Here is a 288,358-nt window from a genome sequence, read left to right as displayed (position 1 = left end):
GTGTCGCGACAGGCGTGAATGGAGGGACGAATGGAGACGTGTCGTCTTCAGCGATGAGAGTCGCTTCTGCCTTGGTGCCAATGATGGTCGTATGCGTGTTTGGCGCCGTGCAGGTGAGCGCCACAATCAGGACTGCATACGACCGAGGCACACAGGGCCAACACCCGGCATCATGGTGTGGGGAGCGATCTCCTACACTGGCCGTACACCACTGGTGATCGTCGAGGGGACACTGAATAGTGCACGGTACATCCAAACCGTCATCGAACCCATCGTTCTACCATTCCTAGACCGGCAAGGGAACTTGCTGTTCCAACAGGACAATGCACGTCCGCATGTATCCCGTGCCACCCAACGTGCTCTAGAAGGTGTAAGTCAACTACCCTGGCCAGCAAGATCTCCGGATCTGTCCCCCATTGAGCATGTTTGGGACTGGATGAAGCATCATCTCACGCGGTCTGCACGTCCAGCACGAACGCTGGTCCAACTGAGGCGCCAGGTGGAAATGGCATGGCAAGCCGTTCCACAGGACTACATTCAGCATCTCTACGATCGTCTCCATGGGAGAATAGCAGCCTGCATTGCTGCGAAAGGTGGATATACACTGTACTAGTGCCGACATTGTGCATGCTCTGTTGCCTGTGTCTATGTGCCTGTGGTTCTGTCAGTGTGATCATGTGATGTATCTGACCCCAGGAATGTGTCAATAAAGTTTCCCCTTCCTGGGACAATGAATTCACGGTGTTCTTATTTCAATTTCCAGGAGTGTACATCAGGTGCCCAGCGGCTACCCAGGTAGTGGGTAGCGATCAGAAACTGAGCGAGTACGAGTCTAATGTTCAGGCTGCGCACGTGATAAATCAAGGCATCGCCGTTACCGCAGGGCTAACGGGTTTCCTTGGTTCCCACTGTAGTTCCAAAAGTATGACGAGTCTGTTTACGGTGGCACTGTGGTCGCTTCATACTCGGGAACTCATTCTCTGTTAATGAAGTGTGCAGTAGTCATGACGTATAGTTAGTAGAACAGATGAGCACACGATTTTGTGTGTTGCTGCGCTAGTATTAGTCTTAGGAAAGGGGAATTTTGTTAAAATTCAGTAAAGGCGCGGTTGGGCGATGAAGTCTGGGGCTGCTGGCAGTGTGTGGTAATAGTCGGCAGCCAGTAGGCCAGACAGAGTAAACATGGCACGGAGCTGTACCGGCGTGTTGCACATACGATTTGATCAACACCAAGGCAGGGAACTGCAGCGTTGCTTTAAGTTATTGCGATGTATGAGGCGAGGGCACTAGGCCAGAGCCAGCAGGGCTGACATGTGGGAATTTACCCCTGCCATAGTTTCTGTCTCTCTCTCTGACACTAGAGCAGAAGCGAGGGGAAAAGCAATATAAAAAGTCAGGCACTTTTAGCTTGAGGTGTGTGCCAGGTCAGTCGAGAGTCAGGTCGGACCTGTGCTGGTCTACACTTACAGAGGCCAGACTGGCAGCGATGTTGTAAATATTCCTTGTAACCTGTACTTTATTTGTATGTACTTGTTTGGGCTGTATTACACCTCTGGGGACACAATACTGGGGTGGGACAGAACAGCAGCCAGGTACTTGCACGGTCTGCCTGAAGGAGGGCAGTGACAGTGGTCTGTAGCTGCGCCCAGGACTGGCCACGTTCGCTTCCCACCTGGCGTACCAGCGACTGGGCGAGGCGTACGGTGCAGGACGCGCAGCAGCACTGGAGACGGCAGCGGGTGTTGCCATCTAGCCAGCACCACTAGCGGCAAGTTGTGGCACAGCATCCAGGAGGGTGCAGGTTCGAGTCTGGGCCTGTCCTGGGAGCAGCGGCGGCCGAGGGCCACGGGCGACCAGTACATCAACCTTCGTCCCGTGGTCGGACAGAGCAGGCCAAACGGGGCAGTGGGTGGCGAGGACCAGGGACTGTAGCAGTCTCCAGAATCGCTGGCAGCTACGCGACACAAGATGCGACGCCTCGGTGAGGGGCGACCGGGCAGAGCGCGGTCCCCTCCCAGCTGAGCGGCCTTGATGACGGAGCAGCGGTGTCGGCATACCAGGAGTTGCTGAGCCGGCTGGACTCGCGGCACAATGCTGCGGGCGGCACGACGACACTACGCTGCACCCATTGTGCGAGGTGCATTCAAGTTCTAAGGCCTCCGATTTTTTTTCTCCGGACTGGAAAGAGATAGAAACATGTGCATTGTTTTAAAATGAGGCTGGGTTCATTGTCAATACGTCCCAGAGATGGCATCACCGTACGAAAGATGCAATTTTACCGCCAGCGGCGAGAATGAGAACTGTTTTAAATACTTAAAATGGCGACGTTTTCCTTACTTGAACAGCATGCAATCATTCGTTTCCTGAATTTGCGTGGTGTGAAACCAACTGAAATTCATCGACAGTTGAAGGAGACATGTCGTGATGGAGTTATGGATGTGTCGAAAGTGCGTTCGTGGGTGCGACAGTTTAATGAAGGCAGAACATCGTGTGACAACAAACCGAAACAACCTCGGGCTCGCACAACCCGGTCTGACGACATGATCGAGAAAGTGGAGAGAATTGTTTTGGGGGGATCGCCAAATGACTGTTGAACAGATAGCCTCCAGAGTTGGCATTTCTGTGGGTTCTATGCACACAATCCTGCATGACGACCAGAAAATGCGAAAAGTGTCATCCAGGTGGGTGCCACGAATGCTGACGGACGACCACATGGCTGCCTGTGTGGCATGTTGCCAAGCAATGTTGACGTGCAACGACAGCATGAATGGGACTTTCTTTTCGTCGGTTGTGACAATGGATGAGACGTGGATGCCATTTTTCAATCCAGAAACAAAGCACTAGTCAGCTCAATGGAAGCACACAGATTCACCGCCACCAAAAAAATTTCGGGTAACCGCCAGTAGTGAAAAAATGATGGTGTCCATGTTCTGGGACAGCGAGGGCGTAATCCTTACCCATTGCGTTCCAAAGGGCACTACGGTAACAGATGCATCCTACGAAAATGTTTTGAAGAACAAATTCCTTTCTGCACTGCAACAAAAACGTCCGGGAAGGGCTGCGCGTGTGCTGTTTCACCAAGACAACGCACCCGCACATCGAGCTAACGTTACGCAACAGTTTCTTCGTGATAACAACTTTGAAGTGATTCCTCATGGTCCCTACTCACCTGACCTGGCTCCTAGTGATTTTTGGCTTTTTCCAACAATGAAAGACACTCTCCGTGGCCGCACATTCACCAGCCGTGCTGCTATTGGCTCAGCGATTTTCCAGTGGTCAAACAGACTCCTAAAGAAACCTTCGCCGCTGCCATGGAATCATGGCGTCAGCATTGTGAAAAATGTGTACATCTGCAGGGCGATTACGTCGAGAAGTAACGCCAGTTTCATCGATTTCGGGTGAGTAGTTAATTAGAAAAAAAATCGGAGGCCTTAGAACTTGAATGCACCGCGTAGTACTGTAAATTATGTGAATAAAGGAATACTTCCGAATACCGCTGTATGACTTTGCACTCCCCCTTGATGCTATTGAACTTGCTCAGCCTCCTGAGGAAAAGCGACACAGTGGGTTCCAGCTTCAGCTCGGCCACGTGGAGTCCCGGGTTCGACCATTGACAGCCCACAATAGTGTAAAACACCACTGCCAATGTGAAGTGGCGACGAGGCAAAGTGGCGGCGAGGCGAAGTGGCGGCGAGGCGAAGTGGCGGCGAGGCGAAGTGGCGGCGAGGCGAAGTGGCGATGAGGCGAAGTGGCACCAGCATACTGGTTGGCAAAGATGTAGCGCGAAGATCGATTAGTAGGCGTTGGATCAAGCACACCTGTCACAGGAGAGGCCAGCGACACACCGACAAGCAACAAGCCGCCAACGCCCTCTCGACAGCAAGTACTTAGCCCGCCGCCGCTGACAGGAGGGCCGCACTGACTCAGTCTTCCAGTTTGGCGCCTGTCATTCATTCGCAGAGTGGTCTTAGTTTATCATAGGCTATGACTGTACATAGTGACCAGATTAGTGACGATAGCAGGACTAGTACTTTACATCAGCCAGCCAAAGGTCTATTAGTGATAAGCTTGTAACACAGCACAAGGACTCTATTCTAGTGAAGTATCCTGTTCGTGTAAATAAAGAGCCGTATTAATCCACATGAGCATTAGTGTTGCAGAGAGAGGGTACCGTCCATCCATACCAACATCCTCTCTTGCTTCCTTGCGGTACAAGACTCTACAGTGATGAGATGAAGTCACCGACTGTTGCTCTCAGATGGCCTTCAACAGAGCCATGTTTTGTTAGATAGTGGAGAGTGTAATACACAAAGTGCACAATTACAAATGTGTTCCATTACAGGAAGAATGATATCTGAGATAAGTCTCATGCTATAGTCCACGCTTCAGACAAGAAACATACAAATGCCGTCCACTGAAAATAAAATTATTGTATTCTTTTTCATTCCACCTCCACCGTGAGAAAACATATGTGCTGCATCAAACAAAAACTGGGCACATAGCAACGTCACTGTTATACCCCTGCGACAAAAAAGCGCTACTATTTCTGTGTTCATTTTGGTCTATATAACTTACGTTTATGGGCTGGCAGTGAGTTGTGTAGGTCATTATTCATTTCTGTAATTTAATAATTAACTTCTATTCAGAGATTTCGCTTCATCTTTACGTCATGTTCTTTGGTAAGATCGTTACAGACTCTGTAACAGGTTTGAAATATAGAAAGGTCTTGATTTAGGCAGGTCGGACATTTTGTGACGTATCTACTTGCACTTGGCAGTGGCTATAAGGACGAAATCATGATTGTGTGAAATAAATGAATAATAACACAGGTCTACAAAAAAATATTTTTTGAAAGTTGTTTGAAATTTGATAACTGACTTTTATGTACTTTTTAGCGCTAATTTCAAAAATGCAATCCATTTTTTTGTCACGTCAGGTTTTCTCACAGAAAAGGGAGTATTTTTGGGTATAATAACAAAATTTCAGCAGTTTCTCACATTTTTTCCAACGTTACAAAATTTTGTTCTATTTATAAATCATGTTTTAAACTATATTTCCAGTAATGTCTCCCATTTATCTTTAAACTCATAAGTCCTTATAATAAAACTTTCGCTTTGTGTCAAAGCTTCTTTTATTGCTTTTCCGGCTGTAGACTCGTTGAGAATCATCTCTTTTTATCATCCAGCAGCAGTCCGCTATCATGTTAACCGTTCATCTTCCTTGATATCTTCTTTCTATTTCTTTGATGTCTTGGCAGAATCTTTCGCCCTGTTCTTCCCTTACATCACCAAGGTTTGCAGGGAAGTAGTCAAGATGTGAGTGGAGAAAATGAACTTAAATGCTCATGTTACAGCCCAGCTTCTTAAAGTTGTCGAGCATGTCTGCGACGATTGTCTTGTAGTTTGCATCTCTTTTTGTTTCCTAGGAAACCGGTACCAACTAATGTAAAAGATGTCCATGCTGGCTTTTGTTTCCATTTTGTCCACAAAGCCGGCCAGTGAGGCCGTGCGGTTCTCGGCACTTCAGTCTGGAACTGCGCGACCGCTACGGTCGCAGGTTCGAATCCTGCCTCGGCATGGATGTGTGTGATATCCTTAGGTTAGTTAGATTTAAGTAGTTCTAAGTTCTAGGGGACTGATGACCTCAGCTGTTAAGTCCCATAGTGCTCAGAGCCATTTGAACCAATTTGTCCACAAAGTTGGGATCTGTCATTAGTTTTCTAATGTCTGGTCCGACAAAGATTCCTTCCTTTAGCTTTGCCTCGGATAAACCAGGAAACTGTCCGCAAAGATATCTGAAACATTCCCCTTCTTTTGGCAATGACTTAACAAATTGTTTCATCAGCCTCAATTTAATGTGAAGTGGTGGAAGTAACGCCTTTTTGGGATTCACAAGGCTTTTCCTCTCAACATTTTCAACCCCTACCTGTAAGGTTTTTCTCAAGGGCCAAGCTTTTTTTATGTAGTGTTGCATTCTGTCTCTACTGTCCCATTAACAGAGAAAGCAAAGGAACTTTGTATAGCCGCTTTGTTGAACAAGCAGCATTGAAATCACTTTTAAATCACAACATAGTGTCCATTTGTGGTCTGAACAGCAGAATTTGTTTAAAACCAGTTCAAGGTTTTCGTAACATTCTTTTAAGTGAACCGAGTGTCCAACTGATATAGAAACATACTTGTTGCCATTGTTTAGAAGTATTGCTTTAAGGCTTCTTTTTGGATAATTAATAAAAAGTCTCCACTCATCAGGAGCATTTTCTATTTTGAAACGTGCCGCAAGTCCAGGAACATCACTGCAAAACATCAGGTCAACTCCTTGAGAGAAGAAAGATACAAACTCCTTTTCCCTCGATCGATACCAAGAAAAGCATGTTCCCGGATCCAACATATGTTTATCTTTCAATCTAGATCCTAAAACCTCCGCCGATTCTTTAGAAAGGGCTAGGTCTCTAACTAAATCGTTCAGTTCAGGTTCTGAGAATGGAATGGGATCAGTTGTGCCAGGATCGAAGCAATCTCTGTCTTCTTCACTATCACCTTTCTGGGTCAATGGCTCGTGATCATCTATATCATCCAAAGAATCTGGAGGAGTGGGTATCGGTACTTCACGTCCATGAGGAACATGGCAAATGGCTGATTGAATGTTAGGGTAAGAAATATTCTCTTTGTTTTTCAAATTGAAACCTCGTACGTTTCAAGAACAAAAATAGCAGTCATCACTATGATTTTTGGGCTCCCTCTAAACATTTGATACTCCAAAATGTAAGGACTGCTTTTTACGTTGAAACCATTGCCTCACGCACTGAACAAACTTTGTGTGGGGCCCAAGGCTTATGTTGATCGTCTAACGTTATACCAAAATAGGCGAAATATACTTTTTCAACAAAATCTGAAATGTTTCTTTGTTGCTTTTTAACGGTATAGTTACCACAAATGTAGCAGAACCAATCTGGCGAGTTTATACATCCTCTGGTAGCCATTGTCCATTATCCATAAAACAACTTCTCAACACAAGAAAACAGTCACTACTTTAAACCACTAGTAACAACAACACGTGAACAGCACAGAGTGAAGAGGTACTGTGAACTGAAGGACAACAGCAGAAGCTCACTGCTTGGTGATGGCGGCGGAATGGGCAGCGCGACAGAGAGGCACTGACATGAAAATACTGTTGGTTTCTCCTAATTACTCTTTTTTTACGTATATCTAGCATAGAAACGACTAAATAACAGTTCATGGACATCCTAAAAACCAAAATTCAAACTCACTAGAGTGCTGAAATATCGAAAAAAGCTAAAACTAGACAATCAGTTTGTGAAATAACTGTACGTGATGGAATTTTTTCACTATTTTTCCCGAAATAAGCGTTGAAAACACTATAAAAATCACTTAATAAATTTTTATGTCGCAGACCTGTATAATCTAGTGTTTAATGGCGGAAATTTCTTTCAAAACAGTTCCGTATTCCTGGGCAATGCCAATCATGATTAAAATATTTACTATAAACTGCCTGTATTATACGTTAATATACAAATAGAAATAAGATTTCAGATCACCTGAAGTTTGGTCTTGTACTAATTTATTTATTTATTTATTTTGTGCTCTCATGTTATCGCCAGCCTGATTAAAATATTTGCCCTTATATCGACTTTAATACATGTAAAAAAGAACAAATTACATCTCTGTGCAAAGAAGGCCTATGCCACATCTTTTTGTCAAGATCTTTGTTACAAGCAGCAGTTGTAAAGAGCATGCTGGATGCTGGAAAGTCTCGCTGGCAGAGTGTAGATTAATATGTGTAAGTCTGCAGGCTTTCGTGGCCGTTGTCACTGAAGTTAAAATCTTCTGGTTTATGATGCCGCGTCATGTTTCTTCTAAAATGATCGACGTTTCGACGCCTCTGCTGGGATCTTCCTCAGGATCTTTTGGTGTTCTAGCATTAGTGGACACCAAAAGATCCTCAGGAAGATCCCAGCAGAGGGGTCGAAACGTCGATCATTTTAGAAGAAACATGTCACAGCCTAATAACCCAGAAGATTTTTAACTTCAGTAAATTAATATAGTTAGTGTCGAAGTGTGTTTAGTGATATAACAACTGGACATCAAAATGGAGGCAGACAGATGGACACTAACCGAAAAAATCCGCCTATACTGTCGCGCTAAGTAAAAAACCTAGATTCACATCCATTTCGACAGATAAGCAATAGTCATGGCGATACATTAAAGCGTGTTCCATCTTTTTGTCATAGAGCCAGCACCCAGCATTATTCTAGCAATAATGATGTAACTTCCTGAAACCATCTGAAAATGATCCTGAAAAGGTTAGAAAAACGGTTCATGGAATAAAACATAATTATTCAAAAAAGTGACTGGTTGCAGTTTTGTATAACTTATTTACAATAAATTTCATTATTACACTTGAAGTAATTGTATTTTATGGTGATGGCCAAATGTCAATGAATTCCTTAATCTCGCCTTGTGACGTTTTATTTTGCATTAGAAGGTTGTTTTCAAACACTTCAACTGTCTCATTTATTTGAATATTTGCATACAAAATGACAATATCTAAGGACACGAATTTCATTCCAGTTGCTGCTAGTATACCCCTTGCAAAACCGGCAAACTTACTGTTTTTTATACAGAACTGTTGTCTAAATTCGTAATTTTTTTTATATATATAGACAAGCATTTCCAGGATACCTTACTAAATGGGCTACCGGTCTCATTCACAACCGGTCTAACTGGAAAACCATCTTTACGTAGCCTAAGCTGTGCTCTTAGAGTCGAAGTACGTAGTTTCATTTCTCGAAACAATTGTTTTTCAAAAGGTGAAAAATGTCCGTGTTTTTAATTTTTCATTTAGTTTTTTATGTGTCTTCCCTGTCAGGTCTTGCTCAGTCCTCTCAGTGGTGTCATGAGCAAAAAAATTGTATGGTTTTGCTTAGTCACATTTTCTTACAATAACTGCCGTAAGGTTTTTATCAGATTTTGTGATAATGGCATCATTTACGCTATACAGATCACTGTTTGTGTTCAAATAATTCTTGTTCGGTTTACTAGATTCTGTTCAATTGCGGTAATTTTTAATCATCCTATTGCAAATTTTGTATTAGTTAAGATGTCTTTAATAGATCTCTTATTGACTTTTTGACTCACGTTGTACTTTAAAGCCGTACGTAGGCTTGTTTTTCAGTATACTAAATTCGATGTAAGTTAAGTTGAAGCTAGATTCTTTAGAAGCGTGGGCAGCATAAGCCTATCCCACCAACTGCAGGCACTTGTTATTGTGCCTTAAGCGCGCTTCGCAGGTGATCTTTTCCACCATTTCCCTTATATGCACACGCAGACAGTCAAACATTAATGGAGTTACAAGCTCAGAGAGTTCCAAACAAAAACGAAAGACAGCACTATTGATTGCTTCTTTCTTAATAAAAAGTTGCCTAATTTCTCTCCTCGTGGCGATCGCTTCACTCTTTCACTTACACGTGGCGGAACGACCAGTTGTATAAATGCTGTTAAACATTGTTTGTACGTGTCTTGGTGTTGCAATGTTGTTAAAACAGCTTTTAATGAAAGCTTTATGCTGGTTAATGTTTGTAAGTACGATTATCAGCTTTCCGTATCTGTAAAAGGCAGGACCTGCCCCAGTAGGCAGAATTTTATTTATGCTGGAGTCCGTAAGATCCCGTTGCGCAGCGGCCGTTGGATTTACAGGAAGAGAGAACAGCGATCAGTCGTGAACAGTCTGAATTTTATTGCAGACCGATTTCAACTACGGAATAGCCATCATCAGTGCTAAAAATTGTACAAAGGACAAAGAATCAGTAAAGCACTGGCGCTTACCATCAGTTTCACACTACCATTCAAGGTATAAGTAAAAGACAACGTACCACAAAACCACTGTGTGGTCACATTGGCATGAAGCTGAATACGGAAATAGATATAGCAATCATTACAAAACATACAGCTAGTGGAACCAAAGTGGTCGAGCGCTGCAATATGGCGCTGAATAGCAATGCAGTGAGATTATAAAATGCAGCTAAATCCTCTGAAATAAAAGTGGGTAAAAAATAAATTAAAAACACTCATTCAGTCACCTGTACTGTTTTCAGACATACAAACGTAAATTGCAGCCTGTAGTCATAGTAATCGCTGCAATCATGTAATGATAACTCAGCCACGATTATGCAAGCGGCGGCCAATTATGTTAAGGAAAATACTCGTAATGTAATGTAATGTAATGCAGCGTAAAACAGTATTTAAACAAAGTGCTTTCTTATACAAGGATAGCAGTAATAAGTATTTTCAAAGTTATAAATTCAGCTCCTGTGAATTGTTAATAACAAATATGGTTTCTGTTCCTATTGACTGGTGTAGCGGGACTCCAGTGTATCTCGCATGACACAGTCAGAATTCAAAAATGGTTCAAATGGCTCTGAGCACTACGTGACTTAACTTCTGAGGTCATCAGTCCCCTAGAACTTAGAACTACTTAAACCTGACTGACCTAAGGACATCACACACATCTATGCTCGAGGCAGGATTCGAACTTGCGACCGTAGCGGTCGCGTGGTTCCAGACTGAAGCGCCTAGAACCGCTCGGCCGGTAGAATTCAACGGTACTCCTTATCTGACCACTTATACACAAACAAGCACTTACGAAAGCGTTTAAAAATACATGCTAAATGTTCCAATTAATAATTTTACACGAATAATCTTGACAGTATAATTTTAAGCCCGAAATAAATCAAGTTTTAATAACAGCCAAGAGCCAAAGAGTGTATGCAAATCAACCTTACTATTTACTTGGGGACTTTATCATGGCAGGTCAAACAACTTTTATTGAATGCGAGGTTACACTCCAAAGTGACGCAGATACATGACATCAGTTTTCAAAATAGTCGCCATCTCTCTATAAAACAATTTTCGGCACGTTCTACCAATCTTTCAGTTTTTCGACGTTAGGAATTTCCTCCTTGGTCAAGGAGCCATTCGAGAACAGCTGTGTAAATGTCCTCACAGTTGGAAAATCTCTCTCTCTCTCTCTCTCTCTCTCTCTCTCTCTCTCTCTCTCTCTCCCCCCCCCCCCCCCCCCCAATGTTCTTGCAGCTTGCAAAAAGATAGAAATGGCACAGTACGGGATATGAACAGTATGTCGATACTTACAAACCCCCATCGATAAAATAAAAGCAAAGGTTCTGTTGTGTACGTCGTGTGGGATATGGGATACTGTGCTGTCGTGCAGGGACCAATGCCTTTGCTTAATTTTTCGCACCCATTGTTTATTATGGTGTTATGCAGCGATGTCAGTACAGTTGCAGTGATTGGGAAACCCGCCGTGCCGGCCGGCGTGGCCGAGCGGTTCTAGGCGCTTCAGTCTGGAACCGTGCGACCGCTACGGTCGCAGGTTCGAATCCTGCCTCGGGCATGGATGTGTGTGATGTCCCTGGTTAGTTAGGTGTAAGTAGTTCTAAGTTTTAGAGGACTGATGACCTCAGATGTTAAGTCCCATAGTGCTCAGAGCCATTTGAACCCGCCGTGAGCGGAGTTTCCGATACTGCAGACGATCTCTGCAGTTGCTTCGAATCCGGTTGTAACATTCTTTAAAATTATTGTAATACTTAAATCAATGCCTGAACTGGGAATGTATACATAACCGAAGTTACCGTGTGGCGTGTTGTAACAGCAAGTGGTGTGCTTACTCACTGTTATTATTGTCAGCAAAACTTTATATGAACCGAATGGGCAATGCAACTCCCAATACCAATAAAGAAATACAGTCACTGCAAAATACATTCAGCCAATAACTTTGGCCCCTGTGCACATAACAAATAAATACGATTGTCTTATCTCTAAAGCAGCTACGGTGGATCGCGTTATATACTACTCTTTCATTAAGAAGAATAAAATACTCTAGCTACAGGCTCAGCGGTGTGCAATGCTGGCCGTAATACTTCGAAATATACGTCAAATTCTTTTGGCTGAGAAATGAAAATATTTAAGAAAAACTGGTCTTTTAAAAAAAGATATGACCTGGACAGGGAGGCGGTAGTGATTTTGGTGAATTTTTAACACTGGCTTTTTCCAAAGTGAAGTTGTATTCGAAGTTAAGTTTGGCTTTTCAAAACAACTGACAATTGAAATTACTTTACTGAGAAAAATTAAATCTTTTTTAATAAATGAAAACGTTTTTCTGATGTAGTCACAAACAGTGAGATTTATACAGCAAAAAATGGTTCAAATGGCTCTGAGCACTATGGGACCCAACTGCTGTGGTCATCAGTCCCCTACAACCTAGAACTACTTAAACCTAACTAACCTAAGGACATCACACACACCCATGCCCGAGGCAGGATTCGAACCTGCGAACGCAGCAGCAGCGCGGCACCGGACTGGAGCGCCTAGAACCGCACGGCCACCGCGGCCGGCTTATACAGCAAGTATTATCTAACATCATTAAAAAGCGGACTACGTATACATCTTTTAACGAATCTTAGAAACATTACAGAAGGAAAATATCTACCTAGCCTATACATCAAATCTGTTTACGTACATTCTGGGGTCACTCAACATGGAACTCACTGTTAAAAAGTAATATAAAGTTAACTTCTTTACCTTAACTGCGAGAAGACTCCTGCTTCCACATTTATGTTTCCAATAATACATATACTCGTAAAGCTTCTTTATAGTATCAGTCCAGTAATCCTTTCTTGTCACAATATATTATATAAACGATTTGGGAGACAATATGACCAGCCGTCTTATGTTGTTTGCAGATGACGCTGTCCTTTATCGCCTAATAAAGATCAAAACAAATTGCAAAACGATTTAGAAAAGATCTCTGACCCTAAAAACGAAAAGTGTGAGGTCATCCACATGAGTGCTAAAAGGAATTCGTTGAACTTCGGTTACACGATAAATCAGTCTAATCTGAAGGCCGTAAATTCAACTAAGTACCTAGCTATTACAATTACTAACAACTTAAACTGGAAGGAACACATAGAAAATGTTGTGGGGAAGGCTAACCAAAGACTGCGTTTTATTGGCGGGACACTTGGAAAATGTAACAGATCTACTAAGGAGACTGCCTACACTACGCTTGTCCGTCCTCTTTTAGAATACTGCTGCGCGGTGTGGGATCCTTACCAGATAGGACTGACGGAGTACATCGAAAAAGTTCAAAGAAAGGCAGCACGTTTTGTATTATCGCGAAATATCGGAGAGAATATCACAGAAATGATACAGGATTTGGGCTGGAAATCGTTAAAAGAAAGGCGTTTGCCGCAGCGACGGAATCTTCTCATGAAATTCCAATCACCAACTTTCTACTTCGAATGCGAAAATATTTTTTTTGAGAACGACCTACATAGGCAGAAACGATCACCACGATAAAATAATAGAAATCAGAGCTCGTACGGAAAGATATAGGTGTTCGTTCTTTCCGCTCGCTATACGAGATTGGAATAATAGAGAATTGTGAAGGTGGTTGGAAGAACCCTCTGCCAAGCACTTAAATGTGATTTGCGGAGTATCCGTGTAGATGTAGATGTAGTTGTAGAGTTAAATTTACATTTCATCATTTCACTTTACATTCCATTATCAAATGACTCATCATTTTAACTACATATTTTACGTGCGGTGTAACACAAAAATTGGTATGAGAAAATTCCTACATTATAATGTAACATTCGGTGGCTATACAGAGCACACCATAATAAATTGCCTACTGCATCCTCTTTCGTTCACAAACTGATACACACCCACTGCTGTGCGCCAAGCGCTCTCTCGTTGCAACACTACAGCCTCAGACCAGAAGGAGTATTTTGGCTCTGCAGTCGTGCTAAGTCAGCGATCCGCCTTAAAGTTACGTTGTGCAAGACGCGACAGTTGGCTGCGACTGCGACGCTGCCCCCTCCTCTTTTCCCACCCTGGCAGACGGCGACACGGCCGCAACACGACTGGAGTCGTCGCCGTTTCCCAAGCTCCGGTCGGCGGCGGCGGCGGATTCAAATACATAAGAAAAATAAGAATTCCGATTTTCTTGCTGTAAAAAATACTGTATGTTAATGCAACAAAGTTACATTGGCTCCCAGAGTTACTTTTTCGATACAGATTCTCCTTTTACTTTAAAAAATTGAAAAGTATCTCTTCCGGTTTTGCGTGTTTTTTTCGCTGTATATTACTTCTCTATCAATTGTGAGGAAAGTAAAAGGCACAAAAAATTGATGTTTGCGTATCTTACAGTTTCACATCACAGCTTGATAATGAGGTGTCTATTTTTCCGATATTCGTCACAGTTATTCCGATACTTAATTTACAAGTAACCTACTGCATAAAATTTGAATTGTGTACAGTGAAAAATGTGGTCGCTGGCTACTTTACGTATGGTTCACGTTAGGTCATACATCGTTGCCGATGAAAAGAAGCTAACATATCGAAATTATTTTTAAAGTTGAGATCAGAATGATATCGATCTCCATTTCCGAGATTTGGGCTCATATATCTCCGGGAGCGTCGCGACTAGCCGCCAGTTCTGTCGACGCGCAACGAGAATCGTGTGGTCATCACACGATAGAGAATGCATTTGTTTTGTTTCGCTGACACGTTTGGACCTAATGAAACCATTTTATGTCATATATTTCTCCGGTATGAGTTACTAATATTTCTCCATATGCTCTTGACAATTTCATTTAAAATGCCACGAAATGTAGGTTTCTTAAAGCCAAGTGATCAAGCAGAACCCATTTTCTTGGTTTTGCTGAGGCATCTGAACCTGTTCCAAGCTTTCTTTCTCGTTTATTTCTCTGACACGAGTCCCGAATATTCCTCCATGTGTTTTTGCACATTTCACCTAAAATTCCAATGAAAGATAAGTTTATTAACAATAAGCGCACGCTAGCGTCATTGCATTGTTTCAAGTTCTTGACAACAAGATAGGGTTTCACCTTGAACATCTCTAGAATTTTCATTCTGAACGTCTACAGTATACACTAGCAGAAATGTGGAAGAAATAATGTCCATGCTTGTTCACAAAATTTCCCCAAATTATACTTGTCAGTTTCTCCCATGCAGAAACTTTTGGAACAAGCTAAGGCAACTTTCATAGCCGACTGACTCTTTATTCCCATCCAAATGAACTTCCATATTCTTATATTCTGACAGCATACATCGTTATGGATGACATGAACATTTAATCTTGCCAAGCTGCACTCAAAAGATGACTCCAGGATTTACAAAAGACGAATTTCAATTGTGAACTGTGTCAGACCAGAAGGGCCTTGTAAAACAGTAGTGCACTTTTGGCACAAGTTTTTTGAGCACCACCTTCTACCAATGAATTGAAGTGAATGTGACAAATTACTTATTGCAGCAAACTGTTTGCGCAATCTGTTGAGAAACGACTTCCTCAAAAACGAACATCTATTGATTACAGAAATCTGTACAACAATCTGGTGGTGGTTTTTCACAACTAGAAGGTATCATCAAGACACCAATCTACCGTTTACTTTCGAAGTGAAGGTATTGTAAAATGTAACTTTCTCGTTATACTTTAGATTGTTCATTTTATAATGTACTTGCCGTTTTCAATTTTTATCGTCACAAAAAAGAGTAATGCGAAATTGACCTTCAAGTTCATTTTCATCATTCTAATTCTACATCTGCATGGATTATATGATTTTCATAACAGGCCTGAAAAATTTGCATTAATGGGAAAATATATATTTCACTCACCTGCCAGTTTCAACTGTGCACCAATTTCTTCCCAAATTCTGTCTCTGAACATAGTGTCTCTATATTTAGGGTTCTTCAAATCGTAAAGGCAAGGATGTAGCGAGACCAGCTCACAAAGCATCACATCCTGTGAGTGGCTCATTTCAGTTTTCCTTGAGTGGCTTTCTAGCAGCCGTACGTCTTTGTGTCGTGCGACTTCCGTCGCAACACTGCTCACTGGTGCAGTGCTGCGACAGCTGCCGCAACAGTCGCGCGTCGCATCCCAAACTCGAACTGCGCATGCGCCAGCAGGCAATTTCTGACGTCACGTAGCGACCCGTCGCAGTCGCTAGTGTGCGTCGCGTCTTGGACAACGTACCTTAAGGTACGTTGTCCAAGACGCGACGCACACTAGCGACTGCGACGGGTCGCTACGTGACGTCAGTAGTTGCCTGCTGGCGCATGCGCAGATCGAGTTTGGGATGCGACGCGCGACTGTTGCGGCAGCTGTCGCAGCACTGCACCAGTGAGCAGTGTTGCGACGGAAGTCGCACGACACAAAGACGTACGGCTGCCAGAAAGCCACTCAAGGAAAACTGAAATGAGCCACTCACAGGATGTGATGCTCTGTGAGCTGGTCTCGCAACATCCTTGCCTTTACGATTTGAAGAACCCTAAATATAGAGACACTATGTTCAGAGACAGAATTTGGGAAGAAATTGGTGCACAGTTGAAACTGGCAGGTGAGTGAAATATATAATATTTTCCCATTAATGCAAATTTTTCAGGCCTGTTATGAAAATCATATAATCCATGCAGATGTAGAATTAGAATGATGAAAATGAACTTGAAGGTCAATTTTCGCATTACTCTTTTTTGTGACGATAAAAATTGAAAATGGCAAGTACATTATAAAATGAACAATCTAAAGTATAACGAGAAAGTTACATTTTACAATACCTTCACTTCGAAAGTAAACGGTAGATTGGTGTCTTGATGATACCTTCTAGTTGTGAAAAACCCCACCAGATTGTTGTACAGCTTTCTGTAATGAATAGATGTTCGTTTTTGAGGAAGGCGTTTCTCAACAGATTGCGCAAACAGTTTGCTGCAATAAGTAATTTGTCACATTCACTTCAATTCATTGGTAGAAGGTGGTGCTCAAAAAACTTGTGCCAAAAGTGCACTACTGTTTTACAAGGCCCTTCTGGTCTGACACAGTTCACAATTGAAATTCGTCTTTTGTAAATCCTGGAGTCATCTTTTGAGTGCAGCTTGGCAAGATTAAATGTTCATGTCATCCATAACGATGTATGCTGTCAGAATATAAGAATATGGAAGTTCATTTGGATGGGAATAAAGAGTCAGTCGGCTATGAAAGTTGCCTTAGCTTGTTCCAAAAGTTTCTGCATGGGAGAAACTGACAAGTATAATTTGGGGAAATTTTGTGAACAAGCACGGACATTATTTCTTCCACATTTCTGCTAGTGTATACTGTAGACGTTCAGAATGAAAATTCTAGAGATGTTTAAGGTGAAACCCTATCTTGTTGTCAAGAACTTGAAACAATGCAATGACGCTAGTGTGCGCTTATTGTTAATAAACTTATCTTTCATTGGAATTTTAGGTGAAATGTGCAAAAACACATGGAGGAATATTCGGGACTCGTATCAGAGAAATAAACGAGAAAGAAAGCATGGAACAGGTTCAGATGCCTCAGCAAAACCAAGAAAATGGGTTCTGCTTGATCACTTGGCTTTAAGAAACCTACATTTCGTGGCATTTTAAATGAAATTGTCAAGAGCATATGGAGAAATATTAGTAACTCATACCGGAGAAATATATGACATAAAATGGTTTCATTAGGTCCAAATGTGTCAGCGAAACAAAACAAATGCATTCTCTATCGTGTGATGAGCACACGATTCTCGTTGCGCGTCGACAGAACTGGCGGCTAGTCGCGACGCTCCCGGAGATATATGAGCCCAAATCTCGGAAACGGAGATCGATATCATTCTGATCTTAACTTTAAAAATAATTTCGATATGTTAGCTTCTTTTCATCGACAACGATGTATGACCTAACGTGAACCATACGTAAAGTAGCCAGCGACCACATTTTTCACTGTACATAATTCAAATTTTATGCAGTAGGTTACTTGTAAATTAAGTATCGGAATAACTGTGACGAATATCGGAAGAATAGACACCTCATTATCAAGCTGTGATGTGAAACTGTAAGATACGCAAGCATCAATTTTTTGTGCCTTTTACTTTCCTCACAATTGATAGAGAAGTAATATACAGCGAAAAAAACACGCAAAACCGGAAGAGATACTTTTCAATTTTTTAAAGTAAAAGGAGAATCTGTATCGAAAAAGAAACTCTGGGAGCCGATGTAACTTTGTTGCATTAACATACAGTATTTTTTACAGCAAGAAAATCGGAATTCTTATGTATTTGAATCCGCCGCCGCCGACCGGAGCTTGGGAAACGGCGACGACTCCAGTCGTGTTGCGGCCGTGTCGCCGTCTGCCAGGGTGGGAAAAGAGGAGGGGGCAGCGTCGCAGTCGCAGCCAACTGTCGCGTCTTGCACAACGTAACTTTATAGAGCACATCAGAGACATACATCGATAGTAGTTTCGTTATAGTCCACATTTGTATCATTAAATATTCGTGTGCCACATACAAGTGTGCCCCAGTAGACTCCTTCCAAGTTCCTCGATGGCCTGGACGTTGTTGTCTGTGGTCAGTGTTGATGGCCTTCCTTCCTGTTCAGTATCACCCATGTCTGCGCAGCCTTGACCAGATTGCTACCGCTGGACGTGATACTGCGTTTGGTCCGTATACCACCTCAATTTTACGGTGAATCTGTGAGCAATGTAGACTTTTTGCCCCAGAGAATCATACTGTCCCACGTACGTCTACTTCGGAGTTTTCTACATTCCGCGTCATTTCAGTGGCAACTATGCTGCACATGTTATCCATACTGGAGCAGAACTGTGTCTGCAGAACATGAAATATCTTCTGCTAATGCGCCATTATCGTTGTGCAATGTTAGCGAGGGACGACGAATGTAACTTACTTTCCGAAGTCCCTACGTACAAAGCCACAAAAAAAGAAAAGAGATCATTAAACCAACATCACAAACACCGGTTCCTGAACCTATGCAACTTTTTTGCCAGATAGTGATAATTGCCACATGCATATAAATTTAGATTTTTCTACATTTTTATCACAGTTACTAGTAAATTAATAGAGACAGTGACAACCCGTGCTACACTCCGTTCTACAAGTTGGATATTTTGTTTACCTACGTTGGACAGTGTTTACAAACACTCCAGCTATTGTTTGAATCTTTGACGTTGACTTGAATGTAGTTCTCCATTGCAATAGCTTGCCACCAATCCACTCCAGTACAGCTGCTGCATCCCACATAATGGATGTTGTGCCATATACAATGATCAGCGTTATGACAATGTTATGACCAGCTACCTAATAGCCAGTATGTCCACCTTCGGCACAGATAACAGCGGCGACGCGTTGTGGCATGAAAGCAATGGGGCTTCAGTAGGTCTCTGGAGGGCGCTGGCGCCCCATCTACACACACAAATTCTGGGGAGCAGATGTGTTCGATAAGGTTCAGATCTGGCGAGTTGGTGGGGCAGCACATCAATTTGAACTCGCCATTGTGTTTCTCGAACCACTCCATCACACTCCTGGTCTTGTGACATGGCGCATTATCTTGTTGAAAAATGCCACTGCCGTCGGGAAACATGATCGTTACGAAGCGATGTACTTGGTCTGCAACCAGTGTACGATACTCCTTGGTCATCATGGTGCCTTCCATGAGCTCCACTGAATCCATGGACGCATTCGTGAATGTTCCCCAGAAAGTAATGGAGCCGCCGCCAGCGTGTCTGCCTCCAGCAGTACAAGTATCCTTGGAAGACGACGGATTCCCGCCATCCCATCGGCATGGTGAATAAGGTATCGGGATTCATCAGACCATGCAACATTCTGCCACTGCGCCAACGTCCAGTGCCGATGGTCACGTGACCATTTCAGTCGTGCTGTTAACATTGGCACGGAAAGATTTAGGTGTTCCTTTTTCCCACGCGCCATTCAAGGGTGGGATGGTAGAGAAGTAGTATGAAAGTGGTTCGATGAACCCTGTGCCAGGCACTTAAGTGTGAATTGCAGAGTAACCATGTAGATGTAGATCCATGGGCCGTCGGCTGCGGAGGCCGATCGTTTGGAGTATTCGGTCCACTGTGTGTTCAGACACACTGGTACTCTGCCCGGCATTAAAGGCTGATGTTGGTTCCGCCACAGTTCGCCGCCTGTCCTGTTTCACCAGTCTACCCAACCTATGACGTCCGACATCTGTAATGAGGACGACGTCTGGACATGGTTCCACCTTGGTTCCGTCACGTGTTGAAGACACTCACCACAGCACTCCTCGAACACCCGACAAATCGTTCAGTTTCCGAAGTGCTTATGTCGAGCCTCCTGGCCATTTCAGGCACGCGCCGCGCGGGATTATTCAAGCGGTCTCGGGCGCTGCAGTCACAGACTGTGCGGCTGGTCCCGGCGGAGGTTCGAGTCCTCCCTCAGGCATGGGTGTGTGTGTTTGTCCTTAGGATAATTTAGGTTAAGTAGTGTGTCAGCTTAGGGACTGATGACCTTAGCAGTTAAGTCCCATAATATTTCACACACACACACACACATACAGTCTGGCCTCAGTCAAACTCAGATAGATGGCGCACCTTTCCCATTCTACACACGGAGAGCACACAGTGATTCTACGTACACCGCGCGTGTGTCTGGCTAGCAACCATTCCTCGCCAGGTGACGTTGCTATCGCCTGGAGGGGGGGAGGGGGGGTTGTATCCATCGTAGATCGGTGGTCGCAATATTCTGGCTAATCAGTGTACACATCTAGGTCTGCCCCTGCGATTGTTTCCTTCCGTTATCCTTCAACTTTACTTTTCACTGAGACAAATGTCGTAGTATGCGCCTAACCAGTCCTCTTACATTCCCCGTGTTTTTTTTTTTAGTTATTTTCAGCGTATGTTTATTGGGTCGCTTTCTTATTTGCTTGTTGGTTCGGTACAGAGTTTGCTATTGATTTCAAACTAACTTCCCAATGAACTAGACACTGGAAATTTTCAGCATCCAAAAATTAAGTTCACCGTGGAAAATGACAACAAAATACCTTTCTTGGATGTTTTAGTTATGAGGCAGACCGATGGAAATTTGAAATACAATGTTTTTCGAAAAGCAACGCATACGGACAGATATTTACATAAGATTTCTAATCACCTTCCACAACAAAAGAGAGGTGTCATTGAAAGTCTTGCCAATAGAGCCAAAAGGATTTGCATGCCGAAATACCTGGACGCCGAATTAAAACATCTAAAGCAGGCTTTCAAGAGAAATGGCTACTCGAGGAAAGAAGTAAACAGGAGTCTACGACCATATAACGGAAGGCCGAGGGACAAGCATGAAAAAAAAGATAGAGTAAGTTTGCCTCCCTTTTATTAAAAAAGTAACACATCAGATGGAAAGAAATTTTACAGAAACATGACATTACACCGGTTTTTAGACCAACAAAGAAAATAGGTCAAGCCCTCCGATCTGACATGACAATCATGTTAACTTGCCTTCACGTCTGGTGTGTGTTAAGATGGTTCAAATGGCTCTGAGCACTATGGGACTTAACATCTGAGGTCCCCTAGAACTTAGAACTACTTAAACCTAACTAACCTAAGGACATCACACACATCCATGCCCGAGGTAGCATTCGAACCTGCGGCCGTAACAGTCACGCGGTTCCAGACTGAAGCGCCTAGAACCGCTCGGCCATCGCGGCCGGCTGGTGTATGTTGGTACTTCGTTTTCCTGTCTGTTCGGTACAAATTTTGCAATTGATTTTGAACTAACTTCCCAATTAGCCAAAGCATTGAAACTTTCGACGTAGTTCAGAAGTGGATGACAATGCAGACTTAACTGGCAGTCTTGCGTGATGCGTGGCGGAGGACGCTTTTTTCGGTCTGGCTGTCTGTTTGGTAAACATTTTGCAGTTGGTTTCAAACTAACTTCCTGATGAGCCATAGACCTGAAACGTTCAGCATAACTCGTAACTGAATGACAATGCAATATAAACTAGCTTTCTTGTCTTGCGTCTGGTGGAGGGTATTTTGCGTAACACTGCTAATTCCCCCTTTCCCTGTTCCAGTCGCCAAATCTTCGCGGGAAGAACGATCCCTCATAAGCTTTTGCGTGAGCTCGCTCTATGTTTTACCTTCACGGCCTTTTCGCGACATAAACATACTGGTTGACTCAGGTGAAGAGAAACTGCAAAAATGCGAAATTTACAACATACTCTGTAGTAATCTCGTCAAAATGTTTCAAATCGACTGAAAAAGTCACACACACGCATCAAGACTAAAATGCAGAAAATAATTATTTGAAGAAAAAGTTTTTTTGATATACACATTTTTGAAATTTGGCGAGAAGAATAAAATAACGCCTCCTACTTCCACACGTATCCCTTACCCAATACAGACACTCCAGGAAATTTGTGCTTGTGAAATTTTAGTAGTTGTGACAATACTTGTGAAATTTACAACGAAAAACATGAGGCTCATGCAGTGGATAATAGTAAAGAGCTCAGAGAGCAGCTGTCGTTAAAATAAATCACACAACAGTTCATATTATTTGGAGCTCAATAAAATTACTAGTGATTGAAGTGAAGTATTCACGTATCAGTTATCTTATTGTATGCACTCCTTTATTTTACGTTTTAAATTTTTCAGGTATGGCCATAGGTACTAAAAATTCAAATGCACAAATTTTCAGGGCTGTCTGTATGGGCTTAGGAACCTGTATGTGGCTGGGAGAAATTGTTTCATACTTTTTAGTTCGTTTTAAAAACGGGTTAAATCAAAAGCCTTTTTTATTTAAATAATTATTTTTCTCGATCTCTCGTCGCAGGATGCCTTCATGTCTAACTTAATGAATTCAAAAATGGTTCAAATGGCTCTGAGCACTATGGGACTCAACATCTTAGGTCATAAGTCCCCTAGAACTTAGAACTACTTAAACCTAACTAACCTAAGGACATCACACACATCCATGCCCGAGGCAGGATTCGAACCTGCGACCGCAGCAGTCCCGCGGTTCCGGACTGCAGCGCCAGAACCGCTAGACCACCGCGGCCGGCACTTAATGAATTCGTGTGATCTTCAACAGCCAGGGGAAATTACAGTTCTGACAGCGGCAGTAGCTAGGGATACTGTACGGATTGCTGCTGGAAAATCTTTCGGGTTATCAGGCAGTGGTCCATGAAACTCTTCTGTTCCTAACGATTCGTCCAGAACAACGCTGGACATCTTCAGAGGCGTTGCTCCTCCGGTGAGTCCTGCCGACTGACAGGTCGCACATCTGAGAGCGAAATATATACTGCAGAAGAAGGGGGCCCGTCCGGAGACTTCGTGACTTTCTAGCTGAAGAGTATGCTCTGTTACAGTCGATTTGTCTATCTTCCCTAGTCGGCAATGACTTTTGTGTTCCCTTAAAGGCCTGGCCAGACAGAATCCGGCCTGCCGCTGAGACGGACGGCGCAGCGGTGGGCCGGGCCAGTCAGTGGCCAGGGACGCCACACAGCCGCAGCGACTCTTGATGCGTCAGCTGTTACACTGTGGAAGGGGCCGAAACCCATTATTAAGCTTGCATGCGTAGCGCGATTGTCTTGCGTTAGACGATTTGGAATCTTCACGCGGGACACATTATCTTTGAGCAAGTTTTTTTCTTTTTTTTTTTTTTTTAATTGGAGAAATGAGTAGCTTGCAGTAGCGATACGAAATGGCACCAAGAAGAGGAGATGTTGGGTGCACGACATTGATAGCAAGAGAGAAAGCTTAGGAGAATACCATCGTCTCTCTATTGATGTAGAGTCTGACGAAGATAGGTTCTTCAAATATTTTCGTATGTCGTGAGAATGTTTCGAGGAAATGCATCGCCTGATAAAAAGGTAGCACCGAGAAGTGCACAACGAACTGGAGAAAGCCGATTGATACAAGGCACAGACAAGCCGTTTGTTTGAGGTAAGTTTTACCGTTTGTGGCCTCTTTGTGCTTGGAATAGAAGTCATATAAATTATTCCATTTCATTTTTGCTGTATCATATGAAAGGTTCGGCGGAAGAAAGTGCTATTCCACAACGTCGTTACGAGTGGAGTGATAAATTTATCTGCAGTGTTTACGAATACAGCAAACGATAGTAACATCTAGTTCCGTATGTCCCGCTAGAGAGAACTTTCTACTTAACAGATTGTTTTGTTTCATTGTATTCATAACATCGTCATTGAATTTAAACAGACATATCTTTGGTCGTTAACTTATCTATTCGTTCTATCGGCATAATTGATTTTAATCTTTTCCAGATACTTGACTACAGGCGACAGTCACCAGAGCATATCTTTTTCTTTTCGGTTAGGACGTCCAACAGTCTCAGATGTTGTGAAACAAGTGTGCCAGGCAATATGGACTGTTCTACAGCCCAAGTATTTTACTACTACAACAGAGATGTGGAAGAAACCTGAAAAAAGATTTATAGAACTGGGGGTTTCCGAACTGCCTTGGAAGCATAGACGGAAAGGCTATCAGGTTAAAATGCCCGAAAGATAGTGGATCCCAGTTCTGTTACAAACAGTTCTTTTCGCTAGTTCTCCTGGCGATCGTTGATCCATACTACCGAGTTCACAGTAGTTGATATTGGAAGTTATGGTCGTCACAGTGACAACACTATTCAGCTTTCTATCAAGAGTATATCGAGGACAAAAGTATTCTACCTCCAAATCAGGATCGCGTGTGTCATACAAAATGTTGTATTCTCTCACCTCCTCTACAAGTCTTTCTGTGTGCATGCACTACGAGCTGCAAGACAGAAACCGCCTCACGCCGCTGCTTCCAGTGTGACCACAGAGCAGTTGAATGCTCCAACAGAGGCAAACATCCGCTCCGGCTTGCAGCGAATCTGTAATCTGTTACAACCCGGCGCAGGGCCGGTGCGGCAGGCCGCATGCCGGTGCATCAAAGCCGCACCCTGTGTGACCGCCGCCATACAGTAACGAGCGATTCAACAGTGCGGCCTGCCGGCTGCGGCTCAAGGCCACAGGCCGGACTGCCAGGCCGCATTCTGTCTGGCCAGGCCTTTAGCCGTGTACTCACGCTTCTCTTGGTCGTTCCAATGACCACACGTACGCGGAATTCTATATACGCCACATGCTTGCAGAGGAGGGCGTTAATCCTTCACAGATCGGAGTGCTTGTCCTATTTTCTTTGTTGGTCTAAAAACCGGTTTAATGTCATGTTTCTGTAAAATTATTTCGAACTTATCTGTTACTTTTTAATAAAAGGGAAGGAAACTGTATTCTTCCATTTTTTTTTTCATGCTTGTCTTACGGTCTTCCGTTATTTGGTCGTAGAATTCTGTTTACTTCTTCCCCCGAGTAGCCATTTTTCTCGAAAGCATGCTTTAGATGTTTTAATTCGGCGTCCATGTATTACGGCATGCAAACCCTTGTGCCTCTATCGGCAAGACTTTTAATGATACCTCTCTTTTGTTGTGGATAGTGATTAGAGATCTTATGTAAATATCTGTCCGTGTGCGTTGCTTTTCGAAAAACATTATATTTCAAATTTCCATCGGTCTGCCTCATAACTAAAACATCCAAGAAAGGTATTTTGTTGTCATATTCCATGGTGAACTGAATTTTTGGATTCATATACAGATTTCAAGAGTAGATGCAGTTTCAGGTTGGCAGACCTTGGCTTGTCAAGGCTTCCAAACGAATAATCTTCTGAATTGTGCTGCTGCAGTTGTTAATAACTTAAGGTAGATGTAAAACACTACGTCAGCTCCTGTTAAGAAATGCTGTAATTTCCACCATCGGTTGTATTCATTGATATCCTTTGGTGACACAGATCAAGGACCCTACCAAGGTCCGTAGTACACATAAAGCACACATGCTACTGAAATTGTTTTCACGTGCACAACGTAACGGATGGTGTAAATTAAAGTAGTTCTTAACAGACCTCAGATGGTACTTTAAAGGTACCTTAAAACTTTCTTATCCTTTTTATTTCTGTCTTCCTCGCTGCTCATGTTGCGCACCCGTACAGAAGTATGCTCCAATTATTTGTCAGGAGTCTTTTCTGGGCTCAAGGACTATCCCCTATGGAAGCGGAAAAATTACAGCGTCAACAGCAGCAGCTGGAGACTTTCTAGTGGTCGCATCAAAAGTAGCTGCTGCCCGAAGTTAACAAACCGCAACAGTGTCGCATTCATTTCCTGAGACTTCTGCATCATTTAATGGAAACCGCAGAAGACTGAGAAATTTATTTCTGAAATTTAGACATCCAGATTGTTCATATAAAATTAGCAGATATTCTGTTGGCTTTTTTTATTTCCTTATTTTCGCCAGTCGTTTAGTATTTGTTGAAACAGTTCATTCACGTTTTACCGCTAGACCACAACGATCGACTGGTTACAACAGTTGTAAATTGTAACTCTCTATTTATTATTTTTTATTGTTGTATGTAAACTGCTGGCTTCCTATTCTTTAACTTTCGTGTATGTCTATGCTGAATGTGAACTTGAACAATGCAAATCGTGTGATTACGTTAACGATATTTGATAAAAAGAGTCGCCAAATCCATCTGACGTTGTGTAATGCTATTGCAATTAACTCTTACCAAAAATAATAACAATTCCTAAAACTGTATATAAAATAAGAAATCTTGTCTAATTCTGTTTTGCACAGTGCAGTGAATAATACTATAATGCATGACGTCACAGTATGCGTCCTGCAACACACGAATCTGACAGAGTAAGAATTCTGCATAAAATTACAGGCTGAACTTTGAAAGAGTTGCTGTCCGAAATGCTGCTATTAAAATGCCCTGTAAATTTACGTACGCAAACTGACTGAATAAAATTCCAAACATTAAACGACACACATGCGAACGTAAGACTGCGCTGTAAGAATTTCTGCATAAGAAATGAGATCTGAACTCAGCTGTACCTAATCTGAACCTGATGAAGACGTTCAAATGCAATGCATGACTGTGAATGATTTTACTGTGTCGTGACCGTGATGTTAAACAGGCCCTAACAAATTTCGTGACTTACCTTGTGGCAACGGAAAATCGGTACTGCTCGAAAGAAATGGGTATTTAAATACAGCGCCGCAGCAAATCAGCTAAACAAAAAATCTCGCGAAGTGCAATCCAAGGAAAAACAGCTGTGATAAGCACATCAGGCTTTATGTTTTGAGCAACTGTGTTCCGCTAAGTGCAATGCGCCGACACACAATTAGGAAATTGGAAATTTGTGGTAAGGTCTTATGGGTCCAGACTGCTGAGGTCATCGGTCCCTAAGCCTACATACTACTTAATCTAACTTCAACTAACTTACGCTACGGACAATACGCACACCCAGCCGCGCGACCGTGACAAGGCGCCACAGACCGCGCGGCTACCCCGTGTGGCACATAATTAGGAAATAAAACTTTCTTGAAGATACGGTGCTAGAAACAGAATTAACTGAATGATGTAGAAGGGATTAGCGTTCAAAAACTGTGTTGAGAATTACGAAACGCATTACTTAACAATTACAATAATCTTTACAAAATACATGTCTTATTAATGTATATATACTCTGAGTTGACAAAAGTCATGGAAATTCTCCCACGATCGTATCGGACCTCATTTGCCCGGCATATTGCAGCTACTCGACGTTGCAGGGACTCAAAAAGCCGTTGGAAGCCCCCTGCAGAGTTTTCTCCAAACCAATCGCGAACTGTTGTAACCCAGTGACATGGCGCATTGTCATTCGCAAAAATTCCATCGTTGTTAGTTAGTTAGTTAGTTAGTTACGTGTTTCACTGATCAGTCTCACGGTAACCGTTATGATGTGGAACATGTCAAGTGCATAAGAAATGCACACATGAATCAAGGCTTTTTTTTCTTTTTTAAGCTTAAATTTGTTATTATCTACGCCATTCCCTTAAGGGGCTCCGGAACGCCCTATACTTGCAATGTTAAAATAACGCTTATAAATTACATCTTTCCTCACAAAGTATTTGAGGTAGGAAGTTGAACTTTTTGCAGATTATTTATTGGAATATGGGCTACAACTTAACACAGGGATTTTACAAAATTTTAGTTCAGTTATTAAAGATGATTTTTTTTTCAATTGTAATGAAAATTCACAACATTTTTTTGCAATTTTTTATTTATATATTCAAAAATATACAGTTTTTTGGAAAAAGGTTGTGTTAAATTATGCAGAAGGTACTGTGTAACATTTACTGAAAGTTTGAAACAAATATGTTTGGAAGATCCTTAGAAAACATGTAATTAGTATGAGAAAATAAAAGTTTTGGGAATCGAGCGACAAAGATTGGATTAACTTTTTAGTGCATTCCAGGTCCATAGGATGGATTATCTTCATCCTCTGCAAACTCCTCCTCCAGCTTCCTCTTGTTCCTCCTCCTGTTTACTCTTGCTTGTATTTCTAGACTCTTTACAGCCCTGTCTGCAGCCCGAAGGCGTTCCTTGTCTAAAGCAAGCATCGCTCGTACCATATTAGAACCTATCTTCATTCCCATATTTCTAAATACCTTGCACCTTACAATGTTGCCATCATTGAAAGTCGCAACAGCATCATACACACCAAAGTGAAGTGTTTCTATTCCAACAAATACAGTCTTGGGGATTCTCGACCATATAACACTATTTACACTTTCATTGGGGTTTTGAGTTTTTCCGTGAATACACTTTTTCAACAGTTCAGGTGCTGCTAAGTCTCTGAAAATAGGTTTTATCACCTCCATTATTGCATGAGGCAGACTATGCTTATGAGTGTACACTTCACCAGTTAGCAATCCTTTGTTATATTTACACCAACTGTCTTCTTCTTTGGGACACAAGCTATGTTGGGGATTTTCATCGTCTTTATTGTTTACAGTAATAACACATACCTTTGGCTTTCCAACATTTCTCCTTTTCTTAAAAGCCTTCAGAGGATTTCTAATAACTTTACTTTTACTCATTATTATACTTCAACAAATCCGAGACTCAAGAAACAGAATTAATTACGAATATTTTCGAGATAGCGACAGAGTAAATAAACATGAAACAATCGACAATCACACCAGCGATATATATTGAACCATCACAGGTTAGCCACAACACATACTTAATCTCACATCACTAAAATGTACCTGATGAACACGGACGTTAATAATAACACCATTTGACAGCAGTTTAACAGCGCCACAGTGGGTCACGCCCATGTAGAACACATTTCAAAAAAAATTTAAAAATAGTTGTAGTCTTCGGAATTGAATAAATTATATATCTATTAAAAGGTAATAGTCTGCAGATTCAGAAAACGCAAAAAAGTAAAAATTGAACTTTTCATGATTTTGAGCCTTTCCGGAGCCCCTTAAATGGCACAAAATGCATGTATTATACCTATAAATGTATTTATTCTAATTCAAGAATTCATTTTCCGTATAGTACGAGTTTGTCAAGGATATATTATTTCAATTTATTTTTGAAACTATTACTGCTGTCTGTCTGACATTATATTTCACATGGTAAGTTATCGAAATTTTTTACAGCAGTATATCTTAACCACTTTCTGTTCCAAAGATACGTTAAGTAGAGGATAGTGTAAGTCTTTCATCCTTCTGGTATTATAATCATGAATATCACTGTTGTTTCTAAACTGGTCCTTGTTGTTGAGAACAAATTTCATTACTGAGTAAATGTAGTCAGATACTGTTGTAAGTATTCCTAACCTTTTAAACAGATGCCTACAAGATGTGCGGCTATGAAACCCGCACATTATTCTAACCACTTTCTTTTGAGGAGTGAATATTTTTTGGTTACATGTGGACTTACTCCAAAATATTATACCGTATGACAACAGAGAGTGAAAGTATGAGAAGTATGTGAGCTTACTAATTTCTATATCCTCAAAATTTGCAATTATTCTGACTTCAGAAGTTGCTGAACCTAATTGCTTCAGGAGATCCAAAACATGAATTTTCCAATTAAGATTCTCATCTACATGTACGCCCAAACACTTAGTACGCTCTACGCTGGCTACTGACTTATGTTGATGAGTTATATTTATTGAAGGAACTGTATTCCTTGAGCATAAGTTTGGATGTACTGGTGTTTTTTCAAAGTTCAAAACAAGCCCATTCGTAGAAAACCAATGAATAACTTTTCCAAAGACATTATTTGTATCATTTTGTATTGGAGTTTGTTGTACTGGATTAATAATTATGCTTGTGTCATCAGCAAACAGTGTCGGTTTAGCTTCTTGTTTCAGATAAGAAGGGAGGTCATTCACATATATCAAGAACAGAAGGGCACCCATGATCGAATCCTGTGAAACACCCAATGTAGTTTCACCCCAGTTAGATGAAGTGGCAAACTTCCTTGAATCACTTAAACCATATAAAGAAACTTTATGCTTCCTGTTCTCTTGCCATGACTCAAACCACTCATACGCTCTTCCATTTATACCAGACAATTGTAATTTCTGTAACATAATGTCGTGGTTCAAACAATCAGATGCTTTGGATAAGTCGCAGAAAATTTCTATTGGTGACATTTTACTATTTAAAGACTCTATTATGTGGGCAGTGAAACAGTGTATTGCTGTCTCAGTGGAACAGCAGTTTTGAAACCCGAACTGTGATTTACTAAGTATCCCTTTACTGTTGAGATGGCTAACCACTCTTGAGTACATTACTTTCTCGACGATTTTTGAAAATGCTGTAAGCAAGGATAGTGGCCGGTAATTATTGTTGTTTGGCTGCAGATGGTCTGCAGAAGCCAAACTTAACCACTTCCAGTCAATGATCGATTCAGGTAGACCAAAGGACCCAGTCCGTTCCATGTAAACACAGGCCACACCATTATGAAGCCACCACCTGCTTGCACACTGCCTTGTTGGTAACTTGGGTCCATGGCTTGATGAGGTCTGCGCCACACTCAAACACTGCCATCAGCTCTTATCAACTAAAATCGGGACTCATCTGGCCAGGGCACGGTTTTCCCGTCGTCTATGGCCCAACCGTTATGGTCACGAGCCCAAGAGAGGCGCTGCACGCCATGTCGTGCTGTTAGCAAAGCAACTCGCGTCGGTCGCCTGCTGCTACAGCCCATTAACGCCAAATTTCACTGCACTGTGCTTCGTCGTACGTCCCACATTGACTTCTTCCATTATTTCAGGCAGTGTTGACTGTCTATTAGCACAGACAGCCGGCCTTTGTGGCCGAGCGGTTCTAGGCGCTGCAGTCCGGAACCGCGCTGCTGCTACGGTCGCAGGTTCGAATCCTGCCTCGGGAATGGATATGTGTGATGTCCTTAGTTAGCTAGGTTTAAGTAGTTCTAAGTCTAGGGGGCTGATGACCTCAGATGTTGAGTCCCATAGTGCTCAGGGTCATTTCAAAAAGCACTGACAACTCTACGCAAACGCCGCGGTTAGGCTGAACCGATGGCGCGCTGAAAGGCAATCAATTAAGTCCAAAAGTTATACGATCATTTTCCGAGAAACGGTCGAGTACCTAAGGGTAAGCCTAGACACGTGTTTGCTTATTTTGGCTCCTCTTCCACTGAGAGTCCGCAGCTTGTGGTATAGTGGCTAGCGTTGCTGCCTCTGGATCACGGGGTCCCGGATTGATTCCTGGCCGGGTTGGGGATTTTCTCTGCCCGGGGATTGGATGTTTGTGTTGTCCTCATCATTTCATCGTCATCATTTGCGACAGTTGGTGGATTGGACTGAATTAAAAATTGCACTGTGTAAAAATTGGGACTTTGTATGGGCGCTGATGCTCGCGCAGTTGAGCGTCCCTCCCCCCCCCCCCCCCAACCTCTCCCCACCCCAAACTAAACATCATCATCTTCCACTGAGCGAAGTTGTTGGGAAATCGGGTTATGACACTTGCCGCGTACTCCTCGTGAGTTCAAATTATTGTTCTTATTATACTATCGATCGCGTCACAATTAAATTCGAATTTAAATTTTCGGTGAAACTGCCAAAGGCCTGAGCATTAAATTGGATTTCAAAGTGTTTTTCTTTTTTTTTTTTTAAGTGGCCACTGTGCATAATCACTGTGTGCAAACTGTTACTCTTGTTACTGTGCCTGTTGTGTTTTAACCAAATTCAGATTTAAACTGCTTTTTATCACACTCAATTTTAAAAGTCTTTATCTTGTTCAATTTTGAATTTCCTTAACAGGTGGGACGTTGGACCTACGTATTTATTTGTTCTGATAAAAGTTGTTATTAAAATAACCCACTTAATCATCTAGCCTTTCCACTCACCTCTGCCTTTGTTACGCATGACAATGCAGTATTAGAGGTGAGTAAGAAGCACCTATCCGCAATAGGGGAGGGTAGAGGTGAAAACGGGGTAACAAAGAAACATAACGCAGAGCACCGCCTGTCCAACTGAGTTCCTGCACGATGGCTGTGCTCAGCAGATAGTGTCACAGCCCCTGCAGGCGAAACATCCATACCGTAATTACCTGCTGCAGAAAGTGTACAACAACTCATTTGGTTTATTGCTGCAGCTCTGTATCATCTGCGCCAATTTATACCAGATCGGGCACACGTACCACCTGCAACCCGGAAAAGAGTTATTGAGACAATAATACCCCTCTGAGAAAGGAATGGTATAAAGGCGTACCTAAGGGACACCTGGAGTAATTTCAACCAAATTTCATATTGAGGGTAATCCCAAAAGTAAGGTCTCCTATTTTTTTTATAAGTACATATACTTGTTTATTTCTACAGTGGTTTACATCAGTTTACAGCTTGAACATTTAGATATTTTACGACATAATCACCATTTCTGTCGCTGCATTTTTGTAGACGCTACGGCAGTTTTTGTGTGCCCATGTCATACTAGCTCGCTGCCGTGCTGTTCAGAAAGTGATTGTTGCTTCGTCTCAGGTGTAAAGTGGTATGCCCAGGTTTCGTCACCCATGACAATTGAGTCCAGAAAATTGTCCTGTTCGGCTGCAAGGCAGTGAAGAAATGCGAGGGAAGCATCAACTCGTTGCCGCATATGGTCCTGTCAGCATACGTGGCACCCATCTTGCGCACACCTTCTGGTAGAGTTCAATGTTTCTGTTAAAATTCTGTGAGCGGTGCTTCGGGAAACCTCAGGAATCAACATGCAGAGATCATCCAGGGTGATCCACTGATCTTCACGAATGCTTTGCTCAACGCTCAACACTGTCTCCTCAGAAATTGACGGTCTCCCGCTCCTTTGTTCGTCGTGAATTTCGGTCCGACCAGCTGCAAGCTCTCTACACCACTTACGAACATTTTTGACATCCATGCACGACTCACCATACACTTCTGTCAATTGGCGATGAGTTTCCATCGGCGCAGTGTCCTTTGCGTTCAAAAACCGAATAACTATGCGCAATTCGCACTTGGCGGTAACACCCAACGGGAGCTCCACTCTCAACGGCTGCCAAGCGACTGAGCGCCTCAGCGTGGCGTGCACATCAGGGGGGGGGGGGGGGTACTCAGGCGAAAACGCTTGCTATTGGGTGGAGCTCCGTGACGTTACGACGAGGACCCTAGTGCAGCACAGCCGTATGCTTACACGGCAAATGCACCGCACCACAGACTCAGTGCCATGTTACTCGCTCATTTTACTTTCGGTTTCGTTCGATGCACATCTGTACAAGTCAAAACAAGGGGCATGACATGTTTTGTACACATTAAGAGTAAATAAATGATAATTAAGATGAAAAATAACTCACTCGTTTGATGAAGAAGCAAATGTAAATGTAGTCTGTTTCTACTGCCGTTTACCAGACGATGATGCAATCCATAACTACTTCCTCTTTGCGGCACATTTCTTCATTGCTTCCAACTTTGCTTCTTGATTGAGATGCCTAATCGTTATGAATGTTCTCGTTTTTACGTAAAGAGTAATAACTGCTTCATGAACCTCAGGAAACTTTTGTTTTTAAATAGAGCACTGAGACTTTACGACATTTATTTTGTTTACACACACCATTTCCGTGAAAAGCAGCAAATTCGTCTCCAACTGCAACACTCTGTTTTCCCATGCTGGCGTTGGAGTGTAAAGATTACCATGAGAGCTCAAGAAAGCTATTGAAAATTTCAATACTGACCTCGATGCACTGTCAGAATGGGCACAGGACATAGGTCTAAAACTAAACCCATCTAAAACCCAAGCGGTACTTGTTGGTCACTCTAAGCTCATTAGCCCAAAACATCGGGAATCCGTACCATCTCTTATCCTAAATGGAACAAATATTAACTTCTCTCCCTCAGCAAAGAGTTTGGGAGTAATAATAGATGAAAACCAAATTGGACAGAGCACGTAACTGCAGTGTGCAAAAAAGCATCAGCATCCCTTCATGTCCTACAAAAATATAAAAAACTCTTCCCTTTCTATATGAAAAAGAAATTAGTACAAACGCTTATACTCCCAATCATTGACTACAGCGATATTATCCTACAAGGCCTCTCTCAGGAAAATTCCCGACGTCTAGAACTGCTCACGAATGCCTGCGTCCGATATATCTGTGACGTTCGACTTTTTTATCACATTTCACCAGCATATGCAAAATTGTCCTGGCTGCGTGCAGACAAACGCAGAGATTTCCATACACTCTGTCTCATCTACTGCCTTACAAATGTACACTGTTCGTCATATCTCTCCTCGTCCCTAACGCTCATGTCGGAACAACATGACAGAAACACACGTTCCCATTATAATAAAATCCTCTCTGTTCCACTGCATCGCTCAGTCACCTTCTCCAAGTCCTTTACAGTAGCAGGAACCCGACTATGGAATAACCTCCCTCGTTATGTTAGAGAACTTAAAAACATGTCGGGCTTCAAAAAACAGTTAATGGCGTATCTACTTAAGCAACAGTAATGCCTTCCTCTGTACATGAATTCACTTCACCTCATTACTTCCCTCTTTCCCCCTCCTTAAATCTCCCTTCCCCAAAACTCGCTATACTAGTAAACATCTACTTTACACACCAAGATATTAATTTACAACTGCACAAATCTTCATTACTATTGCCAATTTTTCTCATGTTTATCATTATTATTTGATTTTTTACTGTTATTATTATTGCTTTTATCATAATCTGTATGTATAGCACCTGTTGTAAAAATACTGCCGCATTTACTTTATTAGGTCTTAGTCATTACTCTATTCATATTGTCACTAGAGTAATCTAATGTTCTCCTTTAAAACTATTGTCATGATGTAACTCTGATGTGTGAAATGCTGCATGTGTGGAACACTGGTCCGATGTAAGAGAGGGCCTGATGGCCCTAATCTGATCAGGTTAAATAAATAAATAAATAAATGAGATATAACTGATATCCAGTCTGCAGCATGATCTCCTTCACTTTTTGCTGCTTGAAAGCCTAGTGATTTATCAATGTTGTGGCACTTAAATGCAATGTAGCCTGCAATGTACACTCCTGGAAATTGAAATAAGAACACCGTGAATTCATTGTCCCAGGAAGGGGAAACTTTATTGACACATTCCTGGGGTCAGATACATCACATGATCACACTGACAGAACCACAGGCACATAGACACAGGCAACAGAGCATGCACAATGTCGGCACTAGTACAGTGTACATCCACCTTTCGCAGCAATGCAGGCTGCTATTCTCCCAAGGAGACGATCGTAGAGATGCTGGATGTAGTCCTGTGGAACGGCTTGCCGTGCCATTTCCACCTGGCGCCTCAGTTGGACCAGCGTTCGTGCTGGACGTGCAGACCGCGTGAGACGACGCTTCATCCAGTCCCAAACATGCTCAATGGGGGACAGATCCGGAGATCTTGCTGGCCAGGGTAGTTGACTTACACCTTCTAGAGCACGTTGGGTGGCACGGGATACATGCGGACGTGCATTGTCCTGTTGGAATAGCAAGTTCCCTTGCCGGTCTAGGAATGGTAGAACGATGGGTTCGATGACGGTTTGGATGTACCGTGCACTATTCAGTATCCCCTCGACGATCACCAGTGGTGTACGGACAGTGTAGGAGATCGCTCCCCACACCATGATGCCGGGTGTTGGCCCTGTGTGCCTCGGTCGTATGCAGTCCTGATTGTGGCGCTCACCTGCACGGCGCCAAACACTCATACGACCATCATTGGCACCAAGGCAGAAGCGACTCTCATCGCTGAAGACGACACGTCTCCATTCGTCCCTCCACTCACGCCTGTCGCGACACCACTGGAGGCGGGCTGCACGATGTTGGGGCGTGAGCGGAAGATGGCCTAACGGTGTGCGGGACCGTAGCCCAGCTTCATGGAGACGGTTGCGAATGGTCCTCGCCGATACCCCAGGAGCAACAGTGTCCCTAATTTGCTGGGAAGTGGCGGTGCGGTCCCCTACGGCACTGCGTAGGATCCTACGGTCTTGGCGTGCATCCGTGCGTCGCTGCGGTCCGGTCCCAGGTCGACGGGCACGTGCACCTTCCGCCGACCACTGGCGACAACATCGATGTACTATGGAGACCTCACGCCCCACGTGTTGAGCAATTCGGCGGTACGTCCACCCGGCCTCCCGCATGCCCACTATACGCCCTCGCTCAAAGTCCGTCAACTGCACATACGGTTCACGTCCACGCTGTCGCGGCATGCTACCAGTGTTAAAGACTGCGATGGAGCTCCGTATGCCACGGCAAACTGGCTGACACTGACGGCGGCGGTGCACAAATGCTGCGCAGCTAGCGCCATTCGACGGCCAACACCGCGGTTCCTGGTGTGTCCGCTGTGCCGTGCGTGTGATCATTGCTTGTACAGCCCTCTCGCAGTGTCCGGAGCAAGTATGGTGGGTCTGACACACCGGTGTTAATGTGTTCTTTTTTCCATTTCCAGGAGTGTATTTTACCGCATCTGGAAGAACATCTGAGATTACAGAGTCATCCCCCACTGTTACCACATCTGTCAGTAAATTTTCTTCCACATTCACAGTTTCTGGGATTTCTCGTAGCGGCGCTTCATCAACAACATTTACACAGAGCTCACTGGTAATGAAACTTAGGGATGCAGAATCCGGGTCGACGTCACACTGGGAAGACTCTGTGTTTAATTCTTTAGTAACTGGCGTGTTCCCAGAGAAAGAAATATCACTTGCATTACCGGTCAGTATAAGAAGACGTATCCTTCTCCTTACTTCAAAAGGTGTAGGATTGTTATAAAATATACCTAATCCTCATACCCTAGAAAAAAAGTTTTCCAGGCAATCTTGATTCAGTCTACAAGTTAATATATAGCTAACTTTCATACTTTTCAGACTTTCGAAAAGACCAAAGTGAGATTTTATAGAAGTTATGAAACCTTTTTGGAAAGGCAACATTCTTTCTCTGTCACCATCGCGCATTGCTGAACAGATATCTAAGAATCTCTTCAAAGTATTTTCTTGAATTGTGAGATTCATTCCAAACCCACTACGCAGGGGCGATCATTCATCTTTTGGAACTCTAGAGTTCAAGACATCAAAGACGTCGCTTACGAGTTCAATAAAATTACTTTCAACGTCTTTATGAAGAACATACTTCAGAGCCTGAGCTGTTCGTCGTGAAAATAGGCGCGCTGCCATCTGTACATTCTGCCTTGCTTGTCGAGTTACGTTTAAGTGCGCTTCAGTAATGTGGTGTGTTATCGTTAAGTCACTCTTTTGATGCTTTAAAAGTTCCTGTATAGCTGCCTAAGATATTTTGGATCCATCAGGTAGTGTAATGCATGTATCCAAGAAATGGTTCCGTAATAACTTGAACAGATGTGGTACATCGAAGAAAATCCATACATTCCTGGTGTCATCTGCTGGATTTACGAAATAAGTTCTTTCTGTATCGACAGACAGTTCCTTCCAAACTTTTATATTTTTTCCGCCCATATCACACGTCACAGCAACAACACTGATTCCTGATTCCTCAGCTGCCTTAATGATGCTCTGAAGCAAATTACTAGTCATGACAGTGTCGAAATCATAGTAAACTGGTTATTTCCATGGCTTACACAACCCACGTATCATGCAAACTTGTACATTGGAATGTGGTCCGACTACTACGTCTTCAGACGAATCGTAACATATGTGACCATCAACATTCATTTCGTCAAGTGTCAGAGCTGCTAGTCTCTCTTGAGTAGTAAAAGTGTGTGACCTGGCTTTAAATAAACACAGGATATCTTCAAGAATACCAGGTTTGCATTTAAATTCCTTCGTCCATTTCGGAAGGGTTGCCCTGCACGGCAAAGAAATTTTTCGCTTTCGCAAATAAGTGTATGCTTTAGGTGACAGAGCTCTTAAAGTCAATGCATGGGCAATGTCCTCTGAATTCCACTTTACCCTTTTATTTTCGTTTAATAGGCATCTTATTTGCACCGGTGTAAAACACTTTGACAATACACTATTTACACTTTTGTGCAATTTAACTTTTTCTTTCGCGTCAGATGACTTTTCTGCCCGCTTCAACGAAAGAACACGTCGGAGATCGTTCGTTTTACTTCGTAAGGCTGCATCACATATTTTAGTGCCGCTTCTTTCTGTGCATTCAGTTTTTTTAAAAGTTTAATCTCGGCCCTCAGTTCCTTAATTTCCAAATCCTTATTCACTACTTCAGTGAGATCATGAACGCAATCTGTACATGTGGTTCGGTGGACTTTCTTTTTTTTTCGGTGATACACTTTCTAAAGTCGTCAAAGCTCGCTTTTGCAAACTTCTTGCTCCACAGCGTTGTGCACGACTTCCGGATCCCTAAGGAATGAATTTAATTTTATTATTCCTAAAATTATTTAGCGATTAGGCCTACTATTCCTAAATTTTTTACTAAGTACTATGCAACTGTATTAATTTCTTACTAAAAAATCAGATAAATTGACAAAAGCGATTAAATATCAGTGGCATAAGCGGCTACAATAGCTTAATTTGATAAAATGTAAATGTAAAAATTTAAGAGGGAATACAGGTATACAAATCCATAACCTCCAATATGGGATTCAGAAACCATACCACTACGCTACGAAGTCAACTAGTCAGGATCAGCTATTCTTACAGAACTAAATCCAAACAAATTATGCGAAATATGCTGATTTTGTCATTTGAACTACATACTAGCTTTAAAATAGTTAAAATATCGAGAATACGTAAAAATAACGGCTATTTCTATGACAAATGAAGCTATTATATCCAGGAGGAAAAGGGAATACACCTGAGCAACATTCTTTATTGCCTGTACAATATAGCGTCATTCACTCCCGTAAAGCAATATAGTAATGAGTCAAAAAGCGCTGCATTTATGTGAATTCGTTTATATTACGGTAATTTTTCAGTTTCAATTATTTGAAGTGTTATGTATGTGCAGACGTCTTACCCTTTCGTTGCATCACCGCTTTCCGCAATTTCTTCTCCCTGCCAGTTCGAATGTTTATGCAGGAGATTGCGGTTGGTAATAACTTCTTTCTTGAAGGTAACCCTAGAAGCTAATTTCTCAGATCCCGTTCATAATCTTCAGGCCGAAAATGAGCTGAACACACACGTGCAGTTTTCACATTCACTTTGTCCTTGCGTTTGCATCGAACTATCCATTCACGTTGCAAGTGCTCATCCTTAGGAAAAACGTGATAAATAACGTCCGTCGTCGTTCGAGCAGTATTAATGCAATTTGCCACGGCACAGGTACAGTGACCCTTACTCATGACTGCCTCAAAACATATTACTTTCATTGGATGTACACTACCACTTCCATGTTCCACTGAATGCACAGCACTGCAGCGTCCTCTCCGTGACGTCAAGGCGCACAAGGGCATCTGGGAGTTTTTTACTCGCTTGGGGCCGGAATGGCCTACCTGCTTTTTCTGCATACCTTGGTGCACATGTTTACACACAGCGCGTGAAGCACTCTTCATAACAGTGTGAACAACTGCCACACAAACAGAGTTATGTACTTATAAAAAAATAGGAGACCTTACTTTTGGGATTACCCTCGTATATAAGATTCGTTTTACCACCGTTTTATTTGCTCGCTCTTTTGTCTGGCTGGCTGGCTGCTCGGTACAAATTTTGCAGTTGGCCTTAAACTAACTTCCCGATGAGCTACAGACTTGAAACTTTGAACATAGCTCAGGACTGGATGGCAACGTGATATTAACTCGCTTTGTTATTTGCTACAGAAGGTACTTTGTGTGCCGCTGCCATTTCCCACTTCTCTTACTCCAGTCGTAAATAGTTTGCAGGAAGAACAGTTGCTCGTAAACCTCTGTGTCAGCTCGAATCTCACTGCTACTTTCACGGTCTCTTCAGCTGATATATATGTAGGAGAAATATATTGGTTGACTGAGATGACGAGAAACTGGAATAAACCTTAAATATACCGCATGTCTCCGTTGTAATCTCATGAAGATCTTGGAAATCGATTGAAAAATTTCACACTCACAAGACTAAAAAGCAGAAAACAATTATTTAAATAAAAATGAATGTTAATGTAACGCATTTTTATATCGGACTAAAAAGTATAAAATGATCTCGCCTACACCCATACAGATTCCTAACCCTACACAGGTAACTCTGAAAATTTGTGACATTGAAATTTTAATAGTTATGAAAAAACTTGTAAGATTTATAATGGAAAACGTGGGACACATGCAGTACATAACTGATGCATGAATATTTCATCAAATTTTTATCTATTCGATTCCCCCAAATTTTTCGCTATAAATCTTATAAGATTTTCAGAGCTATTAAAAACTCACAATCACAAATTTCAGAAGACTCTGTATGGGTTTAGGATTGCGAATGGGATTAGAAGAAATTATTTTATTCTTTTTAGTACGATGTAAAATTGATTTATATTAAAAATTTATTTTTGTGTAAATAATTATTTCTTGTTATATGTCCAAGATTTCCTAGATTGTTAAATACTTATGTATACGAACTATTTTAACGCAAAAATACGTGAAAACGTGACGTAGAAACAAATGTGATGTTTTTGAACAGTTCACAAATGAATAAAAACAGTGAAATAGTTGACAAAAAATGGTTCAAATGGCTCTGAGCACTATGGGACTCAACATCTTAGGTCATAAGTCCCCTAGAACTTAGAACTACTTAAACCTAACTAACCTAAGGACATCACACACACCCATGCCCGAGGCAGGATTCGAACCTGCGACCGTAGCAGTCCCGCGGTTCCGGACTGCAGCGCCAGAACCGCTAGACCACCGCGGCCGGCAAAATAGTTGACACAAAAAAACCTAAAATAGACGTAGTGGGTGGTTATAATTAAAGTGCAGCTATTCACAGAGATCCAATATGGGCTGTAATTATTGTATGGCAGCCAAATTTGGTAGCTATTCTAATTCGTTAATGCGGAAGCAACTTTCGCTGCATAAAAATTGTTCCAATTTTGACCACCAGGTGAAATCTGGCGGTATGAATGCAAGAAAGACGCACAGAAACACGTTCCTGACACGGGAGCGATCTGCAGTGTATAGAAATCGAAGAAAGCTTCGCGAGCCAAAATCGCTAGAAAAGCAATTTTTTGGATGACCGACAGAGCTATACTGTCATTATCTGATCTTATGCTTTAAAATTTTTACAACTTCTTGTAGATGAGTGTTGCAAGTCGCTTCAAGTTGCAAATGCACCGGAGGCGTCCATGGGTACAGGGTTTATTTAGATATCTCCAGAACCAAAAGTCACATGGACGCAGATCAGGTGATCTCGGAGGCCATGCATCCGGTAAACGTCTGGAGGTAACACGTTCGTGGAAGGTTGCATTAAGCAGATCTTTCACTGGGCCTTCGACATGAAGGGTTGCCCCATCTTGCTAGAAAATAGTGGTTTTCACACAGTTATACTCTTTCGAAGCAGGAATTACCTGCATCTGGCAGTAGACCCAGAAGAAGGCCGCTGCAACCTGTGCAACCAGGCTGAAACGTTGGTTTCCTCCAGCATTAGTTTTATACAATATGACGCGGTACCATAGCTAAACCGCCGGCCGGTGTGGCCGTGCGGTTCTAGGCGCTTCAGTCTGGAACCGCGTGACCGCTACGGTCGCAGGTTCGAATCCTGCCTCGGGCATGGATGTGTGTGGTGTCCTTAGGTTAGTTAGGTTTAAGTAGTTCTAAGTTCTAGGGGACTGATGACCACAGATGTTAAGTCCCACAGTGCTCAGAGCCGTTTGAACCATAGCTAAACCGTGCGCGGCTCGCGGTCATGCTGTTTATTGCTCGTCATCTTGTTTTTGTTATTTTCTTTTAATTCGATTTACTGGTGTCACTAGGTTGCTGGTTTGCTTGCCCGTGAGTGGCAGCAGCAGCGCTTGTCGATAAGTGCACTGTCGTACTATCTCTGGAGCGACCGCTAGTATTTCCGGGTCGTCGTCTGCCTGCAGGCCAGTCGGGCACAGAGCATCAGTCGGGGACGGAGCGCCAGTGAGGTGCGGACAGCCAGTGCTCGCCGGCCACTGGCGACACACATGAACTGTCAGAAAGAAGGAGATTGGAGCGGGACGACCGTTGGTTAGTAGTTTCATCAGGCGACGTGTATTTGGTCTTTTGACCGTTTCTGGGCCTCGTCAGTTGCTCACCTTGCCGGACGTGGGTCGGTTCCTTCCTTGTGCAGAGATTTCGTTGTCAATAGGCAAGAGTTACCTCTGCATGGTTGGGCCGCCGTGTTTCCGAATTCCGAACGGACATCGAGTTGAGTCGGGTTGGAACTGCAGTCAGCTTCGCACCACCAAGACTCGCCCGACTGTTGCTGACACACGTAACATCAGTGGGAACTACGTGGGTTGGTCGTTCGGTGGGTCGCCTCATCGGACGACGTGTATTTGGTCGCCAACCGCTTGTGGAAACGCTCTGTGTGTCGAATTGATTCGTCCTATTGTTTCTCAGTGACTGCTTTTACGATTGTTCGAGTTCTGTGCAAGTGTGTTTACGTGGAACCGTGTGTAGCTTCTGTAATTTCCACTGAGCAGATCAATGCTGTCTGCTTACTGGAGTAGTCAGTCGGTCGGTTGAAATAGAGCAACGAGTGTATCGGGTGGAAGGGAATTGATTAGGCTGTTGGTTGGTTCTTCAGCAGTCTCTAGGTCGTGTTGCCACCCGATTGTTTAGTGTTACGCTTGGCTGCCTGTCTCACCCAGGCCGACCCTTGGAACACTCTTGAGCACCACTGTTTGATGTTTGTGATTGTCATGTTATATGGGGGCCGGTACTATGCCAGGCCTTCAGCCGTGTATTAATATTGTCTGTTGTATGTTTAGAATATGGCCTTCAGCCGAACTTCATGTCAACTACACTACTGGCCATGAAAATTGCTACACCAAGAAGAAATGCAGATGATGAACGGGTATTCATTGGACAAATATATTATACTCGAACTGACATGTGATTACATTTTCACGCAATTTGGGTGCTTAGATCCTGAGAAATCAGTACCCTGAACAACCACCTTTGGCCCTAATAACGGCCTTGATACGCCTGGGCATTGAGTCAAACAGCGCTTGGATGGCGTGTACAGCTACAGCTGCCCATGCAGCTTCAACACGATACCACAGTTCATCAAGAGTAATAACTGGCGTATTGTGACGAGCCAGTTGCTCGGCCACCATTGACCAGACGTTTTCAGTTGGTGAGAGATCTGGAGAATGTGCTGGCCAGGGCAGCAGTCGAACATTTTCTGTATCCAGAAAGGACCGTACAGGACCTGCAACGTGCGGTCTTTAATTATTCTTGAGTAATTGTTTGGGCCTTCAGCCGACAACATACTTCAAGTTGTACTGTGTAAAAGCTTATCTTGCTGAAATGTAGGGTTTCGCAGGGATCGAATGAAGGGTAGAGCCACGGGTCGTAATACATCTGAAATGTAACGTCCACTGTTCAAGGTGCTGTCAGTGCGAACATGAGGTGACCGAGATGTGTAACCAATGGCACCCCATACCATCACGCCGGGTGATACGCCAGTATGGCGATCACGAATACACGCTTCCAATGTGCGTTCACCGCGATGTCGCCAAACACGGATGCGACCATCATGATGCTGTAAACAGAACCTGGATTAATCCGAGAAAGTGACGTTTTGCCATTCGTGCACCCAGGTACGTCGTTGAGTACACCGTCACAGGCGCTCCTGTTTGTGATGGAGCGTCAAGGGTAACCGCAGCCATGATCTCCGAGCTGTTAGTCCATTCTGCTGCAAACGTTGTCGAACTGTTCCTGCAGATGGTTGTTGTCTTGCAAACGTCCCCATCTGTCGACTCATGGATCGAGACGTGGCTGCACGATCCGTTACAGCCATGCGGATAAGATGCCTGTCATCTCGACTGCTAGTGATACGAGGCCGTTGGGATCCAGAACGGCGTTCAATATTACCCTCGTGAAGCCACCGATTCCATATTCTGCTAACAGTCATTGGATCTCGACGAATGCGAGCAGCAATGTCGCGATACGATAAACCGCAGTCGCGATAGGCTACTATCCGACCTTTATCAAAGTCGGAAACGTGATGGTACGCATTTCTCCTCCTTACACGAGGCACCACAACAACGTTTCACCAGGCAACGCCGGTCAACTGCTGTTTGTGTATGAGAAATCGGTTGGAAACGTTCCTCATGTCAGCATGTTGTAGGTGTCGCCACCGGCGCCAACCTTGTGTGAATGCTCTGAAAAGCTAATCATTTGCATATCACAGCATCTTCTTCTTGTCGGTTAAGTTTCGCGTCTGTAGCACGACATCTTCGTGGTGTAGCAATTTTAATGGCCAGTAGTGTATTTTAAGATTAGGCCTTCAGCCGTGTCTCATTTAAAATTCCTGTTGCTCTATATTTAGGCCTTCAGCTGAGTTTCTGAATCTGTGACTGTAATATGTAAATTCTTGTCCGAAGGTTTTTCTTTACTTATCCTCGATTCTTGAAACGGCCTTCAACCGTGTTCTGCAAATGTTTATCTTAAGGTTGTCTTTAATTATTCTTGAGTAATTGTTTGGGCCTTCAGCCGACAACATACTTCAAGTTGTACTGTGTAAAAGCTTATCTTTAAAGCCTCTTTTTTATTATGTAAAGAAAAAAATTTTATTGGGCTTTCGGCAGAAGAATTAACTTGAATTTTCCTTAATATGGCCTTTAGCCGGAATCTGTAAATGCTTGGGTTTTGAAGGATTTCCTTAGCTGATCTGAAATATTATTTCGGCCTTTAGCCGAGAAGATGTAATTTTACTTAATTAAGGCCTTCAGCCGTTACTCTAAATCCTGCTGTTTTAAAGGCAATCATTTAAACTTATTCTGGAGAAGTTATTTGACCGCTCAACCGTGAATTGATCTTTGTTGTTTTAAAGAGAAAAGTATGCATTGGTTTGAGGAATAAAGTTGTGTGTGTTCTCGTATAACTAACAGTAATTGGCCTTGGCCCCTTTACACAACCTGATCTGCTTTGTCCTGCGAAACCAGATTTCAGTAGCCAGAAAACATTTATGTCGAAAGAACCACATGCTGTACGAGGAGGTCTCCGTCTCGTGCAGCCGTGACGGTGCACCTGACAGGCCCCATGGATGTGTTCTCCTCGAAGAATGGATCGAGAATAAATGTGTCTGTGACTCGACACCACACAGTCATATACGGTGACTAGAAAGGCTATTCGTAGATACACGCAATTTAACAGTACCCCAGATTCGGCAGCTCTATGTATTCACTGCAGCCTGTAAGGTAATCACGAAGTTTCGATTGCTGCACCGCCTAGCCGTTGTACAGGTACCAGTATAAAATAGACTGCAGAACGATTCGTACTGTCGACCATGGGAAGGAAACTACTCATAGCACTGCACGACCACTAACACTACCCGAGGCACGTGCTGTATAGTCAGCTGCACCGGGATAGGACGCCTTCCTCTTCCAGGTGCCACACCAAGCTCAGCGGTGTCTTCCAATGTCATATTCTTCAGATTTCCGCCCCTGGTAGCTGAATGGTCAGCACGATGGAATGTCATACCTAACGGTCTGGGTTCGATTCCCGGCTGGGTCAGAGATTATCTCCGCTCAGGGACTAGGTGTTGTTTTCTCCTTATCATCATCATTTCATCCCCATCGGCACTTCAGTTGCCGAAGTGGCGTTAACTCGAAAGACTTACACCAGGCGAACGGTCTACCCGACGGGAGGCCATAGCCACACGGCATTTCCATCTTCTTTAAACCATTTAATGGTTCAAATGGCTCTGAGCACTATGGGACCTAACATCTGAGGTCATCGGTCCCCTAGAACTTAAAATATAACTAACCTAAGGACAACACACACATCCATGCCCGAGGCAGGATTCGAACCTGCGACCATAGCGGTCGCGCGGTTCCAGACTGAAGCGCCTAGAACCGCTCGGCAACAGCGGCCGGCCCACCATTTAATGAATCGGGCCTCTCCTCAGATCTTTTAGCTGGCGATAGTCTCTCAATGCAGCACTGTAATTGCTAGCGTTGAAATAAAGCAGTTTCACTAACAGCCTACAGCATCTCTTCTCAATAGCCATACTGTTCACTCATGTCATTGCTTGTCAAATAGCATCGTGGGTGCCAACCCGTCTTACGAACAGTTTACAAAAAAAATGGTGCAAATAGCTCTGAGCACTATGGGACTTAACATCTATGGTCATCAGTCCCCTAAAACTTAGAACTACTTAAACCTAACTAACCTAAGAACATCACACAACATCCAGGCATCACGAGGCAGAGAAAATCCCTGACCCCGCCGGGAATCGAACCCGGGAACCCGGGCGTGGGAAGCGAGTACGCGACCGCACGACCACGAGCTGCGGACAACAGTTTACACCTACGGACTTGCACCTGGTGGCCACAATTGGAACTAATTGTTTTTCCAGCGTAAATCGGTTCCGCATTAATTCATCAGTATGTCTACCAAGTTTCGCTGCCACGCGATAATTACAAACTACACTTGACCTCCGTGAATACCTCCAATTTAATTACAACCACCCGGTATAGTCTCTATACACATAGCAGTTTGGTAATGTGGTGGCAATAAATGGTATCGCAGAACTTATGGGTTGGCATGGCACTATCTGCACTCATCTACATGCTACAGTATCGAAACAAGTCTGAGACAATACGAACCCTAAAGCTGTTGGACTCTTTTTCGAGTATAGGCTGTGATAAAATTACTGCTGCTTACCGGTGCAGTCAGACCAAGTTATTCATTAACCTGATAAATTGACAGTAATCAGGCTAAGCAACCAGCCGAACCTTTTGAGCTCCGAGTTGTTTTCCTGTCGCATTTATCCTAGAACCGTGCCATGATATTGTTGTTGTTGTAGTTGTGGTCTTCAGTCCTGAGACTGGTTTGATGCAGCTCTCCATGCTACTCTATCCTGTGTAAGCTTCTTCATCTCCCAGTACCTACTGCAACCTACATCCTTCTGAATCTGCTTAGTGTATTGATCTCTTGGTCTCCCTCTACGATTTTTATCCTCCACGCTGCCCTCCAATGCTAAATTTGTGATCCCTTGATGCCTCAAAACATGTCCTACCAACCGATCCCTTCTTCTAGTCAAGTTGTGCCACAAACTTCTCTTCTCCCCAATCCTATTCAATACCTCCTCATTAGTTACGTGATCTACCCACCTTATCTTCAGAATTCTTCTGTAGCACCACATTTCGAAAACTTCTATTCTCTTCTTGTCCAAACTGGTTATCGTTCATGTTTCACTTCCATACATGGCTACACTCCATACAAATACTTTCAGAAACGACTTCCTGACACTTAAATCTATACTCGATGTTAACAAATTTCTCTTCTTCAGAAACGATTTCCTTGCCATTGCCAGTCTACATTTTATATCCTCTCTACTTCGACCATCATCAGTTATTTTACTCCCTAAATAGCAAAACTCCTATACTACTTTAAGTGTCTCATTTCCTAATCTAATCCCCTCAGCATCACCCGATTTAATTTGACTACATTCCATTATCCTCGTTTTGTTTTTGTTGATGTTCATCTTATATCCTCCTTTCAAGACACTGTCCATTCCGCTCAACTGCTCTTCCAAGTCCTTTGCTGTCTCTGACAGAATTACAATGTCATTGGCGAACCTCAAAGTTTCTACTTCTTCTCCATGAATTTTAATACCTACTCCGAATTTTTCTTTTGTTTCCTTTACTGCTTGCTCAATATACAGATTGAATAACATCGTGGAGAGGCTACAACCCTGTCTCACTCCTTTCCCAACCACTGCTTCCCTTTCATGCCTCTCGACTCTTATAACTGCCACCTGGTTTCTGTACAAATTGTAAATAGCCTTTCGCTCCCTGTATTTTACCCCTGCCACCTTCAGAATTTGAAAGAGAGTATTCCAGTTAACGTTGTCAAAAGCTTTCTCTAAGTCTACAAATGCTAGAAACGTAGGTTTGCCTTTTCTTAATCTTTCTTCTAAGATAAGTCGTAAGGTTAGTATTGCCTCACGTGTTCCAACATTTCTACGGAATCCAAACTGATCTTCCCCGAGGTCCGCTTCTACCAGTTTTTCCATTCGTCTGTAAAGAATTCGCGTTAGTATTTTGCAGCTGTGACTTATTAAACTGATAGTTCGGTAATTTTGACGTCTGTCAACACCTGCTTTATTTATGATTAGAATCATTATATTCTTCTTGAAGTCTGTGGGTATTTCGCCTGTCTCATACATCTTGCTCACCAGATGGTAGAGTTTTGTCATGACTGGCTCTCCCAAGGCCATCAGTAGTTCTAATGGAATGTTGTCTACTCCCGGGGCCTTGTTTCGACTCAGGTCTTTCAGTGCTCTGTCAAACTCTTCACGCAGTATCTTATCTCCCATTTCATCTTCATCTACATCCTCTTCCATTTCCATAATATTGTCCTCAAGTACATCGCCCTTGTATAAACCCTCTATATACTCCTTCCACCTTTCTGCCTTCCCTTCTTTGCTTAGAACTGGGTTGCTATCTGAGCTCTTGATATTCATACAAGTGGTTCTCTTCTCTCCAAAGGTCTCTTTAATTTTCCTGTAGGCAGTATCTATCTTACCCCTAGTGAGACAAGCCTCTACATCCTTACCTACTTGATCCTCTGCTGCCTTCACTACTTCATCCCTCAGAGCTACCCATTCTTCTTCTACTGTATTTCTTTCCCCCATTCCTGTCAATTGTTCCCTTATGCTCTCCCTGAAACTCTCTACAACCTCTGGTTCTTTCAGTTTATCCAGGTCCCATCTCCTTAAATTCCCACCTTTTTGCAGTTTCTTCAGTTTTAATGTACAGTTCATAACCAATAGATTGTGGTCAGAATCCACATCTGCCCCTGGAAATGTTTTACAATTTAAAACCTGGTTCCTAAATCTCTGTCTTACCATTATATAATCTATCTGATACCTATTAGTATCTCCAGGATTCTTCCAGGTATACAACCTTCTTTTATGATTCTTGAACCAAGTGTTAGCTATGATTAAGTTATGCTCTGTGCAAAATTCTACCAGGCGGCTTCCTCTTTCACTTCTTCCCCCCAATCCATATTCACCTACTATGTTTCCTTCTCTCCCTTTTCCTACTGACGAATTCCAGTCACCCATGACTATTAAATTTTCGTCTCCCTTCACTACCTGAATAATTTCTTTTATCTCGTCATACATTTCATCAATTTCTTCATCATCTGCAGAGCTAGTTGGCATATAAACTTGTACTACTGTAGTAGGCACGGGCTTTGTGTCTATCTTGGCCACAATAATGCGTTCACTATGCTGTTTGTGGTAGCTAACCCGCACTCCTATTTTTTTTTATTCATTATTAAACCTACTCCTGCATTACCCCTATTTGATTTTGTATTTATAACCCTGTAATCACCTGACCAAAAGTCTTGTTCCTCCTGCCACCGAACTTCACTAATTCCTACTATATCTAACTTTAACCTATCCATTTCCCTTTTCAAATTTTCTAACCTACCTGCCCGATTAAGGGATCTGACATTCCACGCTCCGATCCGTAGAATGCCAGTTTTCTTTCTCCTGATAACGACGTCCTCTTGAGTAGTCCCCGCCCGGAGATCCGAATGGGGGACTATTTTACCTCCGGAATATTTTACCCAAGAGGACGCCATCATCATGATATTACACACATTAAAAAAGTTTTCCATCACCCCAGTTCCCAGAAATCCTGAAGATAGACGTTACCTGTGGATATTATATCACAGACACAGTCCCTTTTGACTGTTCAGAGATGCCACTAAACCCGCCCACTTTGTGTCAGGAAGGGTTCTCAGCAAGGGAAGTGTCCAGGCGTCTCGCAGTGAACCAAAGCGATGTTGTTCGGACATGGAGGAGATACAGAGAGACAGGAACTGTCGCTGACATGCCTCGCACAGGCCGCCAACGGGCTATTACTGCAGTGGATGACCGTTACCTACGGATTACGGATCGGAGAAACCCTGACAGCAACGCCACCATGTTGAATAATGCTTGTCGCGCACCCACAGAACGTCGTGTTACGACTCAAACTGTGCGCAATAGGGTGCGTGATGCGCAACTTCACTCCCGACGTCCATGAAGAGGTCCATCTTTGCAACCACGGCACCATACAGCGCGGTACAGGTGGGCCCAGCAACATGCCGAATGGACCGCTCAGGATTGGCATCAAGTTCTCTTCACCGATGAGTGTCTCATGCCTTCAACCCGACAATCGTCGGAGACGTGTTTGGAGGCAACCCGGTCAGGCTGAACACCTTAGACACACTGACCAGCGATTGCGGCAAGGTGGAGGTTTCCTGCTGTTTTGGTTTGGCATTATGTGGGGCCGACGTAAGCCAGTTGTGGTCATGGAACGCGCTGTAACGGCTGTACGATACGTCAACGCCATCCTCCGACCGATAGTGCAACCATATCGGCAGCATATTGGCGAGGCATTCGTCTTCATGGACGACAATTCACGCCCCCATCGTACACATCTTGTGAATGACTTCGTTCAGTACAACAACATCGCTTGACTAGAGTGGCCAGCATGTTCTCCAGACATGAACCTTATCGAACATGCCTGGAATTGATTGGAAAGGCCTGTTTATGGACCACATGTCCCTCCAACGACTCTGAGGGCTCTACGCCCAATCACCGTTGAAGAGTGGGACAATATGGACCAACACTGCCTTGATGAACTTGTAGATAGTATGCCACGACTAGTACAGGCATGCATCAATGTAAGAGGACGTGCTACTGGGTATTAGAGGTACTGGTGTGTACAGCAATTTGGACCAGCACCTCTGAAAGTCTCGCTGTATGATGGTACAACACGCAATGTATGGTTTTTGTTGTGGACTGGCAAGACAGCCAATCCACAAGGACGGGAGGCCGAAGGGCACGCATTTAAGCTCACGCAGGCTGGCATGAGGTCTGGAACAGGTAAAGTAATTGAGACTAGCAAATAAAGTACGAAGCTGCTGGAATACTTAACTTTAATCCATAAGTGGTGAACATAGCTCTTGACGGTACATGCATCACAAGATAAATAGCAAATGATAATGGCGCCTTGCTAGGTTGTACCAAATGACGTAGCTGAGGGCTATGCTAACTATCGTCTCGGCAAATGAGAGCATAATTTGTCAGTGAACCATCGCTAGCAAAGTCGGTTGTACAACTGGGGCGAGTGCTAGGAAGTCTCTCTAGACCTGCCGTGTGGCGGCGCTCGGTCTGCAATCACTGACAGTGGCGACACACGGGTCCGACGTATACTAACGGACCGCGGCCGATTTAAAGGCTACCACCTAGCAAGTGTGGTGTCTGGCGGTGACACCACAGTTTTCATGAGCAATGAAAAGGGCGGAAATGATGTTTATGCTGATCTCTATTCCAATTTTCTGTACAGGTTATGGAACACCCGGAACCGAGATGACGCAAAACTTTTTTTTATGTGCGTAGAAAAATGTGCACTCGAATTTTGTAGGCTAAAGTGTTAGCCTGACAGTGGGAGTGTTTTCAGGAAATCTGTAGATTACGAAGACGTCTCTGAGGTCGTGAAGATATAATTGTAAGATCATGAAATAATTGTTCTTGGTTCGAAAGGAGCAGGATGCCGGAATAAAAGTTTGACTGGAATGTGTGGTATCTCTCAATGTGGAAGTAATGTTATGTATGTGTGGTGTTTCCGATCCGTTGGCATTCCTGAGATCACCCCAACTCAGGTAAACATGATCTTGCAGGTTTCTTCTGAAAAGAAAGCTTTTGCAGTTACGTGACTATTTTCAAAATATAATATATATTATAAATTCATATTTGATTCACATGACATTCATTAAATGAAACAAATCATAAACATTTATTACTTTTTCACATTCTTTTAAACAAACTTGCATAGAGTCCGTCAATTAAAAATCCAACTGTCGGCAAATGTTCTTCCATCGACATCCATCAGGCTGCGGAACGTAAATGTCCCAAAATTGATATATTTCATTTTAGGTTATGATGCAGGCTCGGAATACCGTCCTGCGAAGAGCACAGTCTTCGTCTGAGTATCCAGAATGAGGAATACGAATGGATGATCAGCCCTGAAGACTGTGTGGCTTACTGTTATTGGCAGCGACAGGTAATGGACCCCAAGCGCTGTAAAGAAATAAACAGTTTATTAGTTGGAACCAATGAATTTACCAAGCTGCGACATGGTCGCGAATAGAACAGTGACACGAATATAGAATAAATTTCCTTTACTTTACGTCTGCGGTCCAAATATTTTTGTCATCAGACTACCGGTTTCGATATATAATGACCATCTTCAGATCTGTTTTATAAAAACATGACCTAAGGTACTGCAGCCATAGTGGCATCGTCATATATATATATATATATATATATATTGCTGGCCACCGTAAATGCAACACCAAGAAAGACAAGAGCTAGCACAACAAGATTTATTTTGTAGATAACATGTTGACCAAGTATCAAATGATTACGTTTACAGACGTCTGTGACATGTGGTTCCTGCCAGAATCAGTAGCCAGAGTAGCCGCCATTGTTGGAGATCACCGCTGCCACACGTCTTGGCATTGAGTCAGAGAGACGTTGGATGTGTTCCTGGGGTACAGCAGCCCAAGCAGCTTCCACACGTTGCCAAAGATCATCTGGTGTGGCAGCTGGGGATGTAATCTGGGTCACTCGTTGAGCAACCATGGACCACATGTTTTCTATCGGCGAAAGATCCGGAGAGCGAGCCGGCCAGGGAAGCAATTCAATCTGGTTATTGACGAAGAACCTTTGGACAATGCGTGCCACGTGTGGTCGCGCATTATCCTGTTGAAATATGGCTGTGGCCGAGCCCTGAAGGTAAGGAAGGACAACTGGCTCCAGCACCTCGGATATGTAGCGCCGGCTATTTAAAGTACCGGCAATGCGTACTAGAGGCGTGCGAGAGTAATATCCAATACCGCCCCATACCATAATACCCGGTGCAAGACCAGTGTGGCGGTGCATAATGCAGCTGTCCAGCATCCTCTCTCCACGGTGTCTCCACACTCGAATCCGACCATCGTGGTGCTGCAGACAGAAGCGTGCCTCGTCAGTAAAGACAACGTCATTCCATTCTGCCGTCCACATCCGTCTGTCATCACACCATTGGCGACGGAGACGTCTGTGGTTCTGCGTCAATGGTAGACGAAGCAATGGACGTCTTGCGGACAGACCATTCTGCTGTAAACGGCGTCGAATGGTACGCGCAGACACTGGATGATGCGTTACAGACGCAATGTGCTGTGCTATGGTTCGGGATGTCACTGAGCGATTCGTCACTGCCATGCGCACAATTTGCCTATCAGCACGTGCAGTGGTGCACCGAGGTGAATGCGATCGACCACGTCGGTCCGTCGTACCCTCCTGCATCCAACGGTCACATATCCGCATTACAGTTGTTTGGTTTCGTCCAACACGACTAGCGATTTCTCTGTATGATAATCCACAATCTCGGTAAGCCACTATCCTTCCTCTGTCGAACTCGGATACTTGATCAAAAGATGTTCGCTGTTGTCTACGAGGCATAACTGATCGTCTTGTGAAACAACCACAAGGTAAACACACGTGCCGAACGTACACTCGTCGAAATCGCCAAGCCTTAAATGGCGCTATGAGGTGGCGCCACAGGCGCGCGTGATGTGCGTCTGCGCTGAAATTCTAATCAGTTGCATATCTCATCGCTGCAAACCCATGGTGTAAATTTCACTTGATTCGGATGCTTCCTTCAGGGTGTTGCATTTACGGTGGCCAGCAGTATATATATATATATATATATATATATATATATATATATATATATATATATATATATATTGCGTTTAACGTTTGACGATGATACTATGGCTGCACTACCTTAGGTCATATTTTTATAAAACAGATCTGAAGATGGTCATTATAGACCGAAACCGGTAGTCTGATGACAAAAACATTTTGTGACCATAGACGCAAAGTACAGGAAATTTATTCCAAAGAATTTAATCATATTTTCATTAATTAGGACATACATTACACTAACGTCCGTGAAATCTGCAACACTCTGGAAGAATGGTGCTAATATATTCAAATTTAGACGATGCTTAGGACAGTGCGATGCGTCGCTGCACAGACTTGACAAAAATATGGGTTAACCGCAGATGCTAGCCTACCCTGCAGGTTGCACTTCTGTATGTGACCACAAACGGCGCCTGTAAAATGTCCTCAATATGTTCCGAGTGTCATTTATGGCCAGAACAGTAATCTGTGTAGTTGTTAGTGCATTACGTCGGAGCTGAATGAATTCGAGCGTGGGTAAATTGTTGGTGCTCTATGGTAGGTGCTTCCGTAACCAAGGTAACAGAAGTGTTTGGTTAGACACTGCATCGAATATATGGGGAAAGTAGAAAAACATAATCCCCTAAGTCACGACGCGGACGATAGTGTATGTTAAGTGATCGTAGTCATTCAAGAGGATTGTGACGAAAATCACTGAAGAACTGAAGGTCGCACTCGAGAATCCTGTCAGCACCGAAACAACACGAAGGGAGCTCCATAAGCAGGGAACTGCTGGGTGAAATGGAATTCCAAAAACCCCCATCAGTGACGCAAATGCTCGTAACAGGAAAATGTTGTGTCGAAGCCATAAAACCTGGGCTATGGAGCAATGGAAGAGCGTCATTTGCTTGGATTTGTCTTGTGTTTTGTTTCAGACTGTTTCCAACTTCTGGGTGGGTTTATGTTCCAAGAGCGAAACGTGGCGGTGGTAATTTGGGCAGCCATATCGTGGTATTCCATGAGCTCTGTGATTGCTATGCAAGGTTGTATTACTGCCAAGAATCATGCGATCATTTTGAACCTTTGTGGTCCACTTCGAAGAGAAGGGCATTTGAACGCTATTCACCTCCATCATTTTTACCTGAACTTGGCACTACTTTAGAGGAAGAATGGTATACGAGTCCCTTGAAAACCGTATGGGACGTGCATTTATCCATTCAGAGGCGCCTGGAAGCTGTTTTAGATATCAACAGCTTTCCTACACCGCATTAGGCATGGTAATGTGCTGTGTTGGTGGTGTTTCCGTATTTTTGCCCCCACCTGTAATATCCCACAACCATAATGATAAATCCATTGGACAAAACAATTAATCGCCCCAGGAGACATGACGAAAACCGTGCACTAATCTGATGACAACCTGCATTCGGCGAAAATCCGCAGGTTCTTCCGATATGTTAGACACAGGTGAAACTATTCAGGTGAAACTCAGATTCAGTAGCATGCCTGAGTAGAATGAGCTTTTCACTCTGCTGTGGAGTGTGCGCTGATATGAAACTTCCTGGTAGATTTAAACTGTGTGCGGACCGAGACTCGAACTCGGGACCTTTGTTTCTTGCGGGCAAGTGCTCTACCATCTGAGCTACCCAAGCACGACTCACGACCCGTCCTCACAGCTTCAGTTCTGCCAGTACCTCGTCTCTTACCTTCCAAAATTCACATAAGCCCTTCTGCGAACCTTGCAGAACTAGCACTTCTGGAAGAAAGGATACTCCGGAGACATGGCTTAGCCACAGCCTGGCGGATGTTTGCAGAATGAGATTTGCAGTCTGCAGCGGAGTGTGCGCTGATATGAAACTTCCTGGCAGATTAAGAAGAGCTTCTGTGAAGTTTGGAAGGTAGGAGACGAGGTACTGGCAGAATTGAGGCTGTGAAGACGGGTCGTGGGGCTTGCTTGGGTAGCTTGCTTGGTAGCTTGCTTGGCTACTCTGGCTACTGATTCTGGCAGGAACCACATGTCACAGACGTCTGTAAACGTAATCATTTGATACTTGGTCAACATGTTATCTATAAAATAAATCTTGTTGTGCTACCTCTTGTCTTTCTTGGTGTTGCATTTACGGTGGCCAGCAGTGTATTTCTAAATCCTACTAACTACTAACTAACCCACGTCAAGTCTGGTGTATGTCGTTGTTGTGAAGTTAATGTAGCCCACTCCCCCTAGCCCTGCACGTGGCGGATTCCAGCTTACAAGTCGACCTGTCCACGCAGAGGCGGTACAGGATTAGGGTACTAGGACACGTTCGGTAGTTTGCTATTGATCACGAATGCTGTCAGAACTTTTCTTGATACCTCGTTAGCCAGATTATTCAAGGTTTGGGATGCCTCCTCGTGTCTCAGCAAGTCGTATGTGTCGTTGTTTGGTAGTTGCTGTCGTAATGTAGCTCCTACATCATCGAAAAGGGGGCACTCGTAAACCACATGGTCGGGAGTACCCTCCGATACGCCACAGTCACCTCTTCCCAGACCGGCATAGATATGTCGGATAGAGCCCATGACCAGTGAGAAAATGGAACAAACCCCAGGCTGGCTTAAAATACCCCACATCTAGCCTTTCCTTTACATTTGGTAAGAGTTGGAAAGTTCTTCTGCCAGATTCGTCCGTTTCGCATGGTTCCTGCCATAGTTCTTCGCCTCTTTTCCTTATCTCACCCTTGTCCCTAACCCGAACTCCCAAAATGTCTTCTATTTTCATATCATCATCTTTCTTAGCCCAATATCATGCGGCTTGTTCCCTGATTTTGATGTCCAGAGGACAGAGCCCCATTATCACTAATAGGGTCCCCCCTGGAGATGTCCTGTAAGACCCCACAGACCTTAACAACGTGTTCCTCTGTACTCTTCTCACTGCCATGGCGGGCACCACCCTCGTGAGCCTGTGTGCCCACACTCCCTAGCCGTAACCCACTACTGACGTTAGTATGCTACTGTAGTGCAATTTTATCAGGTGAGGGGGAAGGTGAAATCTTTTATGACCTATAGAGATGAGGTTATTAAGTACTTGTAATGCTCTCTCGGTCACGGATTCAATGTGCCTTCCGAAGTTCCACCTTACATCTATGATAATTCCCAAGTAGCGTGCCTCACGTCGCCTAAGGACTGGTAAGCCCTCAGTTCTCACAGTAGGATTTCTCGCTAGCTGTCCTTTTACCAGAAATTGGTGAAATTGATATCTTGGTATTTCGGCACCACAGTTGCAATTTCTCCATGGCCCTCTCTATTTTCGGCTCAATGTCTTCGCGGCTCCGGCCGCCAACCAACAGGAGGAGGTCATCAGCGTAGGCTTTCACCTCTAGCACCTCTTCACTCTGTTACAGGTTTTCCAGAAGTGGCTCCATGTGGATGTCCCGGAATAGGGGACCTAATACGGAACCCTGGGGACATCCCTTCGTTAAGGTTTTTCCAATATTACCTCTATGTTTGAACTACTTTTGTGTTAGTTCATTGGTTCTTGGGTGTAATGTTAGATGTCACTGTGTATTCTGCATAACATTTTGACTACTCGCGTCATCATCATGTGCGACTGTAATGGCGCCTCAGTTTATAAACTAGACACTTTGGAGTGCTTTCGTCGTCGTTTCAGATGAGTCGCTGTCATATAGGCCTTGTACTTGGCATGATGGTGTGCGGAATCATTGGCTACACAACATGATCACTTCTGATTTGCTTAGCCAGTAACTTGGACAGTAGGTGTTAAATTCTGTGATGCTAAGGCCAGTGGCTGTGTGCCCTACCTGCGAGGTCACCGTGACGTTAGTTTTCAACACAGCAATGTAAGACAGCAAGTTGGCCACGTTGCCCTGATCTACCTTGAAGTAGACGCTGTTCAACTAATGGCCATCGCACCACCTTCTACAGATCTCTCATCCATTGAAAACATTTGGTCGTGAGTTACCAAGAGACTGGCATTCCACACTTCAAAGCCGGTTCCACTGATGCACTACGGCAAGGACTCGAAGCAGTATGGAATGACATAACCATACCTGACTTTCGGGCTCAGCTTGATACATAAATAGGTTAGAGAGGCAGCCCTAGGTACTAAATTTCACCACCCGTATACCTCCAAATCACTTACCAATATAATCAGGTATCTTGCTATTATACTCTACATACGCAGAGGTAAAATTTTATTATTTGCTTTTCTCCTCTATGTTGTTGTTTTAATGTCAAGTGTGTGTATGCATACTCCGAGCACCGTTACAGAATACATCCATCTCATTCACATTTCATGTTTACAAGAACAGAACACCTTGAAAGACATGTACATTAGTATGTTCTGCAGAAATGATTACCATTTGAACCATGTCGGCTTGCGGGTTCAAGGTCATCATCGATATCGCTGCGCAACACCACCTACTGGTAAAATGAGGCTGCAGCTTTCGTTGTCGCTATGAACTGAAGGTAGTGGATCAGTGTGAGCTGAGCAGACGTGCAGGATGCCTCACAGGTCTATGCGAGAACCGTATCCTCAAATCAGTGCCTTTGAAAGAGGGCGCATTATTGGCAGGAGAGAATTTGATGCATTCATCGAGGAAATTGCACGTCATGTGGGACGAAGTGTTTCGGAAGTGCAACGAGTGTGTGCAGAATGGTTCACAGAAGGCCACAGAACACGACGTCGTGGGTCAGGTCGCACCACCCAGACCAACCCTGGAGAAGATAGACACCTCATCCGAATGGCATTGCAGGACAGATCTGTGTCCTCCTCGGCTCTCGGGCAACAGTGGAACAGCGCAACACATCGTACGCTATAATGGCTGACAACCCGTCGCCGTTTATTATGGCCTGGAGATACTGGAAGGTTTCAGATAGATTATATAATGGTAAGACAGAGATTTAGGAACCAGGTTTTAAATTGTAAGACATTTCCGGGAGCAGATGTGGACTCTGACCACAATCTATTGGTTATGCACTGTACATTAAAACTGAAGAATCCGCAAAAAGGAGGGAAATTAAGGAGATGGAACCTGGATAAACTGACAGGACCAGAGGTTGTAGAGAGTTTCAGGGAGAGCATTAGGGAACGATTGACAGGAATGGGGGAAAGAGATACAGTAGAAGAAGAGTGGGTAGCTTTGAAAGATGAAATAATGAAGGCAGCAGAAGATGAAGTAGGTAAAATGACGAGGGCTAGTAGAAATCCTTGGATAACTGAAGATATATTGATTTTAATTGATGAAAGGAGAAAATACGAAAATGCGGTAAATGAAGCACGGAAAAACGAATACAAACGTCTCAAAAACTAGATCGTCAGGAAGTACAAAACGGCTAAACAGGGATGGCTAGAGGACAAATGTAAGGATGTATAGACATATCTCACTAGGGGTAAGATAGATACTGCCTACAGGAAAATTAAAGAGACCTTTGGAGAGAAGAGAACCACTTGTATGAATATCAAGAGCTCAGATGGAAACCCATTTCTAAGCAAAGAAAGGAAAGCAGAAAGATGGAACGAGTATCTAGAGGGCCCATACAAGGGCGATTTACTTGAGGGCAATATTATGGAAATGGAGGAGGATGTAGATGAAGATGAAATGGGAGATATGATATTGCGTGAAGAGTTTGACAGAGCACTGAAAGACCTAAGTCGAAACAAGGACCCAGGAGTAGACAACATTCCATTAGAGCTACTGATGGCCTTGGGAGACCCAGCCCTGACAAAACTCTACCATCTGGTGAACAAGATGTAAGAGACCGGCGTAATACCCTCAGACTTCAAGAAGACTATAATAATTCCAATCACAAAGAAAGCAGGTGTTGACAAATGTGAAAATTAGCGAACTATCAGTTTAATAAGTCACAGCTGCAAAATACTAACGCGAAGACTCTACAGACGAATGGAAAAACTGGTAGAAGTCGACCTCGGGGAAGATCAGTTTGGATTCCGTAGAAATGTTGGAACACGCGAGGCAATACTGACCCTACGATTTATCTTAGAAGATAGATTAAGGAAAGGCAAACCTACGTTTCTAGCTTTGTAGACTTGGTGAAAGCTTTTGACAATGTTGACTGGAATACTCTCTTTCAAATTCTGAAGGTGGCAGAGGTAAAACACAGGGAGCGAAAGTCTATTAACAATTTGTACAGAAACCAGATGGCAGTTATAAGAGTCTACGGGCATGATAGGAAGCAGTGGTTCGGAAGGGAGTGAGACAGGGTTGTAGCCTCTCCCCGATGTTATTCAATCTGTATATTGAGCAAATAGTAAAGGAAACAAAAGAAAAATTCGGAGTAGGTATTAAAATCCATAGAGAAGAAATAAAAACTTTGAGATTCGCCGATGACATTGTAATTCTGTCAGGGACAGCAAAGGACTTGGAAGAGCAGTTGAACGGAATGGACAGTGTCTTGAAAGGAGGATACAAGATGAACATCAACAAAAGCAAAACGAGGATAATGGAATGTAGTCAAATTAAATCGGGTGATGCTGAGGGGTATTAGGTTAGGAAATGAGACACTTAAAGTAGTAGATGAGTTTTGCTATTTGGGGAGCAAAATAACTGATGTTGGTCGAAGTAGAGAGGATATAAAATGTAGACTGGCAATGGCAAGGATACCGTTTCTGAAGAAGAGAAATTTGTTAACATCGAGTATAGATTTAAGTGTGAGGAAGGCGTTTCTGAAAGTATTTGTATGGAGTGCAGCCATGTATGAAAATGAAACGTGGATGATAAATAGTTTAGACAAGAAGAGAATAGAAGCTTTCGAAATGTGGTGCTACAGAAGAATGCTGAAGATTAGCTGGGTAGATCACATAACTAATGAGGAGGTATTGAATATAAATGGGGAGAAGAGGAATTTGTGACACAACTTGACTAGAAGGGATCGGTTGGTAGAACATGTTATGAGGCATCAAGGGATCAGCAATTTAGTATTGGAGGGCAGCGTGGAGGGTAAAAATCGTAGAGGGAGACCAAGAGATGAATACACTAAGCAGATTCAGAAGGATGTGGGTTGAAGTAGGTACTGGGAGATGAAGAAGCTTACACAGGATAGAGTAGCATGGAGAGCTGCATCAAAAATGGTTCAAATGGCTCTGAGCACTATGGGACTTAACATCTTAGGTCATCAGTCCCCTAGAACTTAGAACTACTTAAACCTAACTAACCTAAGGATATCACACACATCCATGCCCGAGGCAGGATTCGAACCTGCGACCGTAGCAGTCGCGCGGTTCAGGACTGAAGCGCCTAGAACCGCTCGGCCACCGCGGCCGGCGTGAGCTGCATCACACCAGTCTCTGGACTGAAGACCACAACAACAACAGGTTATGTGCACACGATCCACTTCTCTGCCTACCTTTGGCGAATATGCAGAAACATGATAGACGGCAATGGTATATGACACAATGTCACTGGCGACAGAAATGGCATCGGATAGTGTTTTCAGATGAATACAGGTTCTGTTTAATTGAAAATGATGGCTGCATTTTGGTTCACAATAGACAGGAAAAGTGGCATCACGGTGGCTGCATTCGCACAAGACATACACTCCAACTCAAGACCTTATGTTGTGGGGTAGTATTGGGTACAACCACAAATCACAGTTAGTGCATTCCCAGGACACTGAGATTGGTTTGAGATACGTAAATGACATCCTATGACCCGTCGCCATATCCTTTCTGCACAACACACCAGACGCTATTTATCAGCAAGGCAATGCACGACCACATGTTGCTGCATGAACACGTGCCCTCTTGGTGTCACACGATGTCAGCCTTTTGCCCTGGCCGCCAGATCACCAGACTTGCCGCCAGTCGAAAATGTGTGGGATATCGTGAAACAATGTGTGCAGCACTGTGACTCAACTCCAGTCATCACAGAAGAACTTTGGAGCAAGGTGAATGCAGTATGTATGGCTATACCACAGGACACCATTCACGTCTTTTATACGCCAATGCCATCATGCATGGAACAAATTATCAGGGCCCATGGCGGGCCCTGTGCCTACTAGGCAACCAGGAGACACGCTGAACTGAGCTGACTGAAATGTTAAGCATTTCTGCAGAAAATACTAGTGTACGTGCCCTGTGTCTACTCGTTCAAGATGTTCTGCTTTTTCTGAACACGAGTGTATTAATCATTAAAATATTCATCTGTACCACCTTTGTGATGCTCATTAGTCATGCATACGATAGGTACAAAACAGCGAACTGGTTGCACCAAAATTTTACTTTTATCTTGTTTACACAGTGACTAAGGGTGACTTCATCAGAAAATTCACAATTACAAGTAGTATCTGACGAACAAATTTAAGAGCAGTAATGCTCTCGTCACATTTAATATTATCTACATTAAGAAATACAGACTCTGCAGTAATAGCTTTTTTTTTAATTTTCCAGAAACTAACTTAAGAAATAATAAAGAAAACTTCAGTTCAGGCTTTCTTTTGTGCCCTTATATCCGTCTAATTCTCAAGTTTATGACTATACTATTGTTTTCCAAATTTTATTGGAGCAAACGACACCCTTTATTAATCAATTAAGAGGCCAATTAAGAATTTAAAGAAATTATCTCACTGTCAAATGTGGCAACTGGACTTGTACATAGGTAATTCCCAGCGTAAACGGACAAAAGAGACCTGTAGCCTTCTGTAATTTACTAACTAATTACTTATTATATATAACGAATTACTGCCTGAATTTAAAGTTCATCCACTACACTAAATTTCAAACATATATTTCATAAACAAATATGTAGTTTCCAAAATTCCAAATCGTTCATACGCTAGTTTCTAAATACCAACCCCACCCGTAAAATAGGCAGTCCGCTTCTAGCATTAGAACCAGGAAGACATAGTTAATGAATCCCCTACCTGTAACCAAACGGTTCACATCATGCAGTAAAATTCATGTTGTAGCCTGAACATACGTACTAACATCTCTGTGTCGGTATCTGCTATCGTACAGTAAAGCTGGTGTCTAGAAAGTACACAGTTATGCAGTGAAACATATGAAGGGTTATCTGCCGCCACATATGGCATAGCTATTTTCGTATCGTTTCAGTTATTAATAACATGGGCATAGGGTATACGACAAAACTGTACGAAGTTCTTTGTTTGCTGCGAGAGTAAAATTGTGTCCAACAACTGAAATTTTCAGATGTGTTGCCGGCCGGTGTGACCGAGCGGTTCTAGGCGCTTCAGTCTGGAACCGCGCGACCGCTACGGTCGCGGGTTCGAATCCTGTACCACACCTGTGGTCAGAAACAGTCTGAAAAGCTTGTAAGAGTTCTGCAGGGTTGGTTATGCTGAGAAATAATTAAGAAAAAAACTCGATACGTTGCTGCTTTTCCAAGTTAATTACCATTGCGCGCGCAAATCAAAGTGGTCCGCCAGATACAATTAACGTCGGTTGTTCCCATAGTGTAGATGATAGCGCACGAGATCTCTCAGCCTTTGGCTCGTGTTCGGCACTTACTACCATCCCGTGTCCAGTTTCTGTATCACTCCCTTTTCGATTTTAGGAAACCAATAGAAAGACGTGTTTGACGACACCGTCTCCGGCGGGCCACTTGAATTTGCGCCCTCAACGTCCTGGTCGGCTAACTTAAATGCTAAGTAACTCTGAAAGGCGTAACATATCGAATTTTTTTCTTAACAGTTATTTCTCGGCACAGCCCACGCTGCAACGCCCTTACAATATTTTCAAACTGTTTTTGACCGACCTGTAACCTCGTTTCAGATTGGATCGAGCGGATGGACGTGTACGGGTATGGAGACAGCCCCATGAACCCTGCATGCCAGCAGGGGACTGTTCACACTGGTGGAGGCTCCATAGTGGTGTAGGGCTTGTGCAGTTTGACTCATATGGGACCCCTGATACGTCTAGATACCACCCCGACAGGTGACACGTACGTAAGCACCCTGTCTGATGACCTGCATCCATTCCTGTCTAGTGTGCTTTCCGACGGGCTTGGAAATTCCAGTAGAACAATGCTACACCTCACACATCCAGAATTGCTACAGAGTGGCTCTGAAACACTCTCCTGAGTTAAAACACTTCCGCTGGCCACCAAACTCCCCAGACATGAACATTATTGAGCATATTTGGGTTGACTTGCAACGTGCTGTGCGGAAGAGATCTCCACACCCTCGTACTTTTACGGATTTATGGACAGAACTGCAAGTTTCATGGTGTCAGTTCCTTCCAGCACAACTTCAGACAGTAGTCGAGTCCATGCCACGTCGTGTTGTGGCACTTCTGCGTGCTCGCAGGGGCCCTACACGATATTAGGTAGGTGTACCAGTTTCTTTGGCTCTTCAGTGTATAAACTGTGGATAATGAAATGAGGAAGTGCACGACGAGTGTTTTCACTGAGCCTGTCACAGTAAGTGCGAACTACGCTGGTTTTTGTCTTACGCGAACAACAGAGGTAAGGAAGAGGTTATCGCCCCAAAAAAGACAGTTCATGCATAATAAATAAGGGAACAAGTGAATCTAAAAAAAAATGGCTCTGAGCACTATGGGACTCAACTGCTGTGGTCATCAGTTCCCTAGAACTTAGAACTACTTAAACCTAACTAGCCTAAGGACATCACACACATCCATGCCCGAGGCAGGATTCGAACCTGCGACCGTAGCAGTCGCACGGTTCCGGACTGCGCGCCTAGAACCGCGAGACCACCGCGGCCGGCAAGTGAATCTAAAAACAATGGTGTTCCATTCACTGTTATTTAACACTATTTTCTACCTAAGAAAGTTTTTCAGTTTCGAGTTTATAAAATTGTTGCAACTGAGAGAAAAAGAATAATAAGAGTCCGTAACCAAGTGAGAATCAGCCCCACCTTGGCAAGAACTGACAGACACTAGTTAAACGATCAGTGGCACCAAGGTTAAAAGAGACTGAAAATGTATGAAAGGTGGAAGTCGACAATGTGTCAATCATTTTTCATGTAGAATAGCAGTGACAAAACGTATTGGGTAAGTGAACCTAACAGTGCACAGGATACTAATTGAAGAGATGAAGTTAACTGTAAAATGTGCAGACAACGGAGAAGGAGATGCCAAATTGAAAGTCAACCAATGGAAAAATAAGGAAGCAGTCGCCATCTTCAAAAGCGATTTTAGCCAATAGAAGACCAGGAATAGTGCAGTCATATTCAATACACCGCCAATGAAGAGACAGCTTAGTGTCCCAATGTCTACACTGCAACCTGACTGGGTAGTATGATTGAGTTGACAGGAGTAACAATGTGGAAGCATCTTCTGACAAACAAGATTTAAGGGTAAGTGTCCCTGTTGCTCAGTGTTGTTCACAACTTTGTCAGAATTAGAGACTGGGATGTAAATGACAGTGTGCTAGAGATTGACAGACAGGTGGTAAAAATTAGCAGAGACAAAGTAACATTTAAAACTGAATATTTTGAGAACAGCAGATTTAAATCAGAGTTAGAGTCAACCCTTTTTGAGGAAGTGAATGACAGTCAAATGACTGACGAATATCATGGGCTTCCCCATTCTGAGTAAGGTAATATGAGGGGCAAAGATGATAGTTCTGAGAGAGTAGAAAAGACTGATAGTAAAGATGTGTTGCAGGAAGAAATTCAAGGGGTGCCAGAAGGTACAAAGTGTTCAGATAAATTTTTGGGACGTGAATCTGTAATGAAGTTAAAATAAATTTCTCCAAAGAATTAGCACATTACATTTGCCAGCCCTCAAAAATACTATTAAAAAAAAATTTTTTTTAACTGTGTGGGAAAGGCAGATAGGTTTAAGCTATCAGCAGAAGACAAAGTGAGAACTTTTGCGCCAAGGAACTAACCTGAACAGATTACCAAGTAAACAGAGTGTGGCAGGTTCTGAGAGTAATAATGGAAATCCCAGGAATATTGTAGCAAACGGATCAAATGCAATCAGAGAGGATAGAAGGAACCCAAATCATTTGTAGGGAGCAAAACTTCTAGAAATGACTTGGGAAACTGAAGTTTGTTCCAGCTGTGGCTGACACTTTGGCAAGGTCTAAAAAAGAGCCACTAATAATCAAGTCAAATCCAACAGTAAATTGTCTAAGAGTGGTCACATACAGTAGGGAATATGAAAACCTAAATCACATCTAGTGCTAAACAAAACTGTTTGTAGTCAGAAGAACCTTTGTGAATTGGGAACAGAAATAAACAGTCAGATTGATGAAACAGAGAAATTAACAACTATTTGCTGCAAAAATGTTATCAGAAGGATTTCCAGCATGCTACGAAAAAGCATAAAGCTGAGGAAAATAAAGAGTAACTGATCACCAAAGAGTTCAAAGATAGCCACACTGACATTAGTAGTAGTATTAATAGTGAATAAGATAGTGAAGTGTTGAGTTGTAATGTAGAAAGGAAATATGATAAGTAAAAAAGGACAAATGATGTACATAAACAGGTTAATAATGAGGAAGAATTACAAAAGAGAAATGAGATAGATTGGGAAGAGGATCATGCATGTGCCATTTAACAGTAAAAGAGGAGACTAAGTCACTTTTAGGTAGTAAGTAAATGTGGCACCATGAGATTTTGGCAAATGTACAAGGAATGGCTGTTAAATGTTTACTGTACAGTGGAACTGAATTATGTCAGATATCCCAAACATTTTTTCAATCGATTACAGACAATCAATCATAAATGTGATTTTAGGAACAGAATTTTTAAGTAAGTGGAATGTTAACATTGATTTTGCAGCTGGAATATTTAGATTTGTGTGCAATGAAAACTGATGTAAAATGACTTCTTGAAAAAATGTGGACGGAAATACATGATTAATTACATTTTCCTTTTGAAATACTTAGCCATGAAATAAATGAATCTAATGGGTACCAAGATAAGTTACAAATAAAAGAATAAATTTAAAAGAATCAAGGTATAACATCTAGTCAAAAAGATTATTTGGAGGAAGTTCCAAAGCAAAACAGTAATATATTTTTGGAAGTGGAAGACTGAGTGTGGTGTCACCGCCAGACACCACACTTGCTAGGTGGTAGCTTTAAATCGGCCGCGGTCCATTAGTACATGTCGGACCCGCGTGTCGCCACTGTCAGTGATCGCAGACCGAGCGCCACCACACGGCAGGTCTCGAGAGACGGACTAGCACTCGCCCCAGTTGTACGGACGACGTAGCTAGCGATGCACACTGACGAAGCCTCGCTCATTTGCAGAGCCGATAGTTAGAATAGCCTTCAGCTAAGTCAATGGCTACGACCTAGCAAGGCGCCATTAGCATTACATAGCTTGTATCTAAAGAGTCTCACTTGTATCGTCAAGAGCAATGTACCACAAGGATGGATTAAAGTTAAGTATTCCAGGAGCTATGTACTTTTCTTTATAGCATTCATTACGTATCCTGTTTCAGACCTATCTACTAGCCTGCGTGAGTTAACGCGTGCCTTTCGGCTACTTCAGAGTGGCGTGGCTGTCTTGTTACGCCACAACACTGAGTGTAAATTAAAATTAAAAGAATATGAGCCTTTTTTCATGAAGACCGGTGCTGTTCCGTTTTCTAAGAAACAGGCTGTAAGGAAGGAAATGAAGAAAATGCTGGAACTGGGAATAATTGGAAGAGCCAACAGTAGTTACAACAACCCCTCAACACTTGTTAGCAAAAAGACTGGAGGCATCAGATTAGTCCTGGATGCTAGAAAATTAAATGTAGTCGTTCTAGGAGAAAAGAGCAGACCAGCTGACACTGACGGAACATTGCAAAGCTTACATGCCTATAAATGTTTTACTTCTTATGATGTAGCCTGTGTTTACTGGAACATAAGCTCATATGAAAAATCCAGTATCTATGCAGCATTTTTGCATGGAGCTAAGTGTTACCAATACTGTGTGTCACCTTTTAGGCTAGATCTATCTGTTTGCTATAAACTACTTAATTATTTCATTAAGTGAAAGTTTGTGTAGATAACATACTTGTTCAGATTGGCTTGAACATTGTGGAGTTAATGATAATAATAATAATGTCGTGTGACTAGGGCCTCCCGTCGGGTAGACCGTTCGCTAGGTGCAAGTCTTTCGATCTGACGCCACTTCAGCGACTTGCACGTCGATGGGGATGAAATGATGATGATTAGGACAACACACAACTAAGTCCCTGAGCGGAGAAAATCTCCGACCCAGCCGAGAATCAAACCCGGGCCCTTGGGATTGACATTCTGTCGCGCTGACCACTCGGCTACCGGGGGCGGACATTGTGGAGTTTTAGACAAAGTATTCAAAGCTATTTACAAAGGGGGTGTGGAACTGAAACTGAGTAAGTCTCAGCAGGCAAAGAAAGAAATTTCATTTTAAGCCACATAATTAATGAAAGAGTAATACAACAGGACCCAGGAATATTGAAAGCAATCACAGACTTCCTAGGACCTAAAAACAGAAAAAAGTTGAGAGTAATGTTCAGTTTTTTTTTTAAATGAATACATACCATCTCAAAAAAAAAAAAAAAACTTTACTTTGTGGTAAATTATTTCAGTCAGTTTTTGGCCATCTTCATACCTCATGCTGAAATATGAGCATAAAATATAAAATATATATTGTACAACAAATTTTAAAGGAAGAAATTATACACATAATAGTAGGTGGTAGCAGCGAATGAGGTGTTATGACTCAATGAACAACACCTGCCAAGGAGAGCAATATCTGCCAACTGCATGCTGACTTAAGTTGGCAGTAGCCAACCACTCATACAGGATGTAAAACATTTATTACAGTAAGATATATACATAATGGTTACATGCAAGCTAATAACAAATGAATACAACAGGTGTCATACATTACATAAAGTAACTGCTATAAACTGCATTGTGTTAGTCTGTGATAAAAAGACATATGAAAGAGACAACCAGCCCCAATCAGTTGTGAGAACATTGATAGCCATTTGTGGGGATTTATTACAATCTCATAGATCATATACCACCAAAGATGGTGGTTAAGCAACACTAATGGTTTCCATGGAGGCAGCTTGGTCATATAGATATGTGTCATCCAGCAGAAGAAGATTTCAGAGCTGTGACAGCAGCTGACATGCAAGTCGACACGTAAAAATGCTTGTCAGTTATTTCCTATTGCTCCTAGATCATAGGCCAAAGAAAATACTGCGTTATTTAGCATCGAAGAGGTGTGGAAGTGTCAACACGGATGTTTCGATAGAAGATGATTTCAAAGTTACGACAGTGACTAGTTGTTACAAAATACTGACATACAAGCAAGACAACTGTTGCAATGTGTGTCAGATCCCACAGATGAGACTGTTAAAGTAACTAACAAGATAATGAGTAAAGTAGAGAACATAATACCTAAAGCTTGAAAAAAATGTAACTTACATCAAAACAACTAGAGCACAAAATCTCATCGACCCATTCAGGTAATCAAAGATGTAAAACAATGAGCACAAGAAACTGAATTTTAAAAGAACTGTGAACATAGTTGCTCTCAGTTACAAAAACTCCACAAAATTCCATAAAATAGAAGTACACAACGTCAGATGTACAGAAACAATGGTTACATCACTACAATATAATAAGTACACAACGTCAGATGTACAGAAACAATGGTTACATCACTACAATATAATACATCATGAACCCATCTAAGCAGACATAAATGTAAAACTCACACATAAGAAGTTCAAAATTAGGAACACCTTTAAGCAAAAGGATGAGCTATATTATGAAATGTATAAGTTGAGCTTGGTTTTAAGTAAGCAGGTATCTCCTTTGATATTCTCTATATTTTTCTCTGTTACTGATGAGAAAATTAATTTTGTATGGAAAACAATTGTGAATAATCATGAGACGAAAATAGATACTATTATCAGCTAGTAACATAAAATTGCGCAGAACACTTTCATTAATGAGCATACATTCAGTCCAAGGGTTTCCAATCTCACTAATATTCATTTTACAACTGCTGAAACAGCCCTTTTAAACAAATGGATAAAATAAAATTCAACTTCTACTCTAAATGATGTAAACATTAAATGCATAATAGCTGATGTTCAAGTTTCGTCAAAACATTCCCATTTGAGTAAATCAGAGTAAAAAAGGAAAACACTTCAGGTAAGTCTCATAATAAATCAGTATTTGGCTGACACCTAATACGTTACAACCACTTACGAGGATCTATAATGAATAACCTAAAAGTTCTTCACAATGCACCTAATTCATTATTACTTAACACATTAGAAGAGATAGAAATTTGTGCTCACTACCAAAATAAACCCTTGTCCATACTCAGCAAGCAATTAGACTTCAGAAAAAAATATTTGTACGATCTTTTTGAAGACTTACTATAGAAGGTACCTGCTCTTCTGTTCCTCTTTTATTCTTTTTTTGTATTTTATGGAATGTTTTCATAATTGAACAAATTGTTCCGCCCTTTATTTTAATCTCTTGGCTGCTTATGTGTTAGCTTTATATTCATGACTATCTTAATTGACGCAGTTTGTTTTATGACAATTATTGTCGAGTTCCTCCCTTGATGCACTATGATGATTTTGCTCTGGCCTAACTAATTAACGCTATTTTACTACTGTTCATTTTTATTCCTCTTTTATTTCGTCAAATAATATTTGTAACCTCATGCTTATTGCTATTTTATAGACTTTTTTATACTGTAAACGACTACATTCACAGTATCTTTTAACTTTTGACGGCTTATGTGTTAGTCTTACAATTATGACTACTTAGATGGGCCCCTGATGTATTACATCATAGTGACATAACATACATTTTTGTACATCTGACACTGAGTACAGCTATTTTATGGATTAGATTAGATTAGATTAGATTAGTACTTGTCCCATAGATCATGAATACAACCCTTCGTAATGATGTGGAACGTGTCAGGTTAATAAAAGGTTTCTATACAAGATATTACAATAGACAAAATATTACATGACACTCAATTTTATTTTTATTTTTTTTTTTTTTTTTTGAGGTTGGGAAATAACCCACTTACTATGTCCAATAATTCATCTAATGAGTAGAAGGAGTTGCCATTAAGAAATTCTTTTAATTTCCTTTTAAATGCTATATGGCTATCTGTCAGACTTTTGATGCTACTAGGTAAGTGACCAAAGACTTTTGTGGCAGCATAATTTACCCCCTTCTGAGCCAAAGTTAGATTTAACCTTGAGTAGTGAAGATCATCTTTTCTCCTAGTGTTGTAGCCATGTACACCGGAATTTTGCGGAACATTTGTGACTGTAAACAGTTATGTTCACAATTCTTTTAAACTTCAGTTTCTTAGATTCATTGTTTCATGTCTTGGACTACCTCAATGGGTCAATGAGATTTTGTGCCGCAGTGCTGCAATACTTTGATGTAACTCTTTTTTTTCTCAAGCTTTAGGTATTATTTACCCTACTTTGCCTGTTATCTTGTTAGTTACTTGGTCAGTGTCACCTCTGGGATCTGACATGTATTACGACAGTCATCTTACTTGCACACAAGTATTTTGCAACAACTAGTCACTGTCACAACTTTAAATCATCTTGTATTCAAACATGCACACCGACACCTCCACGCCGCTTCGATGCTGTGAGGATGGGTCGTGAGTCGTACTTGGGTAGCTCAGCCAGTAGAGTACTTGCCTGCAAAAGGCAAAGTTTGAGTCTCAGTCCAGCACACAGTTTTAATTGACCATGAAGTTTTAAGGAAATGCTGTTTATAAGAGTTGTTGTTGTGGTCTTCAGTCCTGAGACTGGTTTGATGCAGCTCTCCATACTACTCTATCCTGTGCAAGCTTCTTCATCTCCCAGTATGTACTGCAGCCTACATCCTTCTGAATCTGCTTAGTATATTCATCTCTCGGTCTCCCTCTACGATTTTTACCCTCCACATTGCCCTCCAATACTAAATTGGTGATCCCTTGATGCCTTAGAACATGCCCTACCAACCGATCCCTTCTTCTAGTCAAGTTGTGCCACAAACTCCTCTTCTCCCCAACTCTATTCAGTACCTCCTCATTAGTTATGTGATTTACCTATCTAATCTTCAGCATTCATCTGTAGCACCACATTTAGAAAGCTTCTATTCTCTTCTTGTCTAAACTATTTATCGTCCATGTTTCACTTCCATACATGGCTACACTCCATACAAATACTTTCAGAAACGGCTTCCTGACTCTTAAATCTATACTCGATGTTAACAAATTTCTCTTCTTCAGTAAAGCTTTCCTTGCCATTGCCAGTCTACATTTTATATCCTCTCTACTTCGACCATCATCAGTTATTTTGCTCCCCAAATAGCAAAACTCCTTTACTACTTTAAGTGTCTCATTTCCTAATCTAATTCCCTCAGCATCACCCGAATTAATTCGACTACATTCCATTATCCTCGTTTTGCTTTTGTTAATGTTCATCTTATATCCTCCTTTCAAGACCCTGTCCATTCCGTTCAACTGCTCTTCTAAGTCCTTTGCTGTCTCTGACAGAATTACAATGTCATCGGCGAACCTCAAAGTTTTTATTTCTTCTCCATGGATTTTAATACCTACTCCGAATTTTTCTTTTGTTTCCATTAGTGCTTGCTCAATATACAGATTGAACAACATTGGGGAGAGGCTACAACCCTGTCTCACTCCCTTCTCAACCACTGCTTCCCTTTCATGCCCCTCGAATCTTATAACTGCCATCTGATTTCTGTACAAATTGTAAATAGTCTTTCACTCCCTGTATTTTACCCCTGCCACCCTTAGAATTTGAAAGAGAGTATTCCAGTCAACATTGTCAAAAGCTTTCTCTAAGTCTACAAATGCTAGAAATGTAGGTTTGCCTTTTCTTAATCTAGCTTCTAAGATAAGTCTTAAGGTTAGTATTGCTTCACGTATTCCAACATTTCTACAGAATCCAAACTGATCTTCCCCGAGGTCAGCTTCGACCAGTTTTTCCAATCATCTGTAAAGAATTTACATCAGTATTTTGCAGCCGTGACTTATTAAACTGATAGTTCGGTAATTTTCACATGTGTCAACACCTGCTTTCTTTGGGATTGGAATTATTATATTCTTCTTGAAGTCTGAGGGTATTTCGCCTGTTTCATACATCTTGCTCACCAGATGGTAGAGGTTTGTCAGGACTGGCTCCCCCAAGGCCGTCAGTAGTTCTAATGGAATGTTGTCTACTCCCGGGGCCTTTTTTGGACTCAGGTCTTTCAGTGCTCTATCAAACTCTTCACGCAGTATCATATCTCCCATTTCATCTTCATCTACATCCTCTTCTATTTCTATAACATTGCCCTCAAGTACATCGCCCTTGTATAGATCCTCTATATACTCCTTCCACCTTTCTGCTTTCCCTTCTTTGCTTAGTACTGGGTTTCCATCTGAGCTCTTGATATTCATACAAGTGGTTCTCTTTTCTCCAAAGGTCTCTTTAATTTTCTTTTAGGCAGTATCTATCTTACCCCTCATGAGATAGGACTCTACATTCTTACATTTGTCCTCTAGCCATGCCTGCTTAGCCATTTTGCACTTCCTGTCGACCTCATTTTTGAGACGTTTGTATTCCTTTTTGCCTGCTTCATTTACTGCATTTTTATATTTTCTCCTTTTGTCAATTAAATTCAATATTTCTTCTGTCACCCAAAGATTTCTACTAGCCCTCGTCTTTTTACCTACTTGATCCTCTGTTGCCTTCACTAGTTCATCCCTCAAAACTACCCATTCTTCTTCTACTGTATTTCTTTCCCCCATTCTTGTCAGTTGTTCCCTTATGCCCTGCCTGAAACTCTGTACAACCTCTGGTTTAGTCAGTTTATCCAGGTCCCATCTACTTAAATTCCCACCTTTTTGCAGTTTCTTCAGTTTTAATCTACAGTTCATAACCAATAGATTGTGGGCACATGTACACATCTGCCCCTGGAAATGTCTTACAATTTAAAACCCGGTTCCTAAATCTCTGTCTTACCATTATATAATCTATCTGATACCTTTTCGTATCTCCAGGGTTCATCCACGTATACAACCTTCTTTCATGTTTCTTGAACCAAGAGTTAGCTATGATTAAGTTATGCTCTGTGCAAAATTCTACCAGGCGGCTTCCTCTTTCATTTCTTAGCCCCAATCCATATTCACCTACTATGTTTCCTTCTCCCCCTTTTCCTACTGTCGAATTCCAGTCACCCATGACTATTAAATTTTCATCTCCCTTCACTATCTGAATAATTTCTTTTATCTCATCATACATTTCTTTGTTACTTTACATAATGTAAAACATCTATTTTTTCATTTGTTATTAGCTTTCATGTAACCATTCTGTACATACCCTATTGTAATACCTGTTTTATGTCCTGTACGCCTGATGGGCTACCACTGACGTAATTCACTATGCAGTGGGCGAAGCATCGTATATTTAAGTAAAAGCTGTGTTGTTCTCCTTAGCAGTTGACATTTTTGGTGGAGTCATAACACATGTTCTGTTCACTGCCACTGCCTACTGTCATTGGTGCAATTTCTTCTTTTAATATTTGTTGTATAAGGTATATTTTATATGTTACTACTATTTTCAGACACGCCTCTAACTCCATTCTATGTTCTTATTTTACTATGCTGTCTGAAGATGGTCAAAAACTGACTGGCCATAAAACAAGTGTTTTCCAGTCAAGATTGCTTGTGTTCATTATTGGTGTACTTTTTTGCCAGACTGCTGTTCTCCTAGAGAAAGGTTCTCAAAATTTAATGTTCAGTTTATTTTGATAATATAGAAAATTCGTGACAGACCCATCATATAATCATCCTTAACCTTTTTAGCCTAATAATTTGTTACAGGAAAATGTGTTTAACTGGACATTGAATGTTAAGCAGCTTTTCAAAAATGAAAGTGTGAACTCAATGATTTTCTTTGCACTGATTCAAGTTTCAGTGGTTTGAAGGTTGAAATCTTTCTGTTAATAGAAATAAAGGTGTGGAACATCAGACCATTACTTTCACCAGCAAAACTTTACAAGCACAGAAAAAAAACTATTTTATGTCAAAACTGGAGGAACTTGGCATTGTATTGGGATTCCAGAAGTTTGAGGGATATTTATTTAGTCATAAGACAATAGTTTATACTGGCCACAAAGCCTTGAATAAGTTAAAACACTCTAGACTGACCATATGGGCCCTATATGTACAGCAGTTTGATCTGGAAATTGGAAACATAAAAAGTAAGCACCATATAACTGCAGATGTTCTTTCTGCAATGCCAGTAAGAAACAGGGATGATGGTGATCATGATGCAAAAGGGGTTCAGATAAAATTATTATATTTACTGGGACTAAAAAGAGATGAAAGACTGATTAAGCACATTCGTAAATACATGAGAAATTAGTTAAACACTATTGCAATTAAGATGGTAACAAAAGATAAAACATGTTACGATACACAAGGGTCTATTATTCATGAGGAAATATTTGAATAAACAAGACCCAAAGTTGTGTTCCTTTAGGCAACCTGTAGATAAATTATTCATTGCCTAAATGAGGCTTATGGTCATTATGGGACCAGAACAGTGGTGTACAATTCAGGAAACAGTACTATTCAACAGAGCAAAAACCACCATTGTACCCTCAAATAGCTTAATGCATTCTGTCATTCCTTACGCTCCAAAATATTTAATGGCTTTTGATTTGCTTGGGCCATTGCCAACTTTTAGAGGGGGATGTAAAGATATTTTGATAGTTCTGAATGCCTTTTCAAAACATTTAATATTCTAACCTATATAGAAAGCGAACACTAAAACTTCTGTAGAAAAATTAGAAACAGATTATTTTTACAATGTGGAAATACTAAATCACATATGTCAGACCATGGGCCTCAATTTATTTTGATTTATGCAATGCATGGAGATTTACAAAATTAATCACATAAAAATTTACATCTATTTTCCAGATGGAAATATGAGCAAGAGAGTAATGAAGGGAATCAATAGAATAGACAGACAAATTACAGAAAGAAGCATATTGCTTGGGCCAGTCATGTACAAAATTTCAAGACAATAATCAACAACCTGACAAATCAATTTATTGATCTTTCTCCCTGTGAGCTAATGTCTGGGATATAAACAACCAGGATTATTTGAGAAGAGATTGAGTTTACTACCTGGAGTGAAATAGTGTAGGATGAACAAATTAGGTTAGCAAAACAAATAATGAAAAAAAGTAATGGAAAGGAAGAGGAAGCATGACAATAATGTAAAAAAAAACTTTCAAAATAGGTGAGTTAATATTGATAAAAACAAAGGAACAGTTCAGTAGGATAACTGAAGACATACAGAAATTCTTACATATGCATCATAGTCCATCTAAGGTAGTCAGAACTACTCATTACAACGGTTATGAACTAGTCTATCCTAGATTCTATAAAATACTTGGATTGAAAAGCATAACTCACTTGAAATCATATATCCTATCAGCAAAAAATTTGAAATTTTACTGTTCCAACCTTGAGGTACTCCTGAAATAATTGGGAGCTATTCACTTTGCAAAAAGAACTGAAATCATTTCAGAAAATAAAGTTAACTTTAGTGAATACACAAGTGTCGAATGTTTGCTTCCCCAATTAGGCAATTCTATTCTTCTCTTCTTGGTTTATTCCCCTTTCTATCCTACCCACAGACTGTAAGCAGAAAAGTAAGCACCTTCTACTTAGAAGTGGTAGGAGGGTGCATAGGGCAAGTCTGACAGTGGGGATGGTCACAGGGGCAGGAACCATAGGGTAGGGAGATGGGTGCAGAAGGAGCGTAGGGTCTGAAAAGAATATTGCAGATATTGGGAGGGCGACGGAAAACTATTCTAGGCGTGGTGGGCAAAATTTCAGAAAGAGTGGGTCTCGTTTCAGGGCACGACTTTGGAATGTCATGGCCCTATCGAAGTAGCTGATTAATACATTCCAGACCAGGATAATACTGAGTCACCAACAGTGTGCTCCAAAGCTGTTTTGTGGTGGGATTAGCAGTACCAGGATTGGATGTGATGGCCTGGGAAATCTGCTTTTTAACTAGGCTGGTGTGGTAATTAGATGCAGTGAAGACTGAGGTGAGAATGTTGGTGTATTGCTGGGAAGAGCCTGCATCTGAACAAGGCAGACACCAAGGCTGTATGGGAGGGAACGTCTGACATGGAAAGGACGGCAACTGTCAAAATGTAAGTACTGCTGTTTGTTGATAGGTTTATTTGGGGGGGGGGGGGGGGGGGGAGTGTGTAGCTGGCCTTCGGTGAGGACGAGATCGACATCAAGGAAAGTGGCATGGATTCAGAATAGGACCATGTGAAATTTAATTAGGAGAAGGTATTCAGAGATTCCAGGAATTTTAGCAGGTCAGCTTCACCATGAGTCCATGTGGTAAAGACGTTATTAATATATCTCGATCAAACCAGGGGCTGAAGACTTATGGATCCAAGGAAAGCACCCTCCAAGCGATGCTTGAAAAGGTTGGCATAGGAAAGAGCCACCTGGTTCCCATGGCCATACCCCTGATCTGTTTGTATGTCTGCCTCTCAAATGTGAAGTAGTTGTTGGTAAGTATAAAGTTGATTAAGGTGAGCAGGTAGGATGTCATATAATCACAATATCCACGGGTGTGCTGCCGGTCTATAGTGTCCAACGGGCACAATATTTCGGCGATCATACATGTCGCCATCATCAGGTGAACTGACGGACTGAGCTCCTGTGAACGTGCCGGCACGGAGATCCGTACGCTATGGCTGCTCAGATGGAACTGGGTTCGGTCGCGGCGGCGGCCGATTTAACAACCCTCCGCCCGCGGCGCGCTCACTCCGCCGTCCGCGCCCCGCGCCACGCGCCACGGTCGCGCGGTGGAACAGATTGCGACGGCGTCTGAGATGACGTCGGTGTGATGGCTCTGTCCGCCGTGGTCGTCACAACTATACGTTTGCTCGATTTACTTTTTGATTAACCCAATCGCTGGTTCCCAAGCCTTGCTAAGATTATAGCCACAGTCACGGTTTATGAGGTCGTCATTGGTGCGAATTTCGATGGCCTCTCTAACAACGCTGTCCCAGTATCTCGACGTCTGTACCAGAATCCTCGTGCGGTCATACTCCATGGCGTGATTTTCCGACAAACAATGTTCAGCGACCGCCGACTTGCTCGGATACATCAGTCGAGTGTGCCTCTGGTGTTCACGGCATCGATCCTCGACGGTACGCATCGTCTGACCAATATACGACTTGTCACATTGACACGGAATCTGGTACACGCCGGCCTTCCTCAAACCGAGGTCATCTTTGGCGCTCCCCACCAGTGCACGAGTTTTATTTGGAGCACAAAACACAGTTCCGACCCGGTGTTTCTTCAGAATGCGGGCGATTTTCCCCGAGAGTGCGCCTGTGTATGGAATAAACGCAGTGCCTACCTCCTCCCTCGTGACTTCATCCATCTCAACAGGTTGTGCTGCAGTGGTTGGGCGGAGAGCACGTTGAATCTGCCACTCTGAGTACCCATTTTTCGAAATACAGTTCTCAGATGTTCCAGTTCCTGGGGTAGACTCTCTGCGTCAGAGATAGTGCGCGCCCTATGTACTAGAGTTTTAAGTACCCCATTCCTCTGTGAAGGGTGGTGGCAGCTGTCTGCGTGCAAATACAGATCAGTGTGCGTTGTCTTCAGATACACCCCATGACCTAGGGTGCCGTCAGCCCTTCTCTTGACCAAGACGTCAAGGAAAGGTAATTTACCCTCCGTTTCAGTCTCCATAGTGAATTTGATGTTGGGGTGTATGGAGTTTAGATGGGTAAGGAAGTCAAGGAGTTTGTCCATACCATGTGGCCAGATGACGAACGAGTCGTCCACGTAACGGAAAAAGCAAGTAGGTTTCCATACGGATGACGACAGGGCTTCCTCCTCGAAGTTCTCCATGTACAAATTCGCTACCACCGGTGAGAGTGGGCTACCCAAGGCGACTCCCTCCGTTTGTTCGGAAGACAACGCACACTGATCTGTATTTGCACGCAGACAGCTGCCACCACCCTTCACTGAGGAATGGGGTACTTAAAACTCTAGTACATAGGGCGCGCACTATCTCTGACGCAGAGAGTCTACCCCAGGAAATGGAACATCTGAGAACTGTATTTCGAAAAAATGGGTACTCAGAGTGGCAGATTCAACGTGCTCTCCGCCCAACCACTGCAGCACAACCTGTTGAGATGGATGAAGTCACGAGGGAGGAGGTAGGCACTGCGTTTATTCCATACACAGGCGCACTCTCGGGGAAAATCGCCCGCATTCTGAAGAAACACCGGGTCGGAACTGTGTTTTGTCCTCCAAATAAAACTCGTGCACTGGTGGGGAGCACCAAAGATGACCTCGGTTTGAGGAAGGCCGGCGTGTACCAGATTCCGTGTCAATGTGGCAAGTCGTATATTGGTCAGACGATGCGTACCGTCGAGGACCGATGCCGTGAACACCAGAGGCACACTCGACTGATGTATCCGAGCAAGTCGGCGGTCGCTGAACATTGTTTGTCGGAAAATCACGCCATGGAGTATGACCGCACGAGGATTCTGGTACAGACGTCGAGATACTGGGACAGCGTTGTTAGAGAGGCCATCGAAATTCGCACCAATGACGACCTCATAAACCGTGACTGTGGCTATAATCTTAGCAAGGCTTGGGAACCAGCGATTGGGTTAATCAAAAGTAAATCGAGCAAACGTATAGTTGTGATGACCACGGCGGACAGAGCCATCACACCGACGTCATCTCAGACGCCGTCGCAATCTGTTCCACCGCGCGACCGTGGCGCGGGGCGCGGACGGCGGAGTGAGCGCGCCGCGGGCGGAGGGTTGTTAAATCGGCCGCCGCCGCGACCGAACCCAGTTCCCTCTGAGCAGCCATAGCGTACGTATCTCCGTGCCGGCACGTTCACAGGAGCTCCGTCAGTTCACCTGATGATGGCGACATGTATGATCGCCGAAATATTGTGCCCGTTGGACACTATAGACCGGCAGCACACCCGTGGATATTTTGATTATCAAATACGCCGGGAGAAACTCAAGAATCACAGGATGTCATATGTTTGGAATCAGGTGACTGAGGAAATGTTCAGCAGAAGACAGACCATGTATGTGGGGATGTTGGTATAGAGGCAGGTGGCATCAATGGTGACAAGCAAAGCGTGTGGTGGGAGTGGGACAGACATGGATTTCAGGTGAGCTAGGAAATGGTTGGTCTCCCTAATATAGGAGGGAAGTCTCTTTACTATGAATTGCAGGTGTTGATCAACTAAGGCAGATATATGTTCAGTGGGTGCTTTTAAGCCAGCAACTATAGGATGGCCACAATGATTGGGTTTGTGGATCTTAAGATGGTAAGAGGTGGAAGTGCATGATTTGGGTGGGGTGAGAAGTTCTATGGACTGAAGTGTTAGTCTTTGTGAGGGACCTGAGGTTTTAAGGAGGGACTGTAGGTCAGATTGAATCACAGGAATGGGATCTTGGTGGTAGATGTTGTGTTTAGAGGTGTCAGACAGCTGGCGTAGACCTTCACTAACATACTCCTTTTGGTCAAGTACTACAGTGGTAGATCCTTTGTCTGCTGGAAGGATAATGATGGAGTCATCAGCTTTTAGGAAACATAGAGCCTGGAGTTCTGCTGAGGACAGGTTACGGTCATGTTGCAGGGACCTGAGGGAGGGTTGTGAAGCAATGCTAGACGTGAGGAATTCTTGGAAGGCTTGGAAGGGATTATTTTGAAGTAGTGGTGGTAGATCAAGTTGGGATTGTGGTCTGAACTGTTCAAGGCAGGGTTCAATGTCAGGTTTGCTGTTGGAAATGGTTTGGGATTGGGTTGCAAAGTGATGTTTCCAATGGATATTAAATGTGAAGGAAAGTAGACCCTTCAAAGCAGCGTGATCAAATGAAGATTTAGGGATGAAAGTGAGCCTCTTAGATAATACAGATAATTCTGGAGGGGAGAGTGCTTTAGATGAGAGGTTAAGGACACTGTACTGTTGTGACTGGTTCTTAGGATTGTGGGTTATTCTTGGTCTGGGAGGCAATGGCGAAGGCTGTGGGGTATTAAGTAAGTTGACCAAGCTCAGTTTGTAGGAGAGGAGTGGTGGCTGATGGTGTGGCTGTTTAGGAAGCTGCAGAGGGACAGGAAGGGAAATACCACTATTCAGGTAGTTTAGGAAGAAGTGGGATAGCTTTTTGAGGTGAAGTCTGGCTTGTTGCAGTTTTAAGTTGGCTTGGCAGATGATACCAGTCAAAGAAACATGAGGGGCAGATAATGGCAGGATTTTGTAGAAGGAGAGAAGTCTGGTAGAGTGTAAATCTACTGATGAGGCATATAGGTCACAGATTAGCCTGGTAAGAGCAAGAGAATGCTGTATTTGAAAATGTAAAAGAGCCTGGTGTTGGGTAGGATTGTGTCCAAAAACAGGGACTTTCAATCTTAGGCCTTTATTTTTTTACCACTCCCACGATTTCTAACTTTCCAAACTGTCCTCTCTTGCCACGATGAATCCTATCGCATATTACATCCGTTCTTTTCTAAAACATGCCTTTGAACTATCAAAACTAAGATCCCACATTCCGTTTCTTGAAACCTGCTTGTCCCTTGGAGTTACTCCAAATTACAAAACATTTACTCATTCAATGATTTGTAAAATTAAGAATTCAGAAAGCAATACATAAGTTGTGTAGCAACAGTAGATGAAAAATGCTGGGGAACAATTAAGGCAATTTCATTTGTGTAAATGTATGAGGATAAATTTAAAGTTACTTGTTTGTATTAAAATGAAATTAAAACCAGTTTGGTGCAGTAATGTACCTGTTTCATAAAAAGATGCCACCAGTCTGTAGTAGTTTTGGTGCTGTGAAGTGACATTTAATAGCCATGTTGTGTAAGGAAGGCAAGGCAGGGATGTTTGTGTTTAATGACTATGTAATGAAGGAATCTATCTTTTGATGATATGGATTAATGATAATGGGGTATTGAATTAACAAAGTATAATGGATTAGGAATGTGATGAACTAATTGTGAAATATATGGCATGATGATGGTAATAAGGATTATTTACACAGAGAGGCAACGACTAGGGACACTGTCTTCCAGTAGTTTATTTTGTTAATGCACTTCTTCAGCCTTTGCTTTGTGAGCATAGGATCTAATGGGAAAATCATCAAAATAAAATACACATGAGCTTATGACACTGTAAGTAAAAGGTTGAATGGAAACATAGCCTATTTGACAGCTAATCAAATACATACTGCTGCTCATTCTGCGTTCAGAGTACCATAATGCTTAACTCATAAATGGATTAACACTTGTATGTAATTGTATTTGAATGCTTGCAAGCAATCATGCTTTGAGAAAAAGTATTGGTAATTAACAAATTTCAACAAAGGAATTAAATATGTGGTGTTTTGAGAGAAATATACCTTTCATTTTTGAAACAGTTAAGTGCAGATTGAGAATTTTAGCAAGGTTGATTTTTCTTTCAAGAGAAATGAGTGCTTAAACAAGGATTCCATCCCCTTAAATGAATAAATTCATAAGTAAGTAAAAAACTCTGTGTGCTTGTAATCCATATTTTACCTAGGAAAGGGGTTAATCCAGTTTATTTCAGGTCTATGAATAAATTTTCTTATTTTTCTACTATGAATATTTTATATATTATTTAATATAATTGCAGACTGAATACTGTTGCAGTTGTGGCACAGATAAAACTGAATGTGAGATACACTCCCCTGCCTGAAGCACTGGAAACTGGGGTTGGACTCAAAACAGAAATATGTGTTCAAAAACTCGACCATATAGTGGGTGATCAGATTTGTGAAGTTCATTCTGTCGTGTATTGTGTAATGATTCAAATTTGAAAATTAATTTCTTTGTTTAAAATACCAACCAAAAACCTCTTGTTTTCAGATCCTATACAACTTTTGGCCTTGAATCAGAAAAACACAGTGTGACAGTGTGTAAAACATTTTGTGAGCCAGTATAATGCACCAAAGCACCCAAAAATAGCGGCACAGAACAACACTCGAATTTTTTGGCCTACTTTGGAGTCCAACATCTCTGAAAGAAGAAACGGAAAAGAACAACTTGGCACATATATTGATAGTACTGGAGCACGTCATCTGTCTAGGCACTTATTGTGGATCGTACTCAATCAGAAACATCGTGGTAAATATACAACTGCAGAAGATGACTCAAGTTCAAGTGTAAATATTGCAAAAGGTCACTTCAGAAGTTCTTTTTTCCAGCACCACCATAAAGAGTACACTTTTCTCCAAAAGAAACAACTTGTATCTTAGAGCTGATTCAGGAAACGCATGAAAAACAAGGTTGAACTTCAACAAAAATCATGTGCAACATGTTACCATCACAAGATGGTACAGCTCGCTAAATGCACAGTGACATGCCAGGCACCAGGGGTGATTGGCAAATTAATGCCAAGAAATAGAAGACAAAAGGGAGCTATAAGAAGAACGATTTGCAAATGGCCATGCTTTAGCTGGAACTTGAGAAAGTAACTAATTTTTACCAATGAATTTGAGATACATTCATGTTACCAGGTGTCAAGTAATAAAACTACTTCTCTGTTTATCAATCCGTTGACACCAGTGCAGCTTTGTGTCAGTTTTAAGCCTTATTCCTGCCAATACATCGCCAGCAACTATGAAAATCATTAGCAGATTGGTAACATTTGTCAATTTGATATTGAAGAATGTGATGCCCTGGTCAAATTCATGCACCTTTTTGGTCCAGCTGCTCATTCTATTGGCCTGGAAGAGAAAATAAGTGTTGAGTTCCTGAACAGCACATTGTCATGAATATTCCAGCACCTTCAGCTACCAAAACAGGATGTCAGTATAATTTTGCAGAAGCCACATTGAACAGTACTGAAGAAAAATTTAATACTATGAAGCAGTAATTTTAAATAGCACCAGTTTGTGAACCACTATGAAGAGACCTACATATCGACTTGGGAACCATGGCAAGAAACCCAATTGAGGCTTTGGAACATCAATAAAGAAACCAACAAACACATCTTGGGAACCATGGCTAGAATCCCAACTGAGGCTTTGGAACATCAATAAAGAAACCAACAAACACATTTTGGAAACCAAGGGAAGAAACCCAACTGAAGCTTTGGAACCTCAATGAAGAAACCATCAAACTTGGCCATCTATATGTAACAGGATAATCAATGTTTGATAACATCATGCCCATCCTGCCTTCTCAAGCCTACATGCTCACTGTCAGGATAGAGACAGAAACTGACTCAACTGATGGTTTTGAACTGGCTCAGTCATCAAATTTCCATATTTTGCACAGTGTCTACCAGCAACTGGTATCGTGTTGTGATCGTAATACCGGGTGATCAAAAAGTCAGTATAAATTTGAAAACTTAATAAACCATGGAATAATGTAGATAGAGAGGTAAAAATTGACACACATGCTTGGAATGACATGGGTTTTTATTAGAACAAAAAAAAAAAAAACACTCACATTGCTAGACGTGTGAAAGATCTCTTGCGCACGTCGTTTGGTGATGATCGTGTGCTCAGCCGCCACTTTTGTCATGCTTGGCCTCCCAGGTTCCCAGACCCCAGTCCGTGCGATTATTGGCTTTGGGGTTACCTGAAGTCGCAAGTGTATCGTGATCGGCTGACATCTCTAGGGATGCCGAAAGACAACATCCAACGCCAATCCCTCACCATAACTTCGGATGTGCTTTACAGTGCTGTTCACAACATTATTACTCGACTACAGCTATTGTTGAGGAAAGATGGTGGACATATTGAGCATTTCCTGTAAAGAACATCTTCTTTGCTTTGCCTTACTTTGTTATGCTAATTATTGCTATTCTGATTAGATGAAGCGCCATCTGTCGGACATTTTGTGAAGGTTTGTATTTTTTTGGTTCTAACAAAACCCCATGTCATTCCAAGCATGTGTGTCAATTTGTACCTCTCTATCTACATTATTCTGTGATTTATTCAATTTTCAAATTTATACTGACTTTTTGGGTTGGGTTGGGTTGGGTTGTTTGGGGAAGGAGACCAGACAGCGCAGTCATCGGTCTCATCGGATTAGGGAAGGACGAGGATGGAAGTCGGCCGTGCCCTTTGAAAGGAACCATCCCGGCATTTGCCTAGAGAGATTTAGGGAAATCACGGAAAACCTAAATCAGGATGGCCGGACGCGGGATTGAACCCTCGTCCTCCCAAATGCGAGTCCAGTGTCTAACCACTGCGCCACCTCGCTCGGTATACTGACGTTTTGATCACCCGGTATATTACACATGACTTTTATTGAAGTTCAACACCATATTTGGTCCCTTTGCCGAACTGACTAAGATTCAACAGGATGCTGCAAGTGGTGCTGGAAAGAAGAATTTCTGAAATGACCAATTTGTAATATTTACATCTGAACTTGGCTCATCTACTGTAATTTTAAATTAGATGCCACACTTGCAATTGAGTATAATAAAAACTACTGGCTAAGTAGGTTGGGATGCCAACAAAATCATGTCCCAGGCATTGACAACAAATGTGTCAAGTTGTAGTTGCTTAGCATTTTTTTCCTGAGATATCAAACCCCCAATAGGATCAAAAAAATCTATGCATTTTTCTCTCCATGTTTTTTGAGTCACTTTAATGCATTATACTGGCTCACAAAATGCTTTACATTCTGTCATACTGTATTTTTTTGATTCACAGCCAAAAGTTATCTGATCTGAGAGTGAGAGTCTCCTACTTGCTTTTGTCTTGTAATAAAATAGTTTCAAACATTTGGTTTTGTTTGTTTCCACACACATTCGTCAAAAAGCCATACAAATAGAAGGCCTCTGTTTCTCACATACTTAAGCTCAAGATTTAAAATTGTTCACAGATTTATTTTTAGGGGAGGTCTACACCCACAGAAAATTTCAGGAAAATTGAAGCTAAGGACTGGGAGGCACATGATCACTTTAGACAGAAGACCCTTATAACTGTTTGTCTGGCACTGAGTCATCCACTCAGCTATTTCTGTCTGTGTAATTTGGTGAGGTATGATGTAACATAGCAGCCTGGAACCAACTTACCTTATATTATTGCACTCTTATCCACAATTAATGTTTTCTTTTCCTCACTTTTCATTAGAATATAGTTGTGTGTACTTAGTTTATGTCCGGGTGTGCCAAATGCTTTTCAGACATTATTTCATGCAAGTTCATAATTTAGATGTTGCCATTTGTGCCCAGATACCTGTTTAATTTGCAAGTTTATCACTATATGTTTGGTACCCGAATTTTTCTGGAGAAAATGACACCCTCCATTAACGAATTAACTCACTGACTATGAATTTTCATAAATTCTCATAATTTCAAATATGGTAACTGTACTTGTAATTAGGTACGTCCCAGCGCAGACACACAAAATAGTTCTGTAACCTTTTGTTATTTACTAAGCAACTACTTATCATGTAAATAGAATTTTTAGCTGAACACCTCCAGTAAATTTAAATGATACAGTTTTATAAATACATATGTAATTTCCAAAATTCCAAAGTATTCACATGCCAGTCTTTATATATCAACCCCATCTCCAAAATCAGCAGTCCTCCACTAGTATTTGCACAGGTAACTCCTAGGTAACAAACCCACTCCCAGTTACCACTCAGTTCCCATCACTTAATAAGGTTCGTGTTGATGTCTGAACATGCTTAACATCTCTGTGGCAATACCTGCAATCATATAATAAAGCTGGTGCCTGTAAAGCACTCAGTTAACAATTTCGATGCAACGTTGTGCTCTGTCGAATCAGGATACACAGTGAAAGATATGAAAGCCTGCCCGCCGTCATATATGCACAGTCAACGTTTCTGTAACATTTCTCTTATCAATAACAGGGCTGTGTGGAATAACTGTACACTCTTCTTTTCTTGTTGCGAGCATAAAACTCTGTTTATCAGACTGCAATTTGTAGATGTCTTTTTTACCTATGTCACGTTAAGCTTGTAATTATGACTTCAAAAGGAACTGTGCTCAAGTGACTGCGTTTTCAAAAACTGTGATTTATGAAAGGATGGAGTGCGTGACGAGTGTTGTCAATGGAACTGTCACTGCACGTATGGACTATCCAGGTGTTCTGTACACAGTGGAGCTAAGAAGCTGGCCATTGTCCCAAAAACGTCAATAATGTGTGAAAAGAACCTAAAAGCAGTGACGTTGCACTCGTCATTGTTTAATATCATTCACTACCCAATAAACGTTTTCAGTACCGAGACAGCTAACTTTTGCGCTACCGGGAAGGAGAAGAACCAGGAAAAGAAGAACTAGAGACTGTAACTAAGTTAATACCATTACAAGATGGCTAACTTCGGTTCATTTGTAAGGTACTGGGAAAATGCAGTTAGTTTACAAAGGAAACTCCTTAAAAAATTTCGTGCCACCCATCCTAGAATATAGCTGAAGTGTGTGGGACCCGTATCAAATGAGACTAATAGGGGAGAATGAATGGTCCCATGATTGTTTCTCGAACAGGAGAATGTCACTGCAATGACACAAACCAGAACTGACATGTGACTAGTTTCAAGAATGAGTATCAAGTAACAACTCGGGACCTTTGCCTTTCGCGGGCAAGTGCTCTACCAACTGAGCTACCCAAGCATGATTCACACCCCGTCCTCACAGATTTACTTCTGCCAGTACCTCATCTCCTACCTTCCAAACTTTACAGAAACTCTCTTGTGAACCTTGCAGAACTAGCACTTCTGAAAGAAAGGATATTGAGGAGACATTGTAGAGCACTTGCCCACGAAAGGCAAAGGTCCTGAGTTCGAGTATCAGTCTGGCACACAGTTTTAACCTGCCAGGAAGTTTCATTATTACTGTTCTCCACACACGGATGGAGCGGGAAGTAGCCCTAATATGCGGTACAATGGAAACAACCTCTGCTGCGCACTTCACAGCAGTGTATTACAGAGTGTTAATGCAGATGTAGAGGTAGATGATTGACTCGTCCTGAAGGAAGAAAATGACATTACCAGACTTTTGTGACAAGAGTATGAGAGGTTGTGGTGAAGAGGGCACTGTGAGTTGTGTGTTCAGTTACATCCCAAATCAATGTGCAGCGACCCATGAACTGTGGATGTCTTACTTCATTCATGGAGATCCCTCCGCCCTATGGTAAAACAGGCACCTGATGCTGTTCGAGATGTCTTGACTATGTGATGGCATTTCTCAGCAACAGAACACAGTAATGGCATTTCGACAAGGAAATTTGCTAACGTACGTGAAGAACAGTAAGCGATTAAACAAACCTTCTGGATTCTTTAGGCAAAAATAGTTACGACATTAAAATGTTTTACTTTTATACTTTTTTACAAGGGGAAAATTTGAAAATCATACACAGCTACTGCTATACTGTCAGCTTCTCTTTTGTACAATTCACCATTTTAGTACCGTGACTCTATTTGTAAAATGTACGAAACATTTTCTTGGGAGAGGTACAGGCGAGTAATATGATTGAAGTCAGAGTGTGTGATGTTGCAGCGACAACCGCTGCAATGCAAGGTAGAAAAGAAGAACTCACAATTGATGTTCGGGGAATTGTTGTGCAAATGCAGCCGCTTCGGATGGTGTAGGAGCGGGAGGACCAGCAAATCGTCCCGCGAAGAGTACTGCCGAAGACTGGTGGTCCACTATGAAGAACATGAACTGACGGTCGGCCTTGAAAATGACTGGGCGCGGTGGCTTTTCATCAACAGAGTCGATCTTCTCCGAAAGAACAGCTGCAAAGAAAGTTACCCAGCAACTTAGCACTTCTCGTTTATGTGAAAACTACATTTAACACTGTCTGACAAAGAGCATCAAATAGAGTCCCTCTCATACAGTCACTTATTGGCCAGAGACTCACTTTAGATATTCAGGAAAGACGTTGCAGACAAATTTCAAATTTGTAGAAATGTTGATAGAAATTATGGAAACACATTTTCCAGAATACAGCGCATATGTATGGTGGTGACATTTGTGCACAGAGGCAGTTGTTTCTGTTTGTTATGGAGTCAGTCTTCACTAGCCCATTAGCAGTGTTGAGTATTCGTCAACGCAACTGGCTAGACGAGCGAGTCAGGTAAATGAGAAGCCATACTGGATCAACGAGGGCGCGTTATTCACAGGCGGGTAGTTGAACAAAATGTGTCCCCGATTACCATTGTTCATTGTAATGATGGCGTGCACGACCTGTGACAAGGCATTAGGTAAGATCTTATATCTTTGCCGTCGATGGACGAAGACACAGCAATGCCAGAGACCACAAACATCATGCACTATATAATCAAAAGTATCAAAAATGTTCAAATGTGTGTGAAATCTTATGGGACTTAACTGCTATGGTCTTCAGTCCCTAAGCGCACACACTACTTAACCTAAATTATCCTAAGGACAAACACACACACCCCTGCCTGAGGGAGGACTCGAACCTCCGCCGGGACCAGCCGCACAGTCCATGACTGCAGCGCCTGAGACCGCTCGGCTAATCCCGCTGAAAATGACTTACAAGTTCGTGGCATCCTGCATCGGTAACGCTGGAATTCAATATGGTGTTGGCCGACCACTAGCCTTGATGACAGCTTCCACTCTCGCAGGCATACGTTGAGTCAGGTGCTGGAAGGTTTCTTGGGGAATAATAGCCCATTCTTCACGGAGTGCTGCACTGAGGAGATGTATCGATGTCGGTCGGTGCGGCCTGGCACGAAGTCGGCGTTCCAAAACATGCCAAAGGTGTTCTATAGGATTCAGGTCAGGACTCTGTGCAGGGCAGTCCTTTACAGGGATGTTGTTGTCGTGTAACCACTCTGCCACAGGCCGTGCATCATGAACAGGTGCTCGATCGTGTTGAAAGATGCAATCGCCATCCCCGAATTGCTCTTCAACAGTGGGAAGCAAGAAGGTGTTTAAAACATCCATGTAGGCCTGTTCTGTGATAGTGCCACGCAAAACAAGGGATGCAAGCCCCCTGCATGAAAAACAAGACCACACAATAACACAACCGCCTCCGAATTTTACTGTTGGCACTACACACGCTGGCAGATGACGTTCACCGGGCATTCGCCATACCCACACCCTGCCATCGGATCGACACATTGTGTACCGTGATTCGTCACTCCACACAACGTTTTTCCACTGTTCAATCTTCCAATGTTTACGCTCCTTACACCAAGAGAGGCGTTTGGCATTTACCGGCGTGATGTATGGCTTATGAGCAGCCGCTCGACCGTGAAATACAAGTTTTCTCACCTGCCACCTAACTGGCTCTGAGCACGATGGGACTTAACTTCTGTGGTCATCAGTCCCCTAGAACTTAGAACTACTTAAACCTAACTAACCTAAGGACATCACACACATCCATGCCCGAGGCAGGATTCGAACCTGCGACCGTAGCAGTCGCGCGGTTCCGGACTGAGCGCCTCAACCACGAGACCACCGCGGCCGGCGCCACCTAACTGTCAAAGTACTTGCAGTGGTCTCTGTCAGTCAACAGAGTAGGTCGTCCTGTACGCTTTTGTGCTGTACGCGTCCCTTCACGTTTCATCTTCACTATCAGATCGGAAACAGTGGACCTAGGGATGTTTATGAGCATGGTAATCTCGCATACAGACGTATGACACAAGTGACACCCAACACCCTCTCTCACGATGTCTAATGACTACTGAGGTCGCTGATATGGAGTACCTGGCAGTAGGTGGCAGCACAATGCACCTAATGTGAAAAACATATGTTTTTAGAGGTGTCCGGATACTTTTGATCACATACTGTATGTTTCGTTGCTGCTCCACAAGCGGCAGTACTACGTCACATTATCACTGTCCACGCATGTCGGCTCCCTGGGGAACTACGAAAATGGAATTACAAGGTGTAACGAAACGGTATGTCCAAAGTTCCAGGAAGCGTGCCTCAAACGAAAAGGAAGAAAAAATGTTAATGGACATGGATCCGAAAACGATTTATTTTCTTCTTAGAGGTCAGTTCCTAGAACTCTTCTACATATTAACCATGGGAAACACAGGAAAAGAACGTATCAGCACAATGTGACACTCTTCCCTTAATAAAATGTTCAGAATGTCATCGCCGGCCGCTGGTGTCCGAGCGGTTCTGGCGCTACAGTCTGGAACCACGCGACCGCTACGGTCGCAGGTTCGAATCCTGCCTCGGGCATGGATGTGTGTGTTGTCCTTAGGTTAGTTAGGTTTAAGTAGTTCTAAGTTCTAGGGGACTTATGACCTCAGCAGTTGAGTCCCATAGTGCTCAGAGCCAGAATGTCATCGATTAGAAAGGATACGTGCATAAACGTACCGTTCCATTGATTGTACCGGCGTTCCGTACATAAGAAATTCTAATTGCTCCCACGAATAAGGTCCGGAGAGCATGGCCACGGAATTGCTCCACTTCTACCTATCCGTCCGTCACGAAATCTATTATTCTGAAGCCTACGAATGTTAACACTGAAATGAGGAGCTCCATTCTGCACGAAGTACATGTTTTGTCGCACTCGTGAAGACATACTCTAGCAAAACAAGTAGCTCCTTCTCTAACAAAGCATGGTATGTTTCTCTGCTGAGCCTGGGAGGAAGAACAGACGCCCTAACAAACAGTCGACAAAAATGTCGGCCCAAACGTTGACAGAAAATCTATATTGACGAGTGACTGCACAATTTCGTGAGGATTCTCAACGGCCCATGCGTGATCATTGTGAACATTTACATTACAATGCCAAGTCCCTTTGGACATACATACATGCGGCAATATCGTATCCAACCGCCGACGCCGGGCAAGTGACTTTCAAGTAAAATGTCTCACGTATACGGGAATCTACATAGTGGATGTTCCAGTATAGGTAGCATTAGCATGGTTGATGACATGTGCAACTTTGGGTTTGGCCGTGAGTCGTGCATAGACAGCCAAACGGTAAGGCGACCGCTCGCAATTAAACGGGAAATCCTTCTTCGCGTCCCGGTCCGCCACAAATTTTCGTTGTTGCCATTCCATTCTGCAGCTGATGGTCACCCGTGTTCGCAACTGCGAAAACATTTAATGTATTCCATAGTGGCTGTAGTCGCTACGGTGCCTGTTCCTTTGGACATCCGTGCATGTCCAAAGAAACATTCAATCATAATTCAGAATAACATCGGCACTGCAATACCGTAAATATATTAACAGTTATACCGATTAATTCAGAAATAATAAACAGTTTACTTACTTTTTTTCCATCTGCCTCGTTTTCATTTGACTGCCCCTCATATATTTAGAATTTTGAGAGAGCTGTTTCACTCTGCTACAGAAATATTGTCCCTCCCGTTGGCTAAGTAATAGCCGGCACGGTAGCTCAGCGTGTTCGGCCAGAGGGTTAGCTGCCCTCTGTAATAAAAAACTGAGTCAACAGCTCAACACTGAACTTGAACGGGTGTCATGGGACATCCGCAGCGAACAAATGCAACGAACAAAATGAGAACAATAAAAAATTTAAAAAAGTGGTCAGCGCGACAGAATGTCAATCCTAAGGATCCGGGTTCGATTCCCATCTGGGTGGGAGATTTTCTCCGCTCAGGGACTGAGTGTTGTGTTGTCCTAATCATCATCATTTCATCCCCATCGACGCTCAAGTCGCCGAAGTGGCGTCAAATCGAAAGACTTGCACGCGGCAAACGGTCTACGCTACGGGAGGCCCTAGTCATACAACATTTGCGGAAATATTGTTCGATGAATTGTCAGCTAGTGATTAGATTAGATTAGATTAATACTAGTTCCATGGATTATGAATACGATATTTCGTAATGATGTGGAACGAGTCAAATTTTCCAATATATGACATAATTAAGTTAATTTAACAACATAATTAAGTTAATATAACAACTTTTTTATTTTTTTGTTTATTTAATTTTTTTAATATTTTTTTTTCTTTTTTCTTAATTTATATCTACAAATTCCTCTATGGAGTAGAAGGAGTTGTCATTCAGAAATTCTTTTAATTTCTTCTTAAATACTTGTGGTTATTTGCCAGACTTTTGATACTATTTCTTAAGTGACCAAAGACTTTAGTGGCAGTATAATTCACCCCTTTCTGTGTCAAAGTTAGATTTAATCTTGAATAGTGAAGATCATCCTTTCTCCTAGTATTGTAGTTATGCACACTGCTATTACTTTTGAATTGGGTTTGGTTGTTAATAACAAATTTCATAAAAGAGTATATATACTGAGAAGCTACTGTGAATATCCCTAGATCCTTAAATAAATGTCTGCAGGAAGATATTGGGTGGACTCCAGCTATTATTCTGATTACACGCTTTTGTGCAATAAATACTTTATTCCTCAGTGATGAATTACCCCAAAATATGATGCCATATGCAAGCAATGAGTGAAAATAGGCGTAGTAAGCTAATTTACTAAGATGTTTATCACCAAAATTTGCAATGACCCTTATTGCATAAGTAGCTGAACTCAAACGTTTCAGCAGATCATCAATGTGTTTCTTCCAAATTAATCTCTCATCAATGGACACACCTAAAAATTTTGAATATTCTACCTTAGCTATATGCTTCTGATTAAGGCCTATATTTATTAATGGCGTCATACCATTTACTGTACGGAACTGTATGTACTGTGTCTTATCAAAATTCAGTGAGAGTCCATTTACAAGGAACCACTTAGTAATTTTCTGAAAGACATTATTGACAATTTCATCAGTTAATTCTTGTTTGTCAGGTGTGATTACTATACTTATATCATCAGCAAAGAGAACTAACTTTGCCTGTGGTGTCACCGCCAGACACCACACTTGCTAGGTGGTAGCTTAAATCGGCCGCGGTCCATTAGTACATGTCGGACCTGCGTGTCGCCACTGTGTGATCGCAGACCGAGCGCCACCACACGGCAGGTCTCGAGTGACGTACGAGAACTCGCCCCAGTTGTACGACGACGTTGCTAGCGACTATACGGACGAAGCCTTTCTCTCATTTGCCGAGAGACAGTTAGAATAGCCTTCAGATAAGTCCATTGGCTACGACCTAGCAAGGCGCCATTAGCCTTAGATAGCTTGTATTTAAAGAGCCTCACTTGTATCGCCACAATCTCCAGATGTCTCATCAAGAACGATGTATAGAAGGACGGATTAAAAGTTAAGTAGTCCAGAAGCTACGTACTTTTCTTTATAGCATTCATTAAGTCTCCTGTTTCAGACCTCACTCCATCCTTCGTGAGTTAGCGCGTGCATCTTGGCCGCCTCTTTCAATTAGTGTGCGTAGTGTTGGCAAGTCTGCCGACACTACATTGCCTCTTCATGAATATAGAATGGCAAGTCATTAATATATATTAAGAACAACAAAGGACCCAAGACCGACCCTTGTGGAACCCCATTCTTGATAGTTCCCCAGTTTGAGGAATGTGCTGATCTTTGCATATTATGAGAACTGCTTATTTCAACTTTCTGCACTCTTCCAGTTAGGTACGAATTAAACCATTTGTGCACTGTCCCACTTATGCTACAATACTTGAGCTTGTCTAGCAGAATTTCATGATTTACAGTCCGCCCCCGGTAGCTGAGTGGTCAGCGCGACAGACTGTCAATCTTAAGGGCCCGGGTTCAATTCCCGGCTGGGTTGGAGATTTTCTCCGCTCAGGGACTGGGTGTTGTGTTGTCCTAATCATCATCATTTCATCCCCATCGACGCCCAAGTGGCGTCAAATTGAACGACTTGCACCAGGCGAGCAGTCTACCCGACGGGAGGCCCTCGTCACATGCCATTTCATTTCATTTCATGATTTACACAATCAAAAGCCTTTGAGAGATCACAAAAAAATCCCAATGGGAGGTGTTCGGTTATTCAGATCATTCAAAACTTGATTGGTGAAAGCATATATGGCATTTTCTGTTGAAAAACCTTTCTGGAAACCAAACTGACATTTTGTTAGTACTTCATTTTTACAGATATGTGAAGCTACTCTTGAATACATTACTTTCTCAAAAATTTTGGATAAAGCTGTTAGAAGGGAGACTGGACAGTAATTGTTGACATCAGATCTATCCCCTTTTTTATGCAAAGGTATAACAATAGCATATTTCAGTCTATCAGGGAAAATGTCCTGTTCCAGAGAGCTATTACACAGGTGGCTGAGAATCTTACTTATCTGTTGAGAACAAGCTTTTAGTATTTTGCTGGAAATGCCATAAATTCCATGTGAGTTTTTGGTTTTAAGCAAGTTTATTATTTTCCTAATTTCAGAGGGAGAAGAGGGTGAGATTTCAATTGAGGCTAGAATAACATTGTAGTTTCCAGTGAGGACTGACATAAGAAATAATTATTGACGAAAATGGGGAAATGGCATTACAGAAATTGATGGCTGAGGCAATACTGAAGAAGAAATAAACAGAACATTAATTTTGAAGTTGTGATTCACTCTCGATGGTGGATGATGACTTAAAGTTTGTATTTACGGAAATGATGGAAAACCTACATCAGGATACATAGACAGAGGTTTTAACCTCATTCGTCCCGCATGCAAGTCAAGTTGCTAATCAGTGCCCCTCTTTGATCGTCAAATTTTGCAACCTTATTTTTTTTCCGGTAATCGTTCTTCTGAATGGTTTGACGTGCCCAACCACGATTTCCTTCCCTCTCTTTATCTCAAAATAGTTGGTGCACCCAACGTTTTCCGTTATTTGCTGTGTGTTGTCGTGTCTATGTCTTCCCCTACAATTTTGGCACATCTTAACACACATCTCATCATTCTGTCCTTTCTTCTACTTTCCCCATTGATTCTGCGGAGAAGCAACTCATTTCTAATCGATCCACTTAATTTTTAGCACCCTTCTGTAACTGCACATTTCGAACACTCGATTCTCTTCTTTTGCTGCTTTATTAGATTTTCCAAAATATTACTCTATGGTATCTAAACTTAAACCTTTCTAGCTACTAACACAAAGCTCTCAGTTTTCCTTTAGTGTGAGTTCAACTCTCCGAGAGAAACAAAGAGCTCTTTCTTGTCAATCCTAAATTTTTTGTTGTATGCTAAATGTCTGGTAAGTGAGGTCGACCTTGTTCTGTAGCCCCTCGTACACATATTTTCATCATACTTAACCTTTTGGCACAATTGCATTCACCCTAGAAAAACAGTCTCAAGATGATCTTCTTAAAGAATCTGGAATTGAAACCAAGAATCTGAAGACCTGGGGATTTGGACTGATTTTGAAATGCAGTTGTGAATTGAGTTTCGATTTTTTTAAATTTCTGTACAGAGATTATCTAAAAAGTTACTAAAACTATACAGCGATTGCCTTCCTTACTTTGATATGTTTGGAGGAAGTGGTTTTAAAAGAAATTACCTAGTCACCCCACAGACATAGAGAACGGTTCATCTTGCCAATAATGAGTTCACCAGGTAATCCCACATGGCTCAGTTGGAGTAACATTGCCAACAAAGTGCCAGTGACCCCATGTCAAACCCCATTCCAAAAAATGATTTCTGCCACGACACTCCACTAAGTAAAAAAGCATTTCATGACTTCACCATGAAATTCTGATCTGGAATATTTGGTGCCAATTGTTTGGTTTCCTTAATGTTAGCTGATTTCCTTTCTGCTGACATGTAATAGCATTATCGCTCTATGACTGGTATGGAGTGATGCACTGGAATTCACAATAATAATATTATGTAATTTACGTTACATAATTTCCTTTCTGCGATATGGGGGTAAAGTATAATTGAATACTTCATGTGTACAATCTTGACAGACATAATAGATGTATGAATTAGTACAAAAATGTTTCAAATGGCTCTGAGCACTATGGGACTCAACTGCCGTGGTCATAAGTCCCCTAGAACTTAGAACTACTTAAACCTAACTAACCTAAGGACATCACACACATCCATGCCCGAGGCAGGATTTGAACCTGCGACCGTAGCGGTCGTGCGGTTCCAGACTGTAGCGCCTTTAACCGCTCGGCCACTCCGGCCGGCTGAATTAGTACATAAATAATTCATTGACAGTCACAGACACGAATTTATAAAATTCTGTGTTGCATCCTTCCCGTAATGAGTCTGTGCATGTCACTTTCAGGGATATATCAGAACATTTATGCATTTGATGAACCAAAACAATATGACCCGCTGCTTAATGCCTTAGTTGTGCTCCTTTTAAACGAAATACATCACTGACTCTGCACACCAGAGATCTGACACTTTGTTGGTAGGTCTGTAGAGGTATGTGGCATTTGGTGTCTACGTAGAGGTCATGTAAATAACGAGGCGCTGATTTGAGTACGCGGTGATGGCGACCGATAGCGACCCAGATGGGTTCCATAGGATTTACACCAGGCGAATTTGGTCGCCAAGACATCGACATGAGTTCATTATAATGCTCCTCAAACCACGGAATTATATTGCTGAAAGTTGACATCGTCGTCGGGGAGGCATCAAGCATGAAGGGATACAGGCGTGTCTTCGATTACCGCCACAAGTCCCACGCAAGCGCCGGAAAATGTCTCCCATAGCATAACACTGCTCTTACCAGCCTGCTTCCGTGGCGCGCTGCACGTTTCAAGCCGCCGTTCACCTCGATGACGGCGTTTTTGAAGACGATCAGCGACCTAGTGTAGCAAAAATGTGATTCACCTCAAGAGCTGAGATGTTTCCACTGATCAACGCTTGAATACCGATGGTCCCGTGCCCACTGCAATCGTAATTCACGATGCACTGGGTCAACATGTGACCACGACAGGGTAGTCTGCTGTGGAGCTCCATGTTGAACAGTGTCCTAGAAACGGTGTGCTCCGGAACATTTGTGGGCGCACCAGAATAGTACTCTTTCGGCACGGATGCCAAAGATTACCATCTATCCTACTTTCCACGGCAGACAATCCTCCGAATCCCACATTCTGTGAAGAGTCTTGGACGTCTAACCATTTACCGCCTAGCGGTAACTCACTATCCTTCTACCTCTTTCCGTGCCGAGCGGTTCTAGGCTCTTCAGTCCGGAACCGCACGACTGCTACGGTCGCAGGTTCGAATCCTGCCTCGGGCATGGATGAGTGTGATGTCCTTAGGTTAGTTAGGTTTAAGTAGTTCTAAGTTCTAGGGTACTGATGACCTCAGATGTTAAGTACCATAGTGCTCAGACCCATTTGAACCATTTTGAACCTACTTCTTTTCGTAGATGCTCACGACAGTAGCACGTGAACATTCGACAACTTTCGCCTTTTTCTAGATACTCTGTCGCAGGCTCTGCATAGTAATAATCTGCCCTTTGTAAAAGTCGCTTTTCTCAATGGATTTCCCGATTTTCAGCCCATGTCTTCGATATGGTAAAATGGAAATGAGCGTTTGGCGTCATTGGCCGGGAGGGTCCCTTACGGTACATTGGGCGACCTGCGCGCCGGATGGGGACGAAATGATGATGAAGACAACACTGTTCACCCCATCCCTGAGTGGAGAAAATCCCCGACCCAGCCGGGAATCGAACCCGGGACCCTTAGGGCGGCATTCCGTCACGCTGACCATTCAGCTATCGGGACGGACTTCGCTATGGTGATCCCACACGTGTCACTCCGCTTACATACTTTTGTTACCGCGTCACGTGCCCGCAACGCCATCAGGTGGCATCCAACGTCGCGATGGACAGTCACCATAATGTTTTGGCTTATCAGTGTATGTGGTATCTGTTCTTTCCGACATGTCAAAAGAACAGGCAAAATTTGGATCCAGTAGAAACCATGAATTAAACACAAAGGAATTACGCACGTTTCCTGCAAGTGGGCTTTGACTTAAATTGACAGGGAGAATTGAAAATTTGTGCCGGACTGGAATGCGAACCCAGGTCTCCTGCTTACTAAGCAGATGCTCTGACCACTAAACCATCCGGTCACAATTGTCAACGCAGTTGCACCGTCTACCCTATCCACACACTACGAATGTAGTGCCCGTTGCCCAGTATCCTCATTACTTGCAGCATTTTGCTCATTCCCGTAAGAGTTTGAGTCTGGTGTATAAGGCGAAGACAACCAGTGATCTGTTCAGCGCGAATGCACATCAGACTCGAACTCTTACGAGAATGAGCAAAATGCAACGAGTTTATATATATATGACGCAAGTAATGAGGATAAGGGGCAAGGGCCACTATATTCGTAATGTGTGAATAAGTTGAGAATTTGGCTCTGGCGGGAGGCGTGCTAAGTGGTCAGAGTATCTGCTTGGTATACAGAAGAATTGGGTTCGAATCCCAGTCCGACAGAAATTTTCAACTTTCGCCATTGATTTACATCAATGCCTACTTACAGCCAATGTCTGTAACCCCTTTGTGTTTAATCGTACATTTAATGAATGCTGCGATTATGTATTGAGTTTGATGGAGCAGTGGAGGGAGGAGGTAAGGAGAAATGATACGGCCTTTTGGTCTTCATTGGTACAGGCTCCGATGATGTCGACATGCATGTCTCATCAAATTTTACGCTGCAGCATTACTTTTCTACATCTACATCTACATCCATACTCTGCAAGCCACCCGACGGTGTGTGGCACTACATAATATCTACGATATTCTTCTATGAATATTACTCTTTTTCACTGATATTATAGCTAGCATTCACTTAATCACCCTTTATCACGGGTTTGCTGCTTCTGTTGTTATTATCCAATAGGACACACCAGTTCATAATCGATACTGAGTCCAAATTACTACTTTCAGTCTCTGGTCTCTGTCACCCTGGTAATTCTTTTGTTAACAAAAGTAGGCCGGCTCATCTTGCGCCCAGGGTCCAAATATGGATTTAACTGCACTAACATATCAACACTTGTGCTATTTACTATAGGAACAGTTTAAATAAAGCAAACACTGACGCGAACTTTTTGACTCATAAATTTTGACATCTATTTGTGCGTTTTCTATGATGTTTAATTCTGGGGCTACCTCTTTATCAAAACATCTGACACATTAACTCTTTCTGCTGGACCGAGAGTCAAACCTGAGATCTTTGCCTTTTGCAGGCAAGTGCTCTACCAACTGAGCTATCAAAGCCCGACTCACAAGCCGCCCACGTAGCTTTACTTTTGCAAGTACCTTTCTATATGATCTTACGTGTTTACCTTGTACGCTAATTTCTTATGCTGACTGTAGATGGAGTGTGCTCATTTGCATTATGTTGACGAAAGGATAACTGCTATCAGTGGTAGAACTATTTATTTATTTTCTATTTTGTTTTAGTCTGTTATCTAGATACAAGAACAAACAAAATGTTGCACATGAATATAATACACAATATTTTACCATAATTTCAAATGTATTGCTGTAACTAATAATTATAGTGTTCAGGGAAAAGTAAAATATTATGAAGAGGAAAGTTACTACTCACCATATGGCGGAGATGCTAAGTCGCAGATAGGCACAATAAAAAGACAGTCACAAATAAGCTTTCGGCCATTAAGGTCTTCGTCAACAACAGACGACACACACACACACACACACACATACACACACACATACACACACACAGACACACACACGCGCGCGCGTACACGCAAACGCAACTCACACACACGACTGTAGTCTCAGGCAACTGATACCCAGGGTTTCAGTTGCCTGAGACTGCAGTCCTGTGTGAGTTGCATTTGTGTGAATGTGTGAGTGTGAGTGTGTGTGTGTGTGTGTGTGTGTGTGTGTGTGTGTGTATCGTTTGTTGCTGACGAAGACCTTAATGGCTGAAAGTTTATTTGTGAGCGTCTTTTTGTTGTGCCTATCTGCGACACAGCACTTCCGCTATATGGTGAGTAGCAACTTTACTCTTCATAATATTGTTACATTCCATCCCGGTTTTTCTATTGTTTGAAAATTAAACTATCTACTTCACATGTTAAGTGGTAGTAGTTGATATTAGTCACTTGCAATTAATTTAAGTGGACCCTCTGGTCTCTTGGCTATACATTCTCCTGTAGTCTAGTGGCATCAAGTGTAAATGTGTCAACAGTACACATAGTTGTACTGTACCCGTGATAAAGGGTGATTAAGTGAATGCTAGCTATAATATCAGTGAAAAAGAGTAATATTCATAGAAGAATATCGTAGATATTATGTAGTGCCACACACCGTCGGGTGTCCTACTATGCTCTAGCAGGATGCACAAGGCACCAGCTTCATTTGTCACTTATCAGTTCAACTTTACATATTTTGACAATGTAAAAGATTACTCATGGATTGACAAATGTGGGCTGTAGTTGTGTGAACTGTACCTCCGTTAGTTGCTTGAACCAGACCCCTTACCTTTTCATTTTTAAAATCTGTCTATATTTGGTCCCATTTTCTCTTGAAATTTCCAAGAGGAAAACGAAGAAAGTTGAGGAAATAAAATTGGGTCCTTCTGAAGTGACTAAAGCTACTGATACAGTTTGGAAGAAGAAGATGGATTAGAAGAACGCCAGTAATCAGTTTAATGTTCCAAAAACAGCGTTTGTGAGTGAGAGCAGGCGTTGCTTGCAGAGGAAACGGTGACTGTTGATAAGTTTGTAGGGCAGCCACAAGTCGCAGTTAATATTTTTATTGGCCAGTTTCGCACAGTTTAATGTGACCTCTTGTTAGAATTAGCGAAAGCGGCCAATAAAAAACATTAATTGCACCTTGTGGCTGTCCTATAAACTTGCCATTGATAAGGTTGTCCAACGTGAAGTACGGTACACCTGAGGAAGCAGCAAAACAAAAAGAGACAGAACCACAATTTTGGGTAACGTTCTTGCAGAAGAGCTGGTTTGGTACTGTCTTACTAAGGAAGTTCGTTTCTTTGCCCCTAATCGTAATTACTTGTAAAGAACGGCCGTACAATTGGCAAAGAGGAATAACATCCAACACTCTTTAGGAGACGAAATTGCTGGGAAAGTGAGTTAGTCTTTTTCTTAAACGGGACAAAGACGAACAGTTACAAATAAAACATGCAGGAGTGCCCCATTGCAGGGATTTTGGGTCCAGCAAAGAAAACACTGAAAAATGCTATGTCCTTATGGAAGAAGATTATGACTTCCCTGATTTAAGTCTTCTAATTTAGCTTAATGTTATTTTTGTTATTTTTACAAGAGGTCCCATTTTGGCAACCATTTTCCACAAGTAAGATTTTTAAAATAATAGTTTTCATAATAAATTTTAATTATATTTTGTAAGAGTTGAATTGAAATGCCATGTAACAGTAAAAGTAAATATTACATGTTTTTAAATTATAATTTTTTACTATGTTAAATTTTTTTAAATCAAAAACAAAATGGGGGTCCGAATTTGGGTATATTCCTTTACCCATTGCGATTTAGTTGTTGACAGCCATGTCATTTAACAAATAACAACATGCCCAGCAGCCTATTGAACAACTGCTACTAAATCAGTATTAAATGAACACACATACATGTTATAAAAATGTGTGTGTGTGTGTGTGTGTGTGTGTGTGTGTGTGCGGGCATTTCACATCACCTCCTAAACCACTGGAGCGATTTCAATCAAACTTCGTACACATTTACCTTACTGTCAGGCAACTATCGAATGGGGGGGGGGGGTTAGAATCACCTTCCTATCAAAGGGATGAGGGTGGGATTGAAAAAGAAACGTAGCCCGCGAGGCGTGAATTCAAAGAATTCATTCTGCCAGCATTTGAGAATGAGCACTTAGAGACTTGCAACAAACTTTACACATAATTTCAACCTACACAAATTTTTTCTCACTGACAACCCCTGAAAAATGGTGAAAGGAAAAACGTTTATCCTTTCCTTACTTTCCCGCTTTTCATGCAGTAAAAGTACAGCATGAGGCATGATGTTACAGTTTACACTGGTGTCCAAAATTAAAGCAACAAACCGCCATTTCCCCGTCCTATATTTAATTCACGATACAATCATAGAAACTCTCAACAGGTGTCCGTACAATTGTGTTCTGCACGGAAGACGGCATCCCGGTCAACGGACAACCACGTCAGCAACGGCGTTAGGGCATATCTCAAACGGGGTAGTGTTTGCTGGGTAGTTGGTTGGTTTGTGGGATTAAAGGGACCAGACTGGTACGGTCATCGGTCCCCCTATGCTGGGTAGTCCCACATCCACAATATCTGTGCTCACACGGTGCAGTACGGCACAGAGAAGACGCCTTAAGATTCTCTGTGGTGGAGGGCCACAGGAAGAGTGGAAGTAGGACAGTCGCAAATTGATGTTACCCGATGGCTTAATATAAGCCATACTGATGTTCCTCGGACATAGAGAAAGTTTATAGAGACCAAATCTGTATCTCAAGGACCAGGACAGGTCCGAGCAGGTGTGATATCAGAGAGAGAGAACCATTTTTGACTGTAAGGACACGATGGTACCGCCTTAGTGCTGCACGGCAACTGGCATCTGACCTCGCAGCATCCACTGGACGTGTTGTATCGAGACAAAAAGGCGTACAGTAGCCTCCGGCAGAGTAGCCTTTAGTGTCGAAGAGTTGCTGTATGTGTACCTCTGACGCGTCTTCGCAGAACGGAACGTCTAGAGTGGAGCCGTCAACATGACACCTGGACGGTCGCACTGTGGGTCAATGTTCTTTTCACAGATGAGTCCCGATTTCATCTGGAGAGTGATTCTCGACGTAGTCGCATCTGTAGCGAACGTGGAACACGATTTCGGGATCGAAACACTGTGGTAACAGACCGATATCGAGGAGGATCCCTAATGGTATGGGTAGGGATTATGTTGACCAGTCCAGTACCTCTCCATGAAACTGTATCGGTGAATCAGCAAGGCTTAACTGCTATCAGATACCGTGACGGGGTCTTGGAACCTCATGTGCGATTGTTGCGAGAAGCTGTGGGCCCAGACTACTGATGGACAATAATGCTCGACCTCATAGAGCACAGGTGGCTGATGCTCCCTTGGGAAGGGAAGATATTGCACAGACGGTGTGGCCTGCTCACTCTCCCAATTTGAATCCCACAGAGCATGGCTGGAATGCACTAGGGAGGCGGATTGCAGCACTTCAGCATCCACCAACCACTCCCCAACACTTGCGAACAGCTCTGCAGGAAGAATGGGCATTATTGTAACTCTTCAGGCTTTCCCGGCGTTCTAATGACATCTTGGGTTGTGGGTGTTCTGCCGGATATCAGGGTAGTGCTTGCACGATGTTTCGGTAGCGTAACTCGTTACCTTCATCAGGTGCGACCTGAGACTGCTCCTCGAGTTACTTCCACTTCTGAAGGCTGATGACAGCTATTTTCGAAGGACGTACCTTTAGGCATTGCCTTCATCTTGAGGTTTGGGGGGAATTTAGTTCATATTTATTTTTGTGTGTTTTACGGGAAGGGCGTGTGGGGGGGGGTGGGGTTAGGAACTTAATTTGTTTTGGTTTCTTCTTACTTCATTGCGTTGGTTTCTTAAGGCTGCATGCAGTGCTTTATCGGTCGAGCATTGCAACAGGTCGTCTGTGTCGTTCTCGTGGTCGTGGTGGTGCTCCTAGGTCCCTGATGAGATGATTGGTGGACGTCTGTGTCTTCTCATAAAAGTGTATTGCAATCTTCTTATGACTTTCTAGAACTTCCAACTCTTCGGCGGCTTTATGGAGGTACTGATGCGGAAACTGGCAGTGTACATGGTAGACCCTGCGTAGTATTTTAATTTTGTAGCGATTGCAATCGCTGAATACGCGTCTTGGCAGCAACGCCCCAGATTTCGCAAGCGTAGTCAAACAGAGGGCGAAGATGTGAATTTTAAAATCACCATGGAAATAGAGAAAGATGGTTGTTTGCCTTTCTTGGATGTCCTGGTTCGAAGGAAGAATGATGTTTCTCTAGGGCATTCAGTTTACCGGAAACCCACTCATACTGATTTGTACCTGCAAGCATCGAGTTGCCATCACCCATCGCAAACCATGAGTTTGCTTAAAACGCTTGTTCATAGAGCTCATACTGTCTCAGATCTAGATAGCTCATCTCAAGAACTCGCCCATCTAAAGACAGTATTCAGCGAAAATGGGTATTCCATCCGGCAGATTAACAGGGCACTAACAGTTAAAACTAAGAAGCAGGAAGTGAATAAAGAGGAGAACATGCCGGAACAATCTTTAGCTTTTCTTCCTTTCGTTGGCAACACTTCGTTTAAAATAGCAAGAATCCTCCGAAAATTTCAGGTAAAAGTGGTTTTCCGCCCACCATCGAAGATTGCGGACCTTGTGGGATCAGTTAAGGACAATCTGTTACTACGAAAGGCCGGAATTTACAAGATACCGTGCCAATGTGGTATGGCTTACATAGGTCAAACCACACGCACCGTGAAAGAACGCTGCACTGAACATCAACGTTACACCCGTCTTTTGCAGCCAAGCAAGTCCGCTATTGCTGAACAATGTATTTCTACTGGACATTCAATGGAGTATGAGAAAACAATGATTTTGTCTACAGCAACGTCTTTCTGGGACTCCATTATTAAAGAATCCATAGAAATACGACTGGCGGAAAATCTGTTAAACCGTGACAGCGGCTACCAGCTGGACAGTGCATGGAATCCCATCATCTCCACGATTTGCTCAAATCGAAGACGACAGAGTGCGTCGACGGCCGTGGCAAACAGCAACGCAGAGGGCGACTGAGTTCCGCTATTCCACCAGCGAGGGCGCTGCCGGCGGGCAGTGTTGGTTCAACTATCAAGTTTTCGGCGCATGCGCAGAATAGTTACAGTACGCTATATATTGCGGAGCGGAGAACTTCATCACCAGTCTGCGACGGCTCACCTGAAGATGACTGGCAGGTGCCCAGTTGAAATATCGTGCGAAGTATTGAACGACGACCGGCTGCAAGCCCGAAATTTGTTTGAACAGAGGGCGAAGATACATGCGATAAATAAGGAGACCATTTGCGATGGATAACTCGGACCGCTCATTGAGTATAGGATATAAGGCTCCTAGACGCTGGTGAATCTTCTTGCGAAGGTCTGTAATGTGCTGGTACCACGTGAGCTTTTTGTCCCTGATAACTCCCACGTATCGTACTGATGACAGCCAAGGAAGTTGCGTTCCGTAGAGGCGCAGTGGACGTTGTGGCATGGTTCTCTTCCATGTGAAGATGATGGTCTGCGTCTTCGTGGGATTAAAGCTGATCCTCCAGCGAGCTGCCCAGTCTTCTAATCTATTAAGGGCACTCTGCAATCTTGGTACAAGAACTTCTCTCCATCGGCTACTGGAATACAGCATAGTATCGTCGGCATAGATTGCCTTCTCTACCCTTGGTACTGTAGGCATGTCCGAAGTGTACATTATGTACAGAACCTGTCCAAGGACCGATCCTTGGGGTACTCCGGCGTTGATGTTGCGTGCGCGAGAGAGTGCGTTGTCAAGTCGTACCACGAACGTCAGATTCTTGAGGTAGGAGGCGATTAGCTTCACGTACACTCTTGGCAGTCGAAGGGTGTGCAGTTTCCATAGTTGTCCGTAGTGCCAGACGCTGTACAACGCTTTGGTGACGTCGAGCAGGACTGCACCGCAGAATTCTCGTCGACTGAAGACGTCCCTAATACACTCCTGGAAATGGAAAAAAGAACACATTGACACCGGTGTGTCAGACCCACCATACTTGCTCCGGACACTGCGAGAGGGCTGTACAAGCAATGATCACACGCACGGCACAGCGGACACACCAGGACCCGCGGTGTTGGCCGTCGAATGGCGCTAGCTGCGCAGCATTTGTGCACCGCCGCCGTCAGTGTCAGCCAGTTTGCCGTGGCATACGGAGCTCCATCGCAGTCTTTAACACTGGTAGCATGCCGCGACAGCGTGGACGTGAACCGTATGTGCAGTTGACGGACTTTGAGCGAGGGCGTATAGTGGGCATGCGGGAGGCCGGGTGGACGTACCGCCGAATTGCTCAACACGTGGGGCGTGAGGTCTCCACAGTACATCGATGTTGTCGCCAGTGGTCGGCGGAAGGTGCACGTGCCCGTCGACCTGGGACCGGACCGCAGCGACGCATGGATGCACGCCAGGACCGTAGGATCCTACGCAGTGCCGTAGGGGACCGCACCGCCACTTCCCAGCAAATTAGGGACACTGTTGCTCCTGGGGTATCGGCGAGGACCATTCGCAACCGTCTCCATGAAGCTGGGCTACGGTCCCGCACACCGTTAGGCCGTCTTCCGCTCACGCCCCAACATCGTGCAACCCGCCTCCAGTGGTGTCGCGACAGGCGTGAATGGAGGGACGAATGGAGACGTGTCGTCTTCAGCGATGAGAGTCGCTTCTGCCTTGGTGCCAATGATGGTCGTATGCGTGTTTGGCGCCGTGCAGGTGAGCGCCACAATCAGGACGCCATACGACCGAGGCACACAGGGCCAACACCCGGCATCATGGTGTGGGGAGCGATCTCCTACACTGGCCGTACACCACTGGTGATCGTCGAGGGGACACTGAATAGTGCACGGTACATCCAAACCGTCATCGAACCCATCGTTCTACCATTCCTAGACCGGCAAGGGAACTTGCTGTTCCAACAGGACAATGCACGTCCGCATGTATCCCGTGCCACCCAACGTGCTCTAGAAGGTGTAAGTCAACTACCCTGGCCAGCAAGATCTCCGGATCTGTCCCCCATTGAGCATGTTTGGGACTGGATGAAGCGTCGTCTCACGCGGTCTGCACGTCCAGCACGAATGCTGGTCCAACTGAGGCGCCAGGTGGAAATGGCATGGCAAGCCGTTCCACAGGACTACATGCAGCATCTCTACGATCGTCTCCATGGGAGAATAGCAGCCTGCATTGCTGCGAAAGGTGGATATACACTGTACTAGTGCCGACATTGTGCATGCTCTGTTGCCTGTGTCTATGTGCCTGTGGTTCTGTCAGTGTGATCATGTGATGTATCTGACCCCAGGAATGTGTCAATAAAGTTTCCCCTTCCTGGGACAATGAATTCACGGTGTTCTTATTTCAATTTCCAGGAGTGTATATTCTACTGCTCGAAGGATTTGTTGAGTAGTTGAATGTCCACTTCGAAAATCGAATTGCTCCGGTGGTAAGATGTCGAGTTGCGCGGCCAGACGTTTAAGGCGTTGGAGAAGAAGTCTCTCAAAGAGTTTGCTAACGTGAGGAAGCAAACTGATCGGTCGATAACTGTTGGGATACTTCTTATTCTAGCTCGGTTTTGGTACTGCAACAATGGCAGAGTGCTTCCATGCAGCGGGAAACGTGGCTGTCGTAAGTATCCAGTTAAACAGCGCAGCCAGATGAACGATCGCCGACCAAGGTAGTTGCTCCAGTACTCTGCCGGTGATATCGTCCGACCCTGGATCTCCTGGAGCATTGCCGTTCCCTTTCCCGTCCGCTGCAGTCCTGGGTGTTCTCACCTGGATGCTCCAGAAGATCGCAGCGAGCGGGCGCGGACCGCAGAGGGAGCGCCTGGTGAAGGGGGAAGGACACAGGCATAAATACTGGACCAGGTCCACTCGAGGAGTAGTCGCCCCTGATGAAGGTAACTAGTTATGCTACCGAAATATCGTGCAAGTACGACGCTGATATCCGGCAGAACATTCGACAACCCAAGATGTCATGGGCACTATTGCCTCAACATGAGACGACGACATCATTTGCACCATGCCCCGCCGCTGCCAGGTCTGTATTGCTGCCAGATGTAGTCACAGCCCATACTAAGCATGTTAACCAGTTGTCAGAATGAGTGTGCAAATCCGACAAGTCGGAAAAAAAAGAAGAACGTGATTGTGTCATGATTGTCTACGGCTATGCATATCGCAGTTCTTTACGTACTGTATTCTTTACATTGTTTCTACTTAAATACTATCACCTGTTTATACTGTTGTGTGGCGAATTAAACGGAATATTGCAAAATTTCCGTTTGTTCAAAATGGTTCAAATAACTCTGAGCACTATGGGACCCTACGGTCGCAGGTTCGAATCCTGCCTCGGGCATGGATGTGTGTGATATCCTTAGGTTACTTAGATTTCAGTAGTTCTAAGTTCTAGGGGACTGATGACCTCAGATGTTAAATCCCATAGTGCTCAGAGACACTATGCGACTTAACTACTGAGGTCATCACTCGCCTAGAACTTAGAACTAATTAAACGTAACTAACCTAAGGACATCACACACATCCATGCCCGAGGCAGGATTCGAAACCGCGACCGTAGCGGTCGCGTTCCGTTTGTTGCTTTAATTTTGGACACCAGTGTATTACTTCTTTATAGTAACTTTATTCGCGACACATTTTGGACTCAGTGTGCACATATAGCACTCAATCTAATTGCAAAATTATATCACTGTATGACACATAGTTAAGGACATAAGACGTCATAAACAATGAAATGCGTGAAAAACTGCAGCATCATGCATGACGTTTAAATTTATTACTTTGTTGCTACGGACTCTATCCGTACGCAGTTTGCAGACAGTAGCCACGTATAGCGCTGAATGTACCTCCAAAATTATATCATTGTATGACACATACAGGGTTATTACAAATGATTGAAGCGATTTCACAGTTCTACAATAACTTTATTATTTGAGATATTTTCACAATGCTTTGCACACACATACAAAAACTCAAAAAGTTTTTTTAGGCATTCACAAATGTTCGATATGTGCCCCTTTAGTGATTCAGCAGACATCAAGCCGATAATCAAGTTCCTCCCACACTCGGCGCAGCATGTCCCCATCAATGAGTTCGAAAGCATCGTTGATGCGAACTCGCAGTTCTGGCACGTTTCTTGGTAGAGGAGGTTTAAACACTGAATCTTTCACATAACCCCACAGAAAGAAATCGCACGGGGTTAAGTCGGAAGAGCGTGGAGGCCATGACATGAATTGCTGATCATGATCTCCACCACGACCGATCCATCGGTTTTCCAATCTCCTGTTTAAGAAATGCCGAACATCATGATGGAAGTGCGGTGGAGCACCATCCTGTTGAAAGATAAAGTCGGCGCTGTCGGTCTCCAGTTGCGGCATGAGCCAATTTTCCAGCATGTCCAGATACACGTGTCCTGTAACGTTTTTTTCGCAGAAGAAAAAGGGACCGTAAACTTTAAACCGTGAGATTGCACAAAACACGTTAACTTTTGGTGAATTGCGAATTTGCTGCACAAATGCGTGAGGATTCCTTACCGCCCAGATTCGCACATTGTGTCTGTTCACTTCACCATTAAGAAAAAATGTCGCTTCATCACTGAAAACAAGTTTCGCACTGAACGCATCCTCTTCCATGAGCTGTTGCAACCGCACTGAAAATTCAAAGCGTTTGACTTTGTCATCGGGTGTCAGGGCTTGTAGCAATTGTAAACGGTAAGGCTTCTGCTTTAGCCTTTTCCGTAAGATTTTCCAAACCGTCGGCTGTGGTACGTTTAGCTCCCTGCTTGCTTTATTCGTCGACTTCCGCGGGCTACGCGTGAAACTTGCCCGCACGCGTTCTTCCGTTTCTTTGCTCACTGCAGGCCGACCCGTTGATTTCCCCTTACAGAGGCATCCAGAAGCTTTAAACTGCGCATACCATCGCCGAATGGAGTTAGCAGTTGGTGGATCTTTGTTGAACTTCGTCCTGAAGTGTCGTTGCACTGTTATGACTGACTGATGTGAGTGCATTTCAAGCACGACATACGCTTTCTCGGCTCCTGTCGCCATTTTGTCTCACTGCGCTCTCGTGCGCTCTGGCGGCAGAAACCTGAAGTGCGGCTTCAGCCGAATAAAACTTTATGAGTTTTTCTACGTATCTGTAGTGTGTCGTGACCATATGTCAATGAATGGAGCTACAGTGAATTGATGAAATCGCTTCAATCATTTGTAATAGCCCTGTATTTCAGGATGAGGCCTACGGGAAAGACAGGCCGCGGCGCGTACGTCACGAAGGTAAGGCCTGTACTCGCTCGCTCGCTCAACTCAGCAGACAAACTACGTTTCTAGACCTGTTAACTCGTAACTAGGTGTGTACGTACAAACGAGAATTTCACCTTCTACTGGTATCCTCTATTATGGACTGTTATTAGTCCTACAATGATTGGGAGTCCATAGCCCCACCTATAATTTGTTACGGCTGTACTGGGGTACAATAAAATTAAAATCATGCCGAAATGATTATCAGTTGCGTAAGGCACCACTTCTTGTATGAAGTGACGAATGTTAAGCATAAGAGACTAAATGCTATAAACAAGCCGTTATAGCATTTTTATCGAGTATTGATTTTAAATTAAATTTTGTTGTAGTCCTGTTAATCGATAAGACTTCATAATACCAGATTTCAGTTGTTGTTGTTGTTGTTGTAGTCTTCAGTCCTGAGACTGGTTTGATGCAGCTCTCCATGCTACTCTATCCTGTGCAAGCTTCTTCATCTCCCAGTACCTACTGCAACCTACATCCTTCTGAATCTGCTTAGTGTATTCATCTCTTGGTCTCCCTTTACGATTTTTAGCCTCCACGCTGCCCTCCAATGCTAAATTTGTGATCCCTTGATGCCTCAAAACATGTCCTACCAACTGATCCCTTCTTCCTAGTCAAGTTGTGCCACAAACTTCTCTTCTCCCCAATCCTATTCAATACCTCCTCATTAGTTACGTGATCTACCCACCTTATCTTCAGCATTCTTCTGTAGCACCACATTTCGAAAGTTTCTATTCTCTTCTTGTCCAAACTGGTTATCGTCCATGTTTCACTTCCATACATGGCTACACTCCATACAAATACTTTCAGAAACGACTTCCTGACACTTAAATCTACACTCGATGTTAACAAATTTCTCTTCCTCAGAAACGATTTCCTTGCCATTGCCAGTCTACATTTTATATCCTCTCTACTTCGACCATCATCAGTTATTTTGCTCCCTAAATAGCGAAACTCCTTTACTACTTTAAGTGTCTCATTTCCTAATCTAATCCCCTCAGCATCACCCGATTTAATTTGACTACATTCCATTATCCTCGTTTTGCTTTTGTTGATGTTCATCTTATATCCTCCTTTCAAGACACTGTCCATTCCGTTCAACTGCTCTTCCAAGTCCTTTGCTGTCTCTGACAGAATTACAATGTCATCGGCGAACCTCAAAGTTTTTACTTCTTCTCCATGAATTTTAATACCTACTCCGAATTTTTCTTTTGTTTCCTTTACTGCTTGCTCAATATACAGATTGAATAACATCGGGGAGAGGCTACAACCCTGTCTCACTCCTTTCCCAACCACTGCTTCCCTTTCATGCCCCTCGACTCTTATAACTGCCATCTGGTTTCTGTACAAATTGTAAATAGCCTTTCGTTCCCTGTATTTTACCCCTGCCACCTTCAGAATTTGAAAGAGAGTATTCCAGTTAACGTTGTCAAAAGCTTTCTCTAAGATTTCAGTCGAAGATGCAATTCTCGTTAGTATGTACACGCCCAGCTGCGAGTTAACAGGTGTAGAAACTCATTTTGTCTGCTAAGTTGAGCGAACGAGCGAGTTCAGGCCTACCTCCGTGACGTACGCGCCGCGGCCTGTCTTTCTTGTGGGCCTCGTTTCAGGAGATATGACGTCATAACCATTACGCACGAAGCCAGACACTGCGTAGTATGGGAGTGGATGCCCAGCTATAAATAAATACGTGGTCAACCCGAGGTTTCTTTGCTAGTCGTTGATAAGATGACAAATTCCCAGAAGAGCACCGTAGTACTCGTTTATCATGAAAGGTTACACTGTTTAGCTCAAAACATGATTATACGTGAATGCATACGGCAGAACAACCACGCAACTGAATAAATGCTGCTGAGTCGTCCGCTCCAGCTAATGTGTAATCTCAAATTTACAGTGGCTACGAAAACTTTTACAGCAAGAATATTCATAGAGCTCATGCTTGGTTGCGTTCACCATATTAAAAGTAAACTTTCGATACTGCTTGATGCTGGGTGAAGATAAATACGAATACGCTAAAATTGCGTAGATTTTCCAAGCAAGTAATTTCAGAAGCTTAAAGTTTCATATTCATCCGTTTCTAGTAGTAAATGATAGGTGATAGCAGACGGCCCAGGTGCCCCTGGCAGCGACTTATTGCTCACCGGACAGCGTCTGATGACATGTGGACAACGAGTTGCTGCCTCGTCTGACTGTAAATACTTGCCTGTTGCAGCTGCTGCTTCTGTGCCTTCTTCGTTAACCTCAATAAACGCCTTGTGCAGAGCTTTGCTCACTTCTAGGGGCAAATCACTGATACCACCCAGGTCTGCCGTTGGTTCGAAGACGGACGTTATGCCAAGCTGCAAAAGAGTGAAAATGAAAGCTGACATACCACGCTACAGACTTTGAGCGCTAACGCGTGTGAAAGGTAGTCCAATTATCACGTCTCGTTTCGCAAGATCAGCGGAATATAGATCAACAAATTAATTAATAATAAACAAATAAAGTCATTGTAACAGCTTTCAAAAAAGAAAACAAACGAATAAAGAAAAAACGAGAGGAAACGAGTACAGCTAACACCATGCACTACAGGCTTTTTTTTGTGGTAAGTTCCTATGGAAGCAAACTGCTGAGGTCATCGGTCACTAGGCTTACACACTACTTCATCTAATTTTACTCTAAGGACGAAACACACACCGATGCCCGCGAACCGTGGCAAGGCGTCCGAGACCGCGTGGCTGCCCCGCGGAGCAATTGCAGTTGCTCTATATTACATAGAGAAGAACATCTTACGGTTCCGATGAAGATTGTGTTCTTACGTGATGTCTTATTTTATATTTAATAGTCATCCAAATCTTATGTTAGTGTTAACAGTTTTTCACATCACGTTGCTGTAGAAGTGTGCTACGGTCAATGCATTGTTTCTGACTACTCTCGCGACGAGAACATGACTAGCGCCATAACCCGATTTCTCAGAAACTTCGGTCAGCGTTTAAGACGGGACAAAAATAAGTGAACACGTGTTTCAGAGAAAACGACGTTCGAAGTTTTGAGATTACTGCAGTGCCTTTTGGCGAGAGCACAATTCATCCGAATCGGTGGCACAATGGCTAGCATCGAGGCTTCACACTTTGGCCCCGTGTTCGAAACCCGATTATTATTTTTATGTTATACACTGGAGGTATTAATTTAAAAACGCCTTCAGTCATAACTTTTCGTGTTTTATTAACTACACGATGCGTTTCGGACCCTGTGGGTCCATCGTCAGGTGTAATTTGCCTAAATACATGATTTATTTTTTCTCTTGAATGAGGTGAAATGCATATTCCTGTCACGAAAAGGTTTGATGTTAGGTTATGAATTTCGTACGTCAAACGCGGAAATATGTAAGTAATATTGGGAAAGATGAACAGTGTAAACTTGGATTATGTGGTAAGTTTAGACTGTTCACTTTTTCAAATACTTCTCAAATATTTCCGCGTTTGACTTGCGATATTCATAACCTAACATCAAACCTTTTCGTGACAGGAATATGCACTTCGCCTCATTCAAGAGAAAAAAATAAAGCATGTATTAAGACAAATTACAAATGATGATGGACCCACAGCGTCCGAAATGTATCGCGTACTTTATAAAACACAAAAAGTTGTGACTGAAGGCGTATTTTAATTCATACCTCCAGTGTATTGAATACAGTCACGTTTCAAGCTGCGAAATATGTATAAAATTAAATTTTTATTTTAGTTTTTCATTCCTCTACCCATGTCCGTTGAAGTTCACTACACGAATGTTTACCAATGCATATTGAAATAATTGAAATAATTGAAAATAAATAAATAAATAATAAATAATAAATAAATAAATAATTGAAATAATAATTGAAATAATTGCAGTAGGTACTGGGAGATGAAGAAGCTTGCACAGGATAGAGTAGCATGGAGAGCTGCATCAAACCAGTCTCAGGACTGAAGACCACAACAACAACAACATTGAAATAACGTTGTCCTTGTTGTGCATCTTCATGTTTTCGCGGCGTAAAGACAGTTCCATAAAATTTCTGGCGTGCAGCCGCATAAATTCAGAAGAAACTGAATTTATTGTCCTTATTCGTCTAGTAGTTGTCCTCCTAATGAAAAAATTAAAAGAAAATTAAAAAATCACTAAATATATGAGAAAATTATCTGAAATTTTTTCAGTTAAGTTCCTCGGTTCATAGCCGGCCGAAGTGGCCGTGCGGTTAAAGGCGCTGCAGCCTGGAACCGCGAGACCGCTACGGTCGCAGGTTCGAATCCTGCCTCGGGCATGGATGTTTGTGATGTCATTAGGTTAGTTAGGTTTAACTAGTTCTAAGTTCTAGGGGACTAATGACCTCAGCAGTTGAGTCCCATAGTGCTCAGAACCATTTGAACCTCGGTTCATAAACAATTGCAAGCGCCAGTATTTTGTAAAGTGATTCGTTATGTGTGATTTGCAGCGACATTATTGCCAATGCGTGAAATTTTCAGCACTCCGAACGACGTTTCAGTCCCGAGTGATATCCTTATGAAGAAATGTCTCGGTGGCAAACCTGTCTTCACGCGATGCTCGTCGTGTTCAAAACTTGTGTTGGTTGGTTGACGTGGTACGTGTGGGGGGGAGGGGGGGGAGGTGGGGGAAGGGACCAAACAGCGAGATCATCGATCCCGTCGGATTAGGGAAGGATGGGGAAGGAAGTCGGCCGTGCCCTTTCAAAGGAGCCATTCTGGCATTAGCCTGAAGTGATTTGGGAAAATCACGGAAAACCTAAATCAGGCTGGCCAGATGGGGGTTTGAACCACTGTCCTCTCGAATGCAAGTCCAGTGTGCTAACCAATGCGTCTCCTCGCTCGGTGGAAACATGTGTGATTCGAATGTTCCTACGATCGGTATAGTCCGTGGAAATTCACCAAATCTTCCTGAAGAATAAAAATAAGAATAAAATATATCAATGAATATAATAATAATAAATGAAAGCACCAGTCTGCTTTTGTTCTACAATATTACTTTTATTGTGTTAACCGTTTTCAGCTTACAAGGTCATCTTCAGACATTTACTGAGTATTGTTACCAAAGAAGTTACAGCGTTTGCAAACTACACTGGAAGAGAAGTAACACGTCTAGACTGCAGCAGAAACATACAGTATGTAACATCTTTAACAGTGTGGTGGTAATGCAATGAAAAAGTAAAAGAAAAAGTAAAAGTAAAAGTAAAAGTAAAAGTTTTCATTGCATTACCACCATACTCTCAAAGATGTTACTGTATGTTTCTGCTGCAGTCTAGACGTGTTACTTCTCTTCCAGTGTTGTTTGCAAAAGTTGTAACTTCTTTGGTAACAATACTCAGTAAATGTCAGAAGATGGCCTTGTAAGCCGAAATAAAAAAGTAAAAGAAAAAGAAAAAGTAAAAGTAAAAGAAAAAGTTTTCATTGCATTACCACCACACTGTCAAAGATGTTACTTACTGTATGTTTCTGCTTCAGTCTAGGCATGTTACTTCTCTTCCAATGTTGTTTGCAAACATTGTAACTTCTTTGATAACAATACTCAGTAAATGCCGTGTAAGCCGAAAACCGGTTAACACAATAAAAGTAATATTGTAGAACAAAAGCAGACTGGTGTTTTCATTTATTATAATGTTGTTCTACCAAGAACCAACGGCAGATTTTGTTAACATAATGAATATAAGAATTGATATAAGAATTAAATAAAGGAATATGACAATTTAATGAGATTGTTATCCTTCAAAATATCACACACACACACACACACACACACACACACACACGGACACACACATTTTTTAATAAATTATGACATTTATTGTGAAATGGACTTGTACTTTTACAATTAATACACTACCCTTGTATCCCTTAACTTGAAAAGAGACTCTCTGTAGTAATCTTCTATGCACATAGGTAGATAAATGCAAAATAAAATAAAATACATAAAACAATATACGGGTTTCGAACATTGGGTGCAAAATTAAGAGGCCACAAACGCTAACCACTGCTCCGCAACTTCGGCTGACACTTTCGTGCGCTAAAAGTCATCTAAATTACGTTGAAAACTTTGACCACCTTTTTCTCAGGAACGGTGGTTATCTACGGATAAGCTGAGATGCTTGTTCGTTTATTCTGACTCACCTTCTACTGCGCGAAGCCATGTCCTTGTCATCACAATAAAACTGTACTCCCGTTCGCGCATGTGTCTCAGAGAAGGTAACAATGTCACTGTAGTGAATCATTTCGGAAACTCAGTGTCCTCTAGCATAGGCATAGTGCTTGACACACATAAAATTAAACAGAGATGTTTCCCAATGTACTGCATATGCTGTCGGGAAAGCTCCTGGAGTCATTTTTTCCAGACAAACCGTCAGCGCTGTTTCTGATCGCTCGTAGGGACTATCTTCAACGCCTTCCGAACATCATTACTTTCTCTGGCAGCTTAGAGCCTGCTGTAAAGGTAGAAGTAAGTTTTTTGTAAATGCTCTGAACTGCGTTCGTCGTTGAAGGAGCTCACAGCGGACAAGTTTTTGTTTCAGCTATTGGGAACCCGTATCGGTAACATTTCAAACAACGATGAGGCCGTCCAACTAGGATTGCCGAACGAATCTGTACTATTAGAACAAGCCATTTCTAGAGAGAAAAAGTCGCCGACAGCTGATTCAAGGGGTAAATTTCTTTCCTCGAGGAGCAACACACATCTGATATGCCAAATGATATGAGCTGCGCATTAGCAGACGTATTGCTTTATTACGAACAACACTGTAACCGTAAGGAGTCACTCATGACTGCCTTATTAGTCAAAAACTTCATTGCTGACAATGATAAAGACCACAGTGCAGCATATTCATCTAAAGATAACCGTTTGACACACAGAAACCGGTCGTAAACACAAATAGGATTGCAACAGGTAGTACATAAAAGGTCTGTAAACTACAGGGTGCATCAAAAAGAATCACCAAATTTAAAAAAAAAATCATAACATCTACATCTACATGATTATCCGCAATTCACATTTAAGTGATTGGCAGAGGGTTCATCGAACCACAATCATACTATCTCTCTACCATTCCACTCCCGAACAGCGCGCTGGAAAAACGAACACCTAAACCTTTCTGTTCGAGCTCTGATTTCTCTTATTTTATTTTGATGATCATTCCTACCTATGTAGGTTGGGCACAACAAAATATTTTCGCATTCGAAAGAGAAAGTTGGTGACTGAAATTTCGTAAATAGATCTCGCCGCGGCGAAAAACGTCTTTGCTTTAATGACTTCCATCCCAACTCGCGTATCATATCTGCCACACACTCTCCACTATTACGTGATAATACAAAACGAGCTGCCCTTTTTTGCACCCTTTGGATGTCCTCCGTCAATCCCACCTGGTAAGGATCCCACACCGCGCAGCAATATTCTAACAGAGGACGAACGAGTGTAGTGTAAGCTGTCTCTTTAGTGAACTTGTTGCATCTTCTAAGTGTCCTGCCAATGAAACGCAACCTTTGGCTCGCCTTCCCCACAATATTATCTATGTGGTCTTTACAACTGAAGCTGTTCGTAATTTTAACACCCAGGTACTTAGTTGAATTGACAGCCTATTTATCGAGTAATCGAATTCCAACGGATTTCTTTTGGAACTTATGTGGATCACCTCACACTTTTCGTTATTTAGCGTCAGCTGCCACTTGCCACACCATACAGCAATCTTCTCTAAATCGCTTTGCAATTGATACTGGTCTTCGGATGACCTTACTAGACGGTAAATTACAGCATCATTTGCGAACAACCTAAGAGAACTGCTCAGATTGTCACCCAGGTCATTTATATAGATCAGGAACAGCAGAGGTCCCAGGACGCTTCCCTGGGGAACACCTGATATCACTTCAGTTTTACTCGATTTGCCGTCTATTACTACGAACTGCGACCTTCCTGGCAGGAAATCACGAATCCAGTCGCACAACTGAGACTATACCCCATAGGCCCGCAGCTTGATTAGAAGTCGCTTGTGAGGAACGGTGTCAAAAGCTTTCCGGAAATCTAGAAATACGGAATCAACTTGAGATCCCCTGTCGATAGCGGCCATTACTTCGTGCGAATAAAGAGCTAGCTGCGTTGCACAAGAACGATGTTTTCTGAAACCATGCTGATTACGTATCAATAGATCGTTCCCTTCGAGGTGATTCATAATATTTGAATACGTCAATGATACAGGTCTGTAGTTCGATGGATTACTCCTACTACCCTTCTTAAACACTGGTGCGACCTACGCAATTTTCAAATCTGTAGGTACAGATCTATCGGTGAGCGAGCGGTTATATATGATTGCTAAGTAGGGAGCTATTGTATCAGCGTAATCTGAAAGGAACCTAATCGGATGTGATAATCACTCCGAAAAAAGTGATGAAAACATAAGAGTTTGTCACATAAACTGCAACAAATGACTGCAACAGTTTCACAGTCGAACAGTTTTCCTTGTGCTCTGTCAAAACATATGTTTTTATCTCCCATCGGACGGACAGATAATAATTGTCTGAAAATAAAAAATTAAACTTCTCACTCGAGAGAAGGCTTGAACTAAGGACCTCTCGTTCCGCAGCTGCTCACGCTAACCACGGGACCACGGCGCTCCTGAGCTCACACGCTGCTTGTTGTTGCCCATCTTGCACATGGACTACTCAGTTTGTATATTTTGCTTATTTTTTTCATACTTCCACACAACTTCTTCCTGTTTTCTCGATTGATCTGTGTTCAGTTTTTCAAGGCCTATCCACTGTGCCAACTTATAACTAAATCTGAGGGGGGGTGCGATGGGGAGGTTCCCTTGTAAGAGAGTGCTAATAGGTCGCCCTTTCTCACCAATGTGTAGGTCGCCCTTTCTCACCAATGTGTACCATCCAGCACTTTCAGCGGACGTCATAGACTCCAGAAGCGTGACGTCAGTCTTAAGTATCCTTCGTAGAGCGAAGCACAAGTCTGATTTTGCTCCTACCTCGGTAGATCAGTATAATGCGCTCTCGGTACAGAACTTTGCTCAACACTTGTGTTCTCTATCTATTTCCTCCTTCCTTTTGACGTTATTTTGTGTTGTCATAATGTACTGTCCGTACATCGAACCATTTACTCTGGAAGACAATCGCAGTTTATGCAGTTCTGCTTCAGTGTCCTGCGTCATAGATCTGGTGTGTACACTTCGTTAACTAGTATAGGACGAAATTCCTGAGCTTAAGGTGACAGTGGCAAGTGGTGCACAAGTACGTATCTGTGCTGGTAGATCTCGTGTACCATCTACGATTGGCTGTATGTTTTTACATATACCAACGATCGTACATCAATGTTTTCAGTTTAAACTGTCGGATGTTAGTATATTGCTGATTAGGACTGTAATGGAAGTTATGCAGTTCTTCTTCACCGTGGGGCCAGAAGACAATGGTGTCATCGACGTAGCGGAGGCAGTGTTTGGAAAACAACTGTACTGTACTGTAGCTACGATTTCCTTAAAGACTTCTGTTGCAAAGAGTGGCATTGGGAACCCTCTAGCTAAGCTATAAATATATTCGTTGAATTTTCATTTTCAGCTGAAGAAGGCGATGCAATGGCTCACAAACGACAGGTGCCACACATTCTTGTTAAACCCTGACAGTATTTTCCACTGGTATATTTGTGGATAATGACTACAGTTCGCAGCATAATAGAAGGTTCCTGCACTAGCTGAAAACATAAAAACTCAGTCACGTAAGCAGAAAAGTTTTAGTGGAGATGGCAATAGCTGCTGAAAAACTGCAGTGGTAAACGTATATCATTTTCGTAGATTATTTGAAGACATTTGTCAGAGTGGACTGAAAAATATAACAAGTAATGAAGGTAACAGTTATCGAAGTTGGATTGAGGAATTGTGGGACGCTGACATGGGAACACAGGAATATCTATCCAGAGAGGAGATAAAACATTATTAACAACAAAAATTAGCATGAGGGTGGAAATATGTATAGTGTATCTTGTCATTACCATTACAGAACGAAGATTATGCCTTCAAGACAAATTTCTGTAATAATTTTATTGCATTCTCCATTATTTGAAGACAGCTAATTCCGTGTATTAGACCAAGAAGAAATTTTACAGCAAATTACAAAAGATTTTAAAATGTAATACTAAAAATATACATATCTAAAACCACAGTAAAATCGTTAGCAGTGCCATATAAATTAAGTCCTAGAATATCACTGATCAAGTTAACCGACTGGGCTTCTGCATGTGATACAACAAAACAGCACATATTGACTGTAAGGTGGAAATTTTCAACTATAGACATGGAAATCTTAGGGAACGTCCTGTAAAAACTTGAGAAGGTACAAAGATTGCTTTTGTATAATCCTGACATTGTCTGTAATGGGGGCGATATGCAATGTATGGCTTGTGAAGTTTTCTTCATCTTCATCTACATCTACATCTACATGGATACTCTGCAAATCACATTCAAGTGCCTGGCAGAGGGTTCATCCAACCACCTTCACAATTCTCTATTATTCCAATCCCGTATAGCGCGCAGAAATAATGAACACCTATACCTTTCCGTACGAGCTCTGATTTCTCTTATTTTATCGTGGTGATCATTCCTCCCTATGTAGGTCGGTGTCAACAAAATATTTTCGCATTCGGAAGAGAAAGTTGGTGATTGGAATTTCGTGAGAAGATTCCGTCGCAGCGAAATACGCCTCTCTTTTAACGATTTCCAGCCCAAATCCTGTATCAATTCTGTGATATTCTCTCCCATATTTCGCGATAATACAAAACGTGCTGCCTTTCTTTGAACTTTTTCGATGTACTCCATCAGTCCTATCTGGTAAGGATCCCACACCGCGCAGCAGTATTCTAAAAGAGGACGGACAAGCGTAATGTAGGCAGTCTCCTTAGTAGGTCTGTTATATTTTCTAAGTATCCTGGCAATAAAACGCAGTCTTTGGTTAGCCTTCCCCACAACATTTTCTATGTGTTCCATCCAATTTAAGTTGTACGTAATTGTAATACCTACGTATTTAATTGAATTTACGGCTTTTAGATTAGAGTGATTTATCGTGTAACCGAAGTTTAACGAGTTCCTTTTAGCACTCATGTGGATGACCTCACACTTTTCACTATGGAGGGTCAACTGCCACTTTTCGTACCATTCAGATATTTTTTTCTAAATTGTTTTGCAGCTTGTTTTGATCTTCTGATGACTTTATTAGTCGATAAACGACAGCGTCATCTGCAGACAACCGAAGACGGCTGCTCAGATTGTCTCCCAAATCGTTTATATAGATAAGGAACACCAAAGGGCCTATAATACTACCTTGGGGAACGCCAGAAATCACTTCTGTTTTACTCTATGACTTTCCGTCAGTTACTACGAACTGTGACCTCTCTGACTGGAAATCACAAATCCAGTCACATAACAGAGATGATATTCCATAAGCACACAATTTCACTACGAGTCGCTTGTGTGGTACAGTGTCAAAAGCCTTCCGGAAATCCAGAAATACAGAATCGATCTGAAATCCCTTGTCAATAGCACTCAACACTTCTTGTGAATAAAGAGCTAGTTGTGTTTCACAGGAATGATGTTTTCTAATCCCATGTTGACTGTGTGTCAATAGACAGTTTTTTTCGAGGTAATTCATAATGTTCGAACACAATATATGTTCTAAAATTCTGCTGCATATCGACGTTAACGATATGGGCCTGTAATTTACTCCTACTACCTTTCTTGAATATTGTTGTGACCTGTGCAACTTTCCAGTCTTTGGGTACGGATCTTTCGTCGAGCGAACGGTTGTATATGATTGTTAAGTATGGAGCTAATGCATCAGCATACTCCGAAAGGAACCTGATTGGTATACAGTCTGGACCAGAAGACTTGCTTTTATTAAATGATTTAAGTTGCTTCACTACTCCGAGGATATTTACTTCTACGTTACTCTTGTTCGCAGCTGTTCTTGATTCGAATTCTGGAATATTTACTTCGTCTTCTTTTGTGAAGGCATTTCGGAAGACTGTGTTTAGTAACTCTGCATTGGCAACACTGTCTTCGATAGTATCTCCATTGCTATCGCGCAGAGAAGGCATTGATTGTTTCTTGCCGCGAACATACTTCACATACGACCAGAATCTCTTTGGATTTTCTGCTAGGTTTCGAGACACGTTTCGTTGTGGAAACTGTTATAGGCATCTCGCATTGAAGTCCGTGCTAAATTTCGAGCTTCTGTAAAAGATAGCCAATCTTGGGAATTTTGAGTCTGTTTAAATTTGGCATGTTTGTTTCGTTGTTTCTGCAGCAGTGTTCTAACCCGTCTTGTATACCAAGGAGAATCAGCTCCGTCGTTTGTTAATTTATTTGGTATAAATCTCTCAATTGATGGCGATATTATTTCTTTGAATTTAAGCCACATCTGATTTACACTTATATTATTAATTTGGAACCAGTGGAGATTGTCTCTCAGGAAGGCGTCAAGTGAATTTTTATCTGCTTTTTTGACTAGGTATATATTTCGCTTATTTTTCGAGGATTTCGGGATTACAGTATTCAATCTCGCTACGACAACCCTGTGTTCACTAATCCCTGAATCGGTTTTGATGCTCGTTATTAACTCAGTTACCAAAAATGACTTTTTTTAGTTTATCAATACAATGACAATATCGAACTGCCTATATAGCAGTGTGTAATGGCTGATAAAAGCGAAGGATAAAAACTAAAACCAGGATGCACAGCTCATTTGTACAGTATAAATAGTTATCAAACAGTTTCTAAGATTGTTTAACAGAAGCTAAGTACTAAAACTAATCTACAAATGGTGTCAATTTTTATGAACTAAATAGTTTTCATTTCACTTACTTTCCTTAGCGTTTCCTGAAGCTCCTTCTCGTATTCCAGCTTGAATTTCGGCAAATAGACATGTACTTCTGTTTCGTACACTTGACGCAGAATATGATGCAGATCTATACTAAGAAGGTTTTTTTCCAGAGTTGGCAAGCCATTTACTTCTTTGGGTAACAGTATCATCATACTGATTCTCTGTCCCTGTTCAGTAAAAACATATTACAACCAATAGTCGCATGTAGGCATTTGGCATAGTGAAAGTCTTGTAATTACCCAAGAAAAACATGTACAAATGCACTTACTAATCAATGCTTTTGTCACGTTCTCTGACCCTATGGAAACTGCCTGACATCTGAACTTAGCTTATTATTATCAGAGGCAACTAAAGGAACAGTGACACATAAGGAACAGTGAGACAAACATCTAAGTAATTTACTGAAATACAAAATATGAAATAGTCAAGAGATGAGATTACATTTACCTTCGATTTTGTACTGACAAAGAACAATAAATAACTGCAAGCAACCAACAAGAAACATTTTGAATACATCTTAAGTTTTTACTAATGTATCATAATGAGAAATAACTAAAAGCCCAGCCAATGATATTTTATCGAATTCATTTTTCATTATTAATAAAGAAAATGAGCGCACAATATTTAATCCTCTTACTTTAATTTCTGTAGAAATATGAGAAGCTCTGCCATCACTGACACATTATATTATCAAAAATTAATTTTACTAATTAGTGTCACAGATTGGCAACATGTAAGAAATACTATGTTATGTGTAGCAGACTGTGAAACTCCAAAAAATTCCAGAGCAAATCGTGGGTTTATGAGTTGCACTATCTTACATGCCTAGGCTAACATAGAATGACAATGTCAATTCTTGCATTATTGTATTGTAATATTTATTGAAAATGGTACTGGTATGTCGATGTGCTGGAAGAAGGGTGATGCCTTCAATAACTTACAGACTATCTGCATCGTGCTAAGAAAAGTATAATCAGCTCTCAGTTCTACAGAGAAACGGAGCTGGCATCATAATAGATACAAAAGAATTTAAAATTTTGGAAAGAATTCATTCAATTGAAAGTAAACAGCAATCAGTGTAAAGTATTAAAATTCAGTAAAACAATCTTGGCTGCACCAGATGTTTACTTTGGGTGGCAAACAGTTTCAGTCTATGATTTAGACCATCTTCAGGCTGCAAGCATTGCAATATGATAGTATATATATTCAGAGCGATTGCTATAAAAAGGAATGGTAACATGGCTAAAAACATCTAAAATAAAAGCTACAATAATAACAAAATAAAATGTTATACCCATGATAGCGGCTGGTTCTATGTCCACCACCACCAACTGCCATCATGGGTATAACATTTTATTTTATAATTACTCTGACTTTTATTTTTTATGTTTTTATTCACATTACTATCTGTTCACCACCACCAGCCACCGTCATAGATATATCATTTTGTTTTTTAATTACTGTAGCGTTTACTACATAGATCTCTCTGGATATGTGTTACTGTTGTATTGCAGCGCTTATGGCCTGAAGATGATCTAAATCATAGACCAAAACTGGTTGCCAACCAAAATAAACGCCTGTTGTGATCAAGACTATTTTACTGAATTTTTTTTTTAAAATAGAAAAAACTGGCGCCCGGAATCAGTATACTTAATTACCTGCATATACACAATAATGTTACTGGACAATGGAAGCGTTGTTCATTTTGCAAGGAATGGCATTTTAGTTGCTTGATACTGAGAGCTTGCCTGGAGCAGTTTGAAATGTAGTTTAAATAAGTAACCTTTTTCAGTGAGAACTTCATATCCACTGTTGAGCAGATGATTATTTGACAACTTTCATTTCATGTTTATAAAGTTCTGATAGGATTTGGAACAGTAGGTATAAAATTTTAAAAGGATTCAGGAGAGTAAGAAAACAATATTGATGTAATTTGGTTCAGAGTTTGAAATTGCGTAGTGATATTCATTAATAAACATAACTATTAATGCTCAGTTAATTCTGCACATGTAGCTCAAACCAGGAAGAATTTATTAGCTGACAGAAGACAATTTAGAAGTTATAATTGAGGTAATGCACCTCTTACACAGCCATTTCATCACTTTTAATAAGTAGCTTGTGGAGCCACCAACGTATTGCATTATGTAGGTTAGAAATTTGGGTAATTAGAAAGCTAAGCCATCTAGTAATGAAGTACGTTTTTAGTAAAATTAAGTTCCGGTTGCATACAGTTTGTTTGTTTCATTTTTCCTATGATGAAGAGTGAGCCGACAATACAGGAAAGCGGATTTAGTCCATGGTTCGTGTGCCTGGATGCTATATAGGAAAGAAAAAAAGTAATCAAATATCACAGAAAAGACATTCCAACCAAAACTAAAAAGAAAAAGAAAGACAATCCTAGACATAGAAAACAATAAGATGTGATAGTACGAACAGAGTAAGATCACAGTCATATTTAAAATAATTTGATCAGTTTTCATCAGTAGCTAGTTTCAGTTCTGTTAGTATCACAATACTAGGAAAGAAATGGGTCAGAGATATTAGAAGAAGGTTGTTTAACAAAAACATACGGAAATCAAGACTCTATAGGTGCTGTACTTGATCTATAATTGCTTAAGTGATCAATAGTCTCCACAAGTAATTCATAATGCAGATTTTGGCGTAACTAGTCAAGTTAATAAGCAGTATTTTCTAATACTGGGTTTTCCAGTAATGCAGAAATATTGTATATGAGGATATTCAATTGCGGATTTCTTTTGGTTATCCCCTATAAATACTATAGTGTAGAGCACAGATAATTAGGGGCTGCTTAGGCACAAGATCATTGCAAAGAAACCAGCAATGATATCTCTCAGCTTAGTATTAGATATAAACACAGTAGTCCATTATAACTTATATATTACAATTTAAGTTAAGGTATATACATGAAACTGACTTATTTGTTGAGAAGGAACAATATTAGGTTTCTAGTAACAATATATGTGCTATGCGACAATTCTTTTAGTTCACTTTATTGGTGGTCACATAAAAAGTTTATTTATCCTGTTTTTCCTTTCTGGCTCGAAGGCGATTTTTAATTAGCAGTAATGATTATTTTCATTCTAGTATTGCGGATGGCGATTCCCATGAAACTCTACTGAGCCATAGAAGCGGAAAGAAAGAAAGAAGAGGGGAAACAATTTAAGTTTAACGTCCCGTCAAGGACGAGGTCATTTGAGGCAGGGCACAAATTTTTATTTATTTATTTATTTATTTATTTGCAGTGAACATTCCCCGCATTCGCCTTAATCGAGGACTTAATCAAGGAAACCCCTGAAGATGTAAGCCTGGATGGCTGGACGGCAAGCAACATATCCAGAAAGCTAATAAACACAAAATAAAATAGTAGGTGATAAGGTGCTATGAAATTTTCACGAAATACTGAAGTCTGACAAAGAATTAGTCTTTTTTTCTTTCTTCCTCAGGTGTGCAATATCCAACTGAAGTGACTGATTGATGATTAGATCCTGTACCACTGCGAAACTGCAGGAATTTTGATTGCCAAGTTTCTCCTGCTGTTACAAATACTCCCTGATATTTTGTATAAGATTAAGATTGGGGTATCTGCAATAGGGAGCGTGAGTATCCGTCGAAGCAAGACTGTACGTTAGCGGTCCAGTGAACACGGCTGCTATCCTCTTGGAAAACGGGAATGTCCACAGACTATTCACCGGGAGGATCCAGGAGAAACGACAAGAACTGGACAGTGAGAACGTTGAAATACACCCTCCGGTTCACGTTAACGGAAACCTGAACTAATCCCAGCCCTATCTACATCTTTCACACACTGTATGTTAAAGTCTCATTGAGTAGTCGGGCGCATTCCACGGCTTGCATCATTTGAAAAGAAAGTAAATTGTAACTCTTCAGACAATACTTCCATTCAGCTACTGTCCACTATGCTGCTACCTATATGACGCTGGACGCTGTGAGAAATGGCCTTCAGCGAGCTACCCAGTTCCAAATGTCCTTTATAAGCGATTCTCTTAGCAATGTTCGCTCGAAAACTCGTCGAGTTTGGCCTATATTCGGTGACTGCAGCAATTCCTGTCAAATTTGAAATAGGATGTCACCAATAAGGTGTGACGTTCATCTCTGCTCCATGTCGACCACTGCAAATACAGTAATGTTCCTCGCAAAGACACTGGACAATCCGCTTAGATAAACCAACAAATCGTTCAAGCTGTGTGCCGGACCGAGACTCGAACTCGGGACCTTTGCCTTTCGCGGGCAAGTGCTCTACCAACTGAGATACCCAAACACGACTCACGCCCCGTCCTCACAGCTTTACTTCTGCCAGTACCTCGTCTCCTACCTTCCAAACTTAACAGAAGCTCTCCTGCGAACCTTGCAGAACTAGCACTCCTGAAAGAAAGGATATTGCGGAGACATGGCTTAGCCACAGCCCAGGGGATGTTTCCAGAATGAGATTTTCACTCTGCAGCGGAGTGTGCGCTGATATGAAACTTCCTGGCAGATTAAAACTGTGTGCCGGACCGAGACTCGAACTCGGGACCTTTGCCTTCCACGGGCAAGTGCTCTACCAACTGAACACCCCCTGGGCTGTGGCTAAGCCATGTCTCCGCAATATCCTTTCTTTCAGGAGTGCAAGGTTCGCAGGAGAGCTTCTGTTAAGTTTGGAAGGTAGGAGACGAGGTACTGGCAGAAGTAAAGCTGTGAGGACGGGGCGTGAGTCGTGTTTGGGTAGTTCAGTTGGTACAGCACTTGCCCGCGAAAGGCAAAGGTCCCGAGTTCAAGTCTCGGTCCGGCACACAGTTTTAATCTGTCAGGAAGTTTCATATCAGCGCACACTCCGCTGCAGAGTGAAAATCTCATTCTGGAAATCGTTCAACATTTTTCACTGTGAGATTATGGTTACGTCCAAAAACGATAGCTTCTTTCTTTCACTTTGGCACATCTCCACGTCGACGCATGTTACTGCACTGTTTCCACAAAACCGACAGGCACATACACTTCGCTGCCATGACTTACCTAAGGGTCACATAACCACCATCTACAGCTCTCCAAAACGACCAGTGAGCTCTTTGAAGGGGATGAACAATCTGTTCGGTGACCTTATCATTTATACGCAATGCGCATAGGAGGAAGTTAGCAGTAGCCTTTTCAGCATCAGCAAAAACTTTAAAAATAATAATCCTGCAAAGAGTCGATTCCCTTCCATATTTACGTCCTATCGCAGCTTGTATCCGTTTCTTGCGGCCTTGCCGTCGAATGGACGTTAAACCACAATATCCCGTCGCTTTTTTTTTATTTGATTGACATCAAACGATTGGCTTCTTCCAGTATGGCGAAACTGACGTACAGATTTTTCCCTCTACTCGTGTCAGTGTTAACTTTTTCGAATTAATGTGCAGGCCATTACGACCGAAGTTTATTTCTTCGAAAAATTTAGTGATTACGTCGTATCATCCCATCACATACGTGGCGTAATGTCTAAACAGTGGGCTCCCAACTCGCGTTTCTCATCAGTGGCAGCTCGCTCCCACCCGCAGTAATCGACTTCCTAAAAGGTAAAATTCAACAAAAGCACTGAAAAAAAGGAAAGGTAAAAGTCATGCTCAGTCTCCTGCACAATAATTCCCTACATATGACCATAGCATAGAAAGAAAATACGGGCACAACTAAAAGGGAAACCACATTATCACTATTTTGTAACATAAAGGAAAACAGGTATGGAGGAAAAGTCGGAAAAAGGCAAAAAAGCACACACATAGATGTGGTTGCGAGCCTGTCGGGGCTATCCTCATCCACATCTTCCCATCTAAGAGTGTCATCCAGTAATTAAAGAGACAAACTGGTCTGGAGAAAAAAGCGTTTATTTTTACAAAACAATACTTTTTCTACTTTTCAACATAATCCCCTTGAATATTTATACACTTGTTCCAACGGGCTACAAGCGTTTTTATTCCGGCTGCAAAGAATTCTTTACCTTGATATTTGAACCAATTTCCCACAAACTTTTCATGTCCTCGTTGTCCTGGAACTTCTTCTCACGTAATGCCTCCTTGAGTGCACCATACAAATGGAAATCATTAGGTGCTAAATCAGGACTGTAAGGAGAATGATGCAGTACTTCCCAGCCCATTTTTTCGATGGTTTCACGAGCTAGTTGAGCAATATGAGGACGAGTGTTGTCTTGGAGTATCACACCTCTCCTCTGAGATACACGACGTCTCTCTCTCATGACTGGCTTCACCTTGTTTAAAAGCAAATCCGAGTAGTATTGGCTGCTCTCTCATGACTGGCTTCACCTTGTTTAAAAGCAAATCCGAGTAGTATTGGCTGATCATTGTACGCTGCTCTTCGCGATAATCACAAAAAACTGGACCTTCAGCATCCCAAACGCCGTCAACATGACTTTCCCTGTTTATGCTTGGGATCCGAATTTTTTTCTTGACAGGTGGGTTGGTGTGCTTCCACTCCATGCTTTGTCTTTTTGGTTCTGGCTCATAATATTGAACCCAAGTTTCATCACAAGTTAAAATTTTGTTGAGGAAGTGCTCACCTTCTCTTTCATAACGTTCCTTTAGCTCTGTGCACACTCTCAACCTTGTTTCCTCGTGTAGCCGCGTCAACTCCTTTGGGACCCATTTTGCACATGTTTTGCGGTACTTCAGCTTGTTACAGATAATGTTATGAACTGTACCAATACTAACTTGAACCTTATCAACTATCATTTCCACAGTCACACGGCGGTCGGTACGAACAATGTCGACTTTCAAGTGAGGAAGTTGAAACTGCAACTGGTCGGCCAGAACGGTGTTCGTCAGTCACTGAGTCGCGACCATTTTTGAACTGCTCTACTCACTTGTAAAAATTTGTACCATTCATACAACCTTCACCATAAACTTCAGACATTCTGCAGTATATATTCACTGGTTTCTCGCCTTCGGCAAGTAAAAAACGAATAACAAAACGTCGTTCAACTAATGTGGACGTTTCAAGCGGACTCGCCATCTTGAAATGTATTTTTGAGGTTATAAACAAAACAATGTTGATACATCAGCTGATCAGGACTCATCACAGTGATGCCAACTGAAAGCCATAAAAGTACCAAATTCGCCCTACGAACAGTTTTTTACCCAGACCAACTTGTCTCTTTAATTATAGAATGACCCTCGTAGAACACTGCTCGCGTATTATCAGATTTCTGGAGACCGAGTTCCGAAAACAACGATCGTGGGAAACCCAGATCGCTCTGTTCGTCCACGAGGCCCAGAAAGCTGCAGATATCGTCACCAAGGTTGATACCGTGTTCCTTGACTCCCAGAAGGAGATCTATACAGTTCCGAACTGCCGCAAGCGTAGAGAGTATCAGAACAGTAATGTGACTGGGTTAAAGTGTTTCCAGCAGACAGCAAACATGTTGTACTGAACGGAGGTTAATCTTCAGACGTAAAAGTAAATAATAATTTTATGTTTAAACTGGTCAGTGTTTGCATACAATAACAACAATATGAGATTGCGGATCCGCCTTGATGGAAAACGCTTTTGCTATTTATTTATTTATTTATTTATTTATTCGCAAACTAGTTTCAGCGATAGGTATAGCCATCAGTGGATTCCTTTATCCTAAAACATGCAGAAATAGCGTACTTATAAAACATCGTAAAACGTTATTACATGTGTACTGTTTGGTTCCAAATAATGTTATCTGTGAATAATTTCATTATACCTCATTTACTATACGTCACAGCATGGTTTTACGATTGTTGCCGCTGTTTCCGGCACATTTCCTGCGTTTTTTGTTGCTGTTTTTCTCGGAGTACATCATGTCATCTCCAACTGTAAGAGTGGCTTTTGGCAGACATATACAAAAACGTGAACTCAAGTATGACAGTGTTACACGATTGGGATTGTTTTGGATACAGTTTTGGTGTGTATTAAGTTGTTACGTAGTCTGTCATGTACTCTCGTTCGTTGGACGGCTTGCAGCTATTTTTAGACACAGAAAAACATAACTTGCGCACCTTGTTCGTAATCTAAAACATTACGCCATATTGCTGTCCCGTTTGTGGCGAGATATGTATAGCATACTCCGAGCAGGTTATAAAAATTGTTGCGGGAGTTATGTCTCTGTGAGTGATGTGTGTGTGGGATGGGGGAGGGGGTGTGTTTTCCTGTTGTGTGTCCTTTGTCAGTTCTCTTAGAGCGATAAAGAGTGTGTTATTGCAAAGTGTTGTGTTTTCATTTATTACGTTTTTCCCTTCCACTGTAACGTGTTGATGTAAAAGTAAAATCGGGTGTACTCCAAGGAATTGTTACAAGACCATTACTTTTCACAATATATAATACTTTTCGCCGGCCGAAGTGGCCGTGCGGTTAAAGGCGCTGCAGTCTGGAACCGCAAGACCGCTACGGTCGCAGGTTCGAATCCTGCCTAGGGCATGGATGTTTGTGATGTCCTTAGGTTAGTTAGGTTTAACTAGTTCTAAGTTCTAGGGGACTAATGACCTCAGCAGTTGAGTCCCATAGTGCTCAGAGCCATTTTTTATAATACTTTTCGCAGTATATATCGTGGATAGCGTTCGAAGTTCCCTGATTATTTTAGCGACCGATGTTGTCGTACATAGAGAAGTTGCAACGCTGGAAAACTGCAGCGAAATGCAGGAATACCTGTAGAGGATCGACGTTTCGTGTAGGGATTGGCCTTTTACCTTCACTATAAATATTGTAACGTATTGCGAATACACAGACGACGAGACCCTTTAATGTATGATTACATGTTTGCAGACCAAGTACTGGAAGTAGCTACGTCCATAAAATGTTTAGGACCATACGTACGGGGCGATTCGAAGGCGTAAAAACCACATAAAATTAATCGCGCTTAAGGCAGATGCCAGACAGATTCATTGGGAGAATCCTCAAGAAATGTAGTCCATCAACAAAGGAAGTAGCTTACAAATCCTCTTCTCTAGTGATACTTGAATACAGCGTGTCAGTCTGGAACCGGAAACAAAAAGGATTGACAGAGGAAATATAGAAGATCCAAAGATATGCACCGCGTTTCGTTACAGGTTCATTCATTAACCGCTAAGGCGCCACAGAGAGGCTCAGCTGACTCCAGTAGCAGACGCTGGAAGAGAGGCGATCTGCATCACGGTGTGGTTTCCTGTGACAGCTCTGAGAGCGGACTATATAGAAATATCAACCAATATACTGTTTCCTCCTGCGCATACCTCGCGAAGAGAGCGTGAAGAAAAATTAGAGGTATTAGAGCTCACACACATGCCTACCAACATTCGCTCTTCCCCGCGAACCGTTCGCAACTATTACAGCAAAGAGGAGGAGTGACACTGGTACACAGTGTATAGATACAGATGTAGATAACATGAAATTGTATGCTCGTCGTTCTTTTGTATTGTTTGCCACATATAAAGTAAACTAAAATTATGAGCATGACTAAGCATTTCTTTTTTAGAATTTTATTCACTTGTGATCACAAATACTAGACAGGAGAATATTTTGTGTAGGTTACAAGAAAGATTTTTAGCAGCTGCGTAATCTATCTACTGAACAACAATTACAACATCGTTTCTGAGGTAAGGTGATAATCTAGAAACTAATTTCGATACACTCCAAGTCATTGAACTTGCAAGATTTGTTACTGATAGCCAGTCGCTTTGGGTCCATGGACCCTATGTTGAATACGGTGAGTGGCGGTGAGTATGTATTTCGTTTGCCACTGTCACTTACCACTTTCCTGTTTAAATCGCGAATGCTATGTGGGAAGAACGATTGCTGGTAACCCTCAGTGTGAACCCCAGTCTGTCTAATTTTAATTTTACCTTCATTGTCTTCTCACGAGAAATGCGAAGAAGAAAGCAATATACAGAGTGTTTATAAATGAATATCGGGGTTTTAACGTTTTATAATATGTATTATATTAAACGTACAGTTATAAATAATACACTTCTGGCCATTAAAAATGCTACACCAACAAGAGATGCAGATGATAAACGGGTATTCATTGGACAAATATATTATACTAGGACTGACATGTGATTACATTTTCACGCAATTTGGGTGCATAGATCCTGAGAAATCAGTACCCAGAACAACCACCTCTGGACGTAATAACGGCCTTGATATGCCTGGGCATTGAGTCAAACAGATCTTGGATGGCGTGTACAGGTACAGCAGCCCATGCAGCTTCAACACGATACCACAGTTCATCAAGAGTAGTGACTGGCGTACTGTGACGAGCCAGTTGCTCGGCCACCATTGACTAGACGTTTTCAATTGGTGAGAGATCTGGAGAATGTGCTGGCCAGGGCAGCAGTCGAACATTTTCTGTATCCAGAAAGGCCTCTACGGGACCTGCAACATGCGGTCGTGCATTATCCTGCTGAAATGTAGGGTTTCACAGGGATCGAATGAAGGGTAGAGCCACGGGTCTTAACACATCTGAAATGTAACGTCCACTGTTCAAAGTGCCGTCAATATGAACAAGAGGTGACCGAGACGTGTAACCAATGGCACCCCATACCATCACGCCGGGTGATACGCCAGTATAGCGATGACGAATGCACGCTTTGAATGTGTTCACTGCGATGTCGCCAAACACGGATGCGTCCATCATGATGCTGTAAACAGAACCTCGATTCATCCGGAAAAATGACGTTTTGCCATTCGTGCACCCAGGCTCGTCGTTGAGTAAACCATCGCAGGCGCTCCTGTCTGTGATGCAGCGTCAAGGGTAACCGCACCCATGGTCTCCGAGCTGATAGTCCATGCTGCTGCAAACGTCGTCGAACTGTTCGTGCAGATGGTTGTTGTCTTGCAAACGTCCCCATCTGTTGACTCAGGGATCGAGACTTGGTTGCACGATCCGTTACAGCCATGCGGATAAGATACCTGTCGTCTCGACTGCTAGTGATACGAGGCCGTTGGGATCCAGCACGGCGTTCCGTATTGCCCTCCTGAACCCACCGATTCCATATTCAGTTAACAGTCATTGGATCTCGACCAACGCGAGCAGCAATGTCGCGATACGATAAACCGCAATCGCGATAGGCTACAATCTGACCTTTTATCAAAGTCGGAAACGTGATGGTACGCGTTTCTCCTCGTTACACGAGGCATCACAACAACGTTTCACCAGGCAACGCCGGTCAACTGCTGTTTGCGTATGAGAAATCGGTTGGAAACTTTCCTCATTGTCAGCACGTTGTAGATGTCGCCACCGGCGCCAACCTTGTGTGAATGCTCTGAAAAGCTAATCATTTGCATTTCACAGTATCTTCTTCCTGTCGGTTAAATTTCACGTCTGTAGCACATCATCTTCGTGGTGTAGTAATTTTAATGGCCAGTAGTGTATGTCAAATGAAAGAGCAACTCAAACAGTTTTACCAAGAACCTTATAAATGTTTAAATGTTCACTGTGAGCACCATTTGTCACACGGCACACATCAAGTCTATAGCAAGGGGCCCAATGACAGGGCTTGCTTTGCATGGCCTCCACGTTCACTCGACCCAGCGTCATGCGATTTTTTCCTTTGGGGCTTCATCAAGGATCGTGTGTACGCGCCTCCGCTACCAGCAGACCTCCATGAATTAAGAAATCGGATTGAAGCAGCTGTTGCTACAATCGCTGAAGACACTTACTTATCAACGTTTGGGAAGAACTCGGCTAAATCTAAATCTACATCTACATTTACACTCCGCAAGCCACCCAACGGTGTGTGGCGGAGGGCACTTTACGTGCCACTGTCATTACCTCCCTTTCCTTCTCCAGTCCCGTATGGTTCGCGGGAAGAACGACTGTCTGAAAGCCTCCGTGCGCGCTCGAATCTCTCTAATTTTACATTCGTGATCTCCTCGGGAGGTATAAGTAGGGGGAAGCAATATATTCGATATCTCATCCAGAAACGCACCCTCTCGAAACCTGGCGAGCAAGCTACACCGCGATGCAGAGCGCCTCTTCTGCAGTGTTTGCCACTTGAGTTTGCTAAACATCTCCGTAACGCTATCACGCTTACCACATAAACCTGTGACGAAACGCGCCGCTCTTCTTTGGATCTTCTCTATTTCCTCTGTCAACCCGACCTGGTACGGATCCCAAACTGATGAGCGATACTCAAGTACATGTCGAACGAGTGTTTTGTAACCCACCTCCTTTGTTGATTGACTACATTTTCTAAGCACTCTCCCAATGAATCTCAACCTGGCACCTGCCTCACCAACAATTAATTTTATATGATCATTCCACTTCAAATCGTTCCGTACGCATACTCCCAGATATTTTACAGAAGTAACTGCTACCAGAGTTTGTTCCGCTATCATATAATCATACAATAAAGGATCCTTCTTTCTATGTATATAGACTTGATGTGTGCCCTGTGTCAAATGGTGCTCACATTGAATATTTATAAGGTTCTTGGTACAACTGTTTGAGTTGCTCTTTCATTTGACATATTATTTATAACTGTAAGTTTGGTGTTATAAATATTATAAAGCGTTAAAACCCCGATATTCATTTATAAACACCCTGTATTACATTCTAAGACAAAAAAAGACGCGCAGCATGAAGCAATTATCCGAAGGGGACGGAAATCGGTAGATGATTACAATTTCAGAAAGACTGGATGATTTATTCAAGAGAAAGAGCTTCACAAATCGAGCAAGTCAATAACACGTTAGTCCGCCTCTGGCCCTTATGCAAGCAGTTATTCCGCCTGGCACGGATTGATATGGTTGTTGGATGTCGTCCTGAGGAATACCATGCCAAATTCTGTCCATCTGACGCGTAAGATAGCCAAAATTTCGAGCTGGTTGGACGGCCCTGCCTATAATGCTCTGAACTTTCTCAACTGGCGACACATCTGGCAACCTACCTGGCCAACGTAGGGTTTGGCAAGTATGAAGAAAAACACAGATTCTCTTGCCGTATACTGACGTGCATTGTCTTCCTGAAACGTAAGCCCAGGATGACTTGCCATGAAGGGCATGGTAGAGTATAGTCGACGCACCTCTGTTCTGTAAGGGCGCCATGGATGGCAACCAAAGGGGTCCTGCTATGAAATGACATGGCGCCCCTGGTTGTCGGCCGTATAGCGGGCCACAGGTTTTTATCCTACAACTGCCCAGGGCGTCTCTAGACACCTCTTCGCTGATTATCGGTACTCACCTCGAAGTGAGACTCGTCATTCATCTGCATCTGCATCTACATCTACGTGATTACTCTGGTATTCATAATAAAGTGCCTGGCAGAGGGTTCAATGAACCACCTTCAAGCTGTATCTCTACCGTTCCACTCTCGAATGGCACGCGGGAAAAACGAGCACTTAAATTTTTCCGTGCGAGCCCTGATTTCTCTTATTTTATCGTGATGATCATTTTTCCCTATGTAGGTGGGTCCAGCAGAATGTTTTCGCAATCGGAGGAGCAAACTGGTGATTGAAATTTCATGAGGAGATCCCATCGCAACGAAAAACGCCCTTGTTTTAATGATTGCCACTCCATTCCACGTATCATATCTGTGACACTATCTCCCCTATTTCGCGATAATACAAAACGAGCTGCCCTTCTTTGTACTTTTTCGATGTCATCCGTCAGTCCCACCTAATGCGGATCCCACACCGCACAGCAATACTCCAGAATTTGGAGGACAAGCGTGGTGTAAGCAGTCTCTTTAGTAGACCAGTTGCACCTTCTAAGTGTTCTGCCAATGAATCGCACAGTCTTTGGTTTGCTCTACCCACAATATTATCTACGTGATCGTTCCAATTTAGGTTATTTGTAATTGTAATCACTAAGTATTTAGTTGAATTTACAGCCTTCAGATTTGTGTGACTTATCGCGTAATCGAAATTTAGTTGATTTCTTTCAGTATTCAGGGTCAAGTGCCACATTTCGCACCATACAGATATCTTATCTAAATCATTTTGCACGTCGTTTTGATCATCTGATGACTTTACAAGATGGTAAATGACAGCGTCTTCTGCAAACAATCTAAGACGGCTACGCAGATTGTCTCCTATGTCGTTAATATAGATCAGGAACAATAGAGGGCCTACAACACTTCCTTGGGAAACGCCGGATATTACTTCTGTTTTACTCGATGACCTTCCGTCTATTACTATGAACTCTGACCTTTCTGACAGGAAATCATGTATCCAGTCGCACAACTGAAGCGATACTCCGTAGGCACGCAGTTTGGTTAGAAGACGCTTGTGAGGAACGGTGTCGAAAGCCTTCTGGAAATCTAAAAATATGGAATCAATTTGGCATCCCCTGTCGATAGTACTTATTACTTCATGAGTATAAAAAGCTAGTTGTGTTTCAGAAGAACGATATTTTCTGAAACCGTGCTGACTATGTGTCGATAAATTGTTTTCTTCGAGATACTTCATGATGTTCGAATACAGTATATGTTCCAAAACCCTGTTGCAAATCGACGTTAATGATATAGGCCTGTAATTCAGCGTATCACTCCTACTTCGCTTTTTGGGTATTGGTGTGACTTGAGCAATTGTCCACTGTTTAGGTACGGATCTTTCTGTGAGCGAGCGGTTGTATATAAATGCTAAATATGGAGCTATTTTATCAACATACTCTGAGACGAACCTGACTGGTACATAATCTGAACCAAAGGCCTTGCCTTTATTAAGTGATTTAAGCTGCTTTGCTACACCGGGGATATCTACTTCTATGTTTCTCATCTTGGCAGTAGTTGTTGATTGGAATTCAGGAATATTTACTTCGTCTTCTTCGGTGAAGGAGTTTCGGAAAACCGTGTTTAATAACTCTGCTTTAGTGGCACTGTCATCAGTGACTTCACCGTTGTTATCGCGCAGTGAAAGTATTGACTACGTCTTGCCACTGGTGTGCTTTATGTATGACCAGAATCTCTTTGGGTTTTCTGCCAGATTTCGAGACAGAATTTCGTTGTGGAAGTTATTAAAAGCATCTCGCATTGAAGTACGCGCCAAATTTCGAACTTCTGTAAAACTTTACCAATCTTGGGGATTTTGCGTTCTTTTAAATTTGGCATGCTTTTTTTTTTTTTTTTTTTTTTTTTTTTTTTTTTTTTTTGCTTCTGTAATAGCAATCTGACCCGTTTTGTGTACCATGGGGGATCAGTACCGTCAGTTATTAATTTATGTGGTATACAGGGTGAGTCACCTGGATATATTTCGTAAACCACGTCAAATACTGACGAACCGATTCCACAGACCGAACGTGAGGAGAGGGGCTAGTGTAATTGGTTAATACAAATTATAAAAAAATGCACGGAAGTATGTTTTTTAACACAAACCTACGGTTTTTTAAAATGGAACCACGTTAGTTTTGTTAGCACATCTGAACATATAAACAAATACGTAATCAGTGCCGTTTGTTGCATTGTAAAATGTTAAGTACATCCGGAGATATTGTAACCTAAAGTTGACGCTTGAGTACCATTCCTCCGCTGTTCGATCGTGTGTATCGGAGAGCACCGAATTACGTAGGGATCCAAAGGGAACGGTGATGGACCTTAGGTACAGAAGAGACATTGAACATCTATTGGACTGACATGTCGGGACACACTCTATTCCACTCCGTAATTGAAAACAGAAGCCACGTGTGTACCTGTACCTCACCCCTCATGGTGATGTACATGTGCGTCAGTGAAAAAGACCAATAAAAATGTGTTAGCATGTGGACGTAATGTGCTGTTCCAGTCTCTTCTGTACCTAAGGTCCATCACCGTTCCCTTTGGATCCCTACGTAATTCGGTGCTCTCCGATACACACAATCGAACAGCGGAGGAGTGGTACTCAAGCGTCAACTTTAAGTTACAATATCTCCGGATGTAATTAACATTTTACAATGCAACAAACGGCACTGATTACGTATTTGTTTATATGTTCAGATGTGCTAACAAAACTAACGTGGTTCCATTTTAAAAAACGTAGGTTTGTGTTAAAAAACATACTTCCGTGCATTTTTTTATTGTTTGTATTAACCAATTACACTAGCCCCTCTCCTCACGTTCGGTCTGTGGAATCGGTTCGTCAGTATTTGATGTGGTTTACGAAATATATCCAGCGGTAATGTTAGGTGACTCACCCTGTATATCTCTCAATTTCTGTCGATACTATCTCTTTGAAAACATTCCACAACTTTTCTACACTTCCATTATCAGATCGTAAAGAGTGAAGACAGTCTCTTAAAAAGGCGTTAAGAGCATTTTTATCAGCTTTTCTAAATAGATATACTTTGCGTTTCTTTTTGATGGTTGTAGGTGTTACGGTATCCAGCCTAGCAGCAATTGAAGACAGTTCTACTCCAGTCAATGGGAATCCAGGCCGAAGACGTGTCCGGAGACACCGCGGACATCAGTGGGTTACCAAAGTGGCTGTCGTCCACCATACGGCCCAACAATTGGGAGTGATGGTCTGGGCTCCCATTTCATTTCATGGCAGGACCTCTTTGGTTGTCATCCGCGACACTCTAACCGCACAGCAGTCCGTCAACGATATTCTGCGATCCGTTATGTTCCCCTTCATGGCAAGCCACCCAGGGCTTACATTTCAGCAAGATAATGCCCGCCTGTGCACAGGAAGAGTTTCTCCTGCTTGTCTTCATGCTTGTAATACTCTACCTTGGCTAGCACGGTCGCCGGGTTTCTCTCCAATTGCGATGGTCTACAGTATTACGGACAGGGCCCTCCAACCATCTCGGGAATTTAACGATCTCACGCGCCAACTGAACGAAATTTGCATGGTATCCCTCAGGAAGACATCCAGCAACTCTTATCAGTCAATGCCAAGCCGAATAACTGCTTGCATAGGGCTAGAGGCGGACCAGCTTGCTCTGTTTACGAAGTTCTTTCTTTTGAATAAATCATCCAATCTTTCTGAAATTGTAGTCACTTGTTTGTCTGTACATGTACATCACATCTACCGATTTCAGTCGCATTTGGATGTTTCCTTCGTGGTGCGTCAGTTTTTTCAAATGGTTCGAATGGCTCTGAACACTATCGGTCCTAACATCTGATTTCATGTGTCCCCTACAATTTAGAACTACTTAAACCTAACTAACCTAAGGACATCACACACATCCATGCCCGAAGCAGGATTCGCACCTGCGACCGTAGCGGTCGCCCGGTTCCAGACTGAAGCGCATAGAACCGCTCGGCGGCAACGGCCGGCGTCAGTTTTTTCCGTCGTAGAATGTATACGCCCTCGGAATTTCAACACTAAAACACATCGTGATTCACAAAACTACTGTTGTAGCGTCTGCCACGGATGGAGGGGGAGGGGGGGCGTTGGTTGAGCACCTCTGTGACGTGTTCGCGCTTACTAAACGAAAAAGACGCTTCTCTTCTTTGAACCTTAGAGAACCTGGTAAGATTCAGATAGCGGTCGAATGGTGGTTCCGTAAGATACCTCCTTCGTTGGTGTACTGCACTTCATTTGGTTTCTTCCATTGAATCTTAGTCTGGCGTCTGGCTTACCTTGCCTTTAGTTTCATGTGGTCGTTCCACTTCAGCTCCCAAATATTTAATAGATGTGACTGTTTTCAGTGATTGTTCGACATTCGTCTAATCATACAATAATGGTTCCTTCCACCTATTTACATTATATATTTTTTATGTTATCGATCAACTGCCGATAATCGCGCCAATCCTTTGCGGACATTCCTGCATTTCGCTACCGTTTTCTAGCGTTGCGAGTCCTCTATACAGGGTGTCCCTGGGAGAACGGCCAGTATTCGTGGATACCACAGGAATGATTATTCGAAGCAAAAAAAGTCTAGTAAACATGGGCTCTGAAACGCATACCTTACGAGCTATGAGCACTTTTTCGTCTTCGATACTCTGAAACAAATCTCTCTTACTGCAAGCTCTTTTCTTTCCATACTTTGGTAGGAGGTAATGTGGACAAAACAAGAAAAAATTTCTGTAAGTACGTGCTCTAAAATGCACTTGTTTAGTAAAAGAGATAGGTTCCATAGTAGCGCAGGTGAACAAGTGCTCATAACTCTTAGGGTATGCACTTTATAGCAGACGTTAAACTGACTTTTTTTCTTGTTTTGGTCTATACTATCACGTCTCGAAACATGGAAGGCAAAGAGTTTGCAGTAGGAAAGATTCGTCTCACAATATTGAAGATGAAAAATTGCGCACAGCTTTTAAGTATGCAACAGCATTATCTGCAAACAGTCTCGTGGAGCTTTCAACATTGTGGCCGAGGCTTTGTGAACAGTGGCAGTAATATACAACACACCCTTGGGCAATACCGGAAGTAACTTTTACTTCTCAAGATTTATCTCCGTTAACAACTGCATGTTGTATTCTATTCGCTAGTAACTCTTTAATTCAACCAGAAAGCTCGTCTGATATTGTACAAGTTCGTATTTCCCTCATTAGGTGATGTGTGGGACCGTCCAATGCCAAGCGGCAGCCAAGGAACACAGCGTCAGTATTTCGCGGACTAACAGAGCGAGTCGGGTTTCACACTGTCGTTGTTTGCGGCATCATTGTTGATTCTTACACAGGAGATTTTTGGTCTCCACAAAAGTCATAATACGCTACAAGAAAATATAGCGTACGCATTACGTATGAGGGTATGTGACTGCAAGGACAGAACGTTAAACTTCTTACCGCCATACTTTCCAATCGGATCGAAGTGGGTGAACTTCCAGTATTACCATCCCTATCTGGCGATTGGATCAGCATCAAGTGTGTTCCATATCATCCATAAGACACTGCAGAATGATTTGTGGTTTAACTCAGGATATTTGCGCGTCGTATACTGATCGGGTACTCTTCTTCACCTTTCCTCCCATTATTGGCGATATACCGGTAGTGAAAATTCATTCCACCACAAGGATTATGCTTGGCTCCCTCTTGGTCAAGTACATGTCATACTAATAGGCTTTGGCAGCAGACAGCCGAATGTTGGCGAAGTGCTGATGTCATAATTCTATTGCTGCAGTCAGCAGGCGTTAGTAGAAGTTAACAACTAAAGAGAGTGGCACTGGTAATGGTGACAACAATAATATTATTGATAGACTGATTTCAGAGACGTCAGACAAGTTTCACTTTTTGTAGCTGGGATTCACAGTCATCAAAAACTTTTTGAAGGACATCATCTTTACGCCAATGACTATTACAAATTTTTATTACGCACTACTGCAATTTCGGCCTTAGGCCATTATCAACTGCTGATATTACGGCTTTAAGTCATGTCTTCGTTCTTTGAAAGATCAGCAACATCCCGTATACCTGCCCAGGCAAACAATCAATGTACTTGTTGCAGCTGGGATTCACAGTCAGCACTTGATAATGGCCTAAGGTCGAAATCGCAACAGTGTGTAATAAAAACTTATAACAGTCACTGGCGTAAAGATGATGTCCTTCAAAAAGTTTTTCATGACTGTGAAACCCAGCTACAACAAGTGTATTCATTGTTTGCCTAGCCAGGCATACGGGATATTGCTGATCTTTCAACGAACGAAGACATGGCTTAAAGTCGTAATATCAGCACTTGATAATGGCCTAAGGCCGAAATTGCAATAGTGTGTAATAAAAACTTATCATAGTCACTGGCGTAAAGACAATGTCCTTCAAAAAGACAAGTTTCAGTTTTCTTTTTCTCGTTGAGACAAGTGCTTTGATAGTAAAGGCATTTGCTGTAGTACCTTGTAAGGAAGCAGAAGAACTTGCGAGTCCAACTCCTTCAAATACACGTAGTTGAAATCGCCCTCAGTGTACATCATGTCCACTTGTTTTGTTGCACTTGAAAGTAAGTGGAAAGGCATCCGTCTCGTGCGAACTTTGTTAAACTGCTTGGCCCAGTCACCCTTGAAATAAATGGCGTTGATTAACACCATCAAGGTACGATCATCTAGGTAACCTGAAAAGAGTTTCAAAACGTACATTATAAATTATATTCATACGAAAATGCTAATGTTAACTATTATGAGATTAAGGTCCCTTAATTTCCTCTGAGCCACCGGAAACACATTAGAAAAGGTATAGGAAAATGATCCAAATTTGGCTACACTGTCAGTTTGTTAACTTGATAACTATGATATTGTGTTATTCAAGAAAACAACCACCGCGGAAAACTTGCACCGATATTTTGTTGCAGACATAAGATAAAATAACTTGTTTACTCTTGTTAGATATCACACATAAGCTAAAGACAGTGTGCATTATATATGATCAGATCTCTGCGAACATTGCTCAATTTGTTATTGCAGTAACTAACATTATTAATGTCATTCCATAAGAATTGTGCTAATTATTTGGCTGTTTTCATTAGTCAATAATTATAAATCTTCTGAAATTTCCATAGCAATACTCTCAACAAACAATATCACAGGAACTCTTTAGCACATTCATATTCGAGGAAGGTCTTCGACATTATGTACGTTAATAATCTTCCTCTAGATCAGTGGTCGTCAACCCGAAATAAGTGTTCGTGTGGTCCGCGGTTCTCAGGCGTATTTTATACTAAAATGAATCTAGACACTAAAAGTCGAATAAAAAAAGTCAGCTATTGTTAGGAACTTCTTAAGAGTGTAGTTTTACTGCTTAGTAACAAATAAAAATGCTTACAGAGATAGTAATATATCAAGATGTGACGGTTGGTGGATTCGGCCATGAGCAAAGTAAACTTAGCCGCTTACCTAAGTGGCAGAGGTACTAAACATTTGTGATCACGTCACGTCCACTATGTGACCAAAAGTATCCGGACACTCCCAAAAACATACATTTTTCATATTAGGTGCACCTACTGCCAGTTACTTCATATCAGCGACCTCGTGAGAGAGCAGAATGGGACGCTTTGCAGAACTCACGGACTTCGAACGTGGTCAGGTGATTGCGTGTCACTTGTGTCATACGTCTGTACGTAGATTTCCTCACTCCTAAACATCTCTAGGTCCACTGTTTCCGATGTGATAGTGAAATGGAAACGTGAAGGGACGCGTACAGCACAAAATCGTACAGGCCGACCTCGTCTGTTGACTGACTGAGACCGCCGACAGTTGAAGAAGGTCGTTATGTGTAATAGGCAGACATATATCCAGACCATAACACAGGAATTCGAAACTGCATCAGGATCCACTGCAACTTCTATGACATTTAGGTGGGAGGTGAGAAAAGTTGGATTTCATGGTCGAGCGGCTGCTCACAAGCAACACATCACACCGGTAAATGCCAAACGACGCCTCTCTTGGTGTAAGGAGGGTAGACATTGGACGATTGAACAGTGGAAAAATTTTGTGTGGAGTGACGAATTACGGTACACAACATGGCGATCAAAATGGCTCTGTGAACTATGGGACTTAACTGCTGAGGTCATCAGTCCCCTAGAACTTAGAACTACTTAAACCTAACTAACCTAAGGACAACACACACATCCATGCCCGAGGCAGGATTCGAACCTGCGACCGCAGCGGTCGCGCGGTTCCAGACTGTAGCGACTAGAACCGCTCGGCCACACCAGCCGGCCAACGTGGCGATCCAATGGCAGGGTGTGGGTATGGCGAATGCCCGGTGAAAGTCATCTGCCAGCGTGTGCAGTGCCAACAGTAAAATTCGGTGGCGGTGATGTTATGGGGGGGGTCGTGTTTTTCATAGAGGGAGCTTGCATCCCTTGTTGTTTTGCGTGGTACTGTCACAGCACAGGCCTACATTGATGTTTTAAGCACCTTCTTGCTTCCCACTATTGAGGAGCAATTCGGGGATGGCGAGTGCATCTTTCAACACGATCAAGCACCTGTTCATAACGCACGGCCTGTGGCGGAGAGGTTACACGACAAAAAGCATACCTGTAAAGGACTGGCCTGCACAGAGTCCTGACCTGAATCCTATAGAACACCTTTGGGATGTTTTGGAAAGCTGACTTCGTGCCAGGCCTCAGCGACCGACATCGACACCTTTCCTCAGTGGAGCCCTCCGTGAAGAATGGGCTGCCATTCCCGAAGAAACCTTCCAGCACCTGACTCAACGTATGCCTGCGAGAGTGGAAGCTGTCATCAAGGCAAAGGGTGGGCCGACTCCATATTGAATTCCAGCATTACCGATGGAGGGCGCCACGAACTTGTCATTTTCAGCCAGGTGTCCGGATGCTTTTGATCACATAGTGTATTACATAACGCAATGAATTACGAATACAGTTGTGCAGCACGAAGTGGTGTTAAGGAGGAAAAAGCATTATTTTCTTCTCCAAATTCTGCAATATCTTTCTTGCGACTACCACTGAGCATAAGTGGCATGATATAGATTACATAAGCCCGCATCTCGTGGTCGTGCGGTAGCGTTCTCGCTTCCCACGCCCGGGTTCCCGGGTTCGATTCCCGGCGGGGTCAGGGATTTTCTCTGCCTCGTGATGGCTGGGTGTTGTGTGCTGTCCTTAGGTTAGTTAGGTTTAAGTAGTTCTAAGTTCTAGGGGACTTATGACCACAGCAGTTGAGTCCCATAGTGCTCAGATCCATTTGAACCAATAGATTACATAAGCGGCCCCGCAATACCAGGGATGGATTGCATGCTCGTTTCAACATCTACATGTACATCCATACTCCGCAAGCCACCTGACGGTGTGTGGCGGAGGGTACCTTGAGTCCCTCTATAGGTTCTCCCTTCTATTCCAGTCTCGTATTGTTCGTGGAAAGAAGGATTGTCGGTATGCCTCTGTGTTTATCTATCATCTCCGTAACGCTTTCGCGATTACTAAATGATCCTGTAACGAAGCGCGCTGCTCTCCGTTGGATCTTCTCTATCTCTTCTATCAACCCTATCTGGTACGGATCCCACACTGCTGAGCAGTATTCAAGCAGTGGGCGAACAAGCGTACTGTAACCTACTTCCTTTGTTTTCGGATTGCATTTCCTTAGGATTCTTCCAATGAATCTCAGTCTGGCATCTGCTTTACCGACGATCAACTTTATATGATCATTCCATTTTAAATCACTCCTAATGCCTACTCCCAGATAATTTATGGAATTAACTGCTTCCAGTTGGTGACCTGGTATATTGTAGCTAAATGATAAAGGATCTTTCTTTCTATGTATTCGCAGCACATTACACTTGTCTACATTGAGATTCAATTGCCATTCCCTGCACCATGCGTCAATTCGCTGCAGATCCTCCTGCATTTCAGTACAATTTTCCATTGTTACAACCTCTCGATATACCACAACATCATCCGCAAAAAGCCTCAGTGAACTTCCGATGTTATCCACAAGGTCATTTATGTATATTGTGAATATCAACGGTCCTACGACACTCCCCTGTGGCACATCTGAAATCACCCTTACTTCGGAAGACTTCTCTCCATTGAGAATGACATGCTGCGTTCTGTTATCTAGGAAGTCTTCAATCCAATCACACAATTGGTCTGATAGTCCATATGCTCTTACTTTGTTCATTAAATGACTGTGGGGAACTGTATCAAACGCCTTTGCGGAAGTCAAGAAACACGGCATCTACCTGGGAATCCGTGTCTATGGCCCTCTGAGTCTCGTGGACCGAGTGGGACGCTGTCCACGGGGCTGCTGAGCAAGTAACGCTTTCAGAAGGCTCAAAGCCAACCAATGGGAGAGCAGAGACCGGTCACGTGTGATATCCAGGCTGGCCGGGGAGACAGTGGCTGCAGCAGCGGATCGCTCTCTTGTCCACCAGCGCTCCTGTCCTACGGACGCGTCCTCGTGCTCCTCCCATTGAGGGCGAAATGCTCTCCGCCACTACGCGTGGTTCCCTCAGCGGCCGTAGCAAACGACAGACCAAATGTATCCCGTATAATAGGAGGAGCAGAATAAATCTCCATTCTTCGGCGACTCTCTTTTCCATTCCACGTGCTAAAGTGAACAGTATCAGTCCTGGATGCCCACATACGCTCCTTAACCCATTCTGACACCTACACTGTTACTGTTATTAATCGCTTAATCATCCGCTCACACAGACCACGCACCAAGACTTCGTCAGCGAATTACAATGTCACAACTTTGGGGTCGCTGAGGGTGACAGCAATCTGAAACAGACAACAGTCGTCACGAAGTGTTGCGAGAGGTGCCGACTTTTAAAGATCAGTACTTGGGAGACCGCGGCTAATCTACTTGGGGCTCATAACATACTAATTTATACAGGTGAAACGTCCCCTTAGAAAAATTAGTGAATGATTGTGGTGGTAAACCCCTTACGTTATTTGATTTTCAAACAGCTGAGCAAAACTGAACGTACTCAGACATTTCTCTCTTTACTTATTCTGATCATCACTAAACTGACAAACAATATTTTTAGCGCAACGCAATCTGACTTTCGATAATACCTACAAAAGAATGGCCCTGACTAACAATAACATATACCTTTCATAAATCACTTACCTCACAAAAATCTTCGTTACTCGAACTACCGCAATACAGCGAGCGCCACTACTGCCAGCTAAGTAAAAGATTCAAACTACTGAAGGCACTAACTACTGATAGGTATAGTTAGCTAATGAAAGATTTTGATAAAGAACAAACAATGTATTTACCTTAATAGTGTTCAAAAGTCATTTTATATATATATATATATATATATATATATATATATATATATATATATATATATATATATATATACTGTCTCTGATGGACACACGTCCAGATCATCCGCTCTCAAAACTCTGCCGTCTCTCACCCCACATCCACCACTGCTGGCGGCTCACCTCCAACTGCACAACGCTACACGCTGTTCACATCCAACTGCCCAACACTACAATAGCAAATATTGCAACAATGCCGACCAGCCTCAGACTGCACACATCACAGTCAGGGGTTTTCATATAGAGCGCTACATGGCGTTCAAATGGTTCAAATGGCTCTGAGCACTATGGGACTTAACATCTGTGGTCATCAGTCCCCTAGAACTTAGAACTACTTAAACCTAACTAACCTAAGGACGTCACACACATCCATGCCCGAGGCAGGATTCGAACCTGCGACCATAGCAGTCGCGCGGTTCCGGACTGGGCGCCTAGAACCGCTAGACCACCGCGGCCGGCTGCTACATGGCGTTACCAACACAAAAACCTAAACAGCCTACTTACACAGGTTACCAACTAATAATAAGATCGGTACGACTGCGGCCCCTGGTACCACTCCACAATGTCAGTATTGGCTCCAGAGCAGAAAAATCTAACGACCACTGCTCTAGGTCCTTAAAAGGACCATCCATTTAAGAACGTTCTGTGGGAACGAAAACAGTCTGGAAGTCACTTAAACAGCAGTCATATCTACAGCCGCCATCTCATTAAGGATATTTGAAGAAACGCATTAAGAGAAGAATACGATTATACGAGTGGCACTGAAAAGAGGCTTACGGCTTTTGGCAGTGGAAGGTAAACTGGTCATAAATGATTCTTTTTTAGTTACATAGCATTCGCCTACTTTGCTTTTCCAAACAACCCTGGAATGATGACAAAAATCAAACACGATTTTCTTCTGTATTGTCCTGTATATTTTTCTAATCTTAGGGCGGTTGGCTATTGTTTGCCACGAATAGGTTTCCGATAGCGATAATTTATGAAGGTACGTGTGGAATGGAAGAAAAGAATATTTCATAATAAACTTCCAACATTTCCAATTTCTATTTAGCTATTTTAAAAATTATAATTGCATAGCTGATTTACCAAATCAGTTAAGAATTTTACAATATTGAGGGGGAACGACAGGATGACAGTCGAAAAACTCGATTTTTTTTTTAAATTATGGAATTAGAAAGTATATACATTGAAGAATTGTTCCCCAAAATATTATGCGCGAACTCCAAAAAGTAACGATTATGTGAGCGTTTGAAGCCGAGCGTGCATAACACAAAACGCCATTTCCTTGAGTCGTTATCGATGCCACCACCCCTATTTATACCGATTTGAGTAAACACGATTTGCTGGGCCGCTGTTTGGGCAGTTTTACTCAAAATGTGAACGAAAGTTTCAATAGTCTCATTTGGAGACACGCTCCAAAAAGAACATCCAGCCGAGCGAAATTGTCAACATTGCTTCATATCTGGCCATATGTCTATTCAGGGCAGGCCATATTGCACTGCATGTGGCAAATGCCCTTAAAATCGAAATCGGCGATGAAATGCGCCTATGCGCTCAGCAACGAAAAGAGCTTTGAGGACGAAAATGCGGGCTATCAGGTCAAAAGTAGCAGAAAGCGGCCATCCGCTAGCTGGGCGATAGTTATTACGGACCATGCATCGATGATAGCCCGCATGTTTCAAGCTTTGTCCCTTTTTTTATATGATAAATACTTGTTGTTGTTGTGGTCTTCAGTCCTGAGACTGGTTTGATGCAGCTCTCCATGCTACTCTATCCTGTGCAAGCTTCTTCATCTCCCAGTACCTACTGCAACCTACATCCTTCTGAATCTGCTTAGTGTATTGATCTCTTGGTCTCCCTCTACGATTTTTACCCTCCACGCTGCCCTCAAATGCTAAATTTGTGATCCCTTGATGCCTCAAAACATGTCCTACCAACCGATCCCTTCTTCTAGTCAAGTTGTGCCACAAACTTCTCTTCTCCCCAATCCTATTCAATACCTCCTCATTAGTTACGTGATCTACCCACCTTATATTCAGCATTCTTCTGTAGCACCACATTTCGAAAGCTTCTATTCTCTTCTTGTCCAAACTGGTTATTGTCCATGTTTCACTTCCATACATGGCTACACTCCATACAAATACTTTCAGAAACGACTTCCTGACACTTAAATCTATACTCGATGTTAACAATTATCTCTTCTTCAGAAACACTTTCCTTGCCATTGCCAGTCTACATTTTATATCCTCTCTACTTCGACCATCATCAGTTATTTTACTCCCTAAATAGCAAAACTCCTTTACTACTTTAAGTGTCTCATTTCCTAATCTAATTCCCTCAGCATCACCAGATTTAATTTGACTACATTCCATTATCCTCGTTTTGCTTTTGTTGATGTTCATCTTATATCCTCCTTTCAAGACACTGTCCATTCCGTTCAACTGCTCTTCCAAGTCCTTTGCTGTCTCTGACAGAATTACAATGTCATCGGCGAACCTCAAAGTTTTTACTTCTTCTCCATGAATTTTAATACCTACTCCGAATTTTTCTTTTGTTTCCTTTACTGCTTGCTCAATATACAGATTGAATAACATCGGGGAGAGGCTACAACCCTGTCTCACTCCTTTCCCAACCACTGCTTCCCTTTCATGCCCCTCGACTCTTATAACTGCCATCTGGTTTCTGTACAAATTGTAAATAGCCTTTCGCTCCCTGTATTTCACCCCTGCCACCTTCAGAATTTGAAAGAGAGTATTCCAGTTAACGTTGTCAAAAGCTTTCTCTAAGTCTACAAATGCTAGAAACGTAGGTTTGCCTTTTCTTAATCTTTCTTCTAAGATAAGTCGTAAGGTTAGTATTGCCTCACGTGTTCCAACATTTCTACGGAATCCAAACTGATCTTCCCCGAGGTCCGCTTCTACCAGTTTTTCCATTCGTCTGTAAAGAATTCGCGTTAGTATTTTGCAGCTGTGACTTATTAAACTGATAGTTCGGTAATTTTCACATCTGTCAACACCTGCTTTCTTTGGGATTGGAATTATTATATTCTTCTTGAAGTCTGTGGGTTTTTCGCCTGTCTCATACATCTTGCTCACCAGATGGTAGAGTTTTGTCATGACTGGCTCTCCCAAGACCATCACTAGTTCTAATGGAATGTTGTCTACTCCCGGGGCCTTGTTTCGACTCAAGTCTTTCAGTGCTCTGTCAAACTCTTCACGCAGTATCTTATCTCCCATTTCATCTTCATCTACATCCTCTTCCATTTCCATAATACTGTCCTCAAGTACATCGCCCTTGTATAAACCCTCTATATACTCCTTCCACCTTTCTGCCTTCCCTTCTTTGCTTAGAACTGGGTTGCCATCTGAGCTCTTGATGTTCATACAAGTGCTTCTCTTTTCTCCAAAGGTCTCTTTAATTTTCCTGTAGGCAGTATCTATCTTACCCCTAGTGAGACAAGCCTCTACATCCTTACATTTGTCCTCTAGCCATCCCTGCTTAGCCATTTTGCACTTTCTGTCGATCTCATTTTTGAGACGTTTGTATTCCCTTTTGCCTGCTTCATTTACTGCATTTTTATATTTTCTCCTTTCATCAATTAAATTCAATATATCTTCTGTTACCCAAGGATTTCTACTAGCCCTCGTCTTTTTACCTACTTGATCCTCTGCTGCCTTCACTACTTCATCCCTCAGAGCTACCCATTCTTCTTCTACTGTATTTCTTTCCCCCATTCCTGTCAATTGTTCCCTTATGCTCTCCCTGAAACTCTCTACAACCTGTGGTTCTTTCAGTTTATCCAGGTCCCATCTCCTTAAATTACCACCTTTTTGCAGTTTCTTCAGTTTCAATCTGCAGTTCATAACCAATAGATTGTGGTCAGAATCCACATCTGCCCCTGGAAATGTCTTACAATTTAAAACCTGGTTCCTAAATCTCTGTCTTACCATTATATAATCTATCTGATACCTATTAGTATCTCCAGGATTCTTCCAGGTATACAACCTTCTTTTATGATTCTTGAACCAAGTGTTAGCTATGATTAAGTTATGCTCTGTGCAAAATTCTACAAGGCGGCTTCCTCTTTCATTTCTTCCCCCCAATCCATATTCACCTACTATGTTTCCTTCTCTCCCTTTTCCTACTGACGAATTCCAGTCACCCATGACTATTAAATTTTCGTCTCCCTTCACTACCTGAATAATTTCTTTTATCTCGTCATACATTTCATCAATTTCTTCATCATCTGCAGAGCTAGTTGGCATATAAACTTGTACTACTGTAGTAGGCATGGGCTTTGTGTCTATCTTGGCCACAATAATGCGTTCACTATGCTGTTTGTAGTAGTTAACCCGCACTCCTATTTTTTTATTCATTATTAAACCTACTCCTGCATTACCCCTATTTGATTTTGTATTTATAACCCTGTAATCACCTGACCAAAAGTCTTGTTCCTCTTGCCACCGAACTTCACTAATTCCCACTATATCTAACTTTAACCTATCCATTTCCCTTTTTAAATTTTCTAACCTACCTGCCCGATTAAGGGATCTGACATTCCACGCTCCGATCCGTAGAATGCCAGTTTTCTTTCTCCTGATAACGACGTCCTCTTGAGTAGTCCCCGCCCGGAGATCCGAATGGGGGACTATTTTACCTCCGGAATATTTTACCCAAGAGGGCGCCATCATCATTTAATCATACAGTAGAGCTGCATGTCCTCGGGAAAAATTACGGCTGTAGTTTCCCCTTGCTTTCAGCCGTTCGCAGTACCAGCACAGCAAGGCCGTTTTGGTTAATGTTACAAGGCCAGATCAGTCAATCATCCAGACTGTTGCCCCTGCAACTACTGAAAAGGCTGCTGCCCCTCTTCAGGAACCACATGTTTGTCTGGCCTCTCAACAGATACCCCTCCGTTGTGGTTGCACCTACGGTACGGCCATCTGTATCGCTGAGGCACGCAAGCCTCCCCACCAACGGCAAGGTCCATGGTTCATGGGGGAAGGATAAATACTTGTCAAACTTAAAACGCTTTTTTCTCAAAACCATGTTTTTCGGCATGGTTGACGTCAGCCACGCTACAATTTTCATCCGATTTTAATGATTTTGTGTCTCCCTTGAATCAAATCGAATTCTCTTCAGTTCGTCGTAGACGATTTTTTTATGTTGAGAATTAGGATTTTTTTCGGCCAAAAAATAGGGGTCCAAAAATGGCCATTATTTCAAATATCTATAACTTCGCGCAATTTTTTTTTTCAAATCCCTACGATGAACTAAAATTACATCTGTATGGATCAGGGTGATATGTTAATTTCGTGTTTCAGATAACCACAACCAGAGTTACACGCGTCCGGCCATCCTGATTTAGGTTTTCCGTAATTCCCCTAAATCGCTCCAGGCAAATGCCGGGATGGTTCCTTTGAAAGGGCACGGCCGACTTCCTTCCCCGCCCTTCCCTAATCCGATGAGACCGATGACCTCGCTGTCTGGTGTCCTCCCCCACAACAACCCCAACCCCCAGAGTTACAGCGACAACCATCGATCTACCTCCTTTCACAGCTGCCTCAGGAAAATCCTAATTACATAGTGAAGATCTTAATATTTTTAACAAAAAAACAATAAAAACTTCATTGAATGCCTCATTGTCTACTACATTCCAGTAACGAGGAAAGAAGTCCTAAATCTGAGCAATTTTTTCCCCAATTTGAGCAATATTTTCGTCCATCATGTTGTCGTTGCCCTTGAATCAAAACTCTGTCATGGCTTGGAAGGTCATTACTGCAAAGGTATCAAGCATGTGAACATCTGTTAAAACTAATTCGAATACACCAATAATTTGACTTGTAAATTATAGATTGCAACAGCTTTCTGAATGGAAGGTAGCCTGAAACCAATAATTAGTACTGTGTGCCAGGACTGGGTTCGATTCCCAGCCCGGCACAGAAGAAGTTTCATAGCAGCGCACATTCCGCTGCAGAGTGAAAAATTCATTCTGGACGCCTTCAATAAATTGTAATTTGTGTACAATTGTTGTTATTTATTCCAAACTTTATGGAAGACTCATGCAGACTGTTGTGTCGACAAGAGGTGCCGACACAGTGTTTTTGAGGGGGCCGAAATGCACGCTATAAGCGCACGAAGGATGGCGTGAAGTCTGAAACAGGATACGTAATGAATGCTATAAAGAAAAGTACGTAGCTGCAGTAATACTTAACTTTATTCCATCATAGTTGTACATCGCTCTTGAAGATACAAATGCGACTCTGTAGATACATGAAGTTACTAATGGCGCCTTGCTAGGTCGTAGCCATTAACTATGTCTCTCGGCAAATGAGAGAAAGGCTTCGTCAGTGCAGTCGCTAGCAAAGTCGTCGTACAACTGGGGCGAGTGCTAGTACGTCTCTCGAGACCTGCCGTGTGGTGGCGCTCGGTCTGCAATTACTGACAGTGGCGACACGCGGGTCCGACATGTACTAATGGACCGCGGCCGATTTAAGCTACCACCTAGCAAGTGTGGTGTCTGGCGGTGACACCACACAGACAACTAAGAAACGAAGAGTTAATTAGAACATGCGCCTTATCAGTGAATGAGACTATTGCTGTTTGTGATCCCTCCGAGTTTGTCAGTGATGTCGTGAAACAGCGCACTTCGTTAAAAGATGGGGCGTTGAAAGAGTGATTTCCTGGCTTGTGCGACTTGGTATCACGCTAATTTATACGTTAGTGATGTGTGCGGGCTCACACAGGGCACATTTTCGTTGATACGGCCATGAAGAACCGGTTCTTGGAATTTTAGAAGTACATTGCGGTAGGATATTAATATATCTTTAATCGAGTGCCTGCCAGTTTTTCAGCAATTGCATTACATCCTCTCGCAACATAACTCACCCAAATATAAATTATCAAACAATGGAAAATCTAGGATGGAATGTAACAATACGAGAGAAGGAAAGTTGCTACTCACCATATAGCGGAGATGCTGAGCCGCGATAGACACAATAAAAAGATTCACACAAACATAGCTTTCGGCCACTAAGGTCTTTGTCAGCAGTAGACACACATACACAAACGCACACACACACACACACACACACACACACACACACACACGCAAGCGCAACTAGCGCACACATCTGCAGTCTCAGAGAGCTGAAACTACACTGGCAGCTCTCTGAGACTGCAGATGTGTGTGCAAGTTGCGCTTGCGTAAGTGTGTGTGTGTACGTGTGTGTATGTGTGTGTATGTGTGTCTACTGCTGACAAAGGCCCTAATGGCCGAAACCTATGTTTGTGTGAATCTTTTTATTGTGTCTATCGCGGCTCAGCATCTCCGCCATATGGTGAGTAGCAACTTCCCTTCTCTCGTATTGTAAATATAAATTATTAACGTTTCATGTATAAAGAATAAATCTGACTACATTTCTCCTGCCTTCTACTCCCATCACAACAAATAGCATATGTCAAATTACTGCAGGCCACTGATGGCAGATTACAACTGAAGAAGTCTATTAGCAAAAAGTTTGTTGTATGGCCCACTTTCCTTATATTAACTTCGTGAATAGAAGTGTGGAGCCGCGCGGGATTAGCCAAGCGGTCTAAGGTGCTGCAGTCATGGACTGTGCAGCTGGTCCCGGCGGAGGTTCGAGTCCTCCCTCGGGCATGGGTGTGTGTGTTTGTCCTTAGAATAATTTAGGTTAAGTAGTGCGTAAGCTTAGGGACTGATGACCTTAGCAGTTAATTCCCATAAGATTTCACACACATTCACACAAGTGTGGACCTCAGACATGTGAGGGAAGTGTTGTGGACACTAAAGGTAGTTAATTAATTTTTCTCTTTTGTTAAGTACAGAGCAGCATCTGAGACAACTTTGTACTGAAATACTGATTTTTATACCTCTTCTGTGACACGTAATCATACATAGCAAGGATGGCCACTGTCAAAATGACGTAGCAGCGAAGTTATGTTGAAAATATACGCCGCGAAGGGCAACGGATGATGGCAATATTCGACCTATATCTGATACATAACGGGATCACATTCGACATCCTGAGTGAACGGAAGAGAATCTAATATAAACATTTTAAAAAATTCCTCTCTTTGATATCCGCATATGGCCAGCTGTACTTTCAGCGGCCTCTGATAATTCATAGACAATTTTTTTGTATATCGTTTCTGTGTTGTGCACTTAGATTTAATGAAGTGTCTTATGAAACGCATAGCAGTGTAGTATATTGTTAAGAGTGTTACAAAACATTATCATAACGTAAATAATGAAATTTGATGTCATTTTCTGGCAAGCAGTAATAAGCTTCTCTCCTGTTTGTACAACAAAAACCCTGAGGCAGATTAACAATCTACTGCGCATCACAGGAATTTGAAGTGCCCTGTAATTAATTCTTACCTTTTGGAATCATATCCTTTATCTTTTGGTGTGTCGCTTCTTCCACCCAGCCGTTTATTATTTTTCGGGCCTCGTCTTCATTTGAAAAATCCACTTCTTCCAAACCAGCCATGAAATTGATTGAGGACTGATTGAACTCATCTTTAATATTGAAACCTGGTTTCAGATACACCTTGTTGGCTATGTCAAGTGTTACGTAGCTAGAATCCTACGAGAAAAATAAATCACAAATTGTGAGCTATCAATACATATAAATCAGTATAAATGTTTCGTTGGAACATTAAGTAAAACACTTATTTCTGAAGTATGAAATCTGGTTTACATTAGACACAAACTTTGCTATACACAAAGCAGTTTTGTTTGTAATTCACATTCTGTCTTAACAACAAAAAAGACCTTTTCCATATCTTCATTATTAGTTACAACAATTAAATAACATACTTTTCTGTGATTCTCTTTTACAGTCCCAAACAAAATTAAATACAAGGAACATAAAAGTTCAGATTACACGGTGTGTCCAGTTCCGTTAGGACTGCTTATGCGAAATTACAGACTGCATTGCTATCTCATGGTGAGTTGCGGTGTTGGAATCCTTGACGTTTCAGAATCAGCCATGTAGAAGGTCAAAGTGTTAGCAGCCGTCCTGACTGCGAACGTAACAAACAGTATGTGTGTGACACTCATCTGAAATTAATGACTGTGGAGCAGCGAGGCAACTTCGAGTTTTTTGAGTCCTCCACCGTTTGTGGGCTAGAATTCGTCGAATTCGACACGAATATCGAGATGCAGGTTCCTGGTTGCTCTTCCACAACAATGTCCCAGCCCACAAAGAGAAGGTTGTGCACGAGGCCAGCAGATGGATTACAAGCTTAGATCACGTCCAATATTCGTCGAATTTTGCCCAAGCCGATTTCTGACTGTTCCCTAAATTAAAGTTGGAAATGAAAGGACACCGTCAAGACGCTATTAAAGAGATGCGAGAAAAGTGCGCTACAGTATAGAATACAATTCAACAAAAGGACTACAGTGACTGTTTCAAAACACTTTTAAAACGATTTTAGCTATGCGCTGATTCAGAGAAAATACAGTGATTTTGTGAAAATAATCCAGGACTTACATTTTTCATACCCACAGTCCTAATGGAAATGGTGCACACTGGGTATAATAGCATTTTACGCAGTGTGATTGATGATTTCAATGATAGATAAGTTACTAAATAGGCTCCGAACTTAAAAATTATTTATAAGATTAAAAGAATAAATGCACATGGGAAAAGTGTAAACGAAAATTCCAGGCGTTGTTTACTTTGTTACAACTCAATTCGTACATTTTATCAATCAGTAACCCAAGCGATGGGTAGATCACATAACTAATGAGGAAGTATTGAATAGAATTGGTGAGAAGAGAAATTTGTGGCAAAACTTGACTAGAAGAAGAGATCGGTTGGTAGGACATGTTCTGAGGCATCAAGGGATCACCAATTTAGTACTGGGGGGGGGGGGGGGGGGGCAGTGTGGAGGGTAAAAATCGTAGAGGGAGACCAAGAGATGAATACACTAAGCAGATTCAGAAGGATGTAGGTTGCAGTAGGTACTGGGAGATGAAAAACCTTGCACAGGATAGAGTAGCATGGAGAGCTGCATCAAACCAGGCTCAGGACTGAAGACCACAACAACACCAAAGCGAGGTAAGCTCTTTACAATATTAACAGCGAATAAGCGGCGTTATTTCAGTCCTGTTGTCCATACAATGTGTGTGTTGGGGCTTACGGTGTTGTCCATAACATTACGAAATTTTAAAATATTTTACAGTAGTTTGCAAAACAAAACAATTCCCCTTCAACGAAACAATCCCTCACAAAACTTTGAGATAAACATGTCATAAAAAGTGTAGACTTTTAAAATATTTTACGGTAGTTTGCAAAACAAGACAATTCCCCTTCAACGAAACAATCCCTCACAAAACTTTGAGATAAACATGTCATAAAAAGTGTAGACTTATTATCTGTCTAACTGTAATGTACAAGATAAACACCAAAACCATTACCTAATGCACAGAGAAGTCATTACAATTTAGTCAGACTAAGGGACAAAGTGGCTTTGGAAATCGCTGCAGCGCAGTGCTCTATTTTCAAGTCGTGATCAAAATGTTAGAACAATCAATGTTCATGAACTACCCTTTCATGGGAAACAGATTCTGAGATAGCCTTGCACCCAGTTTACATGATGAGCCATAACGTTACGACAGCCTGCTTAATAACCTGTTGCTCCTCCTCTGAAACGAAATATAGCACAGATACTTTTTGGAATGGGTCCGAGAAGTCCCTGGTAGATTTCCGGTATGTGGTACAGATATCTACGCCCAGGTCACGTAATTTCCGTAAATTAAGGGCCGGTGCTTTGTGGGCTCGAACCTGCCGCTCGGTAGCGCCGCTGATATATTCCATAGGGATCAGGTAAGTTGATTTCGAGAATGTAATCCGTGACTTTTATTTTTCATAACCACAGTCCTAACAGGAATGGTACACACTGTGTCCAGGTGAATGTCCTCCATAGCGTAATATTGCTCCCACCGGCCGCATCCGTGGCAGTGTGTATGTTTCGAGCATCCTTTCGGCTGGGTGACGGAGTACCCAGACGGGACAATCGACCAAGTTGTAACGCAGAAAACTATTATATGTTGCCATCTTGCATTGAAAGTGTAGCTTGCCGCGGAACCGGGAGAAGAGCAGATTTTGTCTCTCACGGTGGCACGGCTGATGCTGGCTACTCGGCCGAGCGAGGCGTCTACTTGTCTTACGCTGCTTCTAATAAGTTACACATACTCTCCATGAATCTGAATAAGTACTATTAAGTATTAATTGATCCTTGTCATACTTGTTGTTGCTGTGGTCTTCAGTCCTGAGACTGGTTTGATGCAGCTCTCCATGCTACTCTACCCTGTGCAAGCTTCTTCATCTCCCAGTACCTACTGCAACCTACATCCTTCTGAATCTGCTTGGTGTATTCATCTCTTGGTCTCCGCCTACGATTTTTACCCTCCACGCTGCCCTCCAATACTAAATTGGTGATCCCTTGATGCCTTAGAACATGTCCTACCAACCGATCCCTTCTTCTAGTCAAGTTGTGCCACAAACTCCTCTTCTCCCCAACCCCATTCAGTACCTCCTCATTAGTTATGTGATGTACCCATCTAATCTTCAACATTCTTCTGTAGCACCACATTTCGAAAGCTTCTATTCTCTTCTTGTCTAAACTATTTATCGTCCATGTTTCACTTCCATACATGGCTACACTCCATACAAATACTTTCAGAAATGGCTTCCTAACACTTAAATCAATACTCGATGTTAACAAATTTCTCTTCTTCAGAAACGCTTTCCTTCCCATTGGCAGTCTACATTTTATATCCTCTCTACTTCGACCATCATCAGTTATTTTGCTCCCCAAATAGCAAAACTCCTTTACTACTTTAAGTGTCTCATTTCCTAATCTAATTCCCTCAGCATCACCCGAATTAATTCGACTTCATTCCATTATCCTCGTTTTGCTTTTGTTGATGTTCATCTTATATCCTCCCTTCAAGACACCATCCATTCCGTTCAACTGCTCTTCCAAGTCCTTTGCTGTCTCTGACAGAATTACAATGTCATCGGCGAACCTCAAAGTTGTTATTTCTTCTCCATGGATTTTAATACCTACTCCGAATTTTTCTTTTGTTTCCTTTACTGCTTGCTCAATATACAGATTGAATAACATCGGGGAGAGGCTACAACGTTTTCTCACTCCCTTCCCAACCACTGCTTCCCTTTCATACCCCTCGACTCTTGTAACTGCCATCTGGTTTCTGTACAAATTGTAAATAGCCTTTCGTTCCCTGTATTTTACCCCTGACACCTTCAGAATTTGAAAGAGAGTGTTCCAGTCAACATTGTCAAAAGCTTTCTCTAAGTCTACAAATGCTAGAAACGTAGGTTTGCCTTTCCTTAATCTAGCTTCTAACATAAGCCGGAGGGTCAGTATTGCCTCACGTGTTCCAATATTTCTACGGAATCCAAACTGATCTTCCCCAAGGTCGGCTTCTACTAGTTTTTCCATTCGACTGTAAAGAATTCGCGTTAGTATTTTGCTGCCGTGACTTATTAAACTGATAGTTCGGTAATTTTCACATCTGTCAACACCTGATTTCTTTGGGATTGGGATTATTATATTCTTCTTGAAGTCTGTGGGTATTTCGCCTGTCTCATACATCGTGCTCACCAGATGCTAGAGTTTTGTCATGACTGGCTCTCCCAAGGCCATCAGTAGTTCTAATGGAATGTTGTCTACTCCCGGGGCCTTGTTTCGACTCAGGTCTTTCAGTGCTCTGTCAAACTCTTCACGCAGTATCTTATCTCCCATTTCGTCTTCATCTACATCCTCTTCCATTTCCATTATACTGTCCTCAAGTACATCGCCCTTGTATAAACCCTCTATATACTCCTTCCACCTTTCTGCCGTCCCTTCTTTGCTTAGAACTGGGTTGCCATCTGAGCTCTTGATATTCATACAAGTGGTTCTCTTTTCTTCAAAGGTCTCTTTAATTTTCCTGTAGGCAGTATCTATCTTACCCCTAGTGAGATAAGCCTCTACATCCTTACATTTATCCTCTAGCCATCCCTGCTTAAACATTTTGCAGTTCCTGTCGATATCATTTTTGAGACGTTTGTATTCCTTTTTGCCTTAGTATACCAATTTCTATGGATAACACAATCACACCGTTAAATTTACAAATCAATAACTTCAGTACTTTCGGAGATATAAATTTTACCTAAAACACATAATACACTACTGGCCATTGAAATTGCTACACCACGAAGATGACGTGCTACAGACGCGAAATTTAACCGGCGGAAAGAAGATGCTTATGCGAACGATTAGCTTTTAGGAGCATTCACACAAGGTTGGCGCCGGTGGCGACACCTACAACGTGCTGACATGAGGAAAGTTTCCAACTGATTTCTCATACACGAACAGCACTTGATCGGCGTTCCCTGGTGAAACGGTGTTGTGATGCCTCGTGTAAGGAGGAGAAATGCGTACCATCACGTTTCCGACTTTGATAAAGGTCGGATTGTAGCCTATCGCGACTGCGGTTTATCGTATCGCGACATTGCTGCTCGCATTCGTCGAGATCCAATGACTGTTAGCAGAATATGGAATCGTTGGGTTCAGGAGGGTAATACGGAACGCCGTGCTGAATCCCAACGGCCTCGTATCACTAGCAGTCGAGATGACAGGCATCTTACCCGCATGGCTGTAACGGATCGTGCAGCCACGTCTCCATCGCTGAGTCCGTAGATGGGGACGTTTGCAAGACAAAAGCCATCTGCACGAACAGTTCGACGACGTTTGCAGCAGCATGGACTATCACCTCGGAGACCACGGCTGTGGTTACCCTTGACGCTGCATCACAGACAGGAGCGCCTGCGATGGTGTACTCAACGACGAACCTGGGTGCACGAATAGCAAAACGCCATTTTTTCGGATGAATCCAGGTTCTGTTTACAGCATCATAATGGTCGCATCCGTGTTTGGCGACATCGCGGTGAACGCACATTGGAAGCGTGTATTCGTCATCGCCATACTGGCGTATCACCCGGCGTGATGGTATGGGGTGCCATTGATTACACGTCTCGGTCATCTCTTGTTCGCACTGACGGCACTTTGAACAGTAGACGTTAATTTCAGATGTGTTACGACCCGTGGCTCTACCCTTCATTCGATCCCTGCGAAACCCAACATTTCAGCAGGATAATGCACGACCGCATGTTGCAGGTCCTGTACGGGCCTTTCTGGATACAGAAAATGTTCGACTGCTGCCCTGGTTAGCACATTCTCCAGATCTCTCACCAACTGAAAACGTCTAGTCAATGGTGTCCGAGCAACTGTCTCGTCACAATACGCCAGTCACTACTCGTGATAAACTCGTGTTGCAGCTGCATGGGCAGCTGTACCTGTACAAGCCATCCAAGCTCTGTTTGACTCAATGCCCAGGCGTATCAACGTCGTTATTACGGCCAGAGGTAGTTGTTCTGGGTACTGATTTCTCAGGATCTATGCACCCAAATTGCGTGAAAACGTAATCATATGCCAGTACTAGTATAATATGCTTGTCCAATGAATACCCGTTTATTAACTGCATTTCTTCTTGGTGTAGCAATTTTAATGACCAGTAGTGTAGTTGTAAGTTCTAGGGGACTGATGACCTCAGATTTTTTTTTTTCACACACCCGACGCTGGCTACTAGGCCGAGCGAGGTGTTTACTTGTCTTAGGCTGCTTGTAATAAGTTACTCATACTCTCTATGAATCTGAATAAGTACTATTAAATATTAATTGAACCTTGTCATACTTAGTATACCAAATTCTATGGATAACACAACCACACCGTTAAAATTTCAAATCAATAACTTCAGTACTTTCGGAGATATAAATTTGACCTAAAAACACATAATAAGTGTACTGGCATTGTGAAACGGAGTTAGGGGCTGTAATGTATTCATCTGTAGCATCAATTGAAACTGCAATCAAGAGTGCAGATTCATAAAATTAATAATTATCTGGAATTTTCTATAGTTTCATTACCACAAATTTCTGACGTAATTAAAAGTGCTTTGGACAATTATTATTTCATCGTGTTCTGGTTGTCTGAGGTAACTTAATCTTATTATCATCAATTGCGGATCACAACAACAAGCATAAATCAGTGATATAATAATGAAGAGTTTATTTATTCTTCATGTCACCCCAACAAAACATTATCATCAAATATAGAAATATCAAAAAACTATATAAAAATAAAATGTTAAGTCTTATAGCGGTTGTGTGAGTGTTTTGGAGAGACAGAGTGTAAATGGAGGGCCGTAAAATTGGAATGTGATATTGCGTTAAAAATATGTAAATATATGCTTGAGAAAGTTTTTGTACAATAGGGGAATTTCTGACGTATTGCCGAGTGAGCATTATTTTGTAAAAGGCAGCCAGAAGGGGTTTCAAGTCTCAAATTTATTAGCAGTTTATTTTGTGGACAGGAATCGTATTTTGTTTTCATTAAATTTTATTTAGTTTCGGAATTACGGGATTTCTGGTTTAAATTTATTGTGGTGATCTGACTGGCTGACATTAGAGATACTGCGAGTATAGATGTGCTCCAGACGATCTGATTGGCTGCTTTAACGTGCTAGCCAATAGGAATTCAGCATTTCCCGCGCGTTCGAGTAGGGCTTTGTGCGTCCGCTCTTTGAGTCAAGATAATCGCTCGGGGGCCGTCTTCTGTTAAATATCTATGTTAAACCACGAGGACCAAATTTGTACCCAAATGAAGAAATTTGTGCGCTTGATCTTCTCTCGTGTCGTTGGCGAAAAGCGACTGCAGCAGTGAGTATTTTGTAAAAGTTATGGCCTTGAGAGTCGGTTATTTGAGGAGATATTCGCATGTGAACATTTCATGTCGTACATAAACTCCGCGTGGCGTGTTTCGTGCAGATTACGAGACACTATGGCAAGAACGTCTGTACAAGAAGCCTACTGAACGACTGAGTGTTTTAACTCGCAAGAATTCGTGGGCCAGTGACTGTTTAAGAAGTTTAAAATATTAGGTCGGACTAAATGTCTTCTGGATGCTTTTGAGTGTGAACTTTTTACACAGACAGTGAGTAACATTGCATAATTTATGTCCGGATATTAAATATTGATTGCCATTTTCCTTGCTTTAAAGACGATAAACCAACTAAAAGAGAATTTTTGACCTTTTTTCATACGGTTTGTGCAAGAATCCCGAGCGGTCGGTAGTTAACTTTCAACGATTAGTCGAATTTCCGTCAACGCTGCTTTTGTCGGCTAAACCCGTATCTACGATCGCAAAGTGAAGGGGCAGACAACCTGAAGCCTATCCAGGCAGGTGGACAGATTGTTTAATGAATAGTAAGAGACCAACATTCCCTGCCGCAAAGTGCAACAAGAAATGTGAGTCATCCCGTCAGGCGACACGGTATCTATTGATTCACTGCCCAAGCTCGACAATCCCCTGCCCCCTGCATCGAATCAGTTTCACTATTCCACTCTTGTACAGCGCGATTTGTTCACAGGCATTATTTAGTGAATAAAATGTAGATCATTTAAGGCCTGGCCAGACAGAATGCGGCCTGGCCGTCCGGCCTGTGGCCTTGAACCGCAGCCGGCAGGCCGCACTTTTGAATCGCTCGTTTTATTGTATGACGGCGGTCACACAGGGTGCGGCTTTGACGCACCGGCATACGGCCTGCCGCACCGGCCGCCGCCAGGTTGTCACAGATTACAGATTCGCCGCAAGCCGGAGCGGCTGCTTGCTTCTGGTGGCGCATTCAACTGCTCTGCTGTCACATTGGATGCAGCGGCGCTAGGCGATTTTTGTCTTGCAGCTCGTAGTGCCTGCACACAGAAAGACTTGTAAAGGAGGTGAGAGAATACAACTTTTTGTATGTTACACGCGATCCTGATTTGGAGGTAGAATACATTTGTCCTCGATATACTCTTGATAGAAAGCTAAATAGTGTTGTCACTGTGACGTCCATAACTTCCAATATCAACTACTGTAAACTTCGTAGTATGGACAACGATCGCCAGAACTAGCTAAAAGAACTGTTTGCAACATAAGAACTGGGATCCACTATCCTTCGGGCATTTTAACCTGATAGGCGTTCCGTCTATGCTTCCAAGGCAGTCCGGAAACCCCCAAAGTTCTAGAAATCCTTCTTCAGATTTCTTCCACATCTCTGTTGGAGGAGTATGTAAATAAATACTTGGGCTGTAGAACAGGCCATATTGCCTGGCACACTTATTTCACAATATCTCAGACTGTTGAACGTCCTAACCGAAAAGAAAAAGCTATGGTCTGGTGACTGTCGCCTGTAGTCAAGTATCTGGAAAAGCTTAAAATCTGTTATGCCGATAGAACGAATGGATAAGTTAACGACCAAAGATATGTTTGTTTAAATTCAACGACAATGGTATGAATACAATGAAACAAAACAATCTATTAAGGCCGGCCGAAGTGGCCGTGCGGTTAAAGGCGCTGCAGTCTGGAGCCGCAAGACCGCTACGGTCGCAGGTTCGAATCCTGCCTCGGGCATGGATGTTTGTGATGTCCTTAGGTTAGTTAGGTTTAACTAGTTCTAAGTTCTAGGGGACTAATAACCTCAGCAGTTGAGTCCCATAGTGCTCAGAGCCATTTGAACCAATCTATTAAGTAGAAAGGTCTCTCTAGCGGGACATACGGAACTAGATGTTACTATCGTTTGCTGTATTCGTAAACACTGCAAATTTATCACTCCACTCGTAACTACGTTGTGAGATAGAACTTTCTTCCGCCGAACCTTTCATATGATACAGCAAAACTGAAATGGAATAATTTATATGACTTCTGTTTGAAGCACAAAGAGGCTACAAACTGTAAAACGTACCTCAAACAAATGGCTAGTCTGTGCCTTGTATCAATTGGCTTTCTCCAGTTCGTTGTGCACTTCTCGGTGCTACCTTTTTATCAGGCGATGCATTTCCTCGAAACATTCTCGTGGCATACGAAAATATTTGAAGAACCTATCTTCGTCAGACTCTTAGATCAATACACAGACGATGGTATTCTCGTAAGCTTTCTCTCTTGCTATTAATGTCGTGCACCCAACATCTCTTCTTGGTGCCATTTCGTATCGCTAGTGCGAGCTACTCATTTCTGCAATTAAAATAAATAAATAAACTCGCACAAAGATAACGCTTCCCGCGTGAGAATTCCAAATCGTCTAAGGCCAAGACAATCGCGCTACGCATGCAAGCTTAATAATGGGGTTCGGCCCCTTCCACAGTGTAACACAGCTGACGCATCAAGAGTCGCTGCGGCCGGCCGGCCGGCCGTTGCCTGTGTGGCGTCCCTGGCCGCTGACGGGCGCGGCCCACCGCTGCGCCGTCCGTCGCAGCGGCAGGCCGGATTCTGTCTGGCCAGGCCTTTACTGCTAACACCGCAGTTCCAAAGCTTAAACTCATTTATCTGTGACGCAATCCAGTAGGTTTTTGTTGCACTCTTCTTTGCAATAAAACAGCGGAGATCACTGCGATTTAACAAAAATCACCCTTTATACGTCAATGTTAAAGTTTTCTAGACTTCGTCACGATGGCGAGAAATTCAGAATTAGAGAAGAGAAACAGAGAGATTACACATCACCAACCCAATTGTCGGCAGCCCAAGAGAAATCTTTAAAAGAGGGAAAATAAAGGAGTACGGGTTAACAGAAAATACTTGACCAACCTTCGTCTTGCTGATGATACTAAATTGTTCGCCTCCATTGCAGATAAACAAGTAAAATAATGTGTCAGAGAAATTTTGAAATCATGTAGGAGAGTCAATAAGACTAAAATAAACGTATGACCAACAATTCGAAAAGAAATGAGCACAAATTAACGATGTAGTCGTAGAATCAGGTGACGAGTTTTTGTACTTGGGGCAGTAGCAAACAATGACAGGATGGACAACAAAAGAAGTAAACAGAAGAGTGAAATGGCATAGAGTGTTTATGATACACTACATAGCGTTTCCAAAACGAAGATACCAGCCTTTCTGAAATGAAAAGTATATTATCAGTGAAGAAATTCTTGAATTACCGGCAAGAGCTGCTGATAAAATTTCTTTACTCAACAAACAATTTCGGTCCACATACGACCGTCAGTTTCATAAAACCATCTGCAAGACACTAGGCGATAAAATCAATGGCGTCAAATAATAAGATCCATAAATTCGACACTGTTGTCAAATACACACACCAAAAACAGTTTTACCTCACCTCGGATCCGAGAGTTCAGGAACCTGTACAGAAAATTGGAGTAGATTTCAACATAAATATCATTCCCCGCCCTTTTTATTGCTCATGAAAACCACACACTGCGTGTTGTACCATCATACAGCGAGACCTTCAGAGGCGGTGGTCCAGATTGCTTTAAATACCGGAACCCCAAATACCCAGTAGCTCGTCCTCTTGCATTGATACTTACCTGTATTCGTCATGGCATACTATCCACAAGTTCATCAAGGCAGTGTTGGTCCAGATTGTTTCACTCCTTAACGGCGATTCGGCGTAGATCCCTCAGAGTGGTTGGTGGGTCACGTCGTCTATAAACAACCCTTTTCAATCTATTCCATGCATGTTCGATAGGGTTCATGTCTGTAGAACGTGCTGGCCACTCTAGTCGAGCGATGTCGTTATCCTGAAGGAGGTCATTCACAAGATGTGCACGATGTAGGCGCGAATTGTCGTCCATGAAGACGAATGCCTCCCCAATTTGTTGCCGATATGGTTGCACTATCGGTCGGAGGATGGTATTCACGTATCGTACAGCCGTTACGGCGCCTTCCATGATCACCAGCTGCGTACGTCGGCCCCACATAATGTGTCACCCCAGAACAACAGGGAACCTCCACCTTGCTGCACTTGCTGGACAGAGTGTCTAAGGCGTTAACCCTGGCCGGGTTGCCTCCAAACACGTCTCCGACGATTGTCTGGTTGAAGGCATATGCGACACTCATCGGTGAAGAGAACGTGATGCCAATCCTGGGCGGTCCATTCGGCATGTTGTTGGGCCCATCTGTACCGTGGTCGCAAAGATGCACCTCGCCATGGACGTCGGGAGTGAAGTTGCGCATCATGCAGCCTATTGCGCACAGTTTGTGTCGTAACATGACGTCCTGTGGCTGCACGAAAAGCATTATGCAACATGGTGGCGTTGGTGTCAGGGTTCCTCCGGGCCATAATCCGTAGGGAGCGGACATCCACTGCAGTAGTAGCCCTTGGGCGGCCTGAGGGAGGCATGTCATCGACAGTTCCTGTCTCTCTGTATCTCCTCCATGTCCGAAGAACATCGCTTTGGTTCACTCCGAGACGCCTGGCCACTTCCCTTGTTGAGAGCCTTTCCTGGCATTAAGTAAAAATGCGGACGCAGTCGAACCGCGGTATTGACTGTCTAGGCATGGTTGAACTACAGACAACACGAGCCGTGTACCTCCTTCCTGGTGGAATGACTGGAACTGATCGGCTGTCGGAACCCCACCGTCTAATAGTGGTTGTTTACATCTGTGGGCGGGTTTAGTGACATCTCTGAACAATCAGAGGGACTGTGTCTGTGATACAATATCCATAGTCAACATCTATCTTCAGGAGTTCTGGGAACCGGGGTGATGCAAAACTTTTTTTTATGTGCGTAGTAAAAAATGACATCGTCCATCATAAAATGATGTTTTAAGTGAACCTGATGGTGGTCTATGAATTGAAACGGGTTGCTCAATAACGAAATTTTATCAACAGCTCCTGCTGGTAGATCATAACGTTCTTCAAGTACTTAAAATACATATTAGTGTTTATTAGCAGTTTCGAGACATGACTGCTAGACACGAGATTTTTTAATGTGAAAACTGTTCAGAGAGCGACGCATGTTGTGAATTACTAGAAAAAAAGAAAGACGCAATAGCTAACAAGTTAGGCTGGAAGATGTAATTATGTCCATAGTGAAAATGGATGCTACGCATGATCCAGGGCATCCCTTACAGGACTAAGGGGTGGTGAATGTTGGTGGGCGGACCATGTAACCAGGTGAATGAATGAAAGATGGACCAAGGAAATTCTTTGTTGGATTTTAAGAAATAAAAGATTGAGATGACGATCTGATGGAAGATGGGTAAGTTATATTAGAAAACATAGGTGCATATAGCTGTCTACCGCTGTCGTCGTCGTCGCTGTTGTAGTTGCTGTCAAGCCAAAGACTTGGTTGATGAAACTCTCCACGCTAGGCATCCTGTGCAAGTCAATTCATTTCGTAGCTGCTCCATCCTACACCCATTTGAAGCAGTTTGTTTGCTGTCGAGCCTTTGTCTCATTCTACAATTATTCCCCCCCCCCCTCCCCCACTCCCGCCCTCCTCCCAAAGCTCTCTATTAGCAAATTAACTATTAGTTGATGTCTCAGGCCGTATCCTATTAACATACTCTTTCTTTTAGTCAGCCGGATTCAGAATTTTATTTTGTCTCCGATTCGATTGAGGTACCTTTTCATCAGTTATCCTCCCCGATTCGAATGAGTACCTATTCTTCAATTATTCGATCTACTTCTACTTCTGTCGGTCTAAACCTCAACATTCTTCTGCAACAACACATTTGAGAAGCTTCTCCCGTGTTCTTTCTGTACTGCTTATCGCAGACGTTTCGTTTCCATATAAGGCTACACTCAGCTACGTAATTTCAGAAAACACTCAAATTTATTATTGCAGTAACCATTACGAAAACCGTCTTAAGTGTCACTGGAAGGACATTCATTTATTGATGACCGGCTTTGGACAGTTTGTCCGTTATCAGATCAGCCACAAACGTAAGTCTTGCGTCACACCAGTCGCGTAAGTAGAAAATTGGACATGAAATCAATAAATGTGATAGTAGATAACGTGGCCTCTACATGTGCTCATCGCTGTCTGTCAACAATGAGCACATGTTTAGGCTACGTTCTCTACTGTCAAACTTATTTATTTCACTGACAATTTTCCGTTTATATGACTGTTGTAATGCAAGACTTACATTTATGGCTGATTTGGTAATGGACAAACAGTCCGAAAGCGGTCATCAATAAATAAATGTTTTTTCTTTTTAACTTAAGACCGTTTTCATAATGGTTATTGTAATCTCTTAACAAGTTGGGAGCCATTCCAACCGCAGCAAGCTGGATGTATAGAAACTCATTTATATTTGATGTCTAAAGACGGCAATGCAGAAAGAGTTTACATTAAATCTTTAATCCAGCAGTGAATGACGAATGCCTGACGATGATCGTGGTGACACACAATGCTAACGGAGAGATGTAAGCAAATATTGGAGTGAAATATAGGTCATCGAGCTTTATGCACTGTTGTTACATTCAAAATGCAACTGTAATATTTTCAAAGAACTCTAGAAACTGCTGATCTTTTTAAGCTCTACGGATAATAGTTTGACTTTTTATTAGAAACCTTTTATGGCAACATGATTAAATTTGTTATTACATTGTACCCAGATACCCTCGTGAATTAATATACTAATCCGTAGTGAGATAGCAGCACTGACTCTTGATAAATGTGCAGAGACTGTTAAAGCAAATTGATGGAATTTGAGTGCTGCATGCTCAGAATTTCCACAGAGGAAATGAAGTTATGGTTAAGTTAAGAAAAGTACTCACTGTTGTAAAATGGCTCTGAGCACTAAGGGACTCAACTTCTAACCTCATCAGTGCCCTAGAACTTAGAACTACTTAAACCTAACTAACCTAAGGACATCTCACACATCCATGCCCGAGGCAGGATTCGAACCTGCGACCGTAGCGATCGCGCGGTTCCAGACTGTAGCGCCTAGAACCTCTCGGCCACCCCGGCCGGCTCACTGTGGTACCATTTGTTAATAAAGAGCAGTGAACTGTATTAAAGATTGTCGTTGTTATTGTTGTCAGACAACTGGCAGCAAATGGTGCCAATAACTCTGAATTGCAATTCGTTAAAAATCGTTGAAAGTCACTATGGTAGCCAAGAGATAAAGAACTGGCACCTACCAGTAGATACGTGATAAAAGAATACGGTGCGCTGTTGAATGGCATATAATAGCTGAACAGTTGGAAAACGAAAGAATGTTATGTTAGAAGACAGGAGATTCGGTTTCTATACAAATAACAAAGGTATAGTAGGATAGCAAAATCAGCAGACTACAAGGTTTTACCAGTATACTTCCAACAGGTGCCTAGTTACTCAATGAAACGAGATGAGAAAAAGAACTACGTTATCCTGTTCCCGGAGATCCAGGAACAACGTCAAATTTACAGTGATGACAAGTGCCAAAGAACAAATGCTTCTTGCTTCTTCCTCAAAGAGACATTCACCTGTATCTGCAGGTTTCGCCAAACTAATAAGGATACCTGCCATGTAAAGATGAATGTAGCTATAAATGTATTTGTGACACGAGACTCCGATAACAGACATGAACTCGGTAGCTGCCTGGATATGAATGATAGGTCAAACAGCACCCTTTTGTGGGTTACGAAAACTGTAGAGACTTTTCTTTTTCGACGCTCTGTCTGTTAGAAACAAGTACAGTATTGCCCATTTCATCCTCATCAAAACTGACGAAGAGCTCTACAGAACTGTACACCTAAAAAAGGCCTCATGCGTCAACCGGTTTCCTCTGAAGTGCGGATGCGTCCAGCACACAGGGCCCGTCTCCTCTGTGCTGCAACTAAGAGTGAGAGAGAAAGCCCCAGAGAGAAAGCCCCGCCTTTTCCAAATGATGACTGCATCGCATATTAACTTGCTATCAAAACGAGTCAGAACACTGTTGCAGAAGCAACGAAACAAAACATGCCAAATTTAAACGAACGCAAAATCTCCAAGATTTTTTTTTCGTTACTTTACTGATTATTCTTCCATTATGAATGTGTACTGCATCCTCCACCGAGGATGACACGGCGGTCGGATGGTCCCGGTGGGCCACTCGTGGCCTGAAGACGGAGTGCTTTTTTTACTGTCAGTTCCAGCTTACATTGGCTTTAAACCTTACAATAATATAGAGCTATTACAAATGATTGAAGCGATTTCATAAATTCACTGTAGCTCCATTCACTGACATATGGTCACGACACACTACAGATACGTAGAAAAACTCATAATGTTTTGTTCGGCTGAAGCCGCACTTCAGGTTTCTGCCGCCAGAGCGCTCGAGAGCGCAGTGAGACAAAATGGTGACACACCGAGCGAGGTGGCGCAGTGGTTAGCACACTGGACTCGCATTCGGAAGGACGACGGTTCAATCCCGCGTCCGGCCATCCTGATTTAAGTTTTCCGTGATTTCCCTAAATCGCTCCAGGCAAATGCCGGGATGGTTCCTTTGAAAGGGCACGGCCGACTTCCTTCCCTAACCCTATGAGACCGATAACCTCGCTGTTTGGTCTCTTCCCCCAAACAACCAACCAACCAAAATGGTGACAGAAGCCGAGAAAGCGTATGTTGTGCTTGAAATGCACTCACATCAGTCAGTCATAACAGTGCAACGACACTTCAGGACGAAGTTCAACAAAGATCCACCAACTGCTAACTCCATTCGGCGATGGTATGCGCAGTTTAAAGCTTCTGGATGCCTCTGTAAGGGGAAATCAACGGGTCGGCCTGCAGTGAGCGAAGAAACGGTTGAACGCGTGCGGGCAAGTTTCACGCGTAGCCCTCGGAAGTCGACGAATAAAGCAAGCAGGGAGCTAAACGTACCACAGCCGACGGTTTGGAAAATCTTACGGAAAAGGCTAAAGCAGAAGCCTTACCGTTTACAGTTGCTACAAGCCCTGACACCCGATGACAAAGTCAAACGCTTTGAATTTTCGACGCGGTTGCAACAGCTCATGGAAGAGGATGCGTTCGGTGCGAAACTTGTTTTCAGTGATGAAGCAACATTTTTTCTTAATGGTGAAGTGAACAGACACAATGTGCGAATCTGGGCGGTAGAGAATCCTCACGCATTCGTGCAGCAAATTCGCAATTCACCAAAAGTTAACGTGTTTTGTGTAATCTCACGGTTTAAAGTTTACGGCCCCTTTTTCTTCTGCGAAAAAAACGTTACAGGACACGTGTATCTGGACATGCTGGAAAATTGGCTCATGCCACAACTGGAGACCGACAGCGCCGACTTCATCTTTCAACAGGATGGTGCTCCACCGCACTTCTATCATGATGTTCGGCATTTCTTAAACAGGAGATTGGAAAACCGATGGATCGGTCGTGGTGGAGATCATGATCAGCAATTCATGTCATGGCCTCCACGCTCTCCCGACTTAACCCCGTGCAATTTCTTTCTGTGGGGTTATGTGAAAGATTCAGTGTTTGAACTTCCTCTACCAAGAAACGTGCCAGAACTGCGAGCTCGCATCAACGATGCTTTCGAACTCATTGATGGGGACATGCTGCGCCGAGTGTGGGAGGAACTTGATTATCGGCTTGATGTCTGCCGAAGCACTAAAGGGGCACATATCGAACATTTGTGAATGCCTAAAAAAACTTTTTGAGTTTTTGTATGTGTGTGGAAAGCATTGTGAAGATATCTCAAATAATAAAGTTATTGTAGAGCTGTGAAATCGCTTCAATCATTTGTAATAACCCTGTATTTATAATACTAAGAGAAGGTGAAACTAATGGTAAACGCAAGGTGGCCCAGGAGGAATGGTCGATATTCACGGATATTACAGGAACGCTCATTCGAAGCAAAAACGTCTAGTGAATATGGGCAATAAAATGCAACCCTTAAGAGCTTCATCTTCGAGACTGTGGAACAAATCTCTTCTACAACAAGACCTTTGCTTTCGAAGTTTTGAGAGATGGTAGTATGCACCAAAATAAAAAAAAAAGTGTCAACTGAATATGGGATCTAAAGTGCATACCTTAAGAGCTATGAAGATTTGTTCACCTCCGCTGTTGTGAAGCTCATCTCTTCCACGGAATATGTAGTTTCTCTTTTCTCTGCACATGCTAGAGACCTAATGCTTTCACTGTGACCGCGCTACTCGTTACAAAGACTACTTTTTTACGTGTTTGCCGTTTGACCAATGCATGTAGTTTCCCACAATACAGTTTTAACGGCCCGTCACTTGCTTCCCCAAAATACAAAAAAATGGTTCAAATGGCTCTGAGCACTATGGGACTTAACATCTATGGTCATCAGTCCCCTAGAACTTAGAACTACTTAATCCTAACTAACCTAAGGACATCACACAACACCCAGTCATCACGAGGCAGAGAAAATCCCTGACCCCGCCGGGAATCGAACCCGGGAACCCGGGCGTGGGATGCGAGAACGCTACCGCACGACCACGAGCTGCGGACCCCAAAATACAGCCAGACATGAACCTCGGTCGGCGCCTGCTGTATATCACTACGTTGTCGACATGATACGGTGTGGGTTTCTTCTGATGGAACGAGATTCAGGACGAAAATTTTCAGGATGAAGAATAGAAATTAATCACGAAAGATCTGAACAAAGCAACATACGTGACGCGGACTGCCTTGTGCTGCGAAGAGGAGGATTACACGTCATCAAACCGGAAACGAATCCTCCGAATTTTGAGAGTTTCAAGCTGGTCCCCACCTTTATTCTCAGGAAGACTGCAATCATCATTTGAGGCAAAACGCCTCCAATTATTGGTCTAAAACCGAAATAAATACTTAATTTTATATGATTAGTAGAATTCTATATTCATCTTTTTGTGATCGTGCAAAATCGATTAGTGTATTACATAAACTCAGTTCTTTGCTCGCTGCTGAAACACATTCACATTTAAGAATCACACATAACGTATGAATATGGTATTGTTATTTACTCATGGTATATACTGACATATAAAGGCACTGTCATTGGTAAAGCGGATAAAAATCTGAGCTAGAATTAAACTGCAGTTTATCGGTGTTCAGTTAGTAAATTATAACTGTTCAGTTGCGTGATTGTCACAAATATCATACTAGGACTGCATATAAAAATTAAAAGAGAATTTTGAAAATGCGATTTAAATATTAAATACAAATGAAATTAAGAAACTGAGTGCACATTGACAGACACTTAAAGAACATTGTTAACTGCTATTCAGTATTATGCTATCCGGAGACAACTTGGGAAATAATACTAGAACTAAATTGCTAATTACAAATGAAATATATCACGGTCATGGTGTTATAGTCTCTGTAAAAGCAGTGACACACAAGGACACACACTGCTCAGAGGGCAGATTAGATTAGATTAGATAGAGAATCTAAGGTGGATGCAACAGGCAACATGAGAAATGAGCAGACTGGTGACTAAATGGTTGATAAGATCAGGTTCAGTTCCCACTGTGGTTGAACCAATTGTTGTTACAGATTCAGTCAAATAAATAATAGAAACGAAACTACAAGCATGGTCTTATTACAAAACTGAAAGACTACAAATGCTAACAACGGTGTTTGAAGCGTTAACACTTGAGGTAACTGTATCTAGTTAGGGTAATTTTTGCAATCAGCACTACACTGAGTGACATGAATCACTTGATTTAAGGTACCTTGTGAAAGGAAAAGGGAAGTATATTTCTTGCCAAGATCAAGTAGGTACCCTGCAGTAGTTGAACACTATAATAACAACTCAGAATTACTAAGAAAGGCTACTAAAAAATCAAGGAACATGTACATTGTAATGGGTCACCCTCCTCTAACACTACCTTTTTTTATAGAAATAATCGATATCATGAATACAACCGAATCTGGTATAGGTGAACATTCTCAGCTGTTTAAGTGAATGAACTTCATATGATTTTGTATACGATGTGTTTTATGTTTCAGGCTAAAATATATAAAAAGAAATTAATTTGTTACACTCTGTATGTACAGTTAGAATTATTCTTTCTTTAAAAATATCTGAAATTACGAAATTTCTGGCATATTTAAAATTAATATTATTAATTCCACAATCTGACGCTAATTATTAAATTTACTTCTGGATTCATTTATAAAATAATGTTATATCTTAGTAAAGATCCTTCTTTTGCCAAGAAAATATGTAAACTCTTTTGCTTTATAAACTCTTTGGAATATTGTGAATACCACAGAATGTTAAGTAGTAGTTGAGGGCATGCCTCTGATGGAAGTAAACGTTTTTCTAGGTTTGTAAACAACAATGTGAATTCGTGTTCTGAAGTGGAACTGTAAAGTAGGTGTGATATAAAAGAATGCGATAAAATAAAAAGATATTCATAACAACAGGCAAATCTTCATCAGTTATTCAGTTCAGCAACAACGCGCAACGTTATAAAATTACAGCCTCAAGAATGTACCCCAAGACACAACAAGACTTGGAGCCAACAACAACAAGACGAGAAAATCAAGATAAGTAAAAAGTTCTTCTTCTATATATCTTACACCTCTCGAAGCTTTATGAAAATAATGAACAGACTAATAGGAGTGTAATGGTGATGTCTGGGAGGCTAAGATTACAACTTAAATACAGAAATCAGTAATTCTGACAACAGACTTAAGGCTATATGGAATGCAGTGAAACGAGAGAGAGGACAACCACCCACAAAGGAAAGTAGCATCACTATTGAACGGAATGAAAGGGTTATAAATGTATTTAACAGTCACTTCTTATATACAGTATAAAGCATAGGGACAAACAATTGAAGAGAAAAATCAAAGCAGTATGTTGAAACAGCAACTCTCATAAAATTCAGTCACATGAATGTATACCCACTTCCTGTTCTGAAATTAAGAAAAGTACGAATGCTCTCAAAAGTAAAAGCTCATCAGGGTTTGATGGTGTTTCCAATAGAGTACTAAAGTTTTGTTCCCATATAATAAGTACTAAAGTTTTGTTCCCATATAATAAACCCAATCTTATCTGAAATATGTAATGCCTCAATAAATATGCTGTTGTCCTCTTTAAAAAAGATGTCAATAACTACCGACCTGTTTCATTGCTCACGCCATGTTCCAAAATTTTTCATAAGGCGATTTAGCCTAGAGTAGTATCTCACCTTAGCAACAATAATACCGTTAGCAAATCATAGTTTGGGTTTCAGAAGTGCCACTCTACTGAAAATGCAGCTGACATGTTCATTCACCATTTTTTACAAACATTAAATAATAAAATAGCGCCAGTTGGTATCATCTGCGGCCTATCTAAGGCATATGACTGTGTGAATCACAGTATTCTCTCCTAGATAAATTGGAGTTTTATTTGATTAATGGTATAGCCAACCAATGGATAATGCTATATCTAACCCAAAAAAATGCAGAAATTTGTATTTAATAATTCAAATTCAACCTATATACTTTGGGGACGTAATTCATATTGAGGAGAAATCACATAGGGGGTTCTCCAATGCTCAGTCTTAGGTCCACTATTGGTCCTCAAATACGCAAACAATCTTCCATCTAACAAACACTAAGCAGAATTAGCTCTTTTTACGGATGACACTAGTATTGAAATCAATCCGCGCACACATACAGAAATACAAGAAATGGTAAACAAAGTTCTTAAAAGTATCATTTACTAGTTTTCTCCTTATTGTCTCACCCTCAAATAAAAAAAAATAATAAATAAGAAGCACAACGTATTCATTTCTGCACGTCTAGGGGTACTACACCATTGATAAGTATAACATAAGGCGAGGAAATAGTAAGTAGGGGTAAACGAAAATTTTACGTGTCCACATTGACGAGAATTTAAACTGAAAGAAGCACATTTTGGAACTCGTAAAACACATTTGCATTTAGAATCATTGCAAATCTTGGGGCAAGACAAATCAGTAAGTTGATATTTTGCATATTTTCATTCAATAATGTTATATAGAATAAAGTTCTGGGGTTACTCTTCTTTAAGCAAGAAAAATCTTCATTGTGCAAAAATGTGCTTTATGAATAATGTGGTGCTCACCCAAGTCATCTTGTAGACTTCTGTTTAAGAATTTCTGACTACTACATCATTGTATATTTATTCCAGTTTGTTGTAGATAATCTATCACAGCTCAAAAGGAACAATGAAGTAGATAATAACAACACCAGAAGGGAAAATTACATTTATTACTCCATATCAAGGTTCTCTTTAGCACAAAAAGGAGTGCACATTGCTGCAACAAAAACTTTTGATCACTTACCCAGCGATATTAAATATCTGACAGAAAACAAAGTAAAATTTGAAAATAAACTGAGAAAGCATCTCCTCGACAACTCCTTCTATTCCGTAGAAGAATTTCTATTACTGTAGTGAAAAAAGGTGATGGGTAGAACTCACAAGATCTGTGTATTTTAATTTTCTTCTTACAAAAAGAACTTATAAATGTTCAGCATGTAGCACATTTACAAATCAATTTGCGATGTGAATGTAAAATGACTCGTTCAACGTCATTACGATCTATCGTACAAAATGACCCATGGAACATTAAACTAAGTAACTATTTAGACTCGTTAAACACAAGACGTGTCACGTCTCTCTGTGTAGACAGCTAAGATATCGTGTCTACACTACCCGATACATTCGGACGTTATACACGTCGCATCTTCAAATGAGACAACTCTCCCCTTGACTTCTGGTAGTTGAGTCTATCTGATACTGGGCTATGTGATTATAGAGATTTTTGTTACCTGTACACTAACCTTCAATCGGTGCATCAAGGCGTTGACACCATATTCAGTAAGATTCCTTTCCTCAGGCAGGTGAAGTCCCTTCGCAATCTGCTTGGCTGTATCACCTCTCGCTCCAAGAAATATGAGGGCGAGTATTACGTGTATACTGACAGGAGAGAAAAACAGATTGCCCGAGTCTTGTGCCAGTACCTGGAAACAAAGGTATATCTTTCAGGCTTGTGTACTTCCAAAACGTTGAAAAACGACTCTCAAGAGATACGTCGGACGCGACTGTAGAGACTGATTGCATGTACGCCAATAACCTTTTTCCATCCCCCCCCCCCCCTCCGTGCTAAAAAAAAAAAAAATCCTGTATCCCTTAATCCTCTCTCTTGCTCAGCGTACGTGTGTGTGGACGTGAACCCACATTCACGTCGTTCTCAGTATTGAGAAATCGTTGTGTGAAAAGTGCGTAGCATCTTTCCATCTTCAAATGCTCGCTTTGACCTTTCAAGTGATTTCTGTTAACTATCTGCGTCTAGGTTTCTGCGTCAAGCGGACACTACGGGGAGAAAGAGATTGCAGCGATCCAAATGCACTATGGATAGATTTGTCGCTTCGACAAGCCACAGTAGCCCTTCTTCCAACAACCTTCTCCATTTTAATGAACTTTACATTTACGACATTATTAAGGTCTAACTCTCCCACATTCCTTTTGGTCAACCGTGGAACAAGAGAGAGCTACAGTTGCACACGACGTTAATATGGAGAGTCCCAGTTTAAACTAAACTACCGTTGCGTAATAACTTTATGCATTGTTTTCAAAGAGACTTACGAACAGCAACTAAAATTAAGCAGAAGTCCGTCCAGCGTGTTGATCACATATATTTTACAAAAATATTCAAAGAGCGACATGGATACATCTCTTGGCCTATCCATAATCATAAGTAGAGTAATCACAAATTAAGATGTACTAGAAAGAAAAGTAGAATAAATAAGTGTGTGTAATATATATTTCGGACAGCCAAAGAAGTTTTTGGGACACGTTTTGTCATCAAGAGGGAGAATATAAGGGACGTGTTCCAGGTATATTGCACATTACAGACTTCAGAGTATTTGGTACACACTAAAAATGTTTTGAAGCATGACAGTGAGACTATAAAAAGTGGAAAGAACAACCTGATAATAAAGTCAGCACAGGGTAAGGGGGGACGAACAGCAACATTTTCCTAATAACCGTATGTCGGAAATTCGTCACTGATGCTATAAAAATAACGGCCAATCTGCGACGAGCGCATGGGAGCGTTTCGGTTAACATAACGAGTTGTGATGTGCCTAGCAGTACGGTTCTGTCCGACTAAACTGCTGCTGTGTTACGCTGTGGTTGCTGTGCTCCATTGTTGCTGACTAACATGACTGGAAAAGCTAAACTTACATGTGGGGCTGCGCGGGATAGCCGCGCCTACTTGGGTTCGCGGGGCTCTCCCCCACCCCCACCCCCTTCCGTCAGAGGTACGAGTCCTTCTTCGGGCATGGGTGTGTGTGTTGTCCTTAGCGTAAGTTAGTTAAAGTTAGATCAAGTAGTGTGTAAGCCTAGAGACCGATGACGTCAACAGTTTGGTAGGATGGAGGCCAAGTGCGTCGTGCCGTTCCTCTAATCGCAACTATAACTACAGAACAACAGGAGTAGCTGCTTTGGTGGGCATTAATGTTATCCGTCGGCGCCTTCATTTAGGGCTGAGCACGTAGCGCAGTAATGCTCTACGTGCGCGAACCTCGGGCCATTTCGTTGTCTCGCTTGGGTGGACCTTGTGACCCAGAACGCGAATTTTTACAACGCTAGCGTGGGCAACTTTTTCTTCGAACTGTCGGTCGAGCTCTTGAAGTTCTCGCGGGGAGCGGCATCACAACCATTTCGTGAATCATTGTAGTACAGTGCTTCCCAAACTGGGGGGTAAATTACTCTCTGAGAGGTAAAATGAAATTTTCTGAGGGGTAAAAAATAAACGATTCGATTCTGTTTCAATCACGAAACTAAGTTATTTTCAAAATGTCATTAGTATTATCTCAGTTCTGTACGACTCTAATGTTGATTATATAAGTTATCAATGATTACTTTTTCTCAATTAGTATCATTAATGCGGTGGAGGTTACAAAAAAAAATGGCTCTGAGCACTTTGGGACTTAACTTCTGAGGTCATCAGCCCCCTAGAACTTAGAACTACTTAAACCTGACTAACCTAAGGAGATCACACACATCCATGCCCGAGGCAGGATTCGAACCTGCGACCGTAGCGGTCGCGCGGTTCCAGACTGTAGCGCCTAGAACCGCTGGGTCACCCAGGCCGGCGGTGGAGGTTACAGGTTCCCCACATAGTCCACCCAAAAAAATGGTTCAAATGGCTCTGAGCACTATGGGACTCAACTGCTGAGGTCATTAGTCCCCTAGAACTTAGAACTAGTTAAACCTAACTAACCTAAGGACATCACAAACAACCATGCCCGAGGCAGGATTCGAACCTGCGACCGTAGCGGTCTTGCGGTTCCAGACTGCAGCGCCTTTAACCGCACGGCCACTTCGGCCGGCTAGTCCACCCACTACATATATATGTTGTGCTTTGTCTTATACATTGCTGATGATAAAACTGACACACGTAAGTAACAAATGCTAAATATTTCAAGAAAATGTTTTCTCTAGGTTGTAGGTAGTATCTGCTGTAATCTATATATTGCCTCATTGCTCACTTCGAAGCAGATGAATGAACTAATTGATAGCACGGCACAGCAGCAATTACATAAGGGCTACTATAGAGCTGTACACAGCATAATAATAATAATTATTATTATTATTATTACTATTAGTGGCTGTGGTCAGATAGAAAGCATTAAAACATGAAGTCTTCCAATATCTGCCACTTAAGAAGTAAGGAGTGTATCAATCAAGTGATTTATGAACTGTAGGTATAGTGCACACACTTAACTTGGTTGATTTGAAAGGGTGTTGCAGTGTAGAGGCGTAACGTAGGGGAAGTATGTAGCAAGTGTCTACGGCCACTTATCTGAGGTGTTGTCGGTAGCACTTGCGATGCACCACGAAATCCTTCGTCATCCATTCTAACACCCCCTCTCCACCCCCACCCCCCCACGCACGTACGCACACACACACACACACACATATACACACACACACACACATGCATACTAAATATCACTCATCTTTCATCATTACAAAAATAACTGTTCCAAGAAAATTCTTTAGTTAGTTGCTAAAGTAGGCGATAATGTGGGGTAGAGACTGCACTTAGAGGTAATGTTCTAAGAAAGGTTGGGGACCACTGTTCTAGTAGGACAACAACGAAGGTGCTTTCAGTGCACGATTTAAGGAGCGGTTTTGCAATGTCTAGAGGATCCGTAATTCCATTCTTCGTATTGCAATATTGGCAACACCATAATTTTATATAAGGCAGGTGTTTCTAACTACAGCCTGCGGGGCAATGAATGGCCCACCGTAATTCTGTTCTTACAGTCGAATCTTGCTCGTCGAGCACCACTCGTAAGGAGTTATTCGCCCGAATAGAGGAAATTGTAAGAAACTGAGTCGCTTAAGGAACAATGTTCCGCATAAAAAGTCTTGTTTAGTTTTTTTTCAGTCTTTAACAATCAGTTCAGGATCCGTCTTCTGCACTGGATCGGTCTCTTTGGTTACTATAAATGAACAGTAGGTCGCGTGGTCCCCTATAAACTGCCGCTCTGGAAAGTAGAAGCTCAGACAATGGCGTATTTAGTCAGCTGCACTGATCTCATTGCGCCTCCGGCCGCAGTTGTAATTACCTGCATCACAGCTCGGCCTTACGCGACGATGTTGGAAGATCTTAACCTTCGCCGGCGCATGCTAACCCTTTCCCTTGTAGTATCTGTTTATGAATTACAGTTCTGATTCATCGTCGTTAACTAACACGATTTCGTTAAAGATGCCGGTAAGACAGCAGCCATGCACACTACGAATTTAAGTAACGATAATGGTATGTTTCGTTTTCGACTAGTTTTGAAACACAGGCATAAACAAATACCCTTATATAACTTTCTTCTAAAATAGTATGTACTGTACTATAAATAAAAAATTACAATACTGAACTTTAAATTTGAGTACCTGTTTTTTTCCCTTTTTTCGGGATGTAACATATTAACATATTCTACATGGGTTCCTAAGGAAAAATGTGTTTCGCTTAACGAGTTTCTAATACGAGTAAGATTCACGAATGAATGCTTATTAAGCGAAGTAGCACTGTCCAGTGTAAAATTTACAGTGCTTATAACCCATACAAAATATGTACAATAATCAGTTGTTTCTCTTTTATGGCTAATTAAGATACACATTAACTCACATATATATGTAACTGAACGTTTTAACTGCAGTTAATTACATGAGACGTCCTGAAATTTTATTGTACCTAAGTCACTTATGGAGGCAATTCACATAAATAAATTAAGCATTGTAATTATAATTAACGAGATTTATGTAGCTGTAACTTCCCACTTACAACTGTTTGTAGTTGTGGATCAATTTTACTAGTGGAATTTATCAGCAGCGAGTTCAAATACTCAGCAGTTAATTTCGATATGTCTGTATTTTTTGTATATTTCAGTTTGAAGAAATTTTTACAGAGAATAGTAAAGCCAAAAGCGAAAAAAAGCAACTAGAAAATTAATGCAACTGACCTTACTGTGTAAATGGAAAAATGTTGCAAAATTCCAGCAATGATGAATGTAAATATTCTTAATAAAAATCGATACATTCCAAATCCATCATTTTGATTCGAAGCTCTAGAGGACGAGTTTCGGCGTTAAAAGAATTTTGAAAACTTAATATCGTTTGAAATTGCTTCGAAATCTGAAAGCGAGACTCAAAATTTAGTTTTAAGGCACTCAAAGTTTCAATTACGAAATCTACCGGCAATAGTGTCTGATTACTGACTGAATAATTGGTATGTACGTATTAAAATACGTCAAATATATTTTGTTTAATTGAGACTGAAATAAAACAATTTTATGTGAAACCTTTTAATACGACAGTACAAATCAGGCAATAACTGATTTTCTCCTTGTAATTTTACATTAAGGTCATCCATATGTTAAGTTAAATTCGTATAATAACTTCCATAACGACTCACTGTTTTGTAACAGAGCCAGAGGATGATTCCTTTCACTGAAGAAAGTTTCGATTGTTATTCTGATCTAAAAAAATCGAGTCATAGGTTTTTCACTACTGCTCTATAATACGGTGAGTCATTTTCCTCAATCATTTTCAATAAACTCGTGGAACTGATGATGACTGAGAGCATATGATCTCATCTAATTAACATCTGACATGACAGGCTTTAAAACTTCCGACACATGGAAGCATTTTCCTCACAAATATTGTTGATAAATGACGCACTCTGTGATTAATGGTTTTGATCCATCCTCATTTCCTAACACCTTTGACACGAGAGCAACAACACCTTTGTTTTTTCCACACATGTTGTTGACACCATCAGTTGTGACACACCGTCAGTTTTTCCATTGAAGATAAATTCTTCCGTGGCCGTACATGAATGCTATGAACTTCAAGAAGCTATTCATATACTTTCTATTATCCCTCGAATAAAAATTAACACCTATGCAGTAACTGAAACATCTGTTGACTCTTCAAGAGTATAAGTGTCGAGTTTTCTAGTACAACTGAGTTAATATATTTTCAGCAAATATCATTTACTCTTTCAGCACCAGTATTTGCTGGTAAACATATTTTTAAATGAATTGGCTTTTTGTGAACACATTTCTTAAACTGTTCCAATCATGCAATACTTTATTAATTTGCTGTCAGTAAATGACTTTCCATGTTTTGAAACTAGTTCGAGTTGCGTATTCATGACCAGCATTTCCTTTCCTAAATAACATTTGCTGAGAATTCCGACCGCGTTTCAAAGACGCACATATTTCTAACCGTTGGCTTCCGGCTAATTCTGAATAATTTTCAGAATGTTTAGTCTCATAATGACGTTTTATACTGTATTCTTTGAGAAGTGCTATTTTTTCATCGTACATTGTATTACTTAAGTGAATCACAAAATATGTATCCCCCCATTGCTCTTTAAATTTCTACACTCACCAGCTACCTTACGTTTCTTTTCAAAACATACACAAAGCCACACAAAACGGATGTAATTGCAAATCAAAATGATGCCAATTAATAATACTTAGAGCAACGGTTCTGTATAAAGAATTGCACTGGAGTTATCTTTAAGGCAATTTTAATTAAATAAAATACTCACTGATAAACATACTGTATCTTCAACAAGAAACTGTAGTCACGAAACACGCCCGTCCCACTATATTTGGTCTTTCAGATTGTACACGTTGCCGCTACCCACAGGATGGTGCTGTACTACTTGTAACACTCCCTTATTATTATTGTTATATCCCGTTCGTTCGGGATCTGAATATCAGCCCAAATTAAGTAATTAATTAATGTGACCGTGTACCTAATGGGCTGGCAATCGGATTGGACTGCTCAGCGGATGTTACATTCCATATTGTCCTTCGCAAATACTGTAATAATGCACTGTCTGGTGGCAAGAAGAACAACAAACACAGCTTCACTAATCAAGACCTATATTCATACCAAAAACACAAAGATAAGGAGACAGCCACTGCCTTCGTCAATACACTGTTAATAACGGCTAATCTCAGCACAGGTTTCTTCGTTATTCATCGTCGTCACACGCAAAATCCAATCACTGTAATCCAACACTGCAATCCAAATAATGCCGGCGCGGTAGACGCGGAATCTCAATAACGGCACACAAATATCACTGATTACACTTGTAATTAAACTTCTTCACTTTCCCGTATAATACTAACACAAAGGGGTTAAACCGCGGCGATGGCCACTCCCTTTGTCGGTAATTCATGAACCAACAACTGCTGGCTTCAGCCCAGCTCTCTGCCCGCCTCGCGGGAACCTACAACACACACTGACTTCAACTGACTCTCGCTCTCGCGACCCAACACACTATCGATAGTTGCCCTGTCGACCTGTGCTGATGAAAACTTAGTAGTAAGGGCCTGCGGACCCCTTACATACTGAACTTCTCTAGTCTCTGGGAGACGTCATTACTGAAGATTTAGCATTGCCCGAAGCAGTCGTATGAACACGTAAAGCTCAGAACTCGCATCGGCTATCACTGAAATGACCTGGACACTTGCCCATTAAGTAGCAACAGAAACTAAGGAGTGGAGTATAACCCCTGCTCCCTATGCCATAGATATCTCAATTACCGTCTAGTCATGAAACGAAAATTTGCTCATAATTGAACACTGCAGTATATTGGTACGATGAACTACAGTCTGTCCAACTTTTATTGAAACATGTCAGCGGTGATCGCAGGGAACGGAGAAGTTACCCCTATTGCTGGCGCGTGGAGACGAATGTCGCGATGGAAAGCTATTGCACAGTGCTGATACCATATGCATTTCGCGCTACATTCTGGCCACTTGCTAAGGTGTTAATGACGCACGGAAGTAAGAAGGTTTCGTGCAAGCGCGTTAAGGGGCTCCGGAACGCCCTATACTTCCAATGTTAAAATAACGCTTATAAATTACATCTTTCCTCACAAAGTATTTGAGGTAGGAAGTTGAACTTTTTACAGATTATTTATTGGAATATGGGCTACAACTTAACACAGGGATTTTACAAAAATTTAGTTCAGTTATTAAAGATGATTTTTTTTTCAATTGTAATGAAAATTGACAACATTTTTTTGCAATTTTTATTTATATATTCAAACATATACAGTTTTTTGGAAAAAGGCTGTGTTAAATTATGCAGAAGGTACTGTGTAACATTTACTGAAAGTTTGAAACAAATATGTTTGGAAGATCCTTAGAAAACATGTAATTAGTATGAGAAAATAAAAGTTTTGGGAATCGAGCGACAAAGATTGGATTAACTTTTTAGTGCATTCCAGGTCCATAGGATGGATTATCTTCATCCTCTGCAAACTCCTCCTCCAGCTTCCTCTTGTTCCTCCTCCTGTTTACTCTTGCTTGTATTTCTAGACTCTTTACAGCCCTGTCTGCAGCCCGAAGGCGTTCCTTGTCTAAAGCAAGCATCGCTCGTACCATGTTAGAACCTATCTTCATTCCCATATTTCTAAATACCTTGCACCTTACAATGTTGCCATCATTGAAAGTCGCAACAGCATCATACACACCAAAGTGAAGTGTTTCTATTCCAACAAATACAGTCTTAGGGATTCTCGACCATATAACACTATTTACACTTTCAGTGGGGTTTTGAGTTTTTCCGTGAATACACTTTTTCAACAGTTCAGGAGCTGCCAAGTCTCTGAAAATAGGTTTTATCACCTTTGTGGTGTCACCGCTAGACACCACACTTACTAGGTGGTAACTTAAATCGGCCGCGGTCCTGTAGTACATGTCGGACCCGCGTGTCGCCACTGTGTAATCGCAAACCTAGCGCCACCACATGGCAGGTCACAAGACACGGACTAGACCTCGCCCCAGTTGTACGGACGACATAGCTTGCGACCAGACGTACGAAGCTTTCCTCTCATTTGCCGAGAGACAGATTGAATAGCCTTCAGCTTAGTCTATAGCTACTACCTAGCAAGGCGCCAGTTGTATCAGTGCTTATAGCTTACTACTATTCAAGAGATGTATTCCAACAAGAGAATAAAAGTTAAGTAACATCTACGTACTTTTCTTCTTATTCATTAATAAGTCTCATGTTCCAGAACTTCAAGCCCGTCTGCGTTAGTTTAGCGTGCACCTAGCTACCTCATTGTGTCTATGCTGTATGAGCTAGACACAACATTATTTGGCGACGAGGATGGGATAGGCAAGACACACTTGACTTTGCTCAGGAATCATTTGAAACTTCGCCAGCCGTGTGTCACATTAACCGGCCCGCCGGCCGCGCTGCCCGGGACGCTACACGGCCCTCGCGCCCGTCCGCACAGCAGCCGGCAGCCTAGCTCGCAAACACGTGCGCCGCGTAAGCAGGCAACTGCAGTGAAATCATGCCCGAGGTGTGCAACTAGACATTTGCGTGAAAATTGCCCGTCACGCCAAGCTATTTGCTTTTACTGCCAAAAGAAAGGACATGTTCAAAGTGTTTGCCAAAAAAGGCTTCGATCAGACAATCACACAAATTCCAGGCCCTTTGCTTCGCGCCGGAATCGAACCCAGGACAATCAGGCTCGTGGACCTTCACCCATGGACATTCATGTAGTTCATTCCCACCCGTCCAGTGACACTTTAGCTAACAGTGACTGTGTTCGTCCCACAAAAAGTGTGCGTCGACGTCGCAGGAAATCCCGTAAAGTCGCAAGTGCTTCTGTACCTGTATCAGTTCAAATTGCACGTGACAGTCGCTCTTGTCGTCAACAGGACAGTAAACTTTTTGTGGACTTAGACTTTAAAGGCAAAGTGATACCATTACAGCTCGATACCGGAGCTGCAGTTTCATTGCTCAATCACGACACGTACAAACAACTGGGCGCCCCGCCGTTGCGTGCCGCAAATGTTAAGTTAACTAGTTACTCAGGACAACAGATCCCTGTGTTAGGACAGTGCAGCCTTCTTGCCACGTACAAGGGACAAACGAAAATTGTGTCATTTTACGTTCTTCGTTCTACTTCTGCAGTGAACTTGTTTGGTTTAGATTTGTTTCAATTGTTTAATATGTCTCTAGTAAATCAGGTCCTATTAGTAAATCAGACTGTGCCTTCCGCCAGTGTTTCTAGTCTTTGTGAAGAATTTGCAGACATTTTTGCACCGGGCCTTGGTTGCGCTAAGAACTATGAAGCACATTTGGAATTGAAAGACAACGCGCAACCGAAATTTTTCAGAGCGCGCAATGTTCCCCACGCATTGCGTGATGAGGTCGCAAGAACATTGCACGATTTAGAATCTCAAGGTGTAATTGAACGTGTGCAGGCTTCTCTCTGGGCCTCACCCTTAGTAATTTTGCCAAAACCTTCCGGAAAACTGAGACTTTGTGTGGACTTCAAGGCAACTGTGAATCCACAACTTGTGACTGCAACTTTTCCTTTGCCCCGCCCGGAAGATCTTTTTGACAAACTGTGCCCGGGAAAATATTTTTCAAAATTGGACCTAGCAGATGCGTACTTGCAGATACCTGTGGCCGAAGAATCCCAGTGCGTCTTGGTGGTAAACACGCATCTTGGCTTGTATCGCTTCAAAAGACTGCCATTCGGGTGTGCATCCACACCTGCTTTCTTTTAGCATTAATTCCAAACAGGTTTGTGCGCAATGCTTCTTCCATTTCAGCTCCGCTTCATCGCTTACGCCGTAAAGGTGTTCCGTTCGTCTGGACGACGGAATGCGAACGCGCCTTTCGCCAGTTGAAATCGGCGTTACTTTCAAATACTTGCCTTACGCCATTCGATCCCCAGAAACCCCTTTTGTTGATGGTAGATGCATCGGATTTCGGGATCGGTGCTGTGCTTGCGCACAAGGATGGCTCGCATGATCGCCCTATTGCCTTTGCGTCCAAATTGCTCTCATCTGCGCAAAGAAATTATTCACAAATAGAGAAAGAAGCTTTAGCTCTCGTGTTTGGTGTTACCAAGTTCCATGCCTTCTTGTATGGTCGTCACTTTACCATCATCACGGACCACAAACCTTTGACATCGCTTTTTCATCCGAACAAGCCTGTACCTCCACGTACAGCGCAGAAATTCATTCGCTGGTCACTTTTTCTCTCGCAGTACCGCTACGATATCTTGTATCGGTCCACTGCTCAGCACGGAAACGCTGATGCGTTGTCCCGTTTGCCTGTTGCTGAGGATAAAGCATTCGATTCTTCCGAACTTGCTTGCATGTTCATTGATTCGGAAGCCGATGCCGTGGTCGCATCGTTTCCGATTGATTTTCGTCGTGTAGCTACAGCCACAGCTGCTGATCCTGTCCTTGCTACTGTTTTGCGTTTTGTTGCTACGCAATGGCCCTTGTCAAAGTCACGGATCGAAGATCCTTTGGTTCGCCGTTTTTTTGCTCACAGGGAGAGACTTTTTGTACGACGTGGTGTTTTGTTGTTGCGTTCTGATAATGATCAATCCCGAGTTGTGGTCCCACGTTCGTTACAGTCCTCTGTCTTAAAGCTTCTTCACCAAGGTCATTGGGGTATAGTGCGAACGAAACAACTTGCTCGTCAGCACTGTACTTGGTTCGGAATCGATGCTGCGATTACAAATATGTGCTCCTCTTGCGTGGCGTGTGCCGAACAACAATCCGCACCGCCGCGGAAATTCTTTGCATGGCCGAAAGCCACTTCCCCTTGGCAACGCTTGCACATCGATTTTGCTGGTCCATTCTGGAATGCTCGATGGTTGGTTGTGGTCGATGCTTTCAGTAATTTTCCTTTTGTTGTCCGGATGTCTTCCACGACGTCTTCTGCCACAATCCAAGCCTTGTCTGCTATCTTTTGCATTGAAGGTCTTCCGCAGACTATTGTTTCCGACAATGGCCCACAATTCATGTCCGCAGAATTTCAGTCATTCTGCAACGCCAATGGTATTCACCATCTGACATCCGCGCCGTTTTCGCCTCAGTCCAACGGTGCCGCGGAACGATTGGTCCGGACTTTCAAGTCCCAGATGTTGAAATTGAAAGAGTCGCATTCTCGGGAGGACGCTTTGTTGCTCTTTTTGTCTTCGTATCGCTCTCAGCCCCGCGATGGTCGCTCGCCGGCTGAGTTGCTTCATGGTCGTCCTCATCGCACCCTGATGTCTTTGCTGCATTCGCCGCATCAGGTTCCTGTGCAGCGGCAGACTCCTGCTTTTGCTCCTGGCGACGTTGTCTATTATCGCACCTATCGCGGTTCACAGCGTTGGCTCGCAGGGCGCATTCTTCGCTGCCACGGCCGCGCGATGTATTTGGTTTTGGGGGCCTCTGGTGAGGTGCGTCGGCATCTCAATCAGCTGCGCCTCTGTCGTCGCCTGGGTTCTGCCGCTCCCCGTCTGCTTTCAGCGACGGAGCCGTCAGGTCAGCGCCCTGGGGACCCATCTACTGGCTCGCCTCATCCCCAGGTGTTACCGACGCTGCCTTCCATTTTGCCTCATGGCGTCGCGCCGCCGCCGCCGCAGCTGCCGCCGGCGCCGCCCGCAGTGGACGCTTCGCTGCAGCCGCCACGCGCCTCCCTGGGTCACGCGCCGCCGCTCGCTTCCCGTGACCAGCCGTCCTCCGCCATGGACCTCTTGCCAGCTCCGGACCAGATGTCGTCATCGCGCGTCGGATTCCCCGACGCAATGGAGGTTGACCCTTCGGCCCCTCCTGTCTCATTACGGGCGCATACACCGCATGTTGACGTGCACCCTGGACTAGGTTTTCAGGCGTTTCCTAGCTCCCCTCGGACCGAATGGCCGGGTGCGGGTGGCACAGCCTCGCCTGTTGTTAGGCTCCCCACCTCATCGCATACGTCAACATGGGGTCCTTCCCACGGCGGGCGGAAGCCTTATCTCACGACCGTTCGCCGATTTGCGGGGGAGGAATGTGGTGTCACCGCTAGACACCACACTTACTAGGTGGTAACTTAAATCGGCCGCGGTCCTGTAGTACATGTCGGACCCGCGTGTCGCCACTGTGTAATCGCAAACCTAGCGCCACCACATGGCAGGTCACAAGACACGGACTAGACCTCGCCCCAGTTGTACGGACGACATAGCTTGCGACCAGACGTACGAAGCTTTCCTCTCATTTGCCGAGAGACAGATTGAATAGCCTTCAGCTTAGTCTATAGCTACTACCTAGCAAGGCGCCAGTTGTATCAGTGCTTATAGCTTACTACTATTCAAGAGATGTATTCCAACAAGAGAATAAAAGTTAAGTAACATCTACGTACTTTTCTTCTTATTCATTAATAAGTCTCATGTTCCAGAACTTCAAGCCCGTCTGCGTTAGTTTAGCGTGCACCTAGCTACCTCATTGTGTCTATGCTGTATGAGCTAGACACAACAACCTTCATTATTGCATGAGGCAGACTATGCTTATGAGTGTACACTTCACCAGTTAGCAATCCTTTGTTATATTTACACCAACTGTCTTCTTCTTTGGGACACAAGCTATGTTGGGGATTTTCATAGTCTTTATTGTTTACAGTAATAACACATACCTTTGGCTTTCCAACATTTCTCCTTTTCTTAAAAGCCTTCAGAGGAATTCTAATAACTTTACTTTTACTCATTATTACACTTCAACAAAACAGAGACTCAAGAAACAGAATTAATTACGAATATTTTCGAGATAACGACAGAGTAAATAAACATGAAACAATCGACAATCACACCAGCGATATATATTGAACCATCACAGATTAGCCACAACACATACTTTATCTCACATCACTAAAATGTACCTGATGAACACGGACGTTAATAATAACACCATTTGACAGCAGTTTCACAGCGCCACAGTGGGTCACGCCCATGTAGAACACATTTCAAAAAAAATTTTAAAATAGTTGTAGTCTTCGGAATTGAATAAATTATATATCTATTAAAAGGTAATAGTCTGCAGATTCAGAAAACGCAAAAAAGTAAAAATTGAACTTTTCATGATTTTTGAGCCTTTCCGGAGCCCCTTAAACGACCTTCAGCAATGTATATGAAATGAAGTTGAGGCCATAGCTCAAGGCCAAACAAACCATAAGCAGTTTGAAAGGGGTCCGTAGGCCCTTACTATAACTTTGCACTCGGCACAGGTCGATAGGGCGAACAATCGATTGCGACGTGTTGCGAGAGCGAGTGTCGAGATGCGCCAGAGTGGTTGGCGGTGTGGAGGCCATTACTGGAATGCATGGTTTTTAACAGAGAAGGGTATCACCGTCGCCTTGGTTAGACCCCTAATTAATAAATAAATACCGGGAAAGTGATGAAGTATCTTTATAAAAGTGATCAGTGATGTTATTAGTGCCGATATTTAGTTTCGCGTCTACCGCGCCGGCCTAACCTTGGATTGCAGTGTTGGTTGCAGTGATGGATTAGCGTGTGACGATAATGGCAAATGAAGAAAGCCTGTGCTGAGATTAGCCGTAATTAGATGTGTATGACGAAGGCAGTGGCTGTCTCCTTTTTGTGTTTTGAGAAGAATATAAGTTCGTAATTAGTAAAACTGTGTTGGTGTTCCTTATTATCATACATTCAGTATTATAGTATTGAACAGGACGAACTGGAACGTAACAACTTCCGTAGCAGTCAATTCCGATTACCAGCGCCATTAGGTTCACGGTCCTGTTAATAATAAATATTGGGCTGCTATTCGATCAGATCAGGTCGGGATAAAAACGGAAGTGTTACAAGTTCTCCGCATAGTGCCTATTGCAGTGCCACTCGATGTCAGCGTGTAAGGACTGGCAGCAGTGCCAAGCGTCACGAAAACTTCTGAACTGTACCGAGGAGTTCAGAGCGGAACTAGGGTATCAGGCCTCAAGAAAACGTAGACTATAGCTAGGTCTCGGCCTTGGGACTTAGTGCAAGAGCCAGTCTGGTCCTTAAGCTACAATGTTTGGAGACCCCTGATATAGGGCGATCCCAAGTTGAGAATAGAAGGGAAGCCAAATTGTTTAAGAAAGGATAATATTCCATCAGTATTCCGAATGCCTTTCCTCCGACCTGGAGAACGTGTTGGTGCCACGCCAGTCTCCTGACCTACGTGACTCGACAGGTTTGCCCCGCACCACTACTTTTTGTAACTCTTTGGACACCACTTTCTGGGTTTCTGAGGCGTTACGTGACAGTCGCCAGTTCCTTGCCCACTCGGCGAGGATGTCGGTTACTTGCTGCAGTCGTCAGCGCAACTTGACGCTCACACTGCGCCTGAGCACAGCGGTGTCGTCAGCACATAGGCGAGTTCCAGCCGTTCGGTCTGAGGAAAGTCTCCAGTGTAGAGTGTGTATAACAGCGGGCCGAGAACAGACCCCGGTGGAACAATCGTGTGAATGAGACATTACTCTGTGGCATCTTGACATGTGACGTGGAAACTCCTTCCGCGAGTAATTTATGTAAGTGGTCCTAGTGCCATACAGCATCGAAAGCTCGTGAAATTGTAATAACGCATTTTATTACGAAAATAGCTGGGTCAGATACTGTGTTGTTTGTAGAAACCAAAGACGTTACTCCTTACATAAGATTTTTATTGTCTCTGTTGTCGAATGTAATGTTAATGACTCCAATTTTGTTCTTGCTCTGATAAAGGCGAAGGGAAACTATAACTGTGAATGTTACGTCTTACAACTAGATATTAAGAGCAAAAGTTGTATTTAAGGAAGAGATAAACGAATGATAATCTCTGAAAAATAATTAGGTGAGACTCTAACTTAAATATCACTCTTTCTAGTCATTCTCATTACTACAGACAGTCTCAGCTACATTACGTCGACGTGGAGTTGGAGGAAGGCTGAGGTGATGGGCGAAAGAACCATCAAATAAACATGGCGACTTTCAATGGACACCCAACTACAAATCTGCCATAGCTCTTTACCAACGTATTGAAACACGGCAAAATACAGACACCAGGAGAGTTTAGTTTCAATGGACATTTCATTACACCATTTGAAAACAAAGAATACATGGTAATCTTGTCTATAAAACCATAAAGTGCATTAAAAATAACAATATAAAATATCAAGGACGACGAAAAATCAACGGAGTTCCAAATCAGCGCGGGGTGGAAAATACATTCTGTGATTAAGAAAAATGTCACCACAGTACTCCAGACGTTCCATGGCTAGCATACATTATTGTGCTGGCCGCAGGAGCTGGTGAGTGGTGGTGTGGCCACGTCGACAATCTAACTGGTCATCTGGGAGGAGACCTTCCATGTCAATGTGCTTCTGGAGACGTATCAGACATAACCTCTTTGCTACACTCCATTCGTTGCCGCTGGAGCCACCATGAAAAGTTGCACACACAACGAGCTAGCCGACATCCATATTGCTTATGGAGCAGTGGGATGCAGAGCTGTGGGTGCTGAAGATTTACCAAACACCTTTACTGCTGTGGATGAGAGAGAAAGAGAACATGTTAAAAAAATGGACATATTGAGAAAATGGACATGTTGAGAAAACGGACATGTTTGCGTTCAAAGAGGCCTATAAAGCACGGCGAAGAACAGTGAGGACTCCGAAATTTGAAGAAGAGGAATTCCAATGTATCGAAACACCTTCAACCAGGATCAGAGCAATAGCTCACGAAATCAATGTCATTCATCAACTTGTTTGGAATGTGGCAAAGAAAAACAGTTTACCTCCTTACCACACACAAAAGTTCCAAGTTTGTGTCTGAGCGTTACACCCGCACCAGCGTCCCAAAAACGTGTATTTTCCCTGCTCAGTCCTATCTACCAGAAACAGTATTTAACATTCACAACTCTCACTAGTGCGCATATGAGAACTCCTGTTACATTCAAGGACATGGTCACCAGGAAACGCTTTGGTGAATGTCTGGATATGAACTGTCGGTGACAACTTGATTGGACATTTCAGTCTACCTTTCGAATTAAATGGCTAGAATGATTTACAACGTTTGAAAGTGGAATTTTCCATACTAGTTGGAAACTTTCTTCTCCACATACACTGAACGATGTTATTTCAACAGAATAGTGCTCCGACGCGTTCCAGTCGGGTAGTCCGTTGACATTTGGATAAAGTGTTCTGGTGCACGTGGGCTGGGCGTGGTGGTCTCCGACCTCAAGGATCGTTTGGGATTTTTTTTTTTTGTAGGGTTTTATGAAAGATCACATATACCAAACACCCACGACGAACGGTTTGCAAAAAGATTTGAAGCCATGAATATCATTCCCAACACGTTAGAAATTTCCGAATGGATGCGCCATCATTTCTTCGTCGATGTTGGAGGCAAAAATTTCAAGCAGTTGCTGCAAAAATGGGATTACTTAGTCTGCAGTCAGTTGTTTGGTTCGAGTTGAGCTGTTCTGTAGTTCTTCATCAGTTAAATGTAGCATGAGCTCTCCGTCTCAGGTATACAGCTTGCGCAAGGACTTTTACTGTTTACTTTTTGGGGTAATAGAGAACCTGCGTTCCTAAGATTTTAGAAAAAATCGGCCGAACAACTTCACAGGTCTTTCCAGAATGAATTTTCACTCTGCAGTGGCATGCGCTGTTTTGAAACTTCCTGCCGCATTAATCTGCCAGGAAGTTTCAGCTTAATAGATGGTCTGCGTGATATGGATATTTTTCAGCGCAGAGGGTACGAGTTCGTGGCATCTGTCTGCATCATCAAATAAAACTAATTTACCAAAATTTGACTGCAACAGACCTCGTACTTAGAGGAGGTATACGCTAACGAAAAGAAGAATGGGGTACACGCTGAGAGGCTACATATATTTGCTAAATCATAGCAGCAAATCATATCCGGAATACCACTTGTATAGTAGCGGGTCTCGCTGCTTACGAGTGATGAACAAGAGAAAAAAAAATTCACTGTCCCTTCGACAGGCCACAGTCGCCCTTCAGCCAACAACCTTCTCAATTTTTAATGTATGATGACACCATTAAGTTCTAACTTTCCCATATTCCTTTTGTCAAACTTGAACAAAATAGATTTACTGTTGCACCCAACGTAGAGTCGCAGTTTAATCTTAAATTATACTAAACTACCGTTGCATGATAACTTCATGCACTGTTTACAAAGGAACTAGTGAACATTTTATCAACTGCAACTAAAATTAGGCATAAGTCCGTCCAGCATGCTAATCACATATACTTTACATGAATAATCAAACAGGGAGATTGATACATATTTTGACCTATTCAGAATTATAAGTACAGTAACCACAAATTAAGATGTATTAGAAACTGAAGTAGAAGAAATAAATGTATGTAATTTATATTTCAAAAAACAAAAGAACCTTTTGGGACACCTTTGTCATCATGGAAGACAATACAGGGAATGTGTTCCGGAGAGTACATTGCACATTCCAGATTTCAGATTATTAGAAATATACTTAGAATGTTAAGTTTTCACGTATGAAAGTGTAAAAAGTGGGAAAAAAATAATTTGATAATAAAGCCAGAGCAGGTTAGAGGGACGTGCCAAAAATTTTCCAAATAACCATAGGTCAGATATAAACCGTTGAGCTACCGCCATTAAGCGACAGCCATTCGTGTGAACAAATAACAGGAAACAAAATAGTGGAGTCATTTGTGGAAATAGTAACACACCTTGAGTTGCGTGTGATTTAGACACTATCATGACTGAAACTATAAATCAATTCGAACCACGCAACTGACTGTAGAGCACGTAATGGTCGAACTAATGCGCATACATATTACAGGATGTTTATAGATTACTTATACAAAAGTAAACTTTAATTGTGAAAAAGGTAAATAACTTACAGAAATGTTTGATGCAGCATTGAAAGCGGTACATCTTCAAGCTTTATTCACAAATTTTAAGTGTGGCTACTTTTTGTAACACGACAAATTTTCCATCTGTAATCAGTTTCCTGCCAAATTCTACGAAGCAAATCTTGAAGTATGGTGGCAGTCGTTTTTGTTATTCCTTATTGCAGCTCCTTCCTATTTCCCGGAAGCGGAGAAACAAACGCTCTGTCTTTAATGTAATCCCAAACAGAGAAGTCCGTTGGAGTTAAATCATGTGTGAGAGGTGGCCAGTATATTATTACAGCTCGTTAAATTCGAGTCGGCATATTTCTATGGAGATTCGCGACAATTTCACGATGATAATGTGGTACCGGCGGGAGTGGCCGAGCGGTTCTAGGCGCTAAGTCTGGAACCGCGCGACCGCTACGGTCGCGGGTTCCAATCCTGCCTCGGGCATGGATGTGTGTGATGTCCTTAGGTTAGTTAGGTTTAAGTAGTTCTCAGTTCTAGGGGGCTGATGTCCTCAGAAGTTAAGTCCCATAGTGCTCAGAGCCATTTGAACCATTTGATAATGTGGTGAGGCGCCATCTTGCTCGAAAATAAATTCTATGTGCATATCCTATTCTAATTGAAGTAAAAGATAATGTCCGACCATGTCCAGGTACTATACGCCAGTTATAGCTATCTCGGCAGAAAAGAAAGGACCGTCAATATTGTTACGGCTTACAGCACAAACCTTACGTGTGTCCCGTACATGTTCGATTACGTGCATTGGTTTCAGATTACCCAAAATACGAGTGTTATGCGGTTCACTTTATCGCAGATGTAGAAGGTGGCTTCGTCACTGAAAAAACCTTATGTCTGCAGTTTGTTGAACATTTCTACACAAAAAAGTCAGACCGTTTTCCTTTATCACTTTCTCTTAAATCTTGCAACAGTTCCAATTTGTATTGTTTGAATGACAAGCGTTTCCGTAATACCTTCCGCACTGTAACAGTAGGGATATTCAATCCTTAGCTATCATGTCTTAATGATTTACCCGGGTTATAAACGTATGACGGCCAAACTTGTTCAGTTGCTGCGTCAGAGACTGCTGGCCGACCTTGACCCGGCGTCCTATGTGATACACAGGCAGATTCTGCGAAACGATTGTACCAAATGATAACAGTTTGTCTCTGAGGTAGTGGCTTGCGATATTTAGCCCTGAATTGTCTCTGTACTGTGGTAGCGGATCTGGATTCATGAAACCATAAACAACACAGCCCTCACTCTGCAGCGCTATGTGACTCCATGATGATTGTTGGAATAACGCATTCACGCATCCCACCTGGCGGGAACGTCAGGAACTAACAGTGTTAGGAAGGAATAAAACGTGAAATATACTGCATTCAGTGCTTAGTCAAACGTTTCTGTAAGTTATTTATCCTTTTCACAATTAAAGGTCACTTCTGTGTAACTAATTTATAAACGCTATCCATTTAAGTGATGTCTGTGGTCAAAAGATCATGCGTATGTGTGTGTGTGTGTGTGTGAAAGACGGAGAGAGAGAGAGCTACTGGGTAACAACTTTTAATTACAAAGATATTTACATGAAATCAATCATGCAATCAGATTAATGTACAATACCAACATTGTAGAGATCGAAAGTGAACTGATTGTTCGCCTGGGTTATTGAGTTCAGTGCGAGAGCAGCTTCTTCTTCGGCCATTTTCCGCGATCCTGCAGACAAAAGGAGGATGTAAGTATGAGAATTAAAACAACATAATTGTAACTTAAAAAATTAAGTAAGCTGAGAGTAATAACATTGGTTACATTAAATAACTTTGCGTACTGTTTGATGTTTAGTACTGCTAGTTGTCCTAGCATAATGAATTCTCAAGAAACGATATAATCAATTTAATTCGCATTTTTCTTTATTTGAAGTTGAGCCTCTGACCTACACTGCCCAATACATCCCGTACCGATTGCGCTATTGGGTAAGTAATATACATACTGGTCAGTTCTTGCAAATTTTAATGAACAATGTGCTGTTCACGACAAGCTTTGTACTGCAACAATATTCTTCTGGCAACAGCAAAACAAGCGCACAATTTTTCTTCCAGTTGCCTTAAATTCGTCTCTGTTTTTCTTCTCTGTTCAGTGCTATACTCCACTTACTTCCTCACGTTATTCTATCTCCGCCCCCCCCCCCCTCCTATTTCCATCGCTGTTAAGGTTATAAGTCTAACTCTACTCTACCTACCAGTAAATTGTCTTCATGTTCTGCACTTCGCAAAGAAATGAATTTTTTTAGCTGTTACTGTCTTTAGTCTTTGTGAATTCTTTTTTCTCAAAGTTAAGATTCCACACTAGGTATAAGAAATATTGGAACACATGTGTCACAATGAATGTAAAGATTAAATCTGATGTATAACTGGTTAGATGTGAGAGAACCCTATGCAGATCAAATATAATATCAGAGAGGCATTTTAGCTATAATTCTAGCAGAATATTAAAGCCTTAATTAGATAAACGTATTTTTCTGCCGTAAGTGAGTTTAATGAGTATTAAATATTCTTAAATAGACCTGTAACGAAGCATGATACCATTGTCAGTTTTCACGTTACGTACTAGGAGCATTGGTAGTGTAAAAATAGTTTACTCGCTGACTCTGCGCTACCATTTAGTGACATTCATGCTCTTGTCAGTACCAATAATAAGTACTGTCGTATCGGACATAACTCCAAACGGAGACAGAACTCAGGAAACATTTAAGTCAGAAAACATTGCTTATCTGACCGCTGTGAGTTGCGTCTACTGACGAAGGGGAAACCTTCCCGAGTTTATCAGTCGCTTAACAGCGTCCTCTCGTCGTAACGTTCCACTCAGTTCCAGCTTTTCGTCTTCTGCCTCTGCGTTACCTCACCAGAAACTCCTCGAATAGCTGCTTAAAGTAGATGAACACCAGATGTTGTTCCCTCTCCTCGATTTTTGTGGAATTAATAATTTCGCTCTAGTTAATGCGAACCCTTAAATGTGTGCCAAAGCGACCAACAGTATAAATACGCATAGTGTACTAAGATGTTCATTTATCCGATTCAGAAACCAGAGACTGAAAATTTGGGAAACTACGTAACATGTTTCTTCTCATAAAAACTTTCACAACTCGTCCGCCCATGTGCTACACTGATCGTTGTTGTTATTTCTGTTCTACAGAACCGAATATTATACAATTCTTCGACAGACTGCAATGAACTAACTGAAAATTCTTCGAAAAACTTAACCATTTTTTTGTTATGGTGTCTCCTACGTGATTCTTTTACGTCGTCTGCAAGAAAAATTTCCTATTCTCTTTTATATATGTTAAGTGGAAAAAAATTCACGTCCATAAGAATTAGCAGTGGGTCGAAAATTGAACCCTGTAGAATTTACCACGTGATTTTTCTATAATTGCGTACTTCACCGTACATAAACTCTGTCCGCCTTATGTTGATAGGCAATGAACCAGGACTCCTTGCTACGTAGAAAAATCACTGTATTTACTCATGACACTGGTAAGAAAAAGCTCATAGACGACCAGTCGGACGACTTCTACATGATGCCGAAACCCTTTGGTATAAAGTAATACGGGCTGTAGAGGAGCCTGAAGTAAGTAGTAGGAAACAAGAAACCAACAGTCGGAAATGTATGTTTCAGGGGATACGGTGTCTCGAATGAGCAATTCGTCTGATTTTCGTATTTGTATACTGGTTATGTTTCATAACAAACAACCGCCTGTCGCATCGTCGTTGGCGGCGCTACCTTTCAAAACAATACACAAACGTCTGTGAAGTGTGCACTGCAGTGTTCACTATTGTTTACAGTTGTTAAAAATGGAGCATTACTCGCTACAGGAACCTTCAGACGCAATTTAATGCGTGGTGCAGCAGGACCTAGTGTTCATGTGTTCAGAAAAAAGTTTCGCAACAGGCGTGGTCCTAGTTGGAAGAAATTCATCTCCATGAATAGAAACTTACGAGGAACTGTAATGATGAAGCCGCAGAGAGCTGGCCACGGTTCTCGACAAAAAACTGTTCGTACGAAATGCTGTTGGATCGTTCTATCGGGCCAAATGATTTTTAAACCCAGATTTCAGTTCTGTCACTGGATTGTTCTAAGGCTTGCACCTAAACTAACGATTGCCATTTTGATAAACTGTTATGAATATGAGTGGTCACTGCAAGGTGGAAGTTCATGTATTCACTTTAGGCTGTTAGTTCACAATCTGAAAGTACTCGGTGTGGGACTATTTATCATCTGCAAAACGTTGATTCTAAAGTTTAGGGACACGTCGTAGTGGATCAACTTGCCCAGCGCACAGCAACTAGCACAGGACGAGAATTTCGCTGTAGACATTACAGACAGACGATGACAGTAATACGAGGGTAAGTCAATTATTATCCGCAATTTAGTTATATTTCTGTTTATTTTGGTAGTACTCTCGTTTTATGTTGATGACGCATGCTTTGTTTATTCGTTGTTATATCTCTGCAATTTTCAAGCTGCTATGTTAGTTTCGTTATCGCTGCCGTGCTGTTAAAGAAGAAACATTCAGTGATCCGTTTTTTGTGGTTAGAAGGCGTGTCAGGGGCCGAAATTCATCAAAGACTTTCGGTGCAGTACGTGAACAGTGTTTTGCCACAACAGAGTGTCTACGAATGGATTGAGAAATTCCGAAATGGTCGCACAAGTGTTAAGCACGAAGAAGGAGCCGGACGACCGTTTACCGCCACAAATGAAGAAGCCACTGAGCGTTCACGTGAAATGATTCTCTTAGACAGACGATTAACTTTTGACGAAGTGGCACATCGTCTGCAAATTAGTCACGGTTCTGCCTACGAAATCATCCACAACAGACTTGGGTTTCATAAAGTTTGTGCAAGATGGGCCCCAAAACAACTCACACAGTTGTACAAACAAACGCGCTTGGGCATCTGCAAAAAATGTTTGGATCGCTATGGTAACGAAGGGGACAAATTCTTAGACAGGATCATTACTGGTGACGAAACATGAATCCATCATTACGAGCCGGAGAGTAAACGGCAGAGTATGGAATGGAGACATCCAAATTCGTAGTACAAGAAAGAGTCCAACACCCAACCGTCCACAGGAAAACTGAATCGTAGCGTTTTTTGGGACGCACAAGATCCAGCACTGGAACATTATGGAGACAGGGTCACAACAATAAACAGTGTACGTTACAGTGAGATGCTTACTGCCAGGCTAAGGCCTGCAATTCTAAGCAAACGCCGAGGATTACTGTCAAAAGGTGTTGTGTTGTTGCACGACAATGCCCGTTCGCATACTGTTACCCACACTGCTGAAACGCTTCAGAAACTCAAATTTGAAGTAATGGGTCATTCTCCATATAGTCCCGATCTTGCCCCTTCTGACTATCAATTGTTTCGTCCACGCAAACAGACATTAAGGGGCCATCGATTTGCCTCGGACGAAAGAAGCGGTGCATTCCTGGCTCGCAGCTCAACCGAGAACCTTCTTTTATGAGGACATCAGGAAGCCTGTACAACGATGGACCAACTGCGTTGTAACACAAGGAGACTATGTCGAAAAATGCTGTTCTTGTAAGTTTCTTATTTGATTACAATAAAATTTTATAACTACTTTGTCGATAATAATTGACTTAACTCTCGTAACATGACTACTGATAAGTGAGTATAAGTCGTGACTTAACAGAGAAAACTAACGTGATTTTACGCTGAAAGCGTAAAGTTCACACTGCATCAGCCGCACGTAAGCATTATTATTTCCCTCTTTATGTAGTAAAGCTAGATCGGTGCAGTAAAGGTATTTTCTGAGTGACGGAATTAGGGCTGCAAGTGGGAGAAAATCATTTTATTAATTCTTTTAAGAATCTGTTTCTTGTCCAGACAGGAGCCACCAAGCAGTATTTCAACGTTTCAATCCTTCATGGAAAGGAGGGGGCGTGAGTGGTGACATCAACACAATAATGACACGGAATAAAAAGAAGATGATGATGATGATGACGAAAGATTAGAATTTAGCTCCCGTCGACGACGAGGTCATTAGACACGTAGCACAAGCTCGGGTAGAAAAGGATGAGGAAGAAAATCGGCAGTGTGCTTGTGGTGTGCGTACTGTAAGACCTTCAGTACACAGACCATCAGATTATTTGACTTGTAGCTCTGACGAAGTAGGCGAGTGTCAGCAATATGTCTCGTGGTCTTATCGTGGCGTGTTTATCTTCTGCTGTTAGGTCAGACGATAGAAATGCCACTTGCACGCTTAGAGTAGCAGATTGACGATGACCAACTTTAAACAGAACTTGATTAATTTTCACACACATTTATTAAAATAATAAAAAGCATAGACATTACGTAACTTGATTCTGGATGCTGTTTACAAATGACAATCTGAAGTTCCTTTGGTCTTGGTACGTTAATCTTGTTCTCACATATCTCTGATACTTGACAAAGTGTCTATACATTTATCTCCATGGCTATGTACAGGAATATGATAATCTTCTTAGGTGCAGACTGAAACTTGACTATAGACTGGTACAGACTAATGCAGACTGGTGCAGACAAATGCAGACTGGTAATCGGACGTCTGTACACTCGTTTAATACCTCGCGCGTTCAGGTATCACTGCACGAGTGTGATCTGCGAGGAGAAAAGGTTCTATGTTAGCAGCAATCTCATTGGCTGTGTTACATATTAATACGTGAATCGGCGGAAGCAGAATTTGGTCCGTCTCTAAGGCAGCGCCATCTCGTAGTGCGGAGACGGACGAGCGCTGTGCCTGCGCTGTTGTGCTTAGCGGGACGCGCTCTAGTGGGAAAGTTGTGTACGCGCTGACTACGTGGAACTATGTACACAACAGTGCTTTTCAAAGAAACCATCGCGTCATTTGCTTAAGCAAAAAAATGGTTCAAATGGCTCTGAGCACTATGGGACTTAACATCTATGGCCATCAGTCCCCTAGAACTTAGAACTACTTAAACCTAACTAACCTAAGGACATCACACACAACACCCAGCCATCACGAGGCAGAGAAAATTCCTGACCCCGCCTGGAATCGAACCCGGGAACCCGGGCGTGGGAAGCGAGAACGCTACCGCACGACCACGAGCTGCAGGCCATTTGCTTAAGCGATTTAGGGATATCACGGAAAACCTAAATAACGATGGCCGAAAGAGGGTCTGAGCCGTCATTACACTGTGCTAACCACAGAGCCACCTCGCTCGACCATAATCATTCTCGCAGCACAGAACTTTCAGAAACTGTCAGCGAGCTAAGGGAAGATTTTTTAATAAATTGACAACGTAAATCTTAGCATTGTATTCATATATGACTGAAGTAATGCTTCTAGCTGCGCCAGATCAGAGTAACGCCAACGGCCTTGCCGGCAGTGGTGACACCGGTTCGCGCCAGATAACCGAATGTAAGCGCTGTCAGGCTTGAACGGCCAATGTCTGGGTCTACTAGGTGCTGTTGGCAAGCGGGGTGCACTCACTCAGTCCTTGTGAGGCCAACTGAGGAGCTACTTGATTGAGAAGTAGCGGCACTGGTCACGAAAACTGATGACGATGACCGGAAGAGTGATGTGCTGACCATATGCTCATTCGCATCCAGTGACGCCTAAGGTCTGAGGATGACACGGCGGCCGGTCGGTATGTTGGGCCTTCAAGGCCTGTTTGGTCTTATTTTAGACCAAAATAACTGATACTGAATTTAACATTGTTTGATTTACAACAAAAAGAGATCAGGTAGCACACCGCGCCTGCTACACGTCCGCTGCGGCGCTCTGGGGTCACAGCAGCAATTTACGACACCTGAAGATGGGCTTATAAGAGCCCGAAACCGGTCGTGTGATAATAAGAGAACTTTAAAACTTGGTAATCAGAGATTACAAGCCTCACTGAGTGTGCAAATGGTGGTCTCCGAATATAATTAAAAGTTTCGTGTTCAGCAGTCTACTTTTTCTCTCTTACACGTTGAGAAGACTTGTTGAGGTGGCGGTTTGCTCCACGCCTTACTTCACATAGTATCCTCCTTTGCATACTCGATTAGCATATCAAACTTTCATTTCTTCATTTTGTTTTCGGAATCGTTCTGTGTTTATCTGCTTTACTCACAACTGCACGCACGTAACTAGTGAGTGGGGTTAGGCTATAGTCTCTAGTAATGTAGAAGTGTTATCATACGGGATTTTGATATCAAGCTCGCTTCTGGTGACAGTCAGATTTCTCTGTTCACATCGTGGCTCGGCACGGGGGATCGCCTCTAACGGTGGGACAGCAACCTCCCCACGCAATGCAGAACGACACGTCAGTGAAGTTTTTCCCAGTCGCGAGAGGACAGCTCTGTGGCGAACGGAGGCGCGGGGATCATCCGTTTGCCACCTCTGGTCATTGGAGACAGACCCGAAGACGCTCGGGCGATCTTTGCAGACAATAACATCCGGTACCTCAAGGACGGTCAGGCTGAGACCCGGCCTTCGTTAAAAGCCATCGACGAACGGTTTTGGCTGTCCACAGCGAAATTGCCTACTACGTTTGTTCGCGTGGAACTGTCTAGCTCAACCAGAAATGTTGCCACACTTGCATATCGGAAAGCTCCCCAACTCTCCTTCCGTGGGAACGAGGCTAGTAGCCTTCTTAAAATTTTCAGAATTTTCTATCGTGGAGAACCAGATGAATTTCGTGCGGTCCCTGACGGCTAGCGAAGCTACGGTTTTCATTGGCTGTTGAATATTAAACCGTATGGTGGGAAACAGGGAACCAACTTCCAGGTGTGGCGCTGGTGATTCACTTAAGCCCTTTCGCTGATTGGTCAAAGTGGGGTTTTTGTAATTGGTGTTCCAAAGTGACAAGGAAGGTCTTAAGTGCCAGAGTCAGTGCAGTCAAGTTGGTATCCAGTTAAGTGAACATGGTTGGACTTTGGCCTTCTGCCAAGCCGTTCTGGAGTCATACTTTCACCTTTTCGCGATTTTAAGATTATTCAACCGCGTCGGTTTCGACAAGGTGATGTTTTCGGATTCACGCAGTCAATCCGCTACAGCCAGCTGCATTCTTCCTTAGCAGCTCTCACGCCTCAGCGGTCAGGGCCACCACCTTGTGTATTGTGTGTATATTAAACCGGGGATGTAGAAAGTACGGAGAGGCTTCGTCCCGCCGTAGCCCTCAGTGGTTCACAACCCCACAACAGGCTACAGCAGTCCACCCACCCCACCGCCGTCCTACTCCGAACCCAGGGTTATTGTGCGGTTCGACCCCCAGTAGACGCCCCCCTCCCAAACCGTTTCACCCCCCCCCCCCCCAAGAAAGTCTCACATCAGACGAGTGTAATCCCAAATGTTTGCGTGGTAGAGTGATTATGGTGTATGCGTATGTGGAGACAGTGTTTGCGAGCAATCGCCAACATAGTTTAACTGAGGCGGAATGAGGGGAACCGGCCCGCATTCTCCGAGGCAGATGGTAAAACCGCCTTAAAAATCATCCACAGGCTGGCCGGCACACCAGACCTCGGCACTGATCCGTCGGGCGGATTCGTGCCGGGGACCGGCAAGCCTTCCCACTCGGAAAGCAGCGCACACAGCGCGGCTAGCCACGCGGGCGCCATCACCTTAGGCGACGATTACGCGGCCACGGCGAAACTGTGAATTGTGATTCGCGACAATCTCAACTATATTGTTGTACTCCAGTTACTTCAGGGGCATTGCATTAGCATTATACAGTGATTATCTAAGCATAACATGAAATATTAACCTCCGTTTAGAAGGTTCCTTTTTCACTATTGTATGATGTATATACTTTGCTCATTGATATAAGTTACTACAGAGTGCAACTGCTCTCTTATTTTATACCTTAATTTATCCGTAACTTTATGTTATTTCCTGTGCTATTTGGTATTGTTATGTTATTACATATTACCATGTATATAAGACTTGCACCACCCCCTTTTTTGATTATCTATTGCGTACTGGTTCCATTGCTGTCTGTACACAGGGTCTGGAGGCGGCGAAATAAATCGCCGAAACTGGTAGCGAAATAAAATAATTTTGGAAATCAGACGTCAGAAAGTTGTTTGACTTCACATCCCGTAGCGAACATCCGAGTCCGCAACCATCTCTGAAAAGATGGACATACAGAGGCCTTCAGTTTCACGTTATGCGAAAGAGTGGAGATGGAGGTTTTACAGCTCAGTTAGTGCTTCTCAGGCTCTGCTTCAAGTCATGATTTTTTTTACCTACGGCGCAATTTTTTTTAGGGATTTACCGTTGCTCACCACTTTCTTCCAAAGAGTTTGAACTCTTTGATTCCCAATTCCATTCCAGTTGTGTACTCTGTTGATGTCATGCTAATTTGATTCTTTCTATCATGGTTGAAATTGTTACTTGTATACCCATAAATTTTGTGGTCACCATTTCAATCAACTTGCCCTGTGTAATGCTGGTGGTGAACCTTTACAATTAATTACTCAAAATTTATCTTGTCATACCGTGTTAATAATAACATAGCCGAAAACGTAATATATTGAACATAAACACAACTGGCAAAATGCACTAAGATGGTTCAAATGGCTCTGAGCACTACGGGACTCAACTGCTGAGGTCATTAGTCCCCTAGAACTTAGAACTAGTTAAACCTAACTAACCTAAGGACATCACAAACATCCATGCCCGAGGCAGGATTCGAACCTGCGACCGTAGCGGTCTTGCGGTTCCAGACTGCAGCGCCTTTAACCGCACGGCCACTTCGGCCGAAAATGCACTAAGAGCCAAATAAACTGGTACACCCATCTAATATCGCGAAGGGCCCCCATCAGCACGCAGAAGTGCCGCAACACGACCTGGCATGGACTCGACTAATGTCCGGAGTAGTTCTGGAGAGAATTGACACCATGAATCCTGCTGCGCTGTCCATAAATCCGTATGAATACGAGGGGGGCGGAGATCTCTTCTCAACAGCACATGACAAGGCATCACAGATATGCTCAATAATGTTCATGTCTAGCGAGTCTCGTGGGCAGCAGAAGTGTTTAAACTCAGGAGAGTGTTCTGGAGCCACTCTGGAACAATTCTGGATGTTTAGGGTGTCACATTGTTCTGCTGGAATTGTCCGAGTCCGCCGGAATGCACAATGGACATGAATAGATGCAGTCCTTGCCAGTCTACATTTTATATCCTCTCTACTTCGACCATCATCAGTTATTTTGCTCCCCAAATAGCAAAACTCCTTTACTACTTTAAGTGTCTCATTTCCTAATCTAATTCCCTCAGCATCTCCCGACATAATTTGACTACATCTCATTATCCTCGTTTTGCTTTTGTTGATGTTCATCTTATATCCTCCTTTCAAGACACTGTCCATTCCGTTCAACTGCTCTTCCAAGTCCTTTGCTGTCTCTGACAGAATTACAATGTCATCGGCGAACCTCAAAGTTTTTATTTCTTCTCCATGGATTTTAATACCTACTCCGAACTTTTCTTTTGTTCCCTTTATTGCTTGCTCAATATACAGATTGAATAACATCGGGGAGAGGCTACAACCCTGTCTCACTCCCTTCCCAACCACTGCTTCCCTTTCATACCCCTCGACTCTTATAACTGCCATCTGCTTTCTGTACAAATTGTAAATAGTCTTTCGCTCTCTGTTTTTTACCCCTGCCACCTTCAGAATTTGAAATAGAGTATTCCAATCTACATTGTCAAAAGCTTTCTCTAAGTCTACAAATGCTAGAAACGTAGGTTTGCCCTTCCTTAAAATGGTTCAAATGGCTCTGAGCACTATGGGACTCAACTGCTGTGGTCATAAGTCCCCTAGAACTTAGAACTACTTAAACCTAACTAACCTAAGGACAGCACACAACACCCAGCCATCACGAGGCAGAGAAAATCCCTGACCCCGCCGGGAATCGAACCCGGGAACCCGGGCGCGGGAAGCGAGAACGCTACCGCACGACCACGAGATGCGGGCCCCTTCCTTAATCTAGCTTTCAAAATAAGTCGTAGGGTCAGTATTGCCTCACGTGTTCCAACATTTCTACGGAATCCAAACGGAATGTTGTCTACTCCCGGGGGCTTGTTTCGACTTAGGTCTTTCAGTGCTCTGTCAAACTCTTCACGCAGTATCATATCTCCTATTTCATCTTCATCTACATTCTCTTCCATTTCTATAATATTGTGCTCAAGAACATCGCCCTTTTACAGACCCACTATATACTCCTTCCACCTTTCTGCTTTCCCTTCTTTGCTTAGAACTGGGTTTCCATCTGAGCTCTTGATATTCATGCAAGTGGTTCTTTTTTCTCCAAAGGTCTCTTTAATTTTCCTGTAGGCAGTATCTATCTTACCCCTAGTATCATGCGCCTCTACATCCTTATATTTGTCCTCTAGCGATCCCTGCTTAGCCATTTTGCACTTCCTGTCGATCTCATTTTTGAGACGTTTGTATTCCTTTTTGCCTGCTTCATGTACTGCATTTTTATATTTTCTCCTTTCTTCAATTAAATTCAATATCTCTTCTGTTACCCAAGGGTTTCTACTAGCCCTCGTCTTTTTACCTCCTTGATTCTCTGCTACCTTCACTATTTCATCTATCAAAGCTACCCATTCTTCTTCTACTGTATTTCGTTCCCCCATTCTTGTCAACCGTTCCCTAATGCTCTCCCTGAAGCTCTCTACAACCTCTGGTTCTTTCAGTTTATCCACGTCCCGTCTCCTCAAGTTCCCACCTTCTTGCAGTTTCTTCAGTTTTATTTTACAGTTCATAACCAATAGATGATGGTCAGAGTTCACATCTGCCCCTGGAAATGTCTTACAATTTAAAACCTGGTTCCCGAATCTCTGTCTCACCATTATATAATCTATATGAGACCTTCCAGTATCTCTAGGCTTCTTCACATGTATGTCTAGTGATTTCACCCTGCAGTTTCATTTTCACGCAGCTCTATGTTTATGACGTCGTATTTCCTGCACTATGAGATGTACAATGATATAATTTTGCAGCTACATCCAGTGTTATATGTGGGTACTATCTGCGAAATGGGTTGTAAATAGAGTTTTTAGTGAAAAAGTAATACATTAAAACGTGGTGCATGATGTGGCAGTTTTTCACGCATCTCTGTATATAACGTCGTAACTCCAGAACTGTTTGTCATACAGTGATATACGTATGTCATTTTGAAGAGAAACCCTGAAAGTTTTTTTTTCATTTATGCCGCCGCTGCGTGGTTTGGTAATTTGCCGATAGCGCTAATCGCAAACGTGGCGAGTTCAGGTAAGGAGCGAGATTTTTGTGTGTTGGAGTTCGACAAAAACAAGTGTGCTACAGCTATTCAACGGATGTTTAGAACCAAGTAAGGTAAGAATCCACCAACAAGGAAGGCCATTTACCACTGGCACAACAAATTCGTTACGACTGGTTGCTTGTGCCCGTCAAAGACAAGCGGACGTCCCAGTGTGAGTGAAGTGAATGTGGAGCGCGAACGAGAGGCATTCATAAGGAGTCCAAAGAAATCGGTGCGTCGTACATGCCGTGAGCTCGAAATGGCTCCAGTGACAGTTTGGAAAGTCCTGCGACAGAAGCATTCGTGGGTACCTGAACACGGAGCTGTCCCCTTCTCTGCTACAGAAGGGGACAGCTGTTTCATGAAACGGCCTCCCCGATCACCAGATCTCACCCCGTGTGACTTTTTTCTGTGGGGACACATTAAAGACCTGGTGTATGTAGCGCCTCTACCCTGTGATGTAGCAGAGCTCCGGGAGAGAATACGGGAGAATACGGGAAGCGACTGCCACAGTCGACGATGCCATGCTGGGACGGGTATGGCAAGAATTCGATTACCGTTTTGACGTCTGCCGGGCCACTCATGGTTCACATATCGAATGTTTGAAAAAAAACTTTCAGTTTTTCTCTTCAAATTGCAATATGTATGACATCTGTACAATGTTAAGTTCTTCGGACTTTATTACACCATGTATTTTTGTAGGCACATCCAGCGGATACTGGCTGCAAAAATTGTTGCGAATAGAGATAGTAGCAACGAAGTAATAAATTTAAACGTCTTGCATGATGTGCAGTTTTCCCCGTATCTAATGCATAAGTGTTTATGACGTCGTATAACGTAATTTTTCTGGTACATTATATGTAAATACTATCTGCAAATTTTGTCACGATTACAGTTCGTATTGAAGAAATAACAAATTAAAACGTCATTCTTCATGCGAGAGTTTTACTTCATGAACAACGAGAGTGCATTTATCATTTTGTGGGGGCCATCAACGAGAAAAATTTCCCAAGGGCTGAAGTTATGTGTTAAGTTTATTGCAAGTCTCTAAGTGCTCTCGTTCTGAAATAATGGTTGACCAACGTATGGGTATTTACGGGTCATGGGCTACACTGCTTTTTCACTCCCACCCCCACCCTTTTGATTGCTTGGTGGTTCTTATTCCCACAGCGACGCTTTCCAGATAGTTAGTTAGAGATATGTGTACCAAGTTTGGTAGAATTAGGAGGAGATGCATATATAGAGGGTGACCCACTTAAACGTTTCAGCGCAAATATCGCTGAAACAACAACGGATACTGAAAAACGACTTTCATGGGTATGAATGTAAGGCAAGGGCTCATGAAACTAAATACTATAAGACGTTCTAAAACGAAAGCAAATGTTATTTTCAACACAAACTTCTGTTTTTAAACGAACACGTCGTATTATTTCTTACGTAGGCAGTAACATGAAAATCCAGAAAAAGAGTGGCGTTAGTTGCATCGCAATACGTCATTTACATCCATAGAAATCGCAAAGCGAAGTTGACGCTTGAAATAAACGGACCGCGCCGGTATTGTACATCCTGAGATGCAAGAGTGAATCCCACGTTCGTCGTAATCGCGATGTGATTGTCGTAGACGGGTATTTGTTCTGTAGGTACTATTGTACGTTTATGTAATCATGTTACCATGTGCAGAAGTTCCTTTGCAATGTAGACATTAAAAATGTTCAGTGACACGTCCTGTACATGTCATGTCCCATTAAGTAATTGATGTACAACTACGTACAACAAGCATTTACCCATCTGTTAGATCCTTTGTCAGCCATTAATTATGTTCACCCTGGTCGATGATATTCGATATTTCATTACAGTAGTGTCCATTCCTGTAGTAGCAAAGATCAATAACGCGTGGACCAGCAAACCCTTTCCAAATTGTTCATTGTGTGAGACGACATCAAATGGTTCAAATGGCTCTGAGCACTATGGGACTTAACATCTTAGGTCATCAGTCCCCTAGAACGTAGAACTACTTAAACCTACCTAACCTAAGGACATCACACACATCCATGCCCGAGGCAGGATTCGAACCTGCGACCGTAGCAGTCCCGCGGTTCCGGACTGCAGCGCTAGAACCGCACGACCACCGCGGCCGGCGAGACGACATCAGTAGCATTTCCAGTCCGCATAACAACAGTGTAAATATCAATAAGTACAGCGTTTGTTCCATCGTAGTACATCAACCACATCATAATTACGAGCAACGTGAGGGTTTGCGCTTGCATCTCAGGATGTGCTATACCAGCGCGTTTCGTTTATTTCAAGCGTCAACTTCGCTGTGCAATTTCTCGCGATGTAATTCTCGTATTGCGACGCAACCGACGCCATTTATTTGTGATTTTTCACACTATTGATTGCGTAGAAAATAATAGTGGGTGATTATTTTAAAAATGTTTGCTTACGTTTTAGAACGACTCATATTATTTAGTTTCATGAGCTCCTGCCTTACATTCACACCCGTGGAAGTCGTTTTACAATATCTGTTGTTTTTCCAGAGATATTTGCACTGAAACGATCGTACGTACATATAGACTAACATCTATTTTTATAATTTGTGCGGATATGGACAGATGTAGGTAGGTACCTAGTCGGACTTTTCCGCTTTCAAACTACAAGGACATGTAAAGAAATTAGAATTTAGAAATGAAATTCCTCTGGGTTTCAAAAACGTCATAGAATCATAACCACAATAAACACCTTTGTTGCAAAATTCATTTACATTACGACAACTCAGGAGTAAAAGTAAAACGAAGACAACAACTCCTAATAGACCGTAATTGCTACGTCAGTTTCGCTTGCGTTAACAGAGACATACGAAAAGTATCCCCAGTTGGGGATAATACAGTGTATTTGGCAAATTTAGCGCCAGTATTAAGCGACCGCGCTATTATTGCACTTATCCTCCCATGGCCGTTACCAGAAACACGCAATGACGTTAGAGTAAACAAGTACAGTGGTTAATAAAATTTCCTCGGGCTTCCAGCCACGTCAGCTGGTTAAAATTCCACGAGCTTTCGACCGAGCTCTCTTTGATCATTGTCAAGTGGTAAGACTGACTGCTGCGTCGCCGTGGCTGCGTCGTTATATAGCCGCACTGCTGGCTGTGACGTCACTAGTGCTCTCTTCCTCGCCATATACGGTAATGTTTTCATCCCGCGCCCGTTTTAACCTCGCGATGGCCGGGTCCCAGGCTGTACTGAGCTGCAAACCGCCGTCCCAGTTGTTGGTGTTTTCAGAGGTTTTTATTTCAATAGCTTCTTTTATGACTCTATCCCAAAATCGCTTCGTCCTCATAAAGACAGATGTTTCGTCGAATAGAATTCGGTGCCCATTTTGTAAGGCGTGTTGTGCCACGGCTGATTTTTCTGGATAGCGTACGCGTAAGCAACTCTCGTGTTCCGTCCGGCGTTGCTCCACAGTGCTTACTGTTTGGCCGACGTAGTAACAGCCACACTGACATGGTATCTTGTACACTCCAGGCGTTATAAGCACTAGATCGTCCTTCACAGGCCTCATGAGCTGTCGAATTTTTGCTGGGGGCCTGAACACCGATGAAATGTTATATCGCTTCAGGTGCCGTCTAATCTTTCCCGACACTGTACCACAGAAAGGGAAAAGCACAAGTTTCTTGCTTTCTTCTTCGGTAGTGTTCTCTTCTCTGTTGGTGTGTTTCTTGCGTGTCACACCAGATATAGCCTGTGACACCTGTCCGTGGCTGTACCCGTTTTCCCGGAAGCCTTTTCGGAGGTGGCTCAGTTCTAGTGGCAGACTTTCAGCGTCTGAGACGACTTTAGCACGATGGACGAGGGTATTCAGAACGCCACGTTTTTGTGCTGGATGGTGGTGGCTGAGAGCGTGCAGATACCGATCTGTGTGTGTCGGTTTCCCTGTAGAGACTGTGGCTGAGGTACCGATTGGTTTTCCGTCGAACGAGGACGTCAAGGAAGGGCAGTGCACCATCTGTCTCGATTTCCATCGTAAAAAGTACAGTGGTGACTAAGGAAAGCGCATCGCACTGTGCATGATTTCAATACAATTGCCCACATACTATTAAATGTTCAGCGCGTGCTCGTGAAATATCACCATAAAAACACACGATAAGCCGACCGAAGCCCTCACTCCCAGGTGCAATAATATTGTGGTCGAATAATACTTGGTCGTCGTGCCACTTGTTTACGCGAGCTGCGGTCTTGCTGCCTCATTGTGGTTTGCGAACGGCTGGCAGGAACTGCCGGAGGTCACGAAAGCGAGAGTCAAAAGCCGTCTTCTCTCTATTCTCGTTACTCATCCGCTTGATGAGTGTGTAATTTTTCACTTGGAAATATTGTTGGTTTTTTTTATGTCACGCAGGCTTCGGCGCAGTTTATGTGACATTCGGATCTTTTTACGTGATCAGTAGCCATGGCTTGTGTTGCTCCAACCGTACGTATGTTTGAGATCCCAGAAGAACTTTTATTCGTACTAACACCGGCCTGGGAAGATTGAAAGTCTACCTTCATACATAACACTTTTGCTTCCTAGAACTCGAGAAATCGACATATTGTTTTGGAACAAACTCTGAATTCGGCAGAGGTCGTCACTTCACTGGTGTTCAAAATTAAAGCAGCAAACGGAAATTTTGCAAGGTTGCGTTTACTTTGCCACAAAACAGCATAAACAGGTGATAGCAAAGTAGAAACAATATAAAGAATACAGAAAGCAAACAGCTGCAACGTTCATAACAGTAGACGAAAATGTTCCTCGTTTCTTTCCAACTTAATAGACTTGCGCACACATTCCGACAATTGTTTAATGTGCTCACTATGGAATGTGACCATCTCTGGCAGCAGTAAAGCTTGAAAGTGTACCTTCCTTCATACATAACACTTTTGCCTCCTAGAACTCGAGAAATCGACATATTGTTTTGGAACAAACTCTGAATCCGGCAGAGGTCGTCACTTCACTGGTGTTCAAAAAGCAGCAAACGGAAATTTTGCCTGGTTGCGTTTATTTTGCCACAAAACAGCATAAACAGGTGATAGCGAAGTAGAAACAATATAAAGAATACAGAACGCAAACATCTGCAAAATTCATAACAGTAGACGAAAATGTTCTTCGTTTCTTTCCAACTTAATAGATTTGCGCACACATTCCGACAATTGTTTAATGTGCTCACTATGGAGTGTGACCATCTCTGGCAGCAGAAAAGGCCTGACAACAACGGAACGTACTGTTAATAACGCCATCGACATCAAGTTGGGGCAATAACGCTCATTCTTCCTGCGGAGCTGCTCGCAAGTTTTGGAGAGTGATTGGTGGATGCTGACGTGATGCAACCCGTCTCCCTAGTACATCCCAGATATGCTCTACAGGATTCAAATCGGGAGAACGAGCAGGCCACGTCATGCATGCACTATCTTCCGTTTCCAAGAAAACATCAACCACTCCTGCTCTATGAAGTCGATAATTATCGTCCATCAGTACGAAGTCTGGGCACACAGCACCTCCCAGCAACCGTACACAGCCCCAAGACCTCGTCACGATGCCTGTCAGCAGTTATACCTTTCCGATTCACCAGTTGGTTCATGAAGAGATGTTCGAGTAATGAATATAATTCCTGTCCACACCATTAGCGAAGCTCCTTGAAATCGGTCTCTTTCCACAATGTTTGCGTCTCGAAATCGTCTTCCACATTCCCTTCAAATGCGAATCCGTCGAGAACCACTCTCCAGACCAAATAGAGACTCATCCATCTGTGAAAAGAACATCGGCCCACTCTTCGACTGTCCAACCATTATGTTGACTTGATGCCCCCTTTGGCGAAAACGAATCTGAGGCATACGTACAGCAGGTCTCCGCCAATAAAGGCCATTCTGTGGAAACCTTCGCTACACCGTTTGCCTCGATAAAACACGTCCAGTGGATGCTGCGAGGACAGGATCCAGCTGCCGTGCAATAGTAAGGCAGTTCTGTCGTGCCCTTACAGCCAAATAACCGTCCTCTCTTTCTGATGTCACACATGGTTCAAATGGCTCTGAGCACTATGGGACCTAACTGCTGAGGTCATCAGTCCCCTAGAACTTAGAACTACTTAAACCTAACTAACCTAAGACATCACACACATCCATGCCCGAGGCCGGATTCGAACCTGCGACTGTAGAGGTCGCGCGGTTCCAGACTGAAGCGCCTAGAACCGCTCGGCCGCAGCGGCCGGCGATGTCACACATGGGTTGGGTTGGGTCGATTGGGGGGAAGAGACCAAACTGCGAGGTCATCGGTCTCATCGGATTAGGGAAGGACGGGGAAGGAAGTCGGCCGTGCCCTTTCAAAGGAAGCATCCCGGCGTCTGCCTGGAGCGATTTAGGGAAATCACGGAAAACCGTAATCAGGATGGCCGGACGCGGGACTGAACCGTCGTCCTCCCGAATGCGAGTCCAGTGTGCTAACCACTGCGCCACCTCGCTCGGTGTCACACATGTTCGGCCCTACTCTAGTCTTCGTGATACAGTTTCGGCCTCTTATAAACTGTCGCCACATCCAAGAAACAAGGGAACGATTCACGTTAAGCTATCGGGCCATATGAGTTTGGGACTCTCCTACTTCCATTATTCCAATGGCCATCCACCGCAGAGAGTCTGGTAGGCGTCTTCTACGTGCCATATCGCACTGTCTGTGACCGTGTACACAGCAGTTGTGGATGTGGGCCTACCCAGCAAACACTAGTCTCTTTGGTAGATGCCCTGACATCATCGCTGGCGTAGTTTTCGGTTGACCGAAATGCCATCTTCCGAGCAGAACACGATCGTACCGATGTCCGCTGACAGCTGGTATGATTATATAGTGAATTAGACACAGGACGGGGAAATAGCGGTTTGCTGCATTAATTTTGGACACCAGTGTGCTTATAGTGATGCACACTGACAACATCGAATAACTGTACTTATTTGTATAGTCATGCATGTTGGTCATTTATATCTTACGTAGTGATAGAGGATTTGGTGTCTACCCCTGTGGAATTTTCCGCCTTACCATATATGCTAAAATATGGTGTATAATGATGTTATATATGCATGGTCATTGTTTTTACAGTAGCAACAATTTAATAGTAACTACAAAGGGGTTTATTTTGTGTTTTCTTTGTTGTATGAGCGAACCAAAATCGTGCGACAGCTGACGTCTGTTCTTCGCACGGCACTGGAATAAAATTTTCATTTGGTCGACGATCATCTACCGAAAGAAGAAGCCCGAGGCTACGCAACGTAATCTGCGGTGACTATTCATAAAATGAAAAAAAGAATTTGTAAAAAGAAAAGTTGATGTTTATGGTTTATTCAATTCTCATGTCGCCATGATTGCTTTCACATATATGCTAAGCACTGTAAAGTTTTATTACTTGGCAGGTACTTGTATACTGCGATGTGCAATATATTTACTTGAATGCTGAAGGTAAAATTCGTTCGCACGGTGAATTTTATTGCAGTTGTTCACCTTGAAATTATTTTGCACTACTTCTACGGAAACTTTAACTCAGGAAGTAATAGTCATCCAGAATTAAAACTGAAAAGCAATTAAGACCTAAAACTATGTATCTGGTAATCCATCGAGGACGGTGGGACAGCAGCCAGACATGAAGCGCTTGAATAATGAAAATTGAAACCAGCAGCTGTATTGTAATTCAACGTGGTTTATTCAAAACATGCCACAAGTTTCGACGTGAAAAAGCGCCATATTCAGGCTCCAAGCGTAATCTGACATCAACGTACGAGTGACAATGACAAACATCAACGAAGTCTTCAAATGGAAACACTACATCTTATTAAGCATGTGACGCCAGCATATGCACCAACAAGCTCAAGTGCAGCGGAGTTAAAATCAACTGGATTCCGTAACGTCCAGTACTAAGCCCACCAATGGTCAGACGACAACCCAAAGTATATCAATACAGGGTGTTACAAAAAGGTACGGCCAAACTTTCCGGAAACATTCCTCACACACAAATAAAGAAAAGATGTTATGTGGACATGTGTCCGGAAACGATTAATTTCCATGTTAGAGCTCATTTTAGTTTCGTCTACCTACGCTCAATGGAGCACGTTTTCATGATTTCATACGGGATACTCTACCTGTGCTGCTAGAACATGTGCCTTTACAAGTACGACACAACATGTGGTTCATGCATGATGGAGCTCCTGCACATTTCAGTCGAAGTGTTCGTACGCTTCTCAACAACAGATTCGGCGACCGATGGATTGGTAGAGGCGGACCAATTCCATAGCCTCCACGCTCTCCTGACGTCAACCCTCTTGACTCTCATTTATGGAGGCATTTGAAAGCTCTTGTGTACGCAACCCCGGTACCAAATGTAGAGACCCTTCGTGCTCGTATTGTGACCGGCTGTGATACAATACGCCATTCTCCAGGGCTGCATCAGCGCATCAGGGATTCCAGGTGACGGAGGGTGGATGCATGTATCCTCGCTAACGGAGGACATTTTGAACATTTCCTGTAACAAAGTGTTTGAAGTCACGCTCGTACGTTCTGTTGCTGTGTGTTTCCATTCCATGATTAATGTGATTTGAAGAGAAGTAATAAAATGAGCTCTAACATGGAAAGTAAGCGTTTCCGGATACATGTCCACTTGATATATTTTCTTTCTTTGTGTGTGAGGAATGTTTCCTGAAAGTTTGGCCGTACCTTTTTGTAACACCCTGTATATTGATCTCTTGGTCTTGTACGAAAAAGTGAATTAATGACAGATTGTTTTGATATTTCTGAAAGGAAAGGAGCTATAAGTTGTTTCAAAAATGGCTCCCAGCACTATGGGACTTCACTTCTGAGGTCATCAGTCCCCTAGAACTTAGTACTACTTAAACCTAACTAACCTAAGGACATCACACACATCCATGCCCGAGGCAGGATTAGAACCTGCGACCGTAGCGGTCGCGCAGTGCCAGACTGTAGCGCCTAGAACCGCTCGGCCACTGCGGCCGGCTATAAGTTGTTTCTCAGTGGATACTGTGGTAATTACCTGGACAGTACTGGACAGTAATCATAGTGAGAACTAATATTTAAAATAACGAATTTATTTGAAAATAATTGGTCTGTATCGAGAGAGTAAGACAAGTTGCTCCGAGGCTGTAATACAGGGTGATTCAAAAAGAATACCACAACTTTAGGAATTTGAAACTCTGCAACGACAAAAGGCAGAGCTAAGCACTATCTGTCGGCGAATTAAGGGAGCTATAAAGTTTCATTTAGTTGTACATTTGTTCGCTTGAGGCGCTGTTGACTAGGCGTCAGCGTCAGTTGATGCTAAGATGGCGACCGCTCAACAGAAAGCTTTTTGTGTTATTGAGTACGGCAGAAGTGAATCGACGACAGTTGTTCAGCGTGCATTTCGAACGAAGTATGGTGTTAAACCTCCTGGTAGGTGGTGTATTAAACGTTGGTATAAACAGTTTACAGAGAATGGGTGTTTGTGCAAAGGGAAAAGTTCTGGACGGCCGAGAACGAGTGATGAAAATGTATCACGCATCCAGCAAGCATTTGTTCGCAGCCCAGGAAAATCGACTCACAGAGCTAGCAGAGAGCTGCAAATTCCACAATCAACTGTATGGAGAGTCCTACGAAAAAGGTTAGTTATGAAACCCGAGGCGATGGAACGGCCGCCAGGCAGCCCGTGACAGAGCACTTCATCACTGGCCTCCAAGTAGCCCTGATCTTACCCCCTGCGATTTTTTCTTATGGGGGTATGTTAAGGATATGGTGTTTCGGCCACCTCTCCCAGCCACCATTGATGATTTGAAGAGAGAAATAACAGCAGCTATCCAAACTGTTACGCCTGATATGCTACAGAGAGTGTGGAACGAGTTGGAGTATCGGGTTGATATTGCTCGTGTGTCTGGAGGGGGCCATATTGAACATCTCTGAACTTGTTTTTGAGTGAAAAAAAACGTTTTTAAATACTCTTTGTAATGATGTATAACAGAACGTTATATTATGTTTCTTTCATTAAATACACATTTTTAAAGTTGTGGTATTCTTTTTGAATCACCCTGTATAACAACGTTGGTTATCTAATCAACGAGAGAAATACCAAATGAATTACGAATAATTAAACGAAAATTGATACCAAAAAATCCGTTCGATAACGTGTCTATTCTCGTTGACAAAGCAAGAATCTGAAAATAAAAAACCATAATAAACAAAAACGTCTCATGTGTATATAACTATATACCGTTGGCGAAGAAATTTAAAGAGGCATTATCAATCGGAACGAAGTGGCTCTGAGCACTATGGGACTTAACATCTGTGGTCATCAGTCCCCTAGAACTTAGAACTACTTAAACCTAACTAACCTAAGGACATCACACACATCCATGCCCGAGGCAGGATTCGAACCTGCGACCGTAGCGGTCGCGTAGTTCCAGACTGTAGCGCCTAGAACCGCACGGCCACTCCGGCCGGCTACGGAACGAAGTCTTTACGCTACATCTTGTAAGTCACACACACATTTTACTTACAATGTCATCGATTTGCTTGGAGTTTCGTTCTATCAGACAGCGGTAAAAGTGAGTTCGCTCCGCGGTGGTTGGGAAGGAGGAAATTATCATTACTGAGTTGCTGCCTCGCGTAATTAGTTGAAAACCAAATGAGAAAACAGGAAAGTAAGGAATTCAGGCTTGGTATACGAAGTTCTTGGTTATTCCCAGCCACCAAGATATTATGGAGTGCACGATAGTTACGGAAAACGAACCCATAAAAAGTATCTCTGGCGCTAGTAGTGACGTCTGTAGTTGCGACGGGTTCCGGCTGTTAAACTGTGCTCCTCCAATCTGTAGGTGGAAAGCACGACACGGCGATAGCAGAGGCGTGACACGTGTGGCTGCTTTAACCGAACCTCAAGTTCGCTCTCCAGTGTGTCTGGACGGGGGCTCATATAGCCACAATGGTCCATTGTCACGTCGACATTCTTTTTTTGTCACTTTTTTTTTTTACATTTAACACAGTCGTTAATGACAATGCTTTCGCTCTCCACGGTAATCCTTATACAAAAATTTCTCGTGTCACAGTGTTAGTTGCCATACTCCTCCAAAACGGCTCGATCGATTCTGATGAAATTTTACATGTAAATTCGGTAGGTCTGAGAATCGGTCGTAATCTATTTTTCATACCCCTGAGTGATAAGGGAGATCCACCCCAATAAATATTTTCTTATTTTTTGGACAAAACTTTTTATTTTTATTTTTTTATGATGTGGCATTAAAAAATACACTCAACCCTAAATTTTCACCCTTCTACCACCAACCGCTATTTTTTAATAGCGATTTTAGTAATTTAATAATTTGCAACCCCGGTCGATAACTGATCAATTATCACTTGATCAGCTATCCCCGCCAGGTGTCTACCGGTGATAGTCTTCCACTATTTGATCGATAGGTAACTGAAGAAAACGTACCAAAAGCAACGACTCGAAGAACCCTCTTTGAATCGACGTAACTAGACCGAGAAGTTTAACTAGGTAGCACGCGTCATTCGCCAAACCGACATTTAGGCCTAGCGCACACGCATCAATTTTTATCGTACGGAAATATATCGTACGATCAAATTCTTTTAGTGGAACAAAGAAGTTCCTATGCTCTCCTTTGTTCCTTTAACAGAATTTAATCGTACAATATTTTTCCGTACGATAAAAATCGTTGCGTGTGCTCTTGGCCTTATTCATAATGCTGGCGAACACGTTTCGACACGAAATTGCCGCTATGTTTGTCTGCTCATGGACGAGTCGTGTATCGACTGCAATTGTTAAATCCGCGCGGTCTACCGTAGAAACGCTAGAACTAACAATGGACGATACTGCCGGACTTTCCACTAAGCCTTTTCTCACTCCCTAGACAGTTTTCGGCCATTATTGTTGTTTGCGTCACGAGCTCCCGCCAACAACGGCTATTGTGTTACACGTATACATTGCGTTACACGTATACATTATTCTTATAGATTAGATATAATTTATATGGCAAAACAACGTTTGCCAGGTCAGCTATAACGTACACTACTGGCCATTAAAATTGCTACACCAAGAAGAAATACAGATGATAAACGTGTATTCATTGGACAAATATATTATACTAGAACCGACATGTGATTACATTTTCACGCAATTTGGGTGCATAGATCTTGAGAAATCAGTACCCAGAACAACCACCTCTGGCCGTAATAACGGCCTTGATACGCCTGGGCATTGAGTCAAACAGAGCTTGGATGGCGTGTACAGGTACAGCTGCCCATGCAGCTTCAACACGATACCACAGTCCATCAAAGTAGTGACTGGCGTATTGTGACGAGCCAGTTGCTCCGTCACCATTGACCAGACGTTTTCAATTGGTGAGAGATCTGGAGAATGTGCTGGCCGGGGCAGCAGTCGAACATTTTCTGAATCCCGTACAGGACCTGCAACATGCGGTCGTGCATTATCATACTGAAATGTTGGGTTTCGCAGGGATCGAATGAAGGGTAGAGCCACGGGTCGTACACGTCTGAAATGTGACGTCCACTGTTCAAAGTGCCGTCAATGCGAACAAGAGGTGACCGAGACGTGTAACCAATGGCACCCCATACCGTCACGCCGGGTGATACGCCAGTATGACGATGATGAATACACGCTTCCAATGTTCGTTCACCGCGATGTCGTCAAACACGGATACGACTATCATGATGTTGTAAACAGAACCTGGATTCATTCGAAAAAATGACGTTCTGCCATTCGTGCACCCAGGTTCGTCGTTGAGTACACCATCGCAGGCGCTCCTGTCTATGATGCAGCGTCAAGGGTAACTGCAGCCGTGGTCTCCGAGCTGATAGTCAATGTTGCTGCTAACGTCGTCCAACTATTCGTGCAGATGGTTGTCGTCTTGCAAACGTCCCCATCTGTTGACTCAGGGATCGAGACGTGGCTGCACGATCCGTTAAGCCATGCGGATAAGAATCCAGTCATCTCGACTGCTAGTGATACGAGGCCGTTGGTATCCAGCACGGCGTTCCGTATTACCCTCCTGAACACACCGATTCCATATTCTGCTAACAGTCATTGGATCTCGACCAACGCCAGTAGCAATGTCGCGATATGATAAACCGCAATCGCGATAGTCTACAATCCGACCTTTATCAATGTCGGAAACGTGATGGTATGCATTTCTCCTCCTTACACGAGGCATCACAACAACGTTTCACCAGGCAACGCCGGTCAACTGCTGTTTGTGTATGAGAAATCGGTTGGAAACTTTCCTCGTGTCAGCACGTTGTAGGTGTCGCCACCGGCGCCAGCCTTGTGTGAATGCTCTGAAAAGCTAATCATTTGCATATCACAGCATCTTCTTCCTGTCGGTTAAATTTCACGCCTGTAGCACGTCATCTTCGTGGTGTAGCAATTTTAATGACCAGTAGTGCATAAAGATTTTCAGAGGCGGAACGAAGTTATTATCCACTGTTAGTCAGTTTCGGCTGTTATACCATTTCCAAGCGGTAGTCGACGTGAATGAGGACAAGCCATCAAGTTGTAGAGAGAGAACTATACACCCGCCAATACGCTCAGTCGACAGAGAAGTGTGGTTATACGAGTTTCACCTGTTACAGCAAATCACGAAGAATTGTCAGCGCGGCGTGACTCAGCGGCTGTATGCTACTTCCCGCTCTCGGGCAATGCTGGAAATACTGGCCAGTCTGTGTGGTTCAAATGGTTCAAATGGCTCTGAGCACTATGGGACTTAACATCTATGGTCATCAGTCCCCTAGAACTTAGAACTACTTAAACCTAACTAACCTAAGGACAGCACACAACACCCAGCCATCACGAGGCAGAGAAAATCCCTGACCCCGCCGGGAATCGAACCCGGGAACCCGGGCGTGGGAAGCGAGAACGCTACCGCACGACCACGATATGCGGGCCAGTCTGTGTGCTTTGCTGTCTTCGTCAAATAAATACTGTTATTATTTTATCGGATTTGGAAAACCTTCCAGCGTCATCCTTCGCCCATTTTGTATGATTCTCTGTCATCCAGCTGATCTTCTCTTAATTCTACTCATCTCATTACTTTTACAATTCCGTCTTTCCAAGGTTTCCTCTGCCTTCTATGTTTTCTGCGGCTCGGTGGCATCCACAGCATAATCTACTTAGGTAATCTGGCTTCATGATTTGAATAAACAATACCGCTGCGACTGTAAGAATCTTCATTCGAGAACACGACCGGTTTTCCAAGTCAAATTTGCGTTTTCAGGTGCTTCAGCTCAAAAGATTAAGGTTCTATTTAAACCGGTAACGGCCATTTCCAACATTTCTATCCAGGTATTTAAAACTTCTGACTCACGAGAGAGTAGACCAGGTTATTTGGTTGAAAAAAAAATGCTAGCAGATTACTTAAATAAGGATTTTATGCATCCCGTTCAGCTTAACATTTCAAACAGAGATGAGATTAGTTAAGACTTTCCGACGTGTCAGTTTTCCCAAACACATGTATGGTTCCTTTCATGTAAAGAACATCTATACAAGCATCCCCACAGATCATTTACAAGACACAGTAAGTGATAATCTCAGGAGAGTCAGTGACAGACCACAGGGCGAGATTAATGACGTTCTCCAGATTTTTGAAATCTCAAACAAAACAGTTTTACTATTTTAGGTTCGGAGATAAATATTAAGTGCAAAGAAGGGTTTGGCTATGGGCTCACCCCTCCCTTAAAGTTTAGCAGGCATCTACGCGACAGACCTATAATCCCGTATTATGAAAGATCTACGTCACTTTTTGAGTAAAGTCTTACTACGATGTCGCTATGTAGACGACGTCTTCTTGCTGTATAATGGGTTGCACCAAGATTTTAAAAAAAATCTTCAGGAGCTCAATAACAAAATGTGAATATTCAGAGTGTGAATGCCGTTCCTAGATTTATCAATTCCGCTAAAAAGGGGATGATATTTATAGGAGACCCCAACATCAGACACAGTAATTCATAGTTCTTCGAACCACCCATGGCAGCATAAGATGGAAGCATTTCGCACCGTGCTGCATAGCGCCCCACTCTCCACCGTAGCTTTTGAACGTAAGTTACGTATAATTAAGTACATAGCTAACTACAGTGGCTATGAAGCAGATATCGCCCATAAAATCAATAGTAGTATTATAAAATGTAGCATAGAGATTACTTGGCGAGTGGACTACACTGATCCCTCTACGGAATAGTGTTGTTAAAGAAAGTGATTACTATAGCTTTTCTTACTATGGAAACATATTCAAAAAACAGGTAAACGGCTGGCTTCAAAGAGTATAACACCAGCCTATTTTATCCCCAAAAATAAGGCCAAAGATTTAGACATAGAGAGGAATCAAAAAGGGACTTATTTAAAGCTCCAGGGCCGTACAGTATGCCTTGTGACAGCTGCCCTTCAAAATACATAGGCCAACGGGGAGATGTTTTTATGTAAGATTTAGGGATCATACTACTAATTCCAGTACAAAGTCAGATTTGAGTGCTCACTTGCAAGAACCGGGACACATAGTATGTGATGTTGCCGCCAATCTTAAAATACTTCATCGTGAGAAAAAGGGTAATGTACTAAATATTTTAGAAGAATTAGACATTTTTCGAGCATTGAAAAGAGACCCAGAAAATACCGTCAACTTCCAGACATATTTACGTCACAGAAACGTCCTAGCCCAATTTTGATTATTTAAGTGACTGGCGTTTTCCAGCCCTACCATTGTTTTTTATTAATGTAAAAGGGGCGCATCCAGTCACACCTGTGGACTGGGGATGACACGGCGGCCGGTCGGTACCTTTGGGCCTTCATGGGCTGTTCGGGCGGAGTTTAGTTTTTTTTTTTTTATTATTAATTATAAGGACACTGCATTACCTAGTGCTGGTATATAGGAACCCACATAGTATCACGAATCCTTTTGAAATTGGTTATAACAATAATTCTGACTTATGCGACTCATAAATAGAGTGTATTATTTCCGTTTATTGCAGTTTGGCAATTCAGAATGTGCAGCCATCCCCCAACGTAAAGTTACGATATCTGGTTACTTAATGTTTGAGACACTGAACATGAGCGGCTTTCCACTTTCTTTTGTAGCCGTCCATGCGAAAGCGGAAGCGTTGCCGGTACGGTATTTTATGTACGAACTGACCTCTCGATTACGTCCCATAAACGTTGGATGGGATTCATGTCGGGCGATCTGGGTGATCAAATCACTCGCTCGAACTGTCCACAATGTTCTTCAAATCAATCACAAACATTTGTGGTCCGATGACATGGCGCATTGCCATCCATAAAAATTCCACCGTTGTCCGGGTACATGAAGTCCACGAATGGCTGCAAAGGGTCTCCAAGTAGCTGAATATAACCATTTCACGTCAGTGATCGGTTCAGCTCGATCAGAGAACCCAGAACATCCCATGTAAACACCATTATGGGGATCCTTGGCTTCGTGGGGTCTGCGCTACACTCGAACCCTACCATAAGCCCTTACCAACTACAAATCGTGACTCATCTGACCAGGCCACTGTTTTCCAGTCGTCTAAGGTCCAACAGATGTAGTCCCGAGCCCAGGAGAGGCGCCGCAGGTGATGTCGTGCTGTTAGCAATGGCACTCACGTCGGTCGTCTGCTGCCACAGCCAATTAACACAAATTTTGCCGCACTGTCCTACCGAGTATGTACGTCGTGCGTCCCACATTGATTTCTGCCGTTATTTCACGCAGTGTTGCTTGTCTGTTAACACTGACAACTCTATACGCAAACGCCGCCGGTCACGGTCTTTAAGTGAAGGCTGGCGGCCACTGTGTTGTCCAGAGTGAGAGGTAATGCCTGAAATTTAGTATTTTTTTACACTCCTGTGGATCTCGGGATACTGAGTTCTCTAACAATTTCCGAACTGGAATATTCCATGGCTCTAGCCCCAACTACCATTCCGCGTTCTAAGTCTGTTAATTCCCGTCGTGTAGGCGTAATCAGGTCGAAACCTTTTCACATGAATCACCTGAGTTCAAATGATTGCTCCACCAGTGCATTGCCCTTTTATATCTTGTGTACCCAACACTCCCCCCCATGAACCATGGACCTTGCCGTTGGTGGGGAGGCTTGCGTGCCTCAGCGATACAGATAGCCGTACCGTAGGTACAACCACAACGGAGGGGTATCTGTTGAGAGGCCCGACAAACGTGTGGTTCCTGAAGAGGGGCAGCAGACTTTTCAGTAGTTGCAAGGGCAACAGTCTGGATGATTGACTGATCTGGCCTTGTAACAATAACCAAAACGGCCTTGTTGTGCTGGTACTGCGAACGGCTGAAAGCAAGGGGAAACTACGGCCGTAATTTTTCCCGAGGGCATGCAGCTTTACTGTATGATTAAATGATGATGGCGTCCTCTTGGGTAAAATATTCCGGAGATAAAATAGTCCCCCATTCGGATCTCCGGGCGGGGACTACTCAAGAGGATGTCGTTATCAGGAGAAAGAAAACTGGCGTTCTACGGATCGGAGGGTGGAATGTCAGGTCCCTTAATCGGGCAGGTAGGTTAGAAAATTTAAAAAGGGAAATGGATAGGTTAAAGTTAGATATAGTGGGAATTAGTGAAGTTCGGTGGCAGGAGGAACAAGACTTTTGGTCAGGTGAATACAGGGTTATAAACACAAAATCAAATAGGGGTAATGCAGGAGTAGGTTTAATAATGAATAAAAAAATAGGAGTGCGGGTAAGCTACTACAAACAGCACAGTGAACGCATTATTGTGGCCAAGATAGACACGACGCCCACGCCTACTACAGTAGTACAAGTTTATATGCCAACTAGCTCTGCGGATGATGAAGAAATTGATGAAATGTATGATGAGATAAATTATTCAGATAGTGAAGGGAGACGAAAATTTAATAGTCATGGGTGACTGGAATTCGAGTGTAGGAAAAGGGAGAGAAGGAAACGTAGTAGGTGAATATGGATTGGGGGTAAGAAATGAAAGAGGAAGCCGTCTGGTAGAATTTTGCACAGAGCATAACTTAATCATAGCTAACACTTGGTTTAAGAATCATGATAGAAGGTTGTATACATGGAAGAACCCTGGAGATACTAAAAGGTATCAGATAGATTATATAATGGTAAGACAGTGATTTAGGAACCAGGTTTTAAATTGTAAGACATTTCCAGGGGCAGATGTGGACTCTGACCACAATCTATTGGTTATGACCTGTAGATTAAAACTGAAGAAACTGCAAAAAGGTGGGAATTTAAGGAAATGGGACCTGGATAAACTGAAAGAACCAGAGGTTGTACAGAGTTTCAGGGAGAGCATAAGGGAACAATTGACAGGAATGGGGGAAAGAAATACAGTAGAAGAAGAATGGGTAGCTTTGAGGGATGAAGTAGTGAAGGCAGCAGAGGATCAAGTAGGTAAAAAGACGAGGGCTAGTAGAAATCCTTGGGTAACAGAAGAAATATTGAATTTAATTGATGAAAGGAGGAAATATAAAAATGCAGTAAATGAAGCAGGCAAAAAGGAATACAAACGTCTCAAAAATGAGATCGACAGGAAGTGCAAAATGGCTAAGCAGGGATGGCTAGAGGACAAATGTAAGGATGTAGAGGCTTATCTCACTAGGGGTAAGATAGATACTGCCTACAGGAAAATTAAAGAGACCTTTGGTGATAAGAGAACCACTTGTATGAACATCAAGAGCTCAGATGGAAACCCAGTTCTAAGCAAAGAAGGGAAAGCAGAAAGGTGAAAGGAGTATATAGAGGGTGTATACAAGGGCGATGTACTTGAGTACAATATTATGGAAATGGAAGAGGATGTGGATGAAGATGAAATGGGAGATGCGATACTGCGTGAAGAGTTTGACAGAGCACTGAAAGACCTGAGTCGAAACAAGGCCCCCGGAGTAGACAACATTCCATTGGAACTACTGACGGCCTTGGGAGAGCCAGTCCTGACAAAACTCTACCATCTGGTGAGCAAGATGTATGAAACAGGCGAAATACCCTCAGACTTCAAGAAGAATATAATAATTCCAATCCCAAAGAAAGCAGGTGTTGACAGATGTGGGAATTACCGAACAATCAGTTTAATAAGCCACAGCTGCAAAATACTAACACGAATTCTTTACAGACGATTGGAAAAGCTAGTAGAAGCTGACCTCGGGGAAGATCAGTTTGGATTCCGTAGAAATACTGGTACACGTGAGGCAATACTGACCTTACGACTTATCTTAGAAGAAAGATTAAGGAAAGGCAAACCTACGTTTCTAGCATTTGTAGACTTAGAGAAAGCTTTTGACAATGTTGACTGGAATACTCTCTTTCAAATTCTAAAGGTGGCAGGGGTAAAATACAGGGAGCGAAAGGCTATTTGCAATTTGTACAGAAACCAGATGGCAGTTATAAGAGTCGAGGGACATGAAAGGGAAGCAGTGGTTGGGAAGGGAGTAAGACAGGGTTGCAGCCTCTCCCCGATGTTATTCAATCGGTATATTGAGCAAGCAGTAAAGGAAACAAAAGAAGAATTCGGAGTAGGTATTAAAATCCATGGAGAAGAAATAAAAACTTTGAGCTTCGCCGATGACATTGTAATTCTGCCAGAGACAGCAAAGGACTTGGAAGAACAGTTGAACGGAATGGACAGTGTCTTGAAAAGCGGATATAATATGAACATCAACAAAAGCAAAACGAGGATAATGGAATGTAGTCGAATTAAGTCGGGTGATGTTGAGGGTATTAGATTAGGAAATGAGACACTTAAAGTAGTAAAGGAGTTTTGCTATTTGGGGAGCAAAATAACTGATTATGGTCGAAGTAGAGAGGATATAAAATGTAGACTGGCAATGGCAAGGAAAGCGTTTATGAAGAAGAGAAATTTGTTAACATCGAGTATAGATTTAAGTGTCAGGAAGTCGTTTCTGAAAGTATTTGTATGGAGTGTAGCCATGTATGGAAGTGAAACATGGACGGTAAATAGTTTGGACAAGAAGAGGATAGAAGCTTTCGAAATGTGGTGCTACAGAAGAATGCTGAAGATTAGATGGGTAGATCACATAACTAATGAGGAGGTACTGAGTAGGATTGGGGAGAAGAGGAGTTTGTGGCACAACTTGACCAGAAGAAGGGATCGGTTGGTAGGGCATGTTCTGAGGCATCAAGGGATCACCAATTTAGTATTGGAGGGCAGCGTGGAGGGTAAAAATCGTAGAGGGAGACCGAGAGATGAATACACTAAGCAGATTCAGAAGGATGTAGGTTGCAGTAGATACTGGGAGATGAAGAAGCTTGCACAGGATAGAGTAGCATGGAGAGCTGCATCAAACCAGTCTCAGGACTGAAGACCACAACAACAACAACCCAACACTGTCGCCATATGTAGATGTGCCTATCGCTATCCATTGACTCGTCAACTCAGTGTATACACCAACCTCCCCCATTAAACCATCTATTTGCGAAAATCGTAACAAAAACCCTAAAGCAGTCCCCGAGATTGGTAAATCAATTCGAATATTGATTTGAACACCACGTTGCTCGGCTCTAGGCGCTACAGTCTGGAGCCGCACGACCGCTACGGTCGCAGGTTCGAATTCTGCCCCGGGCATGGATGTGTGTGATGTCCTTAGGTTAGTTAGGTTTAATTAGTTCTAAGTTCTAGGGGACTGATGACCTCAGAAGTTAAGTCCCATAGGGCTCACAGCCATTTGAACCATTTGAACCACGATGCTTTTCTCGGGCTGGTCGTGTTGGAGGGGGTATTCAGTTGCCTTCCTCTGACCTTTGAACTCACTAGGCAGTTGTAAAGGGACCTACGATTTAACGTAGATTCCGAACTGCAGCGTAGCTCAGCATTTTTCACATCAACAAATGTTGCCATACGTGAGTAAACAGAAAAACGCCGTGGGGTAGTTATAACTCATAGTCGTATATAGGTTCCAGCTTCAGGTCACAGAAGTGGCATCGCTACCGGTTTCAACTGATCACCCAGTGTAAACAATTACGTTGTGAGTGCCTCTCAGAGCCTCTTGAACCGACGAGTTACTGTGTAATGTACTCAAACAATCTGATGATGACTTGGTAATTAGTCGAAAACGGTAATGATACCACATGGATGATCTGAGGCCAAATTATGTAATAAAACAGCCTTCATTCTGTATTGTTTTGCATCGCAGGAAACAAAGCACCAGCCGTTCATTTACGCCTTCCACAGACTTCTGACATCGCAGCCTTCGAGACATTACTAATCACTTCTAGCCTCCCAGTCAGCGGTGTTTTCCTGCGGTATAAATATAGGTTTCCGAACTTGTCGCTTCAGAGAAGACGCAGCAGCACAACCGAGTACTGTGCTGGCTCCTTCAGGGAAAGCAACGTAACGGGGTTTTCCGCTTCGGTACAGCCGCTGCCTGCTTACTGCGTCTCCGGACTGAAACTTCTTCCACGCGGCCATTACTGCCGCTAGGCGTTTGTGTGCGTGACCGAACACTGCCGCTGCTTTGCGACCCACCTGTGTAGCACATGCCCAGCCTCCTCAGAACTCTACAACATATCGAACCTTGACCAGCTGCCTGTGCGGCTGGTCCCGGCGGAGGTTCGAGTCCTCCCTCGGGCATGCATGTGCGTGTTTGTCCTTAGGATAATTTAGGTTAAGTAGTGTGTAAGTTTAGGGACTGATGACCTTAGCAGTTAAATCCCATAAGATTTCACACACATCTGAACATTTTTGAACCAGCTGCCTCGTACAGATGTCGTCAGATAATTAGAATGAAGATACATTTCAGAAAGCATAAACACCTAGCTGTTTTATGTATCTCATGCATTTGACAGAAAAAGCCGTACAGTTTGGTTGAACATGTCATTTATTTTTGAACTCTGCATCATCAAAATATATTTCATTAATGTTGGAAAACACCACACTCCATGTGGAGTCCTACATTTTGCACAATTTTCTCTTAACAACACACCACACATTTTCTTTGAGATTAGTATTTGGGTGGGCTATTTTCAGGTCATTGAGATGCCTCTGTTCTTCTTCTCTGTAGGAAACTCAGAGCTCTATAGCAGCCCGATGGTAGCCCTGAGGCGGGAAACACAACCTGTCTTCGTTGCACCATAATGTAGGTCCATTACAGTGTAAATTTGTTTACCAATACTTTTTCTATATTGCCCTTGTAGTTTTGATGCTTTACTCAACTGTATTACAACACCACTCTCCATATACGTATTGTCTTAGGAGAGGGACAGTCAAGATTTCGGCACAGTAGCTGTGCGCTGGCGTAAGTGCAACAGCTTGGTCACGTGATTCCCCCACCGCCACGCCACGCTGTCTGGGTGTGGCGAGAAGAAAGGAGGAGACACTGCAAACGCACTGCATTTAAATGGCAATGCAGTCACACTGCATACGACCTGGTTTCATATTTCTCAAAAAGATAGATCATAGACAAAACAAATTTGGCCGGCCGTGGTGGCCGAGCGGTTCTAGGCGCTACAGTTTGGAACCGCGCGACCGCTACGGTCGCAGGTTCGAATTCTGCCTCGGGCATGGGTGTGTGTGATGTCTTTAGGTTAGTTACGTTTAAGTAGTTCTAAGTTCTAGGCGACTGATGACCTCAGAAGTTAAGTCCCATAGTGCTCAGAGCCATTTCAATCATTTTGAACCAAAACAAATTTGGAGTATTACTTATTTTTGGCGCGCTAAAGACGTATATAGTTTTTATCTGGTACAAACTGTCGACATGTGGGCAGACGTAGACAGTTTCACAGATTTTCTCACTCAGGCTGCCACGAATTTGTTACTTATTTAGTATCGTGATCGAAAAAAGCTTTTGACACACATATGTTGATCAAAATATTTTATTACGTTTGCAGCTTCGTTACTCTTTCCACGCGGAAAACAATGTAGACCTCCCGGACAGTTTTACCGTAAGGGTATGTGTCATTTAAATTGGAATTACGCTGTGAGACGTGAGTTTATCCCATCGTATACGATGTTCAAATAACTTACGGGAATGCAGCCCGCTGACGTGTCGACAACCGCCAACATTTCGACAGGAGCACACCCTGCCATTTTCAAGGCATAACTGCAGCAAGGAAACGCTGCGCAAGTGAATTTAGAACCTTGTTTCACAGAGAAACACCGGAAAGACAACACTAATACACACTGTAAACACTAGCGCTATCACAACCCAAAGATGGTCTACGTCAGAAAGAGAAACTGCAAATGCACCGCATTCAAATGGCAATGCAGTCACACTACATATGGCTTCGTTTCATATTACTCAAAAATTTAGAGCACAAACAAAATAAATTTATAGTTCTTTTGTGCGCTAAAGACGCTACATAGTTTTTATCTAGCACAAAAACTGTCGGCATATGGACACACGTCTAGTGTCGGTCATCTTTGGTTTGTGATGGTGCTAGTGTTCACAGTGTGTGTGTGAATATCTTTCCGGAATTTCTCTGAGAACAGAGGTTTTAAATTCCCTTGCACAGCTCTTACTTCCTGCAGTTATGCACTCAAAATGGCAAGCTGTGCTCCTGTCGAAATATCGGCGGTTGTCGGGGAATTACACTGCAGATCAATCTGTTCCATCTGCACATGCACAGGTGCGCTTTCGATTGAAACTGCATGGTCTCGTAAACAGCTCTAAAACAGATGAAATATTGACAGTGTCCTCAAAACTTTTAGAAAATTATCCTTGTAATTGTTTCGAGGCCCAATGTATTCTAGGTCAGTGAGCTGAAGAAAATGGAAGGTTTTTTTGTTAGACGATTTTCTGTTTATATACATCTTCATTCCAATCAGAAATCAATTGTTTCTCATTTTGTAGTGCCTTACTGTGCGTAGTGTGCAGTCAGGTCCACTGAAAATGCTAGGTCAGCAATCCATTCCAGATGTTATAATTTTCGTTCCTGCTTTCCTTTCTCCTTCATAAATTCAACAATAATGGGCTTTAAATCGAAAAATCGTTTCAGGCGTGCCCGTTGATTTAATCAACGTACTTTGCAGTAATATGTAAAGTCTCCATGCTCTTCGTTCAAATTCATCGAAAATCATTGCAACTACTAGTGTAATAATGCGTGCAACTTCAGGAAATTTACTATTCGTACCATCAATTTCATCGCGTGCTACATGACTACAAATTTGGCATAAAATGCTTGTTGATCTACAGAACAACGAATTCCTTCTGTCTGTCATTGTAATTTTTTGCTCTTTCATCGTCAACTAAATTTTTAAATTCTTCCTGCATGGCGATGTAATGTCGTCCCATAGCAAATCTGCGGTACTCGTCCATTATGCGACTGCATAATATATACTGAGAATTGTCATCATTCACTTTTGTCGTTCGCATTCATTTTTAAGGGCTTGTGACTATAGATCGCTAGGCCGCCCCTTTTTGTGCAAACAGCCACTGGACCTGTGACTTACTCTATACCATGAACAAATAGCGAAGTGTAAACAGTGCTGACTCCACGGTTCTGCCGAACTGAAGAATGTCGTGCCGATCGAATAATGCCACACCGAGATACTAAATGAAACGTCGCGCTGCGCCGAACAGTTCCGAGAAGGACCGAACAAAGCCGAGACTGGCGGCTCGCACATCGGGCACGTGTGAAGTGCGGCAAGCCATGGCCGACCCTGACGTAGGAAGTTTCATCAGTTCCGTTACTCAGCCGGCCTTTAAACGCCTCTCCCTGTGGTCATTTCATATGACTGGTCTGCCCTTCAGCAGAGACAACGATGCATTCGTTGTTGAATCGCAGCTGACACCAGAAGATAGCCTACGCTAATTATTCATGCTGTAAAGCAACTACAAATGCCACAACATTTTATTCTTTAGGAAAGTAGTCTTCAGTGTGATTTAACTACTCTATCTTTCCTTCTATGTTGAAGGTTGTAAAGTCCTTAGACTACAAACGTTCTGCAGTTCATCAGACCAATTTCCCATCATCTTCAGGTCCTATAGTAGCTCGCATACTACAGAAAATGTGTTCGGACCTTCCATGCAAAACGTAAGTGTACCTTTCTCGTCTGATCTTCTCGCCTTCAAGTCAAAGTTTAGCTCCAGAGTCCCAATAGAACACTATTCTATTTTGTTGCTGAGTTCACTAATTGTTAGTTTACAGTTGTTTACTTCAAGATTCTTCAGTTTTCTTCTATACTTGGGATTGAAAATCTGTCTGAACCAGTATTTTCTTACCTAAATTGGATTACAATACCCTTGCATTTTCAGATTGCCTTATTCGATTTATTTATGCTTTTGATATTGTCCATGTCTAACACTTTGTGTACTATGTGTAGTTAGTACGCAGTATGTGTAGTTATTAAGTATATATTTTTAGCAGGTAGGATTCTACGGAAATGAGCTATTTGTGAAAAGCTATCCTTGTTTCCATGATCTCAAGATGATTCAGTAAGATGTTACTTGAACATCACACGCTACAAAAGAAAAGAAATACTTCTAAGTGAAAGATAAGATCGAGAAATTTGTGGACATATACTTAAGATACTTCAAAAGACGACGTTGAAAACAACATAGTGTCAGACAGATTTTTTACGATTATTTCACTGTCTAATCTTTGTGAATGCTTAAATTCTGTTATACTGAAGGTAGAATATTTCCCATTCATGTAATTTCCTGTCGTCTACGAGATCCTTAGATATGAAACAGATTCGGATTTGAAAAGCAGGAGGAGAGGTGGTGTCTTTTGGATGGGAACCGTTTCGAAATTGGGAAACCAGATACAACCTAGTCCTTGGTGGCAGGATGGCTATTGAAGCACACTCCTGAGTTCGAGTCCAGAGCTTTAGTCATTGCGCCAAGCCGCTCGATCCGAGCGAAAAGATCTATGCGTCATATCGAAGACTTATTCTTTTTACCGAGCCTCTTCATTTCAAATGTGTTTATTGGCCTTAGAAAAAGACTTTTAGCAAGCGAGTCCAGTGAATCCACCTCGGTTTCGTTGAACCATGGTATGATGATAGTGTGTTCATGGACAGAGAAAGGTCAGATACCAAACTATTGGCAGAGAGTGGGACGCACGGTATTATCTCCCAAGTTTCCGTAATCAACTTTTTTCATTGTGTAACCCAACTAAATCAGTGCTTCGCAGTCAAACCATAACGTCCTACCTGCACTTTAACTACTTGAAAACCTTGCTGGGTATGTTCACATTAACACATCAGTTGCATGGAAGTACACTCATATGCGATTGTATGTACGTGCTTTACCTTTAATTTACACTTAGGACTCTGGATCCTGTTACACTCGTATGTTAAGGGTGTTGTTTACCGTGATTAGGTAAGTCACTTAATTATTACCATATGACATGTTAATTGTGATTACATATCCATGTACTTGTGTGCCTGTAAACATTACCTACATTTAATATGGATTCATGAGTTTACTCGTTTTCTAGCTCTTTCATTACTTCACAGCTCTAGCATAGAGGCACCCAGGAGAGAGACGGCCATGGTGAATAATTTACGTAATCTGAAAAATGCTGGACAGGTTGCAGATATAGGAATTGTAATGCACAGAAACTAGAAACCAGTATCCCTTCTTTTATTAATCCATTTTACACGTCATCAGACTCCATATATAAAAAATGGATACATGCGTAATAAAAATATATAAATGTTTGGAGGCAATTAAGGCTAGCATATAGCACACAGACGGTACATCAAATAATTTCACATGTAGCAAAATGGAACCGTGTTATACACGAAGACTAGAAACATCCAAAATTTCACATAAGATACGTACCCTGGTTCAGACAAAAATCAGAGAATTACGCAGTAACGTGGCTGACTTCCAACGAACAAGAATAGTTTGGCAGAATTAATCGTGTTGCTCTTGTTCTCCTTGGGTGGCGCTGGTGGTCAGCATGAATGTACTGTGGAACCACCTAGTGTGTATCTCTGTGTACTCACAATGTGAATTCTGCCAGTCTGCTCACGTTCACTGCAGATCAACCATGTAACTATGTAATCATCTGGTAGGAATACTGGTTTCTAGTTTCTCTGAGTTACAATTCCTACATCTGCGACCGATCCAGCAAACTGCAGACTATGTAAATCTTTCATTGCTGTGTCTACATCGATCACATTCGGCCGAGTACGTTCTCATTTTACAAACCACATGATACCGACTCCAGAGACTAGCATGTTTGCAGTCTCAATCTCACGCTCTCTGTATGTTTACACCATTCTCATTCTACCACTATTGTAATCCATCCACCACATTGGCTACACGAAAGATTCATTTCGGTTTATATTGTGGAGGCAGTTTTTATTTTTATGGGATCTCACTGCTTTTACTGTGCTTGACACACGGCTCGTGCTCGCAGGACGCGTGGAAGAGCTAGTATAGCAGTGAATTCATACCACTGGTGAACTGTGTTCCAGCAAGTAACAACGTTGTAGAGTGGATTTTAATATCCCACGTAAGTAGCCTTATTTTCCAGTTGCAAAGTTACGTCACCTTCTTTTTAACTTCAGCGCATTTTATTTCGTGACTGATTACTTCCAAAATGCTTGACAACGACCTAATTTCGAAATTACAATTGCAATAAATATTTTTAACAAGCATATGCAAAGTGACGACTTTCAATCAAACAACAAAACCGATAATCTGACTTTTCCTTAAAAGCCTGTGACTGTGGAAACATTGAGTTTGTTTAGAAATAACTTTCTGCTACCAGTCACGTTTTCTTTTATGTTTTACATGACACCTTTCGGAAAATGATATCCGTCTTCAAGTGTGTATTTCTTTGTACTATACCATTTTATGGTAACATTTTCGATGTGTAACGTTCTGTTTCGTTTTGTTGACTTTACCTCAATATATGAAAAACGCACAATTTTTGATTAGTTATCGATTTTTATATTTAATTAGTGGCGAAATTTGGAAGAACTTGTACTTACAGTTTTCTTACACTGCACTTGTGCAGTCTCACACATGTTAAACATCACTCACAACTTTCAGTGCACAGTATACATCGAGAGCAACTTACATAAACAAACAGTTAGGAAGATGTTTTTATATGTAGTTGACAGAGATAATGTTATAGGTCATTCACAGATATGCTTTTGTACAGAAGGTATTTATCTTAACAATGTGGATTTGCTTACATCTATAAGCAGTACATTAGTTGTAATGAAAGACAAAGAATACATAGGCAAAACACATGATTCCTTTTATGCTAATAATATTCAACACATTAAAAAAGACCCAACAAAACAATTCCAAAGTAAAATTAAGGAACAACTAAAGAACACACATTTCCTATTGACAGAAACTAAAAATAAATGTCTTACATGCATGAATCCAAAGGCACCACATCTAAGAACACAGCCACAAGTACACAACGAAGGTAATTTGATGCATCCTGTGGTAACCACTATAAATATCCCAGCATACAAACTGCCACAGAAACTGCATAACACACGAAGAAAAAAGTATGCATATGAAACGACATATTCTATAAAAAATAGCATGACGCTAGCTGAAGATTTGAAAGGCAAAAAGTTCCCCCAAGATGCTCAAACAAACCCATACAAGAAGCTCTAACAGTAACCCAAAAGCACCTTATGAAACATAAGAAACTTACATACACAGAGATAATAGAATTTATGGAACTCCTCCAGCTAACTACGTTACAACTACTTTACCTTTAATGGCAACATTTATAAGCAACCAAATGGGCTAGCAATGACATCACGTATATCATGTACCACAGCTGGCATATACATAAATCAGATGGAACAAAAGTAATTTAGTAAGCAAGAGCCCTGTCTAAAAAAATTGAATTTTATAGGAGATATGTAGATAACACATTAATATTATTGAAACGGGATGCCACAGACATAACAGACATTCTGAATTGCTTCAGTAATCGACATGAGAAAAATACATTTCCAGTGAAACCTGAACAAAACAAAAGCATCAGTTACCTGGACCTAAATATTACAAGAAACAACAACACATGCACATTCAAAATTTACAGGAAAAATACAATGACCGACATCACAATCCCTGCAACCTCATGTCACCCAGACATCCATAAACAGGCAGCACACAAATCAGTGCTACATAGGACAACATAGCTATGAACCAAGAAAACATGCCAAAAAAATATATATTGTGAAACTCAGACTCTGGAATATACAAAGTAACAGGCCAGGAATGCTCCATGTTCTACCTAGGGCAAACAGGCAGAAATTTTAACACCAGGTACACAGAGTGCACTAAAGCCAACAGACACACAACAAAGCCAATAGCTGCACACATACACAATACAGGACACCCATTTGGAAAAGTAGAGCAAAATGTCAAAGTACTCTGAGTAAATAAAGAGTATGAAATGGAGTTGTTAGAAGAACTGAAGATACAAACACTTTACAGAAAATACGAAGAAAAAATGTTAACCGAAAAACTTGAAAGTGATTGCTGAATTTCTTCAGATGCTTCGACAATATTCTTAAATAAAGGTAGTAACAACATAGAAATAAACACCACTGTAAAATAGATGTGAGCAAATCGATATTGTTAGGATAAATACCTTCTGTATAAAAGCGTAACCGTGGAGGACTTGTAATATTATCTCTGTTAACTACATCTAAAAACAACTTTGTAACTGTTTATTTTTGTAAGTTACTCTCGATGTGTATTGTGCACAGAAAGTTGAGAGTAATGTTTAACGAGATTCTGCACCAATGGGCCATTAGAAACTGTAAGTACAAGTTCTTTGAAATTTTATCATTAACTACACATAAAAATTGATAACTAATTAAAAGTTGCGCGTGTTTTATATATTGTGGTAAAGTCAACAAAAGAAAGCAGAACACCACACATAGAAAAAATTACGAAAAAATGGCATAGTACAAATAAATACACACTTGAAAATGGGAATCATTTCCCGAAACGCGTCGTGTAACGCATAAACAAAAGAAAATCGTGACAGGTAGCAGAAAGTTATTTATAAACAGACGAAACCTAGAAACTACCAAAGCTGAAATTTCTCACATGATTGCCAACTTCAACACCATTATAGGGAAGCGAATTACAGGTCACAAGTAAATAAGAACGCCATATGTAGTCAACAGTGATGATGTTTCTGAAAGGGTGAAAGATGTAAATATCAAACTTCGAAACAGTGACATTAGCAAAGAACTCGACAGCTATAAGCACTGAAAGAAAACTGAAGACATTAAAAGACGTTACACTGAATACAACGAGAATGAAGTATGAAAGACAAGCCAAGAGGACGAAGATGTTTAGCGTGACAGAGCAAGGGAATGGTACCGCAACAGACATACGCCTGTTACCCGAAATGAAGTAGAATATCGACAGTTCTTCGGCGTACTGAACGCTGAATTCTTCATTGTTTGATCCTTTTCACTGTACCTCCACCTGTATCTCTTCAATACAGCCTTGCATTGTCAACAATAACGTTCGTTTAAACTTTTCTTGCTTCACTGTCTTCTGGTCGCAACACGCACGTAGGTCGCGTGACCTTCGCCATCGTTTGAGAAAAATCAATACACGGAAGAATCGTTTGTTTCAAAGCCACTGGCATATGAAAGAGTATATTTGGTTCACTCTCCGGTGTACAAAGCAGAATACATTCATTTTTTCAAGATATTATGTGCAAAAGCTATTTATTTAGGTATTTAAGGAAACTTTAAACGTATTTACTGTCGCTCGCATTTCCACCTTTCAGTGAGCAAGTTATTTAAGAGCAGACGCAGACTGCATGACAACAAACTTACACGTTTTGTTTCTGTTTCATCTTGACGGCGAAGTGCATCACGATAGCGCGCGCTTTATCACGAAAACACTCCCATTAGAGAGAGACATTTAAAGGGACGCGTCAGCTAAACGTTTGAGTGGTCTCATGGCGCTGCAGGGACGAAGGCAGTAGTTTCCTACCCGACAAAAGCGATGCAGACAGCGGTCAACAGTCGCACACGTGATACAAACCAATACCTCTTACAGTGTTCTTTTTATTAAAGATAGAAATGACCTTTCCCTGTTACCAGGAAGAAACAGGGACTTTCCTTCTCGTATTATAGCAGCCCCGTATCATACGGCTACAGGGAACAAGCAACGGGAAAAATGAATCGCTTAATAAAACTCAGGTAGACTTATGAAGACCAGTGCACTATACAACGAGGTGAAGAAAGTGAAGGCACAGCGGTATGCACGTTTACAGGTGGCTGTAGTATCGCGTGCACAAGGCACAAAAGGGCGATGCACCGGCTGAGTTGTAATTTGTGCTCAGGTGATTGATGTGAAGAAGTTCCGACGTGAATATGGTCGCACGACGGGAATTATAAAACTTTGAATGCAGAATGGTAGTTGCAACTAGACGCATGGGACATTCCATTTCGGAAATTTTCAGGTAATTTAATATTCCGAGATGCACTGTGTCAAGAGTGTGCCGAGAATACCAGATTTCAGACATTACCACTCACCGCCCCCCTTCTCCCCCCCATGAACCATGGACCTTGCCGTTGGTGGGGAGGCTTGCGTGCCTCAGCGATACAGATGGTCGTACCGTAGGTGCAACCAGAACGGAGGGGTATCTGTTGAGAGGCCAGACAAACGTGTGGTTCCTGAAGAGGGGCAGTAGCCTTTTCAGTAGTTGCAGGGGCAACAGTCTGGATGATTGACTGATGTGACCTTGTAACACTAACCAAAACGGCCTTGCTGTGCTGGTACTGCGAACGGCTGAAAGCAAGGGGAAACTACAGCCGTAATTTTTCCCGAGGGCATGCAGCTTTACTGTATGGTTAATGATGATGGCGTCCTCTTGGGTAAAATATTCCGGAGGTAAAATAGTCCCCCATTCGGATCTCCGGGCGGGGACTACACAAGAGGACGTCATTATCAGGAAAAAGAAAACTGGCGTTCTACGGATCGGAGCGTGGAATGTCAGATCCCTTAAACGGGCAGGTAGGTTAGAAAATTTAAAAAGGGAAATGGATAGATTAAAGTTAGATATAGTGTGAATTAGTGAAGTACGGTGGCAGGAGGATCAAGACTTTTGGTCAGGTGAATTCAGGGTTATAAATACAAAATCAAATAGGGGTAATGCAGGAGTAGGTTTAATAATGAATAAAAAAATAGGAGTGCGCGTAAGCTACTACAAACAGCATAGTGAAAGCATTATTGTGGCCAAGATAGACACGAAGCCCACGCCTACTACAGTAGTACAAGTTTATATGCCAACTAGCTCTGCAGATGATTAAGAAATTGAGGAAATGTATGATGAGATAAAAGAAATTATTCAGGTAGTGAAGGGAGACGAAAATTTAATAGTCATGGGTGACTGGAATTCGAGAGTAGGAAAAGGGAGAGAAGGAAACATAGTAGGTGAATATGGGATGGGGCTAAGAAATGAAACTGGAAGCCGCCTGGTACAATTTTGCACAGAGCATAACTTAATCATAGCTAACACTTGGTTTAAGAATTATGAAAGAAGGTTGTATACATGGAAGAACCCTGGAGATACTAGAAGGTGGCTCTGAGCACTATGGGACTTAACTGCTGTGGTCATCAGTCCCCTAGAATTAGAACTACTTAAACCTAACTAACCTAAGGACATCACACACATCCATGCCCGAGGCAGGATTCGAACCTGCGACCGTAGCGGTCACGCGGCTCCAGACTGTAGCGCCTCTAACCGCACGGCCACTCCGGCCGGCGATACTAGAAGGTATCAGATAGATTATATAATGGTAAGACAGAGATTTAGGAGCCAGGTTTTAAATTGTAAGATATTTCCAGGGGCAGATGTGGACTCTGACCACAATCTATTGGTTAAGAACTGTAGATTGAAACTGAAGAAACTGCAAAAAGGTGGGAATTTAAGGAGATGGAACCTGGATAAACTGAAAGAACCTGAGGTTGTAGAGAGTTTCAGGGAGAGCATAAGGGAACAATTGACAGGAATAGGGGAAAGAAATACAGTAGAAGAAGAATGGGCAACTTTGAAGCATGAAGTAGTGAAGGCAGCAGAGGATCAAGTAGGTAAAAAGACGAGGGCTAGTAGAAATCCTTGGGTAACAGAAGATATATAGAATTTAATTGATGAAAGGAGAAAATATAAAAATGCAGTAGATGAAGCAGGCAAAAAGGAATACAAACGTCTCAAAAATGAGATCGACAGGAAGTGCAAAATGGCTAAGCAGGGACGGTTAGAGGACAAATGTAAGGATGCAGAGGCTTATCTCACGTGGGGTAAGGTAGATACTGCCTACAGAAAAATTAAAGAGATCTTTGGAGAAAAGAGAACCACTTGTATGAATATCAAGAGCTCAGATGGAAACCCAGTTCTAAGCAAAGAAGGGAAAGCAGAAAGATGGAAGGAATATACAGAGGGTCTATACAAGGGCGATGTACTTGAGGACAATATTATGGAAATGGAAGAGGATGTAGATGAAGATGAAATGGGAGATATGATACTGCGTGAAGAGTTTGACAGAGCACTGAAAGACCTGAGTCGAAACAAGGCCCCGAGAGTAGACAAGATTCCATTAGAACTACTGACGGCCTTGGGAGAGCCAGTCCTGACAAAACTCTACCATCTGGTAAGCACGATGTATGAGACAGGCGAAATACCCACAGACTTCAAGAAGAATATAATAGTTCCAATCCCAAAGAAAGCAGGTGTTGACAGATGTGAAAATTACCGAACTATCAGTTTAATAAGTCACAGCTGCAAAATACTAACGCGAATTCTTTACAGACGAATGGAAAAACTGGTAGAAGCGGACCTCGGGGAAGATCAGTTTGTATTCCGTAGAAATGTTGGAACACGTGAGGCAATACTGACCCTACGACTTATGTTAGAAGAAAGATTAATGAAAGGCAAACCTACGTTTCTAGCATTTGTAGACTTAGAGAAAGCTTTTGACAATGTCGACTGGAATACTCTTTTTCAAATTCTAAAGGTGGCAGGGGTAAAATACAGAGAGGGAAAGGCTATTTACAATTTGTACAGAAGCCAGATGGCAGTTATAAGAGTTGAAGGAAATGAAAGGGAAGCAGTGGTTGGGAAAGGAGTGAGACAGGGTTGTAGCCTCTCCCCGATGTTATTCGATCTGTATATTGAGCAAGCAGTAAAGGAAACAAAAGAAAAATTCGGAGTAGGTATTAAAATCCATTGAGAAGAAATAAAAACTTTGAGGTTCGCCGATGACATTGTAATTCTACCAGAGACAGCAAAGGACTTGGAAGAGCAGTTGAACGGAATGGACAGTGTCTTGAAAGGAGGATATAAGATGAACATCAACAAAAGCAAAACGAGGATAATGAGATGTAGTCAAATTATGTCGGGAGATGCTGGTGGAATTAGATTAGGAAATGAGACACTTAAAGTAGTAAAGGAGTTTTGCTATTTGGGGAGCAAAATAACTGATGATGGTCGAAGTAGAGAAGATATAAAATGTAGACTGGCAATGGCAAGGAAAGCGTTTCTGAAGAAGAGAAATTTGTTAACATCGAGTATTGATTTAAGTGTCAGGGAATCGTTTCTGAAAGTATTTGAATGTAGTGTAGCCATGTATGGAAGTGAAACATGGACGATAAATAGTTTGGACAAGAAGAGAATAGAAGCTTTCGAAATGTGGCGCTACAGAAGAATGCTGAAGATTGGATGGGTAGATCACATAACTAATGATGAAGTATTGAATAGAATTGCGGAGAAGAGGTGTTTGTGGCACAACTTGACAAAAAGAAGGGACCGGTTGGTAGGGCATGTTCTGAGGCATCAAGGGATCACAAATTTAGCATTGGAGGGCAGCGTGGAGGGTAAAAATCGCAGAGGGAGACCGAGAGATGAATACACTAGGCAGATTCAGAAGGATGTAGGCTGCAGTAAGTACTGGGAGATGAAGAAGCTTGCGCGGTATAGGGTATCATGGAGAGCTGCATCAAACCAGTCTCAGGACTGAAGACCACAACAACAACCACTCACCGCGGATATTGCAGTGGCCGATCGCCTTCACTTAACGACCGAAAGCTGCTGCGTTTGCGTATAGAGTTGTCAGTGCTAAGAGACAAGCAACACTGCGTGAAATAACGGCAGAAATCAATGTGGGACGCACGACGTACATATTCGGTAGGACAGTGCGGCAAAATTTGTGTTAATTGGCTGTGGCAGCAGACGACCGACGTTAGTGCCATTGCTAACAGCACGAGATCGCCCACTGCGGTTCTCCTGGGCTCGTGCCCATATTGGTTGGATCGTAGACGACTGGAAAAACGAGGCCTGCTTTGATACGACCCGATTTTAGTCGGTAGGAGCCGACGGTAGGGTTCGAGTGTAGCGCAGATCCCACGAAGCCATGGACCCAGATTGTCAACAAGACACTGGCAAGGTGGAGGCGGCTCCATAATGGTGTGGGCTGTGTTTACGTGGAATGTACTGGGTCCTCAGGTCTAATTGAACCGATCACTGACTGGAAATGGCTATGTTCTACTACATGGAGATCACGTGGAGCCATTCATGGACTCCCTGTTCCAACGATAATAATAACGATCGAATTTTTATGGATGGCAATGCGGCATGTCACCGAGCCACAATTTTTGGCGATTGGTTTGTACAAGATTCTGGACAATTCCACCCAGGTCGCTCAACGTGACATAATCGAGAGGCCAGTCTGCGCACAAAATTTTGCAACAGCAACACTTTCGCACTAATGGACGGCTATAGACGCAGCATGGCTCCGTATTCCTGCAGAGGTATTCCAACGACTTGTTGGCTCCATGCCACGTCGAGCTACTGCACTACGCCCGGCAGGAAGAGGTCCGACACGATATTAGAAGATATACAACACTTTTGTCGTCTCAGTTTACATTAGCGCTGTGGTCTCCTGTGAAAGCGCCATTGATTTGTGTGTGGTCAGTTTTCACGCAGATCAGAATACGTTTTGGCAAACAATAAGCCTGGGATAGTCAGTATCTTCTTTGATTTAACAACAACACTTCACAGTGATGAGTTCGAACTTCCCGGAATTAGTCGAAAAAATTATCAGTCACTCATTTAGCATCTGGTAAATACACTACTGGCCATTAAAATTGCTACACCACGAAGACGACGTGCTACAGACGCGAAATTTAACCGACAGGTAGAAGATGATGCGATATGCAAATGATTAGCTTTTCAGAGCATCCACACAAGGTTGGCGCCGGTGGCGACACCAACAACGTGCTGACGTGCGGAAAGTTTCCAACCGATTTCTCATACACAAACAGCAGTTGACCGGCGTTACCTGGTGAAACGTTGTTGTGATACCTCGTGTAAGGAGGAGAAATGCGTACCATCACGTTCCGACTTTGATAAAGGTCGGATTGTAGCCTATCGCGATTGCGGTTTATCGTATCGCGAAATTGCTGCTCGCGTTGGTCGATATCGAATGACTGTTAGCAGAATATGGAATCGGTGGGTTCAGGTGGGTAATACGGAACGCCGTGCTGGATCCCAACGGCCTCGTGTCACTAGCAGTCGAGATGACAGGCATCTTATCTACATCGCTGTAACGGATGGTGCAGCCACGTCTCGATCCCTGAGACAACAGATGGGGACGTTTGCAAAACAACAACCATCTGCACGAACAGTTCGACGACGTTTGCAGCAGCATGGACTATCAGCTTGGAGACCATGGCTACGGTTACCCTTGACGCTGCATCACAGACAGGACCGCCTGCGATGGTGTACTCAACGACGAATCTGGGTGCACGAATGGCAAAACGTCATTTTTTCGGATGAATCCAGGTTCTGTTTACAGCATCATGATGGTCACATCCGTGTTTGGCGACATCGCAGTGAACACATTCGAAGCGTGCATTCGTCATCGCTATACTGGCGTATCACCCGGCGTGATGGTATGGGATGCCATTGGTTACACGTCTCGGTCACCTCTTGTTCGCATTGACGGCACTTTGAACAGTGGACGTCACATTTCAGATGTGTACGACCCGTGGCTCTACCCTTCATTCGATCCCTGCGAAACCCAACATTTCAGTATGATAGTGCACGACCGCATGTTGCAGGTCCTGTACGGGATTCAGAAAATGTTCGACTGCTGCCCTGGCCAGCACATTCTCCAGATCTCTCACCAATTGAAAACGTCTGGTCAATGGTGGCCGAGCAACTGGCTCGTCACAATACGCCAGTCAGTACTCTTGATGAACTGTGGTATCGTGTTGAAGCTGCATAGGCAGCTGTACCTGTACACGCCATCCAAGCTCTGTTGGACTCAATGGCCAGGCGTATCAAGGCCGTTATTACGGCCAGAGGTGGTTGTTCTGGGTACTGATTTGTCAGTATCTATGCACCCAAATTGTGTGAAAATGTAATCACATGTCAGTTCTAGTATAATATATTTGTCCAATTAATACCCGTTTATCATCTGCATTTCTTCTTGGTGTAGCAATTTTAATGGCCATTAGTGTACATAGAAAAAGATGCTCCTCCAATGTAGAAAAATAGGGACAAATTTAAATTGACAGGTTGCTGAAAAGTGGGATGTGCTACAGGATTCTGAGTACAGTGCTTTTCATTATAAAGACCAAAAATATGCCGCTGAACATGACAGATCATTTTTTTAAAATGTCATTGTAAAGGAAGTAAAATATACTGCCAATATCAATAATCTGCCATTGAATATGACAGATCATTTTAAAAAAAGTCATTGTGAAAGATGCAAAATGCACTATCAATGATTAGGCAAGTAAGGCAACTCCTGAGTTAGCTAAATACAGAACATTCTCTTGAAGATTTTATGATGGATGACACGATTGATATTATTTGCTGCTATTATACCATTCATTTGTATCAAATTAGTACTACCTACCATTGGTCGTTGCCAAGGATCACCTATTCAGTTCAATAGATGCAGTTAGCTGTTGATGGTTACCGAAGGTTAGTGATTGGACACGCGGTACTTTTCCGTCACAGGTAGTGTTAACGACACTTGATAGTGCAAAACAATAACATATATGGAACCCAGGGTGCACAACGTGCCAAGGATGTGAGAAGTGATGCGCGTTGCACCGACGGAGTCTGTGTCACAACGGGGTCACACACTAATGGATGCTGTAGGTTGGCAGTCTGAAGTGACACATTAGCGAAGTCGGCCATGTATGTAAGTCTGGAGTGATTTTTCCTGCGAGAACCGTTTCCTGTTAAATATGGTTAAAATGGCTCTGAGCACTATGGGACTTAACATCTGAGGTCATCAGTCCCCTAGAACTTAGAACTACTTAAACCGAACTAACCTAAGGACATCACACACATCCATGCCCGAGGCAGGATTCGAACCTGCGACCGTAACGGCCGCGCGGTTCCAAACTGAAGCGCCTAGAACCGCATGACCACACCGGTCGGCGTTTCCTGTTAAAGCAAGCGGAAGGAAGCTGATGTTCCGGACGATAAACGAAGGAAAAACATCCTGCATCCATTGACTGACGAAAGCTACTAGTACTTGTTGGTGGCGGTACATTCACAGTGTGGACAATATAAATATGATACTGCACGAGGGTAAGGTGAGAGTTCCTGCCTTGCGTCAACAATATATATACTTTCCGACGTAATGCCCTTTTAGGTCGATGCACTTTGCACAACTATTTTCCGTCGAAGAGGAGCGATTGTAGGAAGTTTTTCAGATTACCAACCTGTAGCTGCTATAACATACTCATTGCACTTAAAGCATTTTTAGGTACAAATGTATCTAAATCTGCAAAAAAATGGTTCAAATGGCTCTGAGCACTATGGGACTTAACTTCTGAGGTCATCAGTCCCCTAGAACTTAGAACTACTTAACCCTAACTAACCTTAAGACATCCCACACATCCATGCCCGAGGCAGGATTCGAACCTGCGACCGTAGCGGTCGCGCTAAATCTGCTAAAAGAGGCAAGAATTTTTCCTCTCTTCTATGTGTCCTTTCATCCTATTGGCGCGGATGACTTTCGTACCATTCACCAAATATTGTTTTGCCCTTTCTCGAGGAAATCAGTAAGAAGCATACCTTTTAATTTCTGTAATCGACTTGATCATTACTATATCGCGTCATCGGCTTCCATCGTAAGTTCTGATAAGTGTTTTGTTTATGGAGTGAAGGTCCGAACACTCATCTCATACACAGAAATAAATCGGTGAAGAGTTTTAGTTGCATTCTTTTTAAAACGGTTTAAAATTTTCTAAAAGGTTTGTTTTCGATTTTGTCGTTGCCAGTATTCAACACCTACAATACCAACGTGCGGAAAGCTTTCTCTTGCAAAATGTACGCACTTGTTCTTCAGACTCACCTGCGTCCACATCTGCATCTACATCCATACTCCGCAAGCCACGATACGGCGTATGGCGGAGAGCAGCTTGCACCACTGCCAGTCATTCACTTTTCCATTCCACTTCCAAATGAAGCGAAGGGTAAGAACCGTTATGTTTCCATATGAGACCGGATTTCTATTATCTTGGCTTGGCGGTCCTTACGCGATATGTACGTTGGTGACAGCAGAATGGTTCTGCAGTGTATCGAGAATTCCGGTTTTCCAAACTTTCTCAATAATGTTTCGTGAAAAGATCGTCACCTTCCCTCCAGAGATTCCCATTTGGGTTCACCGAGCATCTCTGCAACACTTGTGTATTGATCGAAGCCACCGGTAGCAAATCTAGCGGTTCGCTGCTGAACTGCTTTGTTGTTTTCCATTAACCCGACTTCTACATCTGCATCCACATACATGCTCCGCAAGCCACCTGACGGTGTGTGGCGGAGGGTACTTTGAGTATTTCTATCGATTCTCCCTTCTATTCCAGTCTCGTATTGTTCGTGGAAAGAAAGATTGTCGGTATGCCTGTCTGTGAGCTCTAATCTCTATGATTTTATCCCCATGGTCTCTTCGCGAGATATACGTACGAGGGAGCAATATACTGCTTGACTCCTCTGTGAAGGTATGTTCTCGAAACTTTAACAAAAGCCCGTACCGAGCTATTGAGCGTCTCTCCTGTAGAGTCTTCCACTGGAGTTTATCTATCATCTCCGTAACGCTTTCGCGATTACTAAATGATCCTGTAACGAAGCGCGCTGTTCTCCGTTGGATCTTCTCATTCTCTTCTATCAACCCTATCTGGTACGGATCCCACACCGGTGAGCAATATTCAAGCAGTGGGCGAACAAGTGTACTGTAACCTACTTCCTTTGTTTTCGGATTGCATTTCCTTAAAATTCTTCCAATGAATCTCAGTCTGGCACCTGCTTTAGCGATGATTAATTTTATATGGTCATTCCATTTTAAATCACTCCTAATGCCTACTCGCAGATAATTTATGGAATTAACTGCTTCCAGTTGCTGACCTACTACACTCCTGGAAATTGAAATAAGAACACCGTGAATTCATTGTCCCAGGAAGGGGAAACTTTATTGACACATTCCTGGGGTCAGATACATCACATGATCACACTGACAGAACCACAGGCACATAGACACAGGCAACAGAGCATGCACAATGTCGGCACTAGTACAGTGTATATCCACCTTTCGCAGCAATGCAGGCTGCTATTCTCCCATGGAGACGATCGTAGAGATGCTGGATGTAGTCCTGTGGAACGGCTTGCCATGCCATTTCCACCTGGCGCCTCAGTTGGACCAGCGTTCGTGCTGGACGTGCAGACCGCGTGAGACGACGCTTCATCCTGTCCCAAACATGCTCAATGGGGGACAGATCCGGGGATCTTGCTGGCCAGGGTAGTTGACTTACACCTTCTAGAGCACGTTGGGTGGCACGGGATACATGCGGACGTGCATTGTCCTGTTGGAACAGCAAGTTCCCTTGCCGGTATAGGAATGGTAGAACGATGGGTTCGATGACGGTTTGGATGTACCGTGCACTATTCAGTGTCCCCTCGACGATCACCAGTGGTGTACGGCCAGTGTAGGAGATCGCTCCCCACACCATGATGCCGGGTGTTGGCCCCGGTCGTATGCAGTCCTGATTGTGGCGCTCACCTGCACGGCGCCAAACACGCATACGACCATCATTGGCACCAAGGCAGAAGCGACTCTCATCGCTGAAGACGACACGTGTCCATTCGTCCCTCCATTCACGCCTGTCGCGACACCACTGGAGGCGGGCTGCACGATGTTGGGGCGTGAGCGGAAGACGGCCTAACGGTGTGCGGGACCGTAGCCCAGCTTCATGGAGACGGTTGCGAATGGTCCTCGCCGATACCCCAGGAGCAACAGTGTCCCTAATTTGCTGGGAAGTGGCGGTGCGGTCCCCTACGGCACTGCGTAGGATCCTACGGTCTTGGCGTGCATCCGTGCGTCGCTGCGGTCCGGTCCCAGGTCGACGGGCACGTGCACCTTCCGCCGACCACTGGCGACAACATCGATGTACTGTGGAGACCTCACGCCCCACGTGTTGAGCAATTCGGCGGTACGTCCACCCGGCCTCCCGCATGCCCACTATACGCCCTCGCTCAAAGTCCGTCAACTGCACATACGGTTCACGTCCACGCTGTCGCGGCATGCTACCAGTGTTAAAGACTGCGATGGAGCTCCGTATGCCACGGCAAACTGGCTGACACTGACGGCGGCGGTGCACAAATGCTGCGCAGCTAGCGCCATTCGACGGCCAACACCGCGGTTCCTGGTGTGTCCGCTGTGCCGTGCGTGTGATCATTGCTTGTACAGCCCTCTCGCAGTGTCCGGAGCAAGTATGGTGGGTCTGACACACCGGTGTCAATGTGTTCTTTTTTCCATTTCCAGGAGTGTATTTTGTAGCTAAATGATAAAGGATCTTTCTTTCTATGTATTCGCAGCACATTACACTTGTCTACATTGAGATTCAATTGTCATTCCCTGCACCATGCGTCAATTCGTTGCAGATCCTCCTGCGTTTCAGTACAATTTTCCATTGTTACAACCTCTCGATATACCACAGAATCATCCGCAAAAAGCTTCAGTGAACTTCCGATGTGATCCACAAGGTCATTTATGTATATTGTGAATAGCAACGGTCCTACGACACTCCCCTGCGGCACACCTGAAATCACTCTTACTTCGGAAGACTTCTCTCCATCGAGAATGACATGCTGCGTTCTGTTATCTAGGAACTCTTCAATCCAATCATCACACAATTGGTCTGATAGTCCATATGCTGTTACTTTGTTCATTAAACGACTGTGGGGAACTCTATCGAACGCCTTTGCGGAAGTCACGAAACACGGCATCTACCTGCGAACCCGTGTCTATGGCCCTCTGAGTCTCGCGGACGAATAGCGTGAGCTGGGTTTCACACGATCGTCTTTTTAGAAACCCATGCTGATCCCTACTGAGTAGATGTATAGTCTCCAGAAAAGTCATTATACTCTAACATAATACGTGTTCCAAAATTCTACAACTGATCGACGTTAGAGATATAGGTCTATAGTTATGCACATCTGTTCGACTTGGTGGCGATCCCAAACACTCAAGCAGTTCTCAAAGAACGTGTCACAAGTGTTCTGTACACGGTCTCCTTTACAGATGTACTACAGTTTCCCAGAATTCTCCCAATAAATCAAAGTCGATCATTCGCCTTCCCTACAACCGACCTTACGTGTTCGTTCCATTTCATGTCACTCTACAACATTACGCCTATATACGTAATCAACATGACTGTGCCAAGCCGCATCCCATTTACATTGTATTTGAACATTACGGAACTGATTTTCTTACTCATCTACATTAACTTACAATATGGAGCAAGCTGTCATTCGACACACTACACAGAAATTCTGTCCAAGTCATCTTGTATCCTCTTGTAGTCATTCAACAACATTTCCCGTACACTACAACGTCATCATCAGTCACAGATTGCTGCTCGCCCTATCCGACAGATTGTTTACGTATAAAGAGAACAGGAGTGGGCTTATCACACTTCCCCTCGGCATTATAGACTACATTTTTGTCTCCAGGACAATGAACTGGATTACTTAGAAACTCTTCGAGCCATTCTCATTTCTGTGAACATATTCTGATGCTAGGACTTTCTTTAATAATTCCAATCCCAAAGAAAGCTGGTGTTGACAGATGTGAAAATTACCGAACTATCACTTTAATAAGTCACGGCTGCAAAATAATAACGCGAATTCTTTACAGACGAATGGACAAACTGGTAGAAGCCGACCTCGGGGAAGATCAGTTTGGATTCCGTAGAAATATTGGAACACGCGACGCAATACTGACCCTACGACGTATCTTAGAAGCTAGATTAAGAAAATGCAAACCTACGTTTCTAGCATTTGTAGACTTAGAGAAAGCGTTTGACACTGTTGACTGGAATACTCTCTTTCAAATTCTGAAGGTGGCAGGGGTAAAATACAGGGAGCGAAAGGCTAATTACAATTTGTATATAAACCAGATGGCAATTATAAGAGTCGAGGGGCATGAAAGGGAAGCTGTCGTAGGGAAGGGAGTGAGACAGGGTTGTAGCCTCTCCCTGATGTTATTCAATCTGTATATTGAGCAAGCAGTAAAGGAAACAAAAGAGAAAATTCGGAGTAGGTATTATATAGCCTATGGAGAAGAAATAAAACTTTGAGGTTTGCCGATGACATTGTACTTCTGTCAGAGGCAGCAAAGGACTTGGAAGAGCAGTTGAACGGAATGGACAGCGTCTTGAAAGGACGATATAAGATGAACACCAACAAAAGCAAAACGAGGATAATGGAATGTAGTCGAATTATGTCGGGTGATGATGAGGGAATTAGATTAGGAAACGAGACACTTAAAGTAGTAAAGGAGTTTTGCTATTTGGGGAGCAAAATAACTGATGATGGTCGAAGTAGAGAGGAAATAAAATATAGACTGGCAATGGCAAGGAAATCGTTTCTGAAGAAGATAAATTTGTTAACATCGAGTATAGATGTAAGTGTCAGGAAGTAGTTTCTGAAAGTATTTGTATGGAGTGTAGCCATGTATGAAAGTAAAACATGGACGATGAATAGTTTAGACAAGAAGAGAATAGAAGCTTTCGAAATGGGGTGCTACAGAAAAATGCTGAAGATAAGGTGGGTAGATCACGTATCTAATGAGGAGGTATTGAATAGGATTGGGGAGAAGAGGAGTTCGTGGCACAACTTGACAAGAAGAAGGGATCGGTTGGTAGGACATGTTCTGAGGCATCAAGGGATCACCAATTTAGTATTGGAGAGCAGCGTGGAGGGTAAAAATCGTAGAGGGAGACCAAGAGATGAATATACTAAGCAGATTCAGGAGGATGTAGGCTGCAGTACGTACTGGGAGATGAAGCAGCTTGCACAGGATAGAGTAGCATGGAGAGCTGCATCAAACCAGCCTCAGGGCTGAAGACCACAACAACAACAACAGATGTTCAACCATCGGGTTGGTTAGCAGCAGCTCACCATGCAATTCTGTCTTTGGTCTTCCTCTTGAGAAAAGTGTCCGTGGTGCAGTTGGTATCTTCCACGATCTTTTGTATTCTAGTCTCGGTCTGCCTCTTGCGTTCTTCACTTCTGCTGCACCTTCAATTATACTTTTTAATGATACCATCATGTTTCAATAGATGGCTGATCCATGTGTGCTTTCTGTGTTTCATAAGCGTCAGGATACAAGGCTTCTCTTTCTCCACTCTGTGGAGCACCTCTTCGTTTGACACCGGTTACGCAGGTGAGCTTGAGCATTCTGCGGTAGAATCATATCTCGAAGGCTGTTATTATTTTTTTTATTTTTTTTTTTTTTTCAAGTTCCACTTATGTGCAGCAGTACACTCCAAACAGGCGTCTTCGTTAGGAAATCCTGAAATCTTTGTTGATATAGCTAAATGAGAAAATACTTCTTCTCTTGTTAACAGCAGCTTTCGCCTGATGGATCCGGCTTGCAGTGCCCTTCCTTGATCTTCCAACTGATGTAATTTTACTACTTAGTTAGGCAAAGGATGCGACGGCCTCAGTCGCTCATTGTTAAGTGAGCACTGGCCAACAGTGTTTCGTCAGCTCGCCATTAAGGTTATTGTTCTTCCTTTATTTATTATCATATTATAGGAAGAGCTGAGGGTGATTTCTATCTGGGCAAGAATCGTTTCTGATTGTTATGCATCTTCACTTAACACTGCGGTATCATAAGTAAATCTCAGCATTTCTATTTTCTTACCACGAATTTTAGTTCCTCCTATAGCCCCTACTTTCTCCCTAACTTCATCTACTGCCTTCGGAATGTATCCACTGACAGTGAGCAGCCCTGTTGTACACCCTGATTAATAGTAGCTTGTTCCTGATGTTCTCCACATCTTATCGTCGCCACTTCTTCTCTATACAATCTATGCACTGCTTTTCTGTCACTCCTATAGCCCCTACTTTCTCCCTAACTTCATCTACTGCCTTCGGAATGTATCCACTGACAGTGAGCAGCCCTGTTGTACACCCTGATTAATAGTAGCTTGTTCCTGATGTTCTCCACATCTTATCGTCGCCACTTCTTCTCTATACAATCTATGCACTGCTTTTCTGTCACTCCTATAGCCCCTACTTTCTCCCTAACTTCATCTACTGCCTTCGGAATGTATCCACTGACAGTGAGCAGCCCTGTTGTACACCCTGATTAATAGTAGCTTGTTCCTGATGTTCTCCACATCTTATCGTCGCCACTTCTTCTCTATACAATCTATGCACTGCTTTTCTGTCACTCTCTCTCAACATCTGAAGAAGCTGTCGCCAGTCTACCCTGTCAAACTACTCGGATAGGGGACGCCATTTTTGGGTCACTAAGTGTTACAATCTGCCTCACACTAGCTCCTTATGACAGAAGCACGACATTAACCATTACAACAGGTTAGCGTTAAGAAACTCATCAGAGAAGTAATTCAACTACTCTGATAGTGTCAAACTGCAGACCTATCTGTGTAGCCATCGAACTTGCACAACGTCAATCTGTATCAGCAAGAATTTGCATCCACATCTAGATACATACTCGCAACAGCCTTACGATGAGGGACGGCGAGTAAGCTACGTTGTGTGCCACTATCACTCCACCAACCCCCCCCCCCCCCCGCACCATGAGGCGTAGCGCCGTATACCGAACCTGCCTTGGAGGCGGTCAAGTGGGAGATGTGTCTCAGAGCTGGATAGTGACAGATGGTGACGCGAGACTGGACGCGCACGTGGTTTATGTATCAGCCGATAGAGGACAATATTGGATAGGGGGACTGTGATTTTAGTTTCGATTGTGCCCACTAGAGTGCACTAAAGTAATAAACTGTTCTAGTATTTTCATAAAGTGTTATTATGTCTTTTTGTGTATGTAAAATGTTATAAATGTGTTTTAGCAGTATGAATGATGCGTGAGTGTGGTTTAAGGTTAATATGAAGATAATGGTTTAACGAGTTACGTAGTACGATTTAGTGTGGGAACATTTCGAAGAAGTATGGATATGGACTAAGGGGATTTTTGTAGAATAGATTTGTAAAGTAAGTTCATGGTAAAGGGAAAATTAATTCAGGTATAAATAACAATAGTCACTAACTTTATGCATAAACAAAACTTCAGCATATTAGGTAATTACGTCGGTAAAATGTGCAGCCGTTAGGTTTACTATTTTGCGATTGGTTATTGATGAAAAGCGCGGACTGACGCGGGAGAATGTTGTTTTGCTATTGACTGTTTAGTAAACTGACCAATGGTAAAGCAATATTCTCCGCGCGCCTTTCACTGCTGGTAGAGAAGAGTGAGATTACTCTAGAGAGGAGTCGGAGCCTAGCCATGAAACATTTCGGACGTGTGTAGTAGTAGTTCCGATGGAAATGGTAAGTTGCCTAATATAGCAGCGTTTCATACATCAAACGTGTGGTAAAGTGAAGGCATAATTATTCCGATGGGCGTGTAGAAATTTCGGAATTTTTAAGTGAATTTTGTGACGAGAAAAGACATATATTCCGCGTGGCGTATTGAGCAGGTCGGTGGCTAAAAAACTGTGACTGCATTTGGTACCGAGAGACTTAATATTTGGCGATCATTTTCAATCAAAAACAATCAGTATTTTTGTAGCTATTACGTTTTCGGAAAATGCAACACCATAAACTTGCTAACGTGAATGAAAGGGATTGTGAGTGACTGTGTTAAGACTAGCACGGGCTTGGCAGTGATACTTGTCCACCTAAGTTTCAGAATATATGAATTGAGGACAAAATTTCCAACCTTTCATTTCGTGTGAAAACTTTTTCCCTAAACGTAGGTTAGTGACTTTAGTTGCAGCCTGGTTCACGTCGAAGTACTGTAGGTTTCACTCGGCTTCCCTACTAATGATATGCTGAGACAATGTTCACAGGTAGGTGCTTTTCCCTTTCAGTCACGAAAGGTACCCGGGAACGATTTTTGGTCTCGTCTGAGTACGAATCTATTTCTTTTTTTTTTTTCATGGTCCTTCCGCGAGGTATACGTACCAGGAAGAAGTATATTGGTTGACTCTCCTAGGAAAGTACAGTCTCCGAATTTTAATCGTAAAACACACCGTGATGGACAACGTCTCTCTTGTAGCGTCTGCCTCCGGAGCTGGATGATCATCCCCATGAAGATATGGCGCTTATTAAACAAACCTATGACAGTATATGTTGCTCTTCATCGGATCTTCTGTATCTCTTGTATCAGCCGTATTTCGTATGCGTCCCAGACAGACGAACAGTATTCCAGTATTGTTCGAAATAGTGTTCTGTGTGCTGCCTCCTTCGTGGGTGGATTACCCTTCCTAAGGATCTTACAATGAATCACAACCTGAAATCCGTCTTTCCTCCAATTAGTCTTACGCGATCGTTTCACTTTAAGATAGTCCGTACATATACATACAAATAGTAAATGGATGAGAATGTTAGCAGCGATTCTTCCACAATTGTGTAATTATACAGTAAGGGAGCTTTCCACCTGTGTGTGCGCTATACGTTACATTTGTTTATGTGACTGGATAGTTTCTCTATGTTGAGAATCAACTGCCAATCCCAGCTGCAACCTACGATCTTCTGTAGGTCTTTAAGGCATTTAGAGTGAAATGACACTAATTCCTGTCCCTCCTGCTCGCTCTAATCACATAAGTCTCCCGTTCTATAGCTAATAAGTTGAAATCTCCCCGCAACACAACAACGTGATCAGGAAATACAGGGGAGATTTCCTACGGTTTTCCCGTAAATGTTCCGCCGCAAATTCTCCAGAGGCAGTGGTCATAAAAGCATCCGATTACCTTGCTTGATCTACATTTAACTTTTACCTTCGGTCGTCTGCTAGTCCTCTTAGACATTACTGTATAATTTACTGCATTAAACAGAGCCCCAACACCGGCATCCAGCGTAAGTTTGAGGCATACGTTGCAACTGTAACTTAAAATTTACTTGCTGTTCACATCTGCATTCAGCTGGTATTTTGTTCCTTGTCCTCTGTGGGCGTTAATGCCGTTTATAAGTGAAACTAGTTCTATTATGTTTCCATGGACACCCGTGGAGTTGACATTTTTCTCTTTCTTTTTTTTTCCCCTCCCGAATCAGTACGTAATTCTTCACCGGACCCGTAGAGGCGTTTTTCAATCCTAAAAAACCCACATGCTCCACTATGCTAGTAGCCCCTTCATGTGTGTTTAGTGCACATCAGACGTTTTTATAACGTCAAACAATTCTCCAACAATAGCAGAGGTCGTGAAATTCGAATCCAAGATCATCACAGAATCGTCTCAGACCTTGGTTTGAACTCTCCGCTCAGTTCCACACCAGAAGACCACGATCGGTTCTTGGACCGGTGCTGCCAAACGCTAGCGCAGCTTCCGTTCCTCGTAGGGGCTAGAGGTCATATTTTATCTATAACAATGGTGCTGTGTCTCCAACTATCAGCTAGACACGACATCGGTGTTACAGGTAGTCTGCGAAAACCAGTTCATAGATGTTGGCCACTGATAGAATAGTGTGTGTGCGACTGCAGTTAACCCCCCTCAACGCCAGTTAAAGCCTGAAGATGGCGTACTAAACCACCAAAGCTGGTAGCCATATAATAAATAACATCGTAAGGACGGCTGAAGGTTTTGCGTTTTATTACATAAGTGAACGTCCGAAGTCCCTCAAACCTTCAGTCAGAAGGATGGACATACAAAAACTTATTGTCAGGGACAGCTCGGACCGAAAAATGAATAGCCAGTTGCACTTCCGGGTGGCAAGAGGCAATAGGATTGCTTCGTTTTGGATAAGTTTGTGTGCAGTCTGGCGGAGACATTTTTATCTTTGGTGTTCTGTGGGCGCTGTGACAACATAACGAAAAGCTAAATGTTTACATTTGAAACACTGCCCAAACAATTTGTCAACAAATTATTCACGAAATATTATATTTTAGCACTACCGTAATGTTGTAAAAAGGGGAGGGAAATAGAACATAGTACTTGTTTTCAATAAGTGTTGCTTCTGCTTCTGGAACAATCGTATTTTAGGGATTCAGCGAGAACTTTTTTTGTAATTCGTAGCACAATTAGTGCTGAATAATTATCTTGGCGATTAGTGTTGCTTGCTAATTAAGTGTACATTTCGTTCTTAAATGAGCATTTGGCGACTCGTAAAACCTGGAGTACGGAATTTATGGTACAAATCACAGTCGAACACATATCAACATTCTCTGTTTTGCACAAAGTTCATTATCACTCTTTGGTGGCCTGGTCGCTGAATTTACGGAAGTGTAATTAACGATTCGATCGCAGCTGAATATTTGTGACAAGCAAGTATATAAATGTCATGGCTGCTCGTTCCACTCGCAGCAGTTTAAGCTGTCCTCTTAGCTTCCTACCTACAAACAGCAAAGTATTCGTAACAACCTAGAGTATAAAATATCATCCTTGCTGGTCGTTTCCTTTGCAGGAGTTTCATCTTTCGTTTTTTAATCAGACTGAAGTCATAAAACGAAGAAACTCGTTCCTGAGATACCACGTTCTTAGATGTAAATAACATCGTATATTGCAGATCATACTTTTATTACATGAATAAGAAAGAACCAGGATCTGTTACAAACGCGAAGAAGGAAAAGTATTAGCTTGCAGCAGGACACGAACCTAATCCCTCCCGCACCACAACGACGCGTTTCTAGCCGCAACACCAAGATGTAGTATCTTGTCATTTTGTTTATGTAGGATCTTGTAAAGGCATTTAATTATAATAAAGCGTAACATGAATGACGTTTGTAATTTTCGGTGCGCCATTGACTTGAAACGGCATACGGTCATAACAAGCAAGTAATAATACAGAAACAAGAGAACGCGATGAAATCGAATATGGAGTCTCCGAAGTGTCATGCGAGCGACGTTAAATGACCCGACCCGAAATGCCAATGGTTATTCTTTTTTCGGTACAAGCTGTCACTAACGATAAGTGTGAGAACCGAGGACGGCCTCTGAACCCAGGCGGCAGCTGACTTTCGTGCAGACATGTGCCATGATTTTCAGCGCTGCACCGAATGTCCTCTGTAGCCGTCGGCAGAGCTGCCTACTGAATTCCTACGCTACCCCCCCCCCCCCCCTCCCCCGGAAGGCAAGTAAACAAGTGGACAATGGCCGTCCTTCCCGACCTGTGTATAAATGTTCCTAAAGGGCTCCATTACCCACAAACCATTTGAGTTCTCAATGACCATCAAACACATCCTCTGCGGACCTTTCAGGACCAACAGCATGTCGAGATGAGGCAGCTGTGGCACAAATGTACTTTCAGCCGTCGGCAGAGCTGCCTACTCAATTTCTACGCTACCCCCCCCCCCCCCTTTCCCCAGAAGACAAGTAAACAAATGGACAATGGCCGTCCTTCCCGACCTGTGTATAAATGTCCCTAAAGGGCTCCATTACCCACAAACCATTTGAGTTCTCAATGACCGTCAAACACGCCCTCTGCGGACCTTTCAGGACCAATGGCACGTCGAGATGAGGCAGCTGTGGCACAAATGTACTTTCAGCAATGAGGAATAACTCAAACATGTTTTTAAGGCGTACGAGAACAGCCCTACGGCCAGTACCCACTTTTGCCCAGAACTTCTTTAGAGCTTTCTGAAATTCGCTACAACCCTTCCAAGAAGTTACATGCGGGCACTGGCATTTAGGAGGTGAGCCTGGAGGCAGTATGCATTCAGTACTGGGCTGCCTGATGCCACATTTAACACAGCGTGCCGGTAGGCAACGATAATTAGATGTGGGTGATCAACTTGAAAACATTTATACTGGGTTGGTTCGTTGCAAGAGCCGTATTCCTACACCCACAATCCCATTGACAGCACAAAGCGAACTCCATAGACAGTATCAGATGTATCCCCCTTTGGTAGTATCACAGCATACACAGGTCATGGGTGGAGCTTTCCCTGCTTCTTATGCTTGAATTGGGATCTGTACCAGGTCGGGTTGACGGAAGAGATAGAGAAGATCCAAAGAAGAGCGGCGCGTTTCGTCACAGGGTTATTTGGTAAGCGTGATAGCGTTATGTAGATGTTTAGCAAACTCAAGTGGCACTCTCTGCAAGAAGGCGCTCTGGATCGCGGTGTAGCTTGCTGTCCAGGTTTCGAGAGGGCGCTTTTCTGGATGAGGTATCGAATACATTGCTTCCCGCTACTTATACCTCCCGAGGAGATCACGAATGTAAAATTAGAGACATTCGAGTGCGCACGGAGGCTTTCCGGCAGTCGTTCTTCCCGCGAACCATACGCGACTGGGACAGGAAAGGGAGGTAATGACAGTGGCACGTAAAGTGCCCTCCGCCACACACTGTTGGGTGGCTTGCTGGGTATAAATGTAGATGTAGATGTAGCGGGTGATCAAAAAGTTAGTATAAATTTCAAAACTGAATAAATCACGGAATAATGTAGATAGAGAGGTACAAATTGACACACATGCTTTGAATGACATGGGGTTTTATTAGAACCAAAAAAATACAAACGTTCACAAAATGTCCGACAGATGGCGCTTCATCTGATCAGAATAGCAATAATTACCATAACAAAGTAAGACAAAGCAACGATGATGTTCTTTACAGGAAATGCTCAATACGTTCACCATCATTCCTCAACAATAGCTGTAGTCGAGGAATAATGTTGTGAACAGCACTGTAAAGCATGTCCGGAGTTATGGTGAGGCATTGGCGTCGGATGTTGTCTTTCAGCATCCCTAGAAATGTCGGTCGATCACAATACACTTGCGACTTCAGGTAACCCCAAAGCCAATAATCGCACGGACTGAGGTCTGGGAACCTGGCAGGCCAAGCATGACGAAAGTGGCGGCTAAGCACACGATCATCACCAAACGACGAGCACAAGAGATCTTTCACGCGTCTAGCATTACTTTGCTGTTTTTTTTTTTTTTTTTTTGTTCTAATAAAACCCCATGTCATTCCAAGCATGTGTGTCAATTTTTACCTCTCTATCTACATTATTCCGTGGTTTATTAAGTTTTCAAATTTATACTGACTTTTTGATCACTCGGTACATCCTTCATGGTAAAGACTTGTTACTCACTTCCTCCACAGTAACTGAAAGTAGCAAATCTTTGACCACCACATTCATATCCCTGCTGGTGACATGCTGGTACGTGTTAAATGGTAACTGTCGATTCTTGCAAAAGTGAACACCTTCTGGTAATCCTTGAGGATGTCAAAACAGAATTTTACACCATCTCCCGAATACGCAGCTCGTAAAGCACGAGAAATCTGTTCCTTAAGGTCGCAGCATAGCTTAACATGGCTGGTACAGTTGTAAATCACTATGGGTGCTATCTTCGGCGCATTTGGGACCTACAGAGGTGGGAGTGGCAGGTCGGTGGTCTGTCTGTAGTGACAAGGTTCGGTTTCGCAGCTCGTTCCAATGCCTGAGCAGCACTATGGCGAAGGGCCTTCCTGCAGTGAATTGGTTGAAACCCGTCGTTAGTCACAGTGTCTGCAGCATTCCATAGAGTCCCATCTGGACTGATTGTCCTGTGAGGACACGTTGCTGTCGCTCCGTGGTTAGAGTGAGTGGACGATATTTCCTCAGAATCATCCTCTGTATCCTCCTGAAGCAGTTGTTTGATACGACGTATTTCTTCTAAAGCTTCTTTGCGATGACGTCGGTGTTGTTCGTACTTCTCCTCCCGATATTTAGCCTTTGTGTCTGGTACAGACGTGGCCTTTAGGCTTTCTTTCGCGGTGTCATGCTGTAGTTGCGGTACATTGTCGCCCAGTGAAGTGTCCGACGCGTGAGCCATGTCGTCATCAGATGGGGAACCGATAGCAGCCTGCAGTCGCCTTCACACGTCCGCCGACGCGTCCGTGAAAAACACAATTGCGTAGATGCATTACGTCCGCGAGCACCCGAAAAACACGATAACTAATGACGTACGCTTCGGTAAGAACACTTCGATATGATCGAAAAACACTTGGAGACTGCTAGTTCACTATGTCGGCTCTATAGCAAAAATTGGCGCGGAAACGCATGCGCATTGGCGGCCGTCACAGGAGCGTCCTCTATCGAAATCCGCGCCCTCTCCAAATACAGTTCCATCTGTGGCGCGCAGGCGCATGGTAAAGGTGAAACTACATGTCCGCCCTCTGTCGGAATGCGCTAAAAACAAAAGTCAGATGTCGCCAGATGTGTCATTATGAATAAAAAGCTTTCTCTCACAAGAAATTAGAGAGATCACAGGGTCCCAAGCCTTGTCCAGTTGAAAGCCGTCGTCACGAGTTATAAAATTTTGCGATAGACGTTTTTTCACAGATTCTTTAATTACTGAATCCCAAAAATATCTCGCCGGGCCAAATTTTTGTGGCAGAATAATCCATAGAGCATCCTGTGGTGACAAAATGCTCAGCGGACTGGCAGCCCACCCCCGCCCACATGCGGCAGAGGCATGAGCGTGGCGCTCTCGCTCACCACACCCTCCATGGACTGCGCATATCGCCTTACCTTTTGCCACACCGGTACGGAACTTGGCAAATCCCTGCCTTCGGCAGACTCAGATCGTCCTTTACCGAACCGAGTTGGGCACCAACCTTCACTAAACAGCTCCTTGTCTTCTTCATGTTGTGGGTGCTCACGTTTCTTCCTCCTTAGCGCGGCACTAATCTGATGTGGAGAGTAACCGTTATTGTTGAACACTGACTGCAGATGTTCTAGCACCTTTGTAAGGCTGTCTCCATCAGAAACAACAGGAGGGCGGTGCACCAACCTTCTAAGGATGCCAGTAGTTTGTGGAGGGTGATGGCAGCTCGTCACTTGCAGATAAAGGTCAGTATGTGTGGGATTACGGTAGATAGAATGCCCTAATGACCCATTCACTCTCCTAGTAACCAAGACGTGAAAAAAAAAACGATAAGTAACCATCCTTCCCTGTTCCACTGTAAACCGTATATTTTAGTGGATTGAATTCAGATGTTGGAAGAAGCGTGACAGGTCTTCATCAGGGGGCCTCATTACAAAAGTGTAATGTGGCACGACGTCAATATGATCCAGCTGCAAACCCGAATCCTCATAGAATATACAGTCGCCAGAAGACTCTCGGTTTAACTTCTGCCGAATCAAGTGCCCTTTCCTCAAAGTCTTCCATAAAAAAGTTTGCTACCAGAGAGGATAGAGGACTTCTCATAGCCAACACACACTGTCTGCTCAAAATATTCGTTGCTAAATAAAAAGTAAGTTGAGGAAAGGACATGACGAAAAAGTGCTGTTATATCGGCCGTGAACTTACTGCTGATGCGTGACAAAGAGTCCATAAGAGGAACCTTAGTAAAAAGTGAGATAACATCAAAGCTCACTAGTAAATCAGTTTCACTGAGTTGAAGTGACGTCAATCTTTTGATAAAGTCATCAATTCCCCACAAAAGGTCTCAGTAGAGTGTCGTCGAGATGTATCGTCAGATCGTAGGTGGGGGGCCTCAGTATCACTGACGATCGGCCGTAACGCTACCTCTTCTTTATGTATCTTCGGGAGACCATATGACCTGGCTGACACAGAACTATGAGGTCTTAATCTCTTGGCCACTTCTTGCGGAACAGAAGAAGAATTCAGCAGCGCTGAAGTTTTCCTTTCCACTTTCCCTGTGGGGTCTTTGTCAATCTTCCGATACATTGGTTCACTCAGCAAGTTATAAATCTTCTGTTCATAAACCTCACGTGGCAAGAACATGGTGACGTTTCCCTTATCCGATGGTAAAGACCACCGTGAGAAGACCTTCTCGTAGCTTTCGTAGTGCGGCCCTTCCTATGGCAGAAAATGGCTGGACGGTTTCCAGCCGAAATATTGTGGCAAGAAGTCAACATGATCCAGCTGCAGTCCCGAATCCTCATAGAAAATACAGCACACCGGGAAAACTTCAAGAACCAGATGTTCAAAATTCTCTGGAAAATAGGTGGAAGCTATAGAAACAGATAGATAATATAGAAGATGTACTAGAATCACGAAGTAAAAATGAGAATAGAAGATCAAGAACGAAGTGTTCGGATTAACCCTAGGACGCCTAAAGGGGAGGTTCGTTGAACCCACAATTTTTTTATGTCCCCTGCTTTTGCCCAAGTAACTTTCATACTACATATTCCCTTTGAGTAATTGTTTGTTGGCTATTTTATGAAACGTTAGTGTCAATATATTTTATAGAAAATTCCTGCTTTGAAAGAAAAAATAAATAAACTTATTATGGGTCCAACAAACCCCCCCCCCCCCCCTTAGGCTTCCATGCTATAGAAAATTTCCCTTAGTAGGATTTCGTATTTCTCATCTCTACAACAATGCAATTTAGTTTCTTGTTGGTTGATATTCTTGATATTCACAACAATCGGTTTACTTTCAGAGGAAATGATCGTTGATGTCAGTCAGCTGTTATTTATCTTGTAAACTTGCAGTGAGTTAGTGCAGTTCCCAACACGTAGGCCTCCAGTAACATTGGTGTCCTACACAGGAAAAACGAAACCAAGTAAAAACTTACTGATGTTGTCAACAATGCACCAAGATAAAGGCACTGTTGGAGGAGAGAAGAATAAAACCGAGATAAATGCATATTATAATTCCAATAAAGGTGGAATTGATACCATTGATCAAATGGCGCGTATGTACACCTTATGCTATCAATGCAACCACCATATTCATGCAGCAACATCCAAGATGGAATGAAAAGAAACACAACAAACGGAAACTTTATCTTCTGCAAGCTGGGATAGAACTAGTGAAATTGCAGGTAGAAGAAAGAAGTGCCAGTGCAAGAGGGTTATCTAACCAAATTGTTCAATCAATGGAGACTATTCTACAAAAGAAAATCAAAGAAGTGACAACAGAAGCACGTCAGTCTCCTGCAGGGAAAGGTCGGTGCCATATTTGTGTAAGAAAAGCTAAAACAAAGAAGCAGAAGTACAACAATCTAATTAAACCAAAACAGTATTGTGGACAGTGTCATAAACATGTGTGTACACACATTCAGAAAAAATTGTGAAGTGTGTCTCTTGCCTTGAAGTTGAGGACTCAGAGTAGTCTATTGTATATGAACACATCTGTATTTTGTATTGTAATATGTCAATTTTTTATTCACTCAATCCAATATTTATAACAATTAACTACATTTATAAACCGATGCCTTAGTTAAAATACGTAAACCATTTTGAAAGTTGTAATTTTTCGTCAGTAAACTTATTTAATACTTTAATATCTGTGGTCTCGCCGAACCCCCCCCCCCCCCCCCCCCGGTTAGGCATCCAAGTACAACAATCTAAGTAAATCAAAACAGTATTGTGCTTGGGCGTCCTAGGGTTAAAAAGGTTATAAGACAGGGCTTGAGTCTCTCGCCCCTACTGTTAGATCTATACATCCAAGAAGCAGTGAGGAAATAAAAGTTACGTTCTGGACTGAGGTTAAAATTCAGAGTGGAGGGGTATCAACATCAACATTGCTATCCTCAGTGAAAGGGAGGAAGAACTGCACGATCCTTTGAATAAAATGAAAGCACACAGTATGGGCTGAGAGTGAACTGAAGAAAGATGAAAGTTTTGTGGAGTGCCAGGAATGAGATTAGCGATAAATTTAATATCAAATAGGGAAGAATCCTGCAACACTGGAAGGAAAGTAACACAAGATGGACGAAGAAGGAGGACATTAAAAGCAGACTAGACACAGGCCAAGAAGCCATTCCTAGCGATAAGAGGTCTACTAGTAACAAACATAGGCTGTGGGAAAACCTGAATAGAAGAGAATCGAAGCGTCTGAGACGTGGTGTTACAGAAGACTGTTGAAAATTACATGGGCTGGTAAGGTGAGGTACGAGGTGATTCTACACACAATCGGCGAGTACAGGAACATGCAGAAAACATTGACAAGAAGAAGGGACAGGATGAAAGGACATTTGTTAAGACATTAGGGAATAACTTTCATAGTACTAGAGGGTGCTGTAGACGGTAAAAACTGTGGAGGCAGACAGAATGGAATACATCTAACAAATAATTGAGGACGTTTGGTGTTAAGTGCTATTCTGAGATGACGAGGTTGACGCAGGAGAGGAATTCGTGGCGGGTCACACCAAACCAGTAAGCAGACTGATACGAAAAAAAAAAAAAAATTCTTATTCCTCCTCGTTCCGTACACAGCAGTTGCAGTCCTAACCTATGCAATCACCAGCGGCTATTAAGTTCTGCTGCTGCGCTACTCCTAGCTGTGACTCGCTTTTTAAACACAAGAACGCTACAGTACTCACTGTTTACAACGGCCACTAACTCAAATTGAGTCGGCGGCCGTGGCGCTTTGGCGTCGTGAAAATACATTACAAAACCAGATGACGTTACTCTAAAATTTGCAAAATACGCAAACAGACAAATGAAAAGCGCTACCTACTTAACATAGGCAGATACACGTCACTTCGAAGAAGAAGCACGACATGAAATAACTAGAAACCAGGCACGTAACACAAACTAAGAAATGTCGCTGGCGTTGCTGATTGTTACTGCTCATGCCAAAGACTACAGCAATGGACCGTGAAATCAACACGTCAACTCTCGCAAAATACGCGAACATTTAGGGGAAAAACTATTCAACGCAGATAGGAAGCTGCTGTTCAGCTTTTCAAATAAGAACGAAAAAAAACCTACTACACTAAACGTTGTATACAAACTAGGCAAACAGAGGCAGATCGCTGGTCTGCTGGACTACCGGCACAAGCTACGAACTAAACAAACATTTTCATAAATTGTTGGTTTACAAAGGTTCCAGTTGCAGTGACGCATGTTTCGATAACTTAGATTTTGGCAACAGTACTTCAGGATGAAATAAATATTGGATTTTCACCTTACTTTTTGCTTCCCCCGCACGGGGGAAAATAAGTTTAGTTATAGTTCTTTTGTTACAAAAAAGGTATACTACACTACTGGCCATTAAAATTGCTACACCACGAAGATAACGTGCTACAGACGCGAAATTCAACCGACAGGAAGAAGATGCTGTGATATGCAAATGATTAACTTTTTAGAGCATTCACACAAGGTTGGCACCGGTGGCGACACCTACAACTTGCTGACATGAGGAAAGTTTCTAACCGATTTCTCGTAAACAAACAGCAGTTGACCGGCGTTGCCTGGTGAAACGTTGTTGTGATGCCTCGTGTAAGGAGGATAAATGCATACCATCACGTTTCCGACTTTGATAGAGGTCGGATTGTAGCCAATCGCGATTGCGGTTTATCGTATCGCGACATTGCTGCTAGCGTTGGTCGAGATCCAATGACTTTTGGCAGAATATCGAATCGGTGGGTTCAGGAGGGTAATACGGAACGCCGTGCTGGATCCCAACGGCCTCGTATCACTAGCAGTCGAGATGACAGGCATCTTATCCGCATGGCTGTAACGGATCGTGCAGCCACGTCTCGATCCCTAAGTCATCAGATGGGGACGTTTGCAAGACAACAACCATCTGCACGAACAGTTGGACGAAGTTTGCAGCAGCATGGACTATCAGCTCGGAGACCATGGCTGCGGTTACCCTTGACGCTGCATCACAGACAGGAGCGCCTGCGATGGTGTACTCAACGACGAACCTGGGTGCACGAATGGCAAAACATAAATTTTTCGGATGAATCCAGGTTCTGTTTACAGCATCATGATGGTCGCATCCGTGTTTGGCGACATAGCGGTGAACGCACATTGGAAGCGTGTATTCGTCATCGCCATACTGGCGTATCACTCGGCGTGATGGTATGGGGTGCCATTGGTTACACGTCTCGGTCACCTCTTGTTCGCATTGACGGCGCTTTGAACAGTGGACGCTACATTTCAGATGTGTTACGACCCGTGGCTCTACCCTTCATTCGATCCCTGTGAAACCCTGCATTTCAGCAGGATAATGCACGACCGCATGTTGCATGTCCTGTACGGGCCTTTCTGATACAGAAAATGTTCGACTGCTGCCCTGGCCAGCACAGTCTCCAGATCTCTCACCAACAGAAAATGTCTGGTCAATGGTGGCCGAGCAACTGGCTCGTCACAATAAGCCAGTCACTACTCTTGATGAACTGTGGTATCGTGTTGAAACTGCATGCGCAGCTGTACCTATTCATGCCATCCAAGCTCTGCGTCAATGCCCAGGCGTATCAATGCCGTTATTACGGCCAGAGGTGGTTGTTCTGGGTACTGATTTCTCAGGATCTATGCATCCAAATTGCGTGATATTATAATATACTTGTCCAATGAATACCCGTTTATCATCTGCATTTCTTCTTGGTGTAGCAATTTTAATGGCCAGTAGTGTAAATAAACTGCAGATAGAACCTAAGGATTCAAGTTTAATAAAAAGTGGACTTGACGGATTCGGCAACCCTATGCATTTATGTTTAACTACTATTTCTTTACTATGCAATTATTATTACACTAGAATTTATTATATCTGTAGAGGCTTGGAACACTATGGAATGACATGACCACTCAAGACGTTACCAGTGCAGAAGCCAAAGATCGCACAAGATGGACGGTAATGTACCAAAATGCAGACCCTGCTCTAAGTTGCGACAGGCACAGGATAGAAATTAACTAAATTTATCATATTTAGATTTGATTGGAGGTGATAATTTAGCTTCATTCAAAATATGACTAGCATATGCTCATGTAAGCCCCTTTTTTGTGAGTCATAGAATTTTTGCTGCATCCGACACCTCCACATACCTAAATCCGACCCTAGATGCGAAACATCCAACCTTCCTTCGTACGGATGCACACAGTCTGATGAAGAGCTGCTTCGCTAGTGATATTAATGGCGTATGTAAATGTTACTGGAAGCGGTTTATAGCTGAACGAATGCATGGTGAACGGATCTCAGTCTATCATTGACAAGGCGTTGATTTCAATAAATTTTTATTTTTGCTACGCGTTTCGTACTACCGTAAGTCGCGTCAGCTTTAATTACCAAATACTTTTGTTCAAACGACTTTTGCAAGTAGTAGAGGTGTGTGCACTTCATGCAAATAGTTGAACACTTATACCGTATCGTTACAGAATTCTTTATTTTGGACGATTTACAACCACTGGAATTTTCTTTACAGATAGGAAACGTTTATAGAGAGTCTGACCCTATAATTTCAACTCGAACGGAGTGGTACGTCTCTTGAAGATGATCCGCATGACAGACGTACCAAAATGGCAACTGGAGATGAGAACTCAAGAGACAGATCAGAATATGGTAAGAGACGATCGGCAATTAAACGTATACAATACAGTACAACGCAGAAGGTACCCGCATGGAATACGCTATATTTTACTTGAGGGATTGACTACAAGAAAGTTTTCAGCAAAATGAATGCCACATTTTTTGGATGCTTACCACAAGGAAATGCACAAATGAATTTCCCAAATATATTCGCAGGGACTCCAAATTATTTTGTGTAACAATTTGTTACTGTGGATGAGATGTTCTTCACCACTTCAGAGACGAAACATCAATCAAAGAAATTAATCGAAGCAGGTGAGCCTGAACCAAAAAATGGCGAAGTCGATTTCATTCTCTGGGAATGCTATGGCCATCGTTCTCCAGGAAATAAACGTGATTCATTTTGTTAATTATTTCGCAAAAAAGACAAAACAGTATCCGGAGAATAGGATACTGTGCAAGTCATTTTACGCAGCTAGATAAAAATATAGGGCTGGACTGCAAAAACAAAATTTGAATCAAAATCTTTCATAAAAAAAATTGAAGGTGTCTACAAAGGTGTTGTGTCAGTCGGAAAACAGCACGCACAAATTGTTGGGACAAACACTGAGTTCGCAATAATGGACATCCTTTGACTTTTATTTACAACATGCAGATACGTCTGTAGGTGTCGTTGACAAATGTTTTGAGTCAAATGGTTACTGAGGCCATAGATGGGAATTTCACAGAACTTCAAAGAGTCACACATTTAGAGCCGATTCTACTAATCGGAAAACGTAGGAAAAAAGCTCTTCGACATAAAAAAATTTGACAGAGTACTGAAAGGCCTAGTCGAAACAAACGCACCTATATTAGACGATAGTCCCTCAGAATAATTGGCGACTTTGGGAAATACAGACATGCTGAAACCTTTCCATTTAATATGTGAGGTACATGACCAGGCAGCCGGCCGCGGTGGTCTAGCGGTTCTAGGCGCTCAGTCCGGAACCGCGCGACTGCTACGGTCGCAGGTTCGAATCCTGCCTCGGGCATGGATGTGTGTGATGTCCTTAGGTTAGTTAGGTTTAAGTAGTTCTAAGTTCTAGGGGACTGATGACCACAGATGTTAAGTCTCATAGTGCTCAGAGCCATTTGAACCATTTGAACATGACCAGGCGAAACCCTCTCAAACTTCAGGAATACTATAATCATTCCAATTCTACAGGCAGATACTGACAGGTGTGAGTACTTCCGAACCATCAGTTTAACAAGTAAAGTCCATCAGTTTAACAAGTAAAGTAGTAACACGAATCATTTATGGATGAATGGAAATGGTGAAAGTTGAGCTTGGGAAGAATCAGTGTGGTTCCAGAGATATACAGGAACACACGGGGCTATATTGACCGTACGACTTTTCTTCGACAATAGGTTATGGAAACGCAAACGTATGTTTGTAACTACTGTAGATTTAGAAAAAGGTTTAGACAATTTCTACTGGAATACATTTTAAAATTCTAAAAGTAGCAACGATAGAGGGAGCGAAAGGCTATCTACGGCTTGTACAGGAACCAGGCGGCACTTATAAGGACTGAAGGACATGAATGGAAAGCGAAAGCTGAGAAGAGAGTGTGAGACGGGGTTGAAGAGTTGAAGGAGTTGAAAGGGAAGTGGTAGCTGAGAAGGGAGTGTGAGTCAGGCTTATAGCCTATCCCCCAAGATAAGCGAGCAATTTGGGATACTAAAGAGAAACTTGAAATGGTACTAACGTTCAGGGGGACTTAATAATAACTATGACGTTAAAAAACTTTGAAGTGAATGGATGCCTTTGTAATTGTAGACTGTGAAATTTACTTGAAAGTAACTGATAGTGCCTTGGAAAGAGGTTATAAGATGAACAACAATAAAAGTAGAGTACGTGCAATGGAGTGTACTTAAATTAAGTCAGGCGGTATTGAGGGGATTAAGATTGGGACATCAGACACTGAAAGTGTTATATAGAAAGCTTTTTGGGAGCAATGTAATTGCTGATAGGTGCAGTAGAGAGGATACAAAGCGCAGACTGCCTGCAGCATGAAAATCATTTCTGAGAAAGAGAAAATTGCTGACACAGAATACAAATTTACAAGCTGAGAAATCTTTTTCGAAGCTATCTGGAGTTAAACATTACATGGTCTCAAACATCAGTGCCTCTTACAGTCCAGCTCTCGGGGAACTGTACAACAGAAACCACCTGTAAATGTGAACCTAAGGAAACATAAAACAAAAAATAACAAAGCCCCAGGACAAGATTAAATCGATCTAGAGCAGTTTAAAATTGCGCAAGCAAGCCGTTTATAGACACTTCTGAAAAATTATCTGTTCAGGGATAATATACCTGGGAGCTGGGTTAAATCAATTGTGATTACTACCTTCAAAAAAGGAGACTGAAAACTCGTGATAACTACCGAGGAATAAGCTTACTGAACTCGACAACACCATCAAAAATGGGTGTGGAACAAAACGCCCTTTGCAAAGGAAAATCATGCTGTGATGGCTATTTTTCATTGAAACTACTAACAGAACAACGCAGAGAATTTAATCTAGAAACACATATTGCCTTGGTCGGCTTCAGAAAACGCTTCTGATAAAGTCGACAAAAGTAAATTATTACAGATTCTGAAATAAATTATTACAGATTCTGGCAGGTGATCATATACTCCGGCAATTTATCGAAAATACGTACAAAAATTACTGAACAAATTTAATCTGTGTCAAGAAACATGGCAAATAGTCAGAGTATGTTAGAACCATACTGGGGTACCACCGGGCTGCAGCTTTTTTTCACTACCGTTTATTATTTTTATGAATAAAATCATTCAAGAGTGGAAACGTTTATAGAGAGTCTGACCCTATAATTTCAACTCGAACGGAGTGGTACGTCTCTTGAAGATGATCCGCATGACAGACGTACCAAAATGGCAACTTGAGATGAGAACTCAAGAGACAGATCAGAATATGGTAAGAGACGATCGGCAATTAAACGTGTATAATACAGTACAACGCAGAAGGTACCCGCATGGAATACGCTATATTTTACTTGAGGGATTGACTACAAGAAAGTTTTCAGCAAAATGAATGCCCCATTTTTTGGATGCTTACCACAAGGAAATGCACAAATGAATTTCCCAAATATATTCGCAGGGACTCCAAATTATTTTGTGTAACGATTTGTTACTGTGGATGAGATGTTCTTCACCACTTCAGAAACGAAACATCAATCAAAGAAATTAATAGAAGCAGGTGAGCCTGAACCAAAAAATGGCGAAGTCGATGTCATTCTCTGGGAATGCTATGGCCATCGTTCTCCAGGAAATAAACGTGATTCATTTTGTTAATTATTTCGCAAAAAAGACAAAACAGTATTCGGAGAATAGGATACGGTGCAAGTCATTTTACGCAGCTAGATAAAAATATAGGGCTGGACTGCAAAAACAAAATTTGAATCAAAATCTTTCATAAAGAAAATTGCAGGTGTCTACAAAGGTGCTGTGTCAGTCGGAAAACGAAGCACGCACGAATTGTTGGGACAAACACAGAGTTCGCAATAATGGACATCCTTTGACTCTTGACTCCAAGAGTGGAGACAAATGCAGCACGGCTTCACGAATGAAAAGAAACACTTTGATTTTTGCAGCTTATTCAGCTTTTGTAGCATCTTCAGAGGATGACTTGCTGCTCCCTGTACACAGTTGTCAGATTATATCTGTGAAATACAGCATGGACATCAACACCGGAAAAACAAATTATGGCATTTTGTGAAAAATACCCAACACAAAGTACGAAATGTTGGAAAAATAAAATTCTAGAACGAGTGAATATTATCCTTTCTGGAAGACAGGGACCTAGCCGAAAAAGCCACTAGTTATACAAAAGCAATGGGAGCCATTACTAACATATTAAAAACCTTCCGTAGTTCAAAAGCACTCCAGAATACGCCTTTGTAAAACGTTAGCAAGCCCTGCGCTGTGCTGTGGTAGCGAAACGTGGACAATGAAGGCAAAAGGCGCGATAAGTCTAACAGCCTGTGAAATCAAAATTCTTGAGACGAACAGCTGGTGACATCAAACGGGATGTAGATGTGTTAAAGGAATTTCATCCATCACACTTTATACACGGAACTATCGAAATGACTGGAGACAAGATGTACAACGAATGAGCTCTAAGAGGATCCCAAAATCCATGCTACACTAACACCGCAACGCTGTATGATCGCTAGGTCGACCACTGGAAAGATGGCAATAAAACTTCTCGACGACTCCCTAAGAGGCCAAGAGGCCCAACACTGGGTAAAAAATTTTCCATCGGTTCTCACATTGTGTGGAACAATATCCATTAAAAATATTAGTAGTTCGCATCATAGGAGATTTACCATATAGTTTTATATCCATGCATCGTCCTTTTTCTATATCAACTGCGGATTTAAAGTGTAATTTATGGAACAAGTATGTACAGCATCTCCCCCTCTTTCACGCATAGCCTTTCGGCGCGCTAGCCTAATTTTCTCTAGCGCTGAGTTTTCGGATACCACGGCCAATGCAGTTTTCCTCATGGCTGCTCGTATAGGGCTCTAGCTAGTTCAATGTTCCATATGGCCATGCCCGCACCGTCCCCAGATGATATTACGGTGCAATTTTGTTGGTGCTTAAGTACGTTTTCACTCGCTTTCAATAGCTTATTTTATTCTCTCTGCACCAAACACTCGCTGGATTTTGTTTTAGGGATACACCCTTTGACAAACGCTTCTAGCGAGTTTTAATTTACCAATGGCGAGAAAGGCTTCAATGAGGCGTAATATAACGTTGTAAACGCAGTGTGCAGAACTATTCTACTCCATGTAGAAGTATTTGCAACGCCAGTGTAAAAAGAAAACCCGTAAAATACTTCCTTTCTAATCCCTGTTTAGATGAATGCCGGACATTTGCCACGCCGGACATTTACCACGCCGGACATTTGCCACACTCGCCCCTTCGCCAGGTAGCGATCCCTCAGGTAAGGGACGCCCTTCCTTGTACTACTTCTGTCCGCTTTCAAACCGCCGTCTCCACATCTTACTCGATACAGCCAGTACGTATGGGACCTTCTTTTTCGACGTCTTGGCCAAATACAGAGCTTCTTTTCCGAAATCGAAATATTTATAACTTTTCGGAAACGAAAGCAATACCGACGATTATGTCAGTATGTAATTACTTCTACCAAGTATAAATATAGGTTCCTCTGTCTGTAGGGTAGCTTCCTTCACGTTTACCGATTGCGATAGAAACAGTGCGTCGGCATGGGAGCAACAAGAAAGGAACGATGTAAAGAGAATGCGAATGTACACTAATCATTTCTTTTTTATCACTGTATTTGTCCCTACTTTAATTACAACTGCATGCCCAAAAGACAATAAGGAAAGAAGAAATGGGAATGGGAATGTTTGAAAAGAAGAACGACATACTCCATATTAATTTACTCTCTAAAATCCGATATCCCTTGCGGCGAAACATTAGTTAATAATGTGTAGAGGGACAATGTTCAAAACATGACTGAAAATATGTTCACTAAATAGAGATAAGAAAATCTATGATTGACATGTCATCTAAAGTCGACGTACAATTTTAAAATGTTAGAAATAAGGAAATGAAGTAATACAGAATGCTATGCTTGTAACGTACGTTGCTGTTCTACATTGTATAGCTCTGGTATTTACAGGGTCACAGAGAAAGCATCCTAGGTTTTGGAAGGAAAAGCCGTAATTGTAGTGATCTGCACTAAAACAGAAACAAGACGCACAACTTAAGGAAAAATAATGTCATGTGTGTTTCAGCTCACAAGCGACATTGAAGCAAATAGTTCCTGTTACTTAGTATGGGTTGGTTCAAATGGCTCTGAGCACTATGGGACTTAACATCTTAGGTCATCTGTCCCCTAGAACTTAGAACTGCTTAAACCTAACTAACCTAAGGACATCACACACATCCATGCCCGAGGCAGGATTCGAACCTGCGACCGTAACAGTCCCGCGGTTCCGGACTGCAGTGTCTAGAACCGCACAGCCACTGATGCCGGCTTAGTATGGGCAGAGGTTCTATTCGACAACCGGAATAAATTAATAACTGGCTCCTTTTACCGACCCCCGGCCTTAGATGAAACAGTTGCTGAACAGTTCAAAGAAAACTTGAGTCTCATCACAAATAGTTACGCTACTCATACAATTATAGTTCGCAGTGACTTCAATCTACCTTCCGTATGTTGACAAAAATACATTTTCAGACCCTAATGTAGATAGAAATCAACTTGCCTAGTTGTTCTAAATACTTTTTTTTACTTTTTTGAACAATTAGTTCACGAGGCCATTCAAATTGTAAATAGTTACGAAAACACACTTGACCCCTTAGCCACAAATAATCCTGACCATCACGACGGATACAGGGATTAGTGAACACACAGTCGAGCGAGGCTCAATTCCGTAAAAAAGAAATTCACCAAAACTAAAAATTCGGTTGACATCTTTCTAAGAGACAGTCTCCAATCCTTCCAAACTATGTAAGTAAAGACCATATGTGGCTTAAGTTCAAAGAAATAGTATTACTGAGGCTCGAAATTTGGTGCGGATTTCAATGCGAGATGCATTTAATAGTTTCCACGACGAAAGTCTCTCTAAAAATGTGGCAGAAAATCCAAAGAGATTCTGCTCCTATGTTAAGTAAACCAGCGGAAAGACTCAGTCAAGTACCCTTACTGCGCGACAGCGATGAGGAGGAGGAGGAGGAGGGGGAGACAAGGGACCCAACCCTTCCGAGCAGGTAAAATCGTGGCAAATGTCCGCACACCGTTTTGATCACCTAAGAATGGGCCTAAACTGGCGTGAAATCGGTTGTGATTTTAATAACTTTTCTAGAGCCAGAGAGGTGTTTTTTGCCGTCATATAAACACTGGAAAGAAGAAAGAGACATTACACGAAACGTGGACGATAAGCAGTGTAGACAAAAAGAGGCTAGAACTTTGGAAATGTGATTCTACAGAACACTGCTGAAGATTAGATGACTAGATCGATAAATTAGTTAAGGGTACTGGATCGAAACTGGGGAGAAAGGAATTCGCGGCACTATTTGACTAAAAGAAAAGATCGATTGATAAGATACGGCGTGAATCATCAAAGGAATCATCACTTTGTTTGTGGTCGGAACTGCGAAGGGTAAAAACTGTAGAGGGAGAGCGAGGCTTCACTAGCGCAAGCAGGTTCGAGTTGAAGCAGGTTGCTGCAGCTTTACGAAGAGATGAAGAGGCTTGCACAGGAAAGACTAGCATGGAAGGCTGCACCAAACCGGTCTTGTGACGGAAGAAGGCACGATAACTTCGACAAATAAACGTCGCTCACTTTAAGGCTTGGAAACACTCGACCTTGCCCTCGTAATAACACGTTAATCATTTGTCCGGCAAGCTGCTCGTGTCTTCCAGCGATCCACCTTGCAGCGAAAGCTGCTCAGTGTCTGCTAACGATCCCCGCGTGCTACGTGGCTGTACGTGAAAATTTCGAACGGTAAATATGACGACCACTGGCCCTATTGACGTCATTGTTGGCACGTTGTGACGCACTGAGCTGCTAGCGCTGCGCCGACTCGCGGTACTTACTACGGTGAAGGAGACAGTGTGAAGTCGGAAGAGCGCAGGCTCACGAAGCGGTCTCGACGGCGGCCAGCGCGCGACTGACGCGCGGCCCTCGGCGGCCTGCCTCGGTATTTTACGTGGGGGGAGCCCCGCTGTTCCTTTTGCGGCGGAGGAAGCCGTGACATCACCTGCCGCCGCGAGTTGTGTTGACTCTCAAGGCCGGCGATGATGAGCGGCTGGAGACCAGCTACGCTGTCGCGTCCCGACACTGGCTGCAACTGTGCAGCACGTCGGCGGAGCTCCACCAACGGTGTCCTCAAGCAGGGTTGCGAACTGTATCATCATCATCATCGGTGTTCTGCCAAAAGGCAGGTTTTCACACGGTAGTTCTCCAGGCTGTCTGGTCTTCTGCCGTCCTCTTCAGGTCTGCATAATTTCCTCTTCCCTTTATGTCGTCTATCATCTTGTATCTCCTTCGTCTCAGTCTTCTCCCACAAACCATACCTTCCAAAGCATCTGCTAGCAAGCACTCCCTTCTCAATGAATGTCCCAACCAGTTCTTTTTCCTTTCTCTTAGAACGTTCAGCAGACATCTTATCTCACCAACCCTTTCCAATACTCTTTCATTACTCATTCTTTCCATCCAGCTTATTCTCTCCATTCTCCTCCACACCCACATCTCAAATGCTTCTAACCTTTTTTCATCCTCTCGTCTCAGCGTCCATGTTTCTGCCCCATATAGTGCCACACTCCAGACAAAACATTTGCCAAGCCTTTTCCTTAGTCCTTTATCTAATTTGCCACATAAGAGTCTCCTCTTTCTGTTGAACGCCTCCTTCGCTATGGCAATTCGAGTTTTCACCTCCTGGTGGCATCCCAAGTCTTCAGTTATTGTGCTTCCAAGATAGTTAAATGCACTTACTTGGCTAATGGTAGATTGTCCTATTTTAATATTGGACAGTCTGCGTCTTGTACTGATGACCATACTATAGGGGGCGCATTAAAAGTCCCCCACCCCCTCCCTCCTCTTTGAATGCAATTGCAATATTTCAACATCTGAAATAGAGTGAACAGCTACAACAACACACAGTTTTATTCAGTAATCGATTGTTAGCATTCTTCTGACAGCATTTCAGTTTATTTTGTCAGTGAAGTTAGACGTTATTCTTTGCGGTCTACAAAATGACTCTCTAGATAGACGGTAGAATTGGAATTATGGAAGTATACAGGGCGGTCCATTGATAGTGACCGGGCCAAATATCTCACGAAATAAGCATCAATCGAAAAAACTGCAAAGAACGAAACTCGTCTAGCTTGAAGGGGGAAAACAGATGACGCTGTGGTTGGCCCGTTAGATGGCGCTGCCATAGGTCAAACGGATATCAACTGCATTTTTTTTAAAAGGAACCCCCATTTTTTATTACATATTCGTGTAGTACTTAAAGAAATAGGGATGTTTTAGTTGGACCACTTTTTTCGCTTTGCGATAGATGGCGCTGTAATAGTCACAAAAGTTTAAGTACGTGGTATCAAGTAACATTTCGCCAATGCGGACGGTATTTGATTCGTGATACATTACCCGTGTTAAAATGGACTGTTCACCAATTGCGGAAAAGGTCGATATCGTGTTGATGTATGGCTATTGTGATCAAAATGCCCAACGGGCGTGTGCTATGTATGCTGCTCGGTTTCCTGGACGACATCATCCAAGTGCCCGGACGGTTCGCCGGATAGTTTCATTATTTAAGGAAACAGGAAGTGTTCAGTCACATGTGAAACGTGAACCACGACCTGCAACAAATTATGATGCCCAAGAAGGTGTTTTAGCTGCTGTCGCGGCTAATCCGAACATTAGTAGCAGACAAATTGCGCGAGAATCGGGAATCTCAAAAACGTCGGTGTCGAGAATGCTACATCAACATCGATTGCATCCGTACCAATTATGCACCAGGAATTGCATGGCGACGACTTTGAACGTCGTGTACAGTTCTGCCACTGGGCACAACAGAAATTACGGGACGATGACAGATTTTTTGCGCGCGTTCTATTTATCGACGAAGCGCCATTCACCAACAACGGTAACGTAAACCGGCATAATATGATCATCTTGTGGTGCATAATATGCACTACTGGGCAACGGAAAATCCACAAGGGCTGCGACAAGTGGAACATCAGCGTCCTTGACGGGTTAATGTATGGTGCGGCATTATGGGACGAAGGATAATTGGCCCCCATTTTATCGATGGCAATCTAAATGGTGCAATGTATGTTGATTTCCTACGTAATGTTCTACCGATGTTACTACAAGATGTTTCACTGCACGACAGAATGGTGATGTGTTGAGAGGAATGTCGTTACACCTATTGCCAAATGCAGTGAGGTTGACGGACATCATTTTGAGCATTTATTGCATTAATGTGGTATTTACAGGTAATCACGCTGTAACAGCACGCGTTCTTAGAAATGATAGCCGGCCCCGGTGGCCGAGGTGTTCTAGGCGCTTCAGTCCGGAACCGCGCGACTGACAGTTTCGAATCCTGCCTCGGGCACGGGTGTGTGTGATGTCCTTAGGTTTGTTAGGTTTAAGTAGTTCTAAGTTGTAGCGGACTGATGACGTCAGATGTTAAGTCCCATAATGCTCACAGCCATTTGAACCATCTCAGAAACGATAATTTCACAAAAGTACATGTATCACATTGGAACAACCGAAATAAAATTCAAACGTACCTACGTTCTGTATTTTAATTTAAAAAACCTACCTGTTACCAACTGTTCGTCTAAAATTATGAGCCATATGTTTGTGACTATTATAGCGCCATCTATCACAAAGCGAAAAAAGTGGTACAAGTGCACTACACGAATATGTAATAAAATATGGGGGGGGGTTCCTATTTTAAAAAAGGCAGTTGATATCCGTTTGGCCTATGGCAGCGCCATCTAACGGGCCAACCATAGCGCCATCTGGTTTCCCCCTTCAAGCTAGACAAGTTTCGTTCTTGGTAGTTTTTTCGTTTGACGCTTATTTCGTGAGATATTTGACACGGTCGCGATCAATGGACCACCCTGTATACATCGACGACCCAAAACATTATGACCACCTGTTTAATAGCGTGTTGTTCTACTTTTCAAACACAGTCTACAACTTCTTGACAGGTTTTCAGAAGTAGGCACCAGATGCCTACTAGCAGGTCAAGCAATTCCCGCAAATTACGGGCAGGCAGCTGGCACCCAATATCTGTTCCAGTGGGTACAGATCAAGTTCATTTGCTGGCCAAGACATCAGTGTGAGCTAAATGTTTATTTGACACTAAAATAATCTGGCCATAGTCACAGAACATAAAATTTTTCTTTAAAGAAAGGGGTTACTTTACGGGTTTCAGCGAACAACGTCGTCATTTTCAAATGTAAAACATCAGCTGGAGAAGATACAGGGTGATTCACGAAGACAAGCAAATATTTTAAAATTCTACAAGTAAAACTAAAGAAAACAGTACCCATAAACATAGGTTCGCAAATGTTTGGTTACGGAGTTACGGCTAATAAAAGATTTTGCCTGAAATTTAGCAACTTCGCAAATACGAATGAGGTCACCGCAAAACTGTACGAGGCTAAAGTAAAGCACGATTTCCATTTATTTTGTTGTTATTGATCTGGTGAATAATACTGTCCCAGACGTGTATCTGCAGTAGTTTTCCAGAACATCCAGAGAAGCAAAGACGTAATTTCGTATTTTTTTTTAATTTGTTAACTACTTGGCCCAATTTGTTTTTTAAATTCCAGACAATAGCACAAAGATTTCAGCAGAAGTTGTAGATAATTTAATTTTGGAAAAATGATGGTAATAATCATCATCGTCTTCACGTATCGAGCCCTCGTACTGTTTATAAACGCTAGGTAGAGAACCTGTCTCCCGTAATATTCGAAATACTCCGCTAATGGTTCGTGCGTTGGGTATCCTCCGAGTTGAATAACGTACGCGATATTCGTTAAATGCAGCCGTAGCATTACCATCACATTTGCCATAAATAAACACCATATCGGCGTATTACTCTGTCGTAAATTTGAAAGGCATCCCTATTTCATAAATAATCTACAAACTACAACAGTTACTACGTAGTTTCACTTAAACACACTGTTGTTGTTATGTTCTTTCACTGAACACTACAGAAAACTAACTAGTTTCAATGTTAAGAAACGACTGAAACAACTCACTAACGGTTGCCAACAATGACATACACGTTTCTACATTCTTAATGGAAATTAAACAAACTTACTTGTATAATAATCTTTGCTTCTCTGGATGTTTTGGAAAATTACTGCTGATACACGTCTGGGACGTGTTTCATTACATTCACCAGAGCAATAACAACAAAGTAAATGGAAATAGTGCTTTACTTTAACCTCGTATAGTTTTGCGATTGCATCATATTAGCGAAGTTGCTAAATTTCAGGCAACATCTTTTATTAGCCGTAACTCCGAAACTAACCATTTGCGGACCTATATTTACATGAACTTTTATCTTTAGTTTTACTTGTAGAATAACATATTAAAATATTTGCATATCTTCGTGAATCACCCTATATAATGCGAATTGTGACCATACATCTGACAACAACCGTAATGGTTGTGAGATGTATGGTCACAGTTCCCGTTTTATATTCTTCAACTGATTTTTTACATTCGAAAATGAAGACGTAGTTCGTTGAATCCGGTAATGTAACCCCTTTTTTGAAAGAAAAATTTTATGTAATGCGACTATGGCTTCACTATTGTAGTGTCAAATAAACATTTAACTTATACACTACTGGCCATTAAAATTGCTACACCACGAAGATGACGTCCTACAGACGCGAAATTTAACGGACAGGAAGAAGATGATGTGATTTGCAAATGATTAGCTTTTCAGAGCATTCACACAAAGTTGGCGCCGGTGGCGAAACCTACAACATGCTGACATGAGGAAAGTTTCCAACCGATTTCTCATGCACAAACAGTGCATGCCTAGTGAAACGTTGTTGTGATGCCTCGTGTAAGGAGGAGAAATGCGTACCATCACGTTTCCGACTTTGATAAAGGACGGATTGTAGCCTATTGCGATTGCGGTTTATCGTATCGCGACATTGCTGCTCGCGTTGGTCGAGACCCATTGACTGTTAGCAGAATATGGAATCGGTGGGTTCAGGAGGGTAATACGGAACGCCGTGCTGGATACCAACGGCCTCGTATCACTAGCAGTCGAGATGACAGGCATCTTATCCGCATGGCTGTAACGGATCGTGCAGCCATGTGTCGATCCCTGAGTCAACAGATGGGGACGTTTGCAAGACAACAACCATCTGCACGAACAGTTGGACGAAGTTTGCAGCAGCATGGACTATCAGCTCGGAGACCATGGCTGCCGTTACCCTTGACGCAGCGTCACAGACAGGAGCGCCTGCGATGGTGTACTCAACGACGAACCTGGGTGCACGAATGGCAAAACGTCATTTTTTCGGATTAATCCAGGTTCTCTTTACTGCATCATGATGGTGGCATCCGTGTTTGGCGACATCGCGGTGAACGCACATTGGAAGCGTGTATTCGTCATCGCCATACCTGCGTATCACCCGGCGTGATGGTATGGGGTACCATTGGTTACACGTCTCGGTCACCTCTTGTTCGCATTGACGGCACTTTGAACAGTGGACGTTACATTTCAGATGTGTTACGACCCGTGGCTCTACCCTTCATTCGATCCTTGCGAATCTCTACATTTCAGCAGGATAATGCAGCACCGCATGTTGGAGGTCCTGTACGGGCCTTTCTGGATACAGATAATGTTCGACTGCTGCCCTGGCCAGCACATTCTCCAGATCTCTCACCAACTGAAGACGTCTGGTCAATGGTGGCCGAGCAACTGGCTCGTCACAATACACCAGTCACTATCCTAGATGAACTGTGGTATCGTGTTGAAGCTGCATGGGCAGCTGTACCTGTACATGCCATCCAAGCTCTGTTTGACTCAATTCCCAGGCTATCAAGGCCGTTATTAAGGCCAGAGGTGGTTGTTCTTGGTGCTGATTTCTCAGGATCTATGCACCCAAATTGCATGAAAATGTAATCACATGTCAGTTCTAGTATAATATATTTGTTCAATGAATACCCGTTTATCATCTGCATTTCTTCTTGGTGTAGCAATTTTAATGGCCATTTGTGTATTATAGGCACACTCCTTTACGACAATTATGTCGGGTTATAGAAACATCAACGTGAGGTCGCTGTTATGCCGCCCAAAGCACCACAGCACGATTCTGACCTTGCAACACGGACAATTATCCTGCTGGATGTCATCGCCATAGGGGGAGACTTCAAGCATGAAGCAATACAGGTGGCCCGCAGTGATGTTTACGTGGTTTATTGCTGTCATGATGCCTTCGATTACAACCACAGATCCCATGGAAGCCCAAGTCAATATACCCCACAGCATAATTCTGCCCTCACTGGCCTGCATCTGTGGCTCAGTGCATGTTTCGTGCAGCCATTCGCCTGGATGGCGGCGTGTAAGGACGCAACCATCGACCTGGTGTAACAAGAAATGCGATTCATTCGAAATGTGTCACGTTTCTATGGATCCACGGTGAAAACTCAGTGATGACGTACCCGCTGTAATCGTAACTGACGACGTCGTTGGGTCAACAGAGGGATCGTGTGATATTCGAAAGTAAAATTCTATGTACCGACTTGACAGAAAATCCTAGGAAGTTCCGGTCCTACGTTAAATCAGTAAGTGGCTCGAAACAGCATATCCAGACACTCTGGGATGATAATGGCATTGAAACAGAGGATGACACGCGTAAAGCTGAAATACTAAACACCTTTTTCCGAAGCTGTTTCACAGAGGAAGACCGCACTGTAGTTCCTTCTCTAAATCCTCGCACGAACGAAAAAATGGCTGACATCGAAATAAGTGTCCAAGGAATAGAAAAGCAACTGGAATCACTCAACAGAGGAAAGTCCACTGGACCTGACGGGATACCAATTCGACTCTACACAGAGTACGCGAAAGAACTTGCCCCCCTTCTAACAGCCGTGTACCGCAAGTCTCTAGAGGAACGCAAGGTTCCAAATGATTGGAAAAGTGGGCAGGTAGTTCCAGTTTTCAACAAGGCTCGTCGAGCAGATGCGCAAAACTATAGGCCTATATCTCTGACATCGATCTGTTGTAGAATTTTAGAACATGTTTTTTTGCTCGCGTATCATGTCATTTCTGGAAACCCAGAAACTACTCTGTAGGAATCAACATGGATTCCGGGAACAGCGATCGTGTGAGACCCAACTGGCTTTATTTGTTCATGAGACCCAGAAAATATTAGATACAGGCTCCCAGGTAGATGCCATTTTCCTTGACTTCTGGAAGGCGTTCGATACAGTTCCGCAGTGTCGCCTGATAAACAAAGTAAGAGCCTACGGAATATCAGACCAGCTGTGTGGCTGGATTGAAGAGTTTTTAGCAAACAGAACAGATTATGTTGTTCTCAATGGAGAGACGTCTACAGACGTTAAAGTAACCTCTGGCGTGCCACAGGGGAGTTTTATGGGTCCATTGCTTTTCACAATATATATAAATGACCTAGTAGATAGTGTCGGAAGTTCCATGCGGCTTTTCGCGGATGATGCTGTAGTATACAGAGAAGTTGCAGCATTAGAAAATTGCTGCGAAATGCAGGAAGATTTGCAGCGGATAGGCACTTGGTGCAGGGAGTGGCAACTCACCCTTAACATAGACAAACGTAATGTATTGCGAATACATAGAAAAAAGGATCCTTTATTGTATGATTATATGATAGCGGAACAAACACTGGTAGCAGTTACTTCTGTAAAATATCTGGGAGTATGCGTGCGGAACAATTTGAAGTGGAATGATCATATAAAATTAATTGTTGGTAAGGCGGGTACCAGGTTGAGATTCATTGGGAGAGTCCTTAGAAAATGTAGTCCATCAACAAAGGAGGTAGCTTACAAAACACTCGTTCGACCTGCACTTGAGTATTGCTCATCAGTGTGGGATGCGTACCAGATCGGGTTGACGGAGGAGATAGAGAAGATCCAAAGAAGAGCGGCGCGTTTCGTCACAGGGTTATTTGGTAAGCGTGATAGCGTTACGGAGATGTTTGGCAAACTCAAGTGCAGACTCTGCAAGAGAGGCGCTCTGCATCGCGGTGTAGCTTGCTCGCCAGGTTTCGAGAGGGTGCGTTTGTGGATGAGGTATCGAATATATTGCTTACCCCTAGTTATACCTCCCGAGGAGATCACGAATGTAAAATTAGAGAGATTCGAGCGCGCAAGGAGACTTTCCGGCAGTCGTTCTTCCCGCGAACTTTACGCGACTGGAACAGGAAAGGGAGGTAATGACAGTGGCACGTAAAGTGCCCTCCGCCACACACCGTCGAGTGGCTTGCGGAGTATAAATGTAGATGTTGATGTAGATGGAGCTCCACGTTCAACAGTGGAATTTGAAAAGTGGGCTACGAAACACGTGTGCCTGCACCAACATTGTACCCTGTCGTCAGATCTGATCGCTGCCTGTCCTGGGTTACACAGTGCGAGGGGGGGGGGGGGGGGGTTACTCAGACCGCTAAATTTTGTGATGAGACGCGTTCGTCCAATACCAACGGCCTACTCGTTATTTCACCACCCTTCAACCACTTTCCACAGGTGCTCACGACAGAAGCACGCCAACAGGCAACTAGCTTCGTCGTTTCAGAGTTTCTCCTTTCTAGTCCCAGGGCCATAAAGTGCGCCCTTTGTCAAAACTAATTATACCAGTGGATTTCCTTACTGCGTCACGTACCGGCAATACCACCAGGAGGCAATCAACCTCGCGGCGGACAATGCTCATCTGTGTATGGAAACAGGTTCAATTAAGGAAAGTAGCAAAATTTTCGGTGTCCAGTTTCAGGATAGAGGACTACCACCAAAGAGAGAAATACATAGTATTTATATAAAAAACTGGCGCACTTACGGATCTGTGCAAAGTGTAAAACGACAAAGAATCCCTTCAGTTCCAATACCAGAAGTTATTGCAGACATTCACCGAAGAATTATTCAGAGCCCAAAGAAGTCTACAAACAAACTGGCCCAACAGGCGCGTATGAGTAGGAGGAGTTGCCAGCGGTTGTTGAAAAGTCTTAATTCGAAGACATATTGTGTGACGGTTGTGCAGCAGTTACGGTTGGATGACGGTCGCAAACGTGTAGACTGCTGCAAGTGGCTTTTGAATAACATCAACGATGGTTTCTTAGACACTTGCCAGTACACCATTAGTGATGAGGCACGGTTTCTTTGGTGACGGTACTCCGGACTCCAGA

General features: G+C 42.7%; 1 protein-coding gene across 3 annotated transcripts; it reads right to left on the bottom strand.

Moving 5' to 3' along the window:
- Nucleotides 1-52,114: 52,114 nt before the first annotated feature.
- Nucleotides 52,115-279,153, bottom strand: LOC126235741 (leukocyte elastase inhibitor-like). 3 transcript variants are annotated; one of them, XM_049944524.1, is made up of 9 exons: nucleotides 279,035-279,153; nucleotides 199,068-199,156; nucleotides 179,029-179,220; nucleotides 156,819-157,026; nucleotides 143,523-143,737; nucleotides 123,812-123,997; nucleotides 113,147-113,282; nucleotides 88,626-88,824; nucleotides 52,115-52,422 (listed from the first exon to the last, which is right to left on the bottom strand). In XM_049944524.1, the coding sequence occupies exons 2-9, from the start codon at nucleotides 199,143-199,145 to the stop codon at nucleotides 52,362-52,364; spliced, it is 1,275 nt and encodes a 424-aa protein (XP_049800481.1). In that variant the 5' UTR covers nucleotides 199,146-199,156; nucleotides 279,035-279,153; the 3' UTR covers nucleotides 52,115-52,361. The 3 variants fall into 3 exon arrangements, with proteins under 3 accessions (XP_049800481.1, XP_049800482.1, XP_049800483.1); XM_049944525.1 differs by having other exon boundaries at nucleotides 179,041-179,220; nucleotides 279,035-279,152; XM_049944526.1 differs by lacking the exon at nucleotides 88,626-88,824.
- Between the last annotated feature and the right edge of the window lie 9,205 nt (nucleotides 279,154-288,358).

Source organism: Schistocerca nitens, chromosome 2, assembly GCF_023898315.1.
Source record: "Schistocerca nitens isolate TAMUIC-IGC-003100 chromosome 2, iqSchNite1.1, whole genome shotgun sequence".
NCBI classification, from domain to species: Eukaryota; Metazoa; Arthropoda; class Insecta; order Orthoptera; family Acrididae; genus Schistocerca; species Schistocerca nitens.
Note: the sequence above shows the minus strand (reverse complement) of the source record. Positions and strands in the feature narration are given on the sequence as shown.

What these genes read in the sequence shown, in the direction of transcription:
- LOC126235741 (XM_049944524.1), bottom strand. Translation starts at nt 199,145, where the DNA reads ATGGCCGAAGAAGAAGCTGCTCTCGCACTGAACTCAATAACCCAGGCG. An exon ending in TTCTTCTGCTTCCTTACAAG is followed by an intron (nt 123,998 to 143,522) that starts GTACTACAGCAA and finishes TTTACTGAACAG; the next exon opens with GGACAGAGAATCAGTATGAT. An exon ending in AGAAGCAGCAGCTGCAACAG is followed by an intron (nt 88,825 to 113,146) that starts GCAAGTATTTAC and finishes CTTTCTTTGCAG; the next exon opens with CTGTTCTTTCGGAGAAGATC.